This window comes from Medicago sativa, chromosome 4, assembly GCF_051527215.1.
Source record: "Medicago sativa cultivar Bolivia chromosome 4, Bolivia_mono, whole genome shotgun sequence".
Classification (NCBI taxonomy): Eukaryota; Viridiplantae; Streptophyta; class Magnoliopsida; order Fabales; family Fabaceae; genus Medicago; species Medicago sativa.
Window position 1 is genome coordinate 35,651,494 of NC_140752.1, and position 288,358 is coordinate 35,939,851.

At 35.7% G+C, this 288,358-nt stretch overlaps 12 protein-coding genes, 4 long non-coding RNA genes, 1 other non-coding gene and 5 pseudogenes across 23 annotated transcripts; 15 read left to right on the forward strand and 7 right to left on the reverse strand.

The window, feature by feature from the left end:
• The first annotated feature begins 24,190 nt into the window (after nt 1-24,190).
• On the forward strand, nt 24,191-28,594 carry TWD1 (FKBP-type peptidyl-prolyl cis-trans isomerase family protein). The gene is made up of 8 exons (XM_085701137.1): nt 24,191-24,219; nt 24,331-24,374; nt 24,593-24,781; nt 25,127-25,216; nt 26,008-26,192; nt 26,262-26,384; nt 26,506-26,658; nt 27,898-28,594. Exons 2-8 carry the CDS (start codon nt 24,335-24,337, stop codon nt 28,234-28,236), a joined length of 1,119 nt encoding a protein of 372 aa, XP_085557263.1. The 5' UTR covers nt 24,191-24,219; nt 24,331-24,334; the 3' UTR covers nt 28,237-28,594.
• Nucleotides 28,595-34,498: 5,904 nt separating this feature from the next.
• LOC146929039 (uncharacterized) lies at nt 34,499-38,293 on the reverse strand. Its single transcript, XM_085707196.1, has 5 exons — nt 38,080-38,293; nt 37,263-37,984; nt 37,000-37,146; nt 36,574-36,913; nt 34,499-36,528 (listed from the first exon to the last, which is right to left on the reverse strand). The coding sequence occupies exons 1-5, from the start codon at nt 38,291-38,293 to the stop codon at nt 34,499-34,501; spliced, it is 3,453 nt and encodes a 1,150-aa protein (XP_085563322.1).
• Nucleotides 38,294-41,038: 2,745 nt separating this feature from the next.
• Nucleotides 41,039-42,019, forward strand: LOC146929040 (uncharacterized). Its single transcript, XM_085707197.1, has 2 exons — nt 41,039-41,133; nt 41,386-42,019. The coding sequence occupies exons 1-2, from the start codon at nt 41,039-41,041 to the stop codon at nt 42,017-42,019; spliced, it is 729 nt and encodes a 242-aa protein (XP_085563323.1).
• A 3,404-nt stretch (nt 42,020-45,423) lies between these two features.
• On the forward strand, nt 45,424-47,261 carry LOC146929041 (uncharacterized). Its single transcript, XR_015005941.1, has 2 exons — nt 45,424-45,666; nt 47,010-47,261. It is a non-coding gene; the product is annotated as an uncharacterized LOC146929041 (long non-coding RNA).
• Nucleotides 47,262-71,672: 24,411 nt separating this feature from the next.
• Nucleotides 71,673-73,495, forward strand: LOC146929042 (F-box/FBD/LRR-repeat protein At4g00160-like). The gene is made up of 3 exons (XM_085707198.1): nt 71,673-71,726; nt 71,977-72,861; nt 73,022-73,495. Exons 1-3 carry the CDS (start codon nt 71,673-71,675, stop codon nt 73,316-73,318), a joined length of 1,236 nt encoding a protein of 411 aa, XP_085563324.1. The 3' UTR covers nt 73,319-73,495.
• Nucleotides 73,496-77,871: 4,376 nt separating this feature from the next.
• LOC146929043 (F-box/FBD/LRR-repeat protein At4g00160-like) lies at nt 77,872-79,564 on the forward strand. The gene is made up of 3 exons (XM_085707200.1): nt 77,872-77,925; nt 78,117-79,004; nt 79,094-79,564. Exons 1-3 carry the CDS (start codon nt 77,872-77,874, stop codon nt 79,397-79,399), a joined length of 1,248 nt encoding a protein of 415 aa, XP_085563326.1. The 3' UTR covers nt 79,400-79,564.
• A 3,188-nt stretch (nt 79,565-82,752) lies between these two features.
• Nucleotides 82,753-84,048, reverse strand: LOC146929044 (uncharacterized). Its single transcript, XM_085707201.1, has 2 exons — nt 83,897-84,048; nt 82,753-83,770 (listed from the first exon to the last, which is right to left on the reverse strand). Exons 1-2 carry the CDS (start codon nt 84,046-84,048, stop codon nt 82,753-82,755), a joined length of 1,170 nt encoding a protein of 389 aa, XP_085563327.1.
• A 7,630-nt stretch (nt 84,049-91,678) lies between these two features.
• Nucleotides 91,679-93,517, reverse strand: LOC146929045 (serine carboxypeptidase 1 pseudogene; annotated as a pseudogene).
• A 5,003-nt stretch (nt 93,518-98,520) lies between these two features.
• On the forward strand, nt 98,521-99,874 carry LOC146929046 (uncharacterized). Its single transcript, XR_015005942.1, has 2 exons — nt 98,521-99,064; nt 99,410-99,874. It is a non-coding gene; the product is annotated as an uncharacterized LOC146929046 (long non-coding RNA).
• Nucleotides 99,875-100,277: 403 nt separating this feature from the next.
• LOC146929047 (F-box/FBD/LRR-repeat protein At1g13570-like) lies at nt 100,278-105,694 on the forward strand. Of its 3 annotated transcripts, none has more exons than XM_085701140.1 (5): nt 100,278-101,118; nt 102,946-103,791; nt 103,927-104,082; nt 104,346-104,601; nt 105,325-105,694. In XM_085701140.1, the coding sequence occupies exons 1-5, from the start codon at nt 101,083-101,085 to the stop codon at nt 105,357-105,359; spliced, it is 1,329 nt and encodes a 442-aa protein (XP_085557266.1). In that variant the 5' UTR covers nt 100,278-101,082; the 3' UTR covers nt 105,360-105,694. The 3 variants fall into 3 exon arrangements, with proteins under 3 accessions (XP_085557266.1, XP_085557267.1, XP_085557268.1); XM_085701141.1 differs by having other exon boundaries at nt 100,279-101,118; nt 105,336-105,694; XM_085701142.1 differs by lacking the exon at nt 105,325-105,694 and adding an exon at nt 102,170-102,350 and having other exon boundaries at nt 100,281-101,118; nt 104,346-104,816.
• Nucleotides 105,695-128,482: 22,788 nt separating this feature from the next.
• Nucleotides 128,483-128,589, forward strand: LOC146929048 (small nucleolar RNA R71). The gene has a single exon (XR_015009196.1). It is a non-coding gene; the product is annotated as a small nucleolar RNA R71 (small nucleolar RNA).
• An 8,405-nt stretch (nt 128,590-136,994) lies between these two features.
• Nucleotides 136,995-138,219, reverse strand: LOC146929049 (uncharacterized). The gene is made up of 2 exons (XR_015008238.1): nt 137,919-138,219; nt 136,995-137,464 (listed from the first exon to the last, which is right to left on the reverse strand). It is a non-coding gene; the product is annotated as an uncharacterized LOC146929049 (long non-coding RNA).
• A 23,565-nt stretch (nt 138,220-161,784) lies between these two features.
• Nucleotides 161,785-163,683, forward strand: LOC146929050 (uncharacterized). Of its 2 annotated transcripts, XR_015005946.1 has the most exons (3): nt 161,813-162,404; nt 162,789-163,215; nt 163,427-163,683. It is a non-coding gene; the product is annotated as an uncharacterized LOC146929050 (long non-coding RNA). The 2 variants fall into 2 exon arrangements; XR_015005945.1 differs by having other exon boundaries at nt 161,785-162,404; nt 162,789-163,683.
• Nucleotides 163,684-163,779: 96 nt separating this feature from the next.
• LOC146929051 (uncharacterized) lies at nt 163,780-176,289 on the reverse strand (annotated as a pseudogene). The gene is made up of 9 exons (XR_015005943.1): nt 176,108-176,289; nt 175,874-175,985; nt 175,604-175,784; nt 172,912-172,941; nt 168,576-169,005; nt 167,487-168,415; nt 166,152-167,353; nt 164,358-166,041; nt 163,780-164,256 (listed from the first exon to the last, which is right to left on the reverse strand). The product of XR_015005943.1 is annotated as an uncharacterized LOC146929051 (transcript).
• Nucleotides 176,290-178,578: 2,289 nt separating this feature from the next.
• LOC146929052 (replication protein A 70 kDa DNA-binding subunit C-like) lies at nt 178,579-182,393 on the reverse strand (annotated as a pseudogene). Its single transcript, XR_015005944.1, has 10 exons — nt 181,627-182,393; nt 181,107-181,374; nt 180,911-181,007; nt 180,654-180,775; nt 180,472-180,556; nt 180,036-180,320; nt 179,771-179,888; nt 179,435-179,623; nt 179,205-179,339; nt 178,579-179,079 (listed from the first exon to the last, which is right to left on the reverse strand). The product of XR_015005944.1 is annotated as a replication protein A 70 kDa DNA-binding subunit C-like (transcript).
• A 621-nt stretch (nt 182,394-183,014) lies between these two features.
• On the forward strand, nt 183,015-186,938 carry LOC146929053 (F-box/FBD/LRR-repeat protein At1g13570-like). Its single transcript, XM_085701144.1, has 4 exons — nt 183,015-183,329; nt 184,917-185,762; nt 185,898-186,053; nt 186,367-186,938. The coding sequence occupies exons 1-4, from the start codon at nt 183,294-183,296 to the stop codon at nt 186,631-186,633; spliced, it is 1,305 nt and encodes a 434-aa protein (XP_085557270.1). The 5' UTR covers nt 183,015-183,293; the 3' UTR covers nt 186,634-186,938.
• A 6,626-nt stretch (nt 186,939-193,564) lies between these two features.
• Nucleotides 193,565-195,037, reverse strand: LOC146929054 (uncharacterized). The gene has a single exon (XM_085707202.1). It carries the CDS (start codon nt 195,035-195,037, stop codon nt 193,565-193,567), a length of 1,473 nt encoding a protein of 490 aa, XP_085563328.1.
• A 16,528-nt stretch (nt 195,038-211,565) lies between these two features.
• On the forward strand, nt 211,566-212,027 carry LOC146929055 (uncharacterized). The gene has a single exon (XM_085707203.1). The coding sequence runs from the start codon at nt 211,566-211,568 to the stop codon at nt 212,025-212,027; it is 462 nt and encodes a 153-aa protein (XP_085563329.1).
• Nucleotides 212,028-214,838: 2,811 nt separating this feature from the next.
• On the forward strand, nt 214,839-223,467 carry LOC146929056 (uncharacterized; annotated as a pseudogene).
• Nucleotides 223,468-259,707: 36,240 nt separating this feature from the next.
• LOC146929057 (F-box/FBD/LRR-repeat protein At1g13570-like) lies at nt 259,708-263,924 on the forward strand. Its single transcript, XM_085701145.1, has 5 exons — nt 259,708-260,161; nt 260,831-260,927; nt 261,884-262,729; nt 262,880-263,035; nt 263,353-263,924. The coding sequence occupies exons 2-5, from the start codon at nt 260,886-260,888 to the stop codon at nt 263,617-263,619; spliced, it is 1,311 nt and encodes a 436-aa protein (XP_085557271.1). The 5' UTR covers nt 259,708-260,161; nt 260,831-260,885; the 3' UTR covers nt 263,620-263,924.
• Nucleotides 263,925-266,773: 2,849 nt separating this feature from the next.
• Nucleotides 266,774-267,495, forward strand: LOC146929058 (protein DETOXIFICATION 33 pseudogene; annotated as a pseudogene). The gene is made up of 2 exons (XR_015007962.1): nt 266,774-267,089; nt 267,355-267,495. The product of XR_015007962.1 is annotated as a protein DETOXIFICATION 33 pseudogene (transcript).
• A 2,520-nt stretch (nt 267,496-270,015) lies between these two features.
• LOC146929059 (uncharacterized) lies at nt 270,016-281,144 on the forward strand. Its single transcript, XM_085707205.1, has 4 exons — nt 270,016-270,056; nt 270,379-270,505; nt 270,655-270,783; nt 279,879-281,144. Exons 1-4 carry the CDS (start codon nt 270,016-270,018, stop codon nt 281,142-281,144), a joined length of 1,563 nt encoding a protein of 520 aa, XP_085563331.1.
• The last annotated feature ends 7,214 nt before the right edge of the window (nt 281,145-288,358 follow it).

The following is a 288,358-nucleotide window of genomic DNA, read 5'->3' on the forward strand; positions in this document are numbered from 1 at the left end:
TTCTGTTTTGAATTGGTCTTTGGTATAAATATGAAAGTTGTTGATAATTGCGATATCTTTCCAGTAGCCTTGGTTTGACATGAAAATATGTTATGTATAATTTATTATGTTTTTACAAAGATGCATAATGAATTGTTGATGTTTGAATACGATGTTATATGATGTCTTAGTTGTTGAGTTGCTAAGATGTTAAGATTGTTGGAGTAAGCCCTAATATCCAATCAATATTGATTGGGTTTGGCTTTGTATCATGATATTGATATAAATATATATTGTGAATATATATAATAATAAGGCATTTCTTTATTGATTTTGTTATGTTTCAAAATAATAAAGTCCCTAGAATAGATAGTTCATGTAATGGAATATTAAGTGTGATAATAATACATAAAGATTTTGTTATGTTTCATGAGATTACATTACGTAAAGAACGCTATTCTTAAACATATCCATAGTCAAGCTTTAATATGAATTGGGATAATAATAAAGCATAAAGACTATTATGTATGTAGACTGATGACCGCATCTCATGGGTCATTGATATTGAGATATTAAGTCTATACATAGGTATAAATATTAGGAGTAATATTTATACTGGATTGACCCACCGTGAGAATACTACATAGTATGTTATGAAAATGTCATAAGATATTCTCACAATGATAATGGTGTATATCACTCTTAGACCTGAAACCATTATGATCCCTAGATGTGGACTCAAGTGCTTTGTTGCCATTCAAACGTTGTCTGTAACTAGATGACTATAACGTTGGTTGATGGGTACTTGAAGAATCATGCTGAGGGACATGAGTGTCCTAGATGGGATTTGTCCCTCCTTCATAACAGGAGATATATCTTAGGCCTCTTGATGAAATATGACTGTAAAACTGCATGGCCATGCCGAACTAAGTCAATATAAGATATTGGACTTATTCGTTATTCAGTATATTTCAGAATCAAGAAATATAAATATTGATCTATACAAGGGTGACAATATCTATGCCTTGGGATCAATAAAGATATCGAGACAAAGGAGTAATTGTACACATGAGTATTATCATGGAAAGGTTTCGTCAGATCACTTGACATTCTTGTCACTTGGGTAGCAATGATGTGTTGCTAGATACCGCTCATTGTTTATAATATTAAATATTAGATTTAATATTATTGCCAACGTGACTAGAACCTATAGGGTCACACACAAAGAACAGTCAAAAGAGAAATATATAAGTATGACTTATATAAGGGGTGCGTTTAGTAAATAATGCTAATTAGTTAGCAAAATTACTAAACTCGGTGTTGGGCTTACTGAAGCCCAATAGTGACTTATGACTTGCAGAGCACACTAGAAGTTCTATAAATAGAACTCTGATGCTGAAGTTTTTGGTTACACGTTTTGAAGCAACCCCTTTCTTCTCTGCACTTCCAATTCATTGGCTAGCACCGAGTTTTTGAGGAGCACTGTTCGTGTGGACTTGCTAGAGGCTTTGCTGCTTGCTGCTTGCTTGGCTGTGATCGAGATTCCAGTTTCCAGTTCCAGCTTTCAGATTCCACAGTTCAAGGTAACAATCGAATCACTGATTCATGTTTGAATTTCGTAATGATCCAAGGAATGAAAATCGAAAATTTTCCGCTGCTTCTACTCCATTCTTCTATTCGATTTTCCTTCAAAGATGCCAAGTTGTTGAGTTGTTAAGATGTTAGGATGTTAATATGTCAAGTTGTTGAGTCTATTCATACAAACGAATAGGGCTTAAGCCCTAGAGCATTTTGGTCAATAGCGACGAGGGCACAAGCCCTGGAGCATTTTGCTCAAAAGTGACGAGGGCTCAAGCCCTGGGAGCCTTTTATGGTCAATAGAGACGAGGGCTTATGCCCTGAATGGTGCCACATGCATGATGTCTTAGTTGTTGTTGCATTGTCGAAGTTAAAGAGTTGTTGTTGCATCGTCCATGATGTCTAGTCGAAGTTGTGGATGTCGTAGTTGTTGATTGTGATGATTTTGAATGAATGTGAAGTTTGAATAAATAAGTTGATTTTTCTGATTATTTTCATCTCTGCCCCGAATTTTGATAAGAAAACTGGTATTGATCGGTGCGGAATTGGTCTTAGGTGTAAACACAAAAGTTGTAGGTATGGATATTAGCTTTCTATTGCAGTTGGTCTGACATCAAAACGATTTATAGAACTTGAGTTATGTTCAAATTACTGCACATAGGTCACAGCGAAATTGCACAGTGACAACATTCTCTGTTTCATGTTTATGCGTTTTGTTCATATGTTTCTGTTTTGAATTGGTCTTTGGTATAAACATGAAAGTTGTTGATAATTGCGATATCTTTCCAGTAGCCTTGGTTTGACATGAAAATATGTTATGTATAATTTATTATGTTTTTACAAAGATGCATGATGAATTGTTGATGTTTGAATACGGTGTTATATGATGTCTTAGTTGTTGAGTCGTTAAGATGCCAAGTTGTTGAGTTGTTAAGATGTTAGGATGTTAATATGTCAAGTTGTTGAGTCTATTCATACAAACGAAGAGGGCTTAAGCCCTGGAGCATTTTGCTCAATAGCGACGAGGGCACAAGCCCTGGAGCATTTTGCTCAAAAGTGACGAGGGCTCAAGCCCTGGGAGCCTTTTATGCTCAATAGAGACGAGGGCTTATGCCCTGAATGGTGCCACATGCATGATGTCTTAGTTGTTGTTGCATTGTCGAAGTTAAAGAGTTGTTGTTGCATCGTCCTTAATGTCTAGTCGAAGTTGTGGATGTCGTAGTTCATCTATTATCGTTGTTGCCAAGTTATCAATAAATTAAGGAGTTGAATTAAGAAGTATTATGATAAAGTAACATAGTTAAATAAGTGTTATTTATGTTATTAAATTCTGCTGATGAATTATATGCTTATTATTATTGAATGTGAAATCTCACCCCTTCTGCTTGGGAATTGTTGCCTTACATGGGTAACTTGCAGGTGACTAAGAATAGTTGCAGTCTTGAGTAGTCTCCACCGTGTCGTCTTAGGTTGCTCTGATACGTGACGGTATGGGGATATTGCTTGTTTTCCATGTGTTACGTATTTGCCATGAACACTGTTATTTTATCATGAACTATGTTATTTGTCATGAACTATGTTTTGATTATGAATTATGTTGAAGAACCTTTGATTTAGATTTTAATAAGTTGAACGATGTTGAGGCCATAATGCCATTATGATGAATTAATTAAGATGTTTTATTTTCTGCTGCAAAGTAATTAAAATATTGACAGGTGCTGTTTGAATAAATAGTGACTTTATCCTATTTGAAATTTATGTAAGAAGTGTGACATGTTGTTTTAAGTTGAATACTCTGATCTTTATGTATTATATTACTTGTTGGGAAAACGGGGTGTTACAATTGGTATCAGAGCAGGTCGATCCGTCCGGCCAAGTAGTTCAGTCGCGCAGTGTCGTGTGACAGTTGTTATATTGTCGTTGTGTTTTCTAATTAATGGTTATGTTTTGTTATGTGATCATGTTTAACTGACTAACTTTGATGTGGTTTGTGTATATTGTTTGAAGTTTCTATTTGGTTATATATAGTTTAAGATATTTAAGCAATAATTAAATGCATTTTCTCTTGTGCTCTGAATTTTGAGGACGAAATTCTTTTAAGTTGGGAAAGTTGTAACGCACTCTTTAATTATTTAGTTATTTTATTGAGTTAGAGTCTAATTATATGATTTATTTAAATTATGTGATATGTTGGTATTTTATTGAGTGACTTTATTTTAAATATTTAGTAGAAGAATATATTTAGTGGAGAAATATAATTATTAGAATAAGTAGATTTGGGGGCTGAAACAGAAAGAAGACAGTTATTGGGCCTAATCAGATTTAAGAAGAGTAATTAGTAATATAAATAGATGAGAGATTAGGTTGTAAGATGAATATATGCAAAAACAAGGATTTGGAGAAAACAAGGTATAGAGAGCAGAGAAGAGAAGAATCAGAGAAGGAGAAGTCTGTAGACCTTGCTGTAAATCAATCTAAGGTAATGGTGAGACTAACCTTCTTTAATCATAAGTATATGGTTCTGAAATAGGGTTTAACATGTTTGTTGTTGTTTTATTTTGATGATTAGAGAAGTTAGGGTTTGAAAAGAAGATAGGGTTTTGAATTGCAATTTAATTTATGAATTATGCTCAGTTGATGATTTATGTTATGTTGTTGTTGATTTGTGGTTGAATTCATGATTGTGAGTGGTGGTTGTTGATGATTATTGTTGTTAATGTCATATTATGAATTGTGTATGAATTTTAATGAGTTGTTGTTGTTGATTGTGATGATTTTGAATGAATGTGAAGTTTGAATAAATAAGTTGATTTTTCTAATTATTTTCATCTCTGCCCCGAATTTTGATATGAAAACTGGTATTGATCGGTGCAGAATTGGTCTTAGGTGTAAACACAAAGTTGTAGGTATGAATGTTAGCTTTCTATTGCAGTTGGTCTGACATCAAAACGATTTATAAAACTTGAGTTATGGTCAAATTACTGCACATAGGTCACAGCGAAATTGCACAGTGACAACATTCTCTGTTTCATGTTTATGCGTTTTGTTCATATGTTTCTGTTTTGAATTGGTCTTTGGTATAAACATGAAAGTAGTTGATAATTGCGATATCTTTCCATTAGCCTTGGTTTGACATGAAAATATGTTATGTATAATTTATTATGTTTTTACAAAGATGCATGATGAATTGTTGATGTTTGAATACGAAGTTATATGATGTCTTAGTTGTTGAGTTGTTAAGATATTAAGATGCCAAGTTGTTGAGTTATTAAGATGTTAAGATGCCAAGTTGTTGAGTTGTTAAGATGTTAGGATGTTAATATGTCAAGTTGTTGAGTCTATTCATACAAACGTTGAGGGCTTAAGCCCTGGAGCATTTTGCTCAATAGCGACGAGGGCTCAAGCCCTGGGAGCCATTTATGCTCAATAGAGACGGGGGCTTATGCCCTGAATGGTGCCACATGCATGATGTCTTAGTTGTTGTTGCATTGTCGAAGTTAAAGAGTTGTTGTTGCATCGTCCTTGATGTCTAGTCGAAGTTGTGGATGTCGTAGTTGATCTATTATCATTGTTGCCAAGTTATCAATAAATTAAGGAGTTGAATTAAGAAGTATTATGATAAAGTAACATAGGTAAATAAGTGTTATTTATGTTATTAAATTCTGCTGATGAATTATATGCTTATTATTATTATTGAATGTGAAATCTGACACCTTCTGCTTGGGAATTGTTGCCTTACATGGGTAACTTGCAGGTGACCAAGAATAGTTGCAGTCTTGAGTAGTCTCCGCCGTGTCGTCTTAGGTTGCTTTGATACGTAATGGAATGGGGATATTGCTTGTTTTTCATGTGTTACGTATTTGCCATGAACAATGTTAATTTATCATGAACTACGTTATATGTCATGAACTATGTTTTGATTATGAATTATGTTGAAGAACCTTTGATTTAGATTTTAATAAGTTGAACGATGTTGAGGCCATAGTGCCATTATGATGAATTAATTAAGATGTTTTATTTTCCGCTGCAAAGTAATTGAAATATTGACAGGTGTTGTTTGAATAAATAGTGACTTTATCCTATTTGAAATTTATGTAAGAAGTGTGACATCCTGTTTTAAGCTGAATACTCTGATCTTTATGTATTATATTACTTGTTGGGAAAACGGGGTGTTACAATTGGTATCAGAGCAGGTCGGTCCGTTCGGCTGAGTAGTACAGTCGCGCAGTGTCGTGTGACAGTTATTATACTGTCGTTGTGTTTTCTAATTAATGGTTATGTTTTGTTATGTGATCATGTTTAACTGATTAACTTTGATGTGGTTTGTGTATATTGTTTGAAGTTTCTATTTGGTTATATATAGTTTAAGATATTTAAGCAATAATTAAATGTATTATCTCTTGTGCTCTGAATTTTGAGGACGAAATTCATTTAAGTTGGGGACAGTTGTAACGCCCTCTTTATTTATTTAATTATTTTATTGAGTTAGAGTCTAATTATATGATTTATTTAAATTATTTAGTAGAAGAATATATTTAGTGGAAGAATATATTTAGTGGAGAAATATAATTATTAGAATAAGTAGATTTGGGGGCTGAAACAGAAAGAAGAGAGTTATTGGGCCTAATCAGATTTAAGAAGAGTAATTAGTAATATAAATAGAGGAGAGATTAGGGTGTAAGATGAATATATGCAAAAACAAGGTTTTGGGGAAAACAAGGTTTAGAGAGAAGAGAAGAGAAGAGAAGAATCAGAGAAGGAGAAGTCTGTAGACCTTGCTGCAAATCAATCTAAGGTAAGGGTGGAACTAACCTTCTTTAATCATAAGTATATGGTTCTGAAATAGGGTTTTACATGTTTGTTGTTGTTTTATTTTGATGATTAGAGAAGTTAGGGTTTGAAAAGAAGATAGGGTTTCGAATTGCAATTTAATTTATGAATTATGCTCAGTTGATGATTTATGTTATGTTGTTGTTGATTTGTGGTTGAATTCATGATTATGAGTTGTGGTTGTTTATGATTATTGTTGTTAATGTCATATTATGAATTGGGTATGAATTTTGATTGTTGTTGTTGATTGTGATGATTTTGAATGAATGTGAAGTTTGAATAAATATGTTGATTTTTCTGATTATTTTCATCTCTGCCCCGAATTTTGATATGAAAACTGGTATTGGTTGGTGTGGAATTGGTCTTAGGTGTAAACACAAAAGTTGTAGGTATGGATGTTAGCTTTCTATTGCAGTTGATCTAACGTCAAAACAATTTATAGAACTTGAGTTATGTTCAAATTACTGCACATAGGTCACATCGAAATTGCACAGTGACAATTTCTCTGTTTCATGTTTTTGCGTTTTGTTCATATGTTTCTGTTTTGAATTGGCCTTTGGTATAAACATGAAAGTTGTTGATAATTGCAATATCTTTCCAGTAGCCTTAGTTTGACATGAAAATATGTTATGTATAATTTATTATCTTTTTACAAAGATGCATGATGAATTGTTGATGTTTGAATACGATGTTATATGATGTCTTAGTTGTGGAGTTGTTAAGATGTTAGGATGCCAAGTTGTTGAGTTGTTAAGATGTTAAGATGCCAAGTTGTTGAGTTGTTAAGATTTTAGGATGTTAAGATGTCAAGTTGTTGAGTCTATTCATACAAACGATGAGGGCTTAAGCCCTGGAGCATTTTGCTCAATAGCGACGAGGGCTCAAGCCCTGGAGCCTTGTGCTCAAAAGTGACGAGGGCTCAAGCCCTGGGAGCCTTTTATGCTCAATAGAGACGAGGGCTTATGCCCTGAATGGGACCACATGCATGATGTCTTAGTTGTTGTTGCATTGTCGAAGTTAAAGAGTTGTTGTTGCATCGTCCTTAATGTCTAGTCGAAGTTGTGGATGTCGTAGTTGATCTATTGTCGTTGTTACCAAGTTATCTATAAATTAAGGAGTTGAATTAAGAAGTATTATGATAAAGTAACATAGTTAAATAAGTGTTATTTATGTTGTTAAATTCTGCTGATGAATTATATGCTTATTATTATTGAATGTGAAATCTCACCCCTCTGCTTGAGAATTGTTGCCTTACATGGGTAACTTACAGGTGACCAAGAATAGTTGTAGTCTTGAGTAGTCTCCGCCGTGTCGTCTTAGGTTGCTCTGATACGTAACGGGATGGGGATATTGCTTGTTTTCCATGTGTTACGTATTTTCCATGAACAATGTTATTTTATCTTGAACTATGTTATTTGTCATGAACTATGTTTTGATTATGAATTATGTTGAAGAACCTTTGATTTAGATTTTAATAAGTTGAACGATGTTGAGGCCATAGTGCCATTATGATGAATTAATTAAGATGTTTTATTTTCCGCTGCAAAGTAATTGAAATATTGACATGTGCTGTTTGAATAAATAGTGACTTTATCCTATTTGAAATTTATGTAAGAAGTGTGACATCCTGTTTTAAGTTGAATATTCTGATCTTTATGTATTATTTTACATGTTGGGAAAACGGGATGTTACAATTGGTATCAGAGCAGGTCGGTCCGTCCGGCCAAGTAGTTCAGTCGCGCTGTGTCGTGTGACAGTTGTTATACCGTCGTTGTGTTTTCTAATTAATGGTTATGTTTTGTTATGTGATCATGTTTAACTGACTAACTTTGATGTGGTTTGTGTATATTGTTTGAAGTTTCTATTTGGTTATATATAGTTTAAGATATTTAAGCAATAATTAAATGCATTTTCTCTTGTGCTCTGAATTTTGAGGACGAAATTCTTTTAAGTTGGGGAGAGTTGTAACGCCCTCTTTAATTATTTAATTATTTTATTGAGTTAGAGTCTAATTATATGATTTATTTAAATTATGTGATATGCTGGTATTTTATTGAGTGTGGCTTTATTTTATATATTTAGTAGAAGAATATATTTAGTGGAAGAATATATTTAGTGAAGAAATATAATTATTAGAATAAGTAGATTTGGGGGCTGAAACAGAAAGAAGAGAGTTATTGGGCCTAATCAGATTTAAGAAGAGTAATTAGTAATATAAATAGAGGAGAGATTAGGTTGAAAGATGAATATATGCAAAAACAAGGATTTGGAGAAAACAAGGTTTAGAGAGAAGAGAAGAGAAGAGAAGAGTTAGAGAAGGAGAAGTCTGTAGACCTTGCTGCTAATCAATCTAAGGTAAGGGTGGGACTAACATTCTTTAATCATAAGTATATGATTCTGAAATAGGGTTTAACATGTTTGTTGTTGTTTTATTTTGATGATTAGAGAAGTTAGGGTTTGAAAAGAAGATAGGGTTTTGAATTGCAATTTAATTTATGAATTATGCTTAGTGATGATTTATGTTATCTTATGTTATTGATTTGTGGTTGGATTCATGATTATGAGTTGTGGTTGTTGATGATTGTTGTTGTTAATGTCATATTATGAATTGGGTATGAATTTGGTTGAGTTGTTGTTGTTGATTGTGATGATTTTGAATGAATGTGAAGTTTGAATAAATAAGTTGATTTTTCTGATTATTTTCATCTCTGCCCCGAATTTTGATATGAAAACTGGTATTGATCGGTGCGGAATTGGTCTTAGGTGTAAACACAAAAGATGTAGGTATGGATGTTAGCTTTCTATTGCCGTTGGTCTGACGTCAAAACGATATATAGAACTTCAGTTATGGTCAAATTACTGAACATAGGTCACAGCGAAATTGCACAGTGACAACATTCTATGTTTCATGTTTTTGCGTTTTGTTCATATGTTTCTGTTTTAAATTGGTCTTTGGTATAAACATAAAAGTTGTTGATAATTACGATATCTTTCCAGTAGCCTTGGTTTGACAAGAATATTATTGAATGTGAAATCTCACCCCTTCAGTTTGAGAATTGTTGCCTTATATGGGTAACTTGCAGGTGACCAAGAATCGTTGCAGTCTTGAGTAGTCTCCGCCGTGTCGTCTTAGGTTGCTCTGATACGTAACACAATGGGGATATTGCTTGTTTTCCATGTGTTACGTATTTGCCATGAACAATGTTATTTTATCATGAACTATGTTATTTGTCAAGAATTATGTTTTGATTATGAATTATGTTGAAGAACCTTTGATTTAGATTTTAATAAGTTGAACGATGTTGAGGCCATAGTGCCATTATGATGAATTAATTAAGATGTTTTATTTTCCGCTGCAAAGTAATTGAAATGTTGACAGGTGCTGTTTGAATAAATAGTGACTTTATCCTATTTGAAATTTATGTAAGAAGTGTGACATCCTGTTTTAAGTTGAATACTCTAATCTTTATGTATTATTTTGCATGTTGGAAAAACGGGGTGTTACACTGACCGAACTGTAACCGGAGCGCGGTAATGATTTGCAAAATGATCAAAAACCGCCTTTCGAATATTTTGAACCCCTTCAACGAGAAACCCATCAACATGCACCATGTGAATTGAGTTCCTTCTCTTTCTGTTAGACATCACATTGTGAAAGAATTTTGAATTAGTGTCACCTTCTTTTACCCAATTCATCCGAGCCTTCTGCCAATTCATACTAGTTTGCACCCGAGCCAATGAATGAAAATTAACAGACAAGTCATGAAGTTCCATTACCTCTTCCTCTTAAAGATCGACCTCCTCCCCTTTAATGTCTAGGGAAGAAATTCGATCTTTCATTTCTGAAAGCTTGCCAACTAAATTTTTAGAATGATATTGATGCCAGTCCTTCAAACAAAATTTAATCATCTTCAACTTCTTCTGCAAAACATAACCGCCCCATCCAGATAGAGAGAAAGATGTCAACTTATCACGGACAAACTCCGAATAACCATTAAAATCAGCCCAACACTTCAACATACGCAACGGTCTCGGCCCCCAATTAGCATCATCAACATCTAGCACCAACAGAACATGATCAGAGAGCCCGCGCTTGTGCGCTACCTGAATACTATTTGGCCAAGACGCACACCATCTAGCAGATAAGAGGAATATATCCAACCTGCTCATTGTAATACCATCGCCTTTGTACCAAGTAAACAAACGACCACATAACGGTAGATCAATCAAGAAACATGCATCAATGAAATTATTAAGGTTGTCAATATCCACCTGCCTAAACGCCGAACCTCGACCTTTTCTCTCATCCTCTGAGCGAACAACATTAAAGTCCCCACAGATGCATAAGTTGACATCGGTATTGTTAAGAATGAATTGAGACAAATGTGCCCAAAGATTATGTTTCGTCGTCGTATCACAAGGAGCATAAGTATTAGCAATAATAAATTTAAGACCTGACGAAATCACCTTCCCTTTAATCACCAAAACATGACGGAAACTCCAAGAACACGTAACCACCACCAACGAAGTATCCCAAATTGTTATTATACCGCCAGAGGCCCCAACAGATGTTTGATAAGAATACCTAAAAGATCTGTTTCCCCATAAAGATGTAATCAATAAATCATCAACCACACTGAACTTCGACTCTTGCAGACATAAAACATAGGGAAGCTTTTCTTGAACAAACCTGCGAACCTCTGCTCTTTTCGCAAAACCACCAAGCCGCCTAACATTATAAGAAACCACCTTCATCTCCACCCCGCTCCACCCCCACCACCCTCACGCCACCGACTCCTACACCCCACCTTGACTCCCCCATTGTCCGCTACGTCACCCTCCTTCAACAAACCACTTATCTCTGCCCTCCACCCTCTCCTTCCCTCCCTTGCCAACAAATTGAAACTATTATTTTTATCCCCTTTGAATTTAAACCCCAAAGTTTTGCCAATTTCCCTAACATCCTCAGCTGCCACCTCTCTCTTACCATGAACAACTACCCAATTCTCCCAATCTTTGTTCATCGAAGAGTTTGATGAATGAGAAGAAGTAAATAAAGTGTTAGCCATTACCTTAGAAGCCTTTGATAAAACATTCTTTTTACATTCCTGTTTCTTGAGCACCTTTAATATTTCCTTTCTATCCTTCAACTGTAGTCATACAATCCTTTTCATGAAGCCCACCGATTGTTTAACAAGCACCCCAACCTTCTTCTTCTTTTTAGATAAAGCAGAAGGCCGAGAGTTGGATTTAGAATTTATCTCTATCTTGCCTAAACTTGTAGAATTCTTATTCTTTGATGCTGTAACATGTTTCCCACCGTCAGAATTATTTATAGCAGCTGAGCCATGTTTCCCTTCTTGCTGGACATTTAAAATAGGAACAGATGTAACATGCTCTTTTCCCAACGTTCTCTCTATCTTGCCTGAACTTGTAGAAGTCTTATTCTTTGATGCTTTAACATGTTTCCCACCTTCAGAAATTAAAATAGCAGCTGAGCCGTGCTTTCCTTCTTGCTGGAAATTTAAAATAGGAACAGATGTAACATGCTCTTTTCCCACCGCGTCAACCAAATTTTCCACAGGTAGACAACTTGCTGCAGTGTCCTTGTTAACGTCATCGGGATGAATAGAATTATGCCATTCCTCATTAAGATCATCAATCAATTCATCCACATCTCCTTGAACCTCCTCCATTCCGGGCACGCCATTTCGATGGGATAACCTATCTGTCTTGGTGTCTGACACATCCTCCGACAAGAAGGCATCTTCCCCTAAATCACACCACCATTCCTCCACTAACTTTAGCAAATATTTCCTTCCATCAATAACAACTTCAGTATTAGAATTAATGACCTCTATTGATGTAATTGAGATCAGCACCCTAGCAAAATCCAATCTCGCCCTATCGACATTGCACTCGTCTGAACGTATGAATCTTCCACACTTTGAGACACAAATATTAAAGAATGACTCATTCCAAACATGTGCTGCTGTACCGTAAATCCGAATCCAAGCACCACATTCATATTGTTCATCCTTAGATACCCATTTATGTATGTCTGAGAACATCATGCCAAAGAAATCCACCGCGTCATTGAAAACTTTCCAAATGTCTGCACCTCCCGTGCAATGAAGAAAAACTTTGTCACTGCCCATAGGCGTCACCACGACGTTGTGAAACCCTGTGTCCTTCACCCTTTGTTGAATTGCCAATGACGAATCCCCAAAAATGTCTCGACCAAACCACCTTCAACCTACAACCGATCCTCCTGCTTAGAATTATACACCAACATACTTGCGTGCACGTCCTCCTTAATAACATTATGATTACCCTTTGGCTCCCAAGTCTGATTACCATTAACCTTTTCCTTTCCATGCGTCCCATCCACCACTACTGGTCGTTCTCACCACTCACTTCCTCCACCTTGTTTGTTGCACCCTCAACGCCTCCCTTCCTCTCTTTTTTCAACTTAATTTTTTTCTTCCCTACTTGAACCTTCACCATCCCCGCTATTAATTTTTTTTCTTACTCCATATTAACCACCATCGTCCCCTTCAAATTCTTTTTTTATTCCTTCCCAACACGCAACTCCTCCTTCTTCCCAGCTACTCGCACATTCTTAACTCCTGCACCATGTGTGATCACAACCGGTCTTACCTCCTCATCCTTCTCTCCATATCTAACGCTAGAAGAAGAAACTCTAACATCCGAGTCGAACTGTGCAAACCTGTCAAAACGTGCTTCATGTGCCCAGACCTTAAACTCACTTATCGACACATTATTCAAAGCCTGTGCCAACTTCTCCCTCTTCTTCACATTCAGAAATATTACCATAAACCTGACCGCGTGAATTTAGTTTTCTAGCAACATACACATCTGACAGAATGCCGCACACCTCGAAGAATTGTCGTAATCGGAATAATGGCATAAAATCAGGAATGTTTGCAAAGTAAAATGTAACCTTACTACCATATTCATGTGCATTGTCACCTGCAGCAGTTCCTTTGTTCGAACCAACATCATGTCTGATCTCCTTACCGTAATTGTAAGCCTTGAAGTGCTGATCGCTCCAAACCCTAGTATCACATAGCATAACCCTATCATCATGTCGCTGAACCCTATCATTCTCAACTGAAGCTTGCCGTGCGTAACTGTTGCCCTTTGCCCAACCTTCATGCCGCTCTGAAACCCTTGACCTGTCCCGTCTTTGATCAGCCGGTTGCATCGCTTTCCTCTTTCTTGACCGAACAACATCCCAATCTCCCCTATCCCCCCCCCATTTTCTGCCTCCCAGGCTGGACCCTATCCCCCCGGTGTATCTCTTTGCCTGAGATAAGCTCCGAAGCGGTTGTCACCGATCAAACCTATAGTGACCACCACCATGCCTCACGTCGCTCCCTCTCATTGCTCTAATTTTTTAGTTTTTTTGTGAAAATTTTGAATCACTTTTAAAAAATACATTGTCCTCTCTAATAATGCTAAACCATGAAACCCTATAAATATTTCCCTTCTACTGTTTGTTTCATTTGAATTTCAAATTTTTCTAGAAGTTTGTTGTAACTCCTCCACTACGTGTGCATTAATTGAGGAATAATGTAATCAGAGTTGGTTACACTTTCCATTATACTCCTTCCTTTCCTATATCAAAGCATCTTTTGCATTTTTTACATTTATTAAGAAAAGTTGTTAGTGCACTTAATGTGTCTGTTTTGTGTATTAATATTATCAAATTGTCATTTGTTTGTATGTGTATTTAATTTGACTTTTCATATTTCAAGACAAGTTAGTAGTGTTAATTAAGGGAATGTTTAGGATAAATAATAATAAATGCATCAAGTAATTTAAAAAGGGGTTTACATTTAAGGACAAAAATAAAGTCAAATATGGCCTTGTACCTATATATACATTGTTCTCCATCTATATATTGTGTCTTATACCCCATTCACTATACATCAATCACTAGCTTGAAAAACAATTTTGTTTTCTTTATAATTTTATTTTTGTTTTATCATGACCAAGTTAGAATTCTTAAGCAGTGATTGTGAAGCAAAGTTTTCATTTGCACAAGTTTTAGCAGTGCATGTTATCGAACAACATCATCCAAATTTAATATTAGATTCGAGTGCAAAGCCTCAACCACCAAATAACCAGCCACAACCACAAAATGCAACACCTCGGCCAAAAAAATGCACCACCTCCACATGCGCAGCCAATTAACTTGAGCAAGCCTCCTAATGTTCGAGCTTTGAACCTTAATCCCCCTTCTATTGTGCATACGAGTCAAGATCCTGAGGTTATTATCTTTCAAGATAATTTACAAGATGTTATGGTAAATCAGAAGCTGACAACAGAAGTTGTGCAAGCTCAACTGTTAGAAGTGAAGATGGAACAGAAAAGGCAAAATGATATCCAAGAAGCACTTATCATAAAGCAAGAAGCTTTGGAAAAGAGAATGCGACAACAACACTTGGAAAATACCAGGAAGCAAGAGGAAATGGCAAAGAAGCAAGAAGAGCTTGAAAGAAACATGCAGAAACAACATGAGGAGACAATGGCTGAGCAATCTAAGACAAATGGTGGCATTGCTGCTATCCTTGAGATGATGAAGAAGCAACAACAACCTTAAGACTTAGATGCACACCTTTATTTTGCTTCTGAATATTATTGTTTCTTAACAGTTTAGCTTCTGATAGTATATGCACTTGTCCTTTCAACTCTCTCTGGTACTTAGAAATATTCATGTTTTATCCAAATCTTTTCTTAATTACTCTTTTGATTATTTTTTTGTTTATGACAAAAGATGGAGTAAGATATGTAAGACTCCCTCCGGTCCTATTTACAAGAGAAAATTGAGTCAACAAAAATTAATGTATTTGGACTAAATTTTTAACCAAATACATCAACTTTTGTTGGCCCAAATTTTTCTTATAAAAAGGACCGGAGGGAGTAACATTTAGGCTCCGAGTTCACTAAATTAAGTAAAATTAATTTAGGAGAACATCTTCTCATCTCTTAGTCTCTGATTTTAATGTGAATTATTTCTGAGTGACGTTTTTGTGCTTAAAATGAATTTAATTAACTTGAATAGAGCTCAGGGGGAGCTTACAAAACTCACCTTAAGAACTATTAGATTTAGGGGAAGCTTACGAACATGAGACCTTAAAGTCAACTTTTTAATTAGATTAACAACAATTGACTATTAATACTTATGTTTGTCATCATCAAAAAGGGGGAGATTGTTGGAACAAAATGAGTATAACAATGCCTCTTAAGGTTTTCATGATAACAAGGTATTTAAAGTTCATTTAGATATGCTAATATTTGTTCAAGTGTGCAAGACCATATACTAAAATTCATAAGTCTTAAAACAAAGTACTGGTTTTAGAAGAACAAATGAGAGCAAAAGAATTTTGAGGGACCAAATATTGTTGAAATTTTTTATAGGGACTAAAACTTGAAATCTAAAAATTTTATAGGGACCAAAAACATATTTAACCCTTAAAAGTTAGTCTCTTTGCTTATCTACTTCTTTAGAATCACATTCATACAACATATAATATTCACATGTCGGGTTTTCTTCAAAATCATTGATAATTCTGTCTGGGAGGTTGTGGGACAAATGAGGATGTTGACCTTTTGATTCTTTGATGTCCTTTTTTTTTTGGAAACATTTGGTCTCTGGTTTCATAATGGTTAGACTTCGTCACGGTGAATCCGACTCACATTTTGGGATCATTTATTTCAATATGGTCATTTAAGAGGATTTACAAAGAATCGTCGATCAACAATGCATCTTGTATGGCTCTCATGTGTTTGAGTAATTTGGAACAACATAAACGGTCGAATTTTCAAGCACGAGGAGGACTCCTTGAACCACCTAGTTGAAAAAATTAAGCTTCAAACATTCTAATGGTTGACGGGAAAAAACACTACTTTTGTTTTCTATTATAATTCTTGTTTCCTTAACCCTAATGCGCTTAGGTGCAATCACTTAATTTGTTATTAAAATTTTCACCTCATATATTTCTTTGACATTTTAATCATTTAACATTTGCCAATTTTTCCTGGCACTCCTTATGATGTGAGGTTATTGATTTAGTGGTAATATAATTAAATTTTCCCTTCATTAAAAATAGGGTTAAATATGTTTTTGGTCCCTATAAATATACCAACTTTTCATTTTAGTCCCTCTAAAATTTTCCTTCAACTTTTAGTCCCTTAAAAATTTTCCTTTTTCACTTTTGGTCCCTCTTTTAAAGTAAAATCATATGTAGAATTCATATTTTTGAATAAAAATTTGCAGAAAAATTCATAATATTATAAGAATCTTTCCCAAAAAAAATTAGAATTTTTTAACATAACATGAATTTAATATGAATTTTTACATTTTTTACGGTTAAAAATTCATATTTAATTCATGTTTTGTTAAAAAATTCTATTTTTTCCTGGGAATTTTTCTTACAATATTCTACACATTTCTGCATAATTTTATTAAAAAAATATAAAAATTAACTTAAAAATAGGGACCAAAAGTAGTAATTGAAAATTTTATAGGGACTAAAAGTTGAAGGAAAATTTTAGAGGGATCAAAATGAAAAGTTGGTATATTTATAGGGACCAAAAACATATTTAACCCTTAAAAATAAATTATTTTCCATTTTTGGTGCTTTAATGAATAATTATATTTTTCCCTAAAGTATATATTTTTCACGACTGAACATTTAATTTATTTAGTTAGTCTCTTTAATGAATAATTATATTTTTCACGACTGAATAATTATATTTATTTAGTCTCTTTAATGAATAATTATATTTTTCACGACTGAACATTTAATTCTTTTCAAAAGAAAGTGGAAAAAGGTTCAAATACCACATTTTTTAGGGATTAAGGGTTCGGGGGTTGGTTATATTTAGGGAAGGTGTTAAGCGCCCTAAATATTCGTAGTACTCTACGAGAACCTCTTGATTTTATTTAACTTTTATGCTATAAACTTGCTTGCTTAAAAAATGGAATTTGAAATGATAAAAGAAAAGAAAGACCTAATTTATCTACATTTTTATTGATTTGGAAGGACGCATGTCCTTTGCCTACGTACCCGTGAGGGATCAAAACCTCGTAGTTCGGGGTAGAAATTGACGTTTGATTTGTTTTGTGTTTTTTGTTAGTTTTGAAAAAGGTTTGAAATAAAAAGCCGAATGGCAAATGAGAATTGGTTTGTATTTTTTATATTGAAAGAAAGTAGACTCAAAGTAGAATTAAAATTGATTTGAAATTTGATTAAGAAAGAAAATAAAAAGAACGATCACTTGATTTTAGATCAAGGTTTATTATGAAAATATTTTTTTTGTGATTTTTGTTATTTGAATGTTTTTGTTATTTTGAATAATAAATGAAAATTAAACTAACAGAGCGATAAAAGATAAATGCGCGTGGACCTCTGTGGTGACATTGGATCACCATGAAGTCTCTAATAATAATATATAAAGCGATAAATAAAGCACACACGCGCACACTTTTTCTTATCATTTGTGTTTTACATTTGACCTAATTACATTCTAAATCCATGCAATAAAATAAATAACAATAATTAAATATGTGAATGATGATTTATAAATAATAAAATGAGATGCGAGTAAGAAACGAAATAAAAAAAATGCATGAGAACTAAAATAAAAATGTTAAAGAAATTAAAATGCATGAAAGAAATAAAAAAAAATGAAATGCAGGGGAGTGTGAGCAGTATAATGGGGGGTGCAGAAAATAAAAATGCATACTGGGCCTTTAAGGAGACAGAGGCGCGCTGGGCTTGCAGGTGGGCTAGACCGGTTCGGTTCAAGCCTAGTTCGGGTCCAGGAGAACCGAACCGGTTCGAGAGAGTATATAAGGGATGCAAGACCCATTTTTCATTCATTTTCCCATTTGTTTCTCTCTCTTCTCTTTTCTTTGAGAGAAACACTCTCTTCTCTCTCTAGAAAGCATGGCCGAAAACGGCCTTCTTTTCCGGCGAGACAGCCGGCTCTGGCGCAGTGGCCGGCCACCATAGGTGGCGGCGCCGCCGCTGGAACTTATTATTTTTTATATTTTTTTTGTTTTCTTACTTCTTTTCCCTCCCTTTTTCCGATTCCAAACCCAAAATTATCAAATCAAATACAAAACGACCTAGATCTAGGAATTTAAAATTAATACCTCTTTGATTTCTTTTGAATGGATCCGGTTTGGATTATGTTGGTTTCGACTTGGTTTGAGGACGTGTTGGATACGGTGATATGTGGATTGAGAGTTATGGCCGATTTGATATAATGTGGTGAGGGTTTGGTTGTTGATTTTGTGTTGATTTCGTTATGAGTGGTTGTGTGTTGTTATGATATGCGATTTGGATTTGTGTGATTTGTTGATGGATCAGTTGTGGTACGTTGTTGTTTGAATGCACAGATTTGCCATATGTGAAGCTGGCTGTGTTACTATGTGTATGCTTGCAGGTTTCGGCTGTGTGAATTTTTGGCTGTGAATTGTGCCGTTTTTGTGTATTGGCTGGAAAATTGTTTCTGGCTGGTTCTTGTGGTTATGGATCGAAATTGGCTCTGTGTGTTTTTTTGCTGGAAATTCTTCTTCCTTTTGCTGGTTGCATGTGCTTGTATTTATAGAGCTAGATTGTGACATTGGGTCTGTTAAGGCATCAACACAAACTGCCTTGGCTTGGTTTAGAGGGGACATGACACTGTTATGGATGAGCTGTGAATAGCTGTGTTTCTTGTGTTTCTTTGGGTATTTATCGGACAAAATCTTTTTATGGATATTTAAAATAAACAATAATAATAATAATAGTAATAATAATAATAATAAATAAATAATAATAAAAAAATATAGAAGGACTAAAACAAAAATGAGATAAAAAATAAAGATAGAAATTTAAAAGGAATTAAAAATGAATTTAAAATTAATTAACTAAAAGAAATTTAAATAAAAGATGAAAACTAAAAGTAAATAAAAAAATGAAAATTGAGAGAAGAGGGCCCGACTCGGAATCAAATATGAGGTATTTTAAAATACCTCTCTGCCGAATTTTTTTACTGAAAAATCAGAGATCGATCAGTGTCAGACGACGCATGTTAGTGATATCTTAGGTCAAAAATTGGGGTATGACAATGATAAAAGGGGGAGTGAAATATTGAATAACATTTAGGCTCCGAGTCCACTAAATTAAGTAAAATTAATTTAGGAGAACATCTTCTCATCTTAGTCTCTGATTTTAATGTGAATTATTTCTGAGTGACGTTTTTGTGCTAAAAATGAATTTAATTAACTTGAATAGAGCTCAGGGGGAGCTTACAAAACTCACCTTAAAAACTATTAGACTTAGGGGAAGCTTATGAACCTGAGACCCTAAAGTCAACTTGTTAATTAGATTAACGACAATTGACTATTAATACATGTGTTTGTCATCATCAAAAAGGGGGAGATTGTTGGAAAAAAATGAGTATAACAATGCCTCTTAAGGTTTTGATGACAACAAGGTATTTAAAGTTCAATTAGATATGCTAATATTTGTTCAAGTGTGCAAGACCATATACTAAAATTAATAAGTCTTAAAACAAAGTATTGGTTCTAGTAGAACAAATGAGAGCAAAAGAATTTTGAGGGACCAAATATTGCAGAAAATTTTCATAGGGACTAAAACTTGAAATCTGGAAAAAAAAATTAGGGATCAAAAACATATTTAACCCTTAAAAATTAGTCTCTTAGCTTAGCTACTTCTTTAGAATCACATTCCTCCAACATATAATATTCACATGTCGGGTTTTCTTCAAAATCATCGATAACTTTGTATGGGAGGTTGTGGGACAAATGAGGATGTTGACCTTTTGTTTCTGTGATGTCCATTATTTTTTGGAACCATTTGGTCTCTGGTTTCAGAATGGTTAGACTTCGACAAGTTGAATCCGACTCACATTTTGGGATCATTTATTTCAATATGGTAATTTAAGAGGATTTACAAAGAATCATCGATCAACAATGCATCTTGTATGGCTCTCATGTGTTTGGGTAATTTGGAACAAAATAAACGGTCAAATTTTCGAGCACGAGGAGGACTCCTTGAACCATCTAGTTGAAAAAATTAAGCTTCAAACATTCTAATGGTTGACAGCAAAAAATGCTACTTTTGCTTTCTATTGTAATTCTTGTTTGCTTAACCCTAATACACTTGGGTGCAATCACTTAATTTGTTATTTAAATTTTCTCCTCATTTATTTCTTTGACATTTTAATCGTTTAACTTTTTTCAATTTTTCCTTGCACACCTTATGCTGGGAGGTTATTGATTCAGTGGTAATATAATTAAATTTTCCCTTTATCAAAAAACAATTATTTTCCATTTTTGGTGCTTTAATGAAAATTATGTTTTACCCAAAAACAATTATTTTCCAATTTTGGTGCTTTAATGAATAATTATATTTTTCCCTAAAGTATATATTTTCAAAATATCAAAAGTATTTTCCCTAAAGTATATTATATTTTTGATTAAAATTATATAAAACAAAAAAATGTACTCAAATTAAATAGGGCCTTTGTACCTATATATACATTGTTATCCATCTATATATTGTGTCTTATACCCCATTCACTCTAAATCAATCACTAGCTTGAAAAACAATTTCATTTTCTTTATTATTTTATTTTTGTTTTATCATGACCAAGCTAGAATTCTTATGCAGTGATTGTGACGCAAAGTTTCCATCTCCCCATGTTTTAGCAGTGCATGTTATCGAACAACATCATCCAAATTTAATATTAGATTCGAGTGCAAATCCTCTACCACCAAATAACCATCCTCAACCACCAAATAACCAGCCTCAACCACAAAATGCAACACATCGACCACACAATGCATCACCTCCACATGTGCAGCCAATTAACTTGAGCCAGCCTCCTAATGTTCGAGCTTTGAACCTTAATCCCCCTTCTATTGTGCATACGAGTCAAGATCCTGAGGTTATTATCGTTCAAAATAATTTACAAGATGATATGGGAAATCAGAAGCTGACAACAGAAGTTGTGCAAGCTCAACTGTTAGAAGTGAAGATGGAGCAGAAAAGGCAGAATGATATCCAAGAAGCACTTATCAGAAAGCAAGAAGCTTTGGAAAAGAGAATGCAACAACAACACTTGGAAACTACCAGGAAGCAAGAGGAAATGGCAAAGAAGCAAGAAGAACTTGAAAGAAACATGCAGAAACAACATGAGGAGACAATGGCTGAGCAATCTAAGACAAATGCTGGCATTGCTGCTATCCTTGAGATGATGAAGAAGCAACAACAACCTTAAGACTTAGATGTACACCTTTATTTTACTTATGAATATTATTGTTTCTTAATAGTTTTGCTTCTGATAGTATATCCACTTGACATTTCAACTTTCTCTGATACTAAGAAATATTCATGTTTTATCCAAATCTTTTCTTACTTTATTGATTTTTTTTTATGACAAGGGGGGGGGGGGGGGGGGGGGGGGGGGGGGGGGGGATATGGGGATATGTGATAACATTTAGGCTCCAAGTCCACAAAATTAAGTAAAATTAATTTAGGAGAACATCTTCTCATCTCTTAGTATCTGATTTTAATGTGAATTATTTCTGAGTGACGTTTTTGTGCTTATTAAAATGAATTTAATTAACTTGAATAGAACTTAGGGGGAGCATACATAAGTCACCTTAAGAATTATTAAACTTAGGGGAAGCTTACAAACCTGAGACCCTAAAGTCAACTTGTTAATTAGATTAACAACAATTGACTATTAATGCTTATGTTTGTCATCATCAAAAAGGGGGAGATTGTTGGAACAAAATGAGTATAACAATGCCTCTTAAGGTTTTAATGACAACAAGGTATTTACAATTCAATTGGATATGCTAATATTTGTTCAAGTGTGCAAGACCATATACTAAAATTCATAAGTCTTAAAACAAAGTATTGGTTCTAGTAGAACAAATGAGAGCAAAAGAATTTTGAGGGACCAAATATTGTGGAAAATTTTCATAGGGACTAAAACTTGAAATCTAAAAATTTTATAGGGACCAAAAACATATTTAACCCTTAAAAATTAGTCTCTTTGCTTAGCTACTTCTTTAGAATCACATTCCTACAACATATAATATTCACATGTCGCGTTTTCTTCAAAATCATCGATAACTTTGTATGGGAGGTTGTGGGACAAATGAGGATGTTGACCTTTTGTTTCTGTGATGTCCTTTTTTTTTTTGGAACCATTTGGTCTCTGGTTTCAGAATGGTTAGACTTCGTCATGGTGAATTAGATTCACATTTTGGGATCATTTATTTCAATATGGTCATTTAAGAGGATTTACAAAGAATTGTCAATCAACAATGCATCTTTTATGGCTCTCATGTGTTTGGGTAATTTGGAACAAAATAAACGGTCGAATTTTCGAGCACGAGGAGGACTCTTTGAACCACCTAGTTGAAAAAATTAAGCTTCAAATCTAATGGTTGACAGCAAAAAACGCTACTTTTGTTTTCTATTGTAATTCATGTTTGCTTAACCCTAATGCGCTTGGGTGCAATTACTTAATTTGTTATTTAAATTTTCTCCTCATTTATTTCTTTGACATTGTAATTGTTTAACTTTTGCCAATTTTTCCTGGCACACCTTATGCTGGGAGGTTATTGGTTCAGTGGTAATATAACTAAATTTTTCCTTCATCAAAAAACAATTAGTTTCCATTTTTGGTGCTTTAATGGTCTGTTTGTTTGAGAAGAAATAGAGACGAGAGAGATGTGGAAGAGAGAGATATGGAAGAAAGAAGCAAGTTCTTTCGTTTGGCAGAGCAGAGAGATAGAGTAGAAAGACTAAAATGTTGTGGGGCCCACACTTTTTCTTTTCTTCACATGTATGCAAAGAAAGACGAGAGAGATATGTAAAATTTATATATTTCCTATGCTGCCCTTCTCTCTCTTCACGTTGACAAGCTCATTTGCAAAATAAGATCACTGTACAGATTAAATTTAATATCTTATATAAGTTATATTTTAAAAAATAATTATACTAATACCCTCTCACACCAAAAATAATTAATTAAGTTGATCTAGTTTATAAATCTAATACAAATGAAATAAAGTAATCTTAGTAAAATTAATTCCTAAAGAAAATAGTAAAATTAATTGATGGGATGTGCTTTTAATTCAAGGGTATTATTGTACTTTCAAAACTAATCAACACTTCTATCTTTTCAATCTCTCTCTTCTTTATCTTATACCAAACAATCCATCAAATTTACTCTATTTCTCACCTTTTTCTCTCTTCTCAACTTCTCTCTCATCTTTTTCTCTCTTCACAACTTCTCTTCTAAACCAAACACACTTAATGAAAATTATGTTTAGTTAAACAATTTCTTTAATTTAAAAACAATTTTTTAGTTAAACAATTTTCTTTTGTTTCCCTTAAAAAAAATAAAGATTTTTTTTTTAAGGAATGTTTATATTTTTGTTGTAGTGTAAGTTTATATATAAAGATAGAGGGAGAGTATTTCATAACTTTTAATTGCCATAAACAAAAATTAATCTCAAACTAACAAAACTCAGACCAATCGTAACTAAAGATCCCAATAGTAACCTTTTGTATCTCAACCGTTAAATAAATCTAACGGGCGACAATAGTGCAGGATAGTTCACTGTACACTAGTGGTATCTTATAAAATCAGTCTATGAAATGACTCTTTTACCCTCGCTGTTGTTACTCTCGCTAGAATCTTCTTCCATTGATACTACTGTTGAGTCCCACACACCACACACGAACAAAAACCGATCTGGTCAACGTAAGTTTCTTCTTCTACTCCTCAATTTCTCTCTCCCTTAGATTTTTGTTTCTCCGGAAAATTCATAACCACATTTCATTTTCCCATTAATTTTATATTTTTTTTTTCCAGCAACATGGAGGAAGTTCAAGAGTCTCAACCACAATCAAAACCAGGTAATTAATTTCCATTTATTCACTCATGTGATACAGACACCAGATACAACACTGACGCAACACATTGATAACAGTACTTGAGAAAATGAATTAATTAATTGAATATAATCACATGTGTCAGTACCGACACCAGACGCATCTTTGATCAGAAGTGTTGGTGTTACAGAGAGGTTTTGTGTTCGAATTTCATGTATGATTGAGGAAACCTTATTTTGTAGGTCAAGAAAATAATGTAGATGAAGTGATTGATGAAAGTACTGAATATGCAAAAGGGGAAACACCTGAAGAATTATTGAGTAGTCCTCCAAAAGTTGATTCTGAAGTTGAAGTTCTTCATGAGAAGGTTACAAAACAAATTATTAAGGAAGGTCATGGTCAGAAACCTTCCAAGTATTCAACATGCTTTTGTAAGTGGTTTAGTTAATCATGATCTGAATATGTTATCATGCTTTCAATTATTGTGATAAAGATACGTAGTTTATTATCATGATACATGTTTCAATTAGAAGAATTGTTTTGAAATTTCATTAATTTGAATGACCCAAATGTTTTGGTTTACCGTGAGGAAATTTTCTTTTGTTTAGACTGAATGTGGGAACATGCTACGTGAAGCAAAACTGTATTAGGCATTAATTAGTTACTGTTAATATCTACTCCTCTACTCTTCTTATGAGCTCTTTCTTGCATAACCTTTTTATTTTCTCTTGTTGAATCTAATTCATAATTATGACCTGTATGGTTTATGGTGGTAGTCCATTACAGGGCGTGGTCTGAGAACACGGAGCATAAATTTGAAGATACATGGCAGGAGCAACGACCAATTGAGATGGTAATAGGAAAAGGTATGCTTGAAGTTTAAAGTTTTGGATTTCTTGTGTCCATTGATCAATTGGATTTCTTTTACTGAGATTCCTACATCTATTCTCTAAATTGTTGATTTTCGTGTTTATAAACTGGTAATAGAAATGGATGTCTAATTATAGTAGAGTAAATTTTCATTTTAGTGGCTTAATGTGTAAGACGGTGACACTATATGCATTGAAAATACAAAAACACCCCTGAGTGTATATTTATTTTAGTTCATGGACTAAACTGACTATCAAAAGAGATATTTGAGGACCAAACTCACTAGGACAAGATGCATTCAGAGATTTTTATGTAATTTTGGTACATTCAAGGACTACAGTGTATTGGGAAAAACCCAAGTCCCACATCGGATAGATGAGACTCTTGATAAAAGTTTATAAAGAGGAGGCACTCCTCACCTTACAAGCCGGTTTTGTAAGGATGAGTTAGCCCCAAATTTCAACACAATGACAGCCCTTGACGCATTGAAGGACAAAAATGGTTGTTTACTTAATTATAGTTTGTTCAACTCCTGTAAATATTAGTCTTGTATCCATGCCATTGAGTTCTGGCAAATGACAGGGTGCCAATGAGTTCTGGCAAATGACAGGGTGATTTGTACAAATTTGAAGTAACGAATTTTGTTCAATTACTACTTATGCATTGCTAATTTTCTGCTATTATGACATCTAGCATAGTGTGGTCAACAGAAACATATGTGTGTTTGTGCTGTGTGTATTTCTTTAACAGACTTGTTATTTGGTTTTGATGGATTTCTCTGAAACAGAGAAGAAAGAAATGACTGGCTTGGGCATTGGGGTGGCAAGCATGAAAGCTGGGGAACGAGCGTTGCTGCGTGTGAGCTGGGAATTAGGATATGGAAAGGAAGGAAGCTTTTCTTTTCCAAATGTTCCACCAATGGCAGATTTAGTTTATGAAGTTGAGCTCATTGGATTTGATGAAACAAAAGATGTAAGTTTTCATTAAATTGTTGCATGGTCACGGACTTAGTTAGATGCTTATAGTGAGTAAAATTCACAGGGAAAAGCTCGCAGTGATATGACTGTAGAGGAACGGATTGGGGCAGCAGATCGGAGAAAGATGGATGGAAATGTTCTGTTTCAGGAAAATAAACTAGAGGAGGCCATGCAACAGTATGAAATGGTTACACACTTGTGTTTCTTTTCTCTTTGACATACTTCTTGCTCATTTCTAATCGATGAAATTTGTTTCTTCTCTCTGTTTATTTTTTGTTTGCTAAGTTGATTATCTTGGTTCATGTCAGGCCATAGCTTACATGGGAGATGACTTCATGTTCCAGTTGTTTGGGAAGTATAGGGATATGGCTCTGGCTGTAAAGAATCCATGCCATCTTAACACGGCGGCCTGTCTGATTAAGCTGAACCGCTATGAAGAAGCTATAGGACAATGCAGCATTGTAAGTATATGACTTTAAAAGTCATCTCAACATAAAATACTATGTAAATAAGCATTTCGGTCCTCAAAATTTTCTTCAGCAATTTAGTCCCTCAAATTTGTGAAATAGCAAAATAATCCCTTACATTAATAAAGACCAATCAATTTCGTCCCTCTATCAAAATATTTCTTTAGTAAACATCCATCAAAACCGATGAAAGACCTACATATTGACTTCTATACTCTCTTGTTGCAATAATATAAGTGTAATACCTTCAAATTTGATTATCTACCATTGGAGTTCAATGGACTAAATGACTATTTCACAAATTCGACGTACTAAATTTACCGACCCTTAGAACTCCAAGGACATAAATGCTGAGTGACTCTAAATATTTTTCATTTTATTTCAAAGTCATGCTGTTTGATTGGACATTGTTATTCTTTTTAGATATAAAAAATAGCATTATCTTTTCTGTAAATTGTTTTACCGAGTTTTGGGTTGAGTCTACTATAATAAAATTATAATCATGGTGCTTTAAGCATGAGCGCACAATATTGAGGTGCTAGCGTTCTCTTATTGATACATCAATGACTGCTCACACGTTTTGTCGTAAGGATTCCTTTTTATCTTATTGAAGGGAAAATTCGTACTGTTTCTTTTTCTTTTGTTTATTTGCATACTTAGCCAGTGAAAGCATTCTTAGACAGAAGCTGTGGACTCTTTCCTACTAAGCATATCTTGCCATATTTTTAGTCAAGGGAAATCTATAACTTTTGTCAACAAAAAGCTGTTTTAGCTCTAACTTAACATGTTATTGTAGCACTGCATTAAATTCTAGAGTATGTTTTAAATATGCTAAAAATATTTTTACCAAAGTGAGCTTTGGATTGTAACATTCCCATGTTTGATTCAAGTTTTTCTTTTTAAAATTTCTGCGATTTCCTGGGTCCCAGGGATATAATTCACTCATTTTTTCCGCTTTTTCATTCCCATGATAAAGAGTGAGACATTTCCATGGGAGTAGAAATTACCTCCTCAGCCAACTATAACTTTTCACTTACCTCATTCTCACTTTTATTTAGTATTAACTTTATATTGAAGTTTTTGAACTAAATATAAATATTTCTAATAATATCATGTAACTACCAAACATACTTGTAAATTGTTATAGTATTTTCTGGAACATCATTCCTTGTAACATGATTCTATATCTTGAAACAAACTTATCCAACAGAAGTCATTTGTTGAAACTTGCAGGTATTAAGTGAGGATGAGAGCAATTTGAAGGCTTTATTTAGGAGAGGTAAGGCTAGAGCAGCACTTGGGCAGACAGATGTTGCCAGGGAAGATTTTCTAAAAGCTCGTAAGCATGCACCTGAAGATAAAGCAATTGCAAGAGAATTGAAGCTACTTGCTGAACATGATAAAGCTATTTATCAAAAGCAGAAGGAGATCTATAAAGGAATATTTGGACCAAGACCTGAACCAGTACCACAGAAAAGGAATTGGTTCATATTTGTTTGGCAGTGGTTGGTTTCAGTGTTTCATAGCTTTACCACACTTTTCAACCGTGAAAAAAAGCACAAAGATGACTAATTCAGTTGTTGAACATCAAGGCCATTGTTGCATCGACTATTGTTTATGTGCATCCACCTATGAAAGGCTACAACATTTTGAGCTACTGAGGAAACAATTCTAGTTTTACTATTTTATCTATGCTTGATGTTGGCAAAATCTCTAAGCTGTATTTCACTCTTCCACAGAGTAATCGTGTTTGACAATATTATCAATCTGTTCTAAGATTTTGATAGTTTGTTCATAAGCATTTTGTGGGTTAATTTACTATTAAAAAGTTCTGTTTAAGTGTCTCCCTAACCTTGTAATTGCTACCAACAGGCATGTAACTGACATGTACCTTGTTTACCAAATAAATTAGCCTTGAACCTTCTCTAAAGTTTATTTATTTGCACTCTGTGGTTTTAGATTTCCATATTAATCTCCAACCCCCTGAGTGCTTCTTATCATAGTTTTGAAAATCGGGCCTAGCCGGTCGGGCTAGTCTAACTGAGAACCAGATCGATGGCTAGTTGAATTGGATCCTTAAATAACAGTTAACATTCAGTTAAATTGGTCTAAAACTGGTACAACCACCACGATCCGGTTTAATAATTGACATGGTTTTAATTATAAATATATTTGAAATTGCGGAGCTTAAGAATCAAATCCGTGTGTCTAGCCTTCTCACAAGTGTGATCACGACTGTTCCTAAGATTTTGGTTGGGTCTAACTCAACTCTAATCGGCTTATAAGATTAAGACCACCCACCACTAAAAATCACATTTCCATGTCACATCTCGTAGTGAGAGTTGCTCCCACTTTTAACATTATGTCCAAGTCTCTAACGGAAAAGGACTTAAAATCCTTTTATAGTGAAGAAAACAAATTCAAGTCAGCAAAATCTGCAGATAAAAGAGTCAAGGCATTACAGCCATAAAATAAATGGACATGGCTGGAAGCTAATTCCATGTCTTTCTTAGATCATAAACAGACATGAGTGATTATTCCATGTTTTCTTCTGACAAACAATAAATGAAAAATAGGTGAGGGGAGTGATTCTTTCCTCATCTCATGCTATGATTTAGATCTAGTGTTAGATTGTGTATCAAGTCTATATATCCTTTTTTAAGATACTATTGACGCCATAAAAATCTGCCTCGGAAGCCTTGCAACAAAGGCTTGGTTTGAAAAGAGTGTATGGCACGCCATAGAACGGTGTAAAGTTTCCTTTTCTGTGCACCAACATTCCATTAACCATGCGCGAACATTCCAGCATTGCAGCAGATTATTCCTTAGTATACGGGGCAATAATATTGAACAAAACAACAAATCAAGGAGATTGTATCAAAATTATTTTGTGTCAAAATAGTTGATGTGGTATTAGAGCTGCAATTGCATTGAACAGAATACATGGTTCAATCCTCATCAATTGATCCCCTGGGAAAGTTGTTCGTTTTTTCTGCCTAGGCCTTTGAAGCAAAGAGTGAATGATCTGAAATATCACGGAAAATCTAGTGCCACATAGAAGTTGCTAAACCATGTACCATGCATTTTCTTACTGAAGTAGCAGTAGATGAATTTTGGTGTCCAAGCACCAAAATAAGATATGAATTCTTATAAGAGTCAAGTTTATACTCACAGAAACATACATGATACAAACCAAAGAGGCAAATGCATAAGTTTGAACAAATGATTTAAGTGTCCCGCCTAGGAAAGTGATCAGCAGCACCTTACAATTTGCATTACATTGAATTATGATGAATCGTAGATTTGAAAGCTAATGAATTTTAAACATGCATGAGCAGGTAAATTATTTAGTGGTAATAAGAATTAGCTACAAATCTTATACCAAAAAAAAAAAAAAAAAAGAATTAGCTACAAATCAGCAACAATTTACTGCATAAAATATTTGAAAAATTATGAGGAATGGAAAACTAAGTGAATATATAAACACACACACACACAAATATATTGATAGCAGTAAAGCCAATACTATATATATATTCCTAATTTCGGTCAATGAAAAATGGAATTATTTTCTAGAAACACATCTTTGGATGTAACTCAAGGGATAACTGGATGATGAGTAATTCAACTAGTTTACATTGACGGTTAAAAAATATGAGAGGACCTGAGTTCAAAGTTCAAACCCTAACAAAGAGAAAAATATTAACCTAACAACTAACTTCAAACATTGGGTGGTCCCCAAGAAGGTGGCCGCATCGAAATATAGTCTGGAATTACCTCGGTAGCAACCGGAAAAGGTGGTTGACGATGATGATATGTCAGGGGTGGTTGTGGACGACGTGGTTGAGGACGAGGACGCTTCTTATTCTTCATCTCGTTGAAGCGCTGTTGAAAATCATCGTCCACACAACCAAATTCTTCGTTTTCTTGGACGATTTTCTGATTAATGGTACGGCTCTGAAGCTTCATTTGAGTATATGAAGCGAGTGCAGCAGGATTTGCATGGATTGCGTCCATAACAGGATTATAACTAAATCCAGCAGATTTGGAACCATTCTCTAACTCCTTATTTTCAGTTGCTTCAGCATATATTGTTCCTTATCAAACTCAAACACCAAGGAGAATTTGCGGTGGATTTTCATTCTCTTTTTCTTTGGATATGTGCTCGATGCGTTCAACAACATCCTCATCTGCCATCAATGACAATTCCCTGGAAGAAATCTTTGCTTGTTCGTCTTTTTTTTTTTTTTTTTTTTGGTACAAAAGAGGGCCAAAGCCCAAAGAGAAAGAAGACTTAAGAAATTAAACGAACGTTCCTAGGCATGCAAGCCCCGGAAATATCATCAAACAAAAGACTCTGAAGCTCACTAGGTGGATTTTCCAAGACATGAAAATCTAGAGAATCCATCGAAATGCTGAAATTAGCAAACCAATCCGCACTTCTGTTGCTTGTTCGTCTTTTGTTTCAAGAGAAGAATACCGTTCAACACACAAACAAAAACCCTAGAATAGGAGAGATAACAAAAGAAAACAAAACAAAACTGGATTATTTACAGGAGAGATAACGGGCCTGTTTGTTATAGTCTATTAAACTTAATTTTTTTTATTTTTATTTTTTCACTACCAAAAAAATAAATCTTCACTACCAAAAAAAAACTTCCAAAAAAATAAATCTTCACTACCAAAAAAAAACTTAATTTTTTCTTTTAAGAGGACTATTAAACTAAGGGTTACATATGTTTTTAGTCCCTATAAATATGTCAACTTTTCGTTTTAGTCCCTCTAAAATATTCCTTCAACTTTTAGTCCCTATAAAATTTTCAATCACTACTTTTGGTCCCTATTTTTAATTCAATTTTTGTATTTTTTAATGAAATTGTGCAGAAATGTGTAAAATATTCTAAAAAAAATTCCTAAAAAAAATTAAAATTTTTTAACAAAACACAAATTAAATATGAATTTTTAACCGTAAAAAATATAAAAATTCATATTAAATTCATGTTTTGTTAAAAAATTCTGAATTTTTTTTGGAGTGATTCTTATAATATTTTGAATTTTTCTGGAAAATTTTATTAAAAAATATGAACTCTACATATGAGTTTACTTTAAAAGAGGGACGAAAAGTGAAGATTGAAAATTTTATAGGGACTAAAAGTTGAAGGAAAATTTTAGATGGACTAAAACGAAAAGTTGACATATTTATAGGGACCAAAAACATATTTAACCCTTAAACTAATGTCTATCAAAAAAATACAATCTTTTTTCTTTTTTGGGTTAAATATGTTTTTGGTCCCTATAAATATGTCAACATTTCGCTTTAGTCCCTCTAAAATTTTCCTTCAACTTTTAGTCCCTATAAAATTTTCAATCACTACTTTTGGTCCCTATTTTTAATTCAATTTTTGTATTTTTTAATGAAATTGTGCAGAAATGTGTAAAATATTCTAAAAAAAATTCCTAAAAAGAATTAGAATTTTTTAACAAAACACAAATTAAATGTGAATTTTTAACCGTAAACAATATAAAAATTCATATTAAATTCATGTTTTGTTCAAAAATTCTGATTTTTTTTGGAGCGATTCTTATAATATTTTGAATTTTTCTGGAAAATTTTATTAAATAATATAAATTATACATATGAGTTTACTTTAAAAGAGGGACCAAAAGTGAAGATTGAAAATTTTATAGGGACTAAAAGTTGAAGGAAAATTTTAGAGGGACTAAAACGAAAAGTTGACATATTTATAGGGACCAAAAACATATTAACCCCTTTTTTTTTTAAGGAAAATACAATCTTTATATTCTTGATATTTTTACACGTCATCAAAATTTTATATTTGGCTTCAACCTCCTCATATTTTTTCACTTTTAAACACAAATTAAAACAATCTCACTCAATAAAACACACTACTTAATCTTTTTTAAAGAACAAACAAATTTAATATTAATCGTAATCAAAAAAAAATCCAATAATTCAAATTCTAAATATCTTAAGAGTTAAAAACAATTTTCAATCTATTATCTTTTCATCCCTAAAAAAAAACTATTATCTTTTCTCTAATTACGAAAGTTAATGATTAGTAAAAACAAAATTTTTCCCTCTCTTAATATTTTGACTCCTCAACATATATTTACTTTTTTGTGTCTTTTGTAACAAAAGATCCAATTTTATTTTTTTTTGGATAAGGCCAAGAGGACGGTTAGGCATCAGGGGGAAACTGAAGCATCCCAACTAGGTTGGCACCCAACAGAGACCCCCATCCTCTACCACCGTCCTGATACGTAATATTATTAAAAAAAGGGAAAAAATATATACAAAGAGGGGGGACTATACCAAAACCCTCCAAAGAAGAAAAGAAGAAAAAAAAAGAAAAAAAAAACAAAAAGAGACAGAAATGCCTAAGGAAAACGGTAATTGGGCATACCATTTCTATCCCTAGCAAAATCAACCGCCAAGGTAGGAGGCATGGAATCAAACCAAACAGTGCTTGTCAGAGAATGACCAATAAAAGCAAGCTTATCAGCACAACAATTTCCTTCACGAAAGATATGAGAACAAAGAACAGTCATACCGTGTTGCAAACAATTATGCCACCGGTTACGAAGAGAAATAGGAATAACATTGGGGTTCTTGAAGGCATGCACCGCACTAGAAGAATCACATTCAATCCACAAACGAGACCAATGATTACTAACAGCAAACTCCATAGCTAAAATCAAACCCAAAAGTTCCGCTTCAAGAACAGACACTTGTCCGACATTACTAGCAAAACAGCCCAAAAAAGTTCCTCTAAAATCAAGAAATAAGCCACCGCAAGAAGCATTAAGTCCAATGACTGAGCCATCCGTGTTTACCTTAACCCATGTTATGGTGGGAGGTTTCCAAACGACCGATATAATGTCCTTGAAACGACGGTAAGAAGGAGGAATCAAAAAATTATTTAGAACATCAACATCAGATGATAAACAGTTACCGTTAGAGTGCATTCCCGACAGAGCAACAAAAGAAGAGATCCTTGCAATTGTCGCATGAAGGGAGGGAGGGAGGGACAGAACTGAAGCGCAAGGCATTCCTAGACAACTGGATGCAATACACCGAATGCACAATCGCAGCCACATAAACATCCTTAACTTGAGAGGAACAACAAGTAGGAATAGAATTCAATAAAGACAGAACCGAGTCCAAGGAAAGAGTTCGATTCAGCTTCAGCCCAATGCAATGCCAAACAGCCCGCGCAAACTCACAAGAAAGAAATAAATGAGAAGTTTCAGCTTGCTTGTAACACAGACCGCATATGGAAACCAATGTACACCCACACCTTTGCAAATTCTTGTCCGTGGGGAGCTTAGATAACAACAGCCTCCAAAACACAAACAAGTGGGACGGAGGAATACAAGCACGCTAAATAATGGTGGCCCAGTCAAGTCTGTCCGGAGAAGGATGAAGAAATTGAAAAGCCAACTTAGCAATAAGAATGCCATCTGAAGCATGTTTCCAAACCCTCGTATCCATTAAAGGCGTAACTGGGAGAGTTATTTTGAGAATACTTTATGCCACTGTCGGATAGTTCAAGAGCGACGGAAGGATCTGCCATCTGCCATTATCAATAACCGAGTGAAGCATGGTCTTGAGAGGAGGATACATGCTCGGCGGGGGATTAAGAATAGAAACCAAAGATGCTCCCATCCAATTATCCAACCAGAGATTAATATTTTCACCATTACCAATAATCCAAACCGAGTTCTCTAACACCGTCGACAAGTACTCCTTAACACCGGGCCAAATCGAGGATTTAAAATAACGGCGGCGAGGGAGACCATAGGAAAGAAACCGCTACTGGAAGAGGAGAGAACACTGAGAATCTTGAGTAAACAGTTTCCAACTCAAATGCAAAAGCAGAGAAGCATTAATATCTCGAGTTGATTTGAGATCAAGACCACCTGCTTCAAACGGACGACAACCGTTCTTCCAAGAAACCGTACAAATTTTAGGAGTGTAAATGTCACCACTCCAAACAAATTTTTTTATCCATCTATCAAGCATATGCAACAAACGAGCTGGCCAACGGTAAATATGAAAAGAGTAAACCAACATACCGTGCACAATTGACTTCACAAGTTGGACACGACCCATAATAGACAAAAGAACACCTTTCCAAGTAGCAAGCTTCACCTTAATGCGGTCAACAATTGGTTGGAAATAAATGCACATAGGCTTACCTTGAAAGATGGGGCAGCCTAAGTATTGGAATGGCAAGGTACCAACCGAGAAACCCGATAACTGAGCCAACATATTTCTCCGTGTAATAGACATAGCACCAGTATATAATTTACTTTTTTCGAAATTAACAAATTGACCTGAAGCTTCAGAATAGGCTTGAAAAACTCGTAAAAGACAACGAATATTCTTTTTTGAAACCACACAACAAATAAAGACATCATCCGCATATAGAATATGAGTTGGCAGTGACATACCCCTACAATACGACATAGGCTGCAAGCAATTAGATATTCTTTCCAACTCAAGAGCCTTATTGAGCACCTCCTCCGCAAGACAAAAAAGAAGAGGGGAAAGAGGATCCCCCTGTCTCACTCCCCGCTGACATGGAAAGTAACCCACCGCATTACCATTAAACAACACAGATAAATGAGCTGATCGAAGAATTTCCTTAATCCATCTACAAAATAGTTGGGAAAAACCAAACAACTTCAGGACCTCCAATAAAATATTCCAATCAAGCGTATCAAAGGCCTTTCGAATATCCACCTTAATAGCAATGTTACCACCATATTGCTTCCTGGATAATAAATTAATTGCCTCAGATGCCAAAAGGACACAATCAGAAATATTACGGTCTCTAACAAAACCTCGTTGATGAGGGGAAATAATTTTCATATAAATAGCAGCCACCCTCTCAGTTAAAATTTTTGTTACAATTTTAAACTGAAAATTCGCCAACGCTATAGGACGGAAATCCCCCATGGAAGATGCCCCTGGAATTTTAGGAATCAGAACTAAGATATTAGCATTCAAATTTGGAATAAGAACCCCTGTATAGAAAAATTCTTGGACCGAGCGCACCACATCCTCCGCCACAATATCCCAAAAAAATTGATAAAAATGAGCCCTAAATCCATCAAGACCAGGGGCGCTGTCAGCATTCAAATCAAACACCGCCTTTTTAATCTCATCAATCAACGGCATAGCAATTAAGTTAGCGTTTTCCTCATCTGAGACTAAAACCGGAACAACCTTCGCAGCCAAATCATTAGTAATACAATTATTGGTACTACCAAAAATGTTTTGAAAATAACCCACCACGTGTGCTTCCATCGCGGTAGGATCAGTAATGCGATCGTTTCCATTCATAAGCAAAGTGATAGGTTTAGCAGATGATTTAATGCGAGCCATTCTATAGAAATAAGTTGTGTTCCTGTCCCCAAAGATAAAATTCTGATTCCTAGCCTTCTCACGCCAAAACTGGTCTTGACAGTTCATAGCTTTGGTCAAGGTTAGTTGAGCTTGCAACTCTTGACCATGCAACTCCGTATTCAGCCCCTCTTCATCAATCAAAGTCTGAATACGATCAACCTCATCAGCCGCTAGCTTTACTTGCCTTTGAACATCTCCAAAAACAGACTTATTCCAAACCCGGAATGCATCCTTTACTCTCAACAATTTTTTCTGTAAACGATGCATACCTGAACCAACCACCTCTTTTTTCCAAATATTCAGTAATAGAGGTCGACATTCAGCATGAGTGGTCCAAGTTTTAAAGAATTTAAAGGAAGCAGTCTTACGAATAAAAGCAATATCAGAATGCACCAACAGAGGATGATGATCTGACTGAGTTCTCACCAAAGCTGTACAAGAAGTAACTCTCCAAAAATCTGTCTAAGCTTCATTACATATAGCACGGTCAATATGAAGAAAAACAGAATCCGAGTCTAACCTTCCATTATTCCAAGTAAATTGCACACCATTTGTATTCAAATGCAGCAAGAGATTAGCATTAGACCAAGTAAGAAAATCAGTGCAAGAAATAGAAGGAGGAAGAAGACGACCTCTTTTTTCATGAGCACCTAACACCGCATTAAAATCCCCCAAAAAAATCCACGGAGCGGTATAAATATTCTGAAGAGTAGTCAAGTCTGCCCATAATTGTCTTCGTAATAAATAAGATGTACTAGCATAGACACCGGCAATATAGACTTTAGTCCCGTTACAAATATGCTCCAACACCAGACACTGAGATGATGCAAAAATAACTTAAAAAATACAATCAACCCCCAAACTGCCCAAAGATTAGGAATCAAAGGGTCTCTTATATTTACACAATACTGAGTAACATTAATACTTCTCCAATACCAATTAGGAATAGAATTATAAGTCACCATAGGTTCAGCAATAAAAATCAAGGAAGGTCTATTCAGGCGGCACATGTCAGACAAAGCGATTCGGGAATCATTATTGCCAATTCCCTGAATGTTCCAAAAAATAATATTCATTTAAAAGGCGGAAGGGAACCCAATGAACGGGTTTGATAGGACGCTTTAGAATTCTTGGCCCCTTTCTTTTTCTGTGCTTTTGAAATAACCGGTATATAAGGTGTTTCAGTCTCCACAGCCTTAGCCAACCAGTTATTCATAAAGTCGACTTCTTTCTGTAACTTTGTATTAACAGGCGCGTTAGATGCCGCCACTATACTACTGACATCTAAAGATTTTTCTGTTACCGGGGACAAAACTGTGTCATGATCAGCCCCAAGCTCTATTCTTCCTACCTCTTCTGGCATATGCATATAATTCAAGGTAAAAGAGTTGTGTGGAACCTGTACCGTAATTTCTTTTTGCGGAAGAGGTGCTGCTTGCATCAAACTAATATTATCCTCATTATTACTGTGATCTTCAGCCTCATTGTGTTGTAAGGTGGCCTCCAAAGCTACAAATTCCTCAGTGGAATGGATATCCTGATGAGTCCCTGCCTGATCACTAGTGGGCTGTTGTTGAGAAGTATCGAAAGTTTGCAAATTTTCCTCCTCTGAAGGGACATGTTGCGGACTAGAATGCTGAATAGGAAGAGTTTCCGCTGCAGGATTTGAAGTGGGCTGTCGTTGTGTCTCCAAATTATCTAGCTTCTTAGAGACAGGTGGCGGACTTGAATGCTGAATCGGTAAAGCTTCCTCTGTAGCAGCTGGCCGAGAGACAGGTTGTTGGAAGGCTGCAGATGAGCCTATACCTGAAGGGTTGTCCTTAAGAGGAACCCATTCAATCCTCTGAGTTGGCATTTGCTTCGTTCCCTGAGCAACTTTTTCCTTCTCTGTATTATTTTTTTTTCTTTCCGGGGGTGAATCCACCGACAAACTGAAACATGATGCCCTATGTTTTGGCAATGGGTACAAAAATCCGGCATACGCTCATAAACCACCTCAACAGGAAAAGCAAATCCCTCTCTTTCGACAACAATTTCATAGAAAATCTTGCGAGTAAAATCCATGTCGACAAGTATGCGTGCATAATGGCCAAAAAGACGCTTGGACATCGCATTATCAATAAGGAGCGGAGTACCAATCGCACTAGCAATCTCACGAAGAGTCCTATCCATCCAATACTCTTGAGGTAAAGCCATCAAACGGATCCAAACTTGGGCATGTGTGTTACGTTGTGTGTGCAAATTAAAATCTTTGGACCATTCAAATAACCGTAACAAACCAGGTTTCAAATTTACCGTTCCCATCGCCCAAACTGATCGTAAATCATCCTCGGAGGCAAAATAAAATTCATAATAACCCCAACCTAGAGAGAGCTGGGACCACGCATGTAACGCCCCATTTTTATTCTATTATTTTTAATAGATGTGTGAATATTTTTATATGACTTTAATTGTTAAATATATGATTTTATGTGAAATATGTGTTTTGTGTGATTTTATGTGATATATGATGTGATGTTATTTTATTATATGATTTAGGGAATTGTATATTATTTAAATGAATATGGCTTTATTATTTGTGGAAATATTAGGAGAAATAAAAATAGGAATAAAATATTAATATTTTGGTTAATGGGAGTTAATTAGTAATTATGTGAAATTAAGGGAGTTGGGTGAGAAAAGAAAAGAGTTATATTTTTGGGAGTAAAAGAAAGAAACGTGAGAACAGAAACATTTTCACGTACAATTGGGAAAAACTGGTTTTGGAGAGAAAGAGGAGAAGAACCAAGAAAAAGCTAGGAGAAGAACTAGGAAGAGAGAATCCAACCGTTTTTGCTGTAGAATTTGTTGAGATAAGGTAAGGGTGGGATTCCTTTCAATAATCTTGATATATAATTTGAAAATTGATGAATTTGTTGTTCTTGGTTTTTAGGGTTTGAGAAGTTATGTTAGATGATGAATTATGTTGTTGAATTGCATAATTGTATGTTGTTTTGCTCCCTATGTTGTATACTAAACCTGTAAACATGTTTGTAAACCAATTTGGGTGGTTAAGGGATCAAAGCTAGGATTTTTGGGGTGAAACTATGTTGAAATCGCAATTTTTCTGAAACCTGAAGCAGGACGCGAAAGCGTCGCATTAGCGTCCAGAAAGCGTCCACACCTTGTAGCTGCCCAGAAATTTTTGTGGAGGACGCGAAAGCGTCCTACCAAATTGTTGAGGACGTGAAAGCGTCCCATTAGCGTGCAGAAAGCGTCCTCATCCTGAGTTACGACATTTTGGACGCGAAAGCGTGCTTCGCTCGCGAAAGCGTCCTACCCCTTTTTGTAGAGGACGCGAAAGCGTCCTCCTGTCGCGAAAGCGTCCCTGGTCTTGTACGACCATTTTCTGAATTTTGTTTAGAGCGCTAGGGGTCTATTCTAATTATTTTAATAGGTTCCCTTGATTTACATGTTTATGAAGTGAATATATTATTATCGAAGGTTGTACTATATGAAATGTATGTGTAAGCACTTTTGTATAATAAAAGTTGTTGTTCCATTGTCGAAGTTGTTGTATCGTCTAATGTCGAAGTTGGGGAGTGTGTCATAATTGTTTTAGGCACATACGTTGTTGTCGTTGTTGTTGTCGTTGTTGAAGTTGTATGTTGATATACACAAGTTGAGTCCATTTGCATACTCACATCTGTTGAGGGCTTATGCCCTGGAATGTTCATCATTCACCCGTTGGGGGCTCATGCCCTGGAATGTTTATCATTCACTTGTTGGGGGCTTATGCCCTGGAATGCTTAGCATTCAACGCGCGTAGATTGGTACCACCTGCATGATGCATTAGTTGTTGTTGTCGTAGCATTGTTGAGTTGTTGTTGTCGTTGTGGCATTGTCGAGTTGTTGTCGTTGCCGCATTTTCGAGTTGTCGGTGTCGTTGTGGATAACGTTGTTGTTGTTGTTGTTGCTGTACTTTTGTTGCTGAAAATAATTATGTTGTTGCTTATGTATTTATTTATATACTTTATTAATGATGCATGTTGTGATATGTTGTTGTTTTCATTAATTCGATGAATTATATATTATTATTATGGGATAAGTTTCTCACCCCTTCTGCTTGAAAATGTTGCCCTTCGTATGGGTAACTTGCAGGTAAAGATGGCGTGTAGGTTTGGTCGGCTCAAGTGTCTAGGGCTCTGATACATAGTAGGATGGGGAATCGTCGCGAATGTCTTCTCATTTCGTTTATGTATCACAAATTTTGGAAAAGACTTGTTATTGGAGTTTATCGTTGTTGAAAATAAAGTTGAATTATGTTGAGGCCTTTGTGCCAAGATTTTCATTGATGTTGAATTTGGTTGAAACTATATTTTTAAAGAATTATTCCGCTGCAGTTTATTAAGATATTCTAAACGTTGATTTTAAATAAATAGATATTTCCTATTTATGAAATTTTGATTAGCAGTGTGACACTCCGTTGTGTGGTTACTCTGATTAAATTAACTAATATTACGTTGTTGGCAGAATGGGGTGTTACAATTGGTATCAGAGCAGGTCGGTCCGTCCGGCCAATTAGTAGAGTCGTGTCGAGCCATGTAGAGTTGTTTGACAATTTATATTGTCTTAGTTGTGCTGATTTTTGTTGTTATGTAGAGTAGAGACCTGGAGGCTGTGAATATTATCTGTTACAAGAGAAATAGAATGGCTGGAAGAAATGATGCTGCGGTGGCTGATGCATTGGAAGCTGTGGCCCAAGCTATATGACAACAACAGAATGTTGGTGCTGGTGTTAATGCTGATGTAAGAATGTTGGAGGCCTTTCTGAGGAATCATCCTCCTACTTTCAAAGGAAGGTACGACCCTGATGGAGCACAGACATGGCTCAAAGAGGTTGAAAGAGTTTTCAGGGTTATGCAATGCACTGACGACCAGAAGGTGCGTTTTGGTACGCACATGCTAGCTGAGGAAGTTGATGACTGGTGGGTGAGTCTCTTACCTGAATTAGAGCAAGGTGATGCAGTTGTGACTTGGGCTGTGTTTAGGAGAGAGTTCCTAAACAGATATTTCCCTGAGGATGTTCGCGGAAGAAAAGAGATTGAGTTCCTTGAGCTGAAGCAAGGAAACATGTCGGTGACAGAGTATGCAGCCAAGTTTGTGGAGCTGGCTCAGTTCTATCCACACTATACTGGAGACAATGTTGAATTTTCTAAGTGCATAAAGTTTGAGAATGGTCTGCGTGCTGATATTAACCGGGCCATTGGTTACCAACAGATCCGTGACTTTTCTGCTTTGGTGAGCAGATGCAGAATCTATGAAGATGATACGAAAGCTCACTACAAGGTGATGAGTGACCGTAGGGGTAAAGGACAACGGAGTCGTCCGAAGCCTTACAGTGCCCCTGCTGACAAGGGCAAACAGAGGATGCCTGAGGAAAGGAGACCCAAAGGAAGAAATGTTCAGGCTGAGATAGTTTGTTACAAGTGTGGTGAGAAAGGCCACAAGAGTAATGCATGTACTCAACAGGATGAGAAGAAGTGTTACCGTTGTGGCAAGAAAGGGCATACGATGGCTGAGTGCAAGCGTGGTGACATGGTTTGCTTCAATTGTGATGAAGAGGGTCATCTTAGTTCTCAGTGTAAGAATCCTAAGAAGACTCAGACTAGTGGAAAAGTGTTTGCATTGGCCGGTACACAAACGGCTAATGAAGATCGACTTATCACAGGTACTTGTTTCTTTAATGGTACTCCTTTAATTGCTATTATTGATACTGGTGCTACACATTGTTTCATTGCTGTTGATTGTGCAAATAAGTTGGTTTTAGTTATGTCAAGTATGCATGTGGAAATGATTGTTGAAACTCCAGCTAAGGGTTCAGTAACCACTTCTTTTGTTTGTCAGAGTTGTCCTATATCCATGTATGATAGGGATTTTTGAAGTTGATCTTGTATGTTTGCCGTTGACGGGTATGGATGTGATTCTTGGTATGAACTGGTTAGAATACAACCACGTGCATATTAATTGTTTTAGAAAGACGGTGTACTTTTCTTCTACTGAAGAAGAGAGTGGAGCAGAATTTTTATCTACCAAGCAGCTGAAGCGATTAGAGCATGATGGAAACTTAATGTTTTCCTTGATGGCGTATTTGTCTGTATAGAGTCAGTCGATAATTGATAGATTGCCCGTTGTGAATGAATTTCCTGAAGTGTTTCCTGATGAGATTCCAGATGTACCACCAGAGAGGGAGGTTGAATTTTCGATCGATCTTATGCCGGGTACGAAGCCTGTGTCGATGGCTCATTACCGTATGTCAGCAGTTGAGTTAGCAGAGTTGAAGAAACAGTTAGAAGACTTGCTTGATAAGAAGTTTATAAGACCAAGTGTGTCACCTTGGGGAGCACCTGTGTTGCTAGTTAAGAAGAAGGATGGTAGCATGAGATTGTGCATAGATTACCGTCAGCTGAATAAAGTGACGATAAAGAATAGGTATCCACTTCCGAGAATTGACGACTTGATGGATCAATTAGTGGGTGCTCGCATGTTTAGTAAAATTGATTTGAGGTCAGGTTACCATCAGATTAAGGTGAAGGATGAAGATATGCAGAAGACGGCCTTTAGGACACGGTATGGACACTATGAATATAAAGTGATGCCTTTCGGTGTTACTAATGCGCCGGGTGTGTTCATGGAGTATATGAACAGAATTTTTCATGCTTTTCTGGATAAGTTTGTTGTTGTATTTATTGATGATATCTTGATTTATTCTAAGACTGAAGAAGAGCATGCAGAACATTTGAAGATTGTCTTACAGGTGCTGAAAGAAAAGAAGTTGTATGCAAAACTGTCAAAGTGCGAGTTCTGGTTAAGTGAAGTAAGTTTCCTTGGCCATATTATTTCTGGTAGTGGTATTGCTGTAGACCCGTCGAAGGTTGAAGCGGTATCACAGTGGGAGACTCCTCAGTCAGTTACGGAGATTAGAAGTTTTCTTGGTTTGGCTGGTTATTACAGAAGATTTATCGAAGGATTTTCGAAGTTGGCACTTCCATTGACTCAGTTGACCTGTAAAGGTAAAGCTTTTGTGTGGGATGCTCAGTGTGAGAATAACTTCAATGAGTTGAAGCGAAGATTGACGACGGCTCCAATTTTGATTTTGCCAGAGCCAGATAAACCTTTTGTGGTATATTGTGATGCGTCTAAGTTGGGCTTAGGTGGTGTGCTTATGCAAGATGGCAAGGTAGTAGCTTATGCTTCGAGACAGTTAAGAATACATGAGAAGAACTATCCTACACATGATTTAGAGTTGGCTGCTGTGGTTTTTGTGTTGAAAATTTGGAGACACTATTTGTACGGTTCCAGATTTGAAGTGTTTAGTGATCATAAAAGTCTGAAATATTTATTTGATCAAAAGGAGTTGAATATGAGACAGAGAAGGTGGCTGGAGTTGTTGAAAGATTATGATTTTGGCTTGAATTACCATCCGGGTAAAGCTAATGTGGTTGCAGATGCCTTGAGTAGGAAAACGTTGCACATGTCGGCTATGATGGTGAAAGAATTTGAATTGTTGGAACAGTTTAGAGACTTAAGTCTTGTTGTGAATTGGCACCTCAGAGTGTCCAGTTGGGTATGTTGAAAATTAATAATGATTTCTTGAAGAGTATCAAAGAGGCCCAGGAAGCTGATATGAAATTTGTAGACTTGATGGCTGCTAGTAATCAGAATGCAGATGGTGATTTTCAGGTTGATGATCAAGGAGTGTTGAGATTCCGAGGCAGGATTTGTATCCCTGATAATAATGAATTGAAAAAGTTGATTTTAGAAGAAAGTCACAGAAGTAGCTTGAGTATCCATCCGGGAGCTACAAAGATGTACCATGACTTGAAGAAACTGTTTTGGTGGTCTGGGTTGAAGCGTGATGTCGCACAATTTGTTTATGCGTGTTTGACTTGTCAGAAATCGAAAGTTGAACATCAGAAGCCTGCTGGTTTGTTGACGCCTTTAGATGTGCCGGAATGGAAATGGGATAGCATCTCCATGGACTTTGTGACGAGTTTACCAAACACTCAAAGAGGGCATGATGCCATTTGGGTTGTTATCGATAGATTGACGAAGTCAACACATTTTATTCCTATTAACATCACCTATTCAGTAGCTCAGTTGGCGGAGATTTATATTCATAATATTGTGAAGTTGCATGGTGTCCCGTCGAGTATTGTGTCGGATAGAGATCCGAGGTTCACTTCGAGATTTTGGAAAAGCTTGCAAGAAGCTTTGGGCTCTCAGTTGAAGTTGAGTTCAGCGTATCATCCGCAAACAGATGGTCAGTCAGAAAGAACGATTCAATCATTAGAAGATTTGTTGACGGTGTGTGTACTTGAGCAAGGTGGAGCTTGGGACAGTCACCTACCATTGATAGAGTTCACGTACAACAATAGTTACCATTCGAGTATTGGTATGGCACCTTTCGAAGCTTTATATGGTCGAAAGTGTAGAACTCCTCTATGTTGGTTTGAGTCGGGTGAAAGTGTTGTGTTGGGACCTGAAATAGTTCAGCAGACTACGGAGAAGGTCAAGATGATAAGAGAGCATATGAAAGCGTCGCAGAGTCGACAGAAGAGTTACCATGACAAGCGTAGGAAGGACCTTGAGTTTCAAGAGGGCGATCATGTGTTCTTGCGAGTCACTCCTATGACCGGTGTGGGTCGTGCATTGAAGTTCAAGAAGTTGAATCCGAAGTTTATTGGTCCTTATCAAATATCTGAAAGAATTGGCACGGTGGCTTATAGAGTTGGTTTGCCACCACATCTTTCGAACTTGCATGATGTGTTTCATGTGTCGCAACTTCGGAAGTATGTAGCAGATCCTTCACATGTTATTCCTAGAGATGATGTGCAAGTTAGAGACAACCTTACGATGGAGACTTTACCTATGAGGATTGATGATCGCAAGGTGAAGACGTTGAGAGGCAAGGAAATACCTCTAGTGAGGGTTGTTTGGGGAGGAGCAACTGGTGAAAGTCTTACTTGGGAGTTGGAGAGTAAGATGCAGGAGTCATATCCTGAGTTATTTTCTTGAGGTAATATTTCGAGGACGAAATTCTCTAAGTTGGGGAGAGTTGTAACGCCCCATTTTTATTCTATTATTTTTAATAGATGTGTGAATATTTTTATATGACTTTAATTGTTAAATATATGATTTTATGTGAAATATGTGTTTTGTGTGATTTTATGTGATATATGATGTGATGCTATTTTATTATATGATTTAGGGAATTGTATATTATTTAAATGAATATGGCTTTATTATTTGTGGAAATATTAGGAGAAATAAAAATAGGAGTAAAATATTAATATTTTGGTTAATGGGAGTTAATTAGTAATTATGTGAAATTAAGGGAGTTGGGTGAGAAAAGAAAAGAGTTATATTTTTGGGAGTAAAAGAAAGAAACGTGAGAACAGAAACATTTTCACGTACAATTGGGAAAAACTGGTTTTGGAGAGAAAGAGGAGAAGAACCAAGAAAAAGCTAGGAGAAGAGCTAGGAAGAGAGAATCCAACCGTTTTTGCTGTAGAATTTGTTGAGATAAGGTAAGGGTGGGATTCCTTTCAATAATCTTGATATATAATTTGAAAATTGATGAATTTGTTGTTCTTGGTTTTTAGGGTTTGAGAAGTTATGTTAGATGATGAATTATGTTGTTGAATTGCATAATTGTATGTTGTTTTGCTCCCTATGTTGTATACTAAACCTGTAAACATGTTTGTAAACCAATTTGGGTGGTTAAGGGATCAAAGCTAGGATTTTTGGGGTGAAACTATGTTGAAATCGCAATTTTTCTGAAACCTGAAGCAGGACGCGAAAGCGTCGCATTAGCGTCCAGAAAGCGTCCACACCTTGTAGCTGTTCAGAAATTTTTGTGGAGGACACGAAAGCGTCCTTTTGACGCGAAAGCGTCCTACCAAATTGTTGAGGACGCGAAAGCGTCCCATTAGCGTGCAGAAAGCGTCCTCATCCTGAGTTACGACATTTTGGACGCGAAAGCGTGCTTCGCTCGCGAAAGCGTCCTACCCCTTTTTGTAGAGGACGCGAAAGTGTCCTCCTGTCGCGAAAGCGTCCCTGGTCCTGTACGGCCATTTTCTGAATTTTGTTTAGAGCGCTAGGGGTCTATTCTAATTATTTTAATAGGTTCCCTTGATTTACATGTTTATGAAGTGAATATATTATTATCGAAGGTTGTACTATATGAAATGTATGTGTAAGCATTTTTGTATAATAAAAGTTGTTGTTCCATTGTCGAAGTTGTTGTATCGTCTAATGTCGAAGTTGGGGAGTGTGTCATAATTGTTTTAGGCACATACGTTGTTGTCGTCGTTGTTGTTGTCGTTGTTGAAGTTGTATGTTGATATACACAAGTTGAGTCCATTTGCATACTCACATCTGTTGGGGGCTTATGCCCTGGAATGTTCATCATTCACCCGTTGGGGGCTCATGCCCTGGAATGTTTATCATTCACTTGTTGGGGGCTTATGCCCTGGGATGCTTTAACCATCCAATTTGTTGGGGGCTTATGCCCTGGAATGCTTAGCATTCAACGCGCGTAGATTGGTACCACCTGCATGATGCATTAGTTGTTGTTGTCGTAGCATTGTTGAGTTGTTGTCGTTGTGGCATTGTCGAGTTGTTGTCGTTGCCGCATTTTCGAGTTGTCAGTGTCGTTGTGGATAACGTTGTTGTTGTTGTTGCTGCTGTACTTTTGTTGCTGAAAATAATTATGTTGTTGCTTATGTATTTATTTATATACTTTATTAATGATGCATGTTGTGATATGTTGTTGTTTTCATTAATTCGATGAATTATATATTATTATTATTGGATAAGTTTCTCACCCCTTCTGATTGAAAATGTTGCCCTTCGTATGGGTAACTTGCAGGTAATGATGGCGTGTAGGTTTGGTCGGCTCAAGTGTCTAGGGCTCTGATACATAGTAGGATGGGGAATCGTCGCGAATGTCTTCTCATTTCTTTTATGTATCACATATTTTGGAAAAGACTTGTTATTGGAGTTTATCGTTGTTGAAAATAAAGTTGAATTATGTTAAGGCCTTTGTGCCAAGATTTTCATTGATGTTGAATTTGGTTGAAACTATATTTTTAAAGAATTATTCCGCTGCAGTTTATTAAGATATTCTAAACGTTGATTTTAAATAAATAGATATTTCCTGTTTATGAAATTTTGATTAGCAGTGTGACACTCCGTTGTGTGGTTACTCTGATTAAATTAACTAATATTACGTTGTTGGGAGAAAGGGGTGTTACAACGCGCCTGAAGTCTTCCAAAGCTTCTGAAGTTTCAGCTCAATATCCCTTTTTGCGTACGGTTTGTCGCCCTTGTTGAGAACCAGCCGACCTCGCAAGTTTCGCTTACAAAAAGCCATGCCTTTCTCATACATTCCCTGCAAAATTTTGATACCAAGGGACTCCCCTCGAATGGATGGCTGAGGTAGATCATCATTAGATGACGTTGGTGTCGATGCTGACACAATCTGAGCAAAAGAAGCTGCAACATGTGGAGTGGAGCGCACCGTCGCAGCAGCAGGAGTGGCCAACGGGGGAAACTCAGCCTGCCGGTCAAAAGGCATGGCAACGACTGAGTCCAGAGAAGAACTATCAGTAGGTTTCAACTATTTAGAGATAAACGTGAATCAATCTTTGTAATACCCTAGGGCATTAGCGCGACTGCGTTTCCCCAATTCTGTTGAACCCTATAGACAACTCGTAGAAGGAATTAGGAAGGGCAACAATGGTGGAGATCGAACAGAAACCCTAGCAGAACCCACAAAAGATCCAATTTAACTGACAAAGAAAATAACTTTAAAAAATTGATGTGATTTTTTAACAAAAAATTCCTTTTATATTGATGTATCTAAACAAACTAAATTATTTTAAAAAATGATTTTATTACGATATACAAACTCAAAATTGATTATGATTTTTTAAAATTTTAAAAAATCACTAAATTATTGAATTTCAATATTATTTGTATTTTAATTTGTAACAAACAAGCCTTACGGGGTTTGCTATAACTTTCAAAAAAATTTTTTAAAGAATATTGTACTTGTTTGTTATAATTTTTAAAAAAACAAGGTTCAACAAAAAAATCCAAAAGTGTCATTAATTGAAAAGAGATTATAGTAATTTTGAAAAAATATATGAGAGGGAGAGAATACGTATAAAGAAAATGAAGATAATTTTTTAACAAAAAATCCATTTTATATAGTTGTATTCAAACAAATATTTTTTCAACGAAGTGATTCTTATTACAATAAACAAACACAAAATTGATAATACTTTTTCAAAAAATTTCTAAAAAAAAATAATCTCAATTGATTATCAAAATATATTTTTATTCTATTAAAAGCAAACCATGTATTCAATTTCCATCTATTAAAAATAAGTTTTATGATTGTACTTATAAAAAAAGTTTGGCTTAATTGCACTTTTGCCCCCTATATTTTGCCAATTGTGCGATTTTGCACCCCATTGTTTCAAATGAGTGATTTTACACCCTATATTTTGCCAATTGTGCGATTTTGCACCCCATTGTTTCAAACGAGCGATTTTGCACCCCATAGTTTTCCCCCTTTCTGATTTTGCACCCAAAAAAATCATAAAAATATTCAGTTTTTTTCCAAAAAATTTAAAAAATCGAAAAAAAATTTAAAAAATCATAAAATATAATCAGATTTTTTTTTAAAATTCTAGAATTTAATTTTCAAAATACAAAAAAAGTAAATTTTCAAAATTTTAAAAAAAGGTCAGATTTTTTTAAAAAAATTCTGGAAAAAATTTTAATTTTTAAAAATCTGGATACAAATTTACAAGGTCAGATTTTTTTATTTTTTTAAAATTTACTTTTTTGTATCCAGATTTTTAAAAGGTCAAATTTTTTTCCAAATTTACAAATATACAAAATTTACTTTTTAAAAATCCAGATTTTTTTTTTTTTGAAAATTAAATTTTAAAAAAATCTGACCTTTTTTTTAAAATTTGTATCCAGATTTTTAAAAATTAATTTTTTTTTCAGAATTTTTTTAAAAAAATCTGTCCTTTTTTTAAAATTTGTATCCAGATTTTTAAAGATTAAATTTTTTTCCAGATTTTTTTTTAAAAAATCTGACCTTTTTTTTTGAAATCTGGATATAAGATTTTTTTTCTGATTTTAAAAACAATTACTATATTTTCTGATTTTTTTTTCTAATTTTTTAAATTTTTTGGAAAAAAAACTGAATATTTTTATGATTTTTTGGGGTGCAAAATCGCTCGTTTGAAACAATGGGGTGCAAAATCGCACAATTGGCAAAATATAGGGTGCAAAATCGCTCGTTTGAAAAAATGGGGTGCAAAATCGCACAATTGACAAAATATAGGGGGCAAAAGTGCAATTAAGCCAAAAAGTTTTATGATGTCATGTGACATTTCATCTCGCACTGAGTCTATTTGATACAATATAACTATCTTCATATGAATTTTTTTCTTTTTTAGGATGCAATAGAAGTATACCTTCCTATGCGTTTTTCATTTGTATGTAATTCAATGAAAAAATGACAACCATTTATATTTAGTCTAAAAAAAAATTCATAAATATAAATTTTAATATAAAAACATTAATAAATACATTTAACTTATCAATAAAATAACAAAATATGGTTGAGACAATTATCCTTGATACTATCAGAACACTAAAAAAAATATTTTCACTACGAAAATAAAAAAGAAAAAATATTCAATTATATCGGATTGATAATCACAAAATAACATAACTTCATTCTTAAAATTTATATATATATATATATATATATATATATATATATATATATATATATATATATATAACTTCAAGAAAGTTACAAAATATTTATTACAAGGTATATACCTACTATTCAAAAAATTACACATTTTCAAGATTGTTTCTTTTCTAAATAATTTTCCTTTGTTTTTACTATATCTTTTTTCTAGTCAAAAGAAAAATGATATTAAATAAAAAGAAATAGGTAAAGAGACTGGACCTGGCTCAGGTACAACCCAAAACGGGGATACAACATAATAAATCAGACCGAGTGGATCGACCCTAATCTGTCCTAAAAAAAATTCATTAATCACAGGCGCAACCCAGCTAACCTGTATTTGGGCGTGAAACCAGGCTAAAAAAATGAAAAGTGAATATCTGTGAAGAACAATTAATTGATCAACCATTAGCACTGTATCAAAATTCAAGTACCAACAACTCCCTGAACAAATCATGAAGCATAAAAGCTCTTTCAAACTTGAAGAAACAAAGTGTAGGCAAACAAGACACCTTGAAACCTGCAGATCACAACATATTTGAAAAAACCAAAGAAGTCAGGTCACCATGTCATATTATAGAATAATATTTTTTTTATTGTTATGTAACACCCTATTTCCCAACGATAATTATTAAATAATAAGAATATATTTAATAGTAAGGATGTTACAAAACTTGACATTATATCACAAAATAACAATAAAATGTTTTCATTTAAAATAAATCCACTAGAGAAGAAAAAAATTATTCACTGATCATATTAACAAAGTTTCCAAGATTCAACTCAAACTGCAATTAAAAATTAAATTGTAACACCCATACTAGACGTATCTAGAAAGTCTAGCACGTGCGTTGAATTTAGTACTGGATACATTAATAATTTACAACAATAAAACTTCGAATGAATATAAAAGACAACAAGGGCGTTCGTACGATGATAATACAACTTAACTTTTATAAAACATAATAAAAGCATCCTTTAAAATCCACACCATCCAGCTGCAAGTACGAACGAACACTTGTCGTATAATCCATTCGGCTACTAGCTTGCTAATCCACCTGATATCTGAAACAAATAAGGATTGGGATGAGACATAATGTCTCAGTGAGTTCCACCTAATCCTAGGCTATAGGCAACCTCAAGGGAAACCTACGGTCACCACGTGTCTACTTTACAACCTGACGGTTGATTATACGTGTGTGGGGACTTGCATGCTTAGACGGTAGTGCATACTAAGCCGTCATAATTCATCCTACTTGTTATAGGCTTACTATCATAATATGTGTCATGGCGATCAAGGGAACCTAAGACCACTATGCCAAGATACGATAACGTATCGAGGTCTTCATATCACATGTTCATGACACAATCCTAAGCCGGACGATTAGGGAAACCTAAGTACGTCATCGACATCACATTATTTACTTGTCCTAGTCATGACTTGAATTTAACATAACATACATGAGTTCATTCGTAAACATAATCATATCATACATAATCGTATCTAAGTTCATTATTCATTATGTTAGCGTTGAACAAACATTCTTATCTTGATTCATTTTACGGAAAGTCCCAGGTGGAGTAACCCCGAGTACAATCCCATCATGACCGATGTACGTACATCGGACTCCCTCAGTGTCGTGCGATCCCCTTACGGAGCCTTCCCCGTTCCCTTCATGAGAACCCCTTGAATCCATACCTTCATGGATTCCAAGAGACACGAACACCTACATTCTTACTTACTCAGTGACATGCGGGTCCCTTACGGCTTGAATCGTTCTCATAATGAGAACCCCTTGTATCCCCCTGATGTGGATATCAAGAGACATGTCACCTACACTTATTAGGTCATAGTCTTGCCGTGCATAAGTTCATTTATTTAGGTTATACCTAATCATGCTTAAAGCTTACCTCGGAACCTTGATCGATCCGATTTACGGTAAGTGTTCATACTTGTTCATTCATATCATGGTGTAAAGATAACTATATTGTCCACGACTTATGCATTGATATATCTATCTTAATCATGTGCGAAGATAACATACTTCGCTCCTAATCATTCTAGTTCTCGACTACTATGTCGAGGCTCTAGTTATTCCCGCATTAGCTATTGCTTGCTACCCGTTAAACTCATGCCATAATTCTCTTACGCCATACTTAATTATACACTACAAATACTTGTTGAATGATCAAGAGAACATTTTTAAGATCATGCCTTGGAATCATGTATTGAGGGGTTATTACTGTAAAAGAATGCTCGAAGAAGACTGGACCGAACGGAGGTGAAAGGGGCCTGAAGCGGCAAACAGGGTGCTGCCACCCTTGTTACTCGCCACTGCGAGTTCACCTACTCGCCATTGCGAGTTACTTACTCGCCACTGCGAGTTCATGGCGAGTAAACACCTCTTTCGGTGGTGTTTGCTTGCCATGGCGAGTAATTGCTCGCCGTTGCGAGTTATGACAGTCCAGACCTGCAAAAATGGTGTTTTTAACCCAAAAACCTCAATACAAAACATCCCAAGACATCTTGTGGTGCTAGAAGTCATATGGAACTTGTAAAACAACCATTAAACAAGTATTCACAAGTATAAAAATGCATGGCATGAAAAAGGATAACTTTCTACACTTAAACCCTAGAAAATTATATAGTTTTCATTGCAAGCTTAAACACATAATCCCAAGGTGGGGAACTATCTAAGGAACTCACCTATCGTGTTGTAATTGATCCCAAATCTCTCAAGCATCATCATCATCACATAACAAAACCCTAGCTTGCTTCCAAAGCTTTAAGTCATTCAAGAAACACCACCCATGCTCTAGCTCTTGCTCCAACTTTCACTAGTTGCTTCCAATATTGCATACATACCACAAACATCATCAACCCACTACTTGATTCTCTTGAAACCCTAATTCATGATCTTGACCCCAAGTTGACATTAAAGCTTAAAGACAAACTCAAGGCCCTAGCTTCTTGGTCCATGAACTATGAAGACTAAAACAACTCATGTTTCAAATTCCAACTTTGCCAAACCAAAACCCTAGTTTCATGGATGAGAGGAAAATAAAGAAATCAAACCAATTACACACTTCCTTAAGCTTAAGGGTTCATAAAAGATCTTAGATTGAAATCTTACCTTGAGAAGATGGAGTTTCAAGTAAAGTTGATGAAGAGGAGAAGAAGTAATGAAATTCCCCCAAAGTCTCTAATTGTTCTTGAAAGAGGAGGAGAAGAAATCATGATGCATGATTCATTACCAACTTAATAATCCATGAAGAGGAAGATTTGATAATTTGAGGAGATAAGGAGAGAAGAGAGAGGCCGATGGTTAGAGAGAAGAGAGAGCAAAACTCTTTTCTCTAACCTAGAAAGAGAAAGAGGTTGAAAAATGAGATATTTTGGGCCTCAATTCAAAATAAATATCCTTTAGGGTGAATTTACCATTTATGCCCTTGCCTTTAAACGTGTTAAATCCGACTCTGATATTTATTACGTAATGAGCTGACATCACTTGAAAAATATTTCCTTCAAACTTTCTTTCGAAATATTAATCCTCTGACACGATCGACTGGTAATATTCCGATACTGACAGGCGGGATATTACATTCTACCCCCCTTAAAAGAATTTCGTCCTCGAAATTCGAAAACCATCTACCAATCCCTAAGATTAAACTCGTCTTCTTCAGTTTTCAGTTAAACAAAGTCATTCATACTCACTCCAACGAGTTCAAAGCATACTTTCCTCATCAAAACGTGTAATTCATCCTCTTTCTTAATCCACACAACGAACATAACCTCTTTATCAAATCACAAAATTATCTTAGAACATCATGATTGACTCTTACCTTGCTTCTTATGGATTAATTGTTTTAATTCCACACCTTAACTGCTTAGCTTAACCATCAAATAAGTAATTTATAATTAACTGAAACACTCAGACTTTACCTTGTAGTGCTTCTGTGCATCTAATTCATATTATCTTGCATACATCTTATCTTACATACATAATCTTTCTTATCGCTCTTGGCGACTTATTCTTCTTACTTATGTTACTTACCTTGATGGTTCCGCACATTTCTTTCAAACTCTTCAGAAACCATGGGTAGCTCGTCTATCTTGGCATGGAGAAATGAAATTAATTACTTCGATTCTCTTGACAATCAAATGACCAAATCTATGGTTTGCCCTCCTAGCAAAATCCATTTGCACTTGCAATTGAATACTCTTAGCAAAGATCCGTGCATCCCGTATGATATTAATATCACACCAACATTGCTAACTCCTCTTAATACTTTATCTCCATAAAACTGGCATACTTCCGAATACCGCTTCTTGTTAGTCAATAACGATACCCATCTAGTACTTTACTTCAAGAAATTTCTAAACTCTGATACTTAGGTTCTTGGAACGAACATTTACTTGGATAAGGAAAATCTCATTTTGAAACTGAATTCGCAATGATACCTCAGAACCACAGGACGGGTCTTTACATTTATTAAAAAGGTTTTACCACCCACCACAAACTTGTCTATATCAAGTTGGTCCTGAAGTCGGTACGTCCTAAGTGAGATTGCTCACTTATCGCGCACCTCATTGGTTTCATCAATGTTTAATATTATACTTTTAAAACAATTTCGTTTCCAAGTTCCTTAATACCAATCTTAACTTTAAGAAAATTTCAATCATATCTTGTCACTATTCTAGCAAGTATCGTTATCATTTAACAAGTTTGGTATAGGAGGGTATGTACTTCATCATGTAATTCTCATGAACCTTATTCCATCATCATAACTTATGCTCTTCTACATATTCAACAACAACAATTAGACAACCCGAATACTTCCTCTGTGGCAACTCTAGTCTTCCTTGTCTTACTTAAGTAAAGATACACTTTCTATCCTTTTACCTTAATCGTCACTGACCACATAAACATCAATACTTACTCGCTACATCGAGAATTTCCTTGTTGGTCTCATAGTACTTCTTATTAAACTTATATTACTTTCCCAACATTCTTTGTAAAGATTCTTACAACCAAAGTTCCATAGTCACCGTTCACAACTTTACCAATTAATTTCCGTAGCGCTACTCTGATTCCCACCGGTTAACTTTGACTAGTTCTCTAATCCGTTGAGACGAGTGGTCTTCACACTGCTTCTATCATTTCGATAATATCTTCGTGAGCTCTTCTCAAACTTTCTATGTTGCAACCATCTCTGCTATCCTGCTCTACCCTTAGCTTGTAAGATTACTCTCAAGATGACCTTTTCTCTTGACATACACCTGCTTCACTCAATTATTCTCGGTAATCTGAATTCATAGTATACATCTTTGATATTACATACTTACTATTTACATAATTCATCCTTCCAACTTCCCAGGGTAAACTCATCTTGCACCCTTACGTACCTTCCTTATGCATCTAACATTACAACTCGACATTCTCTCACGCTATGTTTTGCTCAATCTTACCATTGCTTGCTCGTTAGTTTTTCTTTTAAAGAAAAATTTCATAATCTAGCACACGGGCCATTGACGTTGATGATTTCCCATTGTTTGTATATAAAAACCATACTGAACCTAGGCTCCCGTCGTTACTCTAAATTCACAGAACGGGTTTACAACACAACCGTGCTATCAAATTTTAGTCCCAGTGAGTTTAGTCTACGTTATATGAGTCGTAACAACCGGTACCTACAAATTCCTCTTTGAATTTCCAAAAATATCAACTTCAATCACCCATATGCGTATGTTTTTCTAAAATCTTGTAAACTTTATAATTCAACATCCTAACGAGCCTTTGCAAATCAATTAAGCAAAACGTAGGTTCGAGGGATACTCATAACTCCACAAAACCAAGAACCTCGTAATTTCCTATAGCTCCACACCACTTTAATTCTTACTTCATGTCTTCAATTCCGTGTCATCTATTCTAAATACCAGAACCTCTAGATTCTTGATCTGAACTCCTTCTCGACCCTTGACACATTAACTTCCAAAGTTACCTTGAATCGAATCAATTCCGTTGATAGTTGCTCATGCTTTCTTCTTTTGAAAATCTTAGGGTGTGATATGCATTCGTCACTTGTTGTCATAAAGGTTTTCATTACTTAAAATATTATTACAAAAATAACTCTCCAATAATTACTGCAAACCCTTGAGACGAACTGACCGTTTTCGGAAGAATAGAAACCTCGCCTCAGGTTCGCTATTGGTGAGCTTCTTCAGTTCAACATTATTTTCCAAAAACTACTTTGCATAAAATCCTTATTTCTCAAGTACCCCAATGCATATCTTTCATTCCCATCATCGTAAAATGTTCTTTAATATGTGCACAGCAACCATCAACCTATATCGATACAATTCTTGGCACGTCGGAAATTTAACGTCTTAGCTCTGACAATCATAAACTTTCGCTAAAATCCTTATCTTCATCTACTACGAGTAACTTTCCTAGTTACGTCGTCGCTTATTGCAGTTTCCGTATACTAGAACCTTGTCCACCCTGATCTTACAAATTCATTAACTCATTTACATAACGCTATCCCTGCGAGCCTACTAATTCCGTCAACAACGTCGACTTCTTCCTGTACAATAAATCTGTTCCACAACAGCTCTTACTAAAACTTCAGATCATACATAAACATTTCCAAACTCTTACTTACGGGTATGCGAAGTATCTTCCACATCTTACCCAACACTTTCGGAACATTCCTACTTAACCTTGCCTTACATCCCCAGAGGAACTATACTTCTACAACCTAGTTCACCGTCCACCTTCTGGCACTGCAACCCCTTACTAATACTCATCCCGAGTTCTTACCTTTCAAGGCAACTTCATCTCTTACTTCATTCCTCCTGGGTCCTATTCAGCTCTCAGGCGTCTATCCTAATCGTCAATTGTTAAATTGAGTTGATCAGGCTCAACTAACAATGACAACTAGAACTTTTACCCGGAACCCAATGGTCCCACTACCTTGTTGTAACTTAATGACCCAAGGCACGGTCTGAATCGACCTGCTCTGATACCAAATGTAACACCCATACTAGACGTATCTAGAAAGTCTAGCACGTGCGTTGAATTTAGTACTGGATACATTAATAATTTACAACAATAAAACTTCGAATGAATATAAAAGACAACAAGGGCGTTCGTACGATGATAATACAACTTAACTTTTATAAAACATAATAAAAGCATCCTTTAAAATCCACACCATCCAGCTGCAAGTACGAACGAACACTTGTCGTATAATCCATTCGGCTACTAGCTTGCTAATCCACCTGATATCTGAAACAAATAAGGATTGGGATGAGACATAATGTCTCAGTGAGTTCCACCTAATCCTAGGCTATAGGCAACCTCAAGGGAAACCTACGGTCACCACGTGTCTACTTTACAACCTGACGATTGATTATACGTGTGTGGGGACTTGCATGCTTAGACGGTAGTGCATACTAAGCCGTCATAATTCATCCTACTTGTTATAGGCTTACTATCATAATATGTGTCATGGCGATCAAGGGAACCTAAGACCACTATGCCAAGATACGATAACGTATCGAGGTCTTCATATCACATGTTCATGACACAATCCTAAGCCGGACGATTAGGGAAACCTAAGTACGTCATCGACATCACATTATTTACTTGTCCTAGTCATGACTTGCATTTAACATAACATACATGAGTTCATTCGTAAACATAATCATATCATACATAATCGTATCTAAGTTCATTATTCATTATGTTAGCGTTGAACAAACATTCTTATCTTGATTCATTTTACGGAAAGTCCCGGGTGGAGTAACCCCGAGTACAATCCCATCATGACCGATGTACGTACATCGGACTCCCTCAGTGTCGTGCGATCCCCTTACGGAGCCTTCCCCGTTCCCTTCATGAGAACCCCTTGAATCCATACCTTCATGGATTCCAAGAGACACGAACACCTACATTCTTACTTACTCAGTGACATGCGGGTCCCTTACGGCTTGAATCGTTCTCATAATGAGAACCCCTTGTATCCCCCTGATGTGGATATCAAGAGACATGTCACCTACACTTATTAGGTCATAGTCTTGCCGTGCATAAGTTCATTTATTTAGGTTATACCTAATCATGCTTAAAGCTTACCTCGAAACCTTGATCGATCCGATTTACGGTAAGTGTTCATACTTGTTCATTCATATCATGGTGTAAAGATAACTATATTGTCCACGACTTATGCATTGATATATCTATCTTAATCATGTGCGAAGATAACATACTTCGCTCCTAATCATTCTAGTTCTCGACTACTATGTCGAGGCTCTAGTTATTCCCGCATTAGCTATTGCTTGCTACCCGTTAAACTCATGCCATAATTCTCTTACGCCATACTTAATTATACACTACAAATACTTGTTGAATGATCAAGAGAACATTTTTAAGATCATGCCTTGGAATCATGTATTGAGGGGTTATTACTGTAAAAGAATGCTCGAAGAAGACTGGACCGAACGGAGGTGAAAGGGGCCTGAAGCGGCAAACAGGGTGCTGCCACCCTTGTTACTCGCCACTGCGAGTTCACCTACTCGCCATTGCGAGTTACTTACTCGCCACTGCGAGTTCATGGCGAGTAAACACCTCTTTCGGTGGTGTTTTCTTGCCATGGCGAGTAATTGCTCGCCGTTGCGAGTTATGACAGTCCAGACCTGCAAAAATGGTGTTTTTAACCCAAAAACCTCAATACAAAACATCCCAAGACATCTTGTGGTGCTAGAAGTCATATGGAACTTGTAAAACAACCATTAAACAAGTATTCACAAGTATAAAAATGCATGGCATGAAAAAGGATAACTTTCTACACTTAAACCCTAGAAAATTATATAGTTTTCATTGCAAGCTTAAACACATAATCCCAAGGTGGGGAACTATCTAAGGAACTCACCTATCGTGTTGTAATTGATCCCAAATCTCTCAAGCATCATCATCATCACATAACAAAACCCTAGCTTGCTTCCAAAGCTTTAAGTCATTCAAGAAACACCACCCATGCTCTAGCTCTTGCTCCAACTTTCACTAGTTGCTTCCAATATTGCATACATACCACAAACATCATCAACCCACTACTTGATTCTCTTGAAACCCTAATTCATGATCTTGACCCCAAGTTGACATTAAAGCTTAAAGACAAACTCAAGGCCCTAGCTTCTTGGTCCATGAACTATGAAGACTAAAACAACTCATGTTTCAAATTCCAACTTTGCCAAACCAAAACCCTAGTTTCATGGATGAGAGGAAAATAAAGAAATCAAACCAATTACACACTTCCTTAAGCTTAAGGGTTCATAAAAGATCTTAGATTGAAATCTTACCTTGAGAAGATGGAGTTTCAAGTAAAGTTGATGAAGAGGAGAAGAAGTAATGAAATTCCCCCAAAGTCTCTAATTGTTCTTGAAAGAGGAGGAGAAGAAATCATGATGCATGATTCATTACCAACTTAATAATCCATGAAGAGGAAGATTTGATAATTTGAGGAGATAAGGAGAGAAGAGAGAGGCCGATGGTTAGAGAGAAGAGAGAGCAAAACTCTTTTCTCTAACCTAGAAAGAGAAAGAGGTTGAAAAATGAGATATTTTGGGCCTCAATTCAAAATAAATATCCTTTAGGGTGAATTTACCATTATGCCCTTGCCTTTAAACGTGTTAAATCCGACTCTGATATTTATTACGTAATGAGCTGACATCACTTGAAAAATATTTCCTTCAAACTTTCTTTCGAAATATTAATCCTCTGACACGATCGACTGGTAATATTCCGATACTGACAGGCGGGATATTACATAAATCGCCATCCCCAACCCTAGTGTTACAATATCAGAGCTCGTAGCGACTACATGCTTATTCAACTACTAAATAACAGAACTAAATGGAGGGCATCCCCTCATCTCCACCTTCTAAAACGTCCCATAGCTACTCCTTGTCAACCTGAGTATCTGAACTCAAGGTACAACCACCATACAGAACACAAAACAACAAAATAAGGGGTGAGAAATCCTGCCATAACATAATAATAGGGAAAAACACGGATATTAAATAAATGTCAAAATAATATAATCTCCACCATATTTTCACTCTCAATAGTTATCATGCATAATCTCTTCTTTTCACAAATCACTACAGCACACCATTTTCACACTTACAACCACCAAGCACAAAACTTCATCGTATATATGCATATGGACTCTCCAATCGACATATATGAATGTGGTACCACACCTACTCGTCATTTTGCCAGAGTTATGTTACTGGACTTTCATTGCATATTTTGCCTGAGGTATATTACTGGACTTTCACTACATAATTTGTCAGAGGTATGTTACTGGACTTTCACTACATAACAATGCAGGACATCATGCTCTAGACTCTACATAGACGCATAAAATTAAAATCAACAAGTATTACAAGTATACACTCATCACATAATCCACATACTAATGCAAGATTTCCCCTAAAATTAATGCACGACTCTAATGCAAGCACACAAAACATCATCACCATTCTCATCATCATCATAGATAAATATCATCGCTCTCATCATCGTCCTAAATTAGTCATCAATACTCTCATCGTCACAACAACATAGACATCGTCATTCTCTTCATTATTATAATATAACATCGTCATTTCTCATCGTAGTAATATCTTTATATATATATATATAATATTAATCGTCATCACTCTCTGTCACAATTATAAGACTCCTCATCATTACTCTCTATCATCCGCTTATATCACCACCTTATCTCTTCATTAATCCACACCTTACGTGTGACTCATTCTACTCCAACATCCCTTTATTTTATCTTATTATTCATCTCATAGGCACACTCTATTCTCTTATGTATTAAAGGCCCTCTATATACTTTATTCTGATATCACACCCTATTTCTCATTCTTAGTCTTAAGATATTTACTTGTTCATTATCATTACATATAATGTCTCCTCTCTTTACAACTAGGTCCTACCCCACCATCATCATTAACTCCTTCATACTTATTTTTCTCAATAAAACGACTTTATATCTTATTACTTTGATCTCATGTTTGTAGTCATCTATGCATCGTCCATTCCCCTAATCTTAACTTCATTCTAATTTAAAGTTATTATCTCACCTTATCATTAATTTTGACTTCAACAACTTTTCTCACTAAGACTACACTATAATTCTAGGTTTTATCCTCTCGATACTAGTCGTTATTGTTATCGTCAACCATTATAACTATTACCTCTTATCCTCTTTCCTATTCATCCTGCTCTCTTCTAATTGATCCCCGTCTTATTCATCAATATCATCACTCCTATTATCTTTCATTACTTAATATACAACTCCTTATCTTACCTTACATTTCATCTTAACGACCCTCTCATCATATACAATCATCTAAATTAGACTTCTATAATCTCTATTCATTTTTATACCTTATACGTTACTATCTAACATTAATCTTATGTTCTTTAACAACCCTGACTGTTTTACTCTTTCACTTAATGGTATTCCTAACCTCATTATTGTTTTAAGGAGCTTATGGTTAACCTCATCAGTTACTCAGAAAAGAACCTACTTCATATCCCCTTTTATCATCGTCTTATACCTCTTATACTAAATCGTGTGTTTTTAGACTCACCACGTACCCACACTATTTGCTCTGTTGAATTCTCGTCTTATAAACCTTAGTTAACTGGATATCTTTTCTCACTGTTATTATCATCACCGACCTTACCCAATGTTTTAACTCCTACTCACTACATAACCGACTTCATCATTTACTCGTCTCCCTAAACCAGATATGTCATCGGTATTACTCGTCATTCACGAACATCATTTATTACATCATTCATCATCACCATTCAACACTTATCATCAGAACATAGACCTTCATCATACGACAGTAACCTCTCATCATTAAACAACATCTTACACGAGAATATGTACACATCACATTCCTTTGTTATTCATTACTACATTTTGGAATCTACTCTCGTCATTCGTTCTCTCCATTACTACATCTTTCATGCTAATAGTATACCCCATTCTCCATTCTAATTAAAGTGTTTACTTCTCTACTAATATTCCTCGTAGCGTCATCCATATTATCTTTCACTTCCTATTTCCAAGTAATCTTGACATTCTTAATTTCTCATAGGCTATTATCTTCGGTTCATATTTAAGCTTGTTATTATCCTGAGGTAATCACTTCTACTTATGCTCGAACACACTCCCTCATCTATATATGTAATTTAGGTGTCCTTACATTTACTCTACACATTAACGGCTTTCTTAAAATCATTACTAATTTTATAGATGTTGAAGAGTCCACTAAAAGGATTGTACTGAAATTTCATTAACAAGGCATCATGACCCAGGTGCGGTGTTTAAATCATAACTCAAGTTTTTGACGTCCTATTGGGGGTGACTCCAAAGCCATATGAAAGCTAACATCTATATCTATAACTTTCATGTTTACATTGAAACCTAATTCATAACATAAAATAATCGAAAGTTGGATTTCCTAAGCCTCGGAAAAGAGAACGACCATGCTGACCCATGTGTAGTATTTTGACCATATCTTGAGTTCTAGATATTGGAATGAGGTCAAACCCCGAATTAAAGCTAACATGCATAGCTATAACTTCTGTGGAGACACCAAAATCTAATTCTCAACAGAAAAGTGTTAGTTTTTATCTTTTGTTTCGGTTACACAAATCACAGATTTTCTGCGATTTCGCATGTGCGATTTAGCCTTAAGGGACCTTTCCTAACACCGTTTTCGACCCTAAACTCCCCAAAATCGACCCTAATATTCACTCCAAGACTACCCTATCATTCAAACGCTGATTCTTCGTTAACCTACTGATTATCCACTCTTTTTAAGATTAAAACTCAATTCAAAAACCTAACTAGTTTTTCTCAATTGTCATCTTTCAATTCGTTCATCATCATTCACTCATCAAAATTCACATCATAACATCAAAAATGTATTAAAATTTAAGACAACCCTCCCATCATAAATTAAGATACCCTAAAGTGCAAAGATTATCCCCCTTACCTCGAATCCGTAGAAACCTTGGGTTTGACTCGATGTTGCTGCACTAGGGTTCCGCTTCTCTCCCTCTGCTTTTCTTCTCCCTTTTCTTGATCAGCAAAACTGATTTCTAATACCTAATATTCCTATTTATATTTGGGCTCACTATTCGCTATAATTGTTTTCCTTTCTTACGCACCTTTTACTTCTCCCCTCCCCCACTTATAATAATCTTACTTTCTACACCCACGACTCTTTATTTATTTTTTTAGGACACTTCTCCTCATTCCTTTTAATTTTCTCAAACCACCTCCCACTCCACGTCATTATTAATATTTTCTCAACAATAAAATAATACTCAAGCACAAGCAGCATCAACAATAATATTAATCAAAATTCCACCTATTAAACATCATTGAATTAATTAAAAATAGAAAATTAGGGTGTTACATTATAGACTATAAAAAACACTAAAAAAAGGATAAATGAGTCAATAATAATATAGTTGTACAATTCATACACGGGACTCATAACGACATCTTTATCAATAATTAAATCTTTACTATTTTTACATATTTTTAGTTTAACATTTCATAGTATTTAATAACAACTATTTCAATGATTTTATCATGGGCAAATTACACTAACCTCCATTAAGGTCTTCTTAAATAACACAAACACCCACTCTATTTTTTAACTAAACACTAATCTCCCTTATGTTTTTTTTTATCAAATTGACAAGTGCTTCCCATATAATATAACACAGTTTAATCTTTATTAATTAGATTTTTTTGAGCAATTAAATTTTGCATACGAATATAAACTCACCTAATTTTCGACCATTTTTTAAACTCTAATGTAATAAAATGGATATATCAAAGATTATTTCCTTTTCACTGATCAACCACAATGTCCATCCACCAAAATTCTTCTCATTTCTATATTCTCTTTAGATCTCTTTTGTAATTGCCGATGTTTGATTCTATTTTGTGGTAAAAACAAATGTTATTATTGTTTCCCCATTGTGAGAAAAATACCTCATTTAACTAAATTGTGAAAAGAGAAAACAGATACAATCAAACCAAAATGACTAAAATTAATTGTATAGTTAGAAAGTTATTGAAATGGATAAAACAAGGGGATATTGATGTGTTTGGAAAATTAGAAAAGGGTGTTTGTGTTATTTATGTTGGAACAAAATAAGTTTTAAACAATGCCTCTTGAGTTTTGATGATAACAAGGTATTAAAAAATCAATTGAATATGCTAATATTTGTTCAAGTATTCAGGACCATAGACAAAAATTTATAATGTCTTACCTCAAACCCCACATGCAATATTTAATAATAAATCAACAGATAAATACAAAGTTCAAGGTGTTACACCTTCAATAATCCAAAATCATGCATAATTCATTTTCATAATCATATAACAGTCCTAGCGGATTATTAAAATAAAACAACATAACTCCAACATCTCAACATCTCAAGGTACATCATCATACACATCAAGGTTTCTCAAAATAATCCAACAAATATAAATAAAACAAGATCCCGACAAGGTCCTAAATCAGATCCTACTTCTAGACTCCAAAAGCAAAGCATAAAAGTGAGGAAGCATCAAGCTATTCCCGAGTACTCACAACGATCAAGTGTCCTCAATCATGCAAGTCTACACCACTCACTAGAATGGCATAGGCGGAAGCCCGCAAAAGGGTGACAAATACTCATCAAATGAAATCATGAACATAAGAATAGTTTTCAAGGCAATAACAACATACATATGATACAATTCAATGATTAAGATCATATTCACATGTATATCCTTTTAGCTAAACAAGCATATCAATTTCCAATCATGCATACAAGATATTACAAGTTTATGCATCATCATTTAAACATATTCACCATTTAAGAGTTCATCAAGAACATACAACATTCACACCATAGTCACCAATCACCAATTACATAGATTCACATATGTTCACATAGGTTCCCATATTGTTCACACTTCATCAACTCAATAACAATTATCAAATGAATACAATTAGTCATTTCACAACATCATACAAATTCATCAAACATATGACTACCAAGTAGGCACATATACAATCAATGTTCTAGACACGACTCTATATGTATGTGGTACCATATGAATATCAAAGGTATATTATCAAGTGATCCCCCATCATCGTGATTATTTGGATACAACCTGAATTATATTACTGATTCATTCCCCCATCGTCGTGCTTTCCATCGTTGTGATTACAAGACTCATAAATGCATGGACTGCAAGTATAGACTCGACAATGCATAACTCCACAAACTCATCATTATATAATTTTCACCATTATATAATATATATCACTTCATCAACACATCATTGCATCGTCAAGTCAATACATTCATACATCAACAATTCATCATAATCAAAACAATCATATTATTCACATCATTATCTCATCATCAATATAATCATCATCAAAACATTTACCACATCAAGGAAGTAACATCACTTCATCTAGTACAATTAGTGTTCGAGACGATTAATCATTTACACCTAGTCAACCAATGTACCAGACATATATCAATCTCCAATTCAACTATTATTCATCAACTAATCATTATCATAAATCAATTACAAATTAACATGGCATAGTCCATTATTTTATAAAGTCTGTCTATTTTCATATAATTCACCAAAACCAAGTTACATGTTCACATAGATCCTTACATACTATCTCTTTGTTTATAATCACAGTAGTGCAATCAGAACAACATCATTTTACTTGGTAAAAACTCTACTTCGTTCTAGTTCATGTTGATGTTCAAGTTCTAATCAAATTTCGTCTCAAAATCAACATAATCAATTCATCATTAGTTCATAATCAAATCACAAATTAATCAATATCCATTTTAACCACCAAGTTTATGCATGAACATTCTAAATTAAATGATTCACTCTCTCAAAAAAAAAAAAAGGTTAAATCATTCATGCTAAGCTAACTCATTTCATGAAAATCAAGTATTCATCATCATGTGTGAATCAAGTATTCACATATTCACATCATTAGATACACATTATTAGATATCACAACTTCATGAATACATGTTAATTTATTCGTGTGCTCGGTGATTTTGGATATCAAGCCATTGGATTGGCGTTGAATCGTAAATCTTTGAACTATCTATCTTTTATTCTCGGGAAGGGGAAAAGAGAGAAAATCCCTATAAGAGATTAAGGATCCCGGGGTTGGTTTCGCAAAGGGAAGGTTTTACGCACCCTAAACGACTTTGGTATTCCAAAGGAACCTCATGCCTACTTTATCTTGTGCTAGATAGTTTGCTTATTTTGAAAATAAGAGCTTAAAAGTCTAAGTGTAAGAATGGGGGGAGAAGAAGCATGTTTTTGTTATCTTTTATTGATTTGGAAAGACCAAAGTCTTTTGCCTACATACCCAAAAGTGGGATCAAAACCAATGTAGTTCACCTTTAAAAAGCGAGTAATGAGTTAAGTTGATTTTAAAGTTTGAAAAAAAAGTTTTAAGAGGGTAAGGAGCCGAGAAGGCATAGAAGGATAAAATAAAGTGAGGTTGATTGATTTTAATTAAAAGAAACCAAGTCTAAGTATGGTTTAAGACATATTAAAATTTGATTAAGAAATAAAAGAAAGCAGGTATCCTTTTGGGTTAAAATCCAAGGTATATTAAGAAAATATTTTTGGTGTTTGGAATATTTGAATGTTTTTGAAAATGATTTTTTCTAAGTTAAAAATAAGCTAAAAAATTTAAGCGTTTCGACGTAGCGTAATAAAATAAAGCGTAAGAGGAATCACTAAGGACATTGGATCCAAAGTAAAATTTCATCCTAGAATTACTAGTTGTTTGCTTTTAAGGGTTTTTAATTAGCCAATAATTAATCCTAGTTTGTCACTAATTGATTTTAGTCCCGATTACGGTCATGACATAAAGCGGTAAAAATAAATGTGTGAGGTGTTGGTGCATATTTTATTTATGTATTTACATCAAGCCTAGATACATTCTAAGGTCTTAAGAAAAAATATAAATGACAAGAAAAATAAAAATGCATAAACTAAATTACATTATTTCCTAAGAACATTCTAAATCATAATATTTAAACAAATTAAAATAACAAAGTAATAACAAAAATAAAAATGCAAACACATAGAATAGGTACATATGCTAAGCAAAACTAAAAGAAAAGAAATATGTATGTAATGATTTTTTTTTTAAATCCTAAAATGCATGAGATAGAAATTAAGCTATGTTAATAAATTAAATGATAAAAAAAATGTATGACATCCAAATTAAAACAAGAGAACATGCAAGAGATTTTAAAAAAAGAGATGCAGGCAGCAGCAGCAGTATGTGGGCATATAACTAGCAAGCAGAAAAAAGGAACAATAGTTGGGCTTAACACATTTCGAAATTGGGCTATGAGGAAGAGAGATGGGTGGGCTGAGAAGACATCGGTTCTGTTCAAGCCTGGACCGGTTCACAGGCGAACCGAACCAATTTTAGAGTATATAAGGTTTTTTCAGCCTAAAATTTCATTTCAACAAACACAACTTCTCTCTTCATCTCCAAAATTCTCTTTAAACTCTATGGAAAACGACATGAGCAAAAAGGACGAACACTAACCGTTCCAGAATCCGGCACGGTGGTCGCCGGCCAAAGGCGGCGGCGCCGCTGCGCTGGAAGTTACAACTTCCTCTTTTTCTAAAGAAAAAAAAACGATCACAATATTCTTCTCCTCTCCCTCTATCTCTTTTTTAAAACAAATTTCAGAGATAAGCTACGGATCTTACTAGATCTAAGTTTTAAAAGTGAAACAAACAACAAGGAAAATCACCTCTACATTCTTTTTAAAATCGTTTTTCAAAAGCAAACTCAAGAAACCAAAACTTCCTAGATCTAGGACATAGAACAGGAAAATGAAACAGTGAAACCTCTTTACCTTTGATTGCGGCTCGTTTCTATTCGGTTTGGCTCTACCTTCTTCTTTCTCTTTCCGGTTTGACGAACTTTATCCCTTTCCTCTTTCGGTGAGTTCGGATTTTCGTGATTGTGCTATGATTGTTTGGTTGTGATTCCGAAAATGAGGTTTGGTGATGATATGAAGGTGGATTTCGTTTAAGGTAATATGGTGGTGATGTTGGTTAGTAATTATGTGTTGTTGAGATGGAAGAAGGTTCAACTCTGTTCTTGATGTTCTTTAGAAATTCGTGCTAGATCTGGAATTTGATGAGAGAGAAATGAATTTAGGGTTTGTGATTGGGGATTGGTGCGACTGCTGTGATGTGACTAGTGAACAATGACTGATTCTGACTGCAATAAATGTCTGTATTTATAGCTGTGTTTTCTAGGGTTTGCAGGTTGAGGTGATGAGGTGTCCATCTCTGATTGGACTAAAAACCTTTGCAGCTTTGGATGCCAAAATGGACCAATAGGACAAAGACACATGGACAGGACTTAAAGACTCTTTGGACATTTAAAAAACAGATTTAAAATTTAACTAATAAATAAAAAAACGAAAATAAATATTAAAATAAAAGGATAAATAATAAAATGACATAAAAATAAAATATAATAAACTAAAAATGACTAAGAAATTAATAAATTAATAAATAACAAAGAAAATAAAATAAAATAATAAAACACTTAAAACTGTCCCTTTCGGTAACCAAAATGAGGTATTTCAAAATACCTTTCTGCCGAAATTTCGTCTGAGACGACGAAATTTCTTGGCGTTTAAAAGACGAGTAAAAAAGTTTTAACCGGTCAAAATTTGGGGTATGAGAATTCGCTTTAATGGCTTCCTTAAACTCAATATTAATTTCAAGGATGTTTTATGGTTCACTGAAAAAGTTATGCTGAAGTTTCATAAATATGCATCATAACTTACATGTTTCCCATGTTTTAATATATTTATGAGTAAGTGGCAATGTATGGGTTTCTTGAGGATGGCAACGGTGTTGGGATTTCTCAATCTCTCCTTACTGTTTAAACCCACTTTTGATTTATCGAAAAAAATGTCAATAATTTGAATGTAAATGGCGTGTTATGCCTTTAATCTTTGGATGATCTCAATATTTTCGATGTAAATGGCACGTCATGCCTTTGACCTTTGATGATCTCAATATTATGGATTATTATAATATAGATCATTTTGGTTGAGAAGTTTTTATTTATTATTTACGAGTTGTATGTGCCAATTTATTGAAGTTGGAGGATGCAAATTGTCCATGATTTATTCATAAAAACAAAAAATGCATTAATCAATTCAATTCTTTTATTTGACTGCTTGCTCTCATAATAGTATCTATCTTTATCCTAATTCTATAAAAAAAGTCCTTAATCCTTTTATTTGACTGCTTGCTCTCATAATAGTATCTATCTTTATCCTAATTCTATAAAAAAAGTCCTTATATTTATTCTAAATTCTATCAAAATATTCACTACTCTAATTAACAGTATAAAAAATACATTCACCAATTTAGTCCATGTCAACCACTTATTGTCAATATGTTCCTTATCTTTATCCAAAATCTATCAAATAAGTCCCTATATATATATATATATATATATATATATATATATATATATATATATGAGGACATATCTAATGAGAATGAGTTTGTTATGTGAGAATATGAGAATGGCTTATCAACCATTAGATTAAAAAGTAAAGGTTCAGATTAAAAGTGAGTATATATGTAACCAAATAGGCAAATATCACTCAATTCCTTTTATGCCTTTCATTCACGTGTTTACTCTTTCTTCTTCCTGGATGATGTTTCCTCTTCCCCCTCAAGTTCTTCTCTGGCAACCCCAACCCTCACCAGCGCAAAGTCCGCCGTCTCCACCTTCCACCACCGATTCCCGGTCGGAAACCTGCCACCGCCACCACCTTCCTACACCCATTCACGGTCGGCAACCCCATAAGAGAAAACCATCCAGATCCAATTTCAAGTTAATGTCTCTGTGTTTCAAGTCATACCCAAACCTATTCACGGTCATTCCATAAAAGGATTCCTTCACCCCAAATTCTTTTGATGCAAAGCCTCAATTATGTTTGTTATTTTGGACTATATACACACAATTTCTTTGGAAGAAAATGAAAATTGGGAATCACGTAGGAGAGTAGCGGAAGAAATTTCATTTGGTAGTGATTGAGTTTAATCCTAAATGGGCCAATTTTTAATGTGGAGATTTGAAAAGCTTGCATTTTGAGTAAACTGATTGCAGATACGTGAAGAAGAAAGGTAATTGGATTTTGGAAATATAATAGACTATGGAGAGACACAGGGGTATTTAAATGACATTTTTTAATCTCAACCATCTATTTTTAATCTAATGGCTGATAAGTCATTCTCATATTCTCACATAACAAACCCATTCTCACTAGATATATATATATATATATATATATATATATATATATATATATATATATAATTGCCACATCAGCACAAGTGTATGCAATGCTGTCAGCCACATGTCACATAATGTGCCACATCATCATGTTTGACATCGTTAGTTGACAAATTCGGATGGTGGGACTGAATTGAAAATCATTTGAGAGAAACAAAGACTCTTTTTAGATATTAATAGAGTCAAAGATCTATATAAGAGTAAACTTATAGAGACAAGAACCATTTTGATGATTTACTCAATTTTTTTTTTTAAGTCAATACATTCCTACTAAGTATTTGCTTGTTGGATTTTAGACTAATATTATATATATATATATATATATATATATATATATATATATATATATATATATATATTAAGTCAATACATTCCTACTAAGTATTTGCTTGTTGGATTTTAGACTAATATATTGGTCTAAAATATGATTACGAACCTTTGGGCCTTGCCCTTGTTGGATTTTTGTATATAAATAAATGAATTCTGCTCTTTATCCAAACGGTTTTGCTCATTCCCAAAGTAAATGACCAAAATACTCCTACGCATGTTAACTCACGCTAGTGTAAATGTCAACGTAAGTTAACACACGTCGTGTGAGTTAACTCACACTAGTGTTAATCTCTACGTGCCTTAACTCACGCAGGAATTAACACCTGCGTGAGTTAACTCACGCTGATACAATACATTCACTTTTTTGCACTATGTGCATATGTGTGGGTGGGGTTATGTCATTAATAAAATAGTATGATATGATGTATGTGATTACCATGTTTGACTTGATTTTAATAAAATAAAGTGATGATCTTGTTTGTTGTTAGGATAGCAGGTAAATAAGACAATTCAAAATAGTCTTATCAAAGAAAACAAAAAGATGTATAATTGAATGGAGTCACGTGCATCATGTTCATGTATATGTAAAAAAGTGAAAGAAATCATGACTTTACTACCAAGTGAAATCATGTATATGTGCCCGAAAGGGAAAAAAATGAATGGTTGGTTATCAACGTGAAAGCGTGAGTTAACTCACGTTGCGAGACTTAAGTCACGCTACACTTATAACTGGCGTGAGTTAACTCACGCTACGTGAGTTAACATGCGTAAGGATATTTTGGACATTTACTTTGGGAATGAGCGAAACCATTTGGATAAAGAGCAGGATTCTAAATAAATACCAATAAGTTTGACAATTGGAATAAAGCTGTTGCTTTGCCGCATTCATTCATACGGCAATGAAGAAAAGGAAGGAACAATCATCCACGCAAAAACAGAGTTCTGCAGTTCAGGTTTATCACTTTTTCCTAATTGTTTTGTTGAGACCAATATATTTTATGATTAGATGATTCAATTATTTAATTTGTTTAATAACCCAAATATATATTATAGAAATGGTAGGTGTGCAATTTTATTCGGTTCATCTTTTCTAATTGATTTTTTTTTTTGAAAGAATCTTTTCGAATTGTTTTGTTAACACCAAAATATTTGTGATTTCATTTATAGGCAACTAATCAAAAATATTTTCTATTGTGGTTTTAGGTGTCCTATGATGATCTGAAATTAGTCGATAGAATTAGTGATTTACCAGATGAGTTATTGCGGCACATACTTTGTTTTCTCCCAACACATATTGCTTTCACTACATCCGTTCTTTCAAAAAGGTGGACCCAACTATGCTATTTACTCCCTGTTCTCCGATTTGAGGACATCAACAACTACCATTGCTTTTGTCGCATTGTCAACAGTGTCATGCTTTCTCGTGTAACCAATCAACCCCTCAAAATCTTTAGCCTCAACTGTCGTTTTAAGGAACGCAAGCAAAATAATTCATTTAATATGAAAAAATGGCTAGAAGCCACAAAACGACATTGTATTGAGGAATTTCATCTCAATCTACATTTCCATCACACCTTGAAGCCTGTTGTTTTCATATCCCAAACCTTTGTTGTTCTCAAACTTCAACGGTTAGATATTGAAAAGGATACTTCGTGTGTTGATCTTCCGTCACTCAAAACACTGAATTTGGAATATGTTTCTTTTGAAAATTGGAATGATTATATAAATTTTCTTTATGGTTGTCCTATCCTAGAAGATTTACAAGTTGAGGATATCAGCATATGTAGGTTGACGAAACATTATGAAAACAATGTACCAGAAGTAGGGTTTAAATCCTTGACATTGGCTAAATTGGTCAGAGCAAGTATCGATTCAAAGGATGCTCATTATAATGGTATTGATAATGTCAAATTTCTACGGATAATCAAAGGATATGGGTCTAAAGAGGAGTCTTTCGAATTTATTCCAGTGTTTTCAAACTTAATTCATATTGAACTAGTGTTTTGGTATCACTCAATTCATTCTTGGGATGGTGTTGTAAAACTGCTCCGCCATTCTCCCAGGCTCCAAATTCTTTTTATTAAAAAGGTTTGTTGAGTAGTAAATTTGTTTGTTTTATTTCCAAATTCCTTTTATTAAAAAGATTTGTTGAGTAGTAATTTGTTGAGTAGTAAATTTGTTTGTTTTATTTTTCTCTTGTTTTTTTCCATATATTTTGATAAATTTTCTTTTTTTATCCCTTTGACAGTGGAGGAAGACCCGCTCGACCAGGGAATGGAAATGCCCAATTTCAAATCTTGAATGTGTTTTGTCTCACTTTAGATCATGTACTATTTTAAACTTTGATGACTCGGCAAATGATCTTCGATTTGCAAAATATATTTTGCAGAATGCGCGAATTTTACAAGACATGAAAATCGGCTTTGTTATTAAGTCCTCAAATGAAATACTTTCGGAAAAAGGGCAGATTAAAGAAGAATTGTCCTCCTTTCCCAGGTTGTCTCCAGGATGTAAACTTTCATTTGAATTTAAATATATCTACTAGAATTATCAGTATTTTTCGTTACTCTATTCTAATATGAAACCTTTTAGTTTGATAGTTTGGACAACATATATAGGTGTTTAGCTGGGATGATGACGGTTTTTAGTATTTATGAAACCTTTTACTCTATTCTACTAGGGTTACTCTATTCTTCTCATGCAAATTAGCTGGGATGATGACGGTTTTTAGTATTGAAAAACTCTAAGGTGTACTACGTACCATTCTGGCTCATGATGGTTTTAATTTTATTTTGCTTTATCGCATTGAAAGTGAAAATTGTTCCGAGTCCTATTTGCTTTCAGTGTTGTTTGATTGTGCTTGTTGCTAGAATATGTTGGCATTATAAAGAGATTGTGATATTTCAATGTGCTTCCACTATTATCCTTTCTTTATTAACAATGTAAAGATCTAAAGAAAATACAATGGCAAAAGATAGGTTTTTATCAAAGCCTCTTTGGCCAAGTAGTCATATGTTCAACAACCTTGTTTTATATCTAACGTGAAACTTGGTTGATTTTGCTGGCCAACTCTAATTTTTTAGTTTCTGCTTCAAACTCTCTCCCTCTTCCTTTGTTTTGAATCTCTATAGACGTTGACAAGATATTATTTGTAAGAGTTAACTTAAAATCAGGAGTCTGGAGAAACGTGCCACGATGGAGAAGCAACGTGCCACGATTGTTGAACAAGATCCTGAAGCAAGTCACTGGAAAAATCGTGCCACGATGGAATCGTAACGTGGCACGATGGGACGCTGAAAATGGAAAAAGAAACGTATTTTTCAGTGCGGATTTGTTCCAAATTTTAAGCGATACTTTTACTATAAATATAGACCTTGTATCAGAGTAAATCTTGAGATAGAGGGGGCTGAAACAAGGGTTTAGAAAGACAACAACAAAACTAGGGTTTGTATAGAGTTTGCTCTTGGCAACAAACACTAGGGTTTGAGGGTTGATTCACCTTGGGAAATAACACTTTTAGGATTGAGTCTCTTGGTCACAGAAAGAGATTGGGGCTTTGGGTAGAATTAGGCGGGAGACTTATTCTTGTAACCCATTGATATCTCTTTTGTAAAGTTACTCATCATTATAGTGAAACGGAGGGCTGCTCTCTCCTCCAAACTAGGTCAATTTGGACCGAACTGCGTCAACAATTTGTTTTGGTTGCTAGATTATCACTTGCTCCACACAAAGTATTTTATTGGTGTGATTTTTCATCGAATTCACAACATTATTTAATAAACTTCATGATTAAGATGTTTTCTTTTGTGGTTTTGAGATTTTCCATTAAGCATCGTCCATTTTGGATTGCCTATATTGCTTTTCAATCTCATTCTATATATGTTTGGATCTATTTGTCTTTCAATGTTTCTTGGAAAGAAATAATGAATGAACTTATTCTCTGAAACATTGAATGAACAACCTTTTAACAGATTCCATTGTCTCTTGAATTTTTTGTGAGCAGTTTCCTCTATTTAGTCAATATGAATTTCACAAGCTTTTTCTTTCTCTTTTTTAAATTTGGTTCTTTGTTCTAGTTTCATTATGTAATTTCATGTCTATTCTTTTTGTTTTTGAACAACTGTTTCTTGTCTATGCTTAATAACCTTTAATGTAGAAAATATGCATAGAAACATTTTTTGACAGAAGGCTTGTCATATTTTAGAGTATCAGTTAAGGAAAATATATAGCTGCTGTCAGCAGAGTTATTATTGCTGCCAGTTTATCATTTAACTGTAGCACTACATTGAGTAGTTTATTTGTTTTACAATTAGTATGGACTTATGGTTAAAACTTTTATATTATAGTACACTAACATTGATTCTCTCTACCATTTTTTTTCATCGAGGGGTTGTTTTTGGGTCAATTTTCGACTCGAAATCAACTCTCTTCATCTTTTTCCTCTCTATTTCAATCAATCAAAATAAGTGATTTTTACGTAGATCTAGGTTTTCCTTTCTTGTGATTTCGACGTCTCAAATGTGGTAATGTGTTGTTTGTCGTTATTTAATTTCTCGTTGTATTGAATTGTTCATTTAGTGCCTATTGAAAGGTTGTTTATTCATTCAATTATTTGAATGTCAACTTTACAAATATGAATCCAAGTGTAGTTCAGTTATTTTAATTTTATCATATTATTATTTGTAGATATTTTGCTGTTATATACTTTTAATTTGGATGTTGTGACTTTGTTTGCATATTTATCATTTACATTTTTTACGATGTTTGTACTCTATCAATATCAATGAATGAGTGAATATGATTTTCTTTTTTCTTTAAAAAAAAAATTCACTCATTACTTTTCAAAATCTCTCTGGTCATAGGAAAATGAAGAAAAATGTGCAATCTTAATTTAGTTTTCACTCGTACCCCCTTCAATTTTCTATCCACACATTCACATTTTTAAGATAATTTTTTTTTTATTTAAAAATCAGTAGTAATTATCTCTTTTATATAAAAAATAACTGTGTGTGGTTAAGGCACCAATTTTTATGGTACCTATCAGGAAAAATGAAATCTTTAAAATGACTACTATACTATTCTAAAACTCACTTCTTCATTTCATTCTTGACAATGATTGGTCACTTATTTATAATATTGGTATATTCTAACAATTTAACCAATAACTCATTATAATAAATCTCTCTAGATCCTTCTAAAATATGATGACTAACTCTAAAGTATCTAATGCAACTATTCTCTTTGGCCTATCTTGTTGGATATCTATTTTTATATTTTGTTTTTTTTAAATAATGTTTTATATTTATTGTTCGTAGATTAAAAAAAATTAAAATTAAAAGTATTCCAAAAACTTATTAATTTTGCATCCAACAAACAAATATAGGTGGAAATTTGTTATATCCACCTATATGTGGAAGTGCAAATTAGTTACAATTTTTTTGTATAGAAAAAAATTGGTTACACCTTTTTTTTTTATTAAAAACCTTAGTTTTTTATTTTTTGAAAGAGAAAACCTTAGTTTTTTATTGAAATATTTTTTATGGTCGATTCTAGGGTGAACCATCAATTAAGTGGTTCACCGGTGTACCACTAATTTTAACCTTTAGATTAAATAGACCCACACGATTTAGTTATTCATCACCGCATTGGATCATTGCATGTTGCATCTCTCTCTTCCCTACCAAATTTCTTCTCTCTCGGATATTCATGGCTGCATTTTCTGCAATCGAAAATGGGATTTTTCTCTGAAACGTGTTTTTCAAATTGTTTGCAAGTTGAGATTTACCAAACCTAGTTGAATTTAGTTTTTTTAAAGAAAAAACATGGGAACTAAGTTTGGTAACAGAGAGAGGAAATCAGTCATATACTGTTCATATACTAACCGTTCAATTTCCATTTGTCAACTAGTTATATTGTTCATATATTAATTGTTTGATTTATTATGATTCATTGTTGCTTTATTACCATTGCTAAAGCTGTTTATAATGAACTTCGTCATGATTTTGACGCAAAGAAATTTGGTAGGGAAGAGAGAGTTGCAACGTTCAATGATCCAGTGCGGTGATGAATAACTAAATCGTGTAGGTCTATTTAATCTAAAGGTTAAAATTAGTGGTACACCGGTGAACCACTTAATTGATGGTTCACCCTAGAATCCACCATTTTTTATAGCGTGGCCAGCCTTTTCATTTGTGGAAATTTATTTACATCTTTTTTTTTATTGAAAACTATTTTTATAGCGTGGCAACTAATTTTTAGGACTTTAGTTACTTTTTTTTTACTTGCTATAGAAAAAATTCGTTACAGTCTTTTTCTTCGTGGACATTTATTTACACATTTTTTTTTGCTATTGAAAAACTATGGATTTTTTTTTTGAGCAAATTGAAAAACTATGGATACAACCTGTAATTAGATATAATTTACTTCCTAGTTATCATGAAATTTTTTACAAACCATTATCCGCAATGATTTTTTATATTTTTGATGGTTAAGAATTCATATTTAATTTATGTTTTATTAAAAAATTCTAATTTTTTTGGGGATTTTTTTTACAATATTCTACACATTTCTGCAGAATTTCATTAAAAAAATTAATACAAAAATTAACTTAAAAATAGGGACCAAAAGTAGTGATTGAAAATTTTATAGGGACTAAAAGTGAAGGAAAATTTTAAAGGGAGTATGAAGAAAAGTTGATATATTTATAGGGATCAAAAACATATTTAACCCTTTATTTAAAAAACAAATAAATTAAATTTTGCGAAATGACTGTTATGCACATAAAATTAAGGAGATTATGAGTTTTAATAAGGATGATTATGAAATTTTGTTATACTTCGATTTTTATATATTGTTAGTAGATGTTAGTAGATTCATTCCTACTAAGTATTTTAAAATCTTCATAATTATTTTATAACAAAATTTTTTATTTTTTCGAAAAAAAATCAAAATTTATTTATTTTAGACTAAAATATTGGTCTAAAATATATATGATTATGAACCTTTGGGCCTTGCCATTGTTGGATTTTTGTATATAAATACCAATAAGTTTGACAATTGGAAGAAAGGAGTTGCCTTGCCGCATTCATTCATACGGCAATGAAGAAAAGGAAGGAACTATCGACCACGGAAAAACAGAGTTCTGCAGTTCAGGTTTATCACTTTTTCCTAATTGTTTTGTTGATTCGATTATTTAATTTGTTTAATAACCCGAATATATTATAGTAATGGTTAGGTGTGCAATTTTATTCGGTTCATCTTTTCTAATTGGTTTGTTAAAACAAAAATATTTGTGATTTCATTAATAGGCAACTAATCAAAAATATTTTCTATTGTGGTCTTAGGTGTCCTATGATGATCTGAATTCCGTCGATAGAATTAGTGATTTACCAGATGAGTTATTGCGGCACATACTTTGTTTTCTCCCAACACATATTGCTTTCACTACATCCGTTCTTTCGAAAAGGTGGACCCAACTATGCTATTTACTCCCTGTTCTCCGATTTGAGGACATCAACGACTCCCATCACTATTGTCGCATTGTCAACAATGTCATGCTTTCTCGTGTAACCAATCAACCCCTCAAAATCTTTAGCCTCAGCTGTTTCTTTGGAGCCGGACGCAAGTTAAAAAGTCCATTTAATATGAAAAAATGGCTAGAAGCCACAAAACGACATCGTATTGAGGAATTTCATCTCATTATGTGTTACCAGCACACCTTGAAGCCCATTATTCTCATCTCCCAAACCTTTGTTGTTCTCAAACTTCAACGGTTAAATATTGGAAAAAATACTTCGTTTGTTGATCTTCCGTCACTCAAAACCCTGAATTTGGAAGATGTTTCTTTTGAAAATTGGAATGAATATATAAATTTTCTTTATGCTTGTCCTATCCTAGAAGATTTACAAGTTCAGGATATCAGTATGCGTAGGTTGATGAAACATGATGAAAACAATGTATTAGAGGGAGGGTTTAAATCCTTGACATTGGCTAAATTGGTTAGAGCAAGTATCGATTCAAACGATGCTCTATTTAATGGTATTGATAATGTCAAATTTCTACGCATAATCAAAAGACATAGATTGAAAGAGGCCTCTTTCGAATTTATTCCAGTGTTTTCAAACTTAATTCAAATTGAACTACTGTATTGGGGTCCCTCAATTCATTGTTGGGATGATGTAGTAGAACTGCTCAGCCATTCTCCCAAGCTCCAAATTCTTTATATTGAAAAGGTTTGTTGAGTAGTATATTTGTTTGTTTTATTTTTCTTTTGTTTTTTTCCATATATTTTGATCAATTTTCTTTTTTATCCCTTTGATAGTGGAAGAAGACCACGAAGACCTGCTCGTCCAAGGAATGGAAATACCCAATTCCAAATCTTGAATGTGTTTCGTCTCACCTTAGATCATGTACTATTTTAAACCTTGATGACTCGGCAAATGATCTTCGATTTGCAAAATATATTTTGCAGCATGCGAGTGTTTTACAAAACATGAAAATCGGCGTTCATATTAAGTCCTCAAATGAAATACTTTTAGAAAAAGGTCAGATTAAAGAAGAATTGTCTTCCTTTCCCAAGATATCTCTAGGATGTAAACTTTCATTTGAATTTAAGTCTTATTACTAGACTTATCAGTGTTTTTCTAAAGAAGCCTTTTAGTTTAATAGTTTGGATCATTCTTCTCATACAAACCAGCTGGGATGAAGACGATTATTAGTACTGACAAATTCCATTGTATCTCATTAATGGTTTTGTTTGGATCGAATTGATGGTTTTAATTTTATTTTGCTATATCGCATTGAAAGTGAAAATTGTTCCGAGTCCTATTTGTCGTCAGAGTTGTTTGGTTGTGCTTGTTACTAGAATATGTTGGCATTATAAGGAGCTTGTGATATTTCAATGTGCTAGAATAGTTGTTTTATATCTTACGTTGTTTTGCTGGCCAACTCTAATTTTTGAGTTCCTGTTTCAAACTCTCTCCCTATATCATTTAATAACTTCATGATTAAGATGTTTTCTTTTGTGGTTGAGATTTTCCATTTTGGATTGCCAAGATTGCTTGTCAATATCATTCTATGTTTCAATGTTTCTTGGAAAGAAATAATGAATGAATTTATTTATCTCTACTATTTGCTTTAAAGGCCTAGGCAGGAAGGAGTGGAAGATTTTCCCAAATCAGAATAAATAGACAATTGAATTTGAAATTAGAAAACAATCCTTTCTGGAACATTGAATGAACAACCTTTTAACAGATTCCATTGTCTCTTGAATTTTCCTTGATAATATGAATTTCATCGTCTCTCTCTTTTTTAAATTTGGTTCTTTGTTCTAGTTAGATTATGTAATTTCATGCCTATTCTTTTTGTTTTTGAACAACTGTTTCATGTCTATGCTTAATAGCCTTTAATGTATAAAAGACGCATTAAAAAACACAGTATTAAAACCTCTTAAAAAAAACAGTATTAAACAGAAGCATTTTTTTGACAGAAGGCTATGAACCGCTACGCTAATCGTCTTAGTGGAGCGGAATCAAATAGCAGCTGCTATAGTGGCATAACGGAGCGGATGGTGGCTGCGTCAACCGCTATTTGATTTTAGTATAAAATTTCTAAATTGACCCTATTTTTAAAACCTTTTTAGGCCATTTTGGGGATTTCTTAAAACCTTTATAGTGTTCATAATCCATATCAAATGCGTGATAGGATAAATGGTATCATGTCTATATCCTATCTTTATCCTTCTTTATATCGGATCTTGTCTATACCCAAGTAAGAATTAGTCAGTTTTTGAACACGATTGAACTCCTTAAGTCTACCATGATAAAGTTGTTTAACAAAAAATAGATCTAACGGTTTTCTTTAAAAAAAAAAAAAAAGATAAAATGGTTTGAAACGACGAAATGTGAAATGTAACACCAAAATGAGAACTAAATGCTTCTTAGCATCGACACTCCTGCTCAGAGGTATGTTTGGTATCCGACACACATCAATGTTCGACACGGCATATTAAATTGAAACATGTCATTTTCTTAAATTATTATTAGTGTCGGCATATCCGTAATGGTTGTTCGTATCCGCGTTTCATAGAATGTATGAAAACTAAAATGATGAAAAAGAGGGACCAGAACCTTTCACAAAGCAATGTAGATAGAATTAGCAAGAAAGACATTCCCTAGGAGTTCTCAGTATTGCTTCAACAAAAAAAAAAATGTGACAACGTAAGCCCTTGCTCTTCACACCCAAAAAAACCAAAATGATGATAACTTTAGACAAACCACACAGTAATTTTTTTTTTTTTTTTTTTTTTTGATACAACACAGTCATGAAAAAGACATTTTCATGAAGAAAATAAAACATAACAAGTTTTTCTCATACATGTATGTTGGGTTATATATATGAGAAAAACTTCTTTGTCCTAACAACTTTACTCAAAGCGTATTTTTTTTATCTGAACAACTTCCTTGTGAGCTTCTGTCCAACCTTAACTTAGTGTTAAATGCCCTTTTTCAAAACATGGTTAGTGCGTGAATGATATATTTAGAAGGGTTTAATATATTGTTGACTTGTAGGGTTTTTCTTCTTTTCTTTATTTTGAAATTATCTTTGTAGTAACCAAAAAATAATTCCTTTTGTAAACAGACAATTTTTGTATGTTAATTTGTTAGTATTTACTAGAGGTGAGAATCGAAATCGAGATCACCCTTGTCACTCCATTAACTAGCTATCCCACCCTGCCACCAATTCAACCTTATAACTTATTAGTTATTAGGTACCTTAAATATTAAAGAAATCCTCATGAAGGATTTGTATAACTTTCGAATACACCGAAATTTAATTAAAGTTCTTAGCCAAAAAAAGGCTTACAAGTCGAGTTAAACGTTAGAGAATGCTCAAATAGCCGAATAAATGATCAATTGAACTAATGGCAGTTGAATACGACCTAGTCAAGAGGAGTCTTATGAGGTTCACGTGAGTGTTAGAAAATGTCAAAAACACACGAAATTGGTGATTTGACCACAAAGACTCATGTTCTAAAATTTTAGTTAGAAGTAACTAAAATAATAGTAATTACAAACAAATTTAATATTACTACCAACTTTCTTGATTATTATAATTTTTCTAAAATGATCCTATATTTAGGAACAGAGGTAGTATAATCTATAGACCAGCTACCGAATCCTTGACGATTGAATCCAAACTTAATCCTAATTGTAAAAAAACTCTCTAATTTTATTTTAAATGGCAGTATATTTCTTTTTGGTGATATTAAAAGTCGATACATTCATACAAAGTATTTTAAAATCTTTGAAATTATTTTAATATCAAAATTATTCATTTTTAGACCAAATATCAAAATAACTAATACATGACCTTAAAACATGATTCTGAACCTTTGGGCCTTGCCCTTGTAGACCTTTTTTATTAAGGGTTAAATATGTTTTTGGTCCCTATAAATATGTCAACTTTTCGTTTTAGTCCCTTTAAAAATTTCCTTCAACTTTTAGTCCCTAAAAAATTTTCCATCTTCACTTTTAGTCCCTCCTTTAAAGTAAACTCATATGTAGAATTCATATTTTTGAATAAAATTTTGCAGAAAAATTCATAATATTATAAGAATCTCTCCTTAAAAAAATTAGAATTTTTTAACAAAACATGAATCTATTATGAATTTTTATATTTTTTACGGTTAAAAATTCATATTTAATTTGTGTTTTGTTAAAAAATTCTAATTTTTTTTTGAAAAATTGTTTTACAATATTTTACACATTTATGTACAATTTCATTAAAAAATACAAAAATTAACTTAAAAATAGGGATTAAAAGTTGTGATTGAAAATTTTATAGGGACTAAAAGTTGAAGGAAAATTTTAGAGGGACTAAAACGAAAAGTTGATATATTTATAGGGTCCAAAAACATATTTAACCCTTTTATTGATATAAATACCGAGTAGGGTTTTTTTTTTTTTGATAGAAAGAAGCTTATAGCTTTTCATTATTAATCAAAGTAGAAATACAATGTGGGATGTTAAGATGATCATGGAGACTAGCATTGTATAGTGCTTCCTTAGCTAAACTATGAGCATCACCGTTGGCTTGTCTCCTAATGAAACTCACATTAGAGTGTACTAAATCGGTACCTAACAAATGTCTACAATCATTAATTATCGCCATGAAATTAGAGACACCGTCCTTTCCATATATGCTATCTGCCACTATTTTGGAGTCTGTTTCGAAGTCCATGTGCACCATATTCAGCTCTTTTACCCATTGCATTGCATCTAGCAGACCCATGGCCTCCCCCATGTCAGCATCAAGTAAAGGGGTAGCCCAAGCAGTTCGTGCTATCACAAAATTTCCTTCTACATCGCGAATACAAGCTCCGAATCCAACTCTATTAAGGGAAGTGGAAAAGGATGCGTCAACATTACACTTGAACCTCCCGGGACTCGGTTTATTCCATTTTTCTTTCATAACACGCGAACTGCAGTTGGTGCTTTGGTTCCTCACTTCTTGTGCATTCTTCCAACTACTTAAAAAGCTTACGGCACGGTCACTGATTTGTTGAGCTGTTTCTGCAATGTTATTCCAAATCTTGTTATTTATGTGTTTCCATAAACTCCATAGAGTGACCGCAAATTGCTGTTGTTGAGAAATATTGAGTTGTTGAATCAAAGCAAAAATCATATCGGAGCATGAATATGTAGGTAACCTCACGTGTTGTGTTGAATTCCAAAGGCCAACCCGTTCCCAGCATACCACACTCTTGCTGCATTCGAAGAACAGGTTCTTAGTATCCTCGTCGTAGACATCACAGATTGCACAGTTTGTAGGACAATCTACTCCTTTCGTTTGTAAACGCACACGGGTTGGAAGACAGTTACGGCATAATCGCCAGATGAAATTCTTAACCTTTGGTGGAAGTTTAAGCTTCCAAATAGAACCCCAATGACCAAGTACTCTATGTTGTAGCATGGCAATGTCGTTATTAGTGATGTCCCTATAGGCACTACGCACTGAATAACACCCATTCCTCTCAAGTCGCCAGGTAGCTTTGTCCACTCAAACAGAAGGAAAAAGCGGTGTATTTAAAATCGGGTTTGCTGTTCCTGTGTCGAAAACATACCGAATAAAATTCTCATTCCATTCTTTCATATTGGGCTTAAACAGATGAGTAACCATAAGCGCATCCCACATGACTTGCACTTCCGTGACAGGCTGAAGGCGAACAGTGTCTTGTAACCAAGGTTGATTCCATACGGAGATAGTTTCCCCCATCCCTATACTCCATCTTAACCCTCGATTAATCACTTCTCTAGCATTCCATAGACTTCTCCAGACATAGCTTGGATTATGTCCTATAGAAGCGCTAAAGTAATCACTATGTGTGGATAATATCTAGCTTTGAGTAACTTAGTGATAAGTGAATCAGGGTGAGTAACCAGTTTCCATGCCTGCTTTCCAATCATAGCCAAGTTGAAGGCTCGAAGACTCTTGAACCCCATTCCCTCGTATACTTTAGGAATAGAGAGGCGCTCCCAGGACATCCAATGCATACCTTTTGAGTTGTTTGAATTATGACCCCACCAGAAAGCATTTACCGAGTAGGGTTGAAAATTTGGAGAAAGGTGTTTGTTGCCTTGCCGCATTCTAATTGCTTTGAAGAAAAGAATGTAGCGAGCATCAATGGAAAAAGAGTTGCTTCTTTGAGGTTAATTTCTGCATGAATTGTTACTGTATCACACGCTTGTTAGGTTTATTGCTTCTTCTGCATTTTGTGTTTAGGGTTTCTTATTGTTAAAACCAGTTTATCTTTCTAGCTAGATTCGATTCTTTTGTTAGTGTTTCGAATTTTTTTTTTGAAAGGCAAATTTATTAATAAAGATCAATACAACCATCAAACTCCTAAATTAATATGAAACTTGATCATCATCTGCTCGACAAAAGGATTTAGGGTTTCCTTTTTTTTTCTTTTTTTTTTTTTTTGAAGAAAGGTTTAGGGTTTCCGATATGGCAGTGGTGGTGGTAGCGGTGGTAGAGGTCGGGTCTAAGGCTCCCTAAACAGGTTTTGCGATTTCCTATCAGACTCACCCCAATCAATGGTATGATACTGTTCACTCTTCTGTTCAACCCTTTCATGATCTTCTCATCTTCATTCAATATGTTCTTGTCGTATATGTAAGGGTTTACTAATCATATATGGTTAAACTCATGCATCCAGGGTATCAAATGCCATTTGATTTAAGATTGGACGGTTCATATTCAAATTTTTATTTTAATTTATAAATTAAATAAAAAAGTAAAATCTTCTTTTCTTTGAATCGTTCAATGTTGATTGGACGGTTAGCGATGTTTCAAATGTGTGAATGGAAACCTTATAAACTTATTTATTAAGTAAGTGTACTGACTGTTTTTCGAATGATAAGCCCGATGAAAGCAAACGAATAGATGTCATGTTTGGATGGGAAATCAGCAATGAAGACACGTACTGTTTACCAATCCACTTTCTACTCCAAGGGTGAGGGAAGTTAATGTACACTCATTTGGTACACATTTATTCCTGCCTAATATTTTACTCTCTATTTTTGTTTATGCATAATGCTTCTTAATGTCAGCATTGTAGATAACAAGGCTTCTGCTGTGCTTTGTTCTGTTTTCCTACAGAATAAAGAAACATCTAGAGATTATTTTAATTTTGGAGATTTCTATTGATGTAAAACAAGCTAATTTTGGTTGGTTATAATAGTGAAAGTAACTTTTTTAATTTCATCTCTAACCTACAAAACTCAATTAACTTAGGTTCTTTTTCAGAATCTACTAAAAACTTTGGTTGATTATAATAGTGAAAATCACTTTTTTAATCTCCTCTCTAAGCTACAAAACTCAGGTAAGTTAGATTCTTTTTCAGAATCACCTAAAAACAAGTTCTCATTTTAACCAGAAAAATCATTCTTTCTAGATTCTAGTTAAATTTAAAAAAACTTAAATAAACACAATCAAATCTATTAAAAATAAATTCTTAGTTAGATCAAGTGATTTTTCTATCGAATTATCTACAATAAGAAGACTCTTATTCCAAAAAGAAAAGTAATTTCTTGAAAACCATAATATATTTGTATTATTTTATACATTCCATTTTCTTAAATATGAATTACAACAAATATAGGCTTGAGTGTATGTGTTCGCCAGTCATTTGCAACTATCAATTTGTGGTGTGAAATCGAATTACTTTTCTTGCAACACACACACACACACATGTTTCTAATCATTTTTTTTGGACAACCATTTAATGTTGTTTCAGATGATACTTTTGAAGTAAATAACTGGCTGAATGTTTCTCCTATTGTATGGACATGTTCTTGATCCATTCAACTTATTGGTTATTTTGTACATTCTAATTTGTTGGTAAATACATTTATGCATTTTGATTAACAAAGACCAGTTACTTCAATTAAGGAAACTTCCTTTAGATGCTCAAATTTCCCCATTATCTGAAGTAACCGGTCTTTTTTCATTGAAGAAACAAAGTACATTGCAAAGCTTCTTTGTACCACTAGCCTGCAAAAATATAGTTTTTTCTTTCGTGTGAATAGATCTACTAGGATAACCCCAAAACCATAGACATCAGTCTTCTCTGTTAAGCCGCTTTGTTTGCAAGTATTATGGGTCAAGATACCCAAACGTCATGTGCACTTGAATGGTTATCTATGATTAAGAGGAACAATCCTTGAAGATACAAAGTCAGGAACCTTTGTAGTGAGATTGTGATCTAGGAGTAAATTTGTAGATTTCACATCTCTATGTATGATTGGTGTAGAGGCAGTTGAATGAAAGTATGCCAGGATAGGAGCCCAATAGTTTCTTTTGCCATTCTCATTCTTGTATTCCAAGTAAGCTTTAAAGATTGGTTTTGATCATGAAGATGCTCATAAACAGTACCATTGAGAATAAATTCGTAAACATGTGTCTCTAAACAACAACCAAAAGCTTTACCACATTTCTATGATTGATTTGGGAAAGAACAACCATTTCATTGATGAAAGAGCGACTAATATGACCATAGAAATGTGAACGAATGAATCCAATTATTGATGAACGACTCAATCAATCCATAATTGGTGCGATTTGAGGGAAAACGACAACATTTCTTTGTTCACTTCATTGATTTGGGAGCCTTTCGTCAATAAAGTGTTCGTTCTTTCCCAAATCAATCATAGAAATGTGGTAATTCTTATGGGTTGTTTTTTTAGAGAAAAAAGATCCACTTCTTTACGAATTTATTGTAATGGTAGTGTTTATTATCGTCATCATGATCAAAACCAATCTTTAAATATTACATGGAATACAAGATTGATAATAGAAAAAGAAATCGTTGGAGTCCTGGCATACGTGCATTTTGTTACTTCTACGCCCAATCTTGCATAGAGATGTGAAAGCTACAAATATACTCATAGATCACAATCTCGCTGGATTTTTTTTTTTTTTTTTTTACTTTAGAGCTTTAAGGATTGTTATTGTTCCCCTTGATCATAATCATACAACAACTCTAATGCAAGGGATATTTGGGTATCTTTGACCCAAAATCCTTCAAAACAAGTGTCTTAACAGAGAAGAGTGATGTCTATAGTTTCACGGTTCTCTTAGCAGTGCTACTCACAGAAAGAAAACAATATGTTTTTGCAATGTACATTGGTTCTTAAATGAAATAAGACTGTTTACTTCATATTATGGACAAAATTGATGGGAAAATATTGAGCATCTAAAGGAAGTTTCTGTATTTAAAGTAGTCGGTCATCTTTGTTTATAAAAATAAATAAATGTATGTATCATCTTGGTCTTCATCGGGTGATCTCTGCACCCACTTTTGAAATTTACCTTATTAAATTTTATAAACTTATTTTCATTTCCTGTCAAATAAGTACCAACTTATTTTAATATTTTATTATTCTTTAGAAACATATTTATTAGAATTATTTTGCTCCTTTAAAAAAAGTTTAATTTAATTATTAATATAATTATTGTTTTTTGTTGCTATGAAATAAATGAAAAAAATGCATTTTTTAAATAGAATTTTCGTGGGTAGGGGGTGCCGGGAATCCTGTTTGGGGACGGGGGCGGGGGTCGGTGCATGGAAGCGGGGGCGGTAATGTTTAAACCTGTCCCCGACCCATCCCCGTTGCCATGCCTAAGTGCAAGTATGCCATGATAGGAGTCCAACAGTTTCTTTTGCTTTTCTCATTCTTGTTTTCAATATAAGCGTTAAAGATTGGTTTTGATCATGAAGATGCTCATAAACAGTACCATTGGGAATAAGTTCGTAAGTATGTGTCTTTATACAAAAACCCAAAAGCTTTAACACCTTTCAATGACTGATTTGGGAAAGAAGAACCATTTCATTGATGAAAGAACGACTAAATATAACCATAGAAATGTGAATGAATCTAATCGTTGATGAACGGCTCAATCTAACCATAATTGGTGTGATTTGGGAAAGAACTGTAACATTTCTATGTTTACTTCATTTATTTAGGAGAAGTTCGTTAATAAAATGGTCGTTCTTTCCAAAATCAACCATATAAATGTGGTGAATCTTTTGGGTTGTTTTTTTAGAGACAGAAGTTTTCTTACTTGTTTATGAATTTATTGCAATGATAATCTTTATTATCATTTTCATGATCAAAACCAATCTTTAAAGCTTACATGGAAAACATGATTATGAATAGCAAAAGGAACGGCTGGAGTCCCGTCATATTTACATAATGCTGCTTCTACATCAAATCTTACATGATGTTAAATTTACAAATATACTCTTAGATCACAATCTTACTGCAAAAGTTTTTGACTTGCTTCAAGGATTGTTCCTCTTGATCATAGTCAGATAACCACTCTACTGCAGGGGACATTGGGGTATCTTGACCCAGAATACTTGCAAACAAGTGTCTTAACATAGAAGTGTGTTGTCTATAGTTTTACGGTTGTCCTAGCAGAGCTATTTACTTCATATTATGGACAACATTGATGGGGAAATGTTGAGCATCTAAATGAAGTTTCCATGGTTTAAGTGATTGTTCTTCTTTGTTTATCAAAATAAATAAATGCACGTATCATCTTGATCTTCATCGGGTGATCTCTTGCTTCTCTGTGAACATACAATCTTTTTATTTAGCCTTGGATAAGTGTTGTAAAAAATTTACCATAAGAAAAAGAACAAAATTTCCATTCTTCAACTTGATTCCAACTTTTGAGGTTGTGATAGTCAAAAAATGACGCGATCGTGTTTCAAGAATCGCTCCAAGATTCTCTCATTATGATCCAAGAATTTTCTTCACCATTACCCTTGTTCCTCCATCCCAAGATGAAGTTTCCCTTAACCCCTCACACATAATCTTCCATTCTGTTTCAATTATGCTCCCCTTTTGATTCCTCTTCCAGTTTTCCTTCTGTGTTTCTCTGGATCGTAGATAGTTGCTCTTTGTTTTACCACCTCTTTGGTTGGTTTTACACCTATTGGTGATTCGCTTTTATCCTTGCTATTTCAACTCCTTTTTTGTTACCATCTTTATCTTTGATCTTGCTCTGTTCCCATCATTATCTTTGACATATCTCTGTTTCTCTCCTCCATTCATCCTCTTTTGCTCTTTTTACCTCCCTTTACCTTGAACCTGTTGCCTTACCAGCTTTCTTGATCATCTTACTCATGGCTTCAAAAAAAAACAAGGGGGTTATCTCTGACACCTCCTAATCAGAATCTCAACATCATGGTACTAACAATCTAGCTCGTCCATTCAAGATCCAGAAAGTACAGATTCCTCCACATAATCAAATGGGTATCTACAATAATTACCAGCCACAACATCAACATGGAGAAGGAACTAGTGGTCACCACCAAAACCATGTCCCAGATCAAGAGGACCAGATACCTATACAACACTTCAATCATCAGCATCAAGAAGAATTCAACTATCAACAACAAGAAGATACATCAGTACAAAATTTGATCCTTTTTTCTACTACCAAGAAAACCATGTTCAAGACAGTATTAATCATTGTAATCTCAGCATTATCTGAAAAATTTTGGCTGAAAAATCTATCCCTACTCAAGTTCTGTTCAGTACTCTATCTGGAATATGGTGCAACCCATCTGGGTTCAAGATTAATGAACTGGAAGGTAATCTTTTACAAATAAAGATGGACAAAGAAGAGGATGTCCAAAGAATCCACAAAGGCAGTCCCTGGATTATTAGAAACTGCTGGCTGGTGGTTCATGGATGGAATAAAAACCTGGATTTAACCACTCTAGACTTCTCTAATGTCCCTCTCTGGATACAATTTTGGGGATTTACCCTTACACTGCAAATCAATCACTATGGGGCAGGAGATGGGAGCACAACTGGGAACTTTTATGGATGTTGGTATCTATGATTTTTCGGAAAATGCTAAAGTAATAAAGGTCAAAATCATGTTTAACAGGAATAACCCCATCAGGGCAGGGATGTTTATTGACAATGATCTGGATGGCATCACTTGGGTACATTTCAGATATGAACATCTACCTATGTTTTGCTTTGGATGTGGATTGGTAGGCCACAATCAAGATAACTGCAGAAACACAACTATCATGTTGGAAGGAGAAGTTAATCCTAAAGGAGCTTAGCTTAGGTCAAAACACTATGGTAGAAGAATCATTGAAAGACCAGAAAAAACCTTCAGAGGCAACCCTCTAAAGTCCATTAGTGGGGGCAAATACAACCCTATTCCTACAGGTTTGCTAAAGCAGATGGCAGCATAAAAAATCAACAAAACAAGGTCTCAAACTACCACTCATGGGTCTCCACAACAAGCTTCACCACCTGCCTATAGTCCCAAGTTTGGACCTAACTACTCAACTCATCAAGTGGTGCACCAGACAACAGAAACAACCCAGCTCAACAACAAATCTCCAAGGAAGCCTAATTCAGATGATAGCTGCACACAAAAGAGAAAACTACAGGACAAGGGGAGTATGGAAGTGCATTATGAGAAAGACTCTACACCTACTATTAGTATGGCAGGCCTTGCAGACAAGGCCAGCCAGACTCAGTGAAAACTCTATCTTGGAACTGCAGAGGGCTTGGGAACCCTGCTGCAGTTAGAGCCCTGATGAAGCTCCCAAAGACTCATTGTCCTGACTTAGTTTTTCACATGGAGACTAGACTCAAAGCTACTGATTACAAAGCTAAGTCCTTTTTAGTTTGTGGTCCCTTATCCAACTTTTTCCTTATTGATTGTAACATGTCGAATGGACATAGAGCAAGGAGTTTGTCGAATGAAAATAAAATGCTAGTATCTGAGTTCAAGAATACTACCTTTGTTCTTTATTTTAAAAGACAAATCACTTTTAAAATTACTCTACTTGAGTTTTTAAAAATAAAAAAAAAAAAATATTACCCTACTTGATTCAGAAAAGTTCCTTATATCTAGTTTCTTATATCAAAATTCTTAAGGTCTTCTTTTAAAGAGAAGAGAAGTCAATTGTACCAAAAAAAAAAGTGAATAATAAGTCAGACCAAACAGAGTCCTCTTTAAACCTCACACAAGAAAAGTGAGAGATGTAAATAATAAGTTTTTTTTGGCACAAGATGTAAATAATAAGTTGATTTCTCTCTATATTATTATGTTTAATATAGAGAGAAAAGAATCAATTATAATGGTTTCTATTGTGAAACTTAACATATGAATTTGGTTCAAATTTTTAATAAGATAAATCAACTTTGTCTGACTTTTTTTTAGGCCAGGGTAGGACTCAAAATTTAAATGTAATAGATTAAATTAAATTTATACACCCTCTGGTCACTATTATAAGCAAAAACTTATATTTTAGATTCATTCAATTAATGATGTATATGGTCTTTATTATAAACCACATACATCATTTAATGGTGTATTGAATACTAAAGATTATTACTGCGATCCCTTTCAAATTGATCACATTGTGATTTTTCCTTTTCTTATTTTTTGATAGAATAAGATGAGCTATAATGGCCAGCATAACTTTCACCAGTTATGAAGAAATCTCGAGTCTTATACTGTGGAAATCTCTTAAGCCATTTCAGAAGAATTATGTAAGAATCTCTGGCTGTGCTTTTGTCACCAATATTAGTTTGATTTAACGGATTTTTTGAATAAGAAAATCCAACTCCTACTGGAGACTCTACGAAGATAACATTTGCCACTGCAAAATAATAGAAACAATAACTCATCAATTTTGAATGATCATAATTATGAGAACATAGAGCAATTACTTAAAAAAAGTTACTTTGTATACCGTTGAACTAGTTGACAATTTTTAAAAGATTCTCGAAAAAATTGTAATTGGATCATTAATATTTCTTAATAGAAAAAACTATTGAAAAATTATCAAACAGTTTTTTTTTTTTTTTTGAGAGAATCGAATAGTTTTATTTAGAGAGCTACAAAATAATTAAACCATTAATTAATTCAATAAGAAATTTTTCCATCAACTATTATTAAGTAAATGCATGCTTACCAACGTTCCATGCATCTTTATTAAGGGAAAGTGTGGTTCCATCACTGTTGACTCTAAAAGGTCCTAATTCTTGCATGACTCCATACCCAAATGAAGAGCATCCAGGTCCTGTATATCCTCAATTTAGTCACCTCTAATTAGTTTCTTTGTACATGTATCCATTATTGTAGCAATCATTCTCAATAATTAATTGTCTCAAACTTAATACTCACATAAACTATGAGAATATTATATTGCCCCATCATTTCCTGTGTGTCTATACACTATACTCCAGTTATTTTCAATAGGTACTATGTAAAAGCTCAAGATTAATAGATACTATAATGGAAATTGAGGAATTTTGAAGATGAGAATGCACATGCTAATACTTACCAAGATGAAAGGAGAAAAATCTCAATGAATGTAACTCAAGCAGCCCTAGAATTTTGTTTAAAACTCATTCATGATTCATATAAGAACAGAAGTAAAGTAAGTAATGACTCAAACCTTGTGATTTATTTTCATTTATTGTTTTAATTTTTTTAAAACAACATTTATTGTTTTAATTTTTTTTTTGGGTCAAATTATTGCTTTAATATTAATATTATGGGAAGGGGGAATTTCCCTAAAATTAACGATTTATGAAAATAATATTAGGGTATGTAAAGTAGGGGTGTCCACATATAAGCATTGATATATACATTATATATCTACATTCATGCAAATTGCAATAGATAGTTACTTTTCAATATTAACTTGAGTTTCTCCCGTGCATGTACTATTTGTTTATTTGATAATTAAGACATACCCTAGCATATAAAAATAAATTGAGTATAGATAGATATTGATTACCTCCATTTAGCCATAGAACAAGAGGCTTTGTGGAAGAATTTGAAGGCGATTCAACAAAGTAGTAGAAAAGTTTTCTCCTTGCTTTGGCATCCACAGTTACATAGCCAGTATATTGATCAAAATTCACACCTTTTGGTTGTCCAGGCAAAGTCTTCACCTTATCAGCTTTCATTGACCTTAATCGTTGTTCAACGTTAACATGTACCTTTGAAACATGTTCATCAACAATAGTACTTGAATAAGCTTCTACATGTGAAGGCTTTTGAATTGAGACCTCTTTGATCGAATAAACTTGTAGAGGTATTCACTTTGTTGGTTGGCTTTGCATGAGATTGCAAAGTGGCACACCAAAACAATCAAAGACCACAATAGTACTTTTTGTGACAACATTAAGATAATTTTTATGTTGTAGACTGTGGTGATCGTGAGTGTCTTTTTTTTTTTTTAGTGTCTGAAGGTGAGAAAAACACAAGAAGGGGGGTTGAATTGTGTTTTTAAAAATTCTTCGTTTCTCCTAAACTGAACACACTGGTCAGAAGCTAAGTGAGACAACTTCTGAAGTGATAATCAGAATCTGAACGCAGCGGATAAAAAACAGAGAGAGAGAGAGAAGAAGAAGGACACAAAGCAATTATACTGGTTCCTTCCACAATCCGGAAATAGTCCAGTCCCCCTTGCACTTCCAAGGAGATTTCACTAGAATGTAATATCTGATTACAATTGCTCAAGCACACAGCAAGAGACTTCCTTTGCTCAAGCACATTTTGCAAGAGTCTTCCTATGCTCAAGAACACAATCAAGAGACTTCTATGCTTAAGCACAACTGCAAGAGACTTCTAAACAAACAAGATTACAAAGAAAAATGTTTAAGGTTGAACACTTGATATACAATCAGAGGTGCTCACAATACAAATCAGATAAGACTCTAAGACTTAAGAATTTCTAAGATATGACTTTGAGAAACAGAAATTCTAAGTGAATGCAGAACAATTTCAGCAGAGGTTTGACACTAGTAAAAATGTTGAGAGTCTTTCGTTCAGCATTACCAAATCTCTAAGACTTCACTCCTATATATAGAGGTGTGAAAGAGACGTTGTGAAATTGCCAGCACATCAAAAGAGTCGTTGTTGAAGCTTGATCTTTCACCAATGATCTTTTGCCTGATTTGGTTGTTGTCCTATGAAGAACCAATTTGAAATCCATTCCCATTGTGAAGGAACATCTTTGCAGGCGTAGCCGTATTCTGGAGCTGTTTTCTTGTCTTGTTGCGTGGACACTGATAGATCTCTAGCAAGTGCACCAAATACTATCGAAGTAGTAAAAATATCGATCCCACGAGGACTGTTTTTAACTTCAATAATTCAATCGCGTTATAAAAATAGGATGTATAAAAGTTTATTTTAGTTTGCCACTAGGCAGTAGATTTGGTTTGATTTTATGAAATCAAATAAAAGAATGAGATTTGATTAAGAAAATATGGAGAGAGATGAGATCAGGTCTTCGAATCCTCTATGTTTCCCCTAATTGGTTACTGCACCTATTATTACTAATGATTTTCTAGTTTCACTATAGTTAACAAATTAGCCCTAATCAATCCCTTGAGTTAGGACCCTCTTCTTAAACTACAGCCCCTAATTCCTTAGGTGGTCTAATAATCCTTGAAGGTTTTATGAACGTTAACCTAATATCACTAACAAACGATTATCTATTCCTAGACTAACCATGTTTATCAGAACAATTCAATTAGGTCTAAGTCGAAAGCTATGGTCAGTAGTCATTCGATCTCACAAAATCATGTTTATATTTGATCAGGATATAAAAAGCATTAAGAACAATTGAATTGAATAAAGACTAGAAATTCATTAATAAACAATAGAGTTTCACAGCAACATATGATCAATTAGGGTTACATAGGTTCATCTCCGACCTAATCTCTAAGAGATTTAGCTACTCATAATTGAGTTTACAAATAGCATAATCAATGAAAGAATTAAAACATACATAAACTGGGTTAGAGATGATGAAATCCTCTCCGCTGCAGCCTTCTGGGTGTTAAAATCGCACTTTTGTTCTCCAAAATCGTAATCCTTATGTTTGAGAGTGAGCTGAGCTTAAATAGGCAACTTCTGGATCGCACCAAATCGTACCACGATGGTAAAATCGTACCACGATTGCATCTTTGAACCCTAATTTCCTTTAAAACCCTTCTTGAAATCGTATCACGATGGTATGGATCGTATTGCGATCCAACTCCTCAAAAAACATGCTCTCTGACTTCAAGAAATCGTATTGCGATTAGCAAATCGCAGTACGATTGGCTTCTTCCAGTTCTTCCATATTTGATGCTTTTAACTGCTCCTGGACACTTAATGTTTGCTTAGAACTCTATCAAAATGTCAAAATAAGTCCTAAAAATTACGTAATGACAGCATGTCATCAGACACAAAACAGAGTAGTGGAGAAGGTGGTTGTACAGTTCGTACATAGTACAATGTCAACGCTTTTTGAAGATAAGCTTCCAATGCCTTCAAATCTTCATCAAAATGACCGTTGCAAAATTCCACTAGTCTTCTGCAGTGTTTTCAAATCCAATAGACAGCTTTTGGAGTGTTGATCCTTGAATCTTCAGCTTGTGGTGATAATCAGCTTCTGATGAGCTTTAGCTTCTGATGAAGTCGCTTCTGAACTACCCGCTTCTGATGAACTTCAGCTTCTGATGACGTCATCATTCTTCAGGAGCACTTTGTCTTCAGGAGCACTTTTAGTCTTCAGGAGCACTTCTCTTCAGACGCTTTAAAGCTTCCTTTTCTTGATTCCTTAGCTCTCTTTTTGTTCTTCAGAACCTTTATATGATGTAAATTTTTAACTATGGTCTTGTACACTTGAACAAATATTAGCTAGTCCAATTTACAATTTTTAATACCTTGTTATCATCAAAACTCTTTAAGGTTCATTGTTAAACACATTTTGTTCCAACAGTGTCCGGGTTCGAACCCCAGACATTGCATATTTTATGCATTGTCCATACCAACTGAGCTAAGCTCACGATGACGGCGATCGTGAGTGTCTTTTCTTTGTTTCAAAGCTCTCAAATTTTGTGTTATATATACTTGGAATTTTGCTAAACTTATAAAATACTAATGAATTTCTCATTTAACTAAAATGTAAATAGGAGAAGTCAACTTCCTGCATTTTCCTAATTAGGATATAAACTAATTAATTGCATAGATTTTTTTTTTGGTACAAATTGCATAGATTATTTCTATTAATTATGAATGTAGACCGGATGCTTTCAGAAAGAAAAAGAAAATGAATGTAGACCGGATGTTAATTGTTATGCGGCCTATACAATAAACGGTTCTTAAGAGAAATGATGGTTGATTTGATTTTAATAGTAAAATCAGTGTATTTACTAAAACATTTTTGTAAATTGTAGTTAGAGAAATAGTTAAATAAGGTTGAATTCAACTAATAAGGATATATTAATGAAAAAATAAATAAATATTGGCCATTCAAAAAAAATGTTGTATTGATATTTTAAACTGACAATTATTTTGAGAAAACACTATTGAATTTGATGCGCCTGTAATACTCTTTGTAAATAGTTTGATAGAACTAAATATGTCTTACAAAATTCATTTTTTAGGGGATCTTACAAAGTTCTGACTTATTAAGTGATAAATGACATTTAATTATTTATAAACTTTTTCAATGTAGGACTTTTTTTTCTTTCAAAATTAGCACATCCTCTTAAGGGGATCTTACAAAGTCGACATATTAATTGTGGTTTGTCCTTTCCTTAGTTGCGGAAGAGTAAATCTACCCACTATTTCTTTCACTAAGTATTATTTTTTCAAGAAGGACCATCCTTTAAGGTACACTATGATTGATCAAAAAATTATTTCATGTTTTATACATCACTCTTTAGGTTCAAGATTTGCTTCCTTAAAAAAAAAAAAAAAAGGTTCAAGATTTGCTTATTGCCAACAATGTTGTCTCCTTTCCAGCTAATAATGTGGATTGAAACATTTGGATGTTGACCGTTAAAATATTGCATGACATCTATTCCATCAATAGCCAAATCACAAACTGCTGGCGATGCCGTTTTGAACTCTATATATTTGGAATTGGAATTAGTATTTAGGACTTTGGATTTTGAAATTGGAGTTTTGTTTACAATAATGAATACTAGAAAACTAGAATGGACTAAACCATTTTTTTAGTTGCTTTAAAATTTATCTATCTTCTTTATTTAATTTCTTCTCTCACTTTATTAATTAATTCAGGACATCTTGGCAACCATAAGTAGAGACAAAGTACAAACAATACTGAAGAAAAATCCGAAATTAGTTTGACGTATTCTCAATTGAAGGAAAATGATACCATGGTCAGGTTTGGCCTTTTGGGACATATATATAGGGCCAGAAACTGGATCTAGCATGGTCTTTTTAAAATTATTGAATAGTTTATGACATTAACATTTGTGTATACTATTTCATTAAACAGGTGAAGAGGTTAGATTCTGCCGAATTGTCTTGTTCAGACTCTATGATTAACTTAGAATTTACACTTGGAAGGCCTAATTGGGGAAAAGACCATGCTGAATCGTCAAGAGAATTAGCTCTTCTTAAGTGTTAAATTAATTAATTATAAACACAAATTAATTAATTAATTAAACTTTCCTTGTCATTAATGAATAGTACTACTACATTACTAGGAAATTTTCCATATGAATGATTTAATATATCTATCTAAGTTTGGTATGAAAGTGAAATGAGGAATATTGGGATAAATATTTGCTACAAAACGTATGCTTGAGTCCAAAGAATTTCAGGGCATTGTCTTTTATGTCATTTTCAATGCAAGGTAAATAACAACAAAAGAAAATAGAAGGCCTCTTTCAAGATATGGACCGTGAATTTTAGAATGCTTCTTTAAAATGTGAAACCTGTTAGTTGTTTAAGTAAGAATCCTTATACAGTGGTCTTCGTCTTAACAGGGAGTAGCAAGGACTCAGGATTGGAGATGCTCTTGAATATCATTGTAGTTTCTCTCAGGAAAAAAAAAGGATATTATATTGGGTTGTTCTTTTAACTAGCCTGGTACCCGTGCGCGTACGCACGGGTGGATATCGTCGTTATTTTTCAAGTCAATATATCAACACACGATTGACTTCAAACTACCCAAGGCAATAAAACAAATTATAGAAGCTAAAGACAAACGATGTACAATTTTAGCTAGCAGCATTATCCATGATAGTTTGACATCGACATGAATCAAATAAATGAAGTTTTAGTTAGCAAAACAAATTTTTATAATTTCTACGATTTTGAACAAACTCACTTTAATATTATCTCAAGTTTTAATAACATGATATAATTGCAAAGTAGTAGAAAGTAACTTTAAATTATATAATCTCTAGATTTGAATTTTTTTTATTAAATTTAAAACAGATGCAATTTTAAACAAATTGCTATTGAAACCATCTTTTTGGGCATGCAACCCGATGCACTAACCAGCAGAATTGGGCTGAGCCCACTCTCTCAAATCAAAATTGCAGCTTCTCTCTCTATCTCTCTCCCCCCACTAACCCCCGCCAGCTTTTCTCCCACCACCACTGTCAACATCGATCTGGGCCAAAAGAAACATGTTTTCATTATCCCCTTAGCCCTCAACCTCGTCTATCTTTCTGAGATCAAAAAAATGGGTTTTAAAGCTTCTCTTTTGATCTTCTTCTCTACAAAAAGATCATGATCTTCTCTCTTCTGCTATTCTTCTCTGAGTTTAACATAGCGAAATGGAGAGGAAAACTCCAGTGAAGAAACCACACACATCAACCACATATATGCATGTTTAGTTTTTAACCTTCCTCTGCTCTCGTAATCATCATCATGCTTCTATTATAGGTAAAGCTTGCTGCACTACTACATGTAAAAGGTAATAAAAATCTATCTTTTTTCCTCTTTTGCTTTTCTTTTATAAAAAAAAAAAACCACAAATTTTCTCTTTTGTCATTCTTTTCTCCCAAAATATTCTTTTTTTGCCCTCTCTTTTATTTCTTCTTTAACTTTGATGTATGTTTTATTGTTATATATGCATAATATTCGCTTTGCTATATCTCTCTATTTCTTTTAAAAAAATGCTTTTAACTGAGGTTTTTATTTTTGTTGTCTTACACACAGTCTTGTGTTTCACTTATAAATAACTCATATTCTGATCCTTATAAACAGAAGAGAAATGTATAAACAAAAGATAACAACTATAGATTCAATTATCTTGCAGGATGAAGATGACAAGAGTTTAAGCAGAGGATGGAGATGGCAAAAGTTCAAGCAGAATGGGAAAGGAAAGTGAATGACAAGTGGAGTTGATTGCTTGTGTTTAAATACTACCCCTTTTGATATAAAATATTCAACAAAAGGTTGTGTGTGATTACTTCCAAATAGCTGTAAAGTGTAAATATTTTAGAGCATCCACAATGGAGATCCTCCATTTTGAGGTCTTAAATGGGACCTACATGGACACATCATTTTTTTATATTTTTTTAATAATAGTATCTAATAGGTACTCAACCACTCCAATGGAGACCCTCTTACAAAAAGTCTAATTGGGTCCCACCAATATTATTTATTTAATGCATTATATATTTTATAATATTAATTTGATTAAAATATAAAGTTACAAAATTTATATCAACCTTAGTTTATTAAAAAATTGAAAAATAATTAAAGTTTGAAAAATAATTAATAATAATATTGCCAAATATTAAGAATTACAAATTATTTTGGTTTGGATTCATTGTAGAAATTGTACAATACGGAGAGGAATATATTTTGTAGAAATTAAACAAAGACAAGGATATATGTGTACTGTACGAAGAGGAATGTATATATATATATATGTTTGCAGTGCATAGCAATGAAAAGAGCCATGGTGCAACGGTACAAAAGTGCAACGGTCATCTTTTAATAAAAAAACCATAAAAATTATTAGTTTAATAAAAAATGTGATGTGGGTCCATTTAAGCATTGATGTCTTAATTTAGACCTTGTATCTTTTTAGACCCTCAATTTTTTTTTCCACAATGGGGGTACCTATTAGGTACTAGGTCTTAAATGGTGAAGACCTCACCATTGTGGATGCTCTTAGTTTGATAGTGTAGTTGCCGACTTGCCGCATAGCTATAAGATTATAGCTTTGTAGGTATCACAAAAGCTAGGCAAGTGGATGTAAAAAAACAAAAGCTAGGCAAGTGGTGTATTATTAAACTGATATAATAGCATAAATAAAAAGGGAAATGTTAACTAAGTGCCCGGGACACTGGTTAATGAATCAAATGTAAAAAGTCTTTTATTGAAACTTGTGTTGTCAACTTATCAAAAGCTTAAAAAGTGTTATTTTTACTTTGAAATTTCCTTTTTTAGTTTTCTTAACTAGTGCCCCGGGGCACCGGTTAACATGACCCAAATAAAAAATATTAAAATTTATTCATCAATCTACAGTGGAAAGGCAACTTAAACAAATAAAAAAATTACAACAAACCGTACAAGGACAAAACCACAGTACCTAAATCAAAGGCCAGCATATGCCTAGCCCCTCAATAATGAGCAATCCAACGGTGGATATAAACACATGCATATACCCTCACATGAAACAACAAAGCTACTTCTCATGCAAAAACTCCAATAGGCACCCAAACCTAGCACCCCAAACTCAATAACCAAGCGCACATTTAAATAAGATTAAATACACACATCAGATGGGAAACAAGCAAAGCAAAAAAACTTCAAAAACGTAAATAATATATTTTATCAGCGTCTCAACAGTGGTATTTTAAGTACACTGTCGTTAAGATTATTGATAAGCCCGTTTAATCCGGATGATGGTTATATATTCTAATCATCTCATTAAACTCTAGCACCCTAATTTCTTTCAAGATCATTCAACTGCCTGGCATGGATCCTTTGATCATAGAACCATCATACAAGAAGGTACGGTCTATCTTGTTTATTGTATCAATGTTAGTATTGCATACTTGTGTTGTGTATATTTCTACTTCCAATGATTATAATTGTTAATTTGATCATTCTTATTGTTGCTGTAAATATCGCATGAACATTGGTTGATCCGTCAATGATCAAGCACATGTACTATGTCATATTGCTGTCTTTGGTCAAGTATTATCCTATGTAGGTGTTTTCGTGTGTCATATTGCTTTCTTCCATATGTGATTGACAACTTGCTGTTGCTATGCCACCGCATTATTTCGGCATGTCTTTGCGTTATGCAAACTCGAGAGTAGATTCATACTCCTCTCGCAAACTGCTGTCCGCGACAACGTCTCATTGAAGAGGAATTGTTTACCCCCCAATCAACTCATTAGTATTATGTTATTTTAGAACAGTTGTTTTTTATGACCCTTTTTAATTACTACCCACAACCCTGGTCGATAGTTTTCATGCAAAGTAATGCCATAATTTAATAGACAAAATAAACTTTCGAATTATTGTTGGGCTCTGATACCACTTGTTGGGCTCGACGAGCTTAAGGCAAGTGTAAATTAAAAATGTTTTTTACTATCCACATGCGTTACTGTTCATGTGAATCACTATTCACGAAATTACTATTCCGTAAATAGTACTGCAGCGGTAGCAATAAAATGGAACACCAATATTTAACGTGGAAAACCCTCTAATATTAAGGGAAAAACCACGGGACAATCTCCAAAAAAATATTTCACTATATTAAAGAATATTACAATATTCTCTTCACTCACTTACACACATAAGAGATACAATATAATATAGTGTTTCTTGTGAGACCCACTCCTATTCTAATGCTATTTTTTTATAGCACCTAGGAGTTATAGAGATGATACCCACCCGGTGTATTTATCTTACACTCTTTGGATTTACTCAACACTCTATTTTTCCTCACACAGACTTCTACCCACAACACAAGCTTTTATTTTTCCTTTTAGCTTCTGCTCGTTCACTCTGTGTTGCTTGTATTTTCCTTCACTTCAATTGCCTCTATTTATAGAGGAAGAAGCACTGAAAAACAACAAAGTTCCTACCACAATTTTTCAACAGCACCGAATAATAATGCACCGAAAGATAGAGCTTTTGACAATTGCACAATTGTTCACGTGAAAGGCACCGAAAGCACAATTGAAGCAATAATTTTGGCTGGACACTATACCTTTCTTTGGCTGGATGTGATGGTGGGCCAACAATTATATCATTTTGTAATTTTGTTTTGAAGAAGTATATTATTTTGTAGGCTTAATTAATGATTTGGTCCCTTAAGATATTTGTTGGTTACATTTTGGTCCCATAAGTTATTAACGTTACAATTTGGTCCCATAAGTTATTTGTTGGTTACATTTTGGTCCCTTAACTTACTTTTTAGTTTCGTTTTGGTCCCTTAACTTATTTTTTGGTTTCGTTTTGATCCCTTAACTCTAATAACATAAAGGACCAGAGTGGTTGACGGAGGAAGAGTTAAGGTACCAAAACGAAACCAAAAAATAAGTTAAGGGACCAAATTGTAACGTTAATAACTTATGGGACCAAAATGTAACCAACAAATAACTTAAGGGAACAAATTGTAACGTTAATAACTTATGAGACCAAAATGTAACCAACAAATAACTTAAAGAGCAAATCATTAATTAAGCCTATTTTGTAATTTGAATTCAGAGGAGTAAATAATTGTGTTGTTTTTGTTTAATTAAGTTACATTAGCTTGTATTTTATTTACAGTAACCAAATTTGTTTTCTGAATATTGGATTTTTTGTCTGACTATATCTATGAAGAGAAGAGAACAATCCCAGTCTCCTTGCGTATCAGACGAGGAGCCCGACAGAGTTAGTAGTTTACCAGGTCTTATAATAGACCACATTCTCTCCTTTTTGCCAATTAAGGAAGCAGCCAGAACAAGTATTTTATCTACCAACTGGAGGTACAAATGGACCACACTTCCAAATCTTGTGTTTGATAATGAATGTCTCTCCGAAACTTCTAATGACCTTTTAGTTATCAAGAGCAAGCTTTCAAGAATTATTGATCATGCACTTATTCTCCATTCTGGACCAATCAAAAGGTTCAAGCTCTCTCGGGATCACATTGATGTCACTGATATTGATCGATGGACTCTTTATCTAACCAGATGGCAGGTTAAAGAGTTTGTGTTAGAAATCTGGAAAAATCCAGACCAACGCTATAAAATACCTTCATGGTTATTTTCTTGTCAAAGTTTGCATCATATAGAATTATTAGAATGCTGGCTTATACCACCATCAACATTTCAAGGCTTCAAGAACTTAAAGAGTCTTGATCTGCAATATGTTACATTGACTAAAGATGTTGTTGAAAACTTGATATCCAGCTGCCGTTTGCTTGAACGATTGACATTGACCAACTTCGATGGTTTCAACAATCTTAATATTCATGCACCAAATCTTCAATTTTTGAACATTGAGGGAGAATTTGAGGATATTAGCTTTAAGAACACTTCTCAATTAGCTGATGTATTCATTAATCTGTCTGAGAACTTCGAAAGCAAACAAGGTAGATTGCATGAACGCTCTAGCAATTTGGTCGAATTTTTTATTCATCTACCTCATATACGCAGCCTGGAGATTAAAAACTATTTTTTGAAGGTATAATGCTCATCTGATTCGAAACTGTTTTTCCCTACAAATATAAAATGCACCACAATCACATGTATGAAACTTGAGTTCTGTAAGTATTAAAAACAATATATCCATTCACTTTCTGTCTTGTTTCTGCTCCAGTATTTGGCTTTAGGGGTTGTGCCAGTAGAGCTTCCTACCCCGTGCGTTGATCTAAGTTATATTTCCATATGCATAAACTTCAATGATTCAAAGGAGATTTCAGCTGCTCTTTGTCTGTTAAGAAGCTCACCTAATCTGCGAGAATTGGAAATGGTGGTGAGTACTCATATAAGCTTGATTTTGTTATTTATATATAATTGTAACTTGCTTCTTCTATTTTTATTTTCCATTTTTCTTTTCAAAGTGCCTCAAACCACTTGAATTTCAATCAATAATATAATTGTGTTGGAAAGAGAGTATTAGAGATTGTATTAGAACTATATTTTCGAAGTTGTTTTGCTTTTGAGTATTTGTCTAGTAAGTTCTGGATCTAGTCTTTTGAGTTTCTAAGATTACTTGTGTGTTACGATTGTATGTAGGTACGATCTGAGGAGCAATCTGTTCCGTTGACAAACCATGCCTATTTGGATCGGCCAGTCATGCAAGTGAAGCATGTGAGAATAGATGGCATCTCTGGAATCAAACCTGAGTTAGACTTCATCAGCTTTCTACTTCTACATTCTCCAGTGCTAGAAAAGATGACTGTGAAACCTGCTTTAAACGTCGGATCGGAGTTGATGAAAGAACTATTGCGGATGAGGAGAGCCTCACGAGCTGAAGTTATTTACCTAGACCGTAAGTAATGATTTTTACCGAACTCTTGATGGAAAACTGCACCATTAGTGCCCCCTACGTGTGTGGTAGGGAGCTGCTTCCCTGTCTTGAAAGTGTTTCTTTATATTGTCCTTGCATAGATAATATGATTTGTGCGTATAAGTTTATAGTAGTGTTATCACTTTGTCTGCAAACCCAAAAAACATGATATTTAAATTATGATTTCCCATTTTCCATGTGATTTGCATTGACACTTAATTACAGTTGATATCAAATCGAGTAGATTCAAGTTTTATGAAATATAAGAGTGCATCATTTGTTAATATATATCAAGGATTACTTACACATGAATTAGGGATGGCAATTGGACTCAGACGCAATGACGATCCGCATTAATACCCGCAATAGATAGGGTAAAACCCCGCTTTCATGGGCCTGGACTTGGTTCTAAGTAATTATCCGTAAATTTAAATGGGTATGGGTGCGGATAAGGGCACTATATTGCACAGTCCCGCTACCCGCTTATACTTATTTATAAAATATGATAAATAATTTATTTATTTTGTGTACAATTAATTAGTTAATTTAGCTATTTAAGCATAAATCTAAACCTAAAAACTGCTTAATACAGTAATCGCCGCAACTGCTAAATACTACGATTCATATTATTTTATGAATTGATTTGAAATTTTTTTTATCATTGTTTTATTTCAACTGCGATGTTTTTTATTGACTTTTTCATAGTTAAATTGCAGGTAAGGGCACCTAGTTGCTCATAGGGTATGGGGAACGTACTAAAGTTGTTGCCCACGAGGGTACGTGCTTGGGTACGAACATTTTTTACAAATGTAGGTATGGAAATGGGCATTATAGTACCCTACCCATTGGTACCCATTGCCATCCCTACATGAATAGAAGACAAACGGACAACAAACTACACCTTTAGGTCTTTTTAGATGGCAAAATCAAAGCTCGTAAGCTTTTTATTAATATTATTGAGTTGATTATTTCTTTTCATCATTGGCACAAATCTCCATTGATTTCTGAAAATCCACACATAAGTAATCCTTGTCCTTGATATAAAAATGAAAAACACTTTTTATTTGGATTTTTCCATCCAAGGCTAAAAATGGTTATTTTTATTCTGAATTTATGCAAATGAAATATACGTGGGGTTGGAAAATTTTAGTAGATAACCAATAAATTATATTTGGGATCCTACTAACAATAAACTTTGAATAACAAATACTTGTAATTTACTAGATTACGTGCTTCATAAATTTTATTGGACTTTTGCATCTAATTAAAACGTTCGTTTGATTTAAGTAATTCAGAAATTTCATTGGACTTATGTATCTAAATAAACAATTTGATCGGGTCACATATTTATGTGCTTCAAATATTTGTTAATTATATTTGTGATATGATTAACAATTTTTTGGACTTTTGCATCTTGAGTTATTTCTCATTTACTAGATCATAAATTTCCTTGTTAAATCTAGATAATAAATTTTAACTGGATCAAATTTTAATAGAGAAATATCAGTTGAGTGTATTTTTCATAATTGATTATATTTGAAGCTAGAATTTGTAGTTTTGTATTATATAATTGATTTTTACACACAAATTTATTGTTAACTCAATTTCACATAAACGTATCCAAACGTAACCAAAAAAAACATAAACGTATCCAAACACAAATCACTTTACCGTATAGTGCCGCTTATACTCACTGTTTATAATTAATTTTACAAAATCAACTCAATCAAAATCTATTTTTGTCTCAAATAGAATAATTCATTTAAGTGTTGTTGTTCGGGGATTAAAACATCATACACCATAAGCTTAACTAAACTAATAATTAAAAGGTAGTAATATATTTTCTCTAAAGCATATCTTTCTTTATTCTCTAAATAACACTTGAAAGGAAATATATTTTCATTCCCGTAATCCAGTCAAAAAAAAAAAACATAAGAAATATATTATAGTGCATTGTGATTGGCTGCTTTTATTCTTGCAGAATTCTTGATGTTATTTTTCTAGAGATATAGCATTGCTCATGTTATAAACACTTTTTTTCAATATTCTCTCTAATATTTATTCTCTTATGATGAAATCAATGTATATATCACCACTTTAAATGAGACATTTTCAAAATATACAACTCATTTTAATTTAGGTCAATAAGAGAATAAATGTCAGAGTATCGCAAGCACTACTCATTCTATTTTCATTTAGTCCCATCAAGTTTTCCAATAACCTTGTTACGTATATGTAATATGGACCGTTCATTCAAATCGAAATTTCCATTTGAGCCAAGCCAAGCCAACCATTTTGTACAAGGAAGCACAAAGCCAACATTAAAATCGAAAATAATCACTTTATTGTTGATTAATAATAAAATTTACGTATTACATATATATTAACATGTTTAATCGAGAGTTTTGAACTTGAACCTAAATTATAACGGATAGTAGAGGAGGAAAATAACAGTAACTGATACATAGAAAACACGGAACATATATATATATATATATACGAGTTAGATATTTGTCATTGATACATTAAAAAAAAAAGATAAATATTTATTTTTGAATAATATAAATAAAAACAAGATACAAGACAAATATACATCTATGATAAATATTAAAAAAACATGAGACATATATTAACCACAGACAAAGAAAAAAAAATGCAGAGCTATAATATTTGTTGCTAATACATAAAAAAATTATAGGACAATTTTTTTTTTTGGGTGGCCGGGGTTTGAACCTTGAACCTTGCATATATTATGCATTGTCGATATCAACAAAGCTAATCTCATGAGGGTATATATATATATATATATATATATATATATATATATATATATATATATATATATATCTGTGTGTGTAACTGAAAAAATGTTAAAAAAAAACAATCGCAAGACTACTATTTGTTATTGATACATAAAAAAACAGGATAAGTATTTGTCACTAATAAATATTTAAAAAAACATAGAACAACTAATAAACATGAGACACATTTTGTATTTGCGAGATAAAAAAAGGATAAATATGAAAAAACACGGGATAAATAATTTCACTGATAAATAGAAGGAAAAAGTCATTGTATCGTGAGTATAATTTAGTTGGTGGGGACAATGAATGCAGCGGACGGAGTTCGAACTCCAGAAACTCCCCTTATTCGCCTTAAAAATGAATTCTTGTCATTAAGCTACTTTACAAAAAATAAAAAAACAAAAAATTATTTAATTTTAAAAAATTTAAATTTTAAAAAATAGTAGTGGCCTGTCGCCTGTGCACGACACGGTTTAACACACTAGTACGATTAAATTAGAAGTTGTCCCGATTAAAATGAACAAGCTGACAACTTTAATCACTCAGGAATTAAATAGCCCAATTACAACCGATGACGAAGTTGGCAACGACAAGAAAGTGTATCCACAATTCAATGAAGCTGCAAAATTTGGGAATGTCCAGCATAAGCTTGGGATCAAGTTCGATAATCTAGCAACTTGCAAGTCAGCCATAAGTGACTACACCATATGTTGGAACATGTTTGAAAATTGAGTAAAAAGACTAAATTCAAATTCTCACGTGGGTAGAACTAGTGTTGTGTGAATTGAAAAAAGTGGAAGTCCCGCATCGGATGAAACACACATTAATAGTGTTTATTAAGTAGGGGTACATAATAGGGGTACATAATTATGTGAACGAAGTAAGCACTAGAGAAAAAATATATACTGATATATATTTTAGGCTAAAGTGTACTCTTCGTCCCCTAAGTTTCAAAATGTTGTGATTTTGGCCTCCTATTAAAAGAAATGAAAAATTTGCCCCCCAAGAATTAGCCCCTTTTGCAATATTGATCCTCTTTACCAATTTTGACCAAGTCAACGCATATGTGGCAAGCCACGTGTGTAATTACTAAATTAAAAAAAATTAAAAACTCACATAATCATTTTTTAAATTAAATAAATTAAAAAAGAAATCACTACTAGAAAATGCCCCCTTTAATAGCACTCATTTTGGCTCTTAATAGCGCTTCCCAAGCGCTAAGAAAGCCCCCGCTATAATAGGTCAGGAGCCTATAATAGCGCTTTCCAAACGCTATTAAATAGCAATACGACAATAGCGCTTTTAGAAAAGCGCTAATATAGCCTTATTCTAGTGCTACTAAAATAGCTTTTCTAACAGCCGTTTCTTAGCACTTTCTGAAAAGCGCTATTGTATCCTTTCTACTCAAACAGGGGTTTCTTAGCGTTTAACTGAAAGCGCTAATAAAAGGTACATTTTTTTTTTAATTCTACAACCAATTCTGCTATAATTAAATCTTACAGATACTACTGAAATATGAATATAGCAAATTGCATTCATGATAATCTCATTACAAATTGATCATAACTTAATTACAAATGTCATAATATTAATCGATCCACAATTAGAAAAAATGAAAAAGAAAAAAGCACCTAAAAGCATCCACAATTACCAACTAAACAAACACCTAAATTTAATATGACTCGTGACAAGCTATCCGACGTCTTGTTGATAAATCTACCAGCATCATTTTTTCCTATGTCGTATAATATGAAATGACAAATTAATTAACATAGAATTTCCAGCACAACCAATTACGGTTTAAAATAACTCAAAATTAAAAAACACAAATGAAAATTGTTAAAAAAGAAAATGAAACTCACTTAACAAAAGTTTGACATATATCAACCATGGTTCATTAGTGAATATATAATATCATGAGTTACAAACTCACCCGTGCTGCAATCATGTGTTTTAGGCCAGCAACGAGCTCAAAAAAAAAATACTCATAACCAACGTTGTGTGGTTCCTGCAAGAACGAGAATTCGGTTCAGCACTGGCCACTTTAACAGAGATGTTGGTAAATCATGAATGACGCTACCTGTATGTTAGAAGGCAGAGGCAATCCTTCCACCAAAGGAGCTCTTGGAACCTGCACAACTTTGAGTCTCGCCGCATCTTGAAGACCATAAAAGGAAGAGGTTGAGGCTTCTACGTCCTTATTAGCAAAATTAAGTTGGTTCAGTTATTTGTCGTTAGCAAGCAATACAACATGAAAATGAGAAAAATAATGTTCTGGCCATATTACATCTCAAAGTGGTAAAAAGAGACATAGTGAAATGATGATATGGTCAATGTCTTTGGAACTTTATGTTTCATATTCAACTTAACACATTTTTAACCATGTTATCATACCAGTGACAGAATCTGTCAAATTTATCTGTTGTTTGATATCAGTACTAGAAATCTAATGATACACAAGTTCTCAATTCAAGATGATAAGGAGGCAAAGAAGAAAATTAACATTCAAATTCAATCTCACCCTTCAAAAGAATTGCATATTTTTAGAAACTATAGGTCCAAATGACGTAGCAAGCATTCTGACTCATACTTGAGGGTTGAATCAATAAAAATACAATAGCATAGTATCAAAAATATAAAGCCGCAACACTAAATAGTGAATGCCATTTTAGATGTCAACAAAAAATTGAGACTAAAAATGAAATAACTTCACTTGATAACCCAATATAAAATTTAGAACAATAATCGAATTTCTTTATGATGTGAAATATATGCAGCAAAACACTGTATGCATCTATTAGAATTGTCTACGTATTTACATGTAATTATACTCATTCATCTTATAGACTACAATTGACACTTGACACATTAGCAGAGGAACAGTTATTGGAAAAGATATTTGCTAACATACAATTTGAAGACACATTAGCAGAGGAACAGTTATTGGAAAAGATATTTGCTAACATACAATTTGAAAAGAGCCAAAACGTCACAGATCCTAGAGGGAAAAGGCAGAACAGCTGCTATTCAAACACATCAATGGACTAAAAACAGCACAAACACAAACTCAGTCCACCAGGCTTAAAAACCAAGCCCAGAAAACAGGCCCCAAATACTGTCAGCACCCCCTGCACAGAAAAAAACTCCCAACAGCAATAGAAAAAACACAACAGCCTCCTTTCCTAAAAAGCCAAAAACCACAGTCCCACCTCTTCCTACCGGCACGTACATACACTCCTTCGGATTCCAGCACCATTTGTAAAACATACACTATTGTTTATTACTATATACTTTTGACCACAACTTATCTACGTTAATTGTTAGCCATTCAAGACATGCAAAATTATGTTAGAGTCAAATCACTCCAAGGACAAAATTATTTCTTCGAGCTTCTCTAGTAAGTGGAGATAAACAAATAATTGTCACATTCAAATACAATTCAATATCACTATAAGCACAAAAACTAAGTTTCAGTGAACATCATTCATAGTCAAATCACACAATATTGTGACACAAACATTCACAGTTTCAACTAGATAAATTTCAGACACAGAAAACTGCACATATTGCAACATTCGGCATACGAATTCATCTCATTCTCTATGTCATCCAAGCAGCCCATATATTATCAAAAAAATATAGTGCCATTATGAAATGTCAAGGGAAAGATAAATGAAGGAAAATTAAAAAGAAAGAAAGAAATAAAAGAAAACAATTATGTAAGTTGTTGAGTCTTACTTGTATAGTAGCAAGTCTTCTCTCAAATCCTTTTCTCAATGCTTTTTCAATTCATTTTTCCTTATGTAGTTTTGCATCTGAAGTTTGTATAGAAGATAACATATCACATATAAGAGTTTGAAAATTTAAGAATTACAACTTTGCAATTCTTCTCACAATATGATGATACTTAGCTAAGTTCACAAATGACTAGACTAGCATCTAAATGTTCCAAGTGTTTGAAGCAAAGATATGAAACACAATTACCTATAATAAGTTCTGTTCTAAAATTCACATTTCTCTACAATAGATGTCTTTCTTCTGGATGTGATAACACCAATAATGCATAAACCTGAAGAAAAAAAAATTGTTCTTCATAAACAATTGAGACATAAAGAAGCAATATGCAATAGCCAGTCCACAACTTAATTTGGTACTACTATTTATTTCCTTTCTTTTGATCAATATTGTGCCCAAAATAAAATTAAGTCAAAGACTGTTTTCAATGAAAAACATGACATGTCATGTTACAAAACAACAACTATAAGATTACACTGATCTAACACCAAACCACGCTCTTAGAAGACTCGTTCAAGCTTGGTGTACATTAAACGCTTCACAAGGCATTGAAAGGATTCCAACTCCAAAACCACCAATCAACAAAACCCAAATCACAACACTCATCAAAGAAGCTTCTCATTCATGTGTCTGAAGCTGAATTAAAAAATAGTTGTTAAAAAACCCAAAAAATTTAATCTTATAGATATAAATCCTAAAATTAAATATAGTTGTCACAAATCAACATGGTGCAAAGATACTGAATGAATGTCGTCATATCAAAATTATAGGCGACGTCAATGAGAAAAATGTCATCTCATCTTCACATGTATACAAAAAAATGAAATAAACCCAATTTAGTTATTTTATATTTTAATCCTTTACCATCGTGAATAGATCAATTATGAACACAAACCTTTCAATAACTCAAACATTCAAAATTAGGGTTTGGGAAATCAAAATTCGGGATATTAAACATTTTTTCAACCCATTAACAAGCATCAGTATCAGTAGATTCGAATTAGACAAACAATTGAACAAAATAGAACAAAGAAAAGAAAACCTGGAGAGTGGAGAGGAGAACCACAGAAATCATTCAGTAGAAAGCTTAGGTGATAAGGAGTTTGAAAGCAGACTTTGTTTTTTCATCGGAGTTTGAGGCGGCCGAAAACAGCGTCGGAAGGAGGAGAGTCCGGCGAAGGTTTTTGAGAAGAAAGGATGGCATGGTGGTGAGTTGGGTGCTCCATAGAGTGAGTTATGGAAGTTGTTCGACAGAGAGTAACAGTGGTGTTCGCCGGAGTGAATTAGATAATGTTGAAGGAGAGTGAGATCTGGATGTGTTACTGAGTAGTGAGTGTTGTGTTTGTAAGTGTTGAAGGAGAGTTTGCAAAAATAAATATATTCTCTGTGTAACATACTTTTTATTTGATAATAGCACTTCTGCAAAAGCGCTAACAAACGTGTAGCTAAATAATAGCGTTATTCCAAAAACGCTATCTAAAGGTAGACAACTTATAGCACTTTCTCATAAGCGCTAACAAAGCCTTTTTATGAGCCACCTATATTAGCGTTCGACCAAAAGCGCTATAACAAGCCTGTCAATGGTGTTTTTGATAGCATTTATTAAAAAACGCTATTAAAATTGTGCTATTAAAACTCAAAATTGTAGTAGTGAATTGGAAAATAAAAAAATAGAAATTAATTAACAGTGTCTCAAAAAAGTCCTTGCGAAGAAACAGGCAACATGGTTTTGTTCTCCATCATCACATTCATCTCTGCTTTCTCTTTTTGTTCATTTTCTCTTTATGGTTGTAGATGGAGAAATGATCAAGTATTCAACAAGGTTGGATCATATTGGTTCGATCAGAAAGCCAGTAAGGAGTTTAATTACGTCAGTGATGACATCAATGTACCTATCTACTCAATTCTCCATTTTTCAATTTTTATTTTATATTCATCATCTGAAAAAAGATTCCATTATTATTTTTGTTTTTTGGATAACTGGAACAACTTTGTTATATTTGATCAATTGAATTGATGGGCATTGTAAAAAAGTTTCTTCTTCTTTCCTTTCCATAGTCAATGTTGGGAAGCTTTTACCTCAAACCAAATTCTGCTCACGTTTGGGACTTTGATTATTAGGGTTAGTGTTGTTGGAAGAGGACTTTGATGATGTTGAAGCAACGGTTGAGATTGAAGATAATAATAAAAAGAGTGTTTTTTTTTGGGTGAAGTTTAGGGGAAAAACGAGTGAGATTAGAAGGGGATTAGAGTGAGGTTTTTGGTTGGGAGATGCAATGTAACTGCAGGAGAGAAGTGAAGAGGGAGATATGAATCATTGCTTTGATGAGTTTTGTGAAAATTGTATGTTTTTATGATTAAGGGGAGATGGTTGTTGGGTTTGATCAAACTTCAACAACGACTATTTTGATGTGCTGACAATTCTCCAAAGTCTCGCTTTCCCCTCTATATAAATGAATGAAGACTTGAAGAATAAAGAGAGACTCAACAACAATTTAACTGTGTCAAAACTCAGCTAAAATTATTGCACATCAAGTTCACTTAGAATTTCTTAACAACTTTCATATCTTAGATATTCTAGAGTTTTAAGAGTCTGATTCTGATTTGTATTGTGAACACCACTGATTGTATATCAAGTATTCAAACCGAACATCTTTCTGTGTAATTTAGTTTGTTTAGAAGTCTCTTGCTTTTGTGCTTGAGTATAGGAAATTGCTTGCTTGTGTGCTTGAGTATTTGAAGTCTCTTGTTTGTGTGTTTGAGCATTTGTAATCATATATTGATTTTAGTGAACCCTCCTTGGAAGTGCAAGGGGAAAAGGACTACTTCCGGATTGTGGAAGGAACCTATATAATTGCTTTGCGTCTTTCTCTTTATCTTTACATTATCCGCTGCATTAGACTCTGAACATTGCTCTAGAATCTGAACTCTATCAGACTCTAGACCTTGGACTTAGTTTAAAAAGAAGAAAAAACTAACATAATTCAACCCCCTTCTTGTGTTTTGCTCACCTTCAATCTCTTGCTTCTCTGTGCACATACAATCTTTTTATTTAGCCTTGGATAAGGGTTGTAAACAACTTTACCATAAGAAAAAGAACAAAATTTCCATAGTTCTACATGATTCCAACTTTTAAGGTTGTGATGATGAACAAAGAGACTTTATATGTCTCAGATAATTGCCACTCAGATGTTACGGGTGCTTGATGATGCGTTGAATTCGATGATTCCCCAGGTTGATAATATCACCATTGATCGATTCGTGTGTGAATTTATGAGGGAGCTATGGAGGATTTTTGGACCATATTTTATATAGTGGTCGAAGGACAAATACTATTTATAGCCGTTTTTAACTCCAAAGGTAAGGTTTGTGAAGCTGATGTACATCCTTTTTGCATTCACATATTAAACCATATCCTTCATGTTCCTCTATATCATATTTTTGTTTTCAATGTACTCTCTTTAACTATTTGTTAATTGGGATTCATTTTTTTAGGAGTAAATAGACAATTAATCCCCTGAAATTGTAAGTTTCGTCAATTACCCTTCTGAAATTAACAAAACTTCTTTTACCCCTTGAAATTGCACAACATTAATCAATTCCCTCCGTCAAGTTCTTCTGTTAGTCAACATGACGTTTTGCAAATATCCCCTGAAGTTTTGCACTTATGTGTAAAATGTCCCCGAACTTGAAAATCCTTGACACTAAAGATATTAAAGACAAATAATTAACCACTAACTTTAATTGAATTGTAATATTGTAGAGTTTAAAGTATTATTCGATTGATAAACTTTGGGTGATGTAGCGTGGAAAGGCATAAGCTATGGTACCATGTAACGTAATGATTGAAATCAATGTTGTTATTGGCCTATTTATTATGTTTAGTTCATACCTAAAGCTTTGTTACTATTGTATGTGTGAATAGCTTCCTTTTAGTCTTCATTTTTCTGTCTCCTCTTAAAATTTCCTGACAATATCCCCAGGGCCGTTCCTATGAAATAGGAGGCTCGGTTCTATTTTTAAAATAGGCCCCAGTAAAATCAAAACACAATTCTTTTTGTGTAGCTAAGCTTCATTAAAAAATCAGAATCAGAAGAACTTTCAAACACGAAACAAAACAAAATAAAATTAAGTGAAAGAGACTTGAAATTTATCTAACGGTGTCGTTTGGAATGTCACTCCTACGTTGTAGGAAAGGGGAAAAAAACGAATGGTTTATGCGAAAAAGAAATAATTGTTGTGATTCTTTCAATGGGGGTGGGTATTATAATTTTTTCTGAGGCCCGTAGTTTTTAGAGGCTCGGTGCAGTAGCGCTTCTTGCACTCCCCAAGGTCCGGCCCTGAATATCCCCATGTTCTTTAATAATTTTTCTATTATGAACCTCATTTTTAAGCTATATATCACAGTTCCTTTGCAAAAAAAGTTATATATCACGATCAAAGTCATTGGCTACATGAGTACTCATCATAAATCATTGTCAAACTAATGATGTTTTATCAAATTTGTTGGTGCATATGTATACAAATGTTTGTGATGTTTTGCCACGAATGTTTGTTGTCAATGTAGGTGGCTCAAATCTGAATCTGATGTTGATTCTGAACTGATAGCATTGTTTAAGAAAGAATCAAATACAAATGAAAGAACTGCTGCTTGTGAGTTTTTCCTTGGAATAATAGCTTGTGAATTTTTTCTAATAATATCTTATAATATTGTAGAGTTTAAAGTATTGAAGTTAACCGTTAATTGTTTTCCTTTAATATCTTTTAAGTCAAGGATAAAAAAAATATATAAATTTTCAAGTTCGGGGGGCATTTTGCACATAAGTGCAAAACTTAAGGGGGTATTTGCAAAACGTCATGTTGACTAACAAAATAATTTGATGGAGGGGGTAAATTGATTGACGTTGTGCAATTTCAAGGGGGTGATTGACGTTTTGTTAATGTCGGGGGTAATTGACGAAACTTACAATTTCAACGGGGTAATTGCCTATTTACTCTTTTTTTGAGAGGAATCCTAGTAATAAATTGACTGTCTTTCTTCAATGTGTAATTTATGGCTGCATTTATCCAAACGAGGGGGGTGCGCGGAGCAACTGAGATCTGTTCAAATGAGCAGTTACATCTCTTTACCCACGTTCCCGCAAATATCTCACTGGTGGCTACACTTTTACTTATTTCGTAACTGCCGCCCACACGTGTACCTTACAATGGCTTTGCATTCACCCACTTCTATAAATAGGAGGCTCCTCGCAGCCTCAAAGGTAGAATCTCTCACACTCTCAAAACCCCCATTCTGAACTCTACTGACTTGATGTAACACCCATACTAGACGTATCTAGAAAGTCTAGCATGTGCATTAGTTTAGTGCTGGATACATTAAAGATTTACAACAATAAAACTTCAAATGAATATCTTTGCAACACTATGCGTTCGTACAATAAAATCACAACACAACTTTACTAAGTACAAAGAATACGTCCTTGAATATCCATAACATCATGTTGCTGGTACGAACGATCACTTGTTGAATCATCCATTTGGCTACTAGCTTGCTATCCAACCTGTTTATCTGAAACAAATAAGGATTGGGATGAGACATAATGTCTCAGTGAGTTCCACCTAATCCTAGGCTATAGGTAACCTCGGGGAAACCTACGGTCACCACGTGTCTACAATACAATCTGCCGGTTGATTATACGTGTGTGGGGACTTGCTTACTTAGATGGCTGTGCTTGCTAGGGCTGTCATAATATCCTTAACTTGTTATAGGCTTCACTTCTTATACGTGCCATGGCGGTCAAGGGGAATCCAAAACCTCAATGCCAAGATACGCTCTATGCATCAAGGCTCATATATACTTCTATCATGACACGATTCTAAACCGGACGATTAGGGAAAACCTAAGATTGTCACCGGCATATCTTTCTTTACTTGCTTCAACTTGCTTAATATGTTGTATCTACAACATACCATCTCTTATCACAAAAGTGATTCTTGCTATCTTACTACTTCTTGACGATCTACGCCAAGTCTCTACATGTTCTTGACGATCTACGTCAAGGCTCTATAAAATACATATACATGTATAATAAATATGCATAGTCAGCTTCATTGATTATGTTAGTGTGTAACAAACAACATTATCTGAGTTCATTTTACGGATTAGTCCTGTGAAGAAGATTTCCTTCTTAGACTTGGCTGTGTTTTGATGATAACAAACTCACATCACAAAAGAAGAAAAACTATATGGAGGCTCAAGTTGAAGAATGAAGATAATGGGACTTAAGCTTCATAGTTATATTTTTGTAAGTATGGTTCTTATCTTTGACACTATCATTCTTAACATTTAACAGACTTAGAATGCTCAGAAAATAATTACAAATACTTTTTCTAAGTCTCCATATGAAGCAATGCTAAAACTCATGATAATAAATCACACACTCACAATCATTTTTATTTTAATGAGATTGTGCCTTAAAAGATTTTTTGCATGAAAATGTTTTTGATTAGGAAAATTATAATGATGCTGATTTAGCCCTTAATAGCATTCTTGAAATAAAGCCTCACGCTAGTTCTTTTGAAAATGCATAATTGGATTTGGCTTTGTCTAAATTGATTTTACTCACAATGGCTTTGTTTCAACGGTCCTGTTTTTTTTCAAATGTCAATTTTGCTTTGGTGGCCGTTGGAATTAAATCAGCATGATATTGTCAACGTTGCATTGCATTCATAAAAGAAAAATGTTGCCAATTTCATATTTGTGACAACGGGTACTTTTTGTTAACGCACACAGCACATCATTTTCTTTTTCACTAAAATACGGTACCTTTTCAAATATGTTTTGGTAACCCTTTTTTGATAAATAGCATTGTTTCATAAACATCTTTTTAGTCTCTATAAATTCAATTGAGAATCAAAGCAATTGATACACAACAACTTTCATTATCTCGATTGACATTTCAATATCACTTGCTTTTAAACTTTTATTCAAATTGTTTGGAAAACTTTGCATACACTTTAACATTTATTAAAAAGTTTTCTGAGCATTAAGTCCATTTGTTAAAGTGATATTGATAAAGATATACAACCATACATTTGTTATTCTTCAATTACTTTGTTGTAAAGTTTCTTGCCATTGTTGGTGAGAATTATTGTTAAAGATAGTGGGGTGCTATCTTGTGATTGTTGTAAAAGGTTCTTTGATTCGGGGAGATTCAAAGTCCACCAAAAGTGTTTGGTGTTTGTGTTGTAATCAAGAGAGAGGGTTTCTTTCTTGTGTTTATGTTAGAAAGATTGTTAGGGGGTCTTGGGGTGAGATTGCTTGTAACAAAGATTCTAACATAGTGAATTCCTTCGCGGGGTGTGAAGGGAGTGGACTGACCCTAAGGTTTAGAGGGGAACCACTATAAACTCTCTTGTGTCATTTCTTCTTCCCTTACTCTTTTATTTTTCCGCATTCATACCTTCATCATTATTTACTGGAAAAATAATCAACAACGCAAAACTCTTAAAAATTGACCAATATTCCTAGAAACCCAATTCACCCTCCCTCTTAGGTTACAATCCGAACTTACAAGTCCCGGGTGGAGTAACCCCGAAAGTTAATCCCTTACTACCAGTGAAATGCTTAGCAAGAGCGCACCGGACTCCCTTAGTGACGTGCGGGTCCCTTACGGCTTACCCCGTTCCCCTTGGAGAACCTTTCATATCCAACCTTGGAAGGAATACAAAAGACACGGCACCTTAACTTAATGACATGCGGCTCCATTTCGACTTAACCATTCCCCTTGGGGAACCCCTTGAATCCAACCTTGGAAGGATAACAAGAGACATGACACTCTTATTAAAATCTTAGTCTTATGCATGTATGAAGGTTAAACCTATTCATAATATCTCTTTTACCTCGGATCCTTAAACGATCCCACTAGAGGTAAACTTATATGCTTGCTTAACTTACTTTGTGAATATATATCAATCAATTCACATCTTGCCATACTCGTATGGTACTTGCTTCTATGCGAAGACAATACTCTTTATCACCTCGCGTCTTTTCAAACATCTCACTAATGCATAGCATTTTATTTCTTTTCTAACTATTCTAGTTCTTGACAAGATATGTCAAGGTTCTACTTTCATTCCCTTCCTGAATGACTGTCTTGCTACCCGATTCATAACATAATATCTCTCGATCGCCATGCCTTGGTATCTATGCCAAATACTTGCCACTTTCTCAAGAAAACTTTGCTAAAGATTATCAAAATAGGACCTTGGTTTGAGTTGTTTAATCTTATAAAAATACCACAGGGAAAAACCTCACGCGAAACTGCCAAAAACTGCCCGAAACGAGCCAACAGCACACTTTGGTACTGTCAGCTCGCCATGGCGAGTTGGTGGTTAGTTGGTGGCGAGTAACCACTCGCAGTGGCGAGTTGGGGGCGAGAAGGACCCCCTGTTCTGACTTCCAGCACGACTCACGAGCTACCAGCTCGCTGTGGCGAGTTGTGACAGTCCAGCACTTGTAAAAATGGTGTTTTTGGCCCAAAAGCCTCAAAACCAAGTGTCTCTATGCATATTATGACTCTAGTGGTCATAGAAAACATGTAAAACATCTTTATAGCAAGTATTCACATGGTTAGCAAGCATGGCATGAAAAGGGCAACTATTCAAATATTTTAAACTCTAGAATTTACATTGTTTTCTTACAAGAGTGAAACACATAAACCAAGGGTGGAAAACTATCTAAGGAACTCACCTAATGATTTGCACTTGATCTCCAAGCTTAGGCGCAACCAAAACCCTAGCTCTTGGTCAATTGCTTTCTTTGATCATAACCTTCAAACTTGCTATTCTTTCTTGCAATCTAAGCACCATAGTTCTTGACCATGAAGAAACCCTAGCTTGAAACATCTTCCAACTTACCATGAGTCAAACCCTAACCTTATACTTCAAGATGAACTCTTCCTCATGGTTGTTTCTTGCTTAACTTTCCACTTCCACGATAAATGATCAACATAAACTCCAAATCAACTATCCAAAGCCTTAACTTCTTGCTCAAATCCAAACCCTAACTTTTGAACTATTCTTGATGGAGAGGAGAAGTGTAAGACAACTCAAACCAAGCTTCATATGATTATGGTGTTTTGAAGGAACATAAGTTAAAGCCTTGCCATGGAAGGAAGAAGTTTGGAAAGGTTTGGTGGAGAGAAGAGAGGAAGAGGGCGTGGGAGATGAGAGAAGGAGGAGAGAAAACCTTTACCAAAAACTAGAGAGAGAAAGGACAAGATTTTTGTGCGATATTTTGCCCAAAAGCCATATAAATATCCTTTTGCGTGCAATTATCAAACTGCCCTTGTCTTAAGCGTGATAAATATGACACTGATACTTTATCCGTATTTAGCTGATATCACATAATAAATGTTTCCATTAAGCTTACTTTCTATGATATTAATCCTCTGGCACGATCGACTGGTAATATTCCGATACTGACAGACAAGATATTACATTCTACCCCCTTTAAATAAATTTCGTCCTCAAAATTTAGAAATCATCTACCAATCATCGTAACTAAAATCTGCCTCCTTTGGTTTCAGCTATACAGTATCTAGGGGTGTTCAAATCCAAACCGATCCAAAATAAAACCGCAAACCAATCCAAAAAAACCGAAAACCGCAAAAAATCGAATATTTTTGGATGTGTTTGGATGTTGTTTTGGAAAAACCGCTATGATTGGATCAGATTTCGGATTGCCTTTTCAAAACCGAACCGAACCAAACCGAACTGCAAAAGTAAATTTGTATACTTATTTATTATTTTATATGTATTATATATTGCATTATTATATTTCTTATTGGTATTTAATCTTATATATTGTATTAATTTAATCTATATTATTACTACATCATCTATTTCAAATATAATCAGCCATTTTCATTGTGTAATGTTAACTTTTTTAATAAATTTGTGTCATATTTTGTATCAAACCTATTATTTTACGGTGTATGAGTAATATTAATATTAATAAAAAATTACATGTTGCATTTTGGATATCCAAAAACCGATCCAAATTAAACTGCATATATTTGGATCGGATCGGTTCGGATTTTTTTAACATAATCATCTAAACAGAACCGAACCGCACGTGATTTTTATTTTGGATCGGTTGATTTTTTACCTCAAAACCGATCCAAACCGAACCGCGAACACCCCTAACAGTATCTGATCAAAACCACTCCGAAAGTTCGATGTATACTTTCCTTATCAAACACATAACTTATTCCCTTTCTTAATCCGTATATACTAATATAGTCTCTTCAACCTTAATATCCTTCTCAAAATCACATAACTACCTCAGAACATAGTGATTGAACTTACCTCTGCTGCATGAGGATTGATTGTCTCGGATCCATAAATTATCCACTTAGCGTAACCATGCATCTAAGTAACCTTTCATAACTAAAACACTCAGGATTGCCTTTAAACTGGGGTCCTACCAGAATCCAGGTTGGCCTTGCAGTGCTTACTTGCATCTAGAACATCTTATTATGCATACATTCTATCATGCATACATAATCTTTCTTACCGCACCTTGCGACTTACGCCTCTTACTCATTGATAGACGTTTGGCAAGTGCACCAAATACTATCGAAGTAGTAAAAATATCGATCCCAAGAGGACTGTTTTTAACTTCAATAATTCAATTGCGTTATATAATTAGGATGTATAAAGTTTATTTTTAGTTTGCCACTAGGCGGAAGATTTGGTTTGATTTTATGAAAATAAAAGAAATTAGATTTAATTAAGAAAATATGAGAGAAAGATGAGATCAGATCCGTCGAATCCTCTAAGTTCCCCTAATTGGTCTACTGCACCTATTTGTTATGAATCCTTTTCTAATTTACGATGATTAACAAAATAGCCCTAATCAATTCCTTGAGTTAGGACCCTCTTCTTAAACTACAGCCCCTAATTCCTTAGGTGGTCTAATAATTCTTGAAGGTTTTACCAAACGTTAACCTATTATCACTAACAAACGATTATCTATTCCTAGACTAACCCTGTTTATTAGAACAATTCAATTAGGTCTAAGTTGAAAGCCATGGTCAGTGGTCATTCATTCTCACGAAATCAAGTTATATGTGATCAAGATATAAAAAGCATTAAGAACAATTGAATTGAATAAACTAGAATTGAATTCATAAACAAAATAGAGTTTCACAGCAACATGTGTCAATTAGGGTTATAAAGATTCATCTCGGATCTAATCTCTAAGAGATTTAGCTACTCATAATCGAGTTTACAAATAGCATAATCAATGAAATAATTAAAACATACATGAATTGGTAAAAGGATGAAGAAATCGCCCTTCTAGCCGTCTCCGATGTCTCAAAATCGCACTTTGCTCTCCAAAATCGTAACTCCTGTGCTTCAGATTGAGTGCAGTATTTATAGAAGTCATGGGCCTGACCCGTCAAAATCGCGCCGCGCCATGTATATAGGCGTGCCGCGATTTCCCTCAAACAGGGAGGATGTAATTTTGCTTCAAAAATCGCAGCACGGCTTGAAATTGACGTGGCGCGATTTCCTTCGAACAGACTTCAATATTTAAGCTTTTTGCACTCCAGAACAGTATAAATTGCATGAGAACTCTATCAAAATGTCACAATATGTCCTAAAAATTACGTAATGACAGCATGTCATCACAACCCCAAACTTAAACCATTCCTTGTCCTCAAGGAATTTGCTTGCAACAGTGACAAACGACAGTAAAATAACAGTTACCTGACAAAACGATAGTACCCAAAAGTTCATTCTCCTTCTAGCTAAAGATGAGCTAGTTTGACTTGTTCGCATCCACCAATTCACAACTCCACGCATTCAAATTGAAATAGGGTTCTACCAGTCGACATGCAGGTCTACATATTACCATACGCTTGAAAAGTTTCTAAACATCAATCAAAGTCAATATCATTACACACTTTTGAGGTCTTTAGGGTTATAACGGGGCTTAGGTGAAAGGTGGGATATATTTGGATAAGTAGGCTACACAAAATTTGAGTTAGGCATTCCTACGGAAGTTAAAGCACAAAATTCAATCCTTCATTCATTCACCTTGTGGAAATACAATCAATGCAAAGGTACTAGAGAACATTTTTAACATTTAGGGAGAATCGAGTTTGAAGTTACTCGGATTTTCAATGTTTTGTCCCTTTTTCATCATTCAATTTCTTTTTTTTTTGATACACCATTTTTGTGTGTATTTTGCATGACAATTTCCTATTTCTTTCATTTTTGTTCTCTTATTCTCTAGTACCCCCACCCCAAACTTAGTTGGTTGCAAATTCCAATAGCAACCCCAAACTTAATCTTTAGCAACATTCTACAATGCCTTAACTCAGAAAATACATTAAGGGACAAGTCCTAAAAGTCTCTAGGCTTGTAATGTAGTTTGTCACCGAACAAAAAGTTCTAATCCTACCGGCTCACAATTGGTTAAGAAAGGATAAATTCAACAAATTAAAACAGGGTAGGCTTCAAAAAGGCTCATAGGACCAAGCATTTTTGCCTCAGTGTGTAATCGACAAAGACCAATCAATAATAGAGAAACAATGCAAGTTCTAGAAATGTAGTTGCATGGAAAACTAATCTAAATATAAGTAAATTGAAAAACAAAATTTGGCAATGAACCTTATGGCTGAGATTTCTGGGAGTATGTGACTACCTAGCAACGTCGTACACTTCGCCTTTGAATCAAGTCACCCCTCCTTTAGAACTTTTGGAATACGGTTTCATCAAACAACTGTTACTAAACTGGAATAGGTCACATGAAACAAAACAAATTCATTAATAATAAACAAGTGCAGGAGCAATTACAATAGGGAAATTAGTTCAATGGACTTCGACATAAAAAGAAAATAAAAAAAATACATCAAAAGAAAAATAACTGAAAATAAAATACAAAGCAAAAAATGCAAATCCATCAGTAGATCAGCCCATGTTCACATCATCATCCGAGTGTCCAGCCCCCGGTGTCCTCAATCCTTCAAAGATGCCATCTCCTTGATCTTGCTCGGTGGCATTGAAATCATCAGTGATTTCCCTCCTCCATGCGCTCACGGGAGCCTCCAAACCTCTCATAAGACCCACTAATCGGACCCATATGCAATTGAGCCTCCGCAGCAAACGCAGCTGAGAACCTAGGACGGTTCACCCACAGCTGGTCCGAAGTCTCATTCATCCAATTAGCTTGCACATGCATGAATTCCTCAAGCTTTGGGTGAAGAGGAGCATAACCCCCTTGGCTACTACTCCCTCCTTGCTCCATTTGTTGTTGCCTTGCTGCCTCCCTCTCTCTCTCCTTCATATAGCCTTCATATTTCTTCACAAATCCATCCATTACCGAGTCCGTGATTGGCTTCATATTGCTGGTGTTGAGATCACTATCATAAGCCGGCACAAGCTCTTGCTCACACAACCAATTAATTAGACTTCCATGCCCCAATTGTGTGGTGTTTCCGGTTGCTAGATCATGAAGACTATTGGCCAAGAGGCGGCCAATATCTATAGGGTGCTCCTTGATGATGGCGTAGGCAGCAAGCACCCTCTTGAGAGGAATTTCAGAAGTGCAAGATGCACTCTCAAGAGTCTGGACCAAATAGGACACCCACGCCTTGGGTATCGGCAGCATCTCTGCATAGGTAAGCATCCGGGACCTTTTCCAAGTCGACCCAGGCCTACACATGGTGGTGATTATCTCATCAAAGGTATCCTCCGTAATACCAAATCTCTCCCTCCTTAATTTTTCAACCCAACACTCCTCCGGTGCTTGAACATTCAGCCATGCATTGAGAGCATCCGGGCTGAAATCAATGTATTTGCCTCGCACAAAAGATTGAAAGGGTGTATCGGACACCCTTGCATTTGCAAAGAATTCGACGATTACCGTTTTGTTGTTTGCTTCGTCGATCATCTCATTCAACCTCGTCCACCCCCTCCTTCGTAATTCAGACTCAAAGAAAGGATACTTCACAAGCTTTGTGAAATCAAATTTCCTCTCCCCTATCACTTTGAAACTCTTCATAGATTGATGGAACTCTTGGGCTTGGTCATTGATGAAATGGATGGCGTTTTCGGGTGGTCCGGATGCGGCACGAGGGCGTTTGGATTTGCTTGTGGATGGTTTGGGGTTGGTGGCTTTCTTTGAGCGGGTGTTTCTTTGGTTGGAGGCCATTTGTGAGTGAAAGGAAGATGGTGAATGGGAAATTTTGTGAAGTTTGGGAAACTTGGGAATGATTGTGGTTTGATGGTGTTTTGAATTGATGAATTTGTGATAGGATTGTGGGTAGATGATGTTTAGGAAGTGAAAAAGGAGATGAAGATGATAAAAATTCGTGAGTGGAAGTTGAGGGAAGTTTTGGTAGAAAGAGGTAGGAAGAATGGAATGAAAATGATGATGAACAGTGAAGGATTTATAGTGCTGTAGTGGCAAAATCGCTGCACGCCAATTTGCAAGGCACGGCGCGATTTTGTGTGTAACGGCTAGTAATGGGCAAATTTTTAACGGTTGGGAAGTTTGGTGGGTTTGTAACGGCTAGTTTTGGAAAATATAAAGGCAGTTTCCAAGCAAAATCGCGCTGCGGCCAATTACAAGGCGCGGCGCGATTTCTTTAAAACAGGGAAAGTGTTCTTCTGTTCCTCAAAATCGCGGCACGCCAATTTACACAGAGCGGCGCGATTTTGATGAAACAGGTAGTGTGTTTTGCTTCCTCAGGCCAAAAAAAAAATTGTTTTCTTGAAAAACGCCTGCGTTCTTTTAAGTTCTGAAAATTTTTGAGGAGAGAATCATGCAAGACATCAGTACCTTGCATGATTTTCTTAACAAGAGGTATATTTTGAACAAATTTTTAAACTTTCCTGCCCTGTATTAAAAGAAAAGAAAAATATTTTTGTGTTTTTATTTTTGAAAGCAATAAAATCATACCTGAAAATTAAATAGTGGGTTGCCTCCCACCCAGCGCTTCTTTACCGTCACTAGCTTGACTGATGACGATCTTTAAAGATCAGTTGATGTCTCTCACTCTTCATTGTTTGGGAGTCTTCCTTTACGGTACTGTTTCAGCTTTTGTTCCTTACCCTTGAAAGTTCCTTGTGCACCAGACTTCCTTAGATCCACAGCTTCATCAACAAGCTTGTTCCTTACCAACTCTTTGTCACAATACCTCCCAACCCTTTCTATCGTATCAGAGAGAATTGAAAGCATACACCATTGAAAAGTAGCCGGCCCATTATGCATTCCAAAGGGGATCTTCTTATAAGTAAACACACCACAAGGATTAGTGAAATTAGTCTTAGGCATGCTGTTCCAAGTTTCCAATCCCCCATTCTTATTGTCAAGGATGCCTCCTGATGATTGTTGTTGCATTTGATCTGTGCTTACTTCAAGTTGCTTAACATGCTCTTTCACCCCAACATCTTCAACCACTTCTTTACTTTCAATAGGCTTAACAATTTCTCCTTCCATAGGTTGAATAGGTTGAGATTCAAGGGAGTTTTCTTCGACTGTTTCTTCAATAATGTCAATCCGGTAACACTTGTGGTTCTCATCTTGGTTCTTCATTGCCTCAAAGATATTGAAAACTACCTGCTCCTTATGGAACCTCAACATTAACTCTCCACGTTCAACATCAATCAAAGCACGACCAGTTGCAAGGAAAGGTCTTCCTAGAATGAGTGGCATGTCTTCATCTTCAGCCATATCTAAGACCACAAAATCTGCTGGGAACACCAAGTCATTAACCTTGACTAGCACATCTTCAAGCACACCGAAAGGATAAGAGATTGACCGATCAGCTAAAGTAATGGTCATTCTTGTTGGTTTTGGTTCCCCACACTTAAGCTTCTTCATCATTGAAAGAGGCATCAGGTTGATACTTGCTCCCAAGTCGCATAAAGCTCTTCCAATGTCTACCGGTCCAATTGAACAAGGGATAGTAAATGCACCAGGATCCTTCAGCTTAGGTGGCAGCTTCTTTTGAAGAATAGCACTACAATTTTCAGAAAGTGCAATGTTCTCATCATCCTTAGGCTTCCTTCGTTTAGTCAACAAGTCTTTCATGAACTTAGCATATAACGGCATTTGATCAAGAGCTTCGCCGAAAGGAATATTCACCTGAAGTTGTGAGAAAAGTTGCATGAACTTCTTGAATTGACCTTCATCCTTTTCTTTCTTCTTTGAAAGGTGAGGGTATGGAAGCTTCACATATGATGGAATAACCTGTGGTTTGTCTCCATCCTTCAATATTTGACTCTTTGTCTTCCTCAAGATTGAATCATCATCAATTAACTTCTCACTTTTTTCTCCCTCTATTTTTTCCTTCCTTTCTTTTTCAACTACTCCATGATCATTTTCTTTTTCAACTTCACCCTCATCATTTTTTTCAACTACATCATTCTCCTCCACCTCAACTACATCATCAACCTTCTTTGGAGCTTTTGGAACTAAAGGTGTCAAAACCTTTTTGCTCCTCAATTCAATAGCATTACAAGACTCATTCTTAGGGTTGTCTTTAGTGTTACCTGATAATCCGCCTTTGTTTTGTTCAGCCAATTGCTTAGCTAATTGCCCCAGTTGAGTTTCAAGCATCTTTCTAGAAGCTTCATTGTTCTTTCTTTCAGCTTCTTGACTCTTCTTCATCTCTTCAAAGTTGCCTTGAGTCATCTTCATGAAGTTCATCATAGTTTCCTCAAGATCTGATGGCTTCCTTTGTTGTTGTTGAGGAGGAGTGAGCATCTGAGAGTTCAAAGCATTGTTATTTGAGTAGCTTAGATTTGGATGCTTATTGATGCCTGAATTGTAGTATTGACTCTGCCTTTGGTAACCTCCCATGAAATTAGCTTCTTCACTTGATCCTTCTGGAACACATTCACCGTTGGGATGTTCTTCACCACATAAGTCACACTTGATTGCAGCCACTTGTTGTTGCTTATGAGCCAGAGTGAAGCCTTGAAACTCCTTAGTTAGAGCTTCGATTTGTTTGTTCATAGCTGCTTGGTTAGCAAGGATAGCAGTTTGTTCACTCACCCCAAACACTCCTCTTTCTTTCTTCTTAGCTTCAGCCCGATACTCATTTCCAGCCATGTTCTCAATTAAAGCTTGGACTTCATGATCAGTTTTGCTCTTGAGACTACCTCCCGCGGAAGCATCTAAGAACATTCTAGTGTTTGGTGTTACCCCCTCAGTGAAGATTTGGAGGTATTGTTTCTCGGTGAACTCATGATTAGGGCACCTCTTAAGAAACAAATTGAATCGCTCCCAAGCATCATACAATGATTCACCTTCTCCTTGCTTGAAGTTAGAGATCTCCATCTTCTTGTCCCAATACTTAGACATAGGGAAATATTTCTCCAAGAACTTCAGCTCTAACTCTTCCCATGTTTGGACAGTCCCGTTTGGTATTGTTAGCAACCAATCTTTTGCCCTTCCCATCAAGGTGAAAGGAAATAGCCTTAGTTTCTTTTGTGCTTCCGTCACGGTGGCTGGTTGCACACAAAACTCGCAGGTTTCAGCAAAGCGGCTCAAGTGTTCATGAGGACTCATAGCTTCAGTCCCATCGAATTGCTTGTCCCTCAAACCGTTGAGGACAGTTGTGGGTCAGTTGACCGCGATGAGTGGCTAACCCGTAGTCTCCTAGCTTAGGTCTCGGTGGTACAACTCCTTCTCCTTCCATAGTTGCAGATTTAGGAGAAGAGATCCTTTCAGATTCAATTGAGAGTGGCTCGGGTATTTGTTCTCGAACACCCGGTGGAACGGACTGAGCTAACCTTTGCGACCGGACAGCTTTCCGAAGTGCTCTAGCAGTCCTTTCAATTTCCGGATCGTACTCTAAGTCGTCTGAGCTCTGTTTACCTCGCATAAACAGCAAAATACCTTAGTAGCACTGCACAACGCAAAGTAATCAAGTGAATATGAAAACAGAAAAATAAAAATTAAAAACAGAAATTTAAATTGCAAAAACCCTAAATTATAACGTAATTGCCTTGTTGAAATAATTCAACAGTCCCCGGCAACGGCGCCAAAAACTTGATAGACATTTGGCAAGTGCACCAAATACTATCGAAGTAGTAAAAATATCGATCCCAAGAGGACTGTTTTTAACTTCAATAATTCAATTGCGTTATATAATTAGGATGTATAAAGTTTATTTTTAGTTTGCCACTAGGCGGAAGATTTGGTTTGATTTTATGAAAATAAAAGAAATTAGATTTAATTAAGAAAATATGAGAGAAAGATGAGATCAGATCCGTCGAATCCTCTAAGTTCCCCTAATTGGTCTACTGCACCTATTTGTTATGAATCCTTTTCTAATTTACGATGATTAACAAAATAGCCCTAATCAATCCCTTGAGTTAGGACCCTCTTCTTAAACTACAGCCCCTAATTCCTTAGGTGGTCTAATAATTCTTGAAGGTTTTACCGAACGTTAACCTATTATCACTAACAAACGATTATCTATTCCTAGACTAACCCTGTTTATTAGAACAATTCAATTAGGTCTAAGTTGAAAGCCATGGTCAGTGGTCATTCATTCTCACGAAATCAAGTTATATGTGATCAAGATATAAAAAGCATTAAGAACAATTGAATTGAATAAACTAGAATTGAATTCATAAACAAAATAGAGTTTCACAGCAACATGTGTCAATTAGGGTTATAAAGATTCATCTCGGATCTAATCTCTAAGAGATTTAGCTACTCATAATCGAGTTTACAAATAGCATAATCAATGAAATAATTAAAACATACATGAATTGGTAAAAAGGATGAAGAAATCGCCCTTCTAGCCGTCTCCGATGTCTCAAAATCGCACTTTGCTCTCCAAAATCGTAACTCCTGTTCTTCAGATTGAGTGCAGTATTTATAGAAGTCATGGGCCTGACCCGTCAAAATCGCGCCGCGCCATGTATATAGGCGTGCCGCGATTTCCCTCAAACAGGGAGGATGTAATTTTGCTTCAAAAATCGCAACACGGCTTGAAATTGGCGTGGCGCGATTTCCTTCGAACAGACTTCAATATTTAAGCTTTTTGCACTCCAGAACAGTATAAATTGCATGAGAACTCTATCAAAATGTCACAATAAGTCCTAAAAATTACGTAATGACAGCATGTCATCACTCATGTTACTAACCTTGATGATTCTATAAATCCCTTTTTAGAGTCTTAGGAAACCTTTCTATCTCTTCACAATCCCCTTGCACCCGAATCCATGGGTAACTCGTCTAACTTGGCATAAAGAAGCGAAATCAATTATACTGTTTCGGCTGACAATCTATTAACTAGTCTTGCGGATCACATACTCTTAAAACCTTCAACTAAGTCCACTTGCACTTGCATTTAACACTCTTAGCACAAATCCGTGCATCCCGTATGATATTGATATCACACGGACATTGCCGTTTCCTCTTAATACCTTATCTTCCATAGTATTCACATACTTCCTAATACCACTTCTTGTTAGTCAATAACGATACTCATTCTAGCATTTTGCTTCTAAAAATTTCTAAACTTTGGTACATAGGTTCTTGGAACGATTAGATAATTGACTTAAAAATATCATTTTAAAACTAAGTCAACTGAATCTGTAATGATACTGCAGAACCACAGGACGAGTCTCTATATTTTGAAAAAGGTTTTATAACTCGCCCTAAACTTGTCTAAAAGAAGTTGGCCCTGTAGCCTGTACGTCTTAAGTGAGCTTGTTCGCTTACGACGTGCCTCACTAGTTTCAGAAATGTAAAATTTCATATTTTTATAACAACATCGTTCCCAAGTTCCTTAATACCAATCTTAACTTTAAAAGTTATAAATCATGGCCTAACACTATTCTAGCAAGTATCGTTATCACTTAACAAGTATGGCAAAAGAGGGTATGCATTTCATCGTGCATATCTCATAAACCGGATTTCCTTAACATAGCACATACTCTTATGACTAACCGATAGCTCTTCTACACATTCGACATTACAATTAGGCAACCCGATTAATTCATTGTGACAACTCTAGTCTTTCTTGTCTTACTAAAGTGGAGTTACATCCTTTATACTTTTACCTTAATCAATTCTGTCTGTATAAGCATCAATCCTTACTTTTCATATCTAGAACTCCTTGCTTGTCTCATAATACTTCTCACTAAAACTGCATTACTATCCCGAACATTCTTCACGAAGATTCCTACTACCAGATTCCATGTTCCATGGTTACTGTCAACAACTTTACTGATTAGCGTTCGTTACGCTACTTTGATTCCCACCGGTTGGCTTCAACCAATACTCTACTCTTTGGTTGCAAGATTAAAACTCACGATAAACTTATCGTATACTCATAATACTTTTCTTGGGGATAGGTCTTACGTTCTTGATAGTTGGGTTCACCTCCTGATATATACATATCATACTTGAACTTGTTTCCGAGCAAAACTCAAATTCCCATAGTAGTCTCATCTTGCACTTGGACACACATTCCTCAAACATCTAACCTTGTACCTTAGTATTCCCTCATACTATATTTTGCTTAATTGTACCAATGCTTGCTCGTTGATTTTTCTTTCAAAGAAAATTTCGTAAATTAGCACACGGGTCATTGACGTTGATGATTTTCCAATATATAAAAATTATATTGAACCTAGGCCCCAGTCGTTACTCTAAAATCACAGAACGAGTCGATAACACATATGTGCCATCATATCTTAGTTCTAGTGAGTTTAGCCCCCTCTATGAGACGTAACAGACCGGTACCAACAAAACTTTCATTTTAAAATTTCAAAATGTCAGCTTTAATCACCCATATGCGTATGTCTTTCTAAAATATTGTAAACTTTTTGATTTATCATCATAACGAGCCTTAGTAAGTCAATCAAGCAAAAAAAAGATTTGAGGAGTACTCATAACTTCGCAAAATCCAAGAACCTCGTGATTTCATATAACTCTTCACCACTTTAACTCTTTCTTCATGTCTTCACATCCGTGACGTCCATTCTAAATACTGAAACCTCTAAACTATTGGTCTAAGCTCCTTCTTATCTCTTGTCACATTAACGTCCCAAGTTACCTTAAACCGAATCTATTGTCGTGGATGATTGCCCATGCCTTTATCCTTTAAAAACTTTAGGATGTGATATGCATTTGTCACTTGATGTTATATAGGTTTTCGTCTCATAAAAGATTGTGAAGACAACTCCCCAATAGTCACTGCAGACCCTAGAGACGAACTGACAATTTTTGGAAAAACAAAAAATTTCGCCCCAGGTTCGCTATTGGCGAGTTTCTTCAGCTCAATTTTCCTAATAACATTCTTTGCATGAGAATTCTTATTTCTTAAGTAATCAAATGCATATCATTTATTCCCAACATCATAAAATATTCTATAAAATATACATGGCAACATCAACTTAATTCGATACAATTCTTGGTACGTCGGAAATTAATGCCTTAGTACTGATAACATAAAACTTTCACTTAACTCATTCACTTCCTCCACTACGAGTAGCTTACCTCATTACATTACCGCATAACGCAACTTTCCGAACACTAGAATCCTGTCCACTCTGAACATACAAGTCCATAACTTCAATCAATTAATGTTATTCCTTTCTATACATCAAACCCAACGCTGTCGAAACATCCCTTCTTAACATTACCTTACATTACCGAAGGATTCATACTTCTACTTGCTTAGTTCACCAGTCACCTACTGGCACGATCAACTTCTTATCAATACTCAGTCCGAATTCTCTCTTCTGAGTTCACACTTTCCAGTGTATCTTCATCACATACTTCGTTCCTACAGGGTCCTATTCAGCTCTCAGGCATCCGTTCTAATCGTCGAATGTTAAATTGAGTTGATCAGGCTCAACTAACAACAACAACTAGAACATTTACCTGGAACCCAATGGTCCCACAACCTTTGTTGTAACTTAATGACCCAAGGCACGGTCTGAATCGACCTGCTCTGATACCAAATGTAACACCCATACTAGACGTATCTAGAAAGTCTAGCATGTGCATTAGTTTAGTACTAGATACATTAAATATTTACAACAATAAAACTTCAAATGAATATCTTTACAACACTATGCGTTCGTACAATAAAATCACAACACGACTTTATTAAGTATAAAGAATACATCCTTGAATATCCATAACATCCTGCTGCGGGTACGAACGATCACTTATTGAATCATCCATTCGGCTACTAGCTTGCTATCCAACCTGTTTATCTGAAACAAATAAAGATTGGGATGAGACATAATGTCTCAGTGAATTCCACCTAATCCCAGGCTATAGGTAACCTTGAGGAAACCTACGGTCACCACGTGTCTACAATACAACATGTCGGTTGATTATACGTGTGTGGGGACTTGCTTACTTAGACAACTGTGTTTGCTAGGGCCGTCATAATATCTTTAACTTGTTATAGGCTTCACTTCTTATACGTGCAATGGCGGTCAAGGGGAATCTAAAACCTCAATGCCAAGATACGCTCTATGCATCAAGGCTCATATATACTTCTATCATGACAGGATTCTAAACCGGACGATTAGGAAAAACCTAAGATTGTCACCGGCATATCTTTCTTTACTTGCTTCTACTTGCTTAATATGTTGTATCTACAACATATCATATCTTATCACAAAAGTGATTCTTGCTATCTTACTACTTCTTGACGATCTACGCCAAGTATCTACTTGTTCTTGACGATCTACGTCAAGGTTCTATAAAATACATATACATGTATAATAAATATGCATAGTCAACTTCATTGATTATGTTAGTGTGTAACAAACAACATTATCTGAGTTCATTTTACGGATTAGTCCCGGGTGGAGTAACCCCGAAAGTTAATCCCTTACTATCGGTGAAATGCTTAGCAAGAGCGCACCAGACTCCCTTAGTGACGTGCGGGCCCCTTACGGCTTACCCCGTTCCCCTTGGAGAACCTTTCATATCCAACCTTGGAAGGAATAGAAAATACACGGTACCTTAACTTAGTGACATGCGGCTCCCTTTCGGCTTAACCATTCCCCTAGGGGAACCCCTTGAATCCAACCTTGGAAGGATAACAAGAGACATGACACTCTTATTAAAATCTTAGTCTTATGCATGTATGAAGGTTAAACCTATTCATACTATCTCTTTTACCTTGGATCCTTAAACGATCCCACTAGAGGTAAACTTATATGCTTGCTTAACTTACTTTGTGAATAGATATCAATCGATTCACATCTTGCCATGCTTTGCTATCTATGCCAAATACTTGCCACTTTCTCAAGAAAACTTTGCTAAAGATTATCAAAATAGGACCTTGGTTTGAGGGATTTAATCTTATAAAAATACCACAGGGAAAAACCTCACGCGAAATTGCCAAAAACTGCCCGGAACGAGCCAACAGCACACTTTGGTGCTGTCAGCTCGCCACGGCGAGTTGGTGGCGAGTAACCACTCGCAATGGCGAGTTGGGGGCGAGCAGGACCCCCTGTTTTGACTTCCAGCTCTCTGTGGCAAGTTGTGACAGTCCAGCACTTTTAAAAATGGTGTTTTTGACCCAAAAGCCTCAAAACCAAGTGTCTCTATGCATATTATGATTCTAGTGGTCATAGAAAACCTGTAAAACATCTTTATATCAAGTATTCACATGGTTAGCAAGCATGACATGAAAAGGGAAACTATTCTAATATTTTAAACCCTAGAATTTACATTGTTTTCTTACAAGAGTGAAACACATAAAGCAAGGGTGGAAAACTATCTAAGGAACTCACCTAATGATTTGCACTTGATCTCCAAGCTTACAAGCAACCAAAACCCTAGCTCTTGGTCAATTACTTTCTTTGATCATAACCTTCAAACTTGCTATTCTTTCTTGCAATCTAAGCACCATAGTCTTGACCATGAAGAAACCCTAGCTTGAAACATCTTCCAACTTACCATGAGTCAAACCCTAACCTTAAACTTCAAGATGAACTCATCCTCATGGTTGTTTCTTTCTTAACTTTCCAATTCCACGATAAATGATCAACATAAACTCCAAATCAACTATCCAAAGCCTTAGATTCTTGCTCAAATCCAAACCCTAACTTCTGAACTATTCTTGATGGAGAGGTGAAGTGTAAGACAACTTAAACCAAGCTTCATATGATTATGGTGTCTTGAAGGAACATAAGTTAAAGCCTTGCCATGGAAGGAAGAAGTTTGGAAAGGTTTGGTGGAGAGAAGAGAGGAAGAGGGCGTGGGAGATGAGAGAAGGAGGAGAGAAGACCTTTACCAAAAACTAGAGAGAGAAAGGATAAGAATTTTGTGAGATATTTTGCGCAAAAGCCATATAAATATCCTTTTGCGTGCAATTAACAAAATGCCCTTGTCTTAAGCGTGATAAATATGACACTGATACTTTATCCATATTTAGCTGATATCACATAATAAATATTTCCATTAAGCTTACTTTCCATGATATTAATCCTCTGCCACGATCGATTGGTAATATTCCGATACTGACAGGCGGGATATTACACTTGAGCATCGGAGTGTATGCAGGTACACACCCCCCCATTTGGTCCAACGCTCACTGGAAGTATAAACAACCACCAGAAACCGCCGCATTCAATACAGCGCCGATATTCACCTTCTAATCATGTACGATTAAATAGAAACTTTAGTGTGATTATTTCCTATGCGGGCATGAATTTTTTATTTTTTTTTTGATGTGAGAGTATATTATTAGATAAAATAACATAGTCATGTTGTTATCATATTCACTACACCATTTTTCACTTTACGCAACGACGCAAAAGCGTGGTTAAAAGCATCAAAACCGTTACCTAAAGGTTTTTGCCACGATTTTTGGGGCGTGGTATATACGGCCGTTGCCTATTCAATAAGCCACGGTTTTTTCACTTCAGGCCACAAATCCTGAAACCGATGGCTATAATGTGGGAAGATGCCACGGTTTTTGAGTCCATTTTAAGCCGACGGTTTCTTTTATGCCAGGCTAGTAAAGTGTTGTCAGTTTTACTGGCTACGGATTTCTTTGATAGCTTTTAACCACGGTTTATTGTTTACCCACGCTGTTAAACCGTTCCCTATAGACTTTTTTTAAAAAAAAAAATTAATCCTCTGTTGTATGGGTTATATCCTGTTGTGGCACTAATTCACCTTCAATTCTATAACTTCAAATGCATTTATTTCTTTAAATACACATCAATTAGATTTTATCAACTTCAAAACGTATACTTAAAATTAACAAATTTGTAGTCAAGAACACAAATTATTTACAAGTCCAAAATTTGCAGCTAATTAAATGTCCACCTAAGATGTTACATCTTCAATCTGAATTATCATAGAATTGCAACATACATCAACTCATAAGCATAAGATTTTGACAATTCACTATCAGAATACATAGATGCTTATGTCTTCTATAAAAATAGAGAGAAGACGTATCAGTCTTGACATTATAGTTTTGAAATTAAAAGCTTAAAATATATTTCACAAGAGTGGGATGTGCTAGACTAATTTATAAAATTAACTATCCTCTTCCATTCCAACACCACAAAAAATAATTATAATAAATAATAAACAACTGAATTTTTGTCAGTCTTAGAGAAGTTGTTATCAAAATTCATTTATTATTTTCGAATTACTTAGTTGATTACATCATTCAAACATAATTCATCAAACATGGGGAGGTTGAAGTTGAATCAACAACCCCAAATTAAGAAATACAAACCATCTTCAAATAATTGACTAAGTTATCTAATTTAATGGAATATTTATAGAATCATTTACAAAGTTTTTACCCCTAAAACAGAACCCTATAATGTCACTAAAAGAACTTGCTCTTGAGAAAAATTCATGTACAAAGATGAATAAGTGATTGATAGCAATAAATATATCTAGGCATAGAACTCTACTAAAGAAATCACTTTTAATACCAACATAGCCTATTCAAGTTTAGCTCGAAACACTTCAGTTACACATACACACGCATGATCAACAACTAGCTATTGAATCTAGTCATATGCACAACATAACAGAAGTTATTGAATCGCCTATAAAAGCTACAACATAGAAATTCTTGAATCACCTTTAAATATAGAATCTCTTCAAGTTTAATTGTATTACTGAGTCCCTGGTGTATGGTCAGCTTTGTTGTAGTTGAATTATAGAAAGTGAACATCTCATCTAGTACTTGTGGTGGTACCTACATGTATTCAAGTTTGAGTACTCTCAAATTTGAACAAATAAGAGAAAAACTATGTTAAATAATATAACATTATTATGCTTAACCTTGACTTACTTAGAAATTGTAACAATACTAAAAAATGAGAAAAAAATAGTATCAACATAAAGTAATATAATTAATAGAAATACCAGAAAACACTAAATATTATCTAATACCAATCTAGCTTTTGTGATTTAATTATTAAATGATAACAAGAGTATACAAACTGATTGATTTTAAAAACAAAACCATGAGAAAATTATCAACAACAGACCCAAAATCGAAAAAGAAAAGAATTTTAACAAAGGAAAGAGTTGAAAGTATTGTAAGACTACATATAATGTCAATTTGAAGGAAAATGAGTAAGGGTTTTAGATAAAAATTGGGGCTTTTTATTTAACAATGAAATCTGAGAAAAAGTAAGGTTACTTACATAGATTAACGGTGTCTGCGAGAATGAATTTCGACAGTAGTTCGATCTAAAACAGATCTAGAACCGGAGAAGATAAAAGAAACGAGGTTCGCAAAACGCAAAAACGAACGGGCCAAAAGAAAGATCTTGTTGACATGATTGAGAAAATAGTCTTCTTTTCTAGTATAGGCTGGCGTGGTGGCCGGATCGACGCCGCAAAGTGAACGGAGGCGTGAGTTTAGCTGGGAAAGAACTTCTCAACCCATTCTGCTTGTTTTGAAAGAGAGAGAAAGCGATTGAAATGTGTGGGTCTGTATAGCTTTTACGTGTGAATGTTTTAGTTCTAAAAGGTGTACATGTGGCAAGTAACTATTGATTCTAGTTTAATTAATTTTTTGAAGGAATTCTAGTTTAATTATAATTAATAGTGTATAAAAATAATTATGTAAAGAGTAAAACATTCACACGTTACTATTAATTTTAAAAAATAGTAATGACATTATAATAATAATTAATTATTATTGCTTTCACGTTATATATTTTTATTTTTTTTGTTGCTTTCACGTTATTAATAATGACATTAAGAGTAAAACATTCACGTTACTATCTTAATAATTATTGCTTTATTATTAAGGGTTTTTACTATTTTTCCTTCAAAAAAAAGGGGGTTGTTATTATTTTAATGTCATTTATCTATAATCTCTTATAAAAATTTAGGTCACAAGTTTTAATCCTCGTACAATTTTCCATTAGCATTTTTAGTCTCCATGAAATTTTCCGTCAGCTTTTTTGATCCCTAGAAACACTAAAGGAAATTTTCACAAGGAATAAAAAGTGTAGTTTAATTTTGTAGAGACTAAAAATCATTTTTTTTAAAAATAATTAAGTTTGTTTGGATGCAACTATTTCAAAGAAATTTTTTTGTTACAAAATTACCTCAACTTTGTAATTAGATGTTTTCCTCCCCTATAAAATGGATTTTTTTTTATTCCAAAAAGTCACAAAATATTAAAAAAAATCCAATGTTTCTTTTATTTGTTCTTCTTAGATGTTTATTTTGTTATATACTAGCGAAAAGACGGACACTCAAGTGCTCGTCTTTTCGCTCTTTTATTGCACTAACGTTTGAAAATTATAAACGGTGTTTTTTTAATAAAATTTTAATTTTGATTAAAAGTCAAAATAGGAGTGTTTTTTTCTTTCAAATTATAACAAATTAAACTAACCATAAACATCTATTTTAATAAAACCAGCAATTTAACAAAAAAAAATATAATCTAAACTCTTATTTTTTTTAATGACACCAACAACAAAAATCTTTATTTTAGAAAAAGTTGTTGTTTAAGGGTATAATTGGGATAATAAAAAAGTAAGTATAGATACACTCTAGTTTGTTACATTTTTTAAATGATAAAGAAAAAAATTGGACATTTGTGTTTCTTACACTTTTATTTTATAGAAAAAATGCATTATTATTACAAAATTTTGTAAGTCCATGTACTTAAATTATGTTTATATTCTATATAAGTGTCAATAATTTTACGAAATTCAGTTAATTTCATTCGTTTGTGAATCTATTAATTTATGGGTATTTCAAATATGGTTTATTTTATTCTATGTGTTAATAATTTTAAGAAATCCAATTAATTTCATCCGCATGTGCATCCATTAATAACTTTTTTTTTAGGGAATCCATTAATAATTTACGGGTAGTTAAAATTTGGTTTATTTTATTCTATTTGTGTGTATCCATTATGATTTTAGGTCATCTTTAATTATATTTCTAATCTAGACAACGTCGGATAAATACACTAGTTTAATCAGGGCGGACTTTGGGGTGTGCAAGGAGCTCAATGGAACTGGACATCTCCAAGGTATGGGCCTAAAAAAAAAAATTATAGCCCAGTAATACTACTAAGTACTACCCCATTAAAAAAAAATTCCTTATTCTCTTTCTCTTTGATACCACATGTTCTATCACCATCACTCCATCAGACTTTTCTTTTCTTCTTCCCCGATTTGATATCCTTTTCCTCTTATGTTGTCTTGTTTTAGGCCTATTAGAATTGGGCCCTCTTGGTTTTGGTGTTAGGTGATTGTTTTTTTGAGGGGGTGGTTTGAGGTTCCTCATGTATACGGTAATGATTTTCACCTTTGGGTGTATCGCATATATACAGCACCTTGTATTTATGTTTTAAAAAATTTAAATAGAACATTATTCTTTTTAAAAAAATACGTTTTTATTTTAGGCTTAAATATGGAAATGGTCCCTGCAAATATCTGGAGTTTTGGTTTTAGTCCCCATAAAAATATATTTTTGGTTTTAGTCCCTGCAAATATAGAATATTTGGTTTTGGTCCTTTGTATTTTGTTTTAATCCTTATAAAATCATTTCATATTGAAATTGGTCCATATAATATTCATTTTAGTCCTCATTTTGAGGGACTAAAATCAAATATTCTACATATTACAAGAACCAAATTCAATATGAATCAATTTTACAAGGACTAAAATAAAATACTAAGGACCAAAACCAAATTTTTTATATTTGCAGGGACTAAAACCAAAAAAATATTTTTACAATGACTAAAACCAAAATGTCAGATATTTGCAGGGACTATTGTCATATTTAAGCATTTATTTTATTACGGACCTCTTTTCTCTTACAGAACCGAGTCTCCGAATTCGTAGGAACGGCCATGAGTTTCATAGTATAGAAAAGATAGGAAAAAAGAGTGAATGACGAAAAAAAGAAGAGGCAAATATCATAGGCTACGAAATATTTAGTTTTAAGCAACAACTATTAAATATGGCATAATATATACCAAAACCGTGGCCAGAAGGATTTTAAGCCACGCTTTTTAAGATGCAACCTATTGACAAATATAAGCCACGGTTTCAGTTCCTTGTTTGTCTATCAACATCCAAAATCCGTCGCCTAAAAGAAATTACCAACGGCTAGGTTCTTGCCACGGTTATTGAAGCGTGGACGTATCTAAATAGGCAACGGTTTACAGCTGGTACCTGGGAAAATTTCAAAAACCTGTCGACGTCTACGAATTCGTGGCCTATTCCCCTTTAGCCAACGCTTCTTCAGCCGTGGGCTAAAATTTCGTTGCCTAAAGCCAAAAATGTTGTAGTGATTGTTCCATGCACCCTAGATAACAAGGCTTATGTTGTGCTCTGTTCTTTATTTTCCTACGGAATAACCTATAAAGAAACAAAAATATGTATAAGATATAATAATCTCGAGATTATTTTAATTTTTTAGAGATTTTTTTTTTGTCTAATAGTCTAGTGGCTAGAGCTCACACAATTAAATGTGGAGAAGTGGGATGTCCAGGTTTCGAACCCCGGCCCCTGCATAAAATATGCAATGTCCCTACCAATTGAGCTATGCTCATGGGGACTTAATTTTAGAGATTTAACTACCTCAAAAGCGTTTATAGGCTAAAACCTTCAATTTTTTTTTTTTTTTTATGTTTTAAATAAGTCTTTAAGTTGTAATTTAATGCCCGATTACCCTTATTTGAAGCATAAAAACTTAAAAAACATTAAATATGTGCATTGAATTAACAACTTCAAAAAAACCACTTATATGAAACTTTAAAAACTTAAATGACTAACCTAATATTTTTGTCAAATTTAAAGGACTGAAAGAGGTATTTAGCTTTAGTTATAACAATGAAAATCAATTTTTAAATCTCCTCTCTAACCTAACATACTCAATTAATTTATATTCTTTTTCAGAATCTACTAAAAACAAGTTCTCATTTTAACCAAAATAAAATAATTCTTTTTAGATTTAGTTAAATTTAAAAAAATCAAATAAACACAATCACAACCATTAAAAATGAATTCTTAGTTAAATCAAGTGATTTTTCTATCGAATTATGAAAAATAAACAGACTCTTATTCCAAAAAGAAAAGTAATTTATTCTAAGAAAAGTAATTTATTCTAAACCATAATATATTTGTATTTTTTATACTTCCCATTTTCTGAAATATGTAATACAACAAATATAGGCTCCAATGTATGTTCTTGTTCCATTTAACTAATTGGTTATTTTGTACTTCATGTGATCGAGGGTGCTGTTCACCACTAAGCCTAAAGAAGATTCGAGTTTGGAGGTATTGATTTAAACATTCAAATCATACTTAGACTTTAAAAAAAAAAAAAAAAAACTTATGAGTAGAAATGAGGACTAAGAAGATATACTAACAATATATGTTGATCAAAATATGAAGTAAGCGGTCTTTTTTCATTGAAGAAACAAAGTACATTCGAAGGTGTCTTTCTACCATTGGCCTGCAAAAAGATGGTGTTTTATTTCGTGTAAGCTAGGACAACCCCAAAACTATAGACGTCACTCTTCTCTGTTAAACGCTTATTTGCAAGTATTACGGGTAAAGATACCCCAACGTCCGCTGCACTAGAGTGGTTATCTAACTATGATGATCAAGAGGAACAATCCTTGAAGCTCCAAAAATAGCGGGCTAAATAAGTCGGCTGACGGGTTGGGCTTGTTTTTCCAACCAAACTTTAGGCAAAGACATATGATTAAATTAGGGAAATTTTACCTTATACCCATACGTTTATATCTTCACCCCTACAGTTTACTTTAATTGTCTATTTTACCCTTCAATATAAACTTAAAACACCATTTTTATTTTTACTTTTCTCCAAAAGTTGCTGGTTCACCCACCCTCCCTCTCCTTACTGCAGCCAAAACCTACCAAAAAACACATTATAAGTTTTCCGGGTAGCCCTGATATTATATTAGGGATAAAAGGAAGAGGTGAATCTAATTTAATCCAAATCTATTTGTTCCCTTTGGTTTTGAAGAAAGGGACGTCACCATCATCTTTCAATGAAGACAAAAAAAAACACATTTTTAAGAATGAATTAAAGCTTTGTAGTGATGTCCGCCGTGTCATAAACTCCATCTATCCAGATTCTTTTTTAATTTTCTCAGATGCAATTTTAGATTTTGTAATCTGATATTGATAAGATAAATTAGAGTTAAGATAGTCAAATTGTCTTTTTTTTTATATATATAATTAGATTTTGCTTATGTAGGCGATTAAGGGTCAATTTTTATTTGTTAATTTCTTTTTGAATTAAACAAAATTAATGAAAACAGGTTCTTCGACTGATGCTGAACAAATCTAAGGAAGAACTGAAAACTCTTCCTGATGGATGGCACAATCTGACCTGGAAATATTTAACATACCAGAAATGTTTAACATAGTGTTTTGGGAGGAAACACTAGAATGTCATGTAGGGTGAACTCAGAATGAAAATGGTGAAAGTGAGGGTGAAATTGGAATTTTTGTTAATTTGTAGGGTGAAGGGATAGATGTAGGGGTATAGGGTAAAACTTCCTTAAATTAGAAGTTGTGCCTGATGAAAATGAACAAGTTGACAACTCTTATCACTCAGGAATTAAATAGCCCACTTACAACCGATGACGAAGTTGGCAACAACAAGAAAGTGTATCCACAATTCAATGAAGCTGCGAAATCTGGGAATGTCCAGCATAAGCTTGGGATCAAGTTCGATAATCTAGCAACTTGCAAGTCGGCCATAAGTAACTACACCATATGTTAGAACATGTGTGGAAATTGAGTTAAAAAGACTAAACTCAAATTCTCACGTTGGGTAGAACTAGTGTTGTGTGAATTGAACAAAGTGGAAGTCCCGCATCGGATGAAACACACATTAATAGTGTTTATTGATTGGGGTTACATAATAGGGGTACATAATTATGTGAACGAAGTAAGCACTAGAGAAAAAATATATCTTGATATATATTTTAGGCTAAAGTGCACTTTTCGTCATCTAAGTTTCAAAATGTTCTGATTTTGGCCCCCTATTAAAATAAATGAAAAATTTGCCCCCAAAGAATTAGCCCCTTTTGCAATATTGATCCTCTTTACCAATTTTGACCAAGTCAACGCCTATGTGGCAAGCCACGTGTGTAATTACTACATTAAAAAAATAAAAAATATCACATAATAATTTTTTAAATTAAATAAATTAAAAAAGAAATTGGAAAATAAAAAAAATAGAAATTAATTAACAGTGTCTCAAAAAAGTCCTTGCGAAAAAGCAGTCAACTTGGTTTCGTTCTCCATCATCACATTCATCTCTGCTTTCTTTTTTGTTCATTTTCTCTTTCTTGGTTGTAGATGGAGAAATGATCAAGTATTCAACAAGGTTAGATCCTATTGGTTCGGTCAGAAAGCCAACAGGAGTTTAATTACGTCAGTGATGACATCAATGTATCTATCTACTCAATTCTCCATTTTTCAATTTTTATTTTATATTCATCATCTGAAAAAAGATTTCAGTATTATTTTTGTTTTTTGGATAATTGGATCCACGTTGTTATATTTGATCAATTGAATTGATGGCCATTGTAAAAAAGTTTCTTCTTCTTTCCTTTCCATAGTCAATGTTGGGAAGCTTTTACCTCAAACCAAATTCTGCTCACGGTTGGGGCTTTTATTATTAGGGTTAGTGTTGTTGGAAGAGGACTTTGATGATGTTAAAGCAACGGTTGAGATTGAAGATAATGATAAAAAGAGTGGTTTTTTTGGGTGAAGTTTAGGGAAAAAACGAGTGAGATTGGAAGTGGATTAGAGTGAGGATTTTGGTTGGGAGATGCAATGTAACTGCAAGAGCAGGGGCGGACCTGGCCTGGGCCTAGTGTGGCAAGTGCCACACCAACGCAGGCCCAATATTTTTTTTTTTTTAAGTTATGCAGAATCCATCGTTTTTCCCCTTTCTACCCAGACAGACACGCTCACAACATACAAAACACCCTAAGAACAAGGGTAAAACCCTTCTCACCTTCCGACCAAAGCTTCAAACCTTCCAACCAAAAATTCAAACCCTTTTCTTCACTCCAACAATGGCTTCAGTTTCTGAGTTCAGAACAAGAGTAAAACCACTATACACCTTGGATAATTCTTCTTCATCTTCATCAGCAGTAGCAAGTGATGATGGGTATGTTACATTGATGGAGCATATGAGTAAGGGAGGAGGAATTGGTGTGAATGATGATTTGATGATTTTGATTGATCATATACAGTATGCTTGCAAGAGATTTGCAGCTTTTATAGCTTCTCTTTTCAATTAGCAAGTGATGATGGGTCTGTTACATTGATGGAGCATATGAGTAAGGGAGGAGGAATTGGTGTGAATGATGATTTGGTGATTTTGATCAGTGGCGTATCCAAGATCCTAGATCAGGGGGTTCAAACTTTTGAACCATTGGTAAATTCAGGACCTTGGGTAACAAGATAAAAGAAAAATTATTCGTCAATTATTCTAGTGGTCGTAATTTCACCCTTAAGGTGAATAAACGGGGAGTACCGAGTTTGAACTAGACTTCTCTATATTGTGTATCACAGGGACCGAGTGCATATATTTTTAACCTGGATTAATGTTTAATACAAAAACCTAAACTAACAATATATATACTCTCTTTTTGTCCTTAATTATATGACTTTTTCGGAGATTTTGTTTCTCCCTAAATAAGAACTAATGCAAATTTCTAGATACATTTATTGCTCCTTTATTAGATATATCCATTATAATAATATCAATTTATTTTTGAAGATGAAAAATCAAAATAAACATATCTATAAATAAAAGATAATTTATTAATTGTTACACACAAAAAACATAAACATTCTTAGCTAGTCCCCGTGTTTTTAATGTTGTACCTCTTTGTATTTCGACTTTGATTATTAATGAAAAACTATAAGTTATTTTTAAAAAAATAAATAAATATGTATAAACAATATTCATTACAACATATGTCATATGGTTTTATAAATAGGGATGGATGGACTACAATGTATAAATTGTAGTTCAAAATTATAAGTTGTTTCACTTGTTTACTTGTTTTAAGATTCTTCAAGTAATAATCTTATAATCCTCTTAAAAAAAGGTAATAATAACTAGATAAAACAAAACTAGTAATAATAACTAGATAAAAGGTAGGTGTACTTGGTGCTGGTGCATATCCGTAAGAAGGAAAAAACCGAGGTGCAGAAGTGTGGTGCAAGAATTAAAACTCAGGAGGTTCATAGAGGAATTATATATGATTTGTAAGAGTAATTCTTAATACTCAGGGGGTTCATGTGCATCCCCTAACTTGAGAGTGGCTCCGCCCCTGATTTTGATTGATCATATACAGTATGCTTGCAAGAGAATTGCAGATTTTATAGCTTCTCTTTTCAATTATAGCATTGATATGCTAAGTAGTGGTTCTGATAGGGATGCTCCAAAGCCTCTTGATATTATATCGATGTGTTTTTATTCTCTCTTGAATTTTATGAGTTTCGATGATGTTGTTTCCTTTTTGTTTGTCTTGGTTAATGTTTATGTGTTGTTAATTGGGAATTCTAACAAAATGGATGGTTGAAAATAGTGGGAAAAACTCAATATAGCATGACTCATGAATAAATAGCACTTTAAAAGTCGGTTTTGTATCTTTAAAAATAAAAAAGGTTTTGTAAGCATGAATTAGGTCAATTATAGCATTAGAGTCTATCTATTTGACATACTGTATTGGAGTAATCTAATATCAATTTGTTGTATAGTTGATTCAGAATGAAGAAATTTTTTCAAGTTTTGCTTAGAGATAAAGGTATTAGTAATGATGTAATTTTAACTTATTTTTAACAAATAGAAAATAGAGCATTTTCTTTGTAATTTTGGTTGTTACAACTATTTTTAATATAACTTCTTACTATAGTTACTATTATTTAATTATTTGATACAAATATTGTGCCCCAGTGATTTTTCGAGTCAAGGTCCGCCCCTGTGCAGGAGAGAAGAGAAGAAGGAGATATGAATCATTGCTTTGATGAGTTTTGTGAAAATTGTATGTTTTTATGAAAATTGTTGCAAATTAAGGGGAGATGGTTGTTGGGTTTAATGAAGTTGCTGAGTTAAGAGGATGACGGAGAAGGAGATTGATGAATGTGCACCATAGATGGAAAGAAGGTTTAAAGGAGAAGAAAGATTTATGTAGGTTTGTGATTGATTGAGGTGTCCTTTCCTATCCTTTTTTATTTTTTATTTTATTTTATTTTATTTTTATTTATAAAAAATTTCAATTTCTTTCATAATTAATTCAATTTAATTTAAAAAATAATATGTGATTTATTTAATTTAGTAATTACACATGTGGCTTGCACATAGGCGTTAACTTGGTCAAAATTGGCAAAAAAAATAAATATTGCAAATGGACTAATTCTTGGGGGGCCAAATTTTCCTTTTTTTTAACAGGGGGCTAAAATCGCAACATTTTAAAAACTTAGGGGGCTAAAAGTGCACTTTAGCCTATATTTTATTATTTGGAAATGAAAAATTAAATAATTAATATAATCATTATTAGAAAGTGCTTTCTTAATCCCAAAGTTTTGCTAAAATATTTTTGAAATGCAATCTAGAATACTTTGGAACATAATCTAAAATATTTTGGTAGGCAATCTATTATATTTTAGTGTTAGATCTGAAATATATTTTGGTACAAAATATAATATAGGGTTAAATATGTTTTTGGTCCCTATAAAATTTAGGGACTAAAAGAACTACTCCCTCCGGTCCTATTTACAAGAGAAAGTTGACTTTTTAGATACATTGAATAATTTATGTATCTAGTCAAGAATCTAAACCAAATACATAAATTATTTAATGTATCTAAAAAATTAATTGTCTCTTGTAAATAGGATCGGAGGGAGTATTAAAATTAAGTAAGGACTAAACATAAAAGGTCCCAATTTTATAGGGACCAAAAACATATTTAACCCTATAATATATTTTGTACTCAATATAATATATTTTGGTACTCAATTGAGATATTTTTTGTACAAGATCTAATATGTGAATTACTTAATGTCAAAGTAATGTATTACTTGTTCCCAAAGTTTATCACTTATTAGTTGTGAATTTTCTCTATAAATAAAGAGCTCACATAGTGCATTCTACACACTAAAGAGATCTATTGAGTTGTCGAGAACTCTTTCTCTCTTCTCTCTCCATCTTGTGTTAAAGAGCTATTCTTATCCTCATCTCCTTTTTTATGTCCCTTCAGAATTAAGAGTGTTCTTAAGACATTAGTCCCTATTCGATATAATGTCTTTTTGGAATTAAAAATTATCTTAAGAGCATAGTCACTTCAATGATAGTCTTGAATATGTAATTTATAGTTGCATTTATTCTTCCTATGCGGGAATGAAAATTGTTTTGATGTGAGAGTATGTTATTAGATAAAATAACGTAGTCATGTTGTTCTCGTTCAGTTCTATGCACGGTAGGTAACAAGGCTTATGTTGTGCTCTGTTCTTTATTTTCATACGGAATGAAGAAACAAACTAGACCATCGACCCTTGCTCCGCACGGGTCTTACCGACTAAAAAGACACCAAAATAAAAGATAGTTCACATGTAAGTCGTACCAGTTTTTAAGTTTAAAAATCTTTAAGAACGACTAAAAGGGAGTATTTTTGAATGGGGGATCATTTCCGCATTTGAGTAAAAATAGAGAGACAAAAACGCTCCTAACTCAGATGTTTGAACATGTCATATCCTCTTTGATTGGAGCAAGTTGAGACCAATTCCTTCAAAAGAGAGTCCTGTTATACCACAGGTGAACAATGATTACACTTTATCTTATATGTCGTAATAGAAGCAAGTTATATCAATGCAAGTTTTGCAACCGTTTTGCTGGCTGGGAAATTTCTGTCTGCATTTTTTCTGTTTTGACTGCATTTTTGCTGTTGTTTCTGTGTAGCAGAGTCGTGCTTTTGTTAGGATCGGCTGATTTTGTGTTTTTGTGGGTGTGTGGATTAGTTGTTGTCACTTTCTTTTTCGGCCAACCATTAGAGCACCCAACTTGATCTGTGTAGCTTCACAAATTCTGCGCACAACTATCTTCTGTTTCCACTTGCCGGCAATTTTCCTGTGATGGTACGATATAGATCCAAAAAAAAAAAAAATAATGCAGTTATGACAGTTAGGGAAGAAGCGGAGGAGTAAGGAGTAATAAATTGAAAAACGTGGTTGGGAAATTCAATCAGCTTATACAACATGTATATCAAAAGGTCTGTTACTCAAGTCATCATCAAAAATTGGTATTTGATATTGAAAGTAGCGGCAACGCAAATCGGCCACAAACAATTGCAGAACTTTTAAAAACTTGGTGTTTATTCCTATTCAACTTGGTACCAATTCTATGGTGATTCTAATCATTTTTAATAAGAATGAAAAATATGCTGAATTTCAGTTCAAAACAATCAAATTATGATACAATAAATTCAAGAACAATGATAACAAAAAATACCACAAATGAATGAATCCAAGCTATCAAATTCATACCATTATTTTCAACCTCTTGCTTGGATGAACAGTGGTCTTAATCAGCATCAACAGATTCCTCAATTTTAGCTTCTTTGACCTTCCTATCCTTCTCCTTCTCTTTCACCACGTTCTCCTTCCTCCCAGAGCAATATAAAACGGAACTTCCGTTCCACTATTAAACTCAACAACAAACAGCCACCTGCGTTACCATGAAAAAGTACATCAACCAAAACTCATGATTCAGATATAACAAAACACAAAATCTCTAATAGATATCAGCATAGCTTAGAGTAGGGAATTGCAGAGAAAATCAATTAAGAAAAATTGAAAATACAAAAGGAATGAGAAAGATGAGGCTAATAGAATAATGCAAAAATGATCGAGGTCGAAAGATTAATAGATAGAGATTAAAATTTGATGAAAGGCATCACATTAAGAAAAATAACGTGATTTTCTGCATATCTGATTTGTTGCATATTTGATTTGTTGGGTTTTCGGATTAGTATTAGCTGATTAGAGGAGGGAAAATAGGGAAAAATTGTTAGGCTTTTGGAGTGAACTTTGGTTCATTGTATGGAGTCTCAAAATAGGTCAGGGGTAATACAGTAAAAGTTAGCTTAGGTTTTAGGTTAAAATTAGGGATAAAAGAATCACCCAGGTTAACTTTTATATATACAGAAGATGTACGGGGTCTCAAAATAGGTCAGGGGTAATACAGTAAAATTTAGCTTAGGTTTTAGGTTAAAATTAGAGCTAAAATAATCACTCGGGTTAACTTTTATATATAAGATGTATGGGGTCTCAAAATAGGTCAGGGGTAATACAGTAAAAGTTAGCTTATGTTTTAGGTTAAAATTAGGACTAAACTAATCACCCAAGTTAACTTTTATATATAAGATGATGTATGGGGTCTCAAAATAGGTCAGGGGTAATACATTAAAAGTTAGCTTAGGTTTTAGGTTAAAATTAGGACTAAACTAATCACCCGGGTTAACTTTTATCTATAAGAAGATTGTATCGGGTTAACTTTTATATATAAGAAGATTGTATGGGGTTTCAAAATAGGTCAGGGAATACAGTAAAAGTTACATAGGTTTTAGGTTAAAATTAGGGCTAAAATAATCACCCCGGTTAAGTTTTATATATAAGAAGATTGTATGGGGTCTCAAAATAGGTCAGGGGTAATACAGTAAAAGTAGGGGTAATACAGTAAAAGTTAGCTTAGGTTTCAGGTTAAAATTAGGGCTAAAATAATCACCCGGGTTATATTTTATATATAAGAAGATGTATGGGGTCTCAAAATAGGTCACGGGTAATACAGTAAAATTTAGATTTGGTTTTAGGCTAAAATTAGGGATAAAAGAATCACCCAGGTTAACTTTTATATATACAGAAGATATATGGGGTCTCAAAATAGGTCAGGGGTAATACAGTAAAAGTTAGCTTAGGTTTTAGGTTAAAATTAGGGCTAAAATAATCACCCGGGTTAACTTTTATATATAAGAAGATGTATGGGGTCTCAAAATAGGTCAGGGGTAATACAGTAAAAGTTAGCTTAGGTTTTAGGTTAAAATTAGGGATAAAATAATCACCCGGGTTAACTTTTATATATAAAGAAGATGTATGGGGTCTCAAAATAGGTCAGGGGTAATACAGTAAAAGTTAGCTTAGGTTTTAGGTTAAAATTAGGGCTAAAATAATCACCCGGGTTAACTTTTATATATAAGATGTATGGGGTCTCAAAATAGGTCAGGGGTAATAAAGTAAAAGTTAGCTTAGGTTTTAGGTTAAAATTAGGACTAAACTAATCACCCTGGTTAACTTTTATATATAAGATTGTATCAGGTTAACTTTTATATATAAAAAGATTGAATGGGGTCTCAAAATAGGTCAGAGGTAATACAGTAAAAGTTAGCTTAGGTTTTAGGTTAAAATTAGGGCTAAAATAATCACCACTTTTATATATATAAGAAGATATATATATTTATTATTTAACCTTTTACACGTTAATTTGTCATCCCTCACTTATTTTCAATTTAGAATGAGTTCACCCCACAACCACTTTAAACATTTCTGACTTGTATCTTTCTTCTTCGGAAATCAAGCAACTATTTTAAACGACCATGTTTACATTACCAAATCTACACCGGAAACCACAAGAAATCCTTTCCCTACAGCCTGAATCAGAAAAACAATGGGGTTCTGACTTGATTAAAAAACAATAACAAATTAACTTGATTAAAGGACAAAGAATTAATAAAAAAAGAATTATTAAAAAACAACAGCAAATTAGAAAACAATAACAACTGGAATCGGCAAAAGCTTCCATTGCTGCCTTTCTTTTATTAAAAAACCATAATAATAACTTGAATTGGCAACAGTTTCAATCACGGTGGTAAGCGATCCCGTGAAACAAATACTAGAAAACGATTTAGAGAACAGATACAATCATCATAAACCTACAATTCACAACGATTACAATAACAAACTGGTTGAAAGAGTCGATTCCAGGAGACAATGATTCCGGTAACAATCCGACTGCAAGAGTGGATTCCCCTAAAAGAAAAACAAAATCGTAAGTCAAAGAAGGGTGTAGAGCATTTTCCAAAAAAGTGGGGTGAACAAGTGAAAAGTGACCGTGTTTTATTTTATACAAAGGGTAAATTAGGTAGTTTGAGTTAAATGTTGGGGTCAAGGTATAAATGTAGGAGTATTACTTTTTCCACCCTATGCCTTTCCTCGCGCGCCCTATTTTTTCCCAAAATACCCCTAATCCGGATTATGTAATCCGAACTGATTCCGCATAATTTAATCCGGATTTATACGACTATTTTGGCACTTCATCCACCCTGATGGATGATGCCAGTTATGAAAATATTGTTCCGGATTATATATTCCGAAAGAGATAGATTATTCCGGATTATATAATCCGAAACATGTAAATCACCTCGTTGAAAGTCAACAAAAGGGGGTGGTGAACGACAGTTCTGGATTATATAATCTGGAATGCGCTAAACATGTCTGGATTATATAATCAGGAATGCATCAGTACAGAGGTAGAAGCCATCTGTTTTGGCTGAGCCTCTATTTTGGCGCATTTTGCTTGCTTCCAAACAGACATATCATGCCGATGACATGTTCTAACAGTAAATCGAACTCATAACATTAAAATCATCAACACAGCATAATTTTCGAACAAAACATTAATCAAATAACATTAAAAATTATCCAAGATTACATAACATTAAAAATTATCCAAGTGTTACACAATTCAAAATGTAACAAACATAAACATACATAACAATACTATCAGCCCCTAATAACTACACCCGTACCACCGCCACCTCTGCCACCACCCCTGCCACCACTCCTGCCGCCCTCAGTAGCTCTCCGACGACGGTAAACTTTTGCATCATGCACCTCTCTCAATGCATCCTCCAAATGCTGCCATTTCTCAGTTCCTTTTGGCACCATACCGCTTCTCATCATAGCATAGATGTGGTCTCTGATGTGGGTCATCCTTCCGCTAAGCTGTAAGTACACAAGGTCTCCATCATCTTGAGCAGCTCGGGCGTCAAGGACCTCACGTTCTGGTGGCTGTGGCACCGGTACCGGCATGTCTGGAAGAATCATGCGTGGATGAGACACCTGGTAAAACCACTGGATGTATCCATCTTCTACCTCCACACCATGAACTGCAATCTCTCCCAACTCCTGAGGTGTCAGCGTATAATCAAGTGCACGCTGAAAGCGGTTTGTGATCTCCGCCAAGTTAACATCAACAGGTGCACTCTGAACTGGATGTCTCGGTGTGGTCTGAACCCACCCAAACTGGCAAAGCACCATCTCCAGCAGATATCTGACCATGCGGTCTCCGCATCTCAGCCATCCAGAGTAAAGGCTGACCCGCTCAAACAGACGTGCCTGACGGTGTGCAGCATATGGGGCCATGACAACCCTCGTTAAATCCAGCGCATCTAGATAGTTCTTGTAGTGGTCCACTGTGCCTACACCATGCAATGGCACAAAAAGCATCGCGCGTGGATACTGATTCTCCACATATCTGTCCCAGACATTCTTGCTTCCCATACCTATGAAGTGATGAAACACCCAAGTCTGCATCAAAGACAACCACATATAAATATACAAACCATATACACTTAAATTAAAAAAAATAAAACATAGTTCTTAATTTATACCTGCAACAAACTCAGGTATCATGCCACCTGACTGGTGTTCTAACGTGCAGCATTGTTGAGCACCTTATACAACTGAGTTAGTGCCGCAGCTCCCCATGAAAAACTAGCACAAATATCAAGGTCTCTAAAGTACTTCAGGTAGACAACATGGACATTCCACTGGCTTTTGTCACTGAAGATCGTGATCCCCACCAAGTATAGCAAATATATGCGGACAACCTGGTCCCGCAACCTCTCCACCTCCTCAGTCACACCATACTCATCCACCAAATCCCTCTGCTCCTTCAAACGCCCCTTGAATATCCTCTCCAAGTAGTTAAATCTGCAATGTGCACCTTTGGTCTTCTCGACCTCTTTGAGTGCATCACCCAAATTAGACCCCAAGTACTCCACCATCCATTCCACCGCCTCGTCCCGTGTTATGGACCCGTGGGACAGGAGCATACCGTCAATGGGGATATGCAGCAAAGAGGCCACATCATCAAGTGTGACTGTCATCTCCCCAAACGGAAGGTGGAAGCTGGAAGTCTCCTCGTGCCTCCTCTCCACGAACGCACAAATCAGCCCATGATCAATAATCGTGTAGCTCGTATCCTGGAGCCAACCAAGTCCTGTGCGACACAATCTGCTCTCCCACCACCGTGCAGCCATGATAGGTCTGGTGTTATCATCATGCATCACCTCTATCTTCTTTCCGTTGTTGATGCATTTTAATTTTCCACGCCACTGCAAATATTTAAAATTAATAAAGTGAGTTTAAACTCACGGCTTCACAAACATATTTAACAATAAATAAACCAGTCAGATATAAATAGTATATAACCAAGAAATTTCAGATATAAAGTGAGCTTCAGATATAAAGTGAGTTTAACAGTACATACCACACCATCAGCCGTCTTCCTGGCCACGTGCACATGGTACCTCCACAGCAGGTCAGTCTGGTGTGGGCCACGGGATAGTCATCTAGTGGCTCAGGGTCCACCACCTTCTCTTTCTTCTTTCGCCTTTGCTGTGGCTCGGCATCTTCCATGTCCTCATCCATACCCTGCAGCTCCTCCTCAAGCTCTTGCTCCTCCGTATGCTGCAAATCCACATCAGTCTGCTCCTCCTCCATGGGCATATATTCTTGCTGCTCCGACTAATCCTCGAAATCAGGCTCGACATCAGCACGACGTCCTCTAGCACCCCGACACCTCGGAAGAACAACACCTTCAGCCTCCATCTGTTGGCTACGTGCTCTCCTACGGGAAGCATGCCCTACCTCCCTTACGCGCTGAGTATTAGACGTTGAACCTTCTGTAACATTCAAATTAGGGTAATCAAACATCGCAATCAAACATCACAATCAAACATCACAAAACAGAAGCAAAACAACATTCTGAGTTTGTCCGGATTCTGAAATTTGGATGACCAACAACCTATTCCGGAAAACGAAGTCCAGATTGCATTCAAACAGAATTAAAAAAAAACGAAATAATTGAACTTGCATGTGTACAAAAATCAAACTTACCTTCCATGATGTTTGACAAGGGTTGAAATGCGGTGTTTTTGAGCAAGAAAACTCTGAATTTGGACAAGATTTGCGGTGTTTGGAATTTGGGATAATGTAGAGAGAGAGAGAGTGAATGGGGAAAGTGAAACTGTAAAAATGGGGGGCGAAGTTCCTTTTATACTTCGCATTTGTCCGGATTCTATATTTCAAAAAATTTATAGATATTCCAGAGTATATAATCTGGAGGGCATGTTGGTAATTTGCATAGGGGGCGCGAGAAGGCCATAGGGTGGAAAAAGTAATGTGTAGGGTAAAACTTCCCCACATAAGTTTCTATTTCTATTGGTCTCCTTCTATTTCTATTGTTTCAATCCACATAAGCTAACGGCCCAAAGTAAAAAATATTTAGGGTTTACTTTTCCCACCCTACTGCCTTCTCGCGCGCCCTGTAAAAATTCCAAAAATACCCCTGGTCCGGATTATGTTTTCCGAACCAGATTGTTAGTTACTTCCGGAACATAAAATCCGGACCAGATGTTGTGCGCTTTTTTGTGTCTTTCTTCGATGTCAAGGGTCTCTGTTGACCGTTATATGAACCCCACACAAGCTGCAATGCAATTGCAGGGTTCATATGAACGGTCAACAATGACCATGACACCACCGACACCCCTAAAAAACTAAAAACATTTGAAGAAAATTGAAGAAAAGAGATGAAGAGATTTCCGGAAAATTAAATCCGAACAAAAACGATATGAATTTTTTGTGTCTTTCTTTGATGTCAAGGGTCTCTGTTGACCGTTATATGAACCCCACACAAGCTGCAATGCAATTGCAGGGTTCATAGGAACGGTCAACAATGACCATGACACCACAAACACTCCTACAAAACTTAAAAAATTTGAAGAGAATGGAAGAAAAGAGGTGGAGTGAAGAATGAAGGTATTTGTTGAAGATGGAAGCTTATTTATAGCCTAAAAAAAGTCCTAGGTCATTAATACAGTCAATGAAAACGTGTTAGTGGTTGTAACCGTCCAAACCCACATTGATGGCTCTTTGGCAAAAGTGCGAAATCATTCCGGATTATACAATCCGGAATGTCCTTAGCCCTATAAAGAAGTGCCAACTTTTCCCTCGTTCACCATAAACGCATTAATCCGGGAAAATATATTCCGGAAAATACAGGTTAATTCCGGAGTTTATATTCCGAAACTCCTCAGTGCCATGGCCGGTGGTCTGCACCACACGTTTTTGACAGTGGTCAAGTCAAAAAAACGTGTTTTACCACGTTTTTGACTGCATTTATGGCTTCCCAACCATTTTTCACCCACCCCTCCCTATAAATACCCTTCCAAACCCCACCATTTCTCACACCATCCCTCTCCTCCTCTTCTTCCTTCTACAACCATGGTTTTCCATCGTTGGCCTTTCATAGATAAGGGCCTCGTTGAAAACTTTCAGGGTTTGTATGAACGGTCAATGAGGATGGAACCGCGCTGCATCGAAAAGTGGTTCATCTGAGAGTCATGTGGGTCAGTGTGGTTATTAGCTTCGCCTGCCTAGGCGTAAGTCTGAGCACCCCCCACCTCCCTCAGGGGCATTTGTTTCTTCTTCCCACCCTCCTCTTCCCTCCTCCTCCGGTTTTCCTCCAATAGCCAAGCTACTGCTATGTCCTATCACATAGCAGTGGTTAGACTCTTAGGAGATTAGAATTAGGCTCTTAGGAGATTAGAAATAGATTTAGGATCTTATGTAATAAGCTTAAAAAGCTTGAAAATTATTGTAATGTATTGTTCATATATTAATAAAATGAGTTGTTTATATGTTTCTGTCTTTTTATTTCTGTTTTTTATTTTATTCGCATTTTATTTTACGAATTGTAGAGCTTAAAATTGCAAAAGTTCTGCTAAAATACTATTCCGGATTTTATAATCCAGAATCATCTGAAAAATACAAACAATTCATTCCGGAATATGAAATCCGGACCAGGGGTAAAATTGGAAAAAAATTGGGCGCGCGAGGAAAGACATAGGGTGGGAAAAGTAATTCCCAAAATATTTTTGGTGGTAATAGGGGAGTTAAAGTCCCGCCAACATACACCTAGTTTAATTAAAGGAGTAATGAAGTGTCAGCATACAATTAAGGAGTAAAATGCCAAGACACACATGGTGAGTCAGAAAGTGACATCACAAGTTACATCACTTAGTATCACTATAAATACCCTATAATTTTCGAAACATACACACACTTACACTATTGTTCCAATTTCCTATCAAATCAAAATTAATCAAAGCAAGCATGACATCAAACAATTTTGATGATGATATTCAAATGGTAGTTCAAGACCCCATCCCAGCACTGTGAAATGTGTATTTGGATGAATTTTATGAAATGTGATTAATGTAAAGCTAGTTTATGTGAATTGATTTTATTAAAATTGAGTTTGCAGTAAATTGATCTATGTATAGAAATGTTTACCCTAAAAGCAAGTTAATTTAGTATAAAGTTTTCAGCCGAAAACAAAAGCTACTATCACTTTTAGGGTTCATTCTTTTGATCTAGTTACCGGAATTTCACTATGCTCACGGAGACCTTTTAAGCTTCATCCGATCATACTTATTTTCCTCTTTTAAGTTACTTAAAAATTAAAGTTAAACATAGATGTTTTAAAAATAGGGTATGCTAACAAGTATTTCGGGACATTTCTTCTAAATCTCTTGTTAAAGAATCAAATATAATAGCATTCCATTTGAAGTTGTGTAGTCAATTCCTCAAAAACTTAGTGTCATTTTTAACATAATTTTTTTTTTTTTTGCTTCCTTAACTAGTGTGCCCTGAGCTTTTGTTAGCATTTTCCTTAAAAATAAAGTCAAAGTTTGATAATAATTTTCGTTTATCAGTTTTTTTCCTCATAAAATAATAGAATCGTAAAATTTAAAAAATATTGAAAATAAAATGCTAGTGTCTGAGTTCAAGAATACTACCTTTGTTCTTTATTTTAAAAGACAATTCACTTTTAAAATTACTCTACTTGAGTTTTAAAAAAAAAAAAAAAATCACCCTACTTGATTTAGAAAAGTTCCTTATATCTAGTTTCTTATATCAAAATTCTTTAATTAAGAACTTTTAAAAAGGATTCTTTGACCTAAGATTTTCTTTTAAAGAGAAGAGAAGTCAATTGTAACAAAAAAAAAAGTGAATAATAAGTCAGACCAAACAGAGTCCTCTTTAAACCCCACACAAGAAAAGTGAGAGATGTAAATAATAAGTTGATTTCTCTCTATATTATTATGTTTAATATAGAGAGAAAAGAATCAATTATAATGGTTTCTATTGTGAAACTTAACATATGAATTTGGTTCAAATTTTTAACAAGATAAATCAACTGTCTGACATTTTTTTTAGGCCGGAGTAGGACTCAAAATTTAAATATAATAGATTAAATTAAATTTATACACCCTTTGGCCACTATTATAAGCAAAAACTTACATTTTAGATTCATTCAATTAATGATATATTTGATCTTTATTATAAACCACATACATCATATCATTTAATGGCCAGCAAAAACTAAATATTCTTACTGCAATCCCTTTCAAAATGATCACATTGTGATTTTTCCTTTTCTTATTTTTTGATAGAATAAGATGAGCTATAATGGCCAGCATAACTTTCACCAGTTATGAAGAAATCTCCAGTCTTATACTGTGGAAATCTCTTAAGCCATTTCAGAAGAAAAATGTAAGAATCTCTGGCTGTGCTTTTGTCACCAATATTAGTTTGATTTAACGGATTTTTTGAATAAGAAAATCCAACTCCTACTGAAGACTCTAGGCAGATAACATTTGCCACTGCCAAATAATAGAAACAATAACTCATCATCAATTTTGAATCATCATAATTATGAGAACATAGAGCAATTACTTAAAAAAAAGGTTACTTTGTATATCGTTGAACTAGTTGAGAATTTTTCAATAGGTACTATGTAAAAGCCCAATATTTTCAATGGAAATTGAGGAATTTTGAAGATGAGAATGCACATGCTAATACTTACCAAGATGAAAGGAGAAAAATCTCAATGAATGTAACTCAAGCAGCCCTAGAATTTTGCTTAAAACTCATTCATGATTCATATAAGAACAGAAGTAAAGTAAGTAATGACTCAAACCTTGTGATTTATTTTCATTTATTGTTTTAATTTTTTTAAAACAACATTTATTGTTTTATTTTATTTTTTGGATCAAATTATTGCTTTAATATTAATATTATAGGAAGAGGGAATTTCCCTAAAATTAATGATTTATGACAATAATATTAGGGTATGTAAAGTAGGGGTGTCCACATATAAGCATTGATATATACATTATATATCTACATTCATGCAAATTGCAATACATAGTTACTTTTCAATATTAACTTGAATTTCTCCCGTGCATGTACTATTTGTTTATTTGATAATTAAGACATACCCTAGCATATAAAAATAAATTGAGTATAGATAGATATTGATTACCTCCATTTAGCCATAGAACATGAGGCTTTGTGGAAGAATTTGAAGGCGATTCAACAAAGTAGTAGAAAAGTTTTCTCCTTGCTTTGGCATCCACAGTTACATATAGCCAGCATATTGATCAAAATTCACCCCTTTTGGTTGTCCAGGCAAAGTCTTCACCTTATCAGCTTTCATTGACCTTAATCGTTGCTCAACGTTAACATGTACCTTTGAAACATGTTCATCAACAATAGTACTTGAATAAGCTTCTACATTGTTGAGACCTCTTTGATCGAATAAACTTGTAAATGTATTCACTTTGTTGGTTGATTTGATTTTAATAGTAAAATCAGTGTATTTACTAAAACATTTATGTAAATTGTAGTTAGAGAAATAGTTAAATAAGGTTGAATTCAACTAATAAGGGTATATTAATGAAAAAATAAATAAATATTGGCCGTTCAAAAAAAAATTTGTATTGATATTTTAAACTGACAATTATTTTGAGAAAACACTATTGAATTTGATGCGCCGATAATATAATTCGTAAATAGTTTGATAGAACTAAATATGTCTTACAAAATTCATTTTTTTATGGGATCTTACAAAGTTCTGACTTATTAAGTGATAAATGACATTTAATTATTTATAAACTTTTTCAATGTAGGATTTTTTTTTCTTTCAAAATTAGCACATCCTTTTTTTTTTTTTTTTGAGGGAAAATTTAGCACATCCTCTTAAGGGGATCTTACAAAGTCGACATATTAATTGTGGTTTGTCCTTCCTTAGTTGTGGAAGAGTAAATCTACCCACTATTTCTTTCACTAAGAATTATTTTTTCAAGAAGGACCATCCTTTAAGGTACACTATGATTGATCAAAAAATTATTTCATGTTTTATACATCACTCTTTAGGTTCAAGATTTGCTTCCTTCAAAAAAAAAAAAGGTTCAAGATTTGCTTATTGCCAACAATTTTGTCTCCTTTCCAGCTAATAATGAGGAGTAAATTGAAACATTTGGATGTTGACCGTTAAAATATTGCATGACATCTATTCCTTCAATAGCCAAATCACAAACTGCTGGCGATGCCGTTTTGAACTCTATATATTTGGAATTGGAATTAGTATTTAGGACTTTGGATTTTGAAATTGGAGTTTTGTTTACAATAATGAATACTAGAAAACTAGAATGGACTAAACCATTTTTTTAGTTGCTTTAAAATTTATCTATCTTCTTTATTTAATTTCTTCTCTCACTTTATTAATTAATTCAGGACATCTTGGCAACCATCAATAGAGACAAAATACAAACAATACTGAAGAAAAATCCGAAATTAGTTTGACGTATTCTCAATTGAAGGAAAATGATACCATGGTCAGTTTTGGCCTTTTGGGACATATATATAGGGCCAGAAACAGGATCTAGCATGGTCTTTTTAAAATTATTGACTATTTTATGTCATTAACATTTGTGTATACTATTTAAACAGGTGAAGAGGTTAGATTCTGCCCAATTGTCTTGTTCAGACTCTATGATTAACTTAGAATTTACACTTGGAAGGCCTAATTGGGGAAAAGACCATGCTGAATCGTCAAGAGAATTAGCTCTTCTTAAGTGTTAAATTAATTAATTATAAACACTAATTAATTAATTAATTAAACTTTCCTTGTCATTAATGAATAGTACTACTACATTACTAGGAAATTTTCCATATGAATGATTTAAAATATCTATCTAAGTTTGGTATGAAAGTGAAATGAGGAATATTGGGATAAATATTTGCTACAAAACGTATGCTTGAGTCCAAAGAATTTCAGGGCATTGTCTTTTATGTCATTTTCAATGCAAGGTAAATAACAACAAAAGAAAATAGAAGGCCTCTTTCAAGATATGGACCGTGAATTTTAGAAGGCTTCTTTAAAACGTGGAACCTGTTAGTTGTTTAAGTGAGAGTCCTTATACAGTGGTCTTCGTCTTAACAGGGAGTAGCAAGGAATCAGGATTGGAGATGCTCTTGAATATCATTGTAGTTTCTCTCAGGAAAAAAAAGGATATTATATTGGGTTGTTCTTTTAACTAGTCTGGTACCCGTGCGCGTACGCACGGGTGGATATCGTCGTTATTTTTCAAGTCAATATATCAACGCACGATTGGCTTCAAACTACCCAAGGCAATAAAACAAATTATAGAAGCTAAAGACAAACGATGTACAATTTTAGCTAGCATTATCCATGATAGTTTGACATCGACATGAATCAAATAAATGAAGTATTAGTTAGCAAAACAAATTTTTATAATTTCTACGATTTTGAACAAACTCACTTTAATATTATCTAAAGTTTTAATAACATGATATAATTGCAAAGTAGTAGAAAGTAACTTTAAATTATATAATCTCTAGATTTGAATTTTTTTTATTAAATTTAAAACAGATGCAATTTTAAACAAATTGCTATTGAAACCATCTTTTTGGGCATGCAACCCGATGCACTAACCAGCAGAATTGGGCTGAGCCCACTCTCTCAAATCAAAACTGCAGCTTCTCTCTCTCTCTCTCTCTCTCTCTCTCTCCCCACCAACCCCCGCCAGCTTTTCTCCCACCACCACTGTCAATATCGATCTGGGCCAAAAGAAACATGTTTTCATTATCCCCTTAGCCCTCAACCTCGTCTATCTTTCTGATAGAACATATTCTCTAAAACAGGAGATCAAAAAAATGGGTTTCAAAGCTTCTCTTTTGATCTTCGTCTCTACAAAAAGATCATGATCTTCTCTCTTCTGCTATTCTTCTCTGAGTTTAACATAGCGAAATGGAGAGGAAAACTCCAGTGAAGAAACCACACACATTAACCACATATATGCATGTTTAGTTTTTAACCTTCATCTGCTCTCATAATCATCATGCTTCTATTATAGGTAAAGCTTGCTGCACTACTACATGTAAAAGGTAATAAAAATCTATCTTTTTTCCTCTTTTGCTTTTCTTTTATAAAAAAAAAAAACCACAAATTTTCTCTTTTGTCATTCTTTTCTCCCAAAATATTCTTTTTTTGCCCTCTCTTTTATTTCTTCTTTAACTTTGATGTATGATTTATTGTTATATATGCATAATATTCGCTTTGCTATATCTCTCTATTTCTTTTAAAAAAAATGCTTTTAACTGAGGTTTTTATTTTTGTTGTCTTACACACTGTCTTGTGTTTCACTTATAAATAACTCATATTCTTATCCATATTTTAAGATACACGCTGTTCAATTTCCTTTTCTTCACTTATAAACAGGAGAAATGTATAAACAAAAGATAACAACTATAGATTCAATTATCTTGCAGGATGAAGATGACAAGAGTTTAAGCAGAGGATGGAGATGGCAAAAGTTCAAGCACAATGGGAAAGGAAAGTGAATGACAAGTGAAGTTGATTGCTTGTGTTTAAATACTACCCCTTTTGATATAAAATATTCAACAGAGGTTGTGTGTGATTACTTCCAAATAGCTGTAAAGTGTAAATATTTTAGTTTGATAGTGTAGTTGCCGACTTGCCGCATAGCTATAAGATTATAGCTTTGTAGGTATCACAAAAGCTAGGCAAGTGGATGTAAAAAAACAAAAGCTAGGCAAGTGGATGTAAAATCTATCTTTTTTCCTCTTTTGCTTTTCTTTTATAAAAAAAAAAAACCACAAATTTTCTCTTTTGTCATTCTTTTCTCCCAAAATATTCTTTTTTTGTCCTCTCTTTTATTTCTTCTTTAACTTTGATGTATGATTTCGCTTGGCTATATCTCTCTATTTCTTTTAAAAAAATGCTTTTAACTGAGGTTTTTATTTTTGTTGTCTTACACACTGTCCTGTGTTTCACTTATAAATAACTCATATTCTGATCCATATTTTAAGATACATGCTGTTCACTTATAAACAGAAGAGAAATGTATAAACAAAAGATAACAACTATAGATTCAATTATCTTGCAGGATGAAGATGACAAGAGTTTAAGCAGAGGATGGAGATGACAAGAGTTCAAGCAGAATGGGAAAGGAAAGTGAATGACAAGTGAAGTTGATTGCTTGTGTTTAAACTAGTGTTTTACCCGTGCCCTTGCACGGGGTTACGATTAATTAAGATGTTTTTCAAACAGCGAGGAATCAATATTAATATTGCGCTACAATATGAATAATTATTCCAATTGAACAAAAACAATTAATTGGAAGTCGCAGTAAATATTACTCTTGACACGATAAATTTTTTTTATCGATTTACCTGAAGAAAATAAAATCGTTAAACAACATACAATTCAAAAACAAATGTTATCGAGTAATATAACAATCTAAGAATTCTCCATGAATCACCAACATCGTTCGACAATCTATTAAATAACATCTGCACATTATCCATAATCCATAGGTGGATACAAAGGCTTGAGAGATATCGGTAACAGAATAAATTCGTTCAATTCATAAGCTAATAACACATTCCAACCAAAATAAATAACATGCATATAATTAATTCCACTGCTACAAAACATCTTCAGAATATTGCACTGGAAGAATTTGATCCGATAACGCAGCAGCAACATAGGGGAATTATTAAGCAATCCAAATTGCAAAGAGAACAACAAAAACTTAAGGGAACAATTCAAACATATTCTAAACCAAAGGAAACAACTGACAGGAAACAGCAATAATTTCTAAGCGTGGCACACCTCCAAGCTGATTCATAAAATAGCAGGCCTTAGGAACATGATAAAGAGATATACTAAACAACAATAGGTGCAACAGCTTTGCTTGCAATAGAACTGCAGAATCTGCAGATAGAAGCAACAATAAAATTATGAGATGAAAAAACTCAGTAAATAACAGTACATACCCAAGCAGGAACAGCAGAATAAAACCAAAATTAACTCACCTCATAGAAAAATGAAGGATGATTCATATCTTCTGGAAAACCTCTTCATAAACAACATTAACCGTCGATGTCGAGGGTTCTCCATTTTCATCAGTAATCAAGATTTTCAATCCACTTCTGCTGGTAACCCTTGACACCGCCACATACAATTGACCATGAGTAAAGACCGGTCTTGGGAGATAAAGACCGACTCGAGACAAAGTCTGCCCTTGACTTTTATTTATGGTCATCGCAAAGGAGAGAACCAATGGAAACTGGCGCCTCTCAAAGGAAACAGAGACATTTGCACCAGATGGAATAAGATTCATCCGAGGTATGTAAACAACCTCACCGCCATGTGTACCGCCAATGACACGTGCACATATTACATTTTTCCCAAGAGAAACAACAGTCAAACGCGTGCCATTACAAAGACCGGAAGCTTGATCAACATTTCGAAGTAACATAATAGGAACACCAACCTTCAAAATGAGCTTATGATTAGGCATACCTGAACATTTGATGTCATTTAAAAACTCAGTTGTAATCCAACGATGATCAAGACCAATATCTTCATCACATTTACAAACCGAATCAGCACTCAAGTACTCCTTCTCATCACCAGGGATCAAACTCATGACGTAATCATTTACCTTCTCAACCAAGTCTAGCGTCGGTGCAAGAATAGCACAATCTTGGAAAAATTGGTCATCAAACATGCTGTCAATCAGACCAGGATATGTTGCACTTACTATGTCACCAATTGGATCACCAGAGTTTTCAACCAACAAATCATTTGGAATCTGAAGAACAGCCTCCCCATCAGCAATGTCACCAGCCTTCCCATCACCAATGTCCAAGATCCAAGCCGCAAACTCCCGAAGCATCTCAGCTTCATGCGCATCTCCAAGACCTTGAAGCCTCATGTTCTGTGTCAATCTCAGCACCTTACAACCTGACCACAAGGGGGATGAATTAATAGTGGAATGAACAACATCAGCGCGGGATCCCTTTGGAACAACGGGGAGAATTTGACGAAAATCTCCACCAAACACAATTGTTTTCCCACCAAACGGTAAATCCAAAGCTCCGTCAATAAAATTATTCATAACATCACGCATGGTCCTATCAAAAGCCTCAAAAGCCAGCCGATTAATCATAGGAGCTTCGTCCCATATTATGAGGCTGGCCATGGTTAGCAGTTGGGCCTTTTTACCATCCTTTTCAATCAAACAGCAAGAATCCTCAACCAAAACCAAAGGAATAGCAAATTGAGAATGTGCAGTCTTTCCACCCGGCAAAAGAAGGGACGCAATTCCACTCGATGCGACATTAATAACAATCTTACCCTCAGATCGAAAACGAAAAGAGAGAGCATTCCAAAGATAAGTTTTTCCCGTGCCACCGTAACCATACACAAAAAACATTCCACCACAACTATTCTCAACAGAATGTACAATCTGATTATAAGCTGACAACTGGCCTTCGTTTAGATTTGAGAAATAATGACCATGCTTTGTCAACATCTCATCTTGATCATAACCTAACTCATTGGCCAACAAAACATTGTCAAATACCTCGACAACAACAGACGATAGCTTCGACATGGACTCAAAATCATCCAAGGTTTTTCCATTAAGCCTAAGCAACTTATCAACCTCAACCAGGCAAAGTTGCTTTAGATCTTCATCTGATATGATAAGATCTACCAAAATAAGTAAAATTGCAAGATCAGTAAAAGGCAATGAAAAATATAAAAAATGTAAATGCAGGAAAACGTCAGTTAAGACATGAGCATTTCATCCATACACCAACCTGGTAAATTCAGAACACGTCGTCTCTGATAAACAATGCCATCAGCCAAAGCCATCCAAGTCATTTCCCAAGCTCTCAATGGATCAGCCAACGAAGAACACAGAAGCAAATTTGCAAATATCTTCCGAGCAATGCTTCCCGAAGAATCAGCCGCCACCTCATTAATAGCATCAATGAATTGGCGGTCATCAGCCAACAAACCCAACGCACCACAGGCCTCCCGGTACGTTTCAAAAACAACACCCTCAACCGTGCGAATATCCTCAAAGCATGTGCAGCCTACTTGAACATTCAAAAGCAACCGTAAATAGTATAATTCACGATTACTCGGTGGCACAAAAGTCAACCGTCCCACAGATATTCCCCTTTGTCTTGGCTGCCAAGTTCGATTACGATCATTGAAAACAAACATGCTTGGGTACTGTGGGTACGTGAGAGATCGACCAATTTCAGATTCCTTGTTAGAATCCATCCAAGCAAGAAACATTGTATTCCTTTCTTGATTAAAGGCCACGATGTCTTCAAGATCAGCATCATCATCAAAAATAACCCTCTGCCTCCCATCGAGGTGAAAAGTCAACCTCTGAACAGCCGGATATCTACTATGAATATCAAATGCAAGTATCCGCCATATAGACTCACACGGAGATAAATACCTACAGTCGTAGTATTGCTGGATTTCGTCAACATCCCCTTGATCACCAGCCTCAACAGTAGCAGTGACACGGTCAACCCCTTTGGTAATGTACTTAAAAAATATTTAATGCAATTAGATCTATTGCAAAATTCAATGTTTACATGGGCTTGGTACTTCATAATCAAGGTCGGATTGTAAGGAACAACGCTGCGATTATCCAACTGAATATCGTTCTTCATTGCAACAATACCGAGATCACGCCTTCGGTAAATTGGATAACCACTCTCATCAAAGGAAGTTCTAGAGACAAACTTTTTAGGATAAAACTTGGAACACCGACGATCCTTCATACACGGTGAGTTTGGCCTTGCAAACCCACAAGGACCATGAACCATGAAACCGGTGACAGCAGAGTATAACTTTGGATAAAGCCTAGGGTCGGGCAACTCGGCAGATATGACAGAGTCAATTGATGAAATTGAATCAAGTTTGTCCTTTTTGTCAAGCCACAACAATATGTGAGCGTGAGGCAACCCTCGTTTTTGGAACTCTATAGTATAAATACCTGCAAAAAAAAAAAAAGAAAATATATTTAACAGGCATTTAACAATCTATACCTATATAAATACACATCTATGGTAGAACAAATTAATTATTAATTAGCAAAGACAAATAGAATAGAAAATATAGCAACTCACTTGCTATGACTTTCCCAAAGAATTCTCCTTTACGAAAGTCAGACATAATCTCTTGCAATTTAAGATGAAAAACCCTGCAACATATATCTGGCCGAAATGATGAATAGTTACCGGAGTTAGATAGATGTCGTTGGATCTCAACCCATTTCGGATTGCAAGTAATTGTGAGAAACAAATCTGGATAACCATATCTCTTGCACAACGCCTGAGCATCCTGGCAATTATTAAACATATACCGTCTACCCCCAGTAAAAGATGCTGGCAAAACAACCCTAGAACCAATAGATGATGCATCAGAGTCACCGCGACTAACAGCCTCCTCCAAACCCGCCAAGAAACCAGACCTTATCTTTGCTTGATTTTGTCTAACCCAAGAAAGTCTTTGTGACTCAATCATAGAGTACATATCAACAACAAATTGCTGGAAGAGGCGTTTGCCCAAAAAAAGAACAGAATCCTCAAGAGTTCTCTCTTGCAAGCGAAATGCCACAAACTCGCGCACACTCACACGAACACGTTTGTTGACAGTTCCAGTGGAGGTCAACTCATTTCTTTCAATATGCTCCTGATATTGATCTTCACCAAAGGGGAATAAGAGAGGATATTGTAGAGGAATGTACTTTGAGTGAGTCTCATGAATACGCTGCAACATGCCATCTTTCTCCCTCACAACAATGTCCCTACCATCTTCAGAATCTTCAAAGTCTCCAACAATCAACGCCGCAACCTCGTCAACATCAGGTACATTATATGTCCTTTAATCAAAATTCCTATTCCGAAATAACCTCAAACGAACAGGCACATTCTCATTCAACGCACGAAAGTCACGAACCATTCTAAAAATCTTGACCAATTTATTGTGCTCGTCCATTAAAGCCAACAATTCTTGAATCAACAAAGGATCAAGATCACTCTCCCGCGAACGACCACTGCATCAAAACAAACAAATAACAAAAAAGTATATTTAAAATGACATCGTAACATATTCAACACACAAAAAAAACAATAACAAATAATCAAGATAAAAAAGTAACAGAACAAACTCTTTAGACATAGAGCTAACAGCAGTAAATGACTTAATAAATTTACCTGAAATGAGATAGACGGTTGGCCAACTCGTTCTCTGTATCGTAGATATAGAGCTGACAAAATTTGGGACACTGTCCTTCAGCAGGAAGAAGACTACCAATGCGATGATAATTCTGACCGGAGATAACGAAGTGAGGAGGACCTGGACCTTGATTCAACCCGGACTCAATTTTAGCCCCCATAGAGGTAAAAGAGAACAGATTATTGTACGATCGAATATTGGCAATAAAATGAGAACTCTTTGGATGACCACCATTAAAAAGACTGCGAAGCAAAGGAGGCGGTTCAATCATGGAGGGCAAAGTGATCTTCCCCTTCATACAGCATATGGAAGCATCAGGAGTAGTGGCGCAACCGCGCCTCTGCGCACGCTCCCCTAACCAGAACAGAGCGTTACATCGCCGACATACAACATCCATATCCCCAACATCTATATAATCTGCAAAGTAATGTTCAGGCAACATAATATTTAAAAATCATAAATGGAAAAAAAAACATGAGGAGAAAGAACAAAATAATAAGAACCATAACAATAATCGTAGATGAGAAAAATGCTATAACCTTGCAATTCACCCCTGTCAAAACACTCCATTAAAAGCAAAGGAACTGGATCAGGAGGGACACTGCTTGATCCATTGCCAACAGTGGGAACATGGTCTACAAACACAATCCATGGTGATAAAAATAAAACACAGACACATGAGTTTTCATAATTCCAAACCAACAGAATGAAGAATAATAAGAGGCTGATGTAATCTAACCATTGTTTTGAAGACCATCGAAGAGATCAACAAACAAAGAATCAATCGGAGTCATTGTGGAGGACCCTGTCCAAGGGAAGAAACAACAGGGTCAAGAGTCAAACATCAATGGAGAGAAGAGGAATACCGTCAGGGATCACACAAACCTCAACAACAAAGAAAAAAGACTTTCAACTCCGCCAGCAAACCAAAAAATACAAATCAAAATCAATGAACTGATAAAGTACTTGACAACTGGAACAAACAAAAATGCAAAACCAAAGGAGATAAATGATGAATGCATATAAATCATAGTTATATTGGAGTACCTGGCGTAGGATCCACACTATTAATTCTGGCCCTCTTTGCTTTCAACTTATTGTATCTCTCCAACCGTCTTCTTTTTGCCTCAGAAGCAAGTGAAGATAACTCAAAAGTATTCATCCCTTCCATGAGTATGAGACCACAAATAAAAGGAAGAAACTGGTAACATGACAAAAAAGGGTGTAAAACAATGAAATATATTATGTCAATTACAACCTACATGCAAGGTATGGGAATCACTGAGCAGAAAAGCAATTTATAGGAAAAGTCTGAGTTGCGCAGATGAGAAATAGGTAGTGGCCAAATGGAGTAGCTGAAGGCTTAGTCTAATGTACATGACTCTAACACACATCTGCCAACACAACAGAGGTCTGGAACAACTTATAAAAAGGAAATGAAAAGGAAATATTGTCAGAGGTGACTTACCTCTAAACCACACCACTACAATCCAAATGAAGGCCAGGCAAAGTAAAAAACTATTGTCTGGAGTGCAGAAGGAGTACGTAAGAATAAGAAAATTTATCACTTTTTGCTGCCAAAAAAAAAAAGAAGGAAACACTAACTTTGCAGAACCATTTAAAAAATTAAATAATACAACTTTAGAAGTATCAGCAATGACAATATTGGATCGAATATTGGTAACTGAGAAGAAAATGAAAGATAGATCAATGACATATAAATACTCTGAAGGGTAAAATACAATGTAAGATAGAAACCAATTAATTTGGTAAAAAAAAACAACAGAGGCGGATCAGCAACCATCAAACACATAAGACAGTAGCAGTCTTAGCATTCATAATTTTGTTTAGAGGGAAGAAAATAAGCTATAAATTGGGCATTTTGGTTACAAATTCTACATTTTTAGATCAAGCATCTCCTTTAGTAAATGGGAGGACCAGCCACAATAATAAATCATTCCGATAGGACAAAATTAGCGATATTAGCGATAGATAAAACAAAACGGAGAAAAAACATATGGACGTAACACAAACACAGCAACGTGGCCAAATATATTAATCATATGCTTCTAGATACAACACAAACATCCAACACGCCATCTCATGTCAACACAACCATGATGGACGTAACAGACATGGCTTGTTGGATATCGAAATATTCAAGTACAAACCAACACCAAGATAGAGGCCGAAATAAACTACACGATAACAAACAGCCACAAAATAGAACCCCATGCAAGGGGATGATCATAGCTGACCAGAGTTTGCAACAATTAACTAAAATACAAATAAGGTAACGACACATATAGGATCCACTACACATAACATACTAAATATTAGACAGAAGGCCCAACAGCTTCGTCGACGGAGAGAAGCTCATGGAAAGCAGGTAGAAGATCCCTCTTAGGAACTGATGGAGGAGCACTTGCGCTTGGTCCTGCCAAAGCATCCGCATCAAATCCACTTGGAGAACAGCCAAAGGAAGGAAACCTGGCAAAACCATAGTTTGCACCAACAATCAGAGCAGAGGCAGGTGAGATATCATCGACACACGGTTTGAAGATACACTGGAATTTCAAAATTTACCCAACATTAGTGTGCGATTTACCCTCATGAAGTAATCACATGAAATGTATTGTTACGAAACAGAAAACATATAGGGCATGTAATAACCTTGGTTGGGGTGTAGTTTTTCCCAAGGGAGTAGTAGCAGGCAATAATATCCTCATCGTTTGTCAAGCGAATGACCTCGAATGGATGGCCAGATAGATGAATATAATTTTGCAATTTCTTAACAATGAAGAGAACTCTCTTCCTCTTCATTGCCTCTAGACCAGGCTTGCTCAAGGCATATTTGACACCCTAACAAACCCAAAAACACCCATATAAGACTAATGAGATCAAATGAAATATCCATGGATCAACATACAAAAATAAGAAAACCAACACGCCTCACCAAGTGATTGTAACTGAGAGAAGTGATTCCCTGCAACAGATAGTCAGGAAGCTCAAAGGTGGCTGTGGCCTCACCATCGTCGACAACGACCCTCAGCATGGACCTAACAACATCGCGGACGTTAGAACACAAACCAGACAAAGACAAAGCATAAACTTTAAATATACAAAATCATACTTTGATTTGACACCAAAGGTGGTAAGACCACACGGAATGCAAACATAAAGTCCATTATGAACCTTCATGCAGCTCCCACAATCACACATTGGGTACCACCACTGGTCCACCTGAAAACACCCAACAATGTTACCACAGACGACCGAAAGTCCAGTTTCAGGTGACTTCACAAGCTCAGCAAGGGTCTTCGACGGATAGAGACGGTTGAATTCGAGCTGATCAGCAATAGCGACCCTCATTGGATCTTGATTAACACCCTTACGGAGTCGACCACTCGAGAAGACCAACCTAACAGATTTAACAAAAAATAAATACCACATAGTAAACAACCAACAAATAAGAAATCTAGGCCAGACAATAGGAACCCTACAAAGATGCAAAATGATTCAAAGCATCACACAGACCTGTTCTTGAACTGGACATACTCAGCTATGGAAGGATTAAACAAAAGCCTAGTCATGTCCTTAACACCCTCCAGAACAGAATAATCTACAATGAAATAAAAAAACATGTAACCGAGCGTAGAAAACACAAAAAGTCCAAACCCATCATCCAACAAATTTGAAACTTTCAAACACAACTAAAAGCAATGAACCATACGAACCTCCCTTCCTGTTGACCCTTCCAAACTGAACAACCACAACAGGTAGTCCTTGATAACATCCTCTCAAAAGCTCTTTGAACTCAGCTACAAACACACCCTTCAGCTCACATTCCAACCTTCCTCTACACCATGGAAAACATACAACAGCAAGAAGCAAAATTAAACAAAACAGAAAAGCCAAAAGGGAAAGAAAATATATGTGAAACAAAGGGCACCTCTCATCAGTGAGTTCAATCTTAGCAACAGTTATCAACCCCTCAGCATCATCGGAAACACACTCGTAATGCAGCGCAGTCAACAAACCAATGAAATCTTTTGAAGTAATGAAACATGAAAACACATAGTAAATGACATATCACATAAATTACGAAAAACAAAGGAATCATTGAGTAACAAAACACTCACCAACCAGGCGAGCAGGGTCAAGCCTTGGCCTGTTGATCTCATCAGTCTTGGACAAAGTCAACCCATATTGATGAATGAGAAAGCTATCATCTAGGACAACCCTTGTACTTAAGCGAAAGGTTATCTTGTTCCTGTTTCCAGTTGCAATCGAACAGCTCAAACTCTCAACAACTTGGAAAGTGGTGATGACGTAAACTGAATGCTCAAAGAACAAATGACCTAAGAGAGGAACACACTGGTGTGGAATGGTTGCTTGTATCTTGTTGCCCTAAAAACCGAAAAACACAATAAAGTCAAAAAAGGATAAACCCTAGCAAAAAGCATAATAAGAGGGAAAAAAAAAATAAATGACAAAATACTCATGCATGGTGTGCAAACCCACATCAATATCAAGCAGGATCAGCTCAATGCTGCTGACTTTTCCACGAAAGAAACTACTCTCAACAGTCCATTTCCTTATGACTCGAACCTTGATCCTCCAGTCAACCCTACCAGTCCTGAGAGACATCAAACCATGGAAAGGTGTCATCATTTTAGTGATCTCGTAAAAGATTGAGACGTTTGAGTGAAGATTTTTGGGGAAAAAAATAACCAAGCTTCAAGCCTAAACAGTCAACATGAAAGATGAGAATGGGTAAACTGCCTACACAGCCATGGAAAAAGAACAGAAATGGTGTAGTTTGAAAGGAAGTGTTATCTTGGAAGAGATGAGTGGCATGTCATATATATAGCAAAAGATGTAGAAACTATCACTCAACGGACGTGAAACACTCTTCAAACAAAATATAAATTGGAAAAGGCATTAAAATGGTCTATTTTAAATATTTCGACACTGTAGCATGGAAAGGGTAGATAGGAAGTGACATGTAGATTGATTAGATTTTGTGGATATGCATCCTGAACAAATATATTAAATAATAATAACCCACCTTAAGTATCATAGTTATAAATTTATCTACCTAACATGGTTGTAGTTATATTATTTATCAGTGAGATTAAACACCAATCACACAATTCTTATCACATAAAGTAATCTTATGTTAAATTTGGATGACAGCCATATAATCAGTCTCAAATATTCTGTAATAAAATACAATCGATATATATATATACGTTAAACACTTTAGAAAAATCATCGTTCATGTTTGAGACAAATACATCTAAATGTACAGCCTATGCAAATTAAAATAAATTATCGATCCTATAAAACAAATCACCATTATCTAAACTAAGCATAAATATATCGTATAAGAATTAAAAAAAAAATTTATAACCCAATGTTGAATAAAAAAATATTAATCGCTTGCCTGGTTAAGAAAAATTTCACAAAAACGTATAGGATCGATAAATGGGAAACCAATAGTCGTAGCTTCCTTTTACTTAAAATGACTCGTCGAATAACGATAAACCAATATTTGTAGCTTCCTTTTCATTTAAATTAGAATATAACAGAATCTTAATTTTAAAAGCAAAATTGTAGATCTTGTTTAGAGAAAAAAAAGGGATTGATAAATATACATTATACAATTAAAAAAAATTCAACATTTATAAAAATTCATTATAACCTGGTTGGATTTGAAAAATTCTCACACCAACAATTCACAGCGATACATGGGAAACCAGCTGGTGCAGCGGCTCTCATTTTAAAAAAATCATCTAATAAGCAATAAACCGACGCAACATCTACCACAAAATATTAAATTAGAATATAAGCGAATCTTAATTTTCGGATCACAATCATAGAATATTAGTCTTAAAATCACAGGTATAGATCTTATTTAAAGAGGAAAAGGAATTCATAAACATATGGTATAAAAGTAAAAAAAAAATTAAAACAAAGTTGATTCCAAAGTCTAGAAAGAATCATTATCACCTGCTTGGATTAGAAAAATTTCACAACAACAAATGGCACCGATACATGCAAAACCAATCGGTAAGGCACCTATCATTTTTTAAAACCCAACGAATAAGCAACAAACCGATCCAAAACCTGAGAAATAATATTAAATTAGGATATAAGAGAATCTTAATTTAAATTTCACAACTATAATTCTTGTTTAAAGATGAAGAGAGATTCAACCCATAATATAAGATAATCAGTATAAATTGGATGACCTTTATAAAAAGATGCAGAAATAAACAAATGAGTGTCCCCACAAAGGCAGAGAGAATCCACCAATAAGCATGACAATAAATAACTAAAAAGGGAAAGAAATGGATAGTTGAAAAATGCTTACCAAAATGAAATAAAAACAATCCATTATCCATTATTAGAAATAAAAGGAGGGAACCACAATGTTTATGGAAATACTTCCAATTGAAACAACAAAATAGAATGAACCCCAAATAATACAATCTGGGACACATCTATGCACACTTACACATAACAAATTGAACAAAACAACCAAAGGATGATAGAAAATTAAACAAAGCGGGGGATAAACGCTTCTCATGACACAGCAGCATACATATAGATGAAACCAGCAGTTTCAAACACAAATCTAACAATCTAGCAACACTACATAATCCTAGACCTTGACACCCTCTCACCAAGAGCCAAATCCTCTTCATCAACTTCATCCAACAGATTAGATATCTTCCTTTTGTCACCAACATCAACCCGAGAGGTGGAACCAATTTCAAAGCAAGAATTATCAAACGGATCTTCTTGACCACCATCATAGTAAGGTTCATCTGGTGCAAAAATGTTTTCGTAATCAACACCAGAATCATCATATAGACTGGCCACAAAGGAATCCAAAATGAAATCCTGCAAAACCAAAATACCAACAATAATCAAAACAATGTAACTAACAGACAAACATCAAGAGTTAAATAAGCATGACTTACCTCAAGTTCGCCACCTGCATTGTAAGGAATGGGATTAAGGAAGACATCAAACAAACAGTCATGAGTGAAAACGTCCAGAACCTCATAAAGGGCTGCACCACCAGGTGAATCACCACATTTTTTCGCAACCTCGAAAATCATAGGATCGGCAAACAACAAATCCATCTCTGAGGGATACAGTGACGATGCTTCAGGCTATAAAAAAAAAGGACACACAATGATCCTACAAATCAAAGGTAACATTAATTTAAATCAAAACGAACAACAAAATAAGATGAAATCACCATATCAAGCAATATCTTGCAGGTCTGCGGTGCAAAGCGCTCAACAATCATATCGCGTAATAGGAATGGAGCCTCAGAGTCGAAATCCCCCACACTAACACGCAGCCTAAATCTAAAAAACAATTGAAAATGTTAATAACATATAACAATCAACCATAATATAAAACATCATTGTTAAAGTGAAGACAATGCAAGGACATGCAGATAACTGAAAATGATGTTAGTATTACCCACCTAGGTACAAAGGTAGAAAATTGGTTATCAATCCATTTATCAACACCCTCATCAATACCAAGATAACATGCAACTACAACAAACACACCATCATCCTTGCATTTGACCAAATCAGCAAAACTGATAATAGGTCTATGACAAACAAAGTCATGCAAACCAAGAATCTCAGACATCCTAGACATTAATCAATATTTAAAACTGAACAAATTTGACAGACAAAAATGCAAATATATGCATGGGGGGGTGATTAGGATGTGATGAAATGAACACCCATGAATGGCTATAAATAGGAAAATAAATGGCCCAAAAGAAGAAAACATACATGAACATTTTTTTAAAAAAGTTAACAATTTCTTAAAAAAAAAAAAAAAGAAGAAAAACAGAGTTGCAAGTACACAAATAAAGAGTCACATGAGGTCAGGAAGTAAGACATCTAAAGTATTAAATAAAGTACATTTTGTCCCACTTGTAGATCTTAGGGACAGGTCAAAAATAACCTAGGAGGTACTAACAAAAAAGGATATGCAGGTTATTCATAGCTTTATACTACATAAAGGACTATGACAGAAGCAAAAAACTGCACATAGATGGGAAAATAGACTAAGCTACCATACTGCTGCAGGTAAAATGTGGCCAATAGGAAACAAAAAGTACAACACAAAATAAGAAGCATTTAATGGAAGGATTTGGTCTGTTTCAAATCTGCAGTGTACAGGACCGTGCAACAGAAAAATGTAACGCATGGGATAATAAGTAAGACCCTTTCAGACAACATATTCACATAAATGCCATGATGCAGATCACAAGGAAAAAATAGCAACTGCATTTAAATAAACCCAAATCAAGTAAATCAATAAAATATAGATTCATACCTGATGAATGACAACCCACAACTCCATCACGACATGGAAGTCAATCATGTGAAGGTTATCCTTCAAATAAACAATAAAATTCGAAAATCAAAATTAAATATAGGCACGGTGGAAAGGTTTCAGACTAAACATGATCCAATAATAAGAACACCATAATAATAAGCATAAATTAGTAGACAAAAAACACACCAATTTATATTCCAAGTTTAATCAGATACAACACACACACAGAGGAAGAAATAAGAAATAAATCATCATCAGATGCAGATTAAAAAGATAAAAAAATAAAACATATCATAACAACACGACACACTCTCATAAAAACAACAACAAACATCAGGGACCCAACATAAAAACAACAAAGAATCTGCATGAACCTGGGGGATCGACAACCAAACACGACATACTCTCGTGGATCGAAGCATGCAACAAAGCCATGAAGATTGAAAAAACACATCAATTCATGAAAGAAAGCGAAACCCACTGGAGAAAATCAGGACATTAGGTCACAGAGGAGAGGAAAAACAAATTATGTATAACAAAAACGCGGACGGCCGTAATACCAGCTGCATGCAAACCAAAACACAAAAAGCCGTCAGCAACCAAAATAATAACCCAGAATGAAATAAACAAAGGCAAGAAAATACACCCAAGTAACAGATTTTAGTAAAGGGAACAAACATAACACAACTCACAAAATGGAAGAAATCAAGAACATACCCGCATAGATCAAAGGAAGATGGAAGCCTCGCCGTAAATATCTCTGGAGAGAACCATCGGCAAAATTAAATAATTCTCAACTTATTTAAATATGGAAACAAACATAGTGAACCGACCCAACAGCAAATAAATGGATCAGGAACAAAGGGTAAGGCCCAATATGAAAATGAGCCCAATAAAACAACATGAAAAACTTCTTATGAAAATACCAATAATGTATATGTTTGTGAAGGAGCAATAAAAAAAAGGGTGAAAAACGCTGAGACAGTCAATTAAAATTGCATTTCGTGTGGATATGAAGAACAAAAGTTACCGAAAATATAAATTTAAATATCGTCCAGAAGAAGATAATATTAACAAAATAAAAAATGTACAAATAAAAAAGGGATGAGTAGATAACTAAAAACAATTCAGAAACATGTGGAAAATTACGGGGGAACAAAGTAGCGATTAAACTTTCTTTTTATTCTCTCCTAAAAAAATGACAATAATCTCCAATCGTCAACCACTCAGTTTCAAACAAACTATTTCGAGCCTTTGCATCAAGTTTCAAATAAGTGCGATTCAATCCATTAACCCTGATTACGCTAAAGCACCTTGAAAAAAAAATTGTGTTCAGGCATCATGAATTAAACAACAGGCTATTATTCAATCCAGGGAAAATAACAATCACGCGTACAATTTAATGATGCGATTTAAAATTCCATCAACCTAATTTGATTACAAAGCACCCAACAATGTGAGTAATATCCAAACGGTCAAACTAAAAAGAGGGTAGTGATTTATTTATGGACCTATAAGAAACAAATGGCATTGCAAAATTTAACTCAGCTAAAGAAAACTTTGGCGAAGATCATAAAGGAGACTAATACACAAAAATGATGCAAATAAAAAAAGTTATATTAGTCATAAGGTGCATAATAACATGGAATTATTCCAAATAACAGGTACATAGAGGCGACATCACGTAAAGGAGACACGCAACAACTAAGATGATAAGGCACAACATAAGAGGGAGCCAACATCTCCAACTGAAATTAAGAAAACAACAACAGGCATAGACTCAATGCTTTGTTGATGCGCTAATGCATCAGTTATTACAACAGATAACCTAGACAATTCAGCAACCAAGCCTTGCATTCAACCCTTTATAATCCTTCCATATTTCTGAGCCAGAGTCTCATCATCAGAATCAACTTCAACAAAGGCAGAGGAAAGATTTCTTTTGGCACCAGATCCACTGGACTTGAAAGCAGATTCATGTTCATCACCAGCAGCCAAGGAGGTACTCTCAGCAGAACCAGCAACATCAAAGGCAGCCACAACCTCACTCACACTTGCAAGACCATTGACATCAGTTGGGAGATCATTGGAGAATTCCTATGAATTGAAAAAATTAAATGAGCCATCAAATAGCAAAGTAACCGTGTAAACCGTAAATTGGAAGAATATTCACATCAATTTCAAAACCACATGAAAATCAAAACAAAATAAAAGGGTCCAACCTCATCAGCTATTTCAACCACACGCGTTGGAGTAGCAACAACATTACAAACAAAGTTGTCGGGCTGGGGGCCTTCTTCCACCTCAGGATCAACAGGCAAGGGCGAGGTCTCAGCCACGGGATTCTTTGACAACGGCTAAACAAAGAAAATGCCAACGGAACTTAATAATTATAATCAAAGCAATCATGAACTTAACAGATTCAAAACCATTAACATATAAAGATAAGAACCTTGGAAGGAGTAGACCCAACACCGACGGAATCAAAGGATTGAATGACAGAAGGTTCATCACAGACCCTCTTAACCCTGAATGACCCATCAAAGAAAATACTTGGACCACAATATTTCTCAACCTTAAACAACATTTTCTTGTCCTTCAGCTTGGCAAACTCAGTTGGGTAGAACCCAGCATTCTCAGCCTTTAAATAACACACAAAATTAGGCATCCAAGGTACCTAATTAGTTAACCAGAAAGTGTCCAAAGTACAGAACAAATAACACACAGGCAACTGTAAAACCAAGGTGGAAGGATAAATAAAAGGAATCCCGGCAACACATGAACATACCTTTGAGGCAGTCACAAGGGAACTGCGGGGCATGTTTAATATATTCTGGACATCACCATCAAACATTACAAACACTGCCACACTGGTTGCATCACTAACATTAACTTTAATCCTATACCTAAGGACAACGCGAATAACATGTCAGGGGTTAAACTTGGATATCATTCAGTTTATAAACATACGGTACCTATGTAGACAGCAGATCAAAGTAACATAACCAGATAGGTTAAAAATCATGGAGACAATATAATGCACATCGTAATACCTAGGCACCATCTGAAAAACGTGCTTGACACATCCCTTACAGTAATACGCTCCAGAATCAGGAGCAACGCTCCGATGGCATTTGCAAGCCGGATACCACCAATCCTCTCCATCCACAAAGCCATTAACAGTTGCATAAACAACAAACGTTCCATCCTCAGGAGTATCGTGCAACTGAGCCAGGGTCTTTCTAGGATGCATGCGTAGGAAATCCTCCTAAGCCGACACTCTTACACGTGGACCAAGCTTTGGAACAGCAGAGAGATCCATACCAACAGCAGAGACACTATAATAAATAAATAAATAAATAAATAAATAATGAATAAATAAATATAATCAATAAATAAAAATAAAAATAAAAATAAAATACAAAGAGTATGTTAAATGAATGAATACAAATGCACATAGAAGGAAAAATAATAGATCAAAGCGACAACCTCCTCCTAACTCGAGCCGCCTCCTCTATCGGAGGATTTATCAAAATCTGAGTGGTGTTCAACACATTCTGAAGGGATGCCTTATCTATCAAAGCAGAAACAAATAGTCAGAAATGATAAACATCATTCAGAATACCACCCACCAAGCAAAACAATGAAAACATAATTGGAAAAACAAATACCCTTGAAGATTTTCACTTTGGCAAACTGCACCAAAACAACAGGCATCCCATCAGCAGCCTTTCCCATGAGCTTGTTCAAAACATCAACATACTTGCCAAAGAGTGCAACCTCACACTTGCCACTGAAAGTTGAGATTGACACAAAATAAACAAATAAGAACAGCAGAAGATAAGAACACTATAAATCACGCATGAAATGAACAACCAAACACAATAACATACAAATAACCTTCACCAAATATAAAAACAACACTTACCTATCATCGGTCAGTTGAAAAACAACCATCTTGGTCACCTTCCCATCTCTAACATATTCCCTCTCATTTGATATACCAGTCATCAAACCAACAACATCTAGTCAACAGAATAACAGCCATCAACCATTTCATTTCAAAAATCAAAACACAGACACAGTGAAACCAAGAGTGAAATTCTGGAAATCCCCTTTCTTACCAACTAAATAGTCATAATCGTAGGTATGAGCACAAACATCAGCAAGCCTGGTCAGAGAAACACCATATTTAGGAATGATGGAGCTTTCGGAGACCTGAACCTTGGTTGTCATCTGGAAGATAATCTTATATGGGTGTTGTGTTGTACGGTAACAGCCAACACTTGGAGCAACAGAAAAACATGATAAATTGTAAACCTTTCCCTCACTCATTCTGGACTGGAAAACATAAAGCAACTGCTTCCTTACACTGGCATGAATCTTGGATCCCTTTACATATACAACACAACAGTATGAAAATTAGAATAAAGAAGAAAAGGGATCCATAGAATCTTAATTTTAATATCACAATTATAGAATCTTAATTTTAAAATTAGGCCATAGTTAATACTACATCGCGAGCAAAGGAAATCAATAGCCAAATCAACAAAAACAACGAAAAAAACGACGTAAGACCGATCATCAATCACACAAAGGAGTGACATGGTACAACACAGAAATTAAAGCAGCAAGATAAATTACCTTCTCATCAATGAGGACCATCTCCAGAGAGTTGGTTATATCTGGTTTCATGAAAGTTGGAACCTCCCACATCCTCAAGACGCGAACCTTGATCCTCCAACCATCCTTACCGGCAGCAATCTCAGAAACGGAATGAAAAACACTCTCCATTATGAATCAATCTCAAATGTTTGAGTGAGTTGAGCGATGTGAATGTGAAGATGAAAATGATTTTAATCACGAATTTATAGCCAAATTGAAACTAATAAATTGATTTTTTTAATCAACCAGTGTCAGTGTAAATCAGAGGAAAAGGGGCAGAAACCTGGAAAACCTGATCAATTGGAAGAAATTTCAAACCAATTGAATAAAAGGTACACCTTTAACCAGAACATCAGATAAGGGTTTACAGCCCACAACCCAGAACCCTACAAAAGCACTAAACAACAAAAAAATAGAACCAGCAGCAGCAAAAGCCTACATACCTGCAGAAAGCGGAAGTCTGACAGGAAATCAGCGCCAAAGCCGGAGAAGAACGGATCTCACTGGAAACGTATCGCACAGTAAAATTGGAGACTTCTCCATTGTAAGATTTATAGATACTACCCCTTTTGATATAAAATATTCAACAGAGGTTGTGTGTGATTACTTCCAAATAGCTGTAAAGTGTAAATATTTTTTTTTAGTTTGATAGTGTAGTTGCCGACTTGCCGCATATAGCTATAAGATTATAGCTTTGTAGGTATCACAAAAGCTAGGCAAGTGGATGTAAAAAAACAAAAGCTAGGCAAGTGGTGTATTATTAAACTGATATAATAGCATAAATAAAAAGGGAAATGTTAACTAAGTGCTCGGGGCACTGGTTAAGGAATCAAATGTAAAAAGTCTTTCATTGAAACTTGTGTTGTCAACTTATCAAAAGCTTAAAAAGTGTTATTTTTACTTTGAAATTTCCTTTTTTAGTTTTCTTAACTAGTGCCCCGGGACACCGGTTAACATGGCCCAAATAAAAAATATTAAAATTTATTCATCAATCTACAGTGGAAAGGCAACTTAAACAAATAAAAAAATTACAACAAACCGTACAAGGACAAAACCACAGTACCTAAATCAAAGGCCAGCATATGCCTAGCCCCTCAATAATGAGCAATCCAACGGTGGATATAAACACATGCATATACCCTCGGATAATACTTCAGTGACATAATGTCACGGTGACATTAAATCTGGGCCACACAAAGGTTTGTGTTGTGTGGCCCAGATGTATTGTATGAGTGACATTAAATCTGGGCCACACAAAGGTGTGTGTTGTGTGGCTCAGATTTAATGTCACGGTGACATTATGTCACCAAAGTGCCACCCATATACCCTCACATGAAACAACAAAGCTACTTCTCATGCAAAAACTCCAATAGGCACCCAAACCTAGCACCCCAAACTCAATAACCAAGCGCACATTTAAATAAGATTAAATACACACATCAGATGGGAAACAAGCAAAGCAAAAAAACTTCAAAAACGTAAATAATATATTTTATCAGCGTCTCAACAGTGGTATTTTAAGTACACTGTCGTTAAGATTATTGATAAGCCCGTTTAATCCGGATGATGGTTATATATTCTAATCATCTCATTAAACTAGAAACTCTAGCACCCTAATTTCTTTCAAGATCATTCAACTGCCTGGCATGGATCCTTTGATCATAGAACCATCATACAAGAAGGTACGGTCTATCTTGTTTATTGTATCAATGTTAATATGGCATACTTGTGTTGTGTATATTTCTACTTCCAATGATTATAATTGTTAATTTGATCATTCTTATTGTTGCTGTAAATATCGCATGAACACTGGTTGATCCGTCAATGATCAAGAACATGTACTATGTCATATTGCTGTCTTTGGTCAAGTATTATCCTATGTAGGTGTTTTCGTGTGTCATATTGCTTTCTTCCATATGTGATTGACAACTTGCTGTTGCTATGCCACCGCATTATTTCGGCATGTCTTTGCGTTATGCAAACTCGAGATTAGATTCATACTCCTCTCGCAAACTGCTGTCCGCGACAACGTCTCATTGAAGAGGAAATTAGTATTATGTTATTTTAGAACAGTTGTTTTTTATGACCCTTTTTAATTACTACCCACAACCCTGGTCAATAGTTTTCATGCAAAGTAATGCCATAATTTAATAGACAAATAAACTTTCGAATTATTGTTGGGCTCTGATAGCACTTGTTGGGCTCGACGAGCTTAACGCAAGTGTAAATTAAAAATGTTTTTTACTATCCACATGAATTACTGTTCACGTGAATCACTATTCACGAAATTACTATTCCGTAAGTAGTACTAGTACTGCAGCGGTAGCAATAAAATGGAACACCAATATTTAACGTGGAAAACCCTCTAATACCGCGGGAAAAACCACGGGACAAACTCCGAAAAATATTCTACTATATTAAAGAATATTACAATATTCTCAAAATATTCCATTATATTAAAGAATATTACAATATTCTCTCCACTCTCTTACACACACAAGAGATACAATATAGTGTTTCCTGTGATACCCACTCCTATTCTAATGTTATTATTTTATAACACCTAGGAGTTATAGAGATGATACCCACCTGGTGTATTTTTCTTACACTCTTTGGATTTACTCAAAACTCTATTTTTCCTCACACACACTTCTACCCACAACACACAGCAGAAGCTTCTATTTTTCCTTTTAGCTTCTGCTGTTCACTCTGTGTTGCTTGTATTTTCCTTCACTTCAATTGCCTCTATTTATAGAGGAAGAAGCACTGAAAAACAACAAAGTTCCTACCACAATTTTTCAACAGCACCGAATAATAATGCACCGAAAGATAGAGCTTTTGACAATTGCACAATTGTTCACGTGAAAGGCACCGAAAGCACAATTGAAGCAATAATTTTGGCTGGACACTATACCTTTCTTTGGCTGGATGTGATGGTGGGCCAACAATTATACTCCGTCTGGTCACATTTATAAGCAAAAAAGTACTTTTTAGATTCATTCAATACTTAATGTATTTGGTCAATATATAGACCAAATACATTATGTATTCAATGAACCTAAAAAGTACATTTTTGCTTATAAATGTGACCGGAGGGAGTATCATTTTGTAATTTTGTTTTGAAGAAGTATATTATTTTGTAATTTGAATTCAGAGGAGTAAATAATTGTGTTGTTTTTGTTTAATGAAGTTACATTAGCTTGTTTATTTACAGTAACCTAATTTGTTTTCTGAATATTGGATTTTTTTTTCTGACTATATCTATGAAGAGAAGAGAACAATCCCAGTCTCCTTGCGTATCAGACGAGGAGCCCGACAGAGTTAGTAGTTTACCAGGTCTTATAATAGACCACATTCTCTCATTTTTGCCAATTAAGGAAGCAGCCAGAACAAGTATTTTATCTACCAACTGGAGGTACAAATGGACCACACTTCCAAATCTTGTGTTTGATAATGAATGTCTCTCCGAAACTTCTAATGACCTTTTAGTTATCAAGAGCAAGCTTTCAAGAATTATTGATCATGTACTTATTCTCCATTCTGCACCAATCAAAAAGTTCAAGCTCTCTCGGGATCACATTGATGTCACTGATATTGATCGATGGACTCTTTATCTAACCAGATGGCAGGTTAAAGAGTTTGTGTTAGAAATCTGGAAAAATCCAGACCAACGCTATAAAATACCTACATGGTTATTTTCTTGTCAAAGTTTGCATCATTTAGAATTATTAGAATGCTGGCTTATACCACCATCAACATTTCAAGGCTTCAAGAACTTAAAGAGTCTTGATCTGCAATATGTTACATTGACTAAAGATGTTGTTGAAAACTTGATATCCAGCTGCCTTTTGCTTGAACGATTGACATTGACCAACTTCGATGGTTTCAACAATCTAAATATTCATGCACCAAATCTTCAATTTTTGAACATTGAGGGAGAATTTGAGGATATTAGCTTTAAGAACACTTCTCAATTAGCTGATGTATTCATTAATCTGTCTGAGAACTTCGAAAGCAAACAAGGTAGATTGCATGAACGCTCTAGCAATTTGGTCGAATTTTTTATTCATCTACCTCATATACGCAGCCTGGAGATTAAAAACTATTTTTTGAAGGTATAATGCTCATCTGATTCGAAACTGTTTTTCCCTACAAATTTAAAATGCACCACAATCACATGTATGAAACTTGAGTTCTGTAAGTATTAAAAACAATATATCCATTCACTTTCTGTCTTGTTTCTGCTCCAGTATTTGGCTTTAGGGGTTGTGCCAGTAGAGCTTCCTACCCCGTGCATTGATCTAAGTTATATTTTCATATGCATAAACTTCAATGATTCAAAGGAGATTTCAGCTGCTCTTTGTCTGTTAAGAAGCTCACCTAATCTACGAGAATTGGAAATGGTGGTGAGTACTCATATAAACTTGATTTGTGGTTCCACATACTGTTTTTGTTATTTATATATAATTGTAACTTCCTTCTTCTATTTTTATTTTCCATTTTTCTTTTCAAAGTGCCTCAACCCACTTGAATTTCAATCAATAATATAATTGTGTTGGAAAGAGAGTATTAGAGATTGTGTTGTTTGGACTCGTTGAGTTATTAAATTCTGTAGAACTAGATTTTCGAAGTTGTTTTGCTTTTGAGTATTTGTCTAGTAAGTTCTGGATCTAGTCTTTTGAGTTTCTAAGATTACTTGTGTGTTACGATTGAATGTAGGTACGATCTGAGGAGCAACAACCTGTTCCGTTGACAAACCATGCCTATTTGGATCGGCCAGTCATGCAAGTGAAGCATGTGAGAATAGATGGCATCTCTGGTATCAAACCTGAGTTAGACTTCATCAGCTTTCTACTTCTACATTCTCCAGTGCTAGAAAAGATGACTGTGAAACCTGCTTTAAACGTCGGACCGGAGTTGATGAAAGAACTATTGCGGATGAGGAGAGCATCACGAGCTGAAGTTATTTACCTAGACCGTAAGTAATGATTTTTACCAAACTCTTGATGGAAAACTGCACCATTAGTGCCCCCTACGTGTGTGGTAGGGAGCTGCTTCCCTGTCTTGAAAGTGTTTCTTTATATTGTCCTTGCATAAAAAATATGATTTGTGATCTTAAGATCTAGCACAATCGGTAATACCGACATTGTTAGGGTAGATATCTTCCGTGGTGTCTCGGTTTGAACTTGAAATCTTCTACACTGTGTGCGTATAAGTGTTTATAGTAGTGTTGTCACTTTGTCTGCAAACCCAAAAAACATGATTTTTAAATTATGATTTCCCATTTTCCATGTGATTTGCATTGACACTTAGAGTTGATATCAAATCGAGTAGAGTCAAGTTTATGAAATATAAAGAGTGCATCATTTGTTAATATATATCAAGGATTACTTACACATGAATTAGTGATGGCAATTGGACTCAGACCCAATGGCGATCCGCATTAATACCCATAATAGGTAGGGTAAAACCCCGCTTTTATGGGCCTGGACTTGGTTTTAAGTAATTATCCGTAAATTTAAATGGGTATGGGTGTGGATAAGGGCACTATATTGCACAGCCCCGCAACCCGCTTATACTTATTTATATAATATGATAAATAATTTATTTATTTTGTGTACAATTAATTAGTTAATTTAGCTATTTAAGCATAAATCTAAACCTAAAATCTGCTTAATACAGTAACCGCTCCCTCCTGCTAGTTTTTAAGGATATTTTGGATTATTTTTTTTTTTTGCTAAATACTACGATTCATATTTGTCGCGTCATTTTTCGGAGATCAAGGCTATTTGATTAGCTTATTGACTCACTAATTTATTTCACGACTGAACATTTAATTTTTTTGAGAAAAGGGGAAAAAAGTTCAAACACCCCACATTTTGAAAAGATTTAGGTTCGGGGGTTAGTTACACAAAGGGAAGGTGTTAGCACCCTTTATGTCCGTAGTACTCTACGGGAACCTCTTGGTTTTATCTAAATAATGTGCTATAACTTGCTTGTTTTTGAAGAAAAGGATTTTTGAAATGATAAAAGAAAAGGAGGACCTAATTATCTACATTTTATTGATTTGGAAGAACAAAGTCCTCTGCCTACGTACCCGTGAGGGATCAAAATCACGTAGTTCGTGGTAAAAATTGACGTTTGATTGGTGGAGTGTTTTTTAATGTTTTGAAAAAAGTTTTAAAATGGAAAAGCCAAATGGCAAAATGAATTTGTTTGTATTTTTTATATTAAAGAAAAATGACTTGAAATATGATTAAATTGATTGAAGTTTGATTAAGGAAAGAAAATAAAAAAGACGTCACTTGATTTAAGATCAAGGTTTATTTAAAAAATATTTTCGTGTTTTGTTTTTGTTGTTTTTGAATAATGATTAAACTAAAATTGAAACTAACGGAGCAAGAAAATAAAAGCGTAGGTATCTTGTAGTGACGTTGGATCACTACAAGACCTTTAACCTAGACTAGGAGCATAAGAATAAAGCATACACACACGCACGCACACATGCACCTACAACTATTACATTAAGCCTATTTACATTCTAAGGTCTGCAATAAAATAAATAAATTACATAACGCCTAATTACATTCTAAAGTCTGCGGGAAAAATAAACATGCATGAATTATGAATTATTTACATCAAGCCTATATATACATTCTAAGTCCATGTAATAAAACAAACGACGAAAAGTTAAATATGCATGAGAATAGACCTAAACTAAAAAGAAAATGCATGAATGATTTTACATCAACCTAATACATTCTAAATATTGGGAAATCAATAACGATAATTCAAATGCTAATGAGATGTAACGAATGAAAATAAAATAACCTAAAATGCGACGAAATTAAAATGCAATAATGAAAAATGCGCGAAAGAATTAAACAAAATAGAGGAATGAATGCAGGGGAGGGGTGTTGACAATAATAAGAGGGGTGCAGAGAATAAAAAAAGGCAAGATTGGTCCCTAAGAGGTGACAGGGACGCTGGGCTTACAGAGATTGGAAATGGGCCTGTGCTGATTGATTCTGAGCCATTCGATCTGAAATCGAAGGTCATGAAGGCGAGGGTGCATGGTAGAACATACACCCACACGCACACGATTACATAAGATATACATATAGAGAGTAGGCTTCAGGAAACTCACATTTTTCACATCAATTCTCTCTCTTCACTCTTCTATCTCTCCTAAAACTCTCGTCTCTCACTCTTGATTTTCTTCTTTTTTCATATATTTTTTTCTTTACGATTCTTGCTCCTATCTTTTCTACTTCTTCTTTTTTTGATTCTTCTTTTATTTCTTTTCTCAATTTTTTTAAAGCAAAGAAACCCAACCGAAAAAACAAATAAATAGAAACAAATGAATCAAAGGAGTGTTACCGTTTTTGTTACGGTTTGGATTGATTCCGACGGTTGTGCTTGGCCTTGGATCGGTCTCGTTAGATTAACGTCGGTTGATTGAGATGTGATGTACGTGCGTGATCCGGGCGCGATTGTGTTGTACGGCCTGTGAGCTGAGTTCGATGGTGGTTGGGATGTTGTTGCCGGTGATGAGTTCAGTTTCGGATTTTGGTTCGATTTGATGATTGAGGGTCTGGATTTGTGGGAATTGTCGATAGTTTAAGTGATGTTTGGAGTTTGGTTGTGTTATTGATGTTGCAGGTTACTGATTGATTGAAAATTGGGTTTTGTGCGTGTTGGTCGTGATGAAAACAAATCGTGAGATTGTGTGTTTGCTACTGGTTTTTTTGTTGTTTTGCAGGTTCTGAGTTTGAAGATTTGGCCGTGAATTGTTTGTAGGTTTTGTGTTGTCAATCGGCCCCCCTTGTGAATTGTTTCAATGTTCCTTTTATAGCATCAGGACTTAGGTTAGGGTCTGTTGAAGAAGAGCAGAAAAATCTGTTGGTTGAGGAGGGGAATATGCATCTGTTCCTGGAAATTTGCTTGCAATTGAAAGCTGGCTCTTTTGGATTGGAATGAATTAGAGTGGAGCGTGATTCTCTTGCTGAACTTTGCTGTGACAACTGTGTTTTAGATTTGGACTGGTATTGCCTTATTTGAGGCGTGAAAGACTCTTTTTTTTGGATTTTAACAAATGAATAATAAATAAAAGTAAAACTAGTAAAAAATGAAAATAAAAGGGATAATTATACAAGACCTCGACAACTGGACCTTTGGACATTAACAATAACAAAATAATAATAAAAGGAAAATAAGATAAAGATTAAAAAGAATTAACAAATTAAAATTAAGAATAAAAAGATTTTAAAAATGAATTTATAATTAATTAGAAACTTAATAAAAGATGGAAATTTAAACTAAAGTTAAAAACAAAGAGAGAAGAATGCCCGACTCGGAACCAAAATGAGGTATTTTAAAATACCTCTCTGTCGAAATTTTCTCCCAAAAGTCAGAGACTTAATCATGGTCACGCGACGCGTGTCAGTGGGACCTTAGGTCAAAAATTGGGGTATGACAGATGCCCCTATTTAAGTTTCTTCGTCTGGAGATTTGAAGGTGGAATCTTTAATTCGATCGGAGCGAAGAGACTTAAATACAAAGTACACCAATTTTGGACCTAAGATGCTATGAATGCTCGTGAAATGCTTGTATGAATGTAGGACGACAAAGTTGACTTGACTAAGACGAGAAACAACGACGGGATACCCAAATTCGTTGAAGAATGGGATCCGACTCCGCTAGGGGGAATGTAGTTTCACTGGGGAAAGATTGTCTACTTGAACAGCTATGTTGGGGATGACACTTTTGAAATTGAAATCGACTAATGACATCACTAGAACAGCTAACGCTGGGGATGACACTTTTGAAATTGAAATCGACTAATGACATCACTGGAACAGCTAACGCTGGGGATGACACTTTTTGAAATTGAAATTCAAATTGATTAGTGACATCACTGGAACAGCTAACGCTGGGGATGACACTTTTTATATGACAAGAATTTTGCAAGCTATTCGCTTGACACATAGGTAACATAAGAGGCTTGCAAGCTATTCGCTTGACACACATGATGACAAAGGAGGGTTGCAAGCTATTCGCTTGACACACAGGTAACAGATGATGTTTGCAAGCTATTCGCTTGACACATAGGTAACAAAAGATGTTTGCAAGCTATTCGCTTGACGCATAGGTAACAAAAAATGTTTGCAAGCTATTCGCTTGACTCCAGGTAACAAAAGATGTTTGCAAGCTATTCGCTTGACACACATGTAACAAAATATGTTTGCAAGCTATTCGCTTGACACATAGATAACAAAAGAGGTTTACAAGCTATTCGCTTGACATCATGATAACAGTAAAGGTTTGCAAGCTATTCGCTTGACACCAAGATAACAAAAGATGGTTTGCAAGCTATTCGCTTGACACAGAGGTAACAAAGGATCTTTGCAAGCTATTCACTTGACACAGAGGTAAAAAAGATATTTGCAAGCTATTCGCTTGACTCAATAATGAGTGAAGATCGAACTGAAAGGATACAAATAATGAGTGAAGATCGAACTGAAAGGATACAACCAAAAAAGGATTATGGGTGACTGATGCAACCGTGTATGAATGATATGGTGTATATATTGTGTATGCATGAATGTATGAATATTTGAAAGTATTAATGTTTGAATGTATGATTGTGTAAATGGATGTATATATGAATGTATGAATAGGTGAAAGTATTAATGTATGAATGTATGAATACGTGAATGTATTAATGTATGAATGTATGTTGTATGAATGTAACTTGTATGGATGTATGTACAACTACGTATGACTGTATAAACTGTACGTGATAGGTGACTCGATGAAACAAGACAAGACCGGTAAGATGAGAGGTGGACTGACATCGCAGTACAAACACTCGGCAAACTTCCTTGGAGATGATACTATTGTGAATAAATTGAGCCGTTGATGGGGTGGAGCTCGACATAAGGTAGCAAATGATGCCTCCTGGGGAGAGAGCCCATTCTTGATCAAAAGTCTGGAAGAAGTCGTCATTTGTAAATCAGCGCGGAGTGCTTTTCCCCTGGCATGCTTCAACAGTCATGTTTTTTTTGTTTTTTTTTTCTTTTGAAAATCCCTAACTTTTGCCTGGACCGCCCTTTCGGGTTTTCAGTCCACCGGGAATATATTCCATTTTTATGCCCCTAATTTTTGCCTGGACCGCCCTTTCGGGTTTTCAGTCCACCGGGACGCTCTCTATTGCCTAAGCCGCCTTTTCAGGTTTTCAACTTAGCGAGCTTTCATTTTTGTATTATTTTTTTTGTATTTTTGGACTGTGACAGCATCTTGCCCAAAACAGAGGCCCCCTCCACATTTCTTAGACATGTTTCTCTTCCGGAATGTAACCGTTCTCAAGGCGGATGTTGACGTACACTTCAACTACTCACGAGTTCAAAAAAAGTCATGTGTTTGTTGTTCACACTTTTCAAACGATGTAAAAAAAAGTTTTGTATTTTGCTTTAAGTGTTGCCATCAAAAATAGAAGAAATTTTGCAAGTAGAATGAATGAGAATTCCAAATAAATGGCACAGGCTCAAATTTGATGAATTGAGTGGTGGCCTACCAATGGCGTGGCCCCACGGATCTTTGAAAAATTTGGAAAATGGTAAATATATGGGAAGGTACATTGAACACAATAACCGTTACACTCCCTGGCAACTTTGAATGCCCCTGTTCGAAGTCTTTGATGTGCAGATGCTTCGAATCGGAGGTTCTTTTGACGACTGGATGCCCCAAGAGGATTGTGCTGGCCGATGCAGTTACCTGTCATGATCCTTAACTTTTGCATAGATCGCCCTTTTGGGTTTCAATCTATCAGGATAATCATTTTTGTTCATGTCTCTAATTTTTGCCTGGACCGCCCTGTCGGGTTTTCAGTCCACCGAGACGCTCCTTTTTGCCTAAGCCGCTTTTTAAGATTTGCGACTTACCGAGCTTTTATTTTTGACAGAGTATTTCTTGACTGCACCAGCGTTCATAGGACGTGTGAGTTTGTTGCCGTCCATAATTGTAAAAGTCATTGCACATGGGCCTTCATAACTAGGCATCCACTTGCCCCTGGAGTCTGGTTGGAAAGTAGTACAAAGTTCCCTTCTTGAAATTCATGGGGACGAACCTTTTTGTTAGAAGCTTGTTTCAAACCTCTTTTGATATATTCGTACAAGGTCGTCATGCGTTTAAATTCGATCAAGCTTGGACTTTATCAGAACTCCTATTGACGAGACTTCGATCTTCACGGGAAGCACGACCTCCATGTTGCATCTTGGGGAAGGAGGGGGGTTTGCCCCTGTTAAAATGTGTACTGAAGTACGATATCTGAGCAAAGCGAATGGTAGCACCCCGAGCCAATCTTTGTAATCGAATGTCATCTTCTGGACAACCTCTTTGATATTTTGTTTACAGCTTCAATGGCTAAGATGCCCTAGTATGTGAGAGATCTTGTCGGGAATCTCTTCATTCTCCTTCTTCAGCTTCGGACAAAGGGAACTCACGGTTGGAAGAGAGTACATGGTTAATGTGTTCAACGAGTTTTTTAATGCATGATTTGATTATTGATATAAACATTATGATTATGCAGATACGTGGAAATGATTAAAGGGAATTTTTTTTTGGTTTTTTTGTATTACCATTTTTCCAGAAGAAAAAAAAAAGCACAAAATAAAAACAAAGTCGGGATCAAAGCGACTTTTTTAATGATGAAAATACATAAAGCAAAAAAAACTCTAAACAAGTTCACTTCCGTCTCGAGTGGGGACGAAAGGATTTTTTTTTTTTTGAAAAACATAAAGCAACAAACAAACATATTAATTGAACAGATGAGTAATAGAAATAAACATCAGCAAAGACCCGATTGCAGATTAAACATTTCATGTGTCAACCTTAGATACCAAGATCCGATAGCGGATTAACTTTCGCATTCAAATTCAAACTCTTCGAAAGGTATAAGGTTCTTTCGGATCAACTTCTGAACTATCTTCTGCAACGCAAAACAGTGCTCGATATCATGACCTGGTGCCCCTTGATGGAAAGCACAAAAGAGATCCGGCCTGTACCGGGATGTCAATTTTGCTGGCACTGGAGGAGGTGCCTTAGTGTAGACCAAATTCTTTTCGAGTAATTTTGGAAACAACTCTGCATACTTCATGGGAATCGGATCAATCTGTTTCCTTGAAGCCTGTTGTCGAGGCTGTTGTTGACATTGTTGGAATTGGGGTTGATAACCCAGATTTTGAACAGCATTTATGAAAGGCATATCAACGGCAGCAGGGTGATAAGCCAGATACTGTTGTTGAGGCTGACTTTCCACCACATTCATTTCTTGGTCTTCCTCCTCTGAACGGTCAGCAGGAACACCTTCTTTGACCAGACGTCCCTCTCGGACCCCTTCTTCAAGGCGCATTCCTATAATCATCATCTTTGCGAAGTTGTTGGGAGCACTTCCAACCATTTTCTCATAATAAAACTGATCTAGAGTCCTCAAGAAAATCTTGGTCAATTCTTCCTCTTCCAGAGGTGGACAGACTTGATCGGCAAAATCTCTCCATCGCTGGGCATATGCTTTGAAAGATTCATTATCATTCTGGGTCATGGCTTGCAGATCGTCTCTGTCTGGGGCCAAGTACAAGTTGTAGTTGTATCGTCGGACGAAGGCATCGCCCAAATCAATGAAAGTTTTGACATCAGCACGACTTAGGCCCGTGTACCATTTCAAAGCGGCACCAGTCAAACTATCTTGAAAGCAGTAGATAAGAAGCTCATCATTGCCGACTTGAGGGGACATCTTTCTGGCATACATTGTCAAATGGTCTTTAGGGCAAGTATTCCCTTTGTACTTCTCAAAATCAGGAACCTTGAATTTGGGTGGTATCATGACATTTGGTACCAAGCAGAGATCATAAGCACTCTCCCCAAACATTTCTTCCCCACGGAGAGCTTTCAATTTCAACCGTAATGCATCAAACTTCTCTCTCAGTTCTTCTACCTGGTTATATGAAACCACACTTCCTGGTTGATAGATGGGTTTATGAACCAAAGGAGCTGAGTAGGTCATAGCAGCTTGAGGGAGCAAAGGGCCTGATTGTTGCACAAAAGGAGTTTGAACCTTAGAAACAACGGGACAGAGTATTTCACTAGCACTTAAAGGTGTACTCCAGAGATATCCTTCCAGCATAGCATGTTGAGGAGTACAAGCAAACACTGTTGAAATCGGGGTAGTGGAAGCAACCGTCTGAGCTTGAGTACTGACAATAGGAAGAGATACTGGCCGACTCTGTGCAACCGTCATCAAAGATACTAAGTTCTTCAAAATCTCATTTTCGGCCCGGAGGGTTGTCACCTCTTCACGAAGCTTGTGGTTCTCTTGTTTAAGATGATCCATTCTGATTTGCTCGAGTGTTGTAGATGCGAGTAGACTGATGAATTGACCTTGTGTAGACAGGAACAAAGTATGAGACACGGACTTTAGAAACTATGAATGCAAAATGATGCGTGATATGTTTATGAAAAAAATATTTTTGTCAAGGGCTTTATCAAAGTTAATTGTAAACATTGTAGATGAACATGGTTTTGTTTGAACAATGTAAAGAAATTGAAAATGGTTCCGAAATCAAGGAAAAAGTTCTTAACAAAAGCAAAAGCTTAGTTAAGATTTTTGAGGTTGTATTCCTTTGTGTACCTTCTTGCAAGGTAAATATCTTTGATGTTTACAAAAAGCTTATCTAAGCCCTTCAATATGAAAAAGTTTTTACGAATGTATGCATGTATGTATGCATGGTTATGCAACAAGAACGGTGAAAACATGGTGAGGTTAAGTCTAGAATGTTGGAGTTAAGGGTAAACACGCCATTTGGTAAGGACTATGGTTTTCAAATGTACCTGTATCACGGGTTGTACCAAGTTCCCAGAGTTATCAACCACTCCCAAACATTATCGGGTTGCGGAATTACTTCCGGTCCAACAATGTTCGTAAGAAAGTCTCGTCTGAGTGTAGTATCGCGTATCAACCAACTCAAGACTACTCTTGATTAGCCACCGCACTACGTCCTAAAAGGCCAAGATGGGTTAAAGGTAACTAAAGGTCCTCAACATTAACAATCACTTGAAAATAGCAATGCCAATCACGACTACTCATGTCGACATAAATTACTTCCAAGAGACCTCCGTTGAGTGGGGTTATCACATGTGCCATATCCCGAAACTTACTCTCGGTATGGGACTTTGATTATACCACCATCCTATCTTATGTTTCCCTCAAGTCCGGGTGTAGGACTTATCTCACCACTCACGTTAAGAAGGAAGAAGAAGAGAGAACATATATACAAGTATTTCCATCTTTTATTTTTTTTGATTTTATTTTTAAGCAAGTTATAGCACAAATATTAAATAAGACCAAGTTAGGCTCAACCCTCTTAGGGGGTCCCCAGTGAAGTCGCCATTTCTGTCGCGTCATTTTTCGGAGATCAAGGCTATTTGATTAGCTTATTGACTCACTAATTTATTTCACGACTGAACATTTAATTTTTTTGAGAAAAGGGGAAAAAAGTTCAAACACCCCACATTTTGAAAAGATTTAGGTTCGGGGGTTAGTTACACAAAGGGAAGGTGTTAGCACCCTTTATGTCCGTAGTACTCTACGGGAACCTCTTGGTTTTATCTAAATAATGTGCTATAACTTGCTTGTTTTTGAAGAAAAGGATTTTTGAAATGATAAAAGAAAAGGAGGACCTAATTATCTACATTTTATTGATTTGGAAGAACAAAGTCCTCTGCCTACGTACCCGTGAGGGATCAAAATCACGTAGTTCGTGGTAAAAATTGACGTTTGATTGGTGGAGTGTTTTTTAATGTTTTGAAAAAAGTTTTAAAATGGAAAAGCCAAATGGCAAAATGAATTTGTTTGTATTTTTTATATTAAAGAAAAATGACTTGAAATATGATTAAATTGATTGAAGTTTGATTAAGGAAAGAAAATAAAAAAGACGTCACTTGATTTAAGATCAAGGTTTATTTAAAAAATATTTTCGTGTTTTGTTTTTGTTGTTTTTGAATAATGATTAAACTAAGATTGAAACTAACGGAGCAAGAAAATAAAAGCGTAGGTATCTTGTAGTGACGTTGGATCACTACAAGACCTTTAACCTAGACTAGGAGCATAAGAATAAAGCATACACACACGCACGCACACATGCACCTACAACTATTACATTAAGCCTATTTACATTCTAAGGTCTGCAATAAAATAAATAAATTACATAACGCCTAATTACATTCTAAAGTCTGCGGGAAAAATAAACATGCATGAATTATGAATTATTTACATCAAGCCTATATATACATTCTAAGTCCATGTAATAAAACAAACGACGAAAAGTTAAATATGCATGAGAATAGACCTAAACTAAAAAGAAAATGCATGAATGATTTTACATCAACCTAATACATTCTAAATATTGGGAAATCAATAACGATAATTCAAATGCTAATGAGATGTAACGAATGAAAATAAAATAACCTAAAATGCGACGAAATTAAAATGCAATAATGAAAAATGCGCGAAAGAATTAAACAAAATAGAGGAATGAATGCAGGGGAGGGGTGTTGACAATAATAAGAGGGGTGCAGAGAATAAAAAAAGGCAAGATTGGTCCCTAAGAGGTGACAGGGACGCTGGGCTTACAGAGATTGGAAATGGGCCTGTGCTGATTGATTCTGAGCCATTCGATCTGAAATCGAAGGTCATGAAGGCGAGGGTGCATGGTAGAACATACACCGACACGCACACGATTACATAAGATATACATATAGAGAGTAGGCTTCAGGAAACTCACATTTTTCACATCAATTCTCTCTCTTCACTCTTCTATCTCTCCTAAAACTCTCGTCTCTCACTCTTGATTTTCTTCTTTTTTCATATATTTTTTTCTTTACGATTCTTGCTCCTATCTTTTCTACTTCTTCTTTTTTTGATTCTTCTTTTATTTCTTTTCTCAATTTTTTTAAAGCAAAGAAACCCAACCGAAAAAACAAATAAATAGAAACAAATGAATCAAAGGAGTGTTACCGTTTTTGTTACGGTTTGGATTGATTCCGACGGTTGTGCTTGGCCTTGGATCGGTCTCGTTAGATTAACGTCGGTTGATTGAGATGTGATGTACGTGCGTGATCCGGGCGCGATTGTGTTGTACGGCCTGTGAGCTGAGTTCGATGGTGGTTGGGATGTTGTTGCCGGTGATGAGTTCAGTTTCGGATTTTGGTTCGATTTGATGATTGAGGGTCTGGATTTGTGGGAATTGTCGATAGTTTAAGTGATGTTTGGAGTTTGGTTGTGTTATTGATGTTGCAGGTTACTGATTGATTGAAAATTGGGTTTTGTGCGTGTTGGTCGTGATGAAAACAAATCGTGAGATTGTGTGTTTGCTACTGGTTTTTTTGTTGTTTTGCAGGTTCTGAGTTTGAAGATTTGGCCGTGAATTGTTTGTAGGTTTTGTGTTGTCAATCGGCCCCCCTTGTGAATTGTTTCAATGTTCCTTTTATAGCATCAGGACTTAGGTTAGGGTCTGTTGAAGAAGAGCAGAAAAATCTGTTGGTTGAGGAGGGGAATATGCATCTGTTCCTGGAAATTTGCTTGCAATTGAAAGCTGGCTCTTTTGGATTGGAATGAATTAGAGTGGAGCGTGATTCTCTTGCTGAACTTTGCTGTGACAACTGTGTTTTAGATTTGGACTGGTATTGCCTTATTTGAGGCGTGAAAGACTCTTTTTTTTGGATTTTAACAAATGAATAATAAATAAAAGTAAAACTAGTAAAAAATGAAAATAAAAGGGATAATTATACAAGACCTCGACAACTGGACCTTTGGACATTAACAATAACAAAATAATAATAAAAGGAAAATAAGATAAAGATTAAAAAGAATTAACAAATTAAAATTAAGAATAAAAAGATTTTAAAAATGAATTTATAATTAATTAGAAACTTAATAAAAGATGGAAATTTAAACTAAAGTTAAAAACAAAGAGAGAAGAATGCCCGACTCGGAACCAAAATGAGGTATTTTAAAATACCTCTCTGTCGAAATTTTCTCCCAAAAGTCAGAGACTTAATCATGGTCACGCGACGCGTGTCAGTGGGACCTTATGTCAAAAATTGGGGTATGACAATATTATTTTATGAGTTTATTTGAATTTTTTTTAATCATTGTTTTATTTCAACTGCGATGTTTTTTATTGACTTTTTCATAGTTAAAGTGCGGGTATGGGCACCTAGTTGCCCATAGGGTATGGAGAAGGTACTAAAGTTATTGCCCACGAGGGTACGTGCTTGGGTACGGACATTTTTTTACAAACGCATGTATGGAAAGGGGCGATATAGTACCATACCCATTGGGTACCTATTGTCATCCCTACATGAATAGAAGACAAACGGACAACAAACTACGCCTTTAGATCTTTTTAGATGGCAAAATCAAACCTCGTAAACTTTTTGTTAATATTATTGAGTTGATTATTTCTTTTCATCATTGGCACAAATCTCCATTGATTTCTGAAAATCCACACATAAGTAATCCTTGATATAAAAATGAAAAACACTTTTTGTTTGGATTTTTCCATCCAAGGCTAAAAATGGTTATTTTTCTTCTGAATTTATGCAAATGAAATATACATGGGGTTGGAAAATTTTAATAGATAACCAATAAATTATATTTGGGATCCAACTAACAATAAACTTTGAATAACAAATACTTGTAATTTACTAGATTACGTGCTTCATAAATTTTATTGGACTTTTGCATCTAATTAAAACGTTTGATTTAAGTACTTCCTAAATTTCATTGGACTTATGTATCTAAATAAACAATTTGATTGGGTCACATATTTATGTGCTTCAAATATTCGTTAATTAAATTTGTGATATGATTAACAATTTTTTGGACTTTTGCATCTTGAGTTATTTCTCATTTACTAGATCATAAATTTCCTTGTTAAATCTAGATAATAAATTTTAACTGGATCAAATTTTAATAGAGAAATATCAGTTGAGTGTATTTTTCATAATTGATTATATTTGAAGCTAGAATTTGTAGTTTTGTATTATATAATTGATAATTGATTTTTATACACAAATTTATTGTTAACTCAATTTCACATAAACGTATCCAAACACAAATCACTTTACCGTATAGTGCCGCTTATACTCACTGTTTATAATTAATATTACAAAATCAACTCAATCAAAATCAATTTTTGTCTCAAATAGAATAATTCATTTAAGTGTTGTTGTTCGGGGATTAAAACATCATACGCCATAAGCTTAACTAAACTAATAATTAAAAGGTAGTAATATATTTTCTCTAAAGCATATCTTTCTTTATTCTCTAAAATAACACTTGAAAGGAAATATATTTTCATTCCCGTAATCCAGTCAAAAAAAAAAATACATAAGAAATATATTCGAGTGCATTATGATTGGCTGCTCTTTATTCTTGAAGAATTCTTGATGTTATTTTTCTAGAGATATAGCATTGCTCATGTTATAAACACTTTTTTTTCAATATTCTCTCTAATACTTATTCTCTTATGATGAAATCAATGTATATTTCACCACTTTAAACGAGACATTTTCAAAATATACAACTCATTTTAATTTAGGTCAATAAGAGAATAAATGTCAGAGTATCGCAAGCACTACGCATTCTATTTTCATTTAGTCCCATCAAGTTTTCCAATAACCTTGCTACGTATATGTAATATGGACCGTTCATTCAAATCGAAATTTCCATTTGAGCCAAGCCAAGCCAACCATTTTGTACAAGGAAGCACCAAGCCAACATTAAAATCGAAAATAATCACTTTATTGTTGATTTATAATAAAATTTACGTATTACATATATATATTAACATGATTAATTGAGAGTTTTGAACTTGAACCTAAATTATAATAGATATTAGAGGAGGATCCAAACTTGAGACAGTATCTATTATTATGATTATTTACAAATCATAAAAAATCACTTTATTTTCATATGATGATACTAACATTAATTAAATTAACCAAGTCCAAAATACTAATAATAGATACAATTATAGTCCTTTTCATACTTAGAGGAACTACAAACTTACCAACCAGCTAGCTACCCTTCTTGCTCTACCTCTTCCTCACCAACCATTACATTTTTGTTAGACCCAATCTCTCATGTCTTATAGTGTATAACTAATTCTAACTAACTATATAATATCAACTAAATCAACACATTTCTAATAGACCCATTTGAAATTCAAAATATATAGTAGGAGAAAATAGTGTGATCTTAAATTTAATTTACCATGGCTATCGACAGTCCTCTACTAGAAAATGTTGGAACACTAGTTAATTCTAGTGAAGGAAAATTGGAAAGAAAAACACTATGAAAGAACTAGTGTGTGGATGTGACTTAAAAATGTCCCACATTGGAGGGTCACCCCAACTAGTAAGTGTTTATATATGGGAAAAGTGACATCCAAGGGTGTGCCCTTGGGGTACCCTTTTTGTGAACGGGTGAACGCTTACAAAATATATATATATCGCGTGCGACGACGACGCCGTCCGACCGGCCGGGCTTGGGTCGTGGGTCAAAAAAAATGATATATATTTTTTTTGTCACTTGAAAATGTTAAATTAATTAATTTTTTCATTATACGAAAGCGTTACGCGTAACAAATGAATGTGTTACGATCCGACCCGATCCAAAACGCGTATCCAGAAACTTCCGGATATATCCAATTAAGAAACAAAACGTGTTTGCTTAAGGATTAAGCAGACTTAATCCCCAAGTCACTCGTTTTTTGTTGCAAATTCTCCCTATAAAAGGAGAGCTCGCCCCACTCATTCTTCACACCGAAAAGAATTTCATTGAGTTGTCAGGAATTCTTTTCTTCTCTTCTCCATCCGACTTGTGTTAACGAGTTTCTTCTGCTTCTACTCCTTTCTGTCCCTTCCGGTTTCGAATAAGAGCGGTTACGTACCGTATCGAGTGGCTTCGATCAAACGATTGAACCATATTTTGAGGTGTAATTCTCGAGCGACTATATATTGTGCAGTATATACTCATAATAGTGATATGGGCTGTTTTATCCTGGAGACGGCGTGGTTGTTAGTCTACCTTGCACAACTTGGGTAGGGCCGCGAAACGTCTTAAAGAAAGCGACCTGGTCGTGACTCACCCAGTAATTTCGTTCGGTATATTTTTAAATTTGAAAAACAACAATTTTAAGACGTTTCTGAAAACATGAGTACCAACAACGAAATTACTGTATCTGGAACAGCTATCAATTTCAACAAACCGTTTAAGTTTCACGGTAGTAACTTCAAGCGTTGGCAAACAACGATGATGTTTTTTCTAACTACTAAAAAGGTTGCCCACGTCTTGAAGGTCAACATACATGTGATACCATTGATGTCGGTTCCTATGGAAACGACTAGTAACGGTAAGACAACAGTGGCTACAGATTCTTCTGTATCTGCAACAAATGCTGAGTTGGAAAGGCTTACTGCCGAACATGCTGAAAAGGTGAAACAGGCTGAAAAGGATATACTCCTCTGGAAAGAAGAAGATTACCTGTGCAAGAATTACATTATGAACTGTCTTGCGGATCATCTATATGATCTGCATCTTATTCATAAGACAGCTAAGGATGTTTGGGATGCTCTTCAGAATAAATATAACACTGAAGAGGCTGGCTCAAAGAAATTTGTTGTGAGTCGGTACCTGAACTATAAGATGAACGATGAGAAATCTGTCGAAGAACAATCTCAGGAGCTTCAGAATATAGCTCATGAGATTTTTGTTGAAGGGATTCAATTACCTGAGCAGTTTCAGATTGCTGTGATAATTGATAAACTGCCCCCTGCTTGGAAGGACTTCAAGAATGCCCTTAGGCATAAGACTAAGGAGTTTTCTCTTGAAAGTCTGATTACTCGACTTCATATTGAAGAAGAGGCGAGAAAACAAGAACTGAATGAAGAGGTGTTTGTTGTCTCGAACAACAACACTAAATAGAAATCTGTGGGTGTTGTTCTGAAGCCTGCTGGCAAACAATTTAAGAATCAGAACCATCCTGCAAATAAGAATTCCAATCGGAATAAGAATGGGAACCCACAAAAGGTCCCAAGAGCTCAACCATCAAAGAATGACCCTGCTCAACCGTTTAATTGCTACAATTGCGGACAACCAGGTCATATGGCACGAAAGTGTAGAAACCCATCCACTAGACCGACTCAAGCTCAAGCTCAGGCTCACTTGACAACAAATGAGGAGCAGCCCTATATGGCTATGATAACTGAAATCAACTTGGTGGGTGGATCTGATGGTTGGTGGATAGACACTGGCGCCTCTCGCCATGTCTGTTATGAACGTGCTATGTTCAGGACATACACTGCTGCTGAAGATCAGAAGGTGTTGTTGGAGATTCCCACACCACTGAAGTTGCTGGAATCGGAGATGTGGAGCTGAAATTCACCTCCGGGAAGACTCTCATATTGAAGGATGTGATGCACACTCCTAGAATTAGGAAGAATTTAGTTTCTGGTTTTTTATTGAATAAGGCTGGTTTTGAACAGATCATAGCATCTGATATGTACTCTATTACTAAGGATGGGGTTTTTGTTGGGAAAGGGTATGCTACTGATGGTATGTTTAAGTTGAATATTATGAATAAAATTTCTTCTTCTTCTGCTTATATGTTGTGTGATTTTAATATTTGGCATGCACGACTCTGTCACGTTAATAAATGAATCATTTCTAATATGAGCAATCTCAGTTTAATTCTTAAGTTATCTTTGAATGAATTTGAAAAATGTCAGTTTTGTAGTCAAGCAAAAATAACAAAAGGATCACATAAATTTGTAATAAGAGAAACCGAACCTTTTGAATTAGTACATTCTGATATATGCGAACTTGATGGTAACTTGACTAGAAACGGGCAAAGATACTTTATAACTTTTATTGATGATTGCTCTGATTACACTTATGTGTATTTGATGAAAAACAAAAGTGATGTGCTTGATATGTTTAAAATATTTGTCAAAGAAATTGAAACTCAATTCAATAAAAGAATCAAGCGCTATCGTAGTGACATAGGCACTGAATATTTATCACACACATCCAATGAGTATTATAAGGAGCACGGAATCATTCATGAAACAACTGCACCTTACTCTCCTGATATGAACGGTAAAGCGGAAAGAAAAAATAGAACCTTTACCGAGTTAGTAGTTGCCATCATGGTTAATTCTGGTGCAGCGCCTCATTGATGGGGGGAAATTTTATTAACTATTAGCTACGTGCTAAATAGAGTACCTAAAACCAAGAACAAAACTTCTCCTTATGAAATTTTGAAGAAAAGACAACCAAATTTGTCTTAGTAGTTACCATCATGCTTAATTCTGGTGCAGCGCCTCATTGATGGGGGAAATTTTATTAACTATTAGCTACGTGCTAAATAGAGTACCTAAAACCAAGAACAAAATTTCTCCTTATGAAATTTTGAAGAAAAGACAACCAAATTTGTCTTACATTCGAACATGGGGCTGTCTAACCTATGTAAGGATTCCTAATCCCAAGAGAGTCAAACTAGCAAGTAGAGCCTATGAATGTGTATTCATTGGGTATGCCTTGAACAGTAAAGCATATAGGTTTTATGACCTAAAGGCTAAAGTGATCATAGAATCAAATGAGGCCGATTTCTATGAAACGAAATTTCCCTTTCTATCGAGAGATAGTGGGGGTAATAGTGGGGGCGCAAATATGAACACTATACCTGATCACACTCCGGTGATTAAGGATAGTGATAAGAACATCATAACTGATGTAACAGAACTTCGAAGAAGTAAGAGAGCAAGAACTGCTAAAGAGTATGGACCTGAATATGTGGTCAATACATTAGAAGAGGATCCATCAAGTCTTAAGGAAGCTTTGTCTTCCTTGGATGCTGACTTATGGCAAGAAGCCATAAATGATGAAATGGATTCTCTACAGTCTAACGAAACTTGGCACTTGACTGAACTTCCTCCAGGCTGCAAACCAATAGGTTGTAAATGGATTTTGAAAAAGAAACTGAAACCTGATGGAACTGTTGATAAATACAAGGCACGCCTTGTAGCCAAAGGTTTCAGACAAAGAAAAAATATAGATTTTTTCGATACCTACTCACCAGTTACTCGAATCACATCCATAAAGGTACTAATTTCCATGGCTGATGTTTATAACATGATTGTACACCAAATGGATGTGAAAACTGCTTTTTTGAATGGTGAGTTGGAAGAAGAAATCTATATGGAACAACCTGAAGGTTTTGTAGTCCATGGACAGGAAAGCAAAGTCTGTAAGTTAGACAAATCTCTATATGGTCTAAAACAAGCCCCTAAGCAATGGCATGAAAAGTTTGACAACTTAATGATTTTGAATAAGTTCAAAGTGAATGAAAGTGACAAATGTATCTACTACAAGTATGATAAAAACATTTGCACTATCATATGTCTATATGTAGACGACCTACTCATATTTGGGTCAAACATTCCTGCCATAAATTCTGCGAAATCACTGTTGAGTAACAACTTTGATATGAAGGACCTAGGAGAAGCTGACGTAATTCTTGGCATCAAGATTACTAGATCAGATAAAGGAATTTCCTTGGATCAGTCTCACTACGTTGAGAAGATATTAAGGAAATACAACTACTTTGATTGTAAACCTGCAAGCACACCTTATGATCCAAGTGTAAAACTTTTAAGAACACTGGAGATGGTGTTAGACAAACTGAATATGCGAGCATCATTGGAAGTCTCAGATATGCCACTGATTGTACTAGACCCGACATTGCCTATGTCGTGGGACTCTTATGCAGATTTACAAGTAGGCCAAGCAAGGAGCATTGGCATGCTATTGAGAGAGTCATGAGGTACCTGAAAGAGACTATGCCATTAGGACTGCATTATCAAAAATATCCTGCTGTACTTGAAGGGTATAGTGATGCAGATTGGAACACCTTGTCGGATGATTCCAAAGCGACCAGCGGCTATATATTTAGCATAGCTGGAGGAGCTGTTTCTTGGAAGTCTAAGAAGCAGACCATTCTGTCTCAGTCCACAATGGAATCTGAGATGATAGCACTAGCTACTGCTAGTGAAGAAGCAAGTTGGCTAAGATCCTTGCTAGCTGAAATCCCTTTATGGGAGAAACAGTTACCGGCTGTGTTAATTCATTGTGATAGTACCGCAGCTATTTCAAAGATTAAGAATCGTTATTACAATGGTAAGAGACGACAGATAAGGCGAAAACACATCACGATTAGAGAGTGTATCTCTAATGGAGCGGTTAGAGTTGATTTTGTACGTCCGAATGAAAACTTAGCTGATCCTTTGACGAAAGGACTTAATAGAGAGAAAGTCCGAGAAACATCCAGTAGGATGTGACTAATGTCTATAGCCCACTGAATGATGGTAACCCGACCTATATGACTGGAGATCCCAAGATTTAGGTTCAATGGGTAAAAACAAGTCATGAAGTGGTAGAACATGCTATGAGAGAGAGAATATAGAAAGCATGATCCTGCAGAGAAAGAAGGCTGAGGTAATAGTAACACTTAATGAGATCTATACTCTATGTTGAGTGGGGTACACAGCTACAGGAGTACCCTTGATAGACTCACCTATACGAATGTGGAACTTAGGCCGATCCTATGGAATTTCGAGTCAGAATTCCTAGAGCATTCGTTAAAACCGGGATACACGTGCAGGGCCTTAAAACGCACAGGCTTTTAGAATACACCTATGAAAAGGTTTGTGTGTGGATTCTATGTCTGAGATAGAGTTCAATGATGTAAGCAACTCTTGTTAAATCAGAATACCTTCCACTATGCAAAGGTTCAAGTTGTTGGCGACACCTTTGTATATTAGCAAATCTTATGGAAACGATTTACGAAACCATTTTGAAGTTAAGTAGGGGATTGTTGGAACACTAGTTAATTTTAGTGAAGGAAAATTGGAAAGAAAAACACTATGAAAGAACTAGTGTGTGGATGTGACTTAAAAATGTCCCACATTGGAGGGTCACCCCAACTAGTAAGTGTTTATATATGGGAAAAGTGACCTCCAAGGGTGTGCCCTTGGGGTACCCATTTTTGTGAACGGGTGAACGCTTACAAAATATATATATCACGCGCGCGACGACGACGCCGCTGTCCGACCGGCCGGCCGGGTCGGGCCGGGCTTGGGCTTGGGTCGTGGGTCGTGGATCAAAAAAATGATATATTTTTTTTTGTCAATTGAAAATGTTAAATTAATTAATTAATTAATTTTTTTCATTATACGAAAGCGTTACACGTAACAAATGAATGTGTTACGATCCGACTCGATCCAAAACGCGTATCTAGAAACTTCCGGATATATCCAATTAAGAAACAAAACGCATTTGCTTAAGGATTAAGCAGACTTAATCCCCAAGTCACTCGTTTTTTGTTGCAAATTCTCCCTATAAAAGGAGAGCTCGCCCCACTCATTCTTCACACCAAAAAAGAATTTCATTGAGTTGTCGGGAATTCTTTTCTTCTCTTCTCCCTCCGACTTGTGTTAACGAGTTTCTTCTGCTTCTACTCCTTTCTGTCCCTTCCGGTTTCGAATAAGAGCGGTTACGTACCGTATCGAGTGGCTTCGATCAAACGATTGAACCATATTTTGAGGTGTAATTCTCGAGCGACTATATATTGTGCAGTATATATTCGTAATAGTGATCTGGGCTGTTTTATCCTGGAGACGGCGTGGTTGTTAGTCTACCTTGCACAACTTGGGTAGAGCCGCGAAACGTCTTAAAGAAAGCGACCTGGTCGTGACTCACCCAGTAATTTTGTTTGGTATATTTTTAAATTCGAAAAACAACAGATAACAATGTCAACTCTCCTCCTAGTGTTTTATAATCTATGTTGTACTTACACAACACATTACACTTATCTTTAACTAGTACATTTGTTTTTATCAAAAAGAATTGTATCCTAAATTTTATGATTTATAAAATTGTTTTTGTTTTTGGTTGGCAACAGTTGGGTATAGGAAGGGCATTGGAGACACTGGACATACAAGGATGATGGGAATTTACAAGCAAAGATCATGGATTATCTTGGTGGCTACTGGCCTTTTATTGTTACCTTTTTATATTTGGGCAACTCCCCTCTTGAAGCTCGTTGACAGACTGATGAGATTGCAGAAGCTGCTAGTAGCCAATATTTATTTTTGAAAATTTAATGCAACATAATTATTAACAAATCAAATTTAATCTTAAGTAAAAATATATATTAATTAAAATAAAAATTACAAGATTTTTGTCCAAAACATTAAGCTTAACATTCATCATAAGGAGATCGACTATGTTTTAATTAGAGAGAGGCTTATTGTAACATCTCACTTTTTCATGCTACGAAGTAATACCTGTTAACGATAAAAATGTGCGCGTTTAAGATTAAGGGCAATTTTGGCAATTGAGCATGAGGAGTATTTAAGGACTTTAAGTCCCAAAATATTCATTTGTTTTCAAGCTTTCTCTCTCAAGGTTTTGTGGGAAATCATTTGCTCTCTTCCCTCTCTAGAAATCAGCCTCCACTCTCTCAGCAATCCATCTTCACTTAGTAATTTCTCCTTCAAGCAAGCAATTATGTAAGGATTGAGTAGTTTTTGATGAAGGCAACTTAGGATACTTGAAGCAAACTTCTCCAACTTGATTCTACTATCTAGGGTTTTGGTGTAGGGCTTAGAATACTTGAGTTTCACTTCAGTTTGTGCAAGGTGAGTTCTTAGATAGTTATACCTTCCTTTGGAATGAGAAGTTCTAGTGAGAAAACTATGAAATTTTGTTAAGTTGGTATGATATGGTTTTAGTACCCTAAAGCAATTCTTGATGATTGTTTTCTAAAATTGCCATGGAATAGGTTATTTATTGTTCCTATATGTTGCTGGATGTTTTGGTACATGGCAGGATCAATTTGGATGAGTTTTGGGTCAAAAATTGCAAATTTTGCACCACAGACCCGAAGAAACTCGCTATTAGCGAAATAATTTCGCTAATAGCGAAATTCACAGATAGCTGCCCAGAATTTTTTGCTAATAGCGCAGCTCTCTAACTTGGCCAACATGTTTTTGGTCTGTTGGCCCATTCTAGGGTCGGTGGTGCATTCTGAAGCCTTTCTTTCAACGTTTTATAACTTTATAACCCCAAAACAACATCTAGGCAATGCACATAACATCAATTGATTCATAAAATAAAAATTCATGGCAGTCATAGCTTAATTAGCAAGAACGGCTTATGAGAGATGTACACGAAACGTGATGGGGTAGACATGAATTAAGCAAGGGAATGAACATAGAGCCTCGGCCTAGCTTGCCGAGAACTAGAATGATATGTATGAACTTATGTATGTTAAGTCGTGAAGCGATTAGTTTAATCTATTCACTAAAAATGTATAAGAAAGACGTAGGTGTCGTGTCTCTTGTGATCCTCATTAGGTTGGGATCTCAAGGGGTTTTCCCTCTAGGGGAAACGGGATAAGCTTCGCAAAGGGGGCCCGCACGATGTTGAGGGAGTCCGATACTACCTTAGATAGGTCTTCATCGGTTATGTATTGGATTATGCTCGGGAATACTCCACCCGGGGCTCTCCGTAAAATGAAATTAGACAAAGTTGTTGTTCAACGTTAACCTCTAACTTGTTAAATGAATATGACTACGTATGATGTGATATGGATATGATTATGTTATGATGATAGATATGAGCAAGTTATGAAATTATACCGACGATGATCTTAGGTTTTCCTATTCGTCCGGTTTAGGATCGTGTCATGAATATGTTAAGTTTAGGCCTTGATGCGATTAGCGTACCTCGGATAGCGGTCTTAGGTACCCTTGATCGCCATGACACGTAAGATGTAAGTTAAACCTATGATATTATGATGATCCTACGATGGTTCTAGCATGCACTACGTATAATCAACCGTCAGGTTGTATTGTAGACACGAGGTAACCGTAGGTTTTTCCCCGAGGTTACCTATAGCCTATGTTTAGATAGAACTCATTGAGACATTATGTCTCATCCCTTTCCTTATTTGTTCAGGTTCACAGGTTTCTCGTGGCAAAGGTAAGGAGAAAGCTTTGGATTGATCGTGCTTTTGTGGAACCAACTTGGTGTTGGACTAATTGATGCATATGTTATATTATAAGATGTGTTGTAATGAACTTTCTTATCAAGTTTCGTTCGGCTATCTTGTGTAAATAATGTAACATAAGACTCTGGATGTATTTTGTATCTGAACTCTCGACTGATGTCGTTTCTGTATTGTATAATTAATATATCCAATATCAGTTTTAACGCACTTATTGAATATTCTAGACACTTTCAATTTGGGCGTTACAATTTGGTATCAGAGCAGGTCGTTTCAGATCGTGCCTTGGGTCATTAAGATTAAAATCCAAGTAGTTGTTCTCTTTGAGTCTAGGATGTTTATTCTTATTGTTATATTTGGTTGAAATTGATCACTTTGACTTGAATATGACAGTTAGAGCAAAATCTCCGGAGAACGTAGAGGATGTGGCCGGCCAAGGGGTAATCGGAACGTTGAGGAGAATGTTAATCCTGAAGCTAACATGTGGGCACATATGATGCATCAGAATCAACAAATGATGCAGTTGATGCAACAACATATTCAGCAAAATGCTCAGTCTCAACAACAGTGGGCTGCAGCTATGCAAATAGGTCAAGGAGTTCATCAACAGCATCCACCACCTCCAGTCGTTGGGAATCCAGCTTTCCGAGAGTACAATCGGAATCATCCCCCAGAATTCAATGGTCGTGGTGAACCACAAGAAGCTAAGAGGTGGATTAAACACATGGAGAAGATTTTTTGGATGGCTGATTGTACTGAGGAAGAAAAGTTGATATTTGCTACCAATCAATTCTGTGGTGCAGCGGAAGACTGGTGGGAGACCGCTCAACGCCGTATGAGAACCACTGGCATGGAGATGAATTGGAACAATTTCAAACAAGTAATGTTAGAGAACCTCTCCGTGACATACAAAGTCAGAAAGGAGCAAGAATTTCTTCATTTGAAGCAGGGCAATATGTCAGTGTCAGAATTTACCAGGAATTTTGAAGAGTTGTCTCATTACTCTACTCACAACGAGTATACAGGTAATGAAATATGGATGGTTAATCAGTATAAGCATGCTCTGAGGGGTGAAATTTATGCGGTGGTTAGTCAGCAGTGGTTGACAAATTTTGATGAAATGGTGCACAACAATCTAGAAGGTGAAAGGGGTTTTGACAAAGCAATTAGAGAGGGTTCCACAGCTTTTGATAGGAAGAAAGGCAACTTTGTTGATGAGCATCACGAGAAGCTAAAGCCAAAGGGTTCTCCTCAGAAAGGAAAGCAGACAGCTTCATTCAGACCGTTTCCAACTTGCGAGAAATGTGGAAAGGCTCATATGAGGGAATGCACGATAGGTACCGACTCTTGTCATGCATGTGCTCAGGCGGGACACTATGTAGCAAATTTTCCATATAGGAGGAACAAATACAAAGGCGTAGATACCACTATGAGCAATGGCAGGGTGTATTCACTGGATGGGAAGAAAGCTCAAGCTAATGAGGATTTGATTGGTGATATGTGTTTTCTTGGTCAGAATCCTATTAGAGTTTTGTTTGATTGTGGTGCAACATGTTCTTTCATTTCTTTCCAATGTGTTGAAGCTCTTCAATTATCCGTCTCATTACTAAATCCCCCTACGATGGTGACTACGGCCACCGATGGAGGAATTGTAGCGAACTATGTTTGTGAGAATTGTCCTATCACCGTATCTAGCAAGACATATTATATAGACTAGTACGTCTACCTATGAAGCAACTTGATGTGATATTAGGCATGGACTGGCTTTCAGCAAATCATGTGTATATAGGGTGTGCGGAGAAGAGTATTTACATGCCTACTAGTAACACGGTTGAAGGAGTGTCCTTGTCAGAACTAATTAAGCATACTTACCAGATGGTTCAATTTATTTGTGCTAAGGATAAGGGTTTCTTCTTCATGCTCACTGTGACTTCACAGTCAGATGTAAGTCCCCGTGATATTCCAATTGTTAGTGAGTATCTAGATGTTTTTCCGGCTGATATCACGAGTTTACCCCCAGAAAGAGAAATTGAGTTTTCAATTGATTTGATTCCGGGAGCGGAACCAGTGTCTGTAGCACCTTACAAAATGTCACCTTTAGAACTCAAAGAACTGAAATCTCAACTGGAAGAACTTATTCAGAAGCATTTTATCAGGCTCAGTGTGTCTCCTTGGGGTGCACCAGTATAGTTGGTTAAGAAGAAAGATGGCAGTCTGAGGTTGTGTATTGATTATCGCCAGCTAAATAAGATGACTTTTAAGAACAAGTATCCTCTGCCGAGAATCGATGACCTACTGGATTAACTTAAGTAGCGGCGGTGTTTTCAAAAATTGATCTTAGATGGGGTTATCATCAGATTCGTATCAAATCTTCAGATGTGTCCAAGACAGCTTTCAGAACGCGTTACGGACACTATGAATTTTTAGTTATGCCATTCGGTGTGACTAATGCTCCAGCAGTTTTCATGGACTATATGAACTGGATTTTTCAGCCGTATCTGGATCAATTTGTCATTATCTTCATTGATGACATTTTGGTTTATTCCAAGAACCCGCATGAACATGCTCAACATTTGAGGATAGAATTGGATATTCTTCAGGAGAAGCAATTGTATGCAAAATTCAGTAAGTGCGAGTTTTAGCTATCAGAAGTTAAGTTTCTGGGTCATGTTATTTCTCAGGGAGGTGTGGTCGTCGACCAGTCGAAAGTAGAGGCTGTTCAGAATTGAACTATGTAACGCCCGTCTTAATTATTTGATTATTTAGAAATATATTTATATATATTTTTATGATTTATGATTTAAGTGATTTTCATGATTGATATGTGTGAATTTTATGATTCATGAAGTGGAGTAGTTTATATGATTTATAAATAAATTATGTGCGGTATATGATGTTGTGAAGTTGTTATGTTGGTATGACTTATTTTATTATTAAATAAAATAAGATATGAGAAATAAAATAAAAATATTAAAAATGGGACTGTGTTGTGAGAAGAGTAAAATTTAGTAGTGAGAAGAGTAATATGAAGAGATAAATAGACAGACATAAGTTAGAAAAACAGTACGTACGTTTTTGGAGAAAAAGGGAGAAAAAGTCAGAAGAGGAGAACAAGAGAGAGAGGGCTGCGATTTCTGCAATTACCAGGTAAGGATGAGACTAACTTTCAATATTATTAAGGGTATAATTCTTTAGAATGAATTTAGCATGATTAGGTTGAGTTTTGGTGAGAATTGGGAATTAGGTTTAAGACCGATTTTGATGATTGAACCATCAAAAGATGTTAGATCGATGCAAAATTAGTGTACAAACCTTAGATATTGCCTAGGATGATGATTAGATGCTATTTGGATGAAAGAATCATGAAAATAGGTGAAAAGTTGTAATTTTTAGGTTTCTGGCCGTACTGACATTCATCGCTCGCAACTGCGAGCAAGAACACTTGCAACTGCGAGCTAAGAACCAGAGCTCGCCACTGCGAGCAATACAACTCGCAACTGCGAGTGACCTGTAAGCTCGCCATTGCGAGCAAGGACTTTAGGAATCCCAGAATGCACGCTTTGCTCGCCGTTGCGACCAAAGTTACTCGCCAGTGCGAGTTAGGCTGTTAGTTGCCCAAAATTGTCCCGATGCGATCCTTTCGCACGTGTAGTCATGAGTTGATCTTAGAAGTAAGAAAGAGGGTTGTTTAGGATACTTTCAGAAGTTCCAGGAGTCTGCTAAGTGATTGAGATTAGTAGTGATGATGTATAAGAATTATTTATGATGCTTTATGATGATAAGTTGTTATGATTCATTTCCTCTAATGTTGATATGTTATTTTAAACACTGCTATATGCTGTAATTGTTGTTGGTTGCTGCTGTTGATTGTTAAAGTCTTGAAGTTACATGAGTCGGTCTAAGTTGCAAGAATTTAAGAAGTCGTCCATGATTATGGAGTTGTATAAGATGTTCACATTGTTGTCTAAGTTGTAGGAGAGATTGAGTCCATTGCATACTCATTAAAGTTGGGGGCTTTAGGTCCGACAGCCTTTGTGCTCATTAAATTTGGGGGCTTTAGGCCCGGCAGCCTTTGTGCTCATTAAAGTTGGGGGCTTTAGGCCCGGCAGCCTTGTGCTCAAACTACGTTGGGGGCTTTAGGCCCGGCAGCTTTATGCTCACACGTTGAAGAGCCTAATTACGCTCATTTATGTTGTTGAATGGTACCACATGCATTTGCATATCAAGAAGTTTCACGATGGTTTAAGTTGTTAAGTTGTTAAGTTAATAAGAGTTGCATTGTCAAGTTGAGTCGTGTTGTCGAGTCAAGTGTTAAGTTGAACATGATATTTAATGATGATGATGATATATGATGATGGTATATGATTATGAAATGATAATATGCTAAGTGATAAATGTTTGATATGTTAATAATGTTTTATATCGCTAAATGCATTTTAATGAATTATATGCTTAATTTATTGATTGTGAAATCTCAACCCTTCTGCATGAAAATGTTGCCCTTCGTATGGGTAACTTGCAGGTAATAAAGACTATAAGTGTTCGTGAGTGGACTCCTCACTTGTGTCTAGGTGCTCTGATACGTAACGGGATGGGACTTGCTTTCATATCTATTCCTTACGTGTCTTTTATGAACTTTTTATGAATAAGTATTGAACCAAATTATGAGATTTTCTGATAAGGCCTGCGTGCCAAGAGTTTATTCATGTTGAACTATTTCCGCTGCGTATTTTCAGACTTTTATGATGATGAACCTGGAAGGATATTTATTAATATCTATTATAAGAATTTTCAAGTAGCCTGTGACATTCCGTTTAAGATTTAAATACTCTGATTTAATATGAAATTTTCATGTTGGGAAAACGGGGTGTTACAGTTGGTATCAGAGCAGGTCGGTCCGTCCGGCCAAGTAGTGAGTCGAGTTGTGTCTTTAGCAGTTGGAATACCATTATTATGTTATTCTAATTGTTGTGTGTTGTGCAGAGAAGAGACCTGGAGGCTGCGAATTTTATCTGCTATAAGAGAACTAGAATGGCTGGAAGGAATGATGTTGCGGTGGCTGCTGCATTGGAAGTTGTGGCCCAAGCTATAGGACAACAGCCAAATGCTGGTGCTGGTGTTAATGCTGACGTGAGAATGTTGGAGGTCTTTCTGAGAAACCATCCTCCCACTTTCAAAGGAAGGTACGACCCTGATGGAGCACAGACATGGCTCAAGGAGATTGAAAGAGTTTTTAGAGTTATGCAATGTACTGATGGTCAGAAGGTGCGTTATGGAACGCATATGCTGGCTGAGGAAGCTGATGACTGGTGGGTGAGCCTCCAACCTACCCTAGAGCAGGATGATGCAGTTATTACTTGGGCTGTGTTTAAGAGAGAGTTCCTAAACAGATATTTTCATGAAGATGTTTGCGAAAGAAAAGAGATCGAGTTCCTTGAGCTGAAGCAAGGAAACATGTCGGTGACAGAGTATGCAGCAAAGTTTGTGGAGCTGGCTCAGTTCTATCCACACTATACTGGGGACAATGCTGAGTTCTCTAAGTGTATCAAGTTTGAGAATGGTTTGCGTGCTGATATTAAGCGAGCCATTGGTTACCAACAGATCTGTGACTTTTCTGCTTTGGTGACCAGATGCAGAATCTATGAAGATGATAGCAAAGCTCATTATAAGATTATGAGTGAGAAGAGGGGTAAGGGCCAGCAAAGTCGCCCAAAGCCTTACAGTGCTCCTGCTGACAAAGGAAAAGGAAGAGCTAATGATGAAAGAAGGTCAAATAAGAAAGATGCTGGTGCTGAGATTGTTTGTTTCACTTGCGGCGAGAAAGGCCATAAGAGTAATGCTTGCACTAAGGATATTAAACGATGCTTTCATTGTGGTAGTAAAGGACATACACTTGCAGAGTGTATGTGATGAGTCATTAATTAGTCTATTTTATTGCATTATTTAGTTTAGTTTTATTTAAGATTTGATTTGATTTTATTGCATTTTATTTCCTTTTTGAATATTTTACTTTAAATTGCTTTTTATTATATTTTAGGAACGAATATATGGTGGAAGCTGTCTTGGAGCAAAAGAAAGAGGACTGAAGCAAATACAGTGTGAAAATAAGAAGATACGGGACAAAAATATATTCCCACATAGTCAGAAGCTTGGCACGGCCCGTGCCAACATGTGGCACGGCCGTGCCACCCTCCAGGATACTCTTTTGCTGCTTTTCTTCAAGCCCAAGTTACTCTGTTGTGGTTTTACTGCTTTGCCCTTATAGTTGCTTAGATTTTAAGTCAATTGTAAAGCTATAAATAGAGTAGCACTCCATCATAAACATTCATCTTTTATTGTTGGAATAAAAGTTCACTTTTATATTATTGTTCTTTTACTTTATTGCTTTCTCTCTTCTTCCCCCATGTCTACAATGAACGTTAGTGAGTAGACTCTTCTTTGTCTTTGGATTGTTGGAAAAGTCTAATGACGTAATCCGGATCAAGCCAAGCCTTAAACCCTAATTATATGTTACCTTAATTCCTAATCTAAATTCACTATTTTAACATGAATTAATTATTAACAAACTGTGGAAGCGAACGCAGAGGGTTTGATAATGGTTAATTCATCATCACAGATATCAATTCATAAAGCGAACGCGGAGCTTTGATATCCGAACAAGTGAATTTAGACAAGGTTTGCGAAACATGATAATAGTCTAGCAAACCTTGAGACACATAAAGTTTCAATCTTCAAGGGTCCCAAAGGCAATCACCCATGAGAATAGGTGTGGTTGTTGGAGGGATACACTCACTGACTTCGAGAGAAGTTGTGATATGCTAAAGAGAAACTTGTCCTTAGAAATTAAGAATAACATAGAATTATAAAGTTTAAGGCTTGATTGTGAAGGATTCGTTGTTATGATGAACCAATAATCCCAAGGCTCCTTTTATCTTATTATTGTTATTGTCTCTTATTTAAAAACCCCCTATTTTATAATCTTTCTTCTTTTCTAATCATTCTCTAAAAGTTAATCGAATTCATAACTCCCTAGCGGAACGATACTCTTTTACTACTATTACTTCGATAGACCGTGCACTTGCGGTTTGGCCTATCAAGTTTTTGGCGCCGTTGCCGGGGAGTTGTTGTAATTTGATTAACTTTTTAATAGTGATTAGACTGAAAAAAAAATCTTTTTCCTTATTTTATTTTATTTTATATAAAAAAAATCTTTTGCTTTATTTTATTTTATTTTATTTTATATTTTGTTTATATTTCTTTCTTAAAAAAAAATATCTTTCTTCCTCTCTTTTAATTTATTTATTATTTTTCTATCTTTTAACTTTTTGATTTCAGGCATGGCTCAAAACTACTATCAATGGACTTCTACCCCTGTTTTACCTCCTTCAAGAGTTTATGGAATATTTGGTCATACCGGTGTTGAATGTCAACTAGGTATATTGTTAGAAATCCTGAGCAAGTTGCTCAATTTAACCAAGGGTTTAGGAATAGGCAAATTTTTTTTCAAAACCCTCAAAAAAAATTTGGACAACAAACAACACCATCTGTTTTTAACAACCAAGGAGTCCCTCAAAAATCCGACTTGGAACTTTTGATAGAAAATTTTGAATTAGATAACATCAGGCATAACCAAGAGTTTAAAGTCAAAGCTGGAATTTTGAATGACTCTCTGAATAGAGTGGATTCTCTTTTTACTCACAACAAAGTGCTTGAGGCTCAAATCCCTCAAGTAGCCCAACAAGTAACATCTTCCCCACAACCCTCCAGAGTCTTCCCGAGCCAAACTGAAACCAACCACAAAGGCTCGATAAATTCTATTACACTTAGGGATGATAAGAAATTAGAGGACCCTGTTGTAGAAACCAAGACAATTGAGGTTGGGGTAGAGAGTGAAAAACCAAACAGTGAGAAAGCTGTAGTAGAGAGTGAAAAGCTTAACATTCCACCACCATATAATCCAAACACTCCTTTACCACAAGGGTTTGATGAGTCTAAGTTAGATGAGCAGTTTCGGAAACTAATTGAAATAATTCAAAATAAGTTGCCATCTAAACTTAAGGATCCAGAGCGTTATTCCATACCATGTGTCATATGATCAGAGAAAATAGAAAGAGCCATGTGTGACTTAGGAAATAGTGTCAGTTTGCTGCCATTGTCCCTTCGTGAAAGATTGGGTATGGGATAGAGAAACCTATTGACCGTCAAGCTAATGACACTAAAAAGCGCTTCGTGGGAGGCAACCCACGCATTTAATTGCTTTTGTTTTGTTTTTCTTTGTTTTAAGTTGTTTTGTAGGTAATTGTCCAAGTACGATTCAAGAAAATAAAAATTTTTGAAGCCCTGTGACCAGAAAGGTGGCACGGCCCGTGCTAAGGTTGGCACGGCCGTGCCAGTGTTTGAAGCCAAAACAATGCCAAAGCCACAGAATGTTGGCACGGCCCGTGCCAAGGTTGGCACGGCCGTGCCCGACTCCTACATCAATAACTTCAATTTTTCTCTTCTTCTCCATTCCTTCTCAAACACAAACCTCTCTCTAACTTCAAACTTCTCTCTAAAACCTCCATAACCATCAAAACTCAAACCTTCATATCTTCATCAAAACTTCATCAAACCAATTCAATTCCTCCACAAATCAACCACAAATTCCATTCCAAACACAAACCACCAATCAAAAACAACTTTCATCCACCCAAACCAATAATTCACCAAAACCTTATTCAAACATAAAACCCAACCCTAAACCAATCCTTTCCACCAAAAATCTTCCCAAACCCTAAACCTTCAAACCAATTCAAACAAGGGTCAAATGGCTTCAAGAAGAAGTGGTAAGGAACCAGCAAGCTCTTCCGGTCCTCCCTCAAAGAAGCAAACACAAGTCAAGAATCATGGGATCAAGTTTAAGGACAACTCACACAGGGACAGGTATAAAATTCTTATCTCCAAACCCTTACATCCTTCTAGATATCCTGATTCTTATGATTTGAATGTGCTAGGACTTAAAGATGATGTTTATAGGCTGCTAGGACGGTTAGGTTGGACTGATTTGTTAACACCTATGCGGGGTTATGAAAATTTTACTTATCAATTTTTAAGCTCAATTATTTTTACAAAAGATAAGTTGAATTTTGATAACCCCAATCATAGAGTTGTTTTCCGGTTAATGAATGTTGATTATAATATGTCTCTTCAGCACTTTTGTGATGCCTTAGGTTTTGCAAACGAGGGGTATATCCATGATTCTTGGGATCCTAGCCTTAAGCCGGTTGACTATCAACCCACTTTCCTTTGGGAACGTATCACCAGTCTAACCGAATTTGTCTCTAGAGCCAACAAAACTAGCAACATTCACAACCCTGTACTTAGGTACCTTCAAATGGTAATGGCTTGCCCTATTTGGGGTAGAACCGAGCTTGGAAACACTAGAACCGATGAGTTGTTCATGTTATAGGCAATGCTCTACAACCACCCGGTCAACACTTGCTTTTATTTGATTAATTACCTAGACTTTGTCGATACTAGACCAGCCGGTAAAGGAGATATAGTAGTGGGTGGCATCATTACATACATAGCTAGGCATTTTGGCATTGGTGAGGATGAGGGGATCAAACAAATTGAGGGAAACAATAGACTTAACATGGACACCCTCATTGCTATAAATTTCATCAAACCTCATCCACCACTCCATCACCAACTCAAAGCTTAATGTGCCTATTATGTTTTTACTTCCTAACCCATCTCGGACTACCACTGAGGTGGAAGCAAATTTGTTGTATGTTGATGATGTGCAGGTTCTTAGTGAGCAAGATGATGATGAGGGAGACGATGCTAACTTGCACTATGATGTGGGAGAAGGTGCTAACTTGCACCAAGAGGAAGAATATCATGGTCATGAAGCAGGTGAGTTTAATGAAAACCAAAGATGGGCATGGATGCATAATAAAGTAGGAAAGAGGTAGGAATGATGAGGATTAATGAGTTGTTTATGTTGTGGACTATGCTTTATAACCATCATATTAACAATTGCTATTATTTGTTTGATTATCTTGTTTCAATTGTTAAAAAGAAACCGAATGATAAGGGTGATATAATGGTAGTTGGAATCATCACTTTTCTTTCTAGGAAGTTTGGGGTGAGTGTGAATCAATGGATCAAGAGGATAGAGGGGAACTATTATCTATAAATACTATCACTACTTTGTCCTTCCTTAGAACCCATGACCCTACTCACAATTACCAATATGAATGGAGAATTATTATAGCTATTTGTTTGATTATTCTACCTAATCCGGACATAACTAATCCGGAGGTGGTGGAAAATTTGTTTTATGTTGGTACTAACCCACAGGTACAAGAGGATGGTGATGATGGTGGTGATAAAGAGGAGGTAGGTGCAAACTTGCACTATGTACAAGAAGCCGGTGGAAGCTATAAAGATGAACGGATGGCATGGATGCAAACCAAAGTTCAAATAATAAGCACCGAGCAACAAAGACAAGGTGTTGCAATGAAAAAAAATGTCCAAAGGAGCAATCGAATAAATGAAGAAAACAATCAAATGCTCCAAAATATAATGCAACACCTTCACCTCCAAAGTCCACCTTATGGACCTCAATAAAATTGTGAGCTTTCCTTTTCCTCTACTTTTCTCTCTTCTACTTATTCTTCTTCTTCTTCTTCTTCTTCTTCTCCTTCGTCTTCTTTTTCTTCTTCCTCTACTTCTTCTTCTTTAATTTCTTTTTCTTTGAATCATTGAGGACAATGCTTCCCCTAAGTGTGGGGGGGGGGGGGGGGGGGGGGGGGGGGGGCTAATAAAGTGTCTAGAGTCGTAGTGTTTTCAAACTCCCTTGAACTTTATTCTTTTGTTTTGTCTTATGGTGAAAGACATGATTAAGTAGCTTGTTTTTAATGTAAAATATGGCATAAATTTTTTTGTTTTGTCTCTTCTTTAAAGGTTGTTTCTTGTACATGAAAGTAGTTTCTTGTGTTTCTTGTGTTCTTGCTATACCCATATCTTGTTTTATTGTGAAAATTCTCCAATGAGAAAAGCACCCAGTTGCAATCTTTGAGCAAGTGTATGAATAGGTATTTTAAGGAACACATTCTATCTTTAGTGTTAACTTAGACCCTTTAAAAGTCTTAAGAGTAAAAATTGTATAAGTTTGTGTGGGAAAATAATCAATTGTGCTCTATTGTTATATTCTTAATTGTTAAAGTTAAATGGGGCGGGAGAATGGCACCAACATGTGGGGGAAAGGACAATCCCTAACTTCTTAATTGTGGTGGTGACTCCCTAATTTGAACTTAAAGTGAAACAAATTCATCAATGCTAGGGGGAAAGGACAACTACATCCAAAAAGACTTCCTACGCGAAGATGAAATAAAAGAAATTTTTGCAGCACTGTTTAGGGTGATTTTGAATCTAGGGGGAAAGGACAATTACATCCGAGAAGACTGCCTACGAGGATAGATAGCCCCTAAGCATCTACAGCCCCTTGTGCTTAATTGTTAATCTAATCTAATTTTAACTTAAATTCCCATCACTCTTATATGAAATGAAGAAAGGACTTTTCTCGGTTACTTTAGCATTAAGGATAGAACATGTTCCTCATAATATCTGTCTTATACAGGAGCAAGAAAAGGGTTGGACTGCACACACACACTCACTTAAGACTTGATGTTGGGTAGAATAGGTTCATGAGGAATGTTTGAAATTGTAATTAGTGTACTTGAAGCAAAACCTTTCTTTTGAGACATATGTTCTTAATATTGCCAAGATTAATCTTTTGTTTCTGCTATGTCTATTGCCTTTTGCTTGAGGACAAGCAAAGATTCAAGTGTGGGGGAGTTTGATGAGTCATTAATTAGTCTATTTTATTGCATTATTTAGTTTAGTTTTATTTAAGATTTGATTTTATTTTATTGAATTTTATTTCCTTCTTGAATATTTTACTTTAAATTGTTTTTTATTATATTTTAAGAACGAATATATGGTGGAAGGTGTCTTGGAGTAAAAGAAAGAGGACTGGAGCAAATACAGTGCGAAAATACGAAGATACGGGACAAAAATATATTCCCACATAGTCAGAAGCTTGGCACGGCCCGTGCCAACATGTGGCACGGCCGTGCCACCCTCCAGGATACTCTTTTGCTGCTTTTCTTCAAGCCCAAGTTACTATGTTGTAGTTTTACTGCTTTGCCCTTATAGTTGCTTAGATTTTAAGTCAATTGTAAAGCTATAAATAGAGTAGCACTCCATCATAAACATTCATCTTTTATTCTTGGAATAAAAGTTCACTTTTATATTATTGTTCTTTTACTTTATTGCTTTCTCTCTTCTTCCCCCATGTCTACAATGAACGTTAGTGAGTAGACTCTTCTTTGTCTTTGGATTGTTGGAAAAGTCTAATGACGTAATCCGGATCAAGCCAAGCCTTAAACCCTAATTATATGTTACCTTAATTCCTAATCTAAATTCACCGTTTTAACATGAATTAATTATTATCAAACTGTGGAAGCGAACGCAGAGGGTTTGATAATGGTTAATTCATCATCACAGATATCAATTCATAAAGCGAACGCGGAGCTTTGATATCCGAACAAGTGAATTTAGACAAGGTTTGCGAAACATGAGAATAGTCTAGCAAACCTTGGGACGCATAAAGTTTCGATCTTCAAGGGTCCCAAAGGCAATCACCCATGAGAATAGGTGTGGTTGTTGGAGGGATACACTCACTGACTTCGAGAGAAGCTATGATATGCTAAAGAGAAACTTGTCCTTAGAAATTAAGAATAACATATAATTATAAAGTTTAAGGCTTGATTGTGAAGGATTCGTTGTTATGATGAACCAATAATCCCAAGGCTCCTTTTATCTTATTATTTTTATTGTCTCTTATTTAAAAACCCCCTATTTTATAATCTTTCTTCTTTTCTAATCATTCTCTAAAAGTTAATCGAATTCATAACTCCCTAGTGGAACGATACTCTTTTACTACTATTACTTCGATAGACCGTGCACTTGCGGTTTGGCCTATCAGTAAGCATGGAGACGTTGTGTGTTTTAACTGCAATGAAGAGGGTCATATTGGGTCTCAATGCAAGAATCCGAAGAAGACTCAGACCAGAGGGAAAGTGTTTGCTTTGACTGGTACTCAGACTGAAAATGAGGATCGTTTGATCAGAGGTACTTGTTATATTAACAATACTCCTTTAGTTGCTATTATTGATACTGGTGCTACACATTATTTTGTTGCTTTTGATTGTGCTTCTAAGTTGGGCCTTGCTATGTCTGATATGAATGGAGAAATGGTTGTCGAAACTCCAGCTAAGGGTTCGGTGACCACTTCTCTTGTTTGTTTACGGTGTCCCTTGTCTATGTTTGATCGTGATTTTGAGATTGATTTAGTTTGTCTACCTTTGAGTGGAATGGATGTGATTCTTGGTATGAACTGGTTAGAGTACAATCACGTCCTCATTACTTGTTTTAGTAAATCGGTGCATTTCTCTTCTGCTGAAGAGGAAAGTGGAGCAGAATTTTTGTCTACCAAGCAGCTGAAGCAAGTAGAACGCGATGGAATCTTGATGTTTTCCTTGATGGCATCCTTATCTTTGGAGAATCGAGCAGTGATTGATAAGTTGCAAGTGGTGTGCGATTTTCCTGAAGTTTTTCCTGATGAAATTCCTGATGTACCGCCGGAGAGAGAGGTGGAATTTTCTATTGATCTTGTTCCGGAAACGAAGCCTGTGTCTATGACACCTTATCGTATGTCAGCTTCTGAGTTGGCTGAGTTGAAGAAACTGTTGGAAGATTTACTTGATAAGAAGTTTATAAGACCGAGTGTTTCACCTTGGGGAGCGCCGGTATTGTTGGTTAAGAAGAAGGATGGTAGTATGAGGTTATGTATTGACTATCGACAGTTGAACAAAGTAACTATAAAGAATAGATATCCACTTCCTAGAATTGATGACTTGATGGATCAGTTAGTGGGTGCACGTGTGTTCAGCAAGATTGACTTGAGGTCGGGTTATCACCAGATTAAAGTAAGAGATGAGGATATGCAGAAGACGGCTTTTAGGACGCGATATGGACATTATGAATATAAGGTGATGCCTTTTGGTGTGAGTAATGCGTCTGGCGTGTTTATGGAGTATATGAATCGCATTTTTCATGCATTTTTGGATCGCTTCGTGGTTGTATTCATCGATGATATTCTGATTTACTCTAAGACAGAAGAAGAACATGCGGAACATTTGAAGATTGTCTTGCAAGTGCTGAAAGAGAAGAAGTTGTATGCTAAATTGTCTAAGTGTGAATTCTGGTTGAATGAGGTAAGTTTTCTTGGCCATGTTATTTCTGGTAGTGGTATTGCAGTCGATCCATCTAAAGTTGAAGCAGTATCACAATGGGAGACTCCTAAGTCAGTTACAGAGATTAGAAGCTTTTTGGGTCTAGCAGGTTACTACCGAAGGTTCATAGAAGGATTTTCTAAGTTAGCACTTCCGTTAACGCAATTGACGTGTAAAGGTAAAACCTTTGTATGGGATGTACATTGTGAGAACAGTTTTAATGAATTGAAGAAGCGATTGACGACGGCTCTAGTTTTGATTTTGCCGAAACCTGATGAACCTTTTGTGGGGTATTGTGATGCGTCCAAGTTGGGCTGAGGCGGTGTGCTTATGCAAGATGGTAAAGTGGTTGCTTATGCATCAAGACAATTGAGAATCCATGAACGAAATTACCCTACTCATGATCTTGAATTAGCTGCAGTTGTATTTGTGCTTAAGATTTGGAGACATTATTTGTATGGTTCGAGATTTGAGGTGTTTAGTGATCACAAGAGCTTGAAGTATCTGTTTGATCAGAAAGAATTGAATATGAGACAACGAAGGTGGCTAGAATTGTTGAAAGATTATGACTTTGGCTTGAATTATCATCCGGGTAAAGCTAATGTTGTTGCAGATGCCTTAAGTAGGAAGACTTTGCATATGTCCGCTATGATGGTTAAAGAGTTTGAATTGCTTGAACAGTTTAGAGATTTGAGCTTAGTTTGTGAAATGTCGTCTCGGAGTGTTAAGCTAGGAATGCTGAAAATTGATAATGATTTCCTGAAGAGTATTAGGGAGGCGCAGAAGGTTGATGTTAAGTTTGTAGACTTGTTGGTTGCTAGTGATCAAACTGAAGATAGTGACTTTAAGGTAGATGATCAAGGTGTGTTGAGGTTTCGAGGTAGGATATGTATTCCAGATAATGATGAGATAAAGAAGATGATTCTTGAAGAGAGTCATAGGAGTAGTTTAAGTATTCATCCGGAGCTACAAAGATGTATCATGACTTAAAGAAGTTGTTTTGGTGGTCTGGATTGAAACGTGATGTAGCACAATTTGTGTACTCTTGTTTGATTTGTCAGAAGTCAAAGGTAGAACATCAGAAACCTGCTGGATTGATGACACCGTTAGATGTACCAGAATGGAAATGGGATAGTATATCCATGGATTTTGGGACGAATTTGCCGAACACTCCTAGAGGGAATGACGCCATTTGGGTGATTGTTGATAGATTGACAAAGGCGGCACACTTCATTCCGATGAATATTAGTTTTCCTGTAGCTCAGTTGGCAGAAATTTATATTCGAGATATTGTGAAGCTGCATGGTGTTCCTTCAAGCATTGTGACAGATAGAGATCCAAGATTTACTTCTAGATTTTGGAAGAGTTTACAAGAGGCTTTAGGCTCTAAGTTGAGATTGAGTTCGGCTTATCATCCCCAAACAGATGGTCAGTCGGAAAGAACGATTCAGTCACTCGAAGATTTGTTGAGAGTATGTGTACTTGAGCAAGGTGGAGCTTGGCATAGTCATCTCCCGTTGATAGAGTTCACTTATAATAACAGCTATCATTCAAGTATTGGGATGGCACCTTTCGAGACTTTGTATGGTCGGAGGTGTAAGACTCCGTTGTGTTGGTTTGAGACAGGTGAAAGTGTGGTTTTAGGACCAGAAATTGTTCAACAGACTACTAAGAAGGTGAAAATGATTCAAGAGAAGATGAAAGCGTCGCAGAGTCGACAGAAGAGTTACCATGATAAGCGTAAGAAAGACCTTGAGTTTCAAAAGGGAGACCATGTGTTCTTGAGAGTTACTCCAACGACCGGTGTTGGTCGTGCATTGAAGTCAAAGAAGTTGACTCCAAAGTTTATTGGTCCTTATCAGATATCTGAGAGGATTGGCACGGTGGCTTATAGAGTTGGCTTACCACAGCATTTATCAAATTTACATGATGTGTTTCATGTGTCGCAATTGAGGAAGTATGTTCCGGACCCGTCCCATGTGATTCAGAGTGATGATGTGCAAGTTAGAGACAACCTTACGGTGGAGACTTTACCTTTGAGGATTGATGATCGCAAGATGAAGACGTTGAGAGGCAAAGAGATACCTCTGGTGAGAGTTGTTTGGAGTGGAGTAACTGGTGAAAGCTTGACGTGGGAGCTAGAGAGTAAGATGATGGAGTCTTATCCAGAGTTGTTTGAGGTAAATTTTCAAGGACGAAAATTCTATAAGTTGGGGAGAGTTGTAACGCCCGTCTTAATTATTTGATTATTTAGAAATATATTTATATATATTTATATGATTTATGATTTAAGTGATTTTCATGATTGATATGTGTGAATTTTATGATTCATGAAGTGGAGTAGTTTATATGATTTATAAATAAATTATGTGGGGTATATGATGTTGTGAAGTTGTTATGTTGGTATGACTTATTTTATTATTAAATAAAATAAGATATGAGAAATAAAATAAAAATATTAAAAATGGGGCTGTGTTGTGAGATGAGTAAAATTTAGTAGTGAGAAGAGTAATATGAAGAGATAAATAGACAGACATAAGTTAGAAAAACAGTACGTACGTTTTTGGAGAAAAAGGGAGAAAAAGTCAGAAGAGGAGAACAAGAGAGAGAGGGCTGCGATTTCTGCAATTACCAGGTAAGGGTGAGACTAACTTTCAATATTATTAAGGGTATAATTCTTTAGAATGTATTTAGCATGATTAGGTTGAGTTTTGGTGAGAATTGGGAATTAGGTTTAAGACCGATTTTGATGATTGAACCATAAAAAGATGTTAGATCGATGCAAAATTAGTGTACAGACCTTAGATATTGTCTAGGATGATGATTAGATGCTATTTGGATGAAAGAATCATGAAAATAGATGAAAAGTTGTAATTTTTAGGTTTCTGGCCGTACTGACATTCATCGCTCGCAACTGCGAGCAAGAACACTCGCAACTGCGAGCTAAGAACCAGAGCTCGCCACTGCGAGCAATACAACTCGCAACTGCGAGTGACCTGTAAGCTCGCCATTGCGAGCAGGATAGCTCGCCATTGCGAGCAAGGACTTTAGGAATCCCATAATGCACGTTTTGCTCGCCGTTGCGACCAAAGTTACTCGCCAGTGCGAGTTAGGCTGTTAGTTGCCCAAAATTGTCCCGATGCGATCCTTTCGCACGTGTAGTCATGAGTTGATCTTAGAAGTAAGAAAGAGGGTTGTTTAGGATACTTTCAGAAGTTCCAGGAGTCTGCTAAGTGATTGAGATTAGTAGTGATGATGTATAAGAATTATTTATGATGCTTTATGATGATAAGTTGTTATGATTCATTTCCTCTAATGTTGATATGTTATTTTAAACACTGCTATATGCTGTAATTGTTGTTGGTTGCTGCTGTTGATTGTTAAAGTCTTGAAGTTACATGAGTCGGTCTAAGTTGCAAGAATTTAAGAAGTCGTCAATGATTATGGAGTTGTATAAGATGTTCACGTTGTTGTCTAAGTTGTAGGAGAGATTGAGCCCATTGCATACTCATTAAAGTTGGGGGCTTTAGGCCCGCCAGCCTTTGTGCTCACTAAATTTGGGGGCTTTAGGCCCGGCAGCCTTTGTGCTCATTAAAGTTGGGGGCTTCAGGCCCGGCAGCCTTGTGCTCAAACTACGTTGGGGGCTTTAGGCCCGGCAGCTTTATGCTCACACGTTGAAGAGCCTAATTACGCTCATTTATGTTGTTGAATGGCACCACATGCATTTGCATATCAAGAAGTTTCACGATGGTTTAAGTTGTTAAGTTGTTAAGTTAATAAGAGTTGCATTGTCAAGTTGAGTCATGTTGTCGAGTCAAGTGTTAAGTTGAACATGATATTTAATGATGATGATATATGATGATGGTATTTGATTATGAAATGATAATATGCTAAGTGATAAATGTTTGATATGTTAATAAAGTTTTATGTCGCTAAATGCATTTTAATGAATTATATGCTTAATTTATTGACTGTGAAATCTCACCCCTTCTGCTTGAAAGTGTTGTCCTTCGTATGGGTAACTTGCAGGTAATAAAGACTAGAAGTGTTCGTGAGTGGACTCCTCACTTGTGTCTAGGTGCTCTCATACGTAACGGGATAGGACTTGCTTTCATATCTATTCCTTACGTGTCTTTTATGAACTTTTTATGAATAAGTATTGAACCAAATTATGAGATTTTCTGATAAGGTCTGCGTGCCAAGAGTTTATTCATGTTGAACTATTTCCGTTGCATATTTTCAGACTTTTATGATGATGAACCTGGAAGGATATTTATTAATATCTATTATAAGAATTTTCAAGTAGCATGTGGCATTCCGTTTAAGATTTAAATACTCTGATTTAATATGAAATTTTCATGTTGGGAAAACGGGGTGTTACAGACTAGACCAAAGAATGTTTCAGAAGTTCGAAGCTTTTTGGGATTAGCTGGTTACTACCGACGATTTATTATGAATTTTTCCTAGATCGCTTTGCCATTAACGCGGCTTACGATGAAGGATGTGCCATTTGAATGGGATGAAGAATGTGAGAAAAGTTTCAGGACTCTGAAGAAGAAGTTAACACAAGCCCCAGTTTTAACTATTCCAGACCCTGAGAAGAAATACATTGTGTTTTGTGATGCATCATCTAATGGACTCGGTTGTGTACTTATGCAAGACAACAGTGTGATAGCTTATGCATCCAGACAACTCAAGACGTATGAAGAAAACTATCCTACTCATGATTTAGAATTGGCGGCTATAGTTTTTGCTTTGAAAATCTGGACGCATCATTTGTATGGAGCGCAATTTGAATTATTTAGTGATCACAAGAGTTTGAAATACTTGTTTGATCAAAGGGATCTGAATATGAGGCAAAGACCAATGTGGTAGCGGATGCTTTGAGTCGTAAGACCTTAGCTCAAGCAGAGGTCATGATGCGTACTTGTAAGTTATATGAGAAGGTCCGAGACCTTAACCTCGAAGCCTCGGAGGATGACGATGGTATTTGGTTACATAAACTAAAAGTCTCTTGTGGTTTGCGGTCCAAAATTGTACAAGCACAGGAAGCAGATGATGATTTGCGGAAAAGAATTGGTCATCCAGAATTTTCTATGGCATCGGATGGAGCGATTTTGCTCGAAGGAAGGATATGTATTCCGAACGATCTAGAGCTTAAAAGGTTGATCTTAGAAGAAGCTCACATGAGTAGTTTCTCAATTCACCATGGTACTACCAAGATGTATCAAGATCTAAAGAGAGATTATTGGTGGCCTGGTATGAAAACGGATATTGCAAAGTTTGTAGCGAGGTGCATTGTATGCCAACAAATCAAGATTGAACATCAAAGACCATCGGGTTTTCTTCAACCGTTAGAGATTCCACAATGAAAGTGGGAGCAAATATCTATGGACTTTGTGGGAGGCTTACCCCGTACTCAGAAAGGACATGACTCGATTTGGGTGATCGTGGATAGATTAACCAAGTCAGCTCATTTCTTACCGGTTAAATCTACCTATAAAACATCACAGTATGCAGAATTGTTCATATCTGAGATAGTCAAGCTACACGGTGTTCCAGTGAGTATAGTCTTGGATAGAGATCCAATCTTCACTTCACACTTTTGGAAGGCTTTTCAAAGAGCTTTAGGGACCCACTTGAAGTTGAGCACGTCTTATCATCCACAGACTGACGGTCAGTCAGAGAAGACTATTCAAACCTTAGAAGATATGTTGCGTGCTTGTATTTTAGAAGATGGTGGAAGTTGGAATAATCATTTGCCTTTGATAGAATTTTCCTACAACAATAGCTGTCACTCGAGTATCGGAATGTCACTTTATGAAGCATTGTTTGGCAGGAAGTGTAGGACTCCCTTATGTTGGGCCGAAGTTGGAGATAAGAGCATTATTGGACTGGAAATCATTCAAGAAACAACTCTGAAAATTAAATCAATTTAGGAAAAGATGTGAACAACTCAGAATCGTCAGAAGAGCTATACGGACAAGAGATGGAGACCTTTGGAGTTTAGTGAAGGTGATCATGTGTTCCTAAAGGTTACTCCTAAATTGGGTTTGAGAGGTGTCTTCAGAGCCAAGAAATTGTGTCTGAGGTACGTGGGACCATTTTTGATACTCAAGCGTATCGGTCCAGTGGCTTATCAGTTAGCTTTACCTCCAGTCATGTCGGGTTTACACGATGTGTTTCATGTATCTCAATTGAAGAAGTATATTCCGGATCCTTTCCAGCCAGTTGAACTAGACTCTATAGAGTTGAAATCGGACTTCACGTTTCAGCCGAAACCAGAAAGGATAGTAGACCGGGACGTCAAATCCCTCAAGAACAAAGAGATTCCCATAGTGAAGGTATTATGGAAAGGTTCGCCAGATAGTGAAGCTAAGTGGGAACTTGAATCGGAGATGATGAACCAGTATCCGCATTTGTTTTCAGGTACATTCTAAATTTCGACGACGAAATTTTTTTAAGGTGGGTAGGATGTAACATCCCGCTTTTTCATGTTACGAAGTAATACCTGTTAACGATAAAAATGCGCGCGTTTAATATTAAGGGCAATTTTGGCAATTGAGCATGATGAGTATTTAAGGACTTTAAGTCCCAAAATATTCATTTGTTTTCAAGCTTTCTCTCTCTAGGTTTTGTGGGAAATCATTTGCTCTCTTCCCTCTCTAGAAATCGGCCTCCACTCTCTCAGCAATCCATCTTCACTTAGTAATTTCTGCTTCAAGCAAGCAATTATGTAAGGATTGAGTAGTTTTTGATGAAGGCAACTTAGGATACTTGAAGCAAACTTCTCCAACTTGATTCTACTATCTAGGGTTTTGGTGTAGGGCTTAGAATACTTGAGTTTCACTTCAGTTTGTGCAAGGTGAGTTCTTAGATAGTTATACCTTCCTTTGGAATGAGAAGTTCTATTGAGAAAACTATGAAATTTTGTTAAGTTAGTCTGATATGTTTTTAGTACCCTAAAGCAATTCTTGATGATTGTTTTCTAAAATTGCCTTGGAATAGGTTATTTATTGTACCTATATGTTGCTGGATGTTTTGGTACGTGGCAGGATCAATTTGGATGAGTTTTGGGTCAAAAATTGCAAATTTTGCACCACAGACCCGAAAAAACTCGCTATTAGCGAAATAATTTCGCTAATAGCGAAATTCACAGATAGCTGCCTAGAAATTTTCGCTAATAGCGCAGCTCTCTGACTTGGCCAACATGCTTTTGGTCTGTTGGCCCATTCTAGGGCCGGTGGTGCATTCCGAAGCCTTTCTTTCAACGTTTTATAAATTTATAACCCCAAAACAACATCTAGGCAATGCACATAACATCAATTGATTCATAAAATAAAAATTCATGGCAATCATAGCTTAATTAGCAAGAACGGCTTATGAGAGATGTACACGAAACGTGATGGGGTAGACATGAATTAAGCAAGGGAATGAACATAGAGCCTCGGCCTAGCTTGCCGAGAACTAGAATGATATGTATGAACTTATGTATGTTAAGACGTGAAGCGATTAGTTTAATCTATTCACTAAAAATGTATAAGAAAGACGTAGGTGTCGTGTCTCTTGCGATCCTCATTAGGTTGGGATCTCGAGGGGTTTTCCCGCTAGGGGAAACGGGATAAGCTTCGCAAGGGGGGCCCGCACGATGTTGAGGGAGTCCGATACTACCTTAGATAGGTCTTCATCGGTTATGTATGGGATTATGCTCGGGAATACTCCACCCGGGGCTCTCCGTAAAATGAAATTAGACAAAGTTGTTGTTCAACGCTAACCTTTAACTTGTTAAATGAATATGACTATGTATGATGCGATATGGATATGATTATGTTATGATGATAGACATGAGCAAGTTATGAAATTATACCGACGATGATCTCAGGTTTTCCTATTCATCCGGTTTAGGATTGTGTCATGAATATGTTAAGTTTAGGCCTTGATGCGATTAGTGTACCTCGGTATAGCGGTCTTAGGTTCCCTTGATCGCCATGACACGTAAGATGTAAGTTAAACCTATGATATTATGATGATCCTACGATGGTTCTAGCATACACTACCATCTAGGCAAGTATGTCCACACACATATAATCAACTGTCAAGTTGTATTGTAGACACGAGGTAACCGTAGGTTTTTCCCCGAGGTTACCTATAGCCTAGGTTTAGATAGAACTCACTGAGACATTATGTCTCATCCCTTTCCTTATTTGTTCAGGTTCACAGGTTTCTCGTGGCAAAGGTAAGGAGAAAGCTTTGGATTGATCGTGCTTTTGTGGAACCAATTTGGTGCTGGACTAATTGATGCATATGTTATATTATAAGATGTGTTGTAATGAACTTTGTTATCAAGTTTCGTTCGGCTATCTTGTGTAAATAATGTAACATAAGACTCTAGATGTCTTTTGTATCTGAACTCTCGACTGATGTCGTTTCTGTATTGTATAATTAATGTATCTAATATCAGTTTTAACACACTTATTGAATATTCTAGACACTTTCAATTTGGGCGTTAGACTTATATTAGTATGGTGAAAAGAAAGAATAATGGTAGTAACTTGTTCCTTAACACACACTTTTCAATGTAAATTTTGAAGTAAAAAAAGTGTATTAAAAAATATGTGAGTGTGTTGTTATTATTCATCTGACCATGCGTGTTAAAGATTGTGTTGAAGGTATAGAACCCACTCAATGAAGGCATACAATACAACACAGCCCTACATCTCCTCCAAGTTCTGGTCCTTAATCTCACAAGATCAAGAAATTCCAAATACTATTGAATGCAAATATTAGAGAAGAAATTCTAAATATGATCTCCTTACCTAGCAATACCTAATAATTAACCTATCACCATGTCACATTTGTGCCTGAAATATAAGAGACGCCATGCATATTAAACCTTGCTTATAAGGCAAAATAAACTGACGAGCAATCTGGAAACACTTGAATAAAAACAAACTTGATCTTATTGTTCGCAATGCTAACTTGCTTAAATCAAAAAGTTGTGTTCATCCAACATTTTTCTTTCATCATTACACAGCAAATACTAAGAGTATGTTTGGGAGTTTGTTTTTGAAGGATTTTGAAGGAGAGGGCTTAGGCTATATTTTGATATATAATTTCATATTTTTAAAAAATTAAATGAACGACATGATATTATATTCATTTATCATATGTTCTTTCGATTTTTTAAAAATATTAAAGTACATATTAAAATATAGACTTAACCCTCCAGAGTCCTCCCCTCCAAAATTCTCCTAAATCCAACTCGCAAACACACCCTAAAGAAAATTTAAATTCTTTTTAAGTACCCAATAACTGTCCATCAAATAGATTTATTGGAAAAACACAAAATTCTGCCAAACTAAGTTTCTTATTTTGTGGTTGGAAAAGCTACAAAATGTTTGCCTTAATTTCTAATCATCTGGTTAAAAATGATTACCATCATATAAACATTGCTTACTTGCATTTAACAAGAACCTTTACTGTTAAACACTTGAGCAATAAAAAGAAATGTAATCATGGTACCAGTATATGAAAATATATATTCTCTTCATTACATTACTTGGATTACTTGCAACAGTTCCTGAACCAAACCTTTTTTCTCTGCATATAGTAAACCACTACACGAATTTAGCTTATTTAACCTTCTTGGTTTGATCTCATTCAACATATAATATTGTTGGGTATTTGTGTTGGCTGCATTATTGCTAAAACAAATATCCTTATTCTGTAAGTTAGAACCAAAGTTTCAACATGTGGTTAGGCAACTCTGTAAGATATTGGATACGATGTTCCAACATCCTGGCACGATTCAATGTGCCTGGGTTCATGCTTATATGTACGCGCACCCTTTATTGTTTAAGGAATATTTCTAAGAATCAATGTTCCGACATTTTAGGAATATTTCTAAGGAAGTCTTCCTTTTATCCTGGCATCTAGGAATATTTCTAAAGTATATATTATATTTTAGGAAAAATTTATTATTGTTTAGAATGATCCTATAAATGTTCCGACGTTTTAGGAGTTTCCAGATTTGTTTCTGATTCTAGTTTTGCAGATTAGCTGAACCGATCTACAATGTGCTGAAGCCCAATGAACTATTTAGCCCAAATTGTTTCAGTATAAAAGGAAGACTTCAAGTCTTCAAGACCTAATTGATTATTCAAGCCGTCATTCTAAAAGTTTAGATTTTTAGGGTTTGAGTCTTCATGTATTCTGCTCTTGTATCGTTTGTGATGCAAGTTTAGAATCTCTTACCGTGTGCCTTTCTTGTATCGCCTGCGATACTTGTTTAGGACTGTGTGTGTGAGTTTGACACTCTTGTTCACTACCCCGAAGTTGTGAAACAAGATGCTAGTTGTTTGTGTTGGAAGGTAACTACTACTTTTGTTTTGGTTGAGGTCTGATAGGTCACTGGGGCAGTGACTGACCATTAGGATAATGAGATGGGATTTCAGATCTAGGAGTTCCTAGGTTGAAGTCTATCAGGTAGTGTAACAGCCCGATTTTCCGTTAGAATTATTTAATTACTTATTTATGTGTGTTATATGTGCTCTTGTGTGATTATTTGCCTCCGTGCGTATTTTTGGTTGGGATTCGTAGAATTCGGTGATTGAAGGGTATTTTAGTCATTTTGGACTTAGGGGCATTTTCGTCATTTTGAGAGTAGGGGTAATTTTGTAATTTTGACGAAAGATTATTTTTAGTGCTTAGTAAGAGTTGTTATTTTACTAAGTGCTAGGGAGTTGTAGTAATTTATTTTATTACCGGTAAGTGACCGTTAGTATTGTATTTTGCCGTTAGGTGAGTAGTAACATTTAGGTTAGAATAGAAATGGGTTAGGCCCATTAAGGTGTTGTGAGATGAGCCCAATTAGGTGAACCTATATAAACTATTCTTAGTAGAGAAATAGGGTCTTTCACCAACATTTGCAATTGAGATAGAGATAGAGAGGAGATAAGAGGTTGAAGAGGAAGGCTAGAGCTAGAAGAGGGATTCATCATATAGGACCTAAATTGAAGCTTGGGTTAGAGATTCTTGGTGCTAGAGGTAAGAGGGTTAGAATTAAACCATAATTCATAACTTTTTTCTTCTTACCCATTTTTGTGAAATTGATGAATTGAATCTAATTGTTGTAAATTCGTGCATGATTGTTGTTGTTATGTTTGAGAACATGATTTATATGATAATTGTATGTTAGCATGTGAATTAACATGTTGAAATGTATATTTGTGGGTACTTTGTGTTCTTGAGCAAATTTGATTAGAAATGAGATTGTGGTGTTGAATTGTGCATGAATTTGTGTTCATTAATTGTTGTTGATGATTGTTGAGCTGTTGGAATCGAATTGGTGTAACTGGAATCGTTGTTTATGGATTTGTGAGGAGATTTGTGGTTGTGTTGGTGTTTTGAGAAAATTTCATGATTCTGATGAAATGAGTCATTTTGATGTTTCTAATGCATGATTCATGTTTGTTTGATGCATTATAACTATTAGAACCCATAAACACTTTATGGAACTTGTTTTGGTGAATTGGGGATTTGAAAATTGGATTTTGGGATGAAATGGGTTGGAACCCGTAACAGAAGTTTGAACTTCTGGTGTAGGACGCTTAAGCGTGCAAAGGACGCTTAAGCGTGCTCACCAGCGTGCAGAAAGCGTGCTCCAAGCGAGCAACTTCCAGAGGCTACTGGAAGTTGGACGCTTAAGCGTGCAGAGGACGCTTAACCGTGCAACTCCCAGTTCTGCCATTTTTAAATCTTTGCTTCGTGCACTTGGGACCAATCCGAGCTTTCTAAAATGTTTCTTTCAACTTGTTAAACCTCTGTTTATGCATTTAATCCTACTGGAACATGATTTGAATTGAATTGGACTTGATTTGTGAATTTTCTCTTAACTTTGGAAAAACGGTCCAAACGTTGGTTTTTCCGAAAACTCGTTTTCCTCCGGAATTTGAAGTGGGATTAAAGTTGTATAAAGTTTATAGGATTTCTAAAATTGGTTGTGATTGGTTTCATCAAGTTTGAACTTGTTTTGCTTTGAAAATGAGAATTTTGTGAAAAGTGACAAAAGGAGACGAACTTTGTGATTTTCATGAATTCGTCGCATTTGGCCGGTGAAACATCAAGGTCTCCTCTACTGCACTTATATGTGGCCTAGAGGTATACTTAGTTGAGGCATTGGAACTTGTTTACTTGATTTTGGCTCAATGCTCAATTATTTCTAAATGTTGTAATTTTGAGAGACGAACTTTGTTGAAAATGGTTTTAAGAGCCAATTGCATTATGAATCCTTTATGGACATATGATATAACTTATAAGAAGATGATTAATGGTGTATATACGTGACAACTACATGTTGATTGAATTATGGATGTTGTTGGTGATTGTATATATGTTATGTGGTGGTAAATTGTTGTTGATTGCATATATACTAAGTGTTGGTGATGTTGAGGTGATTTGTATGTGTGAACATATGCATTTGTAGTCGAGTCATATGTTCATGCATTCATGACTGATGGTGGTGGATTTTATATCCAATTGAGGTGATTACGATGTTTTTGTTGCATCGGAGGTGACGACCTTGGAGGAGCTCGGTACCACATGCATCCAGATGAGTCTAGAGCCATTGCATACATTGTTGGTGGATTGAAATGCATTTGAGTTGTGCAAGATGATTGAATTTGTTAATTGTTAATTGACATGGTTGAATTTGTGATACGTGTATGATACACTTGTTGATATGAACTTGGAATGATGATATTGAATGATGTGAATGTTATGAATACTTGTGGGTACATGTATGGTTTGTTATTCATCGTTCTTGACTTTATGGACTGGTGGTTTGCCACCTACCTTTCCGTATGGACGGGTAGATGAAGTGCATGATGCTTAGACTTTATGCTTGATATTGCCGAGGAGCGGAGTTCCTCTTTTTATGAGCAAGTGTCTAGATTAGGGCTCTGATCTAGGGTAGTACTTGCATGCTGGATTCTATTTTGATTATGTAGTTTTGGAGTTGAGATATTGTTTGTATCTGAGATCGGAGGATGTATTTTTATCTTGAGATTTGAAGATGTTATTCAAATGGATTATATATATGTTCCGCTGCTATGTTATGTAACTTGATAATTTATGCATGTATGAGATGTTTGGATTTTATGTTAGACGCATCTTCTATTTCTTGAATATTCGTTATATTCGCGTGTTTTATCGCTTAATAGAGATAGTGCATTACAGGTAGGTCCTAGGTTATATAGTATAAACGAGGAGTTTGCTGAGAGCTATTGAATAAGGACTACACTAGTGGATTTCCTTCCTGGCTTGGTAGCCCCCAGATGTAGGTGTGTTGTGCCGAACTGGGTGAACAAACTTATTGTGTCCTTTACTTTTCTGTCCTTTATTTTCTTGTTTTTATTTCTGTTTATCACGTGATGTTGAAACATTAAACGTAACATTGCAAACGTTAAAACATCTGACAGAACATATTAAAACAAGTACGCTATAATTTCAAATTCTTAGTGGTATGATACTAGTCATAGAGGTATGAAAAAGATAAAATACCATAAAGAATGGAATCTACTAACAGTAGAGCCTACAGGGTTTTCAATTCCAGAACTGAATCTGTGATGGAATCTATTAATGTAGTGATAGATGATGTGCCTAAAGAAGGGTTTCTTATGTTGATGCTGATGTTGAAACACCTACTCAGGAAACAAATGTACCTACCCAGGTGAATGAATCTGAACCAGAGAAAGTTGAAAATGAAGATACTAGGCCAGATCAGATATCCACTACTAAAGGTCCTTCTACTAGAATACAGAAGAATCATCCTGAAGACCTAATCATTGGGAATCCTGATCAAGGAGTCACAACCAGAAGGTCAGTTGGAGTCATTGCGAACTCTTGTTTTGTGTCCAAGATTGAGCCTAAGAATGTCAAAGAAGCCCTGACAGATGAGTTTTGGATTGAAGCAATGCAAGAAGAACTTAATCAATTCAAAAGGAGTGAAGTGTGGGATTTAGTTCCAAGACCTGAAGGTGTGAATGTGATAGGCACCAAGTGGATCTTCAAGAACAAGTCTGATGAACATGACACTGTGACCAGAAACAAAGCAAGACTAGTAGCTCAGGGTTACACACAGATAGAGGGTCTAGATTTTGATGAGACCTTTGCACCTTTACCGCATCCAAATACCACCAATCAACAGAATCATACGCTTTTTCAAAATCAACTTTAAAAAGCATCAATTCCTTTTTAGACCTTTTCGCCTCATCGACCACCTCATTTGCTATTAAAATACCATCTAAAATCTGCCTATCTTTCACAAAAGCTGTCTGTGTCTCAGAAATTACCCGACCAATAATCATTCGCAATCTATTAGCCAGTACTTTCGATAAAATTTTATACAGACTCCCAACTAAGGAAATAGGACGAAAATCATTAATACTCTGAGGGCTGCCCACTTTCGGAATAAGAGCTATAAAAGTAGAATTGATACCTCTTGTCAGTTTACCATTTCGATGAAATTCTGAGAGGAATCGCATAATGTCACCCTTTAATAATTCCCAAAAGTCCTTAATGAAGCCAAGATTTACCCCATCCGGGCCGGGGCTTTTGAAACTGTCACAATCCCAAACCGCAGCTTTTACTTCACCTTCTGAAAACGGTTTTGTCAAACTGCTTTTACTTGATAATTATTAGTCATATTAAATCATAATGCTTTATTAAGCCAGAATTTGATGTGATATTTCAGTGACGTTGTATCAAATGGACGGATGGCTACGATGGGCGTATATTATACATCTATGATTTCCTCTCTGGACAAGTCCGTTATCTATTTCAAGCCTAATAAATCATATGTTTGACCATATATATAGTAAACTTAGAGAATTTTGTTCAACCCCTGTGGACTTACAAGTCTCAAGATACAGAGGACCGTAGCATGGATCATTGATCATAGAGTTCATTATGACTCTACTGGAGGGTTATCATGATATGAATATATTAGCTAAGATTTTCAGAAGAAAAGAGAGAAATTAGAAGAACATGATTGTAGAAAACATAGGAGGTTTTATTTATTTTTCGATGCCTCAACTGATACACAAATGGTCCTTTTATAGAAGAACCATACTGAAGGAAGACCTCAATAATTTGATAGTCGGGTGCTCATTGGGCCCCATCGACACTATACAAAAAAGAGAGATTCCTTCCTATCTATAATGGCAACTAAAGAACGGTTGCCGACACAAGCAAACAAACAGAAACAAACAAAAGAGTGGCCCACACATCTATACAAATGGCCGACATAAAATAATTAATTTTAAAGAAAGCATGAAAATCCGGATGAAATCTTGAACGAAATTTTAGGCTTTCTGATCTTCTTGACACGTTAGTAGTGCTTTATGATGGGCTCATGACTTGGTGACATGTTTCGGTCTAGAGAATCATCTTCTTGATAAGGGAATAGTGCTTCATATTCTCGATCTCCTACCGTTGGTTTGCTTGAACTAGCATGTGAATGATCTTTAATCCACCGGGCTTCATATTCATCAATTATCATCTGATCATCTCCTGCTTGAATAAAACTTTTCCCTAATTCCACCGGTTGGTATTGCGAAGGAAGATTGCCATGGCTAATGCAAGTGGTACCAATTGTGGTTTTCTTAGGATTATGAAAATTCATAAGTCCCATGAAACTTCTTAATTCCTGACTTACCCTTGGATCTAATGGACAATCATTAACAGTTTCCCATAATGTACTTTGAGGTTTGCTGATCAAGAAATTTGTTCTTGGATCTGTTTCATATGGTTTGTGCAAAATGAAAACTGTTTTGAACTTGAACATATCTCCTTTGAATTTGAATTTATACAAATCATGCAAAGCTTTTTCAAGTTCTTTTCTCCATCTTTCAAGGGGAGAATACCATTGAAGGGCTGTCCAGATTAATGATCCATGGTTGTTAGGTTCCATAAGATAATGGTGCATTGCTTCAGTAGGGATGAGGACAGACATAACATACAGGCAAGTAGTGCACCATAAATACCATAAGTGATCTTCAGTAAATTGGACTTTTGGATTTATTAAAAAGGGTAAATAAAATGGGGTATCTGGATGGACCGGAGAAAGGTCTGGTATGGTTTTAATGGTTCTCATGATTTTTGCCATGTAATAAAAAATGTTCCTTCTGGCATAATCTTGGATTACAGAAAGTGGACATGATGGATTTAATCCTGGGGGAAAGTCTTTGAAAGTGGTGGCTCCGGATGGTAAGGATCTGATCATCATAATCAGAGGGAAAGAATGGTTATGGGTGAAAAGTTGGATTCGTTTGTTGGGTCTGGAGAGAAGGTCTGGGATAAGGTTTTGTTTTCCTTTGATGTGTTTTACTGTAAAGTCATATCTGGAAAACCAATCTTTGAGGCGAAGGGTTTAAAGGTCTGGTGGCATCTTGTTTTTGAACTCTAGGATTTTTGGAAAACAAGAGTTGTCCATATGAACCTCAAAATGATGTCCTCTAAGATGAAAATCAAACTTTTGTATCCCCAGTTTTACTGCTAAAGCTTCTTTGTATGTGGTATGGTAATGTTTTTCTGCTTCTTTGAACTGTCCACTGGCATGACCACAGTAATACTTGGTGTTATCAATTTCTTCTATCAATACAGCTCCCCAGTAATGGTCACTAGCATCTGTTTGAAGAATTCTTTTTCCCTCACTAGGTATTTTTAAAGCAGGAGGGTTTTGTGTAATCTTTTTCAAAGCTCTAACTGCTTCAGTTTGTCGGTTACCCCATGGTGGAGGATTTTTCTTGAGTAACAAGGATAGCTGGCTGGTGTATTTGGCAAGTTTGGGTATAAAATCTCTGATATAGTTGATTATTCCTAGAAACTGCTGGATTTGTTTGATTGTGAGATTTTCATCTGGAAAGTTTAGGAGTTCTTGAACAATGTGAGGTTGAGGTTGGTACTTCCCTTGAGAAAAATGCATCTCTAAGAAGTCTATCTCAGTTTGGGCTATTTGACTTTCTTTTCAGATAACATGATACCATGGGCTTGGGCTATCTGGTAGAATTGGGTTAATAAGGCTTTGTGGGTTTTTTCATCTTTTGAGAAAAGAAGGATATCATCAATGTATATGATGACACTGTCAAGGATAGGTTCAAAGATTCGGATCATGGCTTTTTGGAATAGGGATGGAGCAACTTTGAGTCCAAAAGGTACAACGGTCCACTGATACTGAGCATTTGGAATGCAGAATGTTGTTTTGTGACGGTCTTTTGGATTGATGCCTAATTGCCAAAATCGTGATTTGAGGTCAAACTTTGAAAAAATTTGGGGACCTTTTATGAAGGTATTCAAGGTGGCCATCTTTGGAATGGGGAATTTGTCATCCTTGAGAAAATGGTTAAGAGGTTTGTAATCTATAACCGATCTCATCTTTCCCCTGGTTTTTTCAGCTCTTTTTTCCATATAAAAGGCTTGGCAGGCCCATTCAGATTTGGTTGGTTCAATAAGGCCTTGTCGAAGAAGCTGATTACATTCTTCTTTAGCAAAAGTATAATCAGAAGGGCTCATTCCCGGATGGGTGGCTATGGTAGGATTTATATCTTCATTTAGTTTGAATGGAATTTCTACAAAGAAGTCTTTGTTTTTCCATAGAGGGTTAGGATGCTGGAATTCTTCATGAGAGTCTGCACAAAGTTTGAACAACTTGGCCTTTACTTCTTCATATTCAACTGGAGCCTTGGAAAGGGAATACATTTTTATTGTGGTGGAGTATGGCTTGAATTCCCTTTTAAATTTTACTCCCCTGGGGAGTATTTGAAGTCTATCAGCTGCAGAATAAACATCAAACCCAACGACAATGTCTTTGTTAGGGATCCTGCTTCCAATTACTTTTGTCCAGACTACGCATCCTTGGAAAAATTTGATCCCTATCTTTTCTTTTGTTATTAAATCCGTTCTGAAAATTTTCCCATCAGCAGCCATGAAGAATGCAGCATGGGTAGTCCATGCTTCTGGAGGAAGAACACTGGGATTCATCATGGTAACATGGGCACCTGTGTCCATGTAGGCGATAGCCTTTTTTGGATGGGCAAACTTGGAAGCAAGTATTTGAATCTTAACACAAGGAAGTGGAGGAGTAGGTAAGGAGCTGGCTACTTGTTTTAGGAAGTAGACTGTTACTTCATTCTTTTCTCCTGAGTCAGAGTTGCTTTCTTCTCCAGAATCTTCTTGGAAGGCAAAGGTTGTTTCTTCATCTGCGGAGCTCTGTTCTGAGTATAAGGACTCAAGATCTGCTTCTTCAGGGTTGAGAGAGTCTATCATCTTTGCAGCTTTTTCTGGTTTATTGGGACAATTTTTTGAATAGTGTCCCTTCTTCCCACAAGCAAAACATCTCTGACCCATCTTTTTTCCTCTGGCTTGCTTTGGCTTGAAAAACTTTGTCTTCTTTTTCTTTTTTGAAAGGTTTGAAGATTTTGACTTATGGTCTTTCTTTCGCTTTGGCGGGCAATGACATTTTTTCTTATTGCATCCAATCTCTTGATAGTTTTTCTTGCAAGCTTTCCCGAATTTGGACTTTTGTTCCATCATTTCTGAAAAGTGTTGGTGTAAGCTGCATAATTCTTCTAAGGCTTTTAGAGTCGTTTGATGAATTTGGCCGAAGGTCATAGAATCAATGTCTCTGCCAACCGTCCCTATTATCCTGTGAATTTTGGGTTGAAGCTCCTGAGGTAAAGAGGAAACATATGTATGTTTGAGGCTAGGATCATTGAAGCCATTGAGCTGATAGAATCTTTGGGACATTCTTTGAAAATGTTTTTCCAAATCCTTGTTCTTCAATGAACAGCATCTCATTTCATAATATTCCTGTCTATTTTTTCTAGCAAGAATATCTATTTCTCCAATGAACTCTTGATGCAATACACCAAGAACATTCTTTGTGCTTTCAAGCCTGTGGAGCTCATCCTGCCTGAGAGGACTTAGATAAAGATACCAATCCTTCAAAGTTCCTGTCATTCTGCAACAAAATTACTCTATTACTTTGTAAGAGTCTGATCCCGGTTTCATGAGTTGAGTGTCTAACCAAGCTCCAAACTCCAAAAGTTTCTTCCTCCTTTGCTCCAAGGGTATGCCATCTAGATTGAACCATGGTCCACTATGAATCTTTGGTTTTTCAGATGTACATCCTTCATCTATTGGTTCTTCATAAAAATATTCTTCATTTTTGAAGTTTACCATGAAGGCTTCTGAAAAGTCATTCATGTGTTGTTCTGTACTGGCGAGAGACTCCTGTCGAGACGAGTCCGAGGCAGAGTTTTCAGAAGAGGTGTCTGGTGCTTCTTCCTCTTGTCTAGTTGTTATGGCTAAGGACTGAAAAGGCTGACTAGGAGGCTGTGATTCTAGGTCTGGCAGATCTGCCTTTCTTTGTCTTGATGGAGGTGGTTCAGTGATTTCTGGGGAATCTGAAGATGAGTCATGTTTGTAGAATGTTTCTTTACTCCTAGAAGTTGAGGTTGTCACCTTGGGTTTTCTTGTCTCATGAATAACAGGTTCTTGACGATTATAGTCTGGTAGAGCAAAGTTGGCATAATAATGAGAAGGTCTTCTGGGCTGAGTAAAACTAGGAGAGAAAGCAGGGACGTTGGAGAATGCCGGGGTGTTGGAAAAGCGACTTCTTGTTGGTTCCGCCTTGTGTTCTTTGGAAGCTTGTATGAAGTCATCCATCTCCTTCAGTTGTTTCTGCAGAGTCCTGATCTTTCTTTCTTTTTGGTCAAAAACTTTGCCTAACATTCTTTCATCCAGCATGATCTTTAGATCATGATCTAATTTGGCTACTTCTTCTTTGAGTTCCTTATAATGCCTTTGCATTTTTTGAGACAGAACTTTAAGATCTTGATCTGTTTCTTCCATCTTCTCGGTGACTTTTCCTAACTTCTTTCCCATGGTTTGGAGACTTTCATTCCGAGCAATTATGTTTTCTGATTGCCAGTTGAGAACTTCCTCTGCCTGAGACAAAGGCTTGAATTTTCCATCAGGATGGACTTCATTGGGTTGTATGAAAGGTTTGGAAGCTCTATTTGTCACAGGATCAATTTTCCTTTCTAAAGCAGGAAATTGTTGTTCATATTGGGAAGATGAAGTTGTATACATGAAACAAGGGATGGGTTCAAAGTATGATGTGTTTTTGTTAGGTTTGCAATGGTCATGAGGAGACCAAGTGACTAGGTCTGGGTCATCAGGTGGTATTAATTTTTCTTCTCTAAGAATTCTAAGAGCCTCTTCATAGATTGGAAGAGGTGGAGCTTTCTTATGAATTCCTACAAAAGGACCATTGTCTGGATCAAATCTCCTTTGTGGAGTAGATGGTGGTTTGCATCTACATTTCTTTTTGCTTTTCTTTGGTGTGATGATATATTGGTCTATATCATCATCATGCATCCAACAGTCACATTCTGGATCACACATGTCAGGATTGACATCCCAAATGAAGTGTCAATCAATCTTGTCTGTATAGATAGGATCTCCTTTGGCCGTTACTGTATAAATAGGACACCAGTCTTTCTTGAGAATTGGTTCAATCATCAGAGTTTGGAAAATAAACTATGATGAACATGGTTTTTCTTCTACAGGTTTGAAGATTGTCTTGACTGACTTGTCAACAGATGATCTTCTGAAACTGGCTTCTTCTGTTTGTATCGGCCTTCTGTCTTCTTGCATCTTTTCATAATTTGTGATCCATTCTAATGGGATTAGCTGGATCAGTTCTTCTCGAGAGACCTTTCTAGGGATCTAAACTATAGAGCGGACTTCATCCTCTCTGCTGGCAAGAACTAACAGGGAGTCTGCTCCACATCCTGTTAGAGGTAGATCTATTGAATGATTTTGAAGACGGTAGATTATCTGGTGATGAAGGGTGGCAGCTAAGGCTTCTGGTACTTGGTCAGATCCAGTGATCTGAACTTGTACTTTTAACCTGGTAGATAACATGGTATCTTTGAGACTCACGTTATAATTAGGAAAGATAGTAAGAACAACACTACCAGCATGTAGCGAAGTCAATACTGTTCCTATGACAGCGTTTTCATAATGAAGATAGATTGAGTCGAGCAATGCTATCTTGCAGAAGATTGGTTGGTTTTTTCTTCCATGGAGAGAAAGAATCAACCTAACAGCCCCGAAGTGAAGAGCTGTATATCCTTCTGTTTTCCAGTGATCTATCAGGTCTTGAGGGATCTCTAAATCAACATACTGTTCTTGATTTGTGGCTTTAAGAGTGCATTGGTCCAACCGGGAAGATTGGATATATTCTTTCATATTTGGGCGGTTTGTAGAGATGAGATTTCTGATGGTCCTAGTTAAGGATTTTTGCCTCTTAAAGATATTGTATGGGCTAAGAAGAGGAGGTATGGTTTCAGCTAGTTGCACATCTTCAAGAACATAAGAGTACTCAATAAGATTTTCTATTTTGTGGGAATTGGTTCTTTTAAAGGCTTTTGGGAGAGTTATGGCGGAAGATTGAGTGATGGGTTTAGTTGAGCTGCTATCTGTGTTCATGATGAAGAGGGTTTCCTTCTTACTCATCTTCTCTCCTATATTCATACCATTATGTACCCCCGCTGTTGGCAAGCAGGCTCTGATACCACTGCTAGCCGGGAGCCCCTCACACCCTGAGACAAACTGCCAACCCCTGTGGACTTACAAGTCTCAAGATACAGAGGACCATAGCATGGATCATTGATCATAGAGTTCATTATGACTCATCATTGATCATAGAGTTCATTATGACTCTACTGGAGGGTTATCATGATATGAATATATTAGCTAAGATTTTCAGAAGAAAAGAGAGAAATTAGAAGAACATGATTGTAGAAAACATAGGAGGTTTTATTTATTTTTTGATGCCTCAACTGATACATAAATGGTCCTTTTATAGAAGAACCATACTGAAGGAAGACCTCAATAATTTGATAGTCGGGTGCTCATTGGGCCCCATCGACACTATACAAAAAAGAGAGATTCCTTCCTATCTATAATGGCAACTAAAGAACGGTTGCCGACACAAGCAAACAAACAGAAACAAACAAAAGAGTGGCCCACACATCTATACAAATGGCCGACATAAAATAATTAATTTTAAAGAAAGCCTGAAAATTCGGATGAAATCTTGAACGAAATTGTAGGCTTTCTGATCTTCTTGACACGTTAGTAGTGCTTTATGATGGGCTCATCACTTGGTGACATGTTTCGGTCTGGAGAATCATCTTCTTGATAAGGGAATAGTGCTTCATATTCTCGATCTCCTACCGTTGGTTTGCTTGAACTAGCATGTGAATGATCTTTAATCCACCGGGCTTCATATTCATCAATTATCATCTGATCATCTCCTGCTTGAATAAAACTTTTCCGTGATTCCACCGGTTGGTATTGCGAAGGAAGATTGCCATGGCTAATGCAAGTGGTACCAATTGTGGTTTTCTTAGGATTATGAAAATTCATAAGTCCCATGAAACTTCTTAATTCCTGACTTACCCTTGGATCTAATGGACAATCATTAACAGTTTCTCATAATGTACATTGGGGTTTGCTGATCAAGAAATTTGTTCTTGGATCTGTTTCATATGGTTTGTGCAAAATGAAAACTGTTTTGAACTTGAACATATCTCCTTTGAATTTGAATTTATAAAAATCATGCAAAGCTTTTTCAAGTTCTTTCCTCCATCTTTCAAGGGGAGAATACCATTGAAGGGCTGTCCAGATTAATGATCCATGGTTGTTAGGTTCCATAAGATAATGGTACATTGCTTCAGTAGGGATGAGGACAGGCATAACATACAGGCAAGTAGTGCACCATAAATACCATAAGTGATCTTCAGTAAATTGGACTTTTGGATTTATTAAAAAGGGTAAATAAAATGGGGTATCTGGATGGACCGGAGAAAGGTCTGGTATGGTTTTAATGGTTCTCATGATTTTTGCCATGTAATAAAAAATGTTCCGTCTGGCATAATCTTGGATTACAGAAAGTGGACATGATGGATTTAATCCTGGGGGAAAGTCTTTGAAAGTGGTGGCTCCGGATGGTAAGGATCTGATCATCACAATCAGAGGGAAGGAATGGTTATGGGTGAAAAGTTGGATTGGCTTGTTGGGTCTGGAAAGAAGGTCTGGGATAAGGTTTTGTTTTCCTTTGATGTCTTTTACTGTAAAGTCATATCTGGAAAACCAATCTTTGAGGCGAAGGGTTTGAGGGTCTGGTGGCATCTTGTTTTTGAACTCTAGGATTTTTGGAAAAGAAGAGTTGTCCATATGAACCTCAAAATGATGTCCTCTAAGATGAAAATCAAACTTTTGTATCCCCAGTTTTACTGTTAAAGCTTCTTTGTATGTGGTATGGTAATGTTTTTCTGCTTCTTTGAACTGTCAACTGGCATGACCACAGTAACACTTGGTGTTATCAATTTCTTCTATCAAAACAGCTCCCCAGTAATGGTCACTAGCATCTGTTTGAAGAATTCTTTTCCCCACTAACTGCTTCAGTTTCTCTGTTACCCCATGGTGGAGGATTTTTCTTGAGTAACAAGGATAGCTGGCTGGTTTATTTGGCAAGTTTGAGTATAAAATCTCGGATATAGTTGATTATTCCTAGAAACTGCTGGATTTGTTTGATTGTGAGATTTTCATCTGGAAAGTTTAAGAGTTCTTGAACAATGTGAGGTTGAGGTTGGTACTTCCCTTGAGAAAAATGCATCCCTAAGAAGTCTATCTCAGTTTGGGCTATTTGACTTTTCTTTTCAGATAACATGATACCATGGGCTTGGGCTATCTGGTAGAATTGGGTTAATAAGGCTTTGTGGGTTTTTTCATCTTTTGAGAAAAGAAGGATATCATCAATGTATATGATGACACTGTCAAGGATAGGTTCAAAGATTCGGATCATGGCTTTTTGGAATAGGGATGGAGCAACTTTGAGTCCAAAAGGTACAACGGTCCACTGATACTGAGCATTTGGAATGCAGAATGCTGTTTTGTGACAGTCTTTTGGATTGATGCCTAGTTGCCAAAATCCTGATTTGAGGTCAAACTTTGAGAAAATTTGGGCATCTTTTATTAAGGTATTCAAGGTGGATATCTTTGGAATGGGGAATTTGTCATCCTTGAGAAAATGGTTAAGAGGTTTGTAATCTATAACCAATCTCTTCTTTCCCCTGGTTTTTTCAGCTCTTTTTTCCACATAAAAGGCTTGGCAGGCCCATTCAGATTTGGTTGGTTCAATAAGGCCTTGTCGAAGAAGCTGATTACATTCTTCTGTAGCAAGAGGGTTAGGATGCTGGAATTCTTCATGAGAGTCTGCACAAAGTTTGAGCAACTTGGCCTTTACTTCTTCATATTCAGCTGGAGCCTTGGAAAGGGAATACATTTTTATTGTGGTGGAGTATGGCTTGAATTCCCTTTTAAATTTTACTCCCCTGGGGAGTATTTGAAGTCTATCAGCTGCAGAATAAACATCAAACCCAACGACAATGTCTTTGTTAGGGAGCCTGCTTCCAATTACTTTTGTCCAGACTACGCATCCTTGGAAAAATTTGATCCCTATCTTTTCTTTTGTTATGAAATCCGTTCTGAAAATTTTCCCATCAGCAGCCATGAAGAATGCAGCATGGGTAGTCCATGCTTCTGGAGGAAGAACACTGGATTCATCATGGTAACCTGGGCACCTGTGTCCATGTAGGCGATAGCCTTTTTTGGATGGGCAAACTTGGAAGCAAGTATTTGAATCTCAACACAAGGAAGTGGAGGAGTAGGTAAGAAGCTGGCTACTTGTTTTAGGAAGTAGACTGGTACTTCATTCTTTTCTCCTGAGTCAGAGTTGCTTTCTTCTCCAGAATCTTCTTGGAGGGCAAAGGTTGTTTCTTCATCTGCGGAGCTCTGTTCTGAGTATAAGGACTCAAGATCTGCTTCTTCAGGGTTGAGAGAGTCTATCATCTTTGCAGCTTTTTCTGGTTTATTGGGACAATTTTTTGAATAGTGTCCCTTCTTCCCACAAGCAAAACATCTCTGACCCATCTTTTTTCCTTTGGCTTGCTTTGGCTTGAAAAACTTTGTCTTCTTTTTCTTTTTTGAAAGGTTTGAAGATTTTGACTTATGGTCTTTCTTTCGCTTTGGCGGGCAATGGCATTTTTCCTTCTTGCATCCAATCTCTTGATAGTTTTTCTTGCAAGCTTTCCCGAATTTGGACTTTTGTTCCATCATTTCTGAAAAGTGTTGGTCTAAGCTGCATAATTCTTCTAAGGCTTCTAGAGTCGTTTGATGAATTTGGTCGAAGGTCATAGAATCATTGTCTCTGCCAGCTGTCCCTATTATCCTGTGAATTTTGGGTCGAAGCTCCTGAGGTAAAGAGGAAACATATGTATGTTTGAGGCTAGGGTCATTGAAGCCATTGAGCTGATAGAATCTTTGGGACATTCTTTGAAAATGTTTTTCCAAATCCTTGGTCTTCAATGAACAGCATCTCATTTCATAATATTCCTGTCTATTTTTTCTAGCAAGAATATCTATGTCTCCAATGAACTCTTGATGCAATACACCAAGAACATTCTTTGTGCTTTCAAGCCTGTGGAGCTCATCCTGCCTGAGAGGACTTAGATAAAGATACCAATCCTTCAAAGTTCCTGTCATTCTACAACAAAATTCCTCTATTACTTTGTAAGAGTCTGATCCCGGTTTCATGAGTTGAGTGTCTAACCAAGCTCCAAACTCCAAAAGTTTCTTCCTCATTTGCTCTAAGGGTATGCCATCTAGATTGAACCATGGTCCGCTATGAATCTTTGCTTTTTCAGATGTAGATCCTTCATCTATTGGTTCTTCATAAAAATATTCTTCATTTTTGAAGTTAATCATGAAGGCTTCTGAAAAGTCATTCATGTGTTGTTCTGTACTGGCGAGAGACTCCTGTCGAGACGAGTCTGAGGCAGAGTTTTCAGAAGAGGTGTCTGGTGCTTCTTCCTCTTGTCTAGTTTTTATGGCTAAGGACTGAAAAGGCTGACTAGGAGGATGTGATTCTAGGTCTGGCAGATCTGCCTTTCTTTCTCTTGATGGAGGTGGTTCAGTGATTTATGGGGAATCTGAAGAGGAGTCATGTTTGTAGAATGTTTCTTTACTCCTAGAAGTTGAGGTTGTCACCTTGGGTTTTCTTGTCTCATGAATAACAGGTTCTTGACGATTATAGTCTGGTAGAGCAAAGTTGACATAATAATGAGAAGGTCTTCTGGGCTGAGTAAAACTAGGAGAGAAAGCAGGGACGTTGGAGAATGTCGGGGTGTTGGAAAAGCGACTTCTTGTTGGTTCCGCCTTGTGCTCTTTGGAAGCTTGTATGAAGTCATCCATCTCCTTCAGTTGTTTCTGCAGAGTCCTGATCTCTCTTTCTTTTTGGTCAAAAACTTTTCCCAACATTCTTTCATCCAGCATGGTCCTTAGATCATGATCTAATTTGGCTACTTTTTCTTTGAGTTCCTTATAATGCCTTTGCATTTTTTAAGACAGAACTTTAAGATCTTGATCTGTTTCTTCCATCTTCTCGGTGACTTTTCCTAACTTCTCTCCCATGGTTTGGAGACTTTCATTCTGAGCAATTATGTTTTCTGATTGCCAGTTGAGAACTTCCTCTGCCTGAGACAAAGGCTTGAATTTTCCATCAGGATGGACTTCATTGGGTTGTATGAAAGGTTTGAAAGCTCTATTTGTCACAGGATCAATTTTCCTTTCTAAAGCAGGAAATTGTTGTTCATATTGGGAAGATGAAGCTGTATACATGAAACGAGGGATGAGTTCAAAGTATGTTGTGTTTTTGTTGGGTTTGCAATGGTCATGAGGAGACCAAGTGACTAGGTATGGGTCATCAGGTGGTATTAATTTTTCTTCTCTAAGAATTCTAATTGAGCCTCTTCATAGATTGGAAGAGGTGGAGCTTTCTTATGAATTCCTATCCAAGGACAATTGTCTGAATCAGATCTCCTTTGTGGTGTAGATGGTGGTTTGCATCTACCTTTCTTTTTGCTTTTCTTTGGGGTGATGATATATTGGTCTATATCATCATCATGCATCCAACAGTCACATTCTGGATCACACATGTCAGGATTGACATCCCAAATGAAGTGTCCATCAATCTTGTCTGTATAGATGGGATCTCCTTTGGCCGTTACTGCATAAATAGGACACCAGTCTTCCTTGAGAATTGGTTCAATCATCAGAGTTTGGAAAATAGACGATGATGAACATGGTTTTTCTTCTACAGGTTTGAAGATTGTCTTGACTGACTTGTCAACAGATGATCTTCTGAAACTGGCTTCTTGTGTTTGTATCGGCCTTCTGTCTTCTTGCATCTTTTCATAATTTATGATCCATTCTAATGGGATTAGCTGGATCAGTTCTTCTCGAGAGACCTTTCTAGGGATCTGAACTATAGAGGGGACTTCATCCTCTCTGCTGGCAAGAACTAACAGGGAGTCTGCTCCACATCCTGTTAGAGGTAGATCTATTGAATGATTTTGAAGACGGTAGATTATCTGGTGATGAAGGGTGGCTGCTAAGGCTTCTGGTACTTGGTCAGATCCAGTGATCTGAACTTGTACTTTTAACCTGGTAGATAACGTGGTATCTTTGAGACTCACGTTATAATTAGGAAAGATAGTAAGAACAACACTACCAGCATGTAGCGAAGTCAATACTGTTCCTATGACAGCGTTTTCATAGTGAAGATAGCTTGAGTCGAGCAATGCTATCTTGCAGAAGATTGGTTGGTTTTTTCTTCCATGGAGAGAAAGAATCAACCTAACAGCCCCGAAGTGAAGAGCTGTATATCCTTCTGCTTTCCAGTGATCTATCATGTCTTGAGGGATCTCTAAATCAACATACTGTTCTTGATTTGTGGCTTTAAGAGTGCATTGGTCCAACCGGGAAGATTGGATATATTCTTTCATATTTGGGAAGTTTGTAGAGATGAGATTTCTGATGGTCCTAGTTAAGGATTTTTGTCTCTTAAAGATATTGTATGGGCTAAGAAGAGGAGGTATGGTTTCAGCTACTTGCACATCTTCAGGAACATAAGAGTACTCAATAAGATTTTCTATTTTGTGGGAATTGGTTCTTTTAAAGGCTTTTGGGAGAGTTATGGCGGAAGATTGTGTGATGGGTTTAGTTGAGCTGCTATCAGTGTTCATGATGAAGAGGGTTTCCTTCTTACTCATCTTCTCTCCTATATTCATACCATTATGTACCCCCGCTGTTGGCAAGCAGGCTCTGATACCACTGCTAGCCGGGAGCCCCTCACACCCTGAGACAAACTGCCAACCCCTGTGGACTTACAAGTCTCAAGATACAGAGGACCATAGCATGGATCATTGATCATAGAGTTCATTATGACTCATCATTGATCATAGAGTTCATTATGACTCTACTGGAGGGTTATCATGATATGAATATATTAGCTAAAATTTTCAGAAGAAAAGAGAGAAATTAGAAGAACATGATTGTAGAAAACATAGGAGGTTTTATTTATTTTTCGATGCCTCAACTGATACACAAATGGTCCTTTTATAGAAGAACCATACTGAACGAAGACCTCAATAATTTGATAGTCGGGTGCTCATTGGGCCCCATCGACACTATACAAAAAAGAGAGATCCTTCCTATCTATAATGGCAACTAAAGAACGGTTGCCGACACAAGCAAACAAACAGAAACAAACAAAAGAGTGGCCCACACATCTATACAAATGGCCGACATAAAATAATTAATTTTAAAGAAAGCCTAAAAATCCGGTTGAAATCTTGAACGAAATTGTAGGCTTTCTGATCTTCTTGACACGTTAGTAGTGCTTTATGATGGGCTCATCACTTGGTGACATGTTTCGGTCTGGAGAATCATCTTCTTGATAAGGGAATAGTGCTTCATATTCTCGATCTCCTACCGTTGGTTTGCTTGAACTAGCATGTGAATGATCTTTAATCCACCGGGCTTCATATTCATCAATTATCATCTGATCATCTCCTGCTTGAATAAAACTTTTCCGTGATTCCACCGGTTGGTATTGCGAAGGAAGATTGCCATGGCTAATGCAAGTGGTACCAATTGTGGTTTTCTTAGGATTATGAAAATTCATAAGTCCCATGAAACTTCTTAATTCCTGACTTACCCTTGGATCTAATGGACAATCATTAACAGTTTCTCATAATGTACATTGGGGTTTGCTGATCAAGAAATTTGTTCTTGGATCTGTTTCATATGGTTTGTGCAAAATGAAAACTGTTTTGAACTTGAACATATCTCCTTTGAATTTGAATTTATAAAAATCATGCAAAGCTTTTTCAAGTTCTTTCCTCCATCTTTCAAGGGGAGAATACCATTGAAGGGCTGTCCAGATTAATGATCCATGGTTGTTAGGTTCCATAAGATAATGGTACATTGCTTCAGTAGGGATGAGGACAGGCATAACATACAGGCAAGTAGTGCACCATAAATACCATAAGTGATCTTCAGTAAATTGGACTTTTGGATTTATTAAAAAGGGTAAATAAAATGGGGTATCTGGATGGACCGGAGAAAGGTCTGGTATGGTTTTAATGGTTCTCATGATTTTTGCCATGTAATAAAAAATGTTCCTTCTGGCATAATCTTGGATTACAGAAAGTGGACATGATGGATTTAATCCTGGGGGAAAGTCTTTGAAAGTGGTGGCTCCGGATGGTAAGGATCTGATCATCATAATCAGAGGGAAGGAATGGTTATGGGTGAAAAGTTGGATTGGTTTGTTGGGTCTGGAAAGAAGGTCTAGGATAAGGTTTTGTTTTCCTTTGATGTGTTTTACTGTAAAGTCATATCTGGAAAACCAATCTTTGAGGCGAAGGGTTTGAGGGTCTGGTGGCATCTTGTTTTTGAACTCTAGGATTTTTGGAAAAGAAGAGTTGTCCATATGAACCTCAAAATGATGTCCTCTAAGATGAAAATCAAACTTTTGTATCCCCAGTTTTAATGCTAAAGCTTCTTTGTATGTGGTATGGTAATGTTTTTCTGCTTCTTTGAACTGTCCACTGGCATGACCACAGTAACACTTGGTGTTATCAATTTCTTCTATCAAAACAGCTCCCCAGTAATGGTCACTAGCATCTGTTTGAAGAATTCTTTTTCCCTCACCAGGTATTTTTAAAGCATGAGGGTTTTGTGCAATCTTTTTCAAAGCTCTAACTGCTTCAGTTTGTCTATTACCCCATGGTGGAGGATTTTTCTTGAGTAACAAGGATAGCTGGCTGGTGTATTTGGCAAGTTTGGGTATAAAATCTCTGATATAGTTGATTATTCCTAGAAACTGCTAGATTTGTTTGATTGTGAGATTTTCATCTGGAAAGTTTAGGAGTTCTTGAACAATGTGAGGTTGAGGTTGGTACTTCCCTTGAGAAAAATGCATCCCTAAGAAGTCTATCTTAGTTTGGGCTATTTGACTTTTCTTTTCAGATAACATGATACCATGGGCTTGGGCTATCTGGTAGAATTGGGCTAATAAGGCTTTGTGGGTTTTTTCATCTTTTGAGAAAAGAAGGATATCATTAATATATATGATGACACTGTCAAGGATAGGTTCAAAGATTCGGATCATGGCTTTTTGGAATAGGGATGGAGCAACTTTGAGTCCAAAAGGTACAACGGTCCACTGATACTGAGCATTTGGAATGCAGAATGCTGTTTTGTGACGGTCTTTTGGATTGATGCCTAGTTGCCAAAATCCTGATTTGAGGTCAAACTTTGAGAAAATTTTGGCATCTTTTATGAAGGTATTCAAGGTGGATATCTTTGGAATGGGGAATTTGTCATCCTTGAGAAAATGGTTAAGAGGTTTGTAATCTATAACCAATCTCTTCTTTCCCCTGGTTTTTTCAGCTCTTTTTTCCACATAAAAGGCTTGGCAGGCCCATTCAGATTTGGTTGGTTCAATAAGGCCTTGTCGAAGAAGCTGATTACATTCTTCTCTAGCAAGAGTATAATCAGAAGGGCTCATTCCCGGATGGGTGGCTTTGGTAGGATTTATATCTTCATTTAGTTTGAATGGAAGTTCTACAAAGAAGTCTTTGTTTTTCCATAGAGGGTTAGGATGCTGGAATTCTTCATGAGAGTCTGCACAAAGTTTGAGCAACTTGGCCTTTACTTCTTCATATTCAGCTAGAGCCTTGGAAAGGGAATACATTTTTATTGTGGTGGAGTATGGCTTGAATTCCCTTTTAAATTTTACTCCCCTGGGGAGTATTTGAAGTCTATCAGCTGCAGAATAAACATCAAACCCAACGACAATGTCTTTGTTAGGGAGCCTGCTTCCAATTACTTTTGTCCAGACTACGCATCCTTTGAAAAATTTGATCCCTATCTTTTCTTTTGTTATTAAATCCGTTCTGAAAATTTTCCCATCAGCAGCCATGAAGAATGCAGCATGGGTAGTCCATGCTTCTGGAGGAAGAACACTGGGATTCATCATGGTAACATGGGCACCTGTGTCCATGTAGGCGATAGCCTTTTTTGGATGGGCAAACTTGGAAGCAAGTATTTGAATCTCAACACAAGGAAGTGGAGGAGTAGGTAAGGAGCTGGCTACTTGTTTTAGGAAGTAGACTGGTACTTCATTCTTTTCTCCTGAGTCAGAGTTGCTTTCTTCTCCAGAATCTTCTTGGAGGGCAAAGGTTGTTTCTTCATCTGCGGAGCTCTGTTCTGAGTATAAGGACTCAAGATCTGCTTCTTCAGGGTTGAGAGAGTCTATCATCTTTGCAGCTTTTTCTGGGACAATTTTTTGAATAGTGTCCCTTCTTCCCACAAGCAAAACATCTCTGACCCATCTTTTTTCCTTTGGCTTGCTTTGGCTTGAAAAACTTTGTCTTCTTTTTCTTTTTTGAAAGGTTTGAAGATTTTGACTTATGGTCTTTCTTTCGCTTTGGCGGGCAATGGCATTTTTCCTTCTTGCATCCAATCTCTTGATAGTTTTTCTTGCAAGCTTTCCCGAATTTGGACTTTTGTTCCATCATTTCTAAAAAGTGTTGGTGTAAGCTGCATAATTCTTCTAAGGCTTCTAGAGTCGTTTGATGAATTTGATCGAAGGTCATAGAATTTGATCGAAGGTCATAGAACCGGTGGAGCTCATCCTGCCTGAGAGGACTTAGATAAAGATACCAATCCTTCAAAGTTCCTGTCATTCTACAACAAAATTCCTCTATTACTTTATAAGAGTCTGATCCCGGTTTCATGAGTTGAGTGTCTAACCAAGCTCCAAACTCCAAAAGTTTCTTCCTCCTTTGCTCCAAGGGTATGCCATCTAGATTGAACCATGGTCCGCTATGAATCTTTGGTTTTTCATATGTAGATCCTTCATCTATTGGTTCTTCATAAAAATATTCTTCATTTTTGATGTTAATCATGAAGGCTTCTGAAAAGTCATTCATGTGCTGTTCTGTACTGGCGAGAGACTCCTGTCGAGACGAGTCTGAGGCAGAGTTTTCAGAAGAGGTGTCTGGTGCTTCTTCCTCTTGTCTAGTTGTCATGGCTAAGGACTGGAAAGGCTGACTAGGAGGCTGTGATTCTAGGTCTGGCAGATCTGCCTTTCTTTGTCTTGATGGAGGTGGTTTAGTGATTTCTGGGGAATCTGAAGAGGAGTCATGTTTGTAGAATGTTTCTTTACTCCTAGAAGTTGAGGTTGTCACCTTGGGTTTTCTTGTCTCATGAATAACAGGTTCTTGACGATTATAGTCTGGTAGAGCAAAGTTGACATAATAATGAGAAGGTCTTCTGGGCTGAGTAAAACTAGGAAAGAAAGCAGGGACGTTGGAGAATGTCGGGGTGTTGGAAAAGCGACTTCTTGTTGGTTCCGCCTTGTGTTTTTTGGAAGCTTGTATGAAGTCATCCATCTCCTTCAGTTGTTTCTGCAGAGTCCTGATCTCTCTTTCTTTTTGGTCAAAAACTTTGCCGAACATTCTTTCATCCAGCATGGTCCTTAGATCATGATCTAATTTGGCTACTTCTTCTTTGAGTTCCTTATAATGCCTTTGCATTTTTTGAGACAGAACTTTAAGATCTTGATCTGTTTCTTCCATCTTCTCGGTGACTTTTCCTAACTTCTCTCCCATGGTTTGGAGACTTTCATTCTGAGCAATTATGTTTTCTGATTGCCAGTTGAGAACTTCCTCTGCCTGAGACAAAGGCTTGAATTTTCCATCAGGATGGACTTCATTGGGTTGTATGAAAGGTTTGGAAGCTCTATTTGTCACATGATCAATTTTCCTTTCTAAAGCAGGAAATTGTTGTTCATATTGGGAAGATGAAGCTGTATACATGAAACGAGGGATGGGTTCAAAGTATGTTGTGTTTTTGTTGGGTTTGCAATGGTCATGAGGAGACCAAGTGACTAGGTCTGGGTCATCAGGTGGTATTAATTTTTCTTCTCTAAGAATTCTAAGAGCCTCTTCATAGATTGGAAGAGGTGGAGCTTTCTTATTAATTCCTACCCAAGGACCATTGTCTGGATCAGATCTCCTTTATGGAGTAGATGGTGGTTTGCATCTACCTTTCTTTTTGCTTTTCTTTGGGGTGATGATATATTGGTCTATATCATCATCATCATCATGCATCCAACAGTCACATTCTGGATCACACATGTCAGGATTGACATCCCAAATGAAGTGTCCATCAATCTTGTCTGTATAGATGGGATCTCCTTTGGCCGCTACTGCATAAATAGGACACCAGTCTTCCTTGAGAATTGGTTCAATCATCAGAGTTTGGAAAATAGACGATGATGAACATGGTTTTTCTTCTACAGGTTTGAAGATTGTCTTGACTGACTTGTCAACAGATGATCTTCTGAAACTGGCTTCTTGTGTTTGTATCGACCTTCTGTCTTCTTGCATCTTTTCAAAATTTGTGATCCATTCTAATGGGATTAGCTGGATCAGTTCTTTTCGAGAGACCTTTCTAGGGATCTGAACTATAGAGGGGACTTCATCCTCTCTGCTGGCAAGAACTAACAGGGAGTCTGCTCCACATCCTGTTAGAGGTAGATCTATTGAATGATTTTGAAGACGGTAGATTATCTAGTGATGAAGGGTGGCTGCTAAGGCTTCGGGTACTTGGTCAGATCCAGTGATCTGAACTTGTACTTTTAACCTGGTAGATAATGTGGTATCTTTGAGACTCACGTTATAATTAGGAAAGATAGTAAGAACAACACTACCAGCATGTAGCGAAGTCAATACTGTTCCTATGACAACGTTTTCATAGTGAAGATAGCTTGAGTCGAGCAATGCTATCTTGCAGAAGATTGGTTGGTTGTTTCTTCCATGGAGAGAAAGAATCAACCTAACAGCCCCGAAGTGAAGAGCTGTATATCCTTATGTTTTCCAGTGATCTATCAGGTCTTGAGGGATCTCTAAATCAACATATTGTTCTTGATTTGTGGCTTTAAGAGTGCATTGGTCCAACCGGGAAGATTGGATATATTCTTTCATATTTGGGCGGTTTGTAGAGATGAGATTTCTGATGGTCCTAGTTAAGAATTTTTGTCTCTTAAAGATATTGTATGGGCTAAGAAGAGGAGGTATGGTTTCAGCTACTTGCACATCTTCAGGAACATAAGAGTACTCAATAAGATTTTCTATTTTGTGGGAATTGGTTCTTTTAAAGGCTTTTGGGAGAGTCATGGCGGAAGATTGAGTGGTGGGTTTAGTTGAGCTGCTATCTGTGTTCATGATGAAGAGGGTTTCCTTCTTACTCATCTTCTCTCCTATATTCATACCATTATGAGCAAGGAAGGGAAATTAAAATCACTTCATGGATTTACTAATCTTGGAGGTTAACCAAAGACCTCCATTCTCCTTACTGGATATATACTTGTTTGGGAAATTTAAAGGACTAAGAGGTATTTGGCCTAAAGAATCCAAGACTCGGACTATTAATATTTTAAAAAATTGCATACATCCCTCTCATTTATATCTATTAATGATTTTTTTTAAGGGTTTTCTAACCTGTGCAATGTTGCACAGCTTAATAAAATAATGCCACATTTTTACTCATAATAATTTTAGCTTATCCTTTGTGTATTTTTTATGGGTAGCGATGAATTATTATTTCTTGGGTTAATAATGTTTTACTCCTTGTAATATAGGTCATTTCCGATTTTACATCCTGTAATGATTTACCTCCTGTAAAATATTTTTGTTTTGATTTACCTCTCTAATAGGTCATTCAAAAACCAGGTTTTTATGTTTTTTTTCTTTCAGAAATTCTGGTTTTTGAATGATCTATTAGGGGGTAAATCAAAACAAAAATATTTTATAGGAGTAAATAAAAAAATATATTTTACAGAGTATAAAACCGAAAATGACCAATATTAGAGGTAAAACACCGTTAACCCTTATTTCTTTCTTGATGAAAAGCACATGTGGCTGCCTTATGTGCTCACTCACACGTGTCAGCATCACCAATGTTTATGTTTCTATCATCTTTTCCTTCTCCACCGAGAACGCCACCTCCATTACATCCACGGTCCACCTTCTCTCTTCTTTTTCCATCAACTCCGACCGCTTCATACTAAAATAAAACCACCATAATGATCCCCTCTTTCTCCTCTATAAAACTCTTATCTTTAGTTTTTAGATCTACAAACTTTATTTTTTAGACTGATATGTGATTCAAACTAAATTAGTATATAGTTATGCTCTTTTATTTCGATTATATATTTTTTTTTCCTCTCAAAAAATCTTTTTTATTATTGAACATTTAGAATCTGCATTAAAAAATATTCCACTAATATTATAGATATGATTTCCTACAAATGAAAAGAAGAACTTTTGCCTATAATTTCACCAGTTAACACAAACAACAGGGGGAGAGAAAGGAAAGAAAAATCACTCATGGACTTACTAATCTTGGAGGTTAGCTACTTCCATAGTCAAGGTAATCATATTCTTCCACTATATCATACACACTCATTTGCCATACCCACATTCAATGTTTTATTCAGTTTAGTGACTGGAGGTCCAAATCAAATTAAGACATTTGAAGTGTTGACAAGACTTGTGAAACATCGTTCAAATTTAACACATTATTCAAATTCACCAAATTGATTTTTTTCCTTCTTCTGATGCCTAATTGAGTTTTCTATATCTTTAATTTCTAAATGTTGATAACTCTAGAACAGTGTTCATGATTAACTATATACATTTTTCCTTCAACCAATAGAGTTTTAAAGATAATATTTTGTTTAAGTTAATATAATAACAGGGAAAGGGATGTGTTTTATAATGAAATTTTGTTCAAATTCACTGCTATATGAATGAAAATGGTAGTAATTATATGTTCATTGAGACATTTTTGTTATAGGTGTTATGTGTCTCCATCTTTTTCTTCAAAAATGAAAATGTATATCATTAACTACTTAAATTTCCTTTCACCCAAAACTATTCAACTGTAATCCTGCAAACATTTATGGCTGAATGGCAAAAATAATTAAAAACCATTAAACTTACTTTATTCTAATAAATCTCTTGAATAAAATAATCAAGTTAATCGTAGATTATATTTTTATTATATGGAATAATTGTTTATGTCTTGCTTATGATGCAGGGAGGTCAATGACTCAATGTATAAAATCTCCTTAGAAAACAGAAGTCACCCTTAAATGGAACTCAAAAATGAAAGCTTGCTATCTGCCTCCATGTGGGTATGAACTTTCTGATAACCTTCATTCGTGTTAGTTTGTATTGTGTGTAGAAGAAACTCTTACCCAAACAAATTTACGTGGTTTTGTACGCATTTTCCATTAAGATGAATACACAAGTATTGTCCACCTTTGATCCTGATTTGTAAGTAAGAACTATTACAAGTAAATTTAAACTTGTTTGCATTAAATAATACAAGTCGAAATAATGATAAGATGATGCATCTTAAATTTTTTCTTGTAGTATTTAAAACAAGAGAGAATAAACACCAACATAAGTTTATTTTTTTTCCTCTAAAATAGTTGGAAAGTTTTTTTTGTTTTTGATACTTAATTGACTATGGTATATAGACTAATAGAAAAAAGGGTTTAAAGAAGGCATCTTTAATGATACTTAAGTGGGTGTGTAGAAATCTAAGGGAATAAAGAAAGACATCTTTGAATAAAAGGTTAGAAATTTTTACAGATGCAAGCTATGACACATGTTATTAGTAAATATAACGCATTTTTTCATATGAATAAAAACATAGGCTGTAGTAAAATCACTTAATCACTTAATCACCTTAATTGACTATGCCACCGCATTATTTCGGCATGTCTTTGCGTTATGCAAACTCGAGAGTAGATTCATACCCCTCTTGCAAACTGCTGTCCGCGACAACGTCTCATTGAAGAGGAATTGTTTACCCCCTAATCAACTCATTAGTATTATGTTATTTTAGAACAGTTGTTTTTTATGCCACTTTTTAATTACTACCTACAACCCTGGTCAATAGTTTTCATGCAAAGTAATGCCATTATTTAATAGACAAATAAACTTTCGAATTATATTATTTTGTAATTTGAATTCAGAGGAGTAAATAATTGTGTTGTTATTGTATAATGAAGTTACATTAGCTTGTTTGTAACCTAATTTGTTTTCTGAATATTGGATTTTTTGTCTGACTATATCTATGAAGAGAAGAGAACAATCCCAGTCTCCTTGCGTATCAGACGAGGAGCCCGATAGAGTTAGTAGTTTACCAGGTCTTATAATAAACCACATTCTCTCATTTTTGCCAATTAAGGAAGCAGCCAGAACAAGTATTTTATCTACCAACTGGAGGTACAAATGGACCACACTTCCAAATCTTGTGTTTGATAATGAATGTCTCTCCGAAACTTCTAATGACCTTTTAGTTATCAAGAGCAAGCTTTCAAGAATTATTGATCATGTACTTATTCTCCATTCTGGACCAATCAAAAAGTTCAAGCTCTCTCCGGATCACATTGATGTCACTGATATTGATCGATGGACTCTTTATCTAACCAGATGGCAGGTTAAAGAGTTTGTGTTAGAAATCTGGCAAAATCCAGACCAACGCTATAAAATACCTTCATGGTTATTTTCATGTCAAAGTTTGCATCATTTAGAATTATTAGAATGCTGGCTTATACCACCATCAACATTTCAAGGCTTCAAGAACTTAAAGAGTCTTGATCTGCAATATGTTACATTGACTAAAGATGTTGTTGAAAACTTGATATCCAGCTGCCTTTTGCTTGAACGATTGATATTGATCAACTTCGATGGTTTCAACAATCTTAATATTCATGCACCAAATCTCCAATTTTTGAACATTAATGGAGAATTTGAGGATATTAGCTTTAAGAACACTTCTCAATTAGCTGATGTATTCATTAATCTGTCTGAGAACTTCGAAAGCAAACAAGGTAGATTGCATGAACGCTCTAGCAATTTGGTCGAATTTTTTATTCATCTACCTCATATACGCAGCCTGAAGATTAACAACTATTTTTGGAAGGTATAATGCTCATCTGATTCGAAACTGTTTTTCCCTACAAATTTAAAATGCACCACAATCATATGTATGAAACTTGAGCTCTGTTAGTATTAAAAACAATATATATATATTGATGTAATCCATTCACTTTCTGTCTTGTTTCTGCTCCAGTATTTGGTTTTAGGGGTTGTGCCATTAGAGCTTCCTACCCCGTGCGTTGATCTAAGTTATATTTTCATATGCATAAACTTCAATGATTCAAAGGAGATTTCAGCTGCTCTTTGTCTGTTAAGAAGCTCACCTAATCTACGAAAATTGGAAATGGTGGTGAGTACTCATATAAGCTTGATTTGTGGTTCCACATACTGTTTTTGTTATTTATATATAATTGTAACTTGCTTCTTCTATTTTTATTTTCCATTTTTCTTTTCAAAGTGCCTCAACCCACTTGAATTTCAATCAATAATATAATTGTGTTGGAAAGAGAGTATTAGAGATTGTGTTGTTTGGACTCGTTGAGTTATTAAATTCTGTAGAACTTACTAGATTTTCGAAGTTGTTTTGCTTTTGAGTATTTGTCTAGTAAGTTCTGGATCTAGTCTTTTGAGTTTCTAAGATTACTTGTGTTTTACGATTGTATGTAGGTACGATCTGAGGAGCAACAACCTGTTCCGTTGACAAACCATGCCTATTTGGATCGGCCAGTCATGCAAGTGAAGTATGTGAGAATAGATGGCATCTCTGGTATCAAACCTGAGTTAGACTTCATCAGCTTTCTACTTCTACATTCTCCAGTGCTAGAAAAGATGACTGTCAAACCTGCTTTAAACGTCGGACCGGAGTTGATGAAAGAACTATTGCGGATGAGGAGAGCCTCACGAGCTGAAGTTATTTACCTAGACCGTAAGTAATGATTTTTACCGAACTCTTGATGGAAAACTGCACCATTAGTGCCCCCTACGTGTGTGGTAGGGAGCTGCTTCCCTGTCTTGAAAGTGTTTCTTTATATTGTCCTTGCATAAAAAATATGATTTGTGATCTTAAGATCTAGCACAATCGGTAATACCAACATTGTTAGGGTAGATATCTTCCGTGGTGTCTTGGTTTGAACTTGAAATCTTCTACACTGTGTGCGTATAAGTGTTTATAGTAGTGTTGTCACTTTGTCTGCAAACCCAAAAAACATGATTTTTAAATTATGATTTCCCATTTTCCATGTGATTTGCATTGACACTTAGAGTTGATATCAAATCGAGTAGATTCAAGTTTATGAAATATAAAGAGTGCATCACTTGTTAATATATATCAAGGATTACTTACACATGAATTAGGGATGGCAATTGGACTCAAACCCCGCTTTCATGGGCTTGGACTTGGTTCTAAGTAACTATCCGTAAATTTAAATGGGTATGGGTGCGGATAAGGGCACTATATTGCACAGCCCCGCAACCCGCTTATACTTATTTATATAATATGATAAATAATTTATTTATTTTGTGTACAATTAATTAGTTAATTTATCTATTTAAGCACAAATATAAACCTAAAAACTGCTTAATACAGTAACCGCTCCCTCCTGCTGGTTTTTAAGGATATTTTGGATTTTTTTTTTTTGCTAAATACTACGATTCATATTATTTTATGAGTTGATTTGAATTTTTTTTATCATTGTTTTATTTCAACTACGATGTTATTTATTGACTTTTTCATAGTTCAAGTGCGGGTATGGGCACCTAGTTGCCCATAGGGTATAGAGAATGTACTAAAGTTGTTGCCCACGACGGTACGTGCTTGGGCACGAGCATTTTTTACAAACGCATGTATGGAAAGGGGCATTATAGTACCCTACCCATTGGGTTCTTTCAAAAACAAAAAGTACCCTACCCATTGGGTGCCCATTGCCATCCCTACATGAACATAATACAAACGTACAACAAACTACACTTTTAGATCTTTTTAGATGGCAAAATCAAACCTCGTAAACTTTTTATTAATATTATTGAGTTGATTATTTCTTTTCATCATTGGCACAAATCTCCATTGATTTCTGAAAATCCACACATAAGTAATCCTTGATATAAAAATGAAAAACACTTTTTATTTGGATTTTTCCATCCAAGGCTAAAAATGGTTATTTTTATTCTGAATTTATGCAAATGAAATATAAGTGGGGTTGGAAAATTTTAATAGATAACCAATAAATTATATTTGGGATACTACTAACAATAAACTTTGAATAACAAATACTTGTAATTTACTAGATTACGTGCTTCATAAATTTTATTGGACTTTTGCATCTAATGTTCGTTTGATTTAAGTACTTCATAAATTTCATTGGACTTGTGTATCTAAATAAACAATTTGATCGGGTCACATATTTATGTGCTTCAAATATTTGTTAATTATATTTGTGATATGATTAACAATTTTTTGGACTTTTGCATCTTGAGTTATTTCTCATTTACTAGATCATAAATTTCCTTGTTAAATCTAGATAATAAATTTTAACTGGATCAAATTTTAATAGAGAAATATCAGTTGAGTGTATTTTTCATAATTGATTATATTTCAAGCTAGAATTTGTAGTTTTGTATTATATAATTGATTTTTACACACAAATTTATTGTTAACTCAATTTCACATAAACGTATCCAAACACAAATCACTTTACCGTATAGTGCCACTTATACTCACAGTTTATAATTAATTTTACAAAATCAACTCAATCAAAATCTATTTTTGTCTCAAATAGAATATTCATTTAAGTGTTGTTGTTCGGGGATTAAAACATCATACGCCATAAGCTTAACTAAACTAATAATTAAAAGGTAGTAATATATTTTCTCTAAAGCATATCTTTCTTTATTCTCTAAAATAACACTTGAAAGGAAATATATTTTCATTCCCGTAATCCAATCAAAAAAAAAAAAAAAACATAAGAAATATATTCTAATGCATTGTGATTGGCTGCTCTTTATTCTTGAAGAATTTTTTATGTTATTTTTCTAGAGATATAACATTGTTCATGTTTTAGACACTTTTTTTCAATATTCTCTCTAATACTTATTCTCTTATGATGAAATCAATGTATATTTCACCACTTTAAATGAGACATTTTCAAACTATACAACTCATTTTAATTTTGGTCAATAAGAGAATAAATGTCAGAGTATCGCAAGCACTACTCATTCTATTTTCATTTAGTCCCATCAAGTTTTCCAATAACCTTGCTACGTATATATAAGGCTTAAATGTGTAATTGGTCCCTGCACTTTTAACAGATTTTGGCATTGGTCCCTGCACTTTTTTTTGTTTGGCATTGGTCCCTGCACTTTGTAAAAATATTGGCATTGGTCCCTGCACTTTTTTTTGTTTGGCATTGGTCCCTGCACTTTGTAAAAATATTGGTATTGGTCCCTGCACTTTGAAAAAATATTGGTATTGGTGCCACGTGGCATGAAATGATTGGGACCAATGCCAAAATCTGTTGAAAGTGCAGGGACCAATTACACATTTAAACATATATATAATATGGACCGTTCATTCAAATCGAAATTTCCATTTGAGCCAAGCCATGCCAACCATTTTGTACAAGGAAGCACCAAGCCAACATTAAAATCGAAAATAATCGCTTTATTGTCGATTTATAACAAAATTTACGTATTACATATATATTAACATGTTAATCGAGAGTTTTGAACTTGAACCTAAATTATAATGGATATTAGAGGAGGATCCAAACTTGAGACAGTATCTATTATTATGATTATTTACAAATCATAAAAAATCACTTTAATTTCATATGATGATACTAACATTAATTAAACTAACCAAGTCCAAAATACTAATAATAGGTACAATTATAGTCCTTTTCATACTTAGAGGAACTACAAACTTACCAACCAGCTAGCTACCCTTCTTGCTCTACCTCTTCCTCACCAACCATTACATTTTTGTTAGACCCAATCTCTCATGTCTTATAGTGTATAACTAATTCTAACTAACTATATAATATCAACTAAATCAACACATTTCTAATAGACCCATTTGAAATTCAAAATATATAGTATAGTAGGAGAAAATAGTGTGATCTTAAATTTAATTTACCATGGCTATCGACAGTCCTCTACTAGATAACAATGTCAACTCTCCTCCTAGTGTTGTTCATCATGAAGAAGAGAAGCCACTGCAAATTGTTCACAAAATTGGAGAGGAGTCGAAGAAGCTATGGAAAATAGCTGGTCCAACAATCTTAACTGCTTTATCTCAGTACTCGCTTGGTGCATTCACTTCTACGTTTGTTGGCCATGTTAACGAGCTCGATCTTGCAGCTTTTTCTGTTGAAAATTCTGTTATTGCTGGTTTCGCCTTTGGTTTCTTGGTATGCAAACTTTTCTCATCTCCGTTTTATTAGTACATTACACTTGTTTTTTTTTAGCGACAAAATTCACGCGCATTAAAAACGTGTGAATTGCGTGTAAGAACACACGTTAGCATATCAAATGTCGCGACAGTCTTTTATAATCTATGTTGTCTTACACAACACATTACACTTATCTTTAACTAGTACATTTGTTTTTATCAAAAAAAATTGTATCATAAATTTTATGATTTATAAAATTGTTTTTGTTTTTGGTTGGCAACAGTTGGGTATGGGAAGTGCATTGGAGACACTATGTGGGCAAGCATTTGGTGCTGGACATATAAGGATGATGGGAATTTACATGCAAAGATCATGGATTATCTTGGTGGCTACTGGCCTTTTATTGTTACCATTTTATATTTAACCAATATTTATTTTTTTAAATTTAATACAAATCAGCAAGATTTTTGTATGGCCAGCAATATTTTTACCGTTTTTTAAATTTAATATTGCTGGCCAAATGGCCAACAAATTCTGTTATTGCTGGTTTCGCCTTTGGTTTCTTGGTATGCAAACTTTTCTCATCTCCGTTTTATTAGATTTTTGTTAAGTAAATTTAATATTGCTGGCCAAAATTTAATATATTTTAATTAATATTGCTGGTTTCGCCTTTGGTTTCTTGGTATGCAAAACTAAATCAAATCAAATTTAATCTTAAGTAAAAATATATATTAATTAAAATAAAAATTACAAGATTTTTGTCCAAAACATTAAGCCTAATATTCATCATAAGGAGATCGACTATGTTCGTTTTAATTAGAGAGAGGCTTATATTAGTATGGTGAAAAGAAAGAATAATGGTAATAACTTGTTCCTTAACACACACTTTTCAATGTAAATTTTGAAGAAAAAAAAAGTGTATTAAAAAATATGTGAGTGTGTTGTTATTATTCATCTGACCAATACCATGCGTGTTAAAGATTGTGTTGAAGGCATACAATACAACCCAGCCCTACATCTCCTCCAAGTTGTGGTCCTTAATCTCACAAGATCAAGAAATTCCAAAAACTATTGAATGCAAATATTAGAGAAGAAATTCTAAATACGATCTCCTTACCTAGCAATACCTAATAATTAACCTATCACCATGTCACATTTGTGCCTGAAATATATATATATAGAGACGCCATGCATATTAAACCTTGCTTATAAGGCAAAATAAACTGACGTGAAATCTGGAAACACTTGAATAAAAACAAACTTTATCTTATTGTTCGCAATGCTAACTTGCTTAAATAAAAAAGTTGTGTTCATCCAACATTTTTCTTTCATCATTACACAGCAAAAATACTAAGAGTATGTTTGGGAGTTTGTTTTTGAAGGATTTTGAAGGAGAGGGCTTAGGCTATATTTTGATATATAATTTCATATTTTTAAAAAATTAAATGAACAACATGATATTATATTCATTTATCATATGTTCTTTCGATTTTTTAAAAATATTAAAGTACATATTAAAATATAGACTTAACCCTCCAGAGTCCTCCCCTCCAAAATTCTCCTAAATCCAACTCGCAAACACACCCTAAAGAAAATTTAAATTTTTTTCAAGTACCAAATAACTGTCCAACAAATAGATTTATGTCAAGCTACGTTAGTTTATTGGAAAAACACAAAATTCTGCCAAACTAAGTTTCTTATATTGTGGTTGGAAAAGCTACAAAAATTGGTAGGAAAAATCAAAAAGTAAGGTGTCAAGAAGTGTGAGAGAAGAGAAAGTGCAAATTTGGTGAATTTTTAAGCTATTTGTATGGATAGAACATTTTTCTTTTTTTTTTGTTTAACCTTCCGCTTACCAAGGGAAAGGGTCTCTAGTAATATCGTGTTTGACCGCAGGTAAATATTAGTTTGATCAAAGATTGTTCCAGCTATATGATCAATTTGAAGAAGGCTTTAAATTTTCTCTTCACTATTTAGTTGGATAAAAAATGAGAAATTTTTTGCATATATAATGTTCTTTTTATCTTTGAAAAAAAAATGAAAAGAGGCTGTATTCGCGGACTAACGCGGTCTCAAGTGTAATTGCATTGAGGTCCCAAAGATACCAAAAATTATGTTGTCTTTCAAATCACGGTCACAGACCTTGTTTTAAAACCTCGAATTTGCATAACCTCTTGAATCTTGAACATGATTCATAAGTGTTTGCACTAAACCTTATAATCAACGGCGAAGCTAGCACAATTTTTACGAGGGGGCCAGATATAAAGAAGAAATCAAATATATTTAAAAAATTAATATATTAAACTTAATTAATAAGTAAAATAAATTTTACTTATATTTAATGAAGCGACAACGAAAAAAATAAAATCTAACAATAATTATTGATAAAAGTTGTACTCTATGAAGTTTTAACAAGTCAAATTTATTTATAATTGACACTAAACTAAATAGATTATAAGTAATTTTTTTAAATAATCTCTTTTTAAACCAACAAAATTGTTTGGAGTAGCCAAATAATATATTAATGGGGTAGCTATATTCAAAACTATACAAATTATACAAGGATTATTTTTCTTTTGGGGTAGCCAATGCTACCCCATTGTTATGAAGGGATTCGCCCCTGCTTATAATCTTACAAAAACTAACCCAATTTTTTTTCCTAATCTACCTCTTCCCATCTCTAATCATACAATGCAATCAAAATCTTTGGCTTCATTTCTAATTCAATCATCATTCTAGCGATAATGCGAAAAATTAACAAGACCAACATATCTAAAGTTCCAACTTCCAGCATATCCAATTTAAACACTTAATTATAAAATTGATATTTACCTGGAAGCTCTGCATTTGCATGCAAAGGTGCACAGTTAAAAGTGTAATGCATTCCATAGAACACTGTAGATATAACTAGAACTTCTCATTAATGCAATAATTTTCCTTGCCAATGAAACGCGTTCAAGAAGACGATGCAATGGGAAAGAGAATGTATATTGTTGGCAAATTTAATGTACAAATAACTTTTATTGTGCATTGGTCAAGAAGGTTTTTATGCAAATGCCTACTTACCTTCAAAATTGTAAATTTATAACTGTTCGTAGTCTTAATATAGCAAAGTCGGCGAAGGGGTGTGTGGAATGCCACCTAAGGCACGCTGTCTGTTATGGTATATTTTTTCGGGATTTCTTACCGACGTTCACTAGGCTTAAGGAGTTCCACGTTCACTTTGCCCTGTGTTCAACAGCTGATGAAGACGACTGGCATATTCTGTTTGAATGTGACTCAATTAAAGATTGTTGGAATGTTGCAGGTCTGGCTGGTACTCTTCAGCAGTGACTGAAACGGTGCAGTTCTGCAAAGGATCATCTGATGACCGTTGTATTGCCGGCCGTGTAGCAATGCTGGTGTGGACAATTTGGCAGAACCAAAATAACTGGGTATGTTATGATTGCAAACTGCCTGCTCATCGAATATGGAGTAGTAGGCTGTAAATTTAATGCAAAACAGTAGCAGCCACATTACCAGGACTGGTCATATTTTGTAAACTGCCTAGCTATTGTTGGCTTGAATGTAATGTGGATGCCAGCTTTTGCGCGATGGAAGGAGCTTCTGTGTAAGGGATAGTAATGGAAATTTCATGCTTTCTCAAACAAGTTGGAAGCACGTAAGGATAGCAAATGAAGAGGGAGAGGTTGCAGCTCTTCGGGAAACCATGGTAAATAATGTGTATGTTTCTGCCACTATTCTGAACAATTATCAAATGGCTAAAATTAGTCATTTCACAACATCATACAAATTCATCAAACATATGACTACCAAGTAGCCACATATACAAGGAATGTTCTAGACACGACTCTATATGCATGTGGTACCATATGGATATTGGAGATATATTAATGAGTGATCCCTCATCTTTGTGATCATTTGTACAACCTGAATTATATTACTGATTCATTCCCCCATCGTCGTGCTTTCCATCGTCGTGATTACAAGACTCATAAATGCATGGACTGCAAGTATAGACTCGACAATGCATAACTCCAGAAACTCATCATGATATAATATATCACTTCATCAACACATCATTGCATCGTCAAGTCAATACATCCATACATCAACAATTCATCATAATAAACACAATCATATTATTCATGTAACACCCATACTAGACGTATCTAGAAAGTCTAGCATGTGTATTAGTTTAGTACTGGATACATTAAAAATTTACAACAATACAACTACGAATGAATATATATACAACCAAATGCGTTCGTACATAATAATACAACTCAACTTTCTAAAGTATAATAGATGCATCCTTGAATATCCACATCGTTCTGCAGCGGTACGAACGAACACTTGTCGCATCATCCATTCGGCTACTAGCTTACTAATCCAACCTGTTTATCTGAAACAAATAAGGATTGGGATGAGACATAATGTCTCAGTGAGTTCCCCTAAATCCTAGGCTATAGGCAACCTCAGGGGAAACCTACGGTCACCACGTGTCTAAAATACAACCTGACGGTTGATTATACGTGTGTGGGGACTTGTATACTTAGACGGTCGTGCATACTAGGGCCGTCATAGTCTTATCTCACTTTTTATAGGCTTCACTTCCTATACGTGTCATGGCGGTCAAGGGGAATCTAAAACCGCAATGCCAAGAATACGCTCTACGTATCGAGGCCTAATTCTAACATAATCATGACACGGTTCTAAACCGGACGATTAGGGGAAACCTAAGATCGTCATCGGCATATCTTTCTCTATTTGCTCTAATGCAAAAATACAATGTTTCTAACAACGTATCTTATCTTGATATCACACTAGTTTTGACAATCTACGTCCATGATCTACTAATTCTTGACGATCTACGTCAAGGCTCTATGACATAACATAAATATGTCTAATAAATATGCACAGTCAGATTCATTCATAAGTTAGCGTTTAACAAACAAGCATTATCTGAGTTCATTTTACGGAAAGCCCCGAATGGAGTAACCCCGAGCGCAATCCCTATCTATCCGATGGAAACCTATCTAAGGTATAACCAACGGCACTCCTGCAGTGACGTGCGGGATCCTTACGGCTAACCCCGTTTCTCCTAATGGAAACCCCTTGAACCAACCTAGTGTGGACACAGGAGACACGACCACTACATCTTGCTTACTAAGTGACATGCGGGTTCCTTACGGCTAACCCCGTTCTCATCATGAGAACCCCTTGAGCCAACCTAGTGTGGTCCCAAGAGACATGGCACCTTTAACTTAATGTCTTGGTCTATAAATATGCATGAGTCTTAAATCTATAAATGTTATCTCTTTAACTCAGATGCCTATACGATCCGACTAAAGGTAAACTATATGCTTGCTTAACTTGCTATGTGAAGAGATGTCTAATCAATTCACGTCTGGCTACACTCGTATGGCACTCTAGTTCCTATACGAAGAGAATACTCTATAACACTTCGCATCTAATCAAGCATACTACTCATGCCTAGCATTCTATTCTTTACTATCTATTCTAGTTCTTGACAAGCTATGTCAAGGCTCTACTTTCATCCCATGCCTAGTTCTTTACTACCCGAGTAATTCGGCTAATCTCTCTTGAATCACTCTTGCCATTCATGTTAAGATTGCCATGATTTTCATTTCAAGAATCGTTTGATGTTATGTGCATTGCCTAGATGTTATTTTGGGGTTATAAAGTTGTAAAACGTTGAAAGAAAAGCTTCGGAATGCGCCACATGCCCTGAACTGGGCCAAAATAAGTTGGCCAAGTCCAGAGAGCTGCGCTAATAGCTCAGCTGGGGCGTGGCGTCGCTATTAGCGTAGATTTCACTAATAGCGTAGTTCTTCGGGTCTGTGGTACCAAATTTCCAATTTTTGACCCAAAACTCATTCTAATGGTTCCTGCAATGCACCAAAACATCCAGCAACATATATATACCTTATAAAACGTCTTTCATGGCAATATTAACATGTACAAGACTAGATCAAGGCTAGGGTACTAAAAATCATTTTTCTCTAAACTTAAATAAAATCATGATTTGCTTGCAATTAAACACATAATCCCAATGGTGGGTTCTATCTAAGAACTCACCTAACATATTCCTTGTGATTCCTCAAGTTCCAAGCTTTCCCAAGTGTTATACCCTAATTTTGGACATAAAAAATACTTGTTCAAAATTTTCTTTCGTCTTTGATATATGTCTATTACTCTTGAAAAGTTGCCAATTTGCTATTGTTTACACTGACATTTTGCTCTGCTTTATCTCTCAACTTTGCTTTACAATTCTTTTCAACTGTGTATTTGTCCATGTTTTCCTGCATTTCAAGTCATCCAAAAACATCTTTCTTGCATTTTAAGTCATTTGAATCTGTCTCTGATCAATTGCATCTTTCTCTGCATCTTATTTCAATATTACTTGCAAAAACTCAGGAAAAAGGGTATTTTTGTCATTTCCTGTATTCAAACTCATTTTAGTCTTTGAAAATTGTTTAAGTCTTTTCAATTGGTTTGAATAAATCTTTGTTTGATTCCATGTTAGAATCCATTTTAAAATTGCATTTGAAGTCATTTTGAGTCAGTTTAGCCCCAGGGGCATTTTAGTCATTTCCAGTGTTAAGGCTCTGTTTAATTTCTAAAATTTGTCTTTGTGTCTTTTTTAATTTGTCTGAATAAACTCTTGCTTTAATTTCATGATAAAATCCATTTTAAAATTGCATTTGAGTCGTTTTAGTCCCTAGGGGCATTTTGGTCATTTTACACGAAATTTTGGCAGAGAGAGGTTACTTTAAAGTACCTCATTTAAATAATTGGTTCATTTTAGTCCGTTTTGTTATTTTTAATCGTTTCACTTTACGTTATTTTCAATTTACGTTTTTTACCAATTTTAGTTAATTTTTTTTTACATTTTAGTCCTTTTAGTCTTGTCATTTGCATTTGGGTCCTTTTGTTTGTTCATTTTGCAGATTTTTTGTCCAAGAGTTAGTTATGCCACGTGGCAGTGTCTTATTGGTCCAGATTGCACAAGTGGCAGCCTATAAAAGGCCACTTCATCAGTCAAAGTCAAGACCACTATTCACTTTCTTACAACTCAGCAGAAACAAGTCCCTTTTTCTCTCTCCACATTTTTTCAGATCAAAGAACCAAGAAGCTCAAGAACAAGATGAATATCGCATGAATCTGCATGAATATTCATCTTCAACCGCAATAAAATTCCAGAAATCACAATCACCATAACCAATTCCAACACTGTTCCTCATGAATTCATCATCACCAGTTCAGATTCACCACTGAACCGATTCAAAATCCCTCACAATTCCTTCGAAAACCTAATATTCCAGGTCCGAATCCAGCTCAACGAACAACAACACTAAATCACAAATTCGTAACCAAATTCGTGAACAAGAGAAAGAAGGCGTTGCGAACTCAACTAGATCGAGACCGATTCAAAAACGTGGAAAAGGAACAATCATCAAGTGTTCAAGGTCTGTAACAACAACAACGAAGCAAACGCGTCTGAGTTTAGATCCGAAGCAACGGAAGAAGAAGGAAAATCAAAGAGGTAACACTTTATCTCCCCTTTCTTTTCCGATCTGTTCATATGTGTTCATGATAGAGTTAGTTTAGATGTAGATCTGGTGTGTTTGGAGTGTTTTCGACGAAAAATATTGGTGGATCCGAGAAGAGGAGAAGAAGAAGAGTGATTTACGTAAAAAAATTTTTTAAAAAAAATAGGTTAAGCCTTCCGACGCGGTGGCGCCGCCGCCGGAAACCGGCCGGCCGCCGCGTCGGAACTTCTGTCTTCTTCTTCTCCGTCCAAGTAGTCCTAGAGAGAGGGGAGAGAGTTTGCAGACTTTTAGAGAGAGAATGGGAGGGTTGGAATGAGCCTGGACCGGTTCTCTGGCTTATATGCGCTATCCCAACCGGTTCAACCCGTTTTTGAACCCTACCCGGTCCATTTACTCTCCAAGGCCCATCCTACACGCCTGTGATCCCTGTTGCTACGCGCACCCCCCCTTTCCTGCATGTGTTACTGATTTCTTGCTAATTGCACCCCTGTCTGTCTATTTTTTTTTCCATAAAAAATCCTAAAAAATTTCCTATGTGTTCTTGGGCACTTTCTTGATATTTTTGTGATGATATTATGTATTAAATCTTGATAAAAAATGTGTGGTATTTTCTTGATTAATTGTTTGCTATTTTTTGTTGAAAATTGTGAAGTTTTATGTGTTCTTGTGTCTAAAAACCCTTTAAAAATTCAAAAAATTTTCATGAGTATTTCTTGATAATTTTGTAGTGTTTTGTGATAATTTTTGCATATTAAAAATTGATAAGAAATAATGTGTGGATTTTCTTACTATTTTGTGATGTTTTGTATTAAAAAATTTGTGAAAATTTGCTTGATTCTAGTGCCAATTTCTTGATAAATGTTTGTGACATATACCGTATGATTTTTGTGAAGTTTTAGCTACTGTTTGTAAGTGTTTCTTGCTGCATTTGAATATGTGTGATTGGTTTCTTGTTTTACAAGTCATGTGAATATTTGTTTGTGAAATTAAATGCCAAATATGCCTAAAATATGTCATGATTCTTGACTTGGATATGTTCTCATAATTCTCATATTATTGTTTGTGATAATAATCTTTGAACATTGTCATGATATGGGAATTATAGGTCATACACTTGTCTTGTTATCATGATAAATTTTAGGCATACTTTGCTAAGAGTTTAGTCACTTTTCTAAGTTTTTTTGCCACTTTGTTTAATGTTCCTTTTGCTTATAATTTTCATGCTATTATGCCTTATCCTACTAACCATTTCATTTCATGTTTCATTCATTCATAAGCATTCCTCATCTCACTTCATTTCTATAGCTTTAAAGACTTAGTATGTGAAGCCTAGGAATTCTTGTACTTTACTTTTATGCAATTTTAATTTCTTGCAAGACCATAGCATGTATCTAGGCCAATGATGTAAAGGACAATGGACTCTAATGATGTACACCGACACAAGCACCGACACATGCACACACCTCACTTTAGATGTATTGCTAGGATATGCATGTTTAGATGTATGTTTAGATGAATGCTTAGGATTTACACTTAGAAAAATCAATTTTCCAAAAAGTATGAACAACATCACTCAAATCTTTTTCCAAATAAACCTTGGGATCAAAATCCCATTGTATTTTCTCTTTTATTTTCTTAATCAAATTTCAATGAAAGTTAATCATACTTGACTTTTTTCCAAAATCACTAATCAAACCTCACAATTTCACAATCTTATGCCCTTGAGGCCTCTCTCCCTCATTCTTCAAAATCCCAATTTTTAAACTTAAAATCAACCAACAAAAACAAAAACATTTTTGGAAGAGAACTACGGTGGATTTGATCCCTTAAAAGGGTACGTAGGCAAGGAATCAAAATTCCTTCAATTCAAATAAAATAAAAATTCAAACACTTTCTTCTCCCTCCAATTCTTGACTTAGTAAGCTCTTAGGTGTAGATATTACTTTTCAAATAGCATTTAAAATAAAGCGCGCGCGTAGAAAGTAAAGACGGTTCCTATAGGATACTATAGTCGTTATGGGTGCCTAACACCTTCCCGTAGCGAAAACAACTCCCGGACCTCGATTCTCAAGGGGTTTGCTTATTTTTTCCATTCCCAAGAAAAAATGAGATATCACCGGTTAAAAAGGTTCAAACGTAATCAATGTTTGACACCCGAAAAACCAAGATAAAATAGTTGGCGACTTCACTGGGGAGATTCGAGAGTTACGCCTAGTCTTTATTTCCATGCTTGCGCTTTCGTTTTTACTTGCTTCTTTTACTTGCTTTCTCATGTGAATAAATGTTTAAATTCTTGCAAACGTGTGGGGTGAGAATATCAAAAGGATTGAGGAGGGATATAATCGACAATTCATTCCGGGGGTTGCCTCGTGTTTTGGATTATGCGATCAATCCCACATAGCTGAGGCATTTTGGGGGTGATGTTGTCGGCGCGTGTTGTCGCGTTTAGGCACTTTACTTCTAATTGTTCTATGACGCTATGAACCGTAGATAACCAAACCCATCCATGGCCATTTTCTAGGATGTAGTGCGGAGGCTAAACCGAGTGTTGTCTCGAGTTTTAGTCGTCACGCGATACTACACTTAAGTTAGACCCTCTTAAGGATAATCATGGAGCGAGTGTTTGTCTCGTGGCACCATGATATACGCAAGAGAGGTTGCAACTTGGGAACCTTTTTAGAACTCGGTTACTATCTCCTAAAGCCCTAGATTCACCGGACACCGTGTCCACCCATGACTCCTTGACTTTGAACTTCAACCCACCATGTTTTCTCCGAACTTGAACATAATCATGCATTCATGCATTCATGCATACATGCATAAACTTTTTTCCATGCATTTATCGAAGGGCTTAGACAAATTGAATTTGTAAATATTGTAGGAATGGGGAAGACTAAGTCCTACAAGTTCAAGGAAGTGGATTTGGCTAGTTTGAGAGATTTGGCACTCAAGATCGAGAATCCGACTGGTTTCCGACACCTTTACAGGGATTTACTTACCATTCTCCAGACCAATGTGGATGAGAAGCTTGTGCACACTCTAGTGCAATTCTATGATCGGGAGTATCGGTGCTTTACTTTTCCCGACTTTCAGTTGGTGCCTACTCTAGAGGCTTATTCTTGCTTGATGGGTCTATCTATTGCTAAGGGGGTACCCTTCGCGGGACTCGAGCATCCTCCTACTTCTTTGGTTATTGCTAAGGATCTCCATCTTACAACCTCCGATGTTTCCAAGAATCTTGTCACTAAGGCTCGCATCCGAGGGTTTACTTTGAAGTATCTACTTGAGAAAGCCAATCTCAAAACCACTTGTCAGGACACTCTTGAAGCTATTCTTGCACTCCTCGTCTATGGGCTTATTCTCTTTCCAAATCTTGATGACTTCGTGGATATGAATGCTATTATGATCTTCCGCTCCAAGAATCCGGTTCCTACCTTGCTAGCTGACACATACCATGATATTCACGATCGATCCGGCAAGGGTCGTGGATACATTCTTTGTTGTGTACCTCTCTTCTATAGGTGTTTTATTTCGCACCTTCCGAAGTCCTTCCATGATAATCCAGAGAATTGGTCTATTTCACAGAGGATCATGGCTCTCACTCCTAATGAAGTGGTTTGGCTCACTCCGGCTTCTAGAGTCAAGGAAATCATCTTCGGTGGTGGGAAGTTTCTTAATGTTCCTCTTCTTGGTACCCGGGGTGGAATCAACTATAACCCGGAGCTCGCCTTGCGACAATTTGGTTTCCCGATGAAAGAAAAGCCCATCAATCTTGCTACATCTCCTTACTTCTTCCACTACTACAATGCACCCACAGGAATAAGGGAAGATTTCATGGAAGCTTGGTCTAAGCTTCGAAAGAAAGATGTGAAACATATGGGTGTAAGGTCCGGTGTTGCTCATGAGGCCTATACACAGTGGGTGATAAACCAAGCCGGGAAGATTGGTATGCCTTACCCCTCTATGAGATATGTGTCTGCATCTATTCCTACCATGCCTTTGCCTCTACTACCACCTACTCAGGAGATGTATCAGGAGCATCTAGCTATGGAGAGTCGAGAGAAGCATCAGTGGAGGACTAGATACTATGAGGCTGAGAACTTGATCATGACTTTGGATGGAAAGGATGAACAGCAGACTCACGAGGTGATGACACTGAAGAAGGAGTTGGCTAAAGCTAGGAAAGAGATTGAAGAAAAGGATAGGTTGCTTATGAGAGATTCCAAGAGGGCTAGGGGTGCCCGTAACTTCTATGCCCGATACTGCATTTATGAGTCTGAGTCTGAGTCTGAGGATGATGCTTCCACTTCCTATGCTTGAGGATCTCCATTTCCTGTCGTTATTTCCATTTGTTTATGTTGTTTTACATTTCAAAGTCTATCCCTTGGCTTAACATTTCAAAGGGATTCGTCTTGTAAAACTATATGTTGGTTGTTTGTTTCCCGTTTATGTTAATTGTTGTTTAGTAATGTTTACAAGAGCTCCAATTTGTCTAAAACCCTTCGATAACATAAAAAGAATCTTTTTGCATATGCATTTACACATTTCATGCATCATATGCATTCATTGGTCACAAAAAAACTTCTCTCGTGCTCATTGCCTCCTGGTTTCTTCTGCCTCAGTCTGAAAAGTGGCTCGTGCTCGTAAGGTTTACCAACCAGATAGAGTTCATCAAACAAGATTTTACAAGAGAAGAGTCATGGCTAACTTTGAAGAAGAAAATGCTCAGCTCCGTGCCGAATTGGCAGCTATGAAAGAAGACTTGGCTAAGGCTCATGACGTTATGTCCACTATGATGGCTGCACAAGAACAACCAGCCACATCTGTTCCAGCTTCTACTGAAGGGATTCCCTCTATCCCACTGTCTACTGTTGCTTCTGATGCTCGGTCTATTATGCCCAATGGGCGTCCTTATGGGCTCTCAGCTCTCTATTCTCCTAATACTGCTGCTGGTGTCTCTGGTTTTGCTGGTCAAGGACAGATTCCTATGACAACTTTTGCTGGTGCAAGTACTTCTATGCCTCAAGTAACTACTGTTGTTACCGACCCTGTTGTACACACTGCGCAACAGGTGATTGATGTTGACACTCCGCGTGGACAAGGCCCTATAATGGAAACTATGAGAAGACAGTTAAGAGAGTTAGCTGCAGAACTCCGTGAGGTTAAAGCTAACCGTGGGAACGGTGTTTCTGCTAAGGCTCGTGATCTATGCCTGGTATCACGATTTGAGGTTCCTAAGAAATTCAAAGTTCCAGATTTCGACAAATACAATGGAACTTCTTGTCCGCATAGCCATGCCATTCGGTACGTTCGAAAGATGGCCAACTACGCAGATAATGATGCACTGATGATTCACTGCTTTCAGGATAGTTTGATGGAAGATGCGGCAGATTGGTACACTGGTTTGAGCAAAGACAATATTCATACTTTTGAGGAACTTGCTGCTGCTTTTGAAAGTCATTATGAGTTCAATACCCACTTGAAGCCAAATAGGGACTCTCTTAAGTCCTTGTCTCAGAAGTCAGATGAAACCTTCCGTGAATATGCTCAGAGGTGGAGAGGGGCAGCTGCCCGTGTTTCTCCTCGGCTTGATGAGGAAGAATTAACACAGACGTTCCTGAAGACTTTGAAGAAGGAATATGTTGAAAGAATGATAGTCTCTGCTCCAAATAATTTCTCCGACATGGTTACTATGGGAACTCGTCTAGAGGAGGCTGTCAGAGAGGGTATTATTGTTCTTGAGAAGGGTGAATCCTCAACTAGCGCACCTAAGAAGTATGGTAATGGCCACCATAAGAAGAAAGAATCCGAAGTAGGGGTGGTATCTGGTAATCAGTCTACACCTGCTAATGCTACTCAGTTACCTTTACCCTACCAATACATGCAGTACTCTCAACATCCCTTCTTCGCACCATTCTACCAGCAATATCCTTTGCCACCGGGTCAACCACCAGTGCCCGTTAATGACATTGCTCAACAAGTACAACAACAACCTCCTGCTCAACAGCAGCAGCAGCAACAGGGTCCTCGGCCCAGGACTTATTTTCCACCAATACCAATGCGGTATGCTGATCTGCTCCCAACTCTACTTGCTAAGGGACATTGTGTCACCAGACCAGGCAGGCCTCCGCCTAATCCTTTGCCTCCTAGGTTCCGACAGGATCTTACATGTGAATTCCATCAGGGCGCTCAAGGCCATGATGTTGAAGGTTGTTATGCTTTGAAATATGTTGTGAAGGATCTGATAGACAGAGGAAGGCTGACCTTTGAGAATAGTGTTCCTCATGTTCTTGACAATCCACTTCCAAACCATGCTGCTGTTAACATGATCGAGGCTTTCGAAAGAATTCCTGTTCCTCAAGAGGATCCCATGTTGAATGTCCGTAATGTTGTTACTCCCTTGGTGCCATTGCATGTCAAACTTTGTCAGGCTACTTTGTTTAAACACGATCATGCTTCCTGTTCAGAATGTCTTCAAAATCCTATGGGTAGATGACATACAGAGTCTAATGGATAACAAGCACTTAATTGCCAGTGATGTTTGTGTAATTGTGCCGGTATTTCATGATTCTCCTGCTAAAAGCACATCTCAGACCAGGAATGTTGAACCTTTGGTGATCAGGTTACCTGGCCCGGTATCGTATGCCTCTACAAAGGCAATCCCTTACAAGTATGATGCGACCATGATTGAGAATGGAGTGGAAGTGCCTCTGGTATCCCCAACTACGGTTAGTAATGTTGCCGGAGAAATTACAACTCTGAGAAGCGGAAAAGTCCGTCCACCTTTGTTCCAAAAGAAGGTAGTTACACCTGTTGCCACAATAACTCCACCGGTGGCTCCTCCTGTTGACAAGAACCCCGGCCCATCAGGCCAATCTATTGAAGAGTCTAGTCTGGACGAAATTCTAAGGCATATTAAAAAGAGTGACTATAAGATTGTTGACCAGCTGCTGCAAACTCCATCAAAAATCTCCATCTTGTCTTTGCTCCTGAGCTCAGAGGCTCACAGGAAAGTGTTGATGAAAGTACTGGAACAGGCCTATGTTGATCATGAAGTCTCTGTGGATCAGTTTGATGGAATAGTGGGTAACATTACTGCTTGCAATAACTTGGGGTTTGGTGACGATGAACTCCCCGAAGCAGGGAAACATCACAACTTGGCTCTGCATATCTCAATGCACTGCAAGTCTGACATGATATCCAATGTGTTGGTGGACACTGGATCATCCTTAAATGTAATGCCTGAATCTACACTGAGACAGTTGAGTCATCATGGAATTTCTCCGAGGGGAAGCAACTATTTGGTTAAAGCTTTCGACGGATCTCGCAAGGATGTTCTTGGGGAAGTAGACTTTCCAATTACCATTGGTCCTGAGACATTTCAGGTTACTTTCCAGGTCATGGACATCAATGCTTCTTACAGTTGTCTCCTCGGAAGACCATGAATTCACGACGCTGGAGCAGTAACTTCTACTTTGCATCAGAAACTCAAGTTCGTGAGGAATGGTAAGCTTGTCACTGTGCATGGTGAAGAAGCATATCTGGTTAGCCAAGTGTCATCTTTCTCTTGTGTTGAAGCAGGGTCCGCTGAATGGACGTCATTTCAAGGCTTGACTGTTGAAGGCGCGGAGCCTCGAAGAGCTGGTACTGCTATGACCTCATTGAAAGACGCCCAGAAGGCTGTTCAAGAAGGGCAAGCTGCTGGCTGGGGCAAAGTGATACAGATTTTGGAAAACAAGCGTAAAGAGGGCCTTGGATTCTCCCCGACCTCAGGCATTTCAACTGGAACTTTCTATAGTGCTGGGTTCATCAATGCTATTGTTGAAGATGCTGCTGAAAGTAGTTATGTGCCTACATTTGTTGTACTAGGAGGCACCGTGAGAAATTGGGAGGCCATTGATGTTCCTTTAGTCATGCATGCTTCCATGTAATGTGTCTTGTTGCTCATGTTTTTCTTTTTTTTCAAAACAACAATCCTTTCGCTCTGCCCAAGGCGAAAGTGATATCATTGTAAGGACATGTTTGTTTCGGCATTGCCGTTATCAATAAAAAGTTGTCGTCTTTCTCACGACTCTTTGTTTTTTTACTTTCTAGTGCCTTTTTCTTGGAAATAATGGTAATGCCAGAAAAAACCAAAACATCTGTATTATCTTATTAATTTCAAAAACCTGCATGAAAAACATTTTTTCTAAAATCATCCCAATCATATTATGCAGATTGAACCACAATAAACCCGTTGAACACAGTGACCCTATGGTTCCTCCAAATTTTGAATTCCCTGTATATGAAGCTGAAGATGAGGAAGATGATGAAGAGATACCATACGAGATCACTCGACTGCTTGAGCAAGAAAGAAGAGCCATTCAGCCTCACCAGGAAGAGATTGAGCTTATCAACCTGGGTACTGAAGAAAACAAGCGAGAGATTAAGATCGGTGCTGCACTCGAGCCAGAGGTGAAAAAGAAGATTACTCAGCTTCTCCATGATTACCCAGATGTCTTTGCATGGTCCTATGAAGATATGCCGGGTCTAGATCCCAAGATTGTGGAACATTGGACACCGACAAGACCTGAATGTCCTCCTGTCAAACAGAAGTTGAGAAGGTCTCGTCCAGACATGGCTCTTAAGATCAAGACTGAGGTGCAGAAGCAAATTGATGCGGGTTTCCTCATGACAGCTGAATATCCTGAGTGGATTGCCAACATTGTACCAGTACCGAAGAAAGATGGGAAAGTTCGAATGTGTGTTGATTACAGAGATCTGAATAAAGCCAGTCCGAAAGATAACTTCCCATTGCCTCATATTGACGTGCTTGTTGACAGTACTGCTCAATCCAAAGTGTTCTCTTTTATGGATGGTTTCTCCGGTTACAATCAGATACGGATGTCACCTGAAGATAGAGAAAAGACGTCCTTCATCACTCCATGGGGAACATTCTGTCATAAAGTGATGTCGTTCGGCTTGATAAATGCCGGTGCTACCTATCAAAGAGGTATGACTACTCTGTTTCATGATATGATTCACAAAGAGATTGAAGTATATGTTGATGATATGATTGTGAAATCAAGTGATGAGGAGCAGCATGTTGTGTATTTGAAAAAGATGTTTGAAAGATTAAGAAAGTACAAGCTGCGGTTGAATCCTAACAAGTGCACATTTGGTGTAAGATCGGGAAAGTTGCTAGGCTTCATTGTCAGTCAAAGAGGCATTGAAGTTGATCCTGATAAGGTCCGAGCCATCAGAGAGATGCCGACCCCTCAAACTGAAAAACAAGTCAGAGGTTTCCTCGGACGTCTGAATTATATTTCAAGATTTATGTCTCACATGACTACTACCTGTGGACCAATTTTCAAATTGCTCAGAAAGAATCAGCCTGTTGTATGGAATGATGAATGTCAGGAAGCTTTTGATAGCATTAAAGAATACCTGTTGGAACCACCTATCCTTGTCCCGCCCATGGAAGGAAGGCCTTTGATTATGTATCTGTCAGTGTTAGATGATTCTGTGGGTTGTGTCCTCGGTCAACAAGACGAGACTGGAAAGAAAGAACATGATATCTACTATCTGAGCAAGAAGTTCACCGACTGTGAGACTCGGTATACAATGCTTGAAAAGACTTGTTGTGCTTTAGCCTGGGCTGCCAAACGCCTGCGTCATTATATGGTGAATCATACAACTTGGCTGATATCCCGAATGGATCCATTCAAGTACATCTTTGAGAAGCCTGCTGTTACTGGAAAGATTGTACGTTGGCAAATGTTGTTGTCTGAATATGATATTGTGTACAAAGCTCAGAAAGCAATCAAAGGAAGTATCCTTGCTGAGCATCTTGCTTGTCAACCTCTTGATGATTACCAGCCAATTAAGTTTGATTTCCCTGATGAAGAGATTATGTATCTGAAAGCAAAGGACTGTGAAGAGCCACTGATCAATGAAGGGCCGGATCCCAATAGCAAGTGGGGATTGGTGTTTGATGGTGCTGTCAATGCTTATGGTAAAGGAATTGGGGCCATTATTGTAACTCCGCAGGGGCACCACATTCCTTTCACTGCTCGAATAACCTTTGAATGCACGAACAATATAGCTGAATATGAAGCATGCATCTTGGGCATTGAAGAAGCCATTGACCTGAGAATTAAGCACCTTGACATCTATGGAGATTCTGCACTTGTTATTAATCAGATAAAGGGTGAATGGGAGACTCATCATGAGAAGTTGATCCCTTACCGTGACTATGCAAGACGTCTATTGACATACTTTACCAAGGTTGAGCTGCACCATATCTCTCGGGATGAAAACCAAATGGCTGACGCTCTTGCTACCTTGGCTTCCATGTTCCGTGTCAATCACTGGAATGACGTGCCCGTAATCAAAGTGCAGCGTCTTGATAGACCCGCTTATGTGTTTACTATTGAAAATATGCCAGATCAAGTTCATGAAGGTGCGAATGATAGAAAGCCTTGGTATTACAACATCAAACAATTCTTGCAGAATCATGAATATCCACCTGGTGCTTCCAACCGGGATAAAAAGACCTTGAGACGATGGGCTAGCAAATTCCTTCTGGACGGAGAAATCCTATACAAAAGGAACTACGACATGGTCTTGTTGAGATGTGTTGATAAACAAGAAGCTGAGAAGTTGATGCATGACGTACATGACGGTACTTTTGGGACCCACCCTTCGGGTCACACCATGTCAAGAAAACTATTAAGAGCCGGCCATTACTGGATAACCATGGAACGTGACTGCCACAGACATGCCAAGAGATGCCACAAGTGTCAAATTTATGCTGATAAGATTCATGTACCTCCACATGCTCTCAATGTTATGACTTCCCCATGGCCTTTCTCTATGTGGGGCATTGATATGATCGGAAGACTTGAACCAAAAGCTTCCAACGGACATCGTTTCATTCTAGTGGCAATTGACTACTTCACCAAGTGGGTTGAGGCTGCCTCCTATGCAAATGTAACCAAGCAAGTGGTCGTCAAGTTTATCAAGAATAACATCATCTGTCGCTATGGTGTTCCCAACAAGATCATCACTGACAATGGTTCCAATCTGAACAATAGTATGATGCAAGCTTTATGTGAAGAATTCAAAATTGAACATCACAACTCTTCTCCTTATAGACCTCAGATGAATGGTGCAGTTGAGGCCGCTAACAAAAACATCAAGAAAATTGTTCAGAAGATGGTCACTACTTACAAAGACTGGCATGAGATGCTACCGTTTGCCTTGCATGGTTACCGTACTACGGTACGCAGTTCAACCGGGGCAACTCCTTTCTCTCTGGTATAGGGTATGGAAGCAGTTCTCCCTCTGGAAGTGGAGATTCCATCTCTTCGAGTAATCATGGAAGCAAAATTAACTGAGGCTGAATGGTGTCAAAGTCGGTACGATCAATTGAATTTGATTGAAGAAAAACGTATGGATGCTATGGCTCATGGACAGTTCTATCAAGTGCGAATGAAGAATGCTTTTGACAAGAAAGTCCGACCTCGAGAATTCAAGGAAGGCGAACTTGTATTGAAAAGAAGGATAAGTCAGCAACCCGACCCAAGGGGCAAGTGGACACCTAACTACGAAGGTCCTTATGTTGTCAAAAAGGCCTTCTCTGGTGGTGCTTTGATTCTTACACACATGGATGGTGTCGAACTTCCAAATCCTGTTAATGCCGATATAGTCAAGAAATACTTTGTCTAAAAAGAGAAGAACAGCGTGGTAGGTCGAAAACCCGAAAGGGCGGCCTAGGCAAAAATGCGCTTCCCGGTGGATCGAAAACCCGAAAGGGCGATCCAGGCAAAAGTTAGGGACAAAAAAATATAAATATGAAAAAACTCGCTGAGATTGTACGCAACTCAGGCAAAAAGGAGCGCCTCGATGAGCCGAAAACCCGAAAGGGCGGTTCATGCAAAAATGAGGTTGACAATAAAAGACAAGTAACTATATCTGGCAAATCACCATCACCCCTTGGGGCATCTACAGCTGTCAATGATCGTCTTCATCAGAAGCTTCTGTACTTGTGAATTCAAAATTTCTATGAAATGTAGCGGTCATCGTGTTCAATGTACCACCAACCAATAAAATTACCATTTCCCAAGCTTTGTAAATCCGTGTGGTTATGCCTTTGGCTGACTTTCACTCTTCTACATCAATTTGAGCCTGTGCTTTTGTTTGAAACTCTACTTTTCTTTCTACTTTCAATGCTATATACAAAATGTTTCTTTTCCATTTGATAATGTCAATACCTGAAACAAACATCTTTGAAAATTGAAAAACTTTTCCTGTCTATTTTTGAAAGCAAACCTGAGCAATAGGGTACATTTCAATGAAACATGCATGAATAAATGAGTGTCAATGTCTATTTCAATACATGTTACGAGCAGGTTACTCCCCAGGATGATCTGTGGTCAATGGCAAGAATGAAAAAAACAGAATGAAAATGAAAATGAAAGGCTCGCTAAGTCGAAAACCCGAAAGGGCGGCTTAGGCAAAAATGAGCACCCCGCTGATTGACAACCTATGAAGGCAATTCAGGCAAAAATGGGGCAATGAAAAGAATTTATTCTCGGTGAATCGAAAACCCGAACGGGCGGTTCAGGCAAAAATGGGATTGAAAAATGAAAAGAATGAAAGAATGAAATACTAAAAAGCATTGACTACAGATGCGAACATCCAATGTTTACCCAGCACTGACACGCCTTGCAACGGCGACCTGTATCAAAGAATCTTCCAAGGGTCCCTCCTCTACAAGTTTTTATTGTCGATACGTCTCTCAATAACGGTCTCTCCAAAGAGGATTTCCATGTGTACATGTTATAGCACGAGCCACTACGTGCCCAATCTTCCAATGCTTTGTCTGTCTCTGCGAAACTTCTCTGCCAAGTTACAAACCCCAATCATGCATTTCCAAGCATTCATACATGCATAATCATGCATCTTATGTGCTCATACATTTAATAATCTTGTTATACTATACATACATGTTGCATTTCCAATCTTCACTGTCAAATTCAATTCAATCTCAAACTTTCAATCCAATCTCAATATCAATTTAACTCAGTCTCAATTTCCAATTCAATCCAATTCCAATCTCTAATTCAATCCAATTTCAATCTCCAAATTCAATTCAATCTCAATTTCAAACTCTCAATTCCAATGTCTATGTCTATGTCTCTGGTTATTCTCAATTTCCAATATCTCTTCCAATGTCAACTTTCAATTCAATTCAAGTCAATATTAATCAACTCTCAATTTACTCTTGGGCCAACAAAATGGTCATGTCTGTCTTCAAATCAAGTCAATGTCAACTTACTCTCAATTTGTATCTTTCCAAATCAAATTTCCAATTTGTATCTTGTTATTGGTCAAGTGGCAAGTTCGATCCAAAGAACAGCTTGTACCTGCTTATATGCCTATATTTCCGGTCAAACGACAAGTTCGATCCAAAGAACAGTTTGTACCCTTGCTTATGTTTTGTTATCGGTCAAACGGCAAGTTCGATCCAAAAAACAGTTTGCACCAACCCACATGTTGTGATATTGATCAAGCGGAAAGTTCGATCCAAAGAACAGCTTGTATCTACCCTTTGTCTATATCTCCGATCAAGTGGCAAGTTCGATCCAAAGAACAGCTTGTATCTGCCTATATGGCTATGTTTTCAATCAAGTGGCAGGTTCGATCCAAAGAACAGCTTGTACCCAT

What these genes read in the sequence shown, in the direction of transcription:
- LOC146929047 (XM_085701140.1), top strand. Translation starts at nt 101,083, where the DNA reads ATGGATCCTTTGATCATAGAACCATCATACAAGAAG. An exon ending in TTAAAAACTATTTTTTGAAG is followed by an intron (nt 103,792 to 103,926) that starts GTATAATGCTCA and finishes TTTCTGCTCCAG; the next exon opens with TATTTGGCTTTAGGGGTTGT. An exon ending in TGAAGTTATTTACCTAGACC is followed by an intron (nt 104,602 to 105,324) that starts GTAAGTAATGAT and finishes ACTTTTTCATAG; the next exon opens with TTAAATTGCAGGTAAGGGCA.
- LOC146929059 (XM_085707205.1), top strand. Translation starts at nt 270,016, where the DNA reads ATGAAACGCGTTCAAGAAGACGATGCAATGGGAAAGAGAAT. An exon ending in GATGCAATGGGAAAGAGAAT is followed by an intron (nt 270,057 to 270,378) that starts GTATATTGTTGG and finishes GGAATGTTGCAG; the next exon opens with GTCTGGCTGGTACTCTTCAG. An exon ending in CAGCTCTTCGGGAAACCATG is followed by an intron (nt 270,784 to 279,878) that starts GTAAATAATGTG and finishes TCACGATTTGAG; the next exon opens with GTTCCTAAGAAATTCAAAGT.
- LOC146929042 (XM_085707198.1), top strand. Translation starts at nt 71,673, where the DNA reads ATGAAGAAAAGGAAGGAACAATCATCCACGCAAAAACAGAGTTCTGCA. An exon ending in AACAGAGTTCTGCAGTTCAG is followed by an intron (nt 71,727 to 71,976) that starts GTTTATCACTTT and finishes TTGTGGTTTTAG; the next exon opens with GTGTCCTATGATGATCTGAA. An exon ending in AAATTCTTTTTATTAAAAAG is followed by an intron (nt 72,862 to 73,021) that starts GTTTGTTGAGTA and finishes TCCCTTTGACAG; the next exon opens with TGGAGGAAGACCCGCTCGAC.
- TWD1 (XM_085701137.1), top strand. Translation starts at nt 24,335, where the DNA reads ATGGAGGAAGTTCAAGAGTCTCAACCACAATCAAAACCAG. An exon ending in CAAGTATTCAACATGCTTTT is followed by an intron (nt 24,782 to 25,126) that starts GTAAGTGGTTTA and finishes TTATGGTGGTAG; the next exon opens with TCCATTACAGGGCGTGGTCT. An exon ending in CTATAGGACAATGCAGCATT is followed by an intron (nt 26,659 to 27,897) that starts GTAAGTATATGA and finishes TGAAACTTGCAG; the next exon opens with GTATTAAGTGAGGATGAGAG.
- LOC146929040 (XM_085707197.1), top strand. Translation starts at nt 41,039, where the DNA reads ATGCTAGCTGAGGAAGTTGATGACTGGTGGGTGAGTCTCTTACCTGAA. An exon ending in TGGGCTGTGTTTAGGAGAGA is followed by an intron (nt 41,134 to 41,385) that starts GTTCCTAAACAG and finishes TTTGGTGAGCAG; the next exon opens with ATGCAGAATCTATGAAGATG.
- LOC146929039 (XM_085707196.1), bottom strand. Translation starts at nt 38,293, where the DNA reads ATGGCTTTACCTCAAGAGTATTGGATGGATAGGACTCTTCGTGAGATT. An exon ending in TGTTGAGGTGGTTTATGAGC is followed by an intron (nt 37,985 to 38,079) that starts GTATGCCGGATT and finishes AAAATAATACAG; the next exon opens with AGAAGGAAAAAGTTGCTCAG. An exon ending in TTAATGTTACTCAGTATTGT is followed by an intron (nt 36,914 to 36,999) that starts GTAAATATAAGA and finishes GCATCATCTCAG; the next exon opens with TGTCTGGTGTTGGAGCATAT.
- LOC146929057 (XM_085701145.1), top strand. Translation starts at nt 260,886, where the DNA reads ATGGAACTCAAAAATGAAAGCTTGCTATCTGCCTCCATGTGG. An exon ending in TGCTATCTGCCTCCATGTGG is followed by an intron (nt 260,928 to 261,883) that starts GTATGAACTTTC and finishes ATATCTATGAAG; the next exon opens with AGAAGAGAACAATCCCAGTC. An exon ending in TACGAAAATTGGAAATGGTG is followed by an intron (nt 263,036 to 263,352) that starts GTGAGTACTCAT and finishes GATTGTATGTAG; the next exon opens with GTACGATCTGAGGAGCAACA.
- LOC146929053 (XM_085701144.1), top strand. Translation starts at nt 183,294, where the DNA reads ATGGATCCTTTGATCATAGAACCATCATACAAGAAG. An exon ending in TTAAAAACTATTTTTTGAAG is followed by an intron (nt 185,763 to 185,897) that starts GTATAATGCTCA and finishes TTTCTGCTCCAG; the next exon opens with TATTTGGCTTTAGGGGTTGT. An exon ending in TACGAGAATTGGAAATGGTG is followed by an intron (nt 186,054 to 186,366) that starts GTGAGTACTCAT and finishes GATTGAATGTAG; the next exon opens with GTACGATCTGAGGAGCAACA.
- LOC146929044 (XM_085707201.1), bottom strand. Translation starts at nt 84,048, where the DNA reads ATGGGGGAAACTATCTCCGTATGGAATCAACCTTGGTTACAAGACACT. An exon ending in TGGAATGAGAATTTTATTCG is followed by an intron (nt 83,771 to 83,896) that starts GTATGTTTTCGA and finishes TAGTGCCTATAG; the next exon opens with GGACATCACTAATAACGACA.
- LOC146929043 (XM_085707200.1), top strand. Translation starts at nt 77,872, where the DNA reads ATGAAGAAAAGGAAGGAACTATCGACCACGGAAAAACAGAGTTCTGCA. An exon ending in AACAGAGTTCTGCAGTTCAG is followed by an intron (nt 77,926 to 78,116) that starts GTTTATCACTTT and finishes TTGTGGTCTTAG; the next exon opens with GTGTCCTATGATGATCTGAA. An exon ending in AAATTCTTTATATTGAAAAG is followed by an intron (nt 79,005 to 79,093) that starts GTTTGTTGAGTA and finishes TCCCTTTGATAG; the next exon opens with TGGAAGAAGACCACGAAGAC.
- LOC146929055 (XM_085707203.1), top strand. Translation starts at nt 211,566, where the DNA reads ATGAAGCAACTTGATGTGATATTAGGCATGGACTGGCTTTCAGCAAAT.
- LOC146929054 (XM_085707202.1), bottom strand. Translation starts at nt 195,037, where the DNA reads ATGGATCATCTTAAACAAGAGAACCACAAGCTTCGTGAAGAGGTGACA.